This window comes from Ranitomeya imitator, chromosome 5, assembly GCF_032444005.1.
Source record: "Ranitomeya imitator isolate aRanImi1 chromosome 5, aRanImi1.pri, whole genome shotgun sequence".
Taxonomy (NCBI): Eukaryota; Metazoa; Chordata; class Amphibia; order Anura; family Dendrobatidae; genus Ranitomeya; species Ranitomeya imitator.
Window position 1 is genome coordinate 236,549,948 of NC_091286.1, and position 288,358 is coordinate 236,838,305.

Genomic DNA, 288,358 nt, shown 5'->3' on the forward strand with positions numbered 1-288,358 from the left:
CCCTGCCTCTGGTCGATGGAACCCTCCTTGGTCGTTGCCAGGGGACATCCTCCGGTCTGGAAGCCAGCTGGATATTTGCCTTGGGGGCCTCCTGCAGGGACTGGACGGTCCGGGCTAGGGCAGCAACGCTCCTGGTCAGTTCCTGTACTTGGAGACGCAGTCCTGCAGGGGAGTCGTCGTCCAGGATCTGGGCATCGGCCTCGGCGGAGACAGGTGCGTCCGGCGCCACCTCCTGGTGGTATGTGAGGGCTTGCCGCCTGGGAAGTGTGGCACGGCTGGGCTGCCGCTCCGGTAGCGCCTGGATAGCTTTATCTTTGAATTGCGCGAAGGTCAGGTCTGGATTCTGCATGGCCAGGAAGTGTAGCTGGGCCCTTTGATTACTGCACAGGAGCCCTTCGATGAACCGCTCTTTCAGGAGTTTGTCTTCATCTTGCATGCTGCTTGGGTCACTTTGCTTGATGGCCCGCAGCGCCTCCTGCAAATTAAGGGCATAGTCCCGTAAGCTATCCGGCGGCCGCTGCTTACTCCCATAGAACGTCAATTTAATTTCCATAGCGGTGCGGGTGTCAAAGGTGGCTTTAAGCTTGGCAAATAATTTCTTTCTTTCAGTTTTCTTGTCCGCAGCGGGCCAGGACTTTACTTCCCTCAATGCCGCTCCAAAGAGTTGGCCGATTATCATATGAACCTTCTGAGGCTCCGTCAAGGGATAAAACTCAAGCAGGCTACAAATCCCTTCTTTAAAGTCAGTTAACGTATGAGCTTCTCCAAAGTATCGCGGGAGCCAGGCGGCGCCTGGTAGGTACGGCATAGAGAAGGGCATTATGGCTGCTGTAGCGGCAGCACTATCCGGCTGGTTGGTGGAAGCGGTAAGCCCCGCGGCCTCTAGTGGTGATACCGGGTTTGTGGCTGCACTTACCGCGGAATCCGGAAGTGCTCCCGAGTCTGCAGCTGTGGCCGCCGCCTCCACTCCTCCGGGGTCCGACATGACCGTTCCTCCCCCTTGCTAATCAGTCGGGGTCGGGGTTCTCCTTCCGGGGTCGGCGCCTCACCGCGTCTTCCGCTCCACGTGCTTTTCCAGCCGGCTCCACCCACGAAGCTATGACTCCTCCCTTCGTGCTCCACGCGGCGCGGCAATGGCGGATTTTTGGCGGCAAATAGCGGTACACAGTCTTTGCAATAAGTCACAGTTCCAAGGCACACATGGCCTGAATCTTCAGGCTTAAGTACAATCCTGTTCGTGACGCCAAGTTGGAGCGCCCCCAGACACAGGGCCACAAGTCACTCGGTACCGATCCTTTATGCTCAGTTCTGCGGTTGTCACGGTGGCTGGACCCGGTCGTGACCCTGCTAAGGGGCGTCCAATAAAGGTGGTGGTGCGTAGTGCGAGGAATAACGAGGACACAGGGTTCCGTTTCTTTACCTTTTACTGAAGGTTTTCAGGATCCTCAATCCGGGGCACTTTCAACAGGGCTGTCTGAGACCGGCCGGTCCGAAGGCACATCCAGAGTTCCCTTTGCAGGTGGATATCAGTGTCTACCCACTAGCGCCTGTGTGTTGTAGTGCTTCCCTGCTGAGCATTCAGGATAGTCCTCACAACTGCTGTTCTCGTTCGTTCGTTCTCTACAGCTCTCTTCCTCTCTCGTTCTTTGGTTCCAGATGTTGCTAGTTTCTAACGTCCCCCAGATATGTTATGGCTAGGATGCACCTTTAGGACAGGTAGGCCTGGAGGTATTCTGGAACCCTAGTGTCGCCCCTCTCCCACGTTGCCTCCTATGTCCTTCTTAGGTGTTGTATGGTAGACAGCCAACCTGTAATTAACTGTCCTGCCGCTGTTTGAAGTAATGCGTGGAGACTGTTACTTCTTCGGTGCTCCGGCCACCGACTATGCGCCTCAGTAAGATGTTGCCGTTCTCGGGGCACGACTCCTACTGGATCTCCTTTGTGCTGATCTCTTTTCTCACTGTTCCACAATATCCTTCCTTTCTTGTCTCTTTCTTTGGATACTGCCGCAAGGTAGTGCAGGCGCGGTCCCGTAACAATCTGTCCCTTTCGCTAGGTACCTGCCAGATTTCCCAGGTCTGACAGGTCCTCCCTGGAACTCTCCCAGGCTTCGTTCTGCCTAACTTCCTGTCCGACCCCTAGATTTACCAATGTGAGAAGTGGCCCAATAAATAAGCCTTTTGCTCCCCCTAGTGGCCGGAGTGTGAAGTGTAATGTGTGCTTGGTGATACCTGGTCAGGAGAATTCCTTTAGTGCCGTAGGACGTACCATCACTCCCCTTAGTGGCAGAGCGACATTACTGCAACGGCCAGATCTCTGGGGCGCTGCACTTCCCTTTATGGGAGGTGAGAACACTTGAACGTTGCAAACAAGAACATATTTACATTGTGCATATTACCTTTTAAGGCAAACTGAAACAGTTATTATTTAACTATGAAACATAATTACCCATACAGGTATACTATTTTACTAAGTGCAATTACCCTCTAAGGGTATACTATCATTAACCCTTAAGGTGCTAATCAACATTTTCTTTATCTTTCTTCATATGCAGGACTATCTGTCTACCCCCACGGGCCTACTGCATCTCTTTCCTAAAACCTATCAGTTTATTTTAAAATACATCATGAAATATTCTATCAGTTATGTAAACATTATTATTATCTAACTTTTTAAAACAACACTATTAAGGTGCAACAGGTAAACATTCTCTTTAAGAGGTGACTCAAGTCTTCTTTGAGGTAGTGCAAACAATCAACAAGTCAGTTACAAGCTTTAAGAGGGTAGAAACTTTCACGTCGTCATCAGGAACAGTTTCTTTGCAAAGTCTTCTTTCTTGCAAAACCAGTAGCGAGCACCTTTAAGAAGGTGCAAACTATATACATAGGACAGTTCGGGAACCATTCACCGTCCATGATTCCAATGTTCCTTTTAAACCATGATAACTTGGTGCAAACTGGAAACAATAGGGATCCCGGGTAAACTAAGGGATCCCTTTAAGGATTAACCCTGGACGGGGTGTAAAGCAAACAGAGGAAGAGTTTTAAAAGAACTATGTACAAGTTGCGGTTCTCCGAGGTTTATTTAAACTGTAGCGGCTTTACCTTGCACACCACTCCTCTCGGCCGGGAAAGAGTGGGACCCCGGGTCTGAGCCGCCTGGTCGTGGGCAGCGGGAGTCGCAGGCGTTGTTTCCGCGACGGGTTCAATTCTCAGATCCGTAGGCGCCGCTACGAGAGCTGCACACCGCTGGGCGTCTTGAGCCCTCCAACCATTTCCTCTTTGCCACCGGGTATAAGTTACGGCATCCCACGGCTGCAAATCACGGTCAGCGTCGTCCTCTCCATAGCAGGGTTCCACCTCATCCCGGGTGACGTGCACCCTCACTGGCAGTCCGATCTCCTGGATAAACCCCCTTCCCTCCTGGGGCTGAAAGGTCACGACGACACCCCCATTTCGGCGGGAGGTCGTCCTGCGGAGCGATCTGGACCTCATCTCCAGCTTCCTCCATCCACTCCGCCATCCAGTACCGCCGGTACTCCGTCCAAGGAAGGACCCTAAGGTCCGGCCGCCTCGATCCCCGACCGGGTAGTAGAGCAGTTGGATCTTCTGCAGCCACAGCAGGTGACGGGACGGATGCGGGAGACAGGCGAATCCCCAAGGTACGGCCAGGTCTGGTATCGGCGTGGAGGCAAACTTCACCGCAGTCGGCCTCCTCTGCAGAGGGGAAAACCGTAGCCAGCAGCAATGCGAGTCGCATCCCCCTTTGGACATTCTTCCAACAGGAGACCAGCCGTCCGGTCTCCGACATGGTCCACCAGCTGCCCAGGGGCTGGCCATTGGACCCCTCGTGTGATGGTGGGCCTGAGTCCTCTTTGTCTGGAGAGGGTCCATGCTGGGCCGGAGCGTTTCCACGTGGACGCCTGGGGGTCGCCATGTCGGTGTCCTCCTCTTCATTTTTCTCTCGAGCTCTCTTTCGGGGGCGGCCCCGTCTTCTAGGCCTCCGCCCTCCATAGAGAATCAGGAGGCGGATCTCGGCTGCTGAAGCACACGTACTCACGACACAATAGTACTTAGACTGGGCGGCAATTGTTTTTCGCGCTTCTCAGTTCATTCATGCCCACAACTCCACGCCCTTCTTCTTCTCTTCCTCTGCGCTCCTCGTGGTGCGGCAATGGCGGCGGTTTTGGCGGGAATTTTGGCGGTCTTTTGCAATACACAGTTCTTAAGCAAAGCACAGTTCAAACACAGTTCTGGCACAGTTCTAAGGCACACATGACCCGATTCTTCAGGCTTAAGTAGATCCTGTTCGTGATGCCAAAGTTGGATCGCCCCCATGTAAGGGCAATGGGGTACTCGGTACCGGGTCCTTCAGTTCCTTCTGCGAGGATGTCACGGTGGCCCGACCCGGACTGTGGCCCTATGAGGGGTGCCCAATAAAAGGCAGAGATCGTAGATACGGTGGTGTTCGTGACGCCAACTGTGGTATTCGGTCAGAGTGACCGACGCTGCTCAGGGGTCCGCTGGGGTGATGTTATGGCAGCTAGATGGTATACCTTCTCACAGGTGAAGTGTTTCCCCAGGGCTTCCCAGAAGTGGAGATGGTGATGGTGGATGGTGCAAGGCCTGAGGCTTTTTTATAGGGACCCTAGAGACGCCCCTCCTCTGCAATTGCCACCGTGTCTGCTTAGGTGTTTAGGTCGGACAGCTAACTTGGAATTGACTGCCCTGCCGGTCTCTGAAGTAAAGTGTAGAGTCTATTACTCCCTCGGTGTTCCGGCCACCGGCCAGCGCTCCAGAAGGAGGCAGTCTCTCTTCAGACAGAACTCCTTCTGGTTTCTATTCTCCTTGTGCCGTGACTTCGTGGCTCACTCCCTACAGCACAATTCCTTTCGTGTCCTTTCTTAGGATGCTGCCGCATGGGTTGCAGGCGCAGCTCCATGTCTTTCTGTCCTCCTCAGACTACAGTCTGGATCTGACTTGGGATCGCCCCAGCCAGCTCGACCTGGAGACCTTTCTCTCTCAGTCTCCAGCCAGGAACTCTCTAACTTCCTATCCAACTACCAGTTTTACCTAAATGTGAGGAGTGGCCTAATAGATAGAACCTTTTGCTCCCACTGATAGCTGGAGTGTGAAGTGAGATGTGTGTTTTGTGATACCTGGCAGGGTGAACTCCTTTGGTGCCATCAGACGTAACATCACTCCCCCTGGTGGAGGAGCGACATTACTGCAACGACCAGGACTCTGGGGCGCTGCATATATATATATATATATATATATACAAAATCTTATGTTAAGTTACTGTGTGTGTTGAATTTACTTATTTAAGAGATGGTTTTGAATCTAATAATTATGTATGGTGTATTAATGATTGTTCCAACAAACATAAATTGGCTTTTGAAAGGTTTTTTTACATATCCAAAAGCCAAATACTTATACTCTCACAAACCATATTTACCTCATAAGGCTTTTGTGGCCATTTAAATTTGGCCTAACATATATCCAAATTATTATTTTGCTATCACAGCAGAAGAAATAAATATTTTTTAACAAACCAAATATTTAACCACAAACAAATTAAAGGTTATGAAAAGTTGGTGGAGGTGATGGCGGCAGTCCGATTTCTTATTCTTGCGGCCTTTGTTGCCCCAATTGCACTTCACCCTGTGTGGGTATTAACTGCTGCCCATGCTGAAAATATTAGCCATGCTCGTATTGGCCACTTGCCAATTTGCCATAGGGATTTAGAGTATGGGCCTCGTGATGATTATAGTAGCCACGTGACTCATACCCCCCCCCAATATGGCCATGTCGTCCAAACTCAGGTTGGGACCAGCCTCCAACACTGGGTCTGTACAAGTGGCCATATTGGGAAGTTTGCCGGTAGGATGGTATTTGGTTGCATTGGTTGGTTTTGGGGGGGAAGGGTTGAGGTGTAGGCAAACGTAGAGGAGGTGCGTCAGATCCCTCTTGAGCATGCACTTGTTGGGTTGTTTGAAGACGCATGAGGTTACAGGGTGAAAGCTGCCACCTCTCCAAGTATTCAAGCAACTCATATGGGCTATTGGGGGGGTGGTACATGCATCAAGAAGGATCTGAAAGCACCCTCTCACACGTAGCCTCACCTCACGGGGTAGGCCGTAAATAACGGACCATATTTTTATACGCTGAGTCTGAGGCTGGCACTATTTAGCATACAATAACATAAACAGGCCACATATTTGCCAGTGTGGTATTTCCGTGAGAGCCCTCATATATCTGTGTGCTCCAAGTTTGGTCATTGTAGGCTGGAGGACCACAGATATATGAGGGCTCACACGAAAATACCACACTGGCAAATATGTGGCCTGCTTATATTATTGTATGCTAGATAGTGCTGTATATAATTTCAGTAACATACAGCAAAAAAAGTGGTCCTGCAGCCTACAATGACCAAACTTGGAGCACACAGATATATGAGGGCTCTCACGGAAATACCACACTGGCAAATATGTGGCCTGTTTATATTATTGTATGCTAACTAGTGCTGTATATAATTTCAGTAACACACGCAAAAAAAGTGGTCCTCCTGCCTACAATGACCAAACTTGGAGCATGCAGATATATGACGACTGTCACGGAAATACCACACTGGCAAATCTGTGGCCTTAGAATTTTTTTTAATGCTAAATAGTGCTGTATAGAATGTGAGTATCAGACAGCCCAAAAATAAGTACACCGGCCTACAATGCAAAAACTTGGAGCACAGAGATATATGAGGCCTTATTCGGTGAATTTAAAACACCAAAAAAAAAAGTGGCACCAGAGTAGCACACACAACTATGCTACGTATGCCTGACAAACTATGAATTTTCAACAGCCCCCTCAGTCTGTCAGAACAGACTGTATATTTTTTTTGGGGGGGCGGGTGAATTTTTTGAAAAAAAAAAAAGTTATATAGTAAATAAGCAAATAAGCTGCCTCAGCAGCAGGCAGTTATGGAGCTTTGGGAAGGATGCACTGGGAGCAATGGACGCACATACAGGGCCTGCAGGCCTTGCACTGATGTGGATATACTGTGCCGTGCCTACCTAGCGCTGCAATATCGGGACCCACAAATTAGCTCTAAAAAGGACTTTTGGTTTCTGAGGAGTTGTGGATAGTGTTGAGCATTCCGATACCGCAAGTATCGGGTATCGGCCGATACTTGCGGTATCGGAATTCCGATACCGAGATCCGATACTTTTGTGGTATCGGGTATCGGTATCGGATCCATAGTGAGGTGTAAAATAAAGAATTAAAATAAAAAATATTGATATATTCACCTCTCCGGCGGCCCCTGGACATCACCGCGGGTAACCGGCAGGCTTCTTTGTTTAAAATGAGCGCGTTTAGGACCTGAGGAATGACTTCGCGGCTTCTGATTGGTCGCGTGCTGCCCATGTGACCGCGACGCGACCAATCAGAAGCCGCAACGTCATTCCTCAGGTCCTAAATTCCTAGAATGAGCGCGTTTAGAAACTGAGGAATGACGTCGTGGCTTCTGATTGGTCGCGTGCCGCCCATGTGACCGCGACGCGACCAATCAGAAGCCGAGACGTCATTCTCAGGCACTAAACTCCTCATTCTAGGAATTTAGGACCTGAGGAATGACGTCGCGGCTTCTGATTGGTCGCGTCGCGGTCACATGGGCGGCACGCGACCAATCAGAAGCCGCGACGTCATTCCTCAGGTCCTAAACGCGCTCATTTTAAACAAAGAAGCCTGCCGGTTACCCGCGGTGATGTCCAGGGGCCGCCGGAGAGGTGAATATATCAATATTTTTTATTTTAATTCTTTATTTTACACATTAATATGGATCCCAGGGCCTGAAGGAGAGTTTCCTCTCCTTCAGACCCTGGGAACCATCAGAATACCTTCCGATACTTGGTGTCCCATTGACTTGTATTGGTATCGGATATCGGTATCGGCGATATCCGATACTTTTCGGGTATCGGCCGATACTATCCGATACCGATACCTTCAAGTATCGGACGGTATCGCTCAACACTAGTTGTGGATGTAAGAGTTGCAGACCTACACTAACTCTAAAAATCACGATTCTGACCGTATCTCGGCAGAAGCTCTCCCTACTCTCGTTGAAAAAGGAACAGAATGCGGCGAGCAGAGCGGTGCCAGGTCTCTTATAATCGGGATGATGCTGTGCGGCCAAGCCAATCACTGCACGACCACAACAAAGATGGCTGCTGCATTTCATGGCGTGGCAGACAATCCCAGCACCGTGATTGGGTCTCTAAAGTCCGCCAAAAATGCTGGGTGGAGACAACAGTTACCGCCGAATAATCCCGGAAATGCTCGCTGCTCGGTGAGTACCCCGATACTCGGGCGAGTAACGAGCAGTGGCGAGCACGTTCGCTCATCACTATAGGGGACCTGACTTTAACCCTTTAACGGCGCTGTAGAAAAAGTGTATAGCGCCCCCCAGAGTCAGATTTTCTCCCCAGACCCCAGAGAACATGATTTGGGTCGGTTTTTACCGACCCCGGGTTGCGATCGCCAGTAATTAACCGTTTACCGGCGGCCCAAAAAAAAAAAGTGATTTCCCATTTAATTTCTCTGTCCTCTGATGTGATCGCACATCAGAGAACAGAGAAATGGGGCCCCCTATTGCCCCCCAATACTCACCCGTCTCCCCTGATGCTCCTGATTGGCACTGCCATCTTTTTCCAGCACCTGGCAGATCTTTGGGGTCTCAGTGTTAGGGGTTGAGTTTTCTTCTCTGCACAGGGGGAATCTCGAGCCATCTCCGCTGTGGTCTCCCATTCTTCTCCAGCCGCAGTGGATCCTGCTCAGCGGAGACATTGGTCCCAGTGTCTGGCTCAGCCTGATACGGTGCGGATGATTACTGCTGCATTTCCAGGTTCAGCCATTGTAACCAGTACTGGTCAGCGGCGAGCAGACGTCTCTGGGACTAAGTCCTGCTTTTCCCCTTCTGAGAATGCCCATGATAAGACCTCTCATTGGAGGTCAGGGGTCACTTGCTCAGGTACTGCAGCAGCTCCCATTGGTCCTCTAGGAAGGTCCTGAAGTTGCTGCAGCTATAAAAGGTTTGCATGGCCGCACGGCCATGTGCTAGTATCAAATAACTTATGTGTTCTGCGCCAGTGTGGTCATGTGTATGTGGTTTCAGGGTTCGGCAGAAATAAGCCCCTAGAATACCGGCACCTCCGGTGAGGAGTTTGTGTGAGTGGATTCAGGGCCCGGCTGAAATAAGGCCCTAGAATACCGGCACCTCCAGTGAGGAGTTTTGCGTGTGCTATTCTGGCTGCATGACCTCTGTTCGCTCTGTTTGGTAGCTGTGTTCCTCTGTGAGGTTAACAGGGCACAGCGTTCTCTTGTCTTTAGTGACTCTGTGAGGTAACAGAGTTCACTTATACCGCCATATAGTACCGGCAGTTACTAGCAGCGGGTTTTACTCCTGCACGGTGAATTCCGGGTTGCGAACGCACCGATTTCTCCATAAATATAAATTTGGTGCGTTCCGCCAAACCCTAACACTTGGCTGTCGGGGGTAGCTGAGACCCCAAAGAACATGATCGGGGTCGGTTTTTACCAACCCCTGTTTTGCGATCACCAGTAATTAACCGTTTGCTGGCGACCGCAAAAAAAAAGCAGTGTGTCATTCTCTTTCGTCTGATGTGATCGCACATCAGAAGACAGAGAAATAGTGGGATCGGGGACTCTGTTATACTTACCAGTGTCCTTGGTTCCTACTGCTTCCCCACCTGGCCGCCGGCTTCTTCCTCCGAGAACAAAATGACGGGTGCATGCGCAGTGCGCCCGCCGTGATGTGCCAGCCGGCAGAGGAAGATTCTTCCTCTTGTTTTATTTTGGTCACTGTGAGATCCTATCACAGTGATCAAAATAGAAAAATAATAAATAACCCCCCTTTATCACCCCCATAGTTAGGAAAAAGCAATAAAATGAAAAAAGTATGTATTTCCATTTTCGGGTTAGGGTTGGTGCTAAAGTTAGGGTTAGGGCTGGTGCTAAAGTTAGGGTTAGGGTTTGGGCTAAAGTTAGGGTTAGGGTTGGGGCTAAAGTTAGGGTTATGGCTAGGGTTAGGGTTGGTGTTAAGGTTAGGGTTGGGGCTAAAGTTAGGGTTGGTGCTAAAGTTAGGGTAATGGTTAGGGTTGGGGCTAAAGTTAGGATTAGGGTTGGGGCTAAAGTTAGGATTAGGGTTGGGGCTAAAGTTAGGGTTAGAGTTGGAATTAGGGTTGGGATTAGGGTTTGGATTAGGGTTAGAGTTGGTATTAGGGTTAGGGTTGGCATTAGGGTTAGAGTTGGCATTAGGGTTACATTTGGGATTAGGGTTAGGTTTGGGATTAGGGTTAAGGTTAGGGTTGGGATTAGGGTTAGGGGTGTATTGAGATTAGGGTTGGGATTAGAGTTAGGTTTGAGGCTAGGGTTGAGATTATGATTAGGGATGTGTTGGGCTTAGGGATTTGATTAGGGTTAGGGTTGGGATTAGGGTTAGGGGTGTTTTGGCATTAGGGTTGGGATTAGGGTTATGGTTAGGGTTGGGATTAGGGTTAGGGGTGTTTTGGGGGTTAGGTTTTTCATTAGGGTTATGGATTGGGTTGCGATTAGGGTTAGGGGTGTGTTGGGGTTAGGGTTGGAGTTAGAATTGTTTTTTTTTCACTGTTTAGGTACATCAGTGGGTCTCCAAAAGCGACAGACAATTTTGCGCTCAAAAAGTCTAATGGTGCTCCCTCCCTTCTGAGCTCTGCCGTGGGCTTAAACAGTGGTTTACCCCCACATATGGGGTATCAACGTACTCAGGACTAATTGGACAACAACTTTTGGGGTCCAATTTCTCCTGTTACCCTTGGGAAAATGAAAATTGGGGGCTAAAAATATCATTTTTGTGGAAAAAAAATTATTTTCACGACTCTGCATGATAAACTTCTGTGAAGCACTTGGGCATTCAAAGTGCTCACCACACATCTAGATAAGTTCCTTGGGGGGTCTAGTTTCCAAAATGGGGTCACTTGTGGGGGATTTCTACTGTTTAGGTACATCAGGGGCTCTGCAAACGCAACATAACGCCCTCAAACCATTCTGTCAAAGTCTGCATTCCAAAACGGCGATCCTTCCCTTCTGAGCTCTGCCATGCACCCAAACAGTGGTTCCCCCCACTTACGGGCATGGGCGGATTATCAGAGGGTCAATAGGGGCGGTAGCCCAGGGCCCAGTGGTGTGGGGGGCCCTGGGCTACCGCACAGATTGACCCTCTGCTAATCCGCCCGAGTGTGACTGTGAATGCCCGCCGGCATTTATGTGCCCCCGGACCCGGTGGGCAGAGAGAGGGGGCCCGCATTGGGCCCCTTCATATCTGGTCAGCGGGCCCCTTCCGGCACTACGGCGGTTTCCTATTGACGTGCGGGCGCGCGCCCACATGTCAATAGTTAACAACAGCCGCCAGCCAATTGGAGGCTGGCAGCTGAAGTCGGCCGCAGCGCACACGTCGCCGGCGTCTGAGAGGGAGCTCGCCGCCTGGAACGCTGGTCAGGTGAGGAGACTCTGGTTTTTTTTTTGTTTTGTTTTTTGATAACCTAACGGTGGACACACTGGGGGCAATGCTGGAGGACACACAGGGGCAATGCTGGAGACACTGGGGCAATGCTGGGGACACTGGGGCAGATTGCTGGACACACTGGGGGCAATGCTGGAGGACACACTGGGGCAGATGATTGCTGGAGACACTGGGGCAATGCTGGAGACACTGGGGCAGATTGATGGACACACTGGGGCAATGCTGGAGGACACACTGGGGCAGATTGCTGGAGACACTGGGGCAATGCTGGAGACACTGGGGCAATCCTGGAGACACTGGGGCAATATGCTGGACATACTGGGGCAGATTGCTGGACACACTGGGGGTAATATGCTGGACACACTGGGGCAGATAACTGGACACACTGTCTGGGGGCAATGCTGGACAAACTGGGGCAGATTGCTGGACACACTTTGGGCAATATGCAGGAGTCAGACACTGGGGCAGTTGCTGGAAACACTGTCTGGGGGCAATGCTGGACACACTGGGGCAGATTGCTGGACACTGGGGCAATATGCTGGATATACTGGGGCAGATTGCTGGACACACTGGGGGTAATATGCTGGACACACTGGGGCAGATTGCTGGACACACTGGGGGCAGGACTGGAGGCATGGGCAGAATGTAGACACGGGGCATGATTGTAGACACGGGGCAGAATGAAAGACATGAGGCAGGATTGGATCATGGGCAGGATGGATACGATGAAGACAGATGGGGCAGGATGGGGAGATCATATGGTGTAGAATGGATACTCATGAGTGCAGGATGGGAGAACATATGGCTGGAGCCAGGAATGAGACACACGGGGCCAGGGTGGGGAATATTATTACCATAGGGGCTAATTAAGGGATATTATTACTACAGTGATGTATTTATTTTATTTTTTGAGTATACTGTTTTAAATGGGTGGGGGGCGGTCCTGTTACTGTGCAGAGTGACACTATATCGCCTTTTTTTCTTCATGTGGTGTAATGTAGAAGTTGTGAAAAATTAAGTAATGTGTTCTGCAAGCGGAGCTCGAGATAACTGTGTTATTTCCTGTAGAAACGAGTCCTGGCTGGAAGAAATGATCGCGGTCTGTGCTGGATGAAAGATGAAGGACTTCACCTAGAGACGTCACTGGTGAGTCAGTGTTACCTATACACTGACACTATACACTGTATACTATATACAGAGGTCCTGTGTACAATGTCACCAGTGATCATTGTATTACCTATACATTATATACAGAGCTCCTGTGTATAATACCACCAGTGATCTCTGTATTACCTTTACACAGACACTGCATTCTAAGTACAGATCTCCTGTGAATACTGGCACTTATGGTGATAGTATTGTGTTTTTTTTTTTTTTTTTTATTACTGATCAGTATTGTAGTATTCAGTCACTATGTGGTGGTAATATGTGGTCTGGAAATGGTGTTGTGGTATTTGTCCCTTGTATGTGCTATTTGGTCACCAAGTGGTAGTAATATGTGGTCTTGACATGGTGCGGTGGTATTTGTTCCTTGTATGTAACATAGTAATATAGTAACATAGTAACATAGTTAGTAAGGCCGAAAAAAGACATTTGTCCATCCAGTTCAGCCTATATTCCATCATAATAAATCCCCAGATCTACGTCCTTCTACAGAACCTAATTGTATGATACAATATTGTTCTGCTCCAGGAAGACATCCAGGCCTCTCTTGAACCCCTCGACTGAGTTCGCCATCACCACCTCCTCAGGCAAGCAATTCCAGATTCTCACTGCCCTAACAGTAAAGAATCCTCTTCTATGTTGGTGGAAAAACCTTCTCTCCTCCAGATGCAAAGAATGCCCCCTTGTGCCCGTCACCTTCCTTGGTATAAACAGATCCTCAGCGAGATATTTGTATTGTCCCCTTATATACTTATACATGGTTATTAGATCGCCCCTCAGTCGTCTTTTTTCTAGACTAAATAATCCTAATTTCGCTAATCTATCTGGGTATTGTAGTTCTCCCATCCCCTTTATTAATTTTGTTGCCCTCCTTTGTACTCTCTCTAGTTCCATTATATCCTTCCTGAGCACCGGTGCCCAAAACTGGACACAGTACTCCATGTGCGGTCTAACTAGGGATTTGTACAGAGGCAGTATAATGCTCTCATCATGTGTATCCAGACCTCTTTTAATGCACCCCATAATCCTGTTTGCCTTGGCAGCTGCTGCCTGGCACTGGCTGCTCCAGGTAAGTTTATCATTAACTAGGATCCCCAAGTCCTTCTCCCTGTCAGATTTACCCAGTGGTTTCCCATTCAGTGTGTAATGGTGACATTGATTCCTTCTTCCCATGTGTATAACCTTACATTTATCATTGTTAAACCTCATCTGCCACCTTTCAGCCCAAGTTTCCAACTTATCCAGATCCATCTGTAGCAGAATACTATCTTCTCTTGTATTAACTGCTTTACATAGTTTTGTATCATCTGCAAATATCGATATTTTACTGTGTAAACCTTCTACCAGATCATTAATGAATATGTTGAAGAGAACAGGCCCCAATACCGACCCCTGCGGTACCCCACTGGTCACAGCGACCCAGTTAGAGACTATACCATTTATAACCACCCTCTGCTTTCTATCACTAAGCCAGTTACTAACCCATTTACACACATTTTCCCCCAGACCAAGCATTCTCATTTTGTGTACCAACCTCTTGTGCGGCACGGTATCAAACGCTTTGGAAAAATCGAGATATACCACGTCCAATGACTCACCGTGGTCCAGCCTATAGCTTACCTCTTCATAAAAACTGATTAGATTGGTTTGACAGGAGCGATTTCTCATAAAGCCATGCTGATATGGAGTTAAACAGTTATTCTCATTGAGATAATCCAGAATAACATCCCTCAGAAACCCTTCAAATATTTTACCAACAATAGAGGTTAGACTTACTGGCCTATAATTTCCAGGTTCACTTTTGGAGCCCTTTTTGAATATTGGCACCACATTTGCTATGCGCCAATCCTGCGGAACAGACCCTGTCGCTATAGAGTCCCTAAAAATAAGAAATAATGGTTTATCTATTACATTACTTAGTTCTCTTAGTACTCGTGGGTGTATGCCATCCGGACCCGGAGATTTATCTATTTTAATCTTATTTAGCCGGTTTCGAATGTGATATTATTCGTTCACTGTGGTTGTAATTTGTGGTCTGGTCATGGTGCGGTGGTATTTGTTCCTTGTATGTGATATTATTGGTCAAAATATACCTAAATTGTATTGCAGATTTTAACAAATATTTAATAGGTTACAGTAGAGTAGGGCCTGGCCATTTTTCTGGAATAATCTGGTTCGGGTATATCATGACTCCCGTCAGATGACCCCAGTCACATGACCCCCGTCACATGACCCCCGTCACATGACCGGGGGGAAGCCACGGTGTCTGAACAGCCCGGGGCCCTGGCTACCCTTAATCCACCCCTGCATACGGGGTATCAGTGTACTCAGCATAAATTGCACAATAGATTTTGGGGTCCAATTTCTCCTGTTACCCTTGTGAAAGTAAAAATTTGGGGGTGAAAAGATCATTTTTGTGGAAACAATATGATTTTTAATTTTATACATTATAAACTTCTGTGAAGCAGTTGGGTGTTGTGAATTCTGCTTTTGGATTCCCTCCAGTGGTTGTAGGTGGGAATGCAGTTGTCCCTGAGTTGCAGTCCTGGCCAGGTGTATCTGCTGATTGCAGTACTGACTGGGATATTTAGGTGTGCAGGATTCATTAGTCCTTGCCAGTTGCCCATGGTTCTGGGAGGTTTTGGATCTTTGTCTGGTTCCTCCTGCCTTGCTGCTAATTCAGCAAAGATAAGTGTCTGGTTTTTGTTTCTGTGGCACACATGCTGTGTGCTTAATAATTCTGTGCTATTCATTTGTTTTCTCTTGTCCAGCTTAGATATTGTCAGTGTTTTCTCAGTCTTGTTGGATTCTCTGGAGTTGCAGATATACGCTCCACATCTTTAGTTAGATGGTGGAATTTTTGTATTTTCTGCTGTGGATATTTTTGGAAGGGTTTTAATACTGACCGCTTAGTATTCTGTCCTATCCTTTCCTATTTTAGCTAGAGTGGCCTCTTTTGCTAAATCCTGTTTCCTGCTTGCGTGTGTCTTTTCCTCTACTACTCACAGTCAATATTTGTGGGGGGCTGCTTATCCTTTGGGGTTCTGCTCTGAGGCAAGGTAGATTTCCTATTTCCATCTATAAGGGTATTTAGTCCTCCGGCTGTGTCGAGGTGTCTAGCATTTGTTAGGCACACCCCACGGCTACTTCTAGTTGCGATGTTAAGTTCAGGATTTTCGGTCAGTATAGTTTCCACCAACTCAGAGAGAGTTCCATGCGGCTCCAAGGTCACCGGATCATAACAGTACAACTGGCCAATAATGAATTAAATGCATCTCAGAAGAAGGGAAGAAAGGTGTTGAGCCATTTTTTTTTCTGTACTTTGCTTTCTCTTCTCTTCCCTCTTTTTCTCTGGGTGGCTGAGGAGTCTTGTGCTAGCATGAATATTCAGGAATTAGCTTCTCGTGTGGACCAGCTTGCTGCTAGGGTACAGGGTATTTCTGATTATATTGTTCAGACTCCTGTTTTAGAGCCGAACATTCCTACTCCTGATTTGTTTTTTGGTGACATGTCCAAATTTTTGAGTTTTAAAAACAACTGTAAACTGTTTTTTGCTCTGAGACCTCGATCCTCTGGTGATTCCATTCAGCAGGTTAAAATCATCATCTCCCTGCTGCGTGGCGATCCACAGGATTGGGCATTTTCCCTGGAATCTGGGAATCCGGCTTTGCTTAATGTAGACTACTTTTTTTAAGGCTTTTGGATTATTATATGATGAACCTAATTCTCTGGATCAAGCGGAGAAGACCTTGTTGGCCCTGTCTCAGGGTCAAGAGGCGGCAGAATTGTGTTGTCAGAAATTTATAAAATGGTCTGTGTTGACTAAGTGGAATGATGATGCTTTGGTGACAATTTTCAGAAAGGGTCTTTCTGAATCCGTTAAAGATGTTATGGTGGGGTTTCCCACGCCTTTCGGTCTGAGTGATTCTATGTCTCTGGCCATTCAGATTGACCGGCGCTTGCGGGAGAGCAGAACTGTGCGCGCTGTGGCGTTGTCCTCAGAGCAGATTCCTGAGCCAATGCAGTGTGATAGGATTCTGTCTAGAACGGAACGACAAGGTTTCAGACGTCAGAATAGGTTGTGTTATTATTGTGGCGATGCTTCTCATTTAATTTCAGTCTGCCCTAAGCGGACAAAGAGGATCGCTAGTTCATTTACCATCAGTACTGTACAACCTAAATTTCTGTTATCTGTGTCCTTGATCTGTTCATTGTCATCATTTCATTTTCTGTCATGGCGTTTGTGGATTCAGGCGCCGCCTTGAACTTAATGGACTTTAAATTTGCCAGGTGTTGTGGTTTTTCCTTGCAGCCTTTGCAGAACCCTATTCCTTTAAGGGGCATTGATGCTACACCTTTGGCTAAAAATAAGCCCCAGTTTTGGACACAGGTGACCATTCGCATGGCGCCAGCCCATCAGGAAGATTGTCGATTTCTGGTGTTGCATAATTTGCATGATGCTATCGTGCTGGGTTTTCCGTGGTTGTAGGTACATAATCCTGTGTTGGACTGGAAGTCTATGTCTGTGACTAGTTGGGGTTGTCAGGGGATTCATAATGATGTTCCTTTGATGTCAATCTCCTCTTCTTCCTCTTCTGAAATTCCTAAGTTTTTGTCTGATTTTCAGGATGTATTCGATGAGCCCAAGTCCAGTTCCCTTCCACCGCACAGGGACTGTGTTTGTGCTATTGACTTGATTCCAGGCTGTAAGTTTCCTAAAGGCCGACTTTTCAACCTGTCTGTGCCTGAACATACCGCCATGCGGAATTATATTAAGGAGTCTTTGGCGAAAGGGCATATTCGGCCATCTTCTTCACCGTTGGGAGCGAGATTTTTTTTGTTGCTAAGAAGGATGGCTCCTTGAGACCCTGTATTGATTATCGCCTCTTGAATAAGATCACGGTCAAGTTTCAATACCCTTTACCTTTGCTTTCTGATTTGTTTGCTAGGGTAAAGGGGGCTAGTTGGTTTACTAAGATTGACCTTCAGGGGGCATATAATCTTGTTTGTATTAAGCAGGGTGATGAATGGAAAACTGCGTTTAATATGCCCGAAGGTCATTTTGAATATCTTGTGATGCCATTCGGGCTCACTAATGCTCCATCTGTTTTTCAGTCCTTCATGCATGATATCTTCCGGACTTATCTTGATAAATTCTTGATTGTATATTTGGATGATATTTAGATTTTTTCCGATGATTGGGAGTCTCATGTGCAACAGGTCAGGATGGTGTTTCAGATCCTTCGTGACAATGCTTTGTTTGTGAAGGGGTCTAAGTGTCTCTTTGGGGTGCAGAAGGTTTCTTTTTTTGGGCTTCATTTTTTCTCCCTCATCTATGGAGATGGATCCGGCTAAGGTTCAGGCCATTCATGATTGGATTCAACCCACATCCGTGAAGAGCCTTCAGAAATTTTTGGGTTTTGCTAATTTTTATCGCCGTTTCATTGCTAATTTCTCTAGCGTGGTTAAACCCTTGACCGATTTGACGAAGAAAGGCGCTGATGTGGCGAATTGGTCCTCTGCGGCTGTCTCTGCCTTTCAGGAGCTTAAACGCTGATTTACTTCTGCTCCGGTGTTGCGCCAACCGGATGTTTCTCTTCCGTTTCAGGTTGAGATTGACGCTTCTGAGTTGGGGCAGGGGCCATTTTGTCTCAGAGGGATCCTGTTGGTTCCTTGATGAAACCGTGTGCCTTCTGTTCTCGTAAGTTTTCGCCTGCTGAACGCAATTATGATGTCGGCAATCGGGAGTTGTTGGCTATGAAGTGGGCTTTTGAGGGGTGGCGACATTGGCTTGAGGGAGCTAAGCACCGTATTGTGGTCTTGACCGATCATAAGAATTTGATTTACCTCGAGTCTGCCAAATGGCTGAATCCTTGACAGGCTCGATGGTCCTTGTTTTTTTCCCGTTTTGATTTTGTAGTTTCGTATCTTCCGGGTTCTAAGAATATTAAGGCTGATGCCCTCTCTAGGAGTTTTTTGCCTGATTCTCTTGAGGTCCTTGAACCGGTCGGCATTCTGAAAGAAGGGGTGGTCCTTTCTGCCATTTCCCCTGATTTACGACGGGTTCTTCAGGAATTTCAGGCTGACAGACCTGACCGCTGTCCAGTGGGGAAACTGTTTGTTCCTGACAGATGGACTAGTAGAGTGATTTCTGAGGTTCACTGTTCTGTGTTGGCTGGTCATCCTGGTATTTTTGGTACCAGAGATTTGGTTGGTAGGTCCTTTTGGTGGCCTTCTTTGTCACGTGATGTGCATTCTTTTGTGCAGTCCTGTGGGACTTGTGCCCGGGCCAAACCTTGTTGTTCCTGTGCAAGTGGGTTGCTTTTGCCATTGCCAGTCCCTGAGAGGCCCTGGACGCATATTTCTATGGATTTTATTTCTGATCTTCCTGTTTCCCAGAAGATGTCTGTTACCCGGGTTGTTTGTGACCGGTTCTCTAAGATGATTCATTTGGTGCCTTTGCCTAAATTGCCTTCCTCTTCAGATTTGGTTCCGTTGTTTTTTCAGCATGTGGTTCGTTTGTATGGTATTCCGGAAAATATTGTGTCCGACAGAGGTTCCCAGTTTGTTTCTAGGTTTTGGCGGGCCTTTTGTGCTAGGTTGGGCATTGATTTGTCTTTTTCTTCTGCATTTCTTCCTCAGACAAATGGCCAGACCGAGCAAACTAATCAGACTTTGGAGACTTATTTGAGATGCTTTGTGTCTGCTGATCAGGATGATTGGGTGGCCTTCTTGCCATTGGCCGAGTTTGCCCTTAATAATCGGGCTAGTTCGGCTATTTTGGTTTCGCCTTTCTTTTGTAATTTTGGTTTTCATCCTCATTTTTCTTCTGGTCAGGTTGAGCCTTCTGACTATCCTGGTGTGGATTCTGTGGTTGAGAGGTTGCAGCAGATTTGGGCTCATGTGGTGGACAATTTGGTGTTGTCTCAGGAGGAGGCTCAACGTTTTGCTAACCGTCGTCGGTGTGTTGGTTCCCGGCTTCGGGTTGGGGATCTGGTCTGGTTGTCTTCCCGTCATGTTCCTATGAAGGTTTCTTCCCCTAACTTTAAGCCTCGGTTTATTGGTCTTTATAAGATTTCTGAGATTATTAATCCGGTGTCTTTTCGATTGGCGCTTCCGGCCTCTTTTGCTATCCATAATGTCTTCCATAGATCTTTATTGCGGAAATATGTGGTGCCCGTTGTTCCCTCTGTTGATCCTCTGGCCCCTGTGTTGGTTGATGGAGAGTTGGAATATGTGGTTGAGAATATTTTGGATTCTCGTTTTTCGAGGCGGAGGCTTCAGTACCTTGTCAAATGGAAGGGTTATGGCCAGGAGGATAATTCTTGGGTTTTTGCCTCTAATGTCCATGCTGCTGATTTGGTCCGTGCCTTTCATCTGGCTCGTCCTGATCGTCCTGGGGGCCCTGGTGAGGGTTCGGTGACCCTTCCTCAAGGGGGGGGTACTGTTGTGAATTCTGCTTTTGGGTTCCCTCCAGTGGTTGTAGGTGGGAATGCAGTTGTCCCTGAGTTGCAGTCCTGGCCAGGTGTATCTGCTGATTGCAGTTCTGACTGGGATATTTAGGTGTGCAGGATTCATTAGTCCTTGCCAGTTGCCCATGGTTCTGGGAGGTTTTGGATCTTTGTCTGGTTCCTCCTGCCTTGCTGCTAATTCAGCAAAGATAAGTGTCTGGTTTTTGTTTCTGTGGCACACATGCTGTGTGCTTAATAATTCTGTGCTATTCATTTGTTTTCTCTTGTCCAGCTTAGATATTGTCAGTGTTTTCTCAGTCTTGTTGGATTCTCTGGAGTTGCAGATATACGCTCCACATCTTTAGTTAGATGGTGGAATTTTTGTATTTTCTGCTGTGGATATTTTTGGAAGGGTTTTAATACTGACCGCTTAGTATTCTGTCCTATCCTTTCCTATTTTAGCTAGAGTGGCCTCTTTTGCTAAATCCTGTTTCCTGCCTGTGTGTGTCTTTTCCTCTACTACTCACAGTCAATATTTCTGGGGGGCTGCCTATCCTTTGGGATTCTGCTCTGAGGCAAGGTAGATTTCCTATTTCCATCTATAGGGGTATTTAGTCCTCCGGCTGTGTCGAGGTGTCTAGGATTTGTTAGGCACACCCCACGGCTACTTCTAGTTGCGGTGTTAAGTTCAGGATTTGCGGTCAGTATAGTTTCCACCAACTCAGAGAAAGTTCCATGCGGCTCCAAGGTCACCGGATCATAACAATTGGGGCTTCATAGTGCTCACCACACATCTAGATAAGCTCTTTGGGGGTCTAGTTTCCAAAATGGGATCACTTGTTCGGGGTTTCTACTATTTAGGTACATCAGGAGCTCTGCAAATACAACATGACGTCCGCAGACCATTCCATCAAAGTCTGCATTTTAAAACGTCACTACTTCCCTTCCGAGCCCCGATGTGTGCCCAAACAGCGGTCCCCCCCACATATGGGGTATCAGTGTACTCAGGACAAACTGGACAACACATTTTGGGGTCCAATTTCTCCTGTAACCATTGAGAAAATAAAAGCTGCGAGCTAAAAAATAATTTTTGAGGAAAAAAAGGATTTTTTTATTTTCACGGCTCTACGTTATAAATTTCTGTGAAGCACTTGGGGGTTCAAAGTGCTCACCCCACATCTAGATAAGTTCCGTAATGGGTCTAGTTTCCAAAATGGGGTCACTTTTGGGGGGTTTCCACTGCTTAGACACATCAGGGGCTCTCCAAACACAACATGGCGTCCAATTCTTCATTGAAAAAGTCAAACAGAACTCCTTCTTGTCATGCCGTTGCTGCCGCCGCCTCTCCCCACTGCAGCTCACCGGGTGCGCGCGCGCGTCGCATTCAGCTCTGCGCGTGCGCACATCTGATTCCTCTGTTGGCGCTCTTTCCTGTCCTCTCCGTCATCCTGGAGGACTGTAACCCGGAAGTAGCTCCCATGCTGCTATGTAAACTGCTTCCTGCTGCTTCTCTGTGCCTGATGTTCATTTGTGTTTACAAGTGCTTCTGGTCACCTGTGGTCTCTGTGCGTTCCTAGCTCTCTGACTTTGGGTCTCCTCCGCCCTCTGCAGTGCCTGCCTGTTTCCTGTGTTCCTGCCTTGTTCCTTCAGTTCCTTTTCCTCTGCGGTACCTGCCCGGCTCCTATATCTTTTCCTTGCTCCCGTCAGCCTCAGTGTCTCCATATTGTCCTGCCAGCCTCCGTGCCTCCGTAGCGTTCCCATCTTCTCCCTTGTCTCAGTAGTTCCTTTCTGTTCCCTCTTTCCCTTTGTGCCTGCTGTGTACCCATCTGATCTCTGTCGACCCTCCAGCTTCCGTGGCGATAGTCCCTCACGGGCCTGCCCCTAACTCTCCCTGTATAGGGGGCGGTCCACCTGGTCAGCTCGTCAGAGAGGGGTTCATCATCACGGTCCAGTGGGTCGACTCTCCGTTTTTCACTGTTTGAATCTACATGCTCTAATAGGACTGCACTCGGGTGACATCCGAGTCCAGCCAGATTCTTACAGCGTCACAGTAACATCAGGCCATGGACCCCGCTGGAGTCTCCACCACTCAAAAGGAGTTACTCTTTTTGCGTGAAAACCAGGCTAGGATCGTGTCATTTTTAAAGAATATGGAGTCTCGCCTAGCGGCTTTACAGTCTTCTGATCCTGGTATTGCTCCGCAGTTGGTTGTCCTTCAGCAGGAGCTAGGTCGACAACGGGACACTCAGTCCCATATTTTGAATTTTATGGCCTCCATTAATGATCGGCTTCTCTCCCTCCAGAATGTGGCTTCTGTTTCCACTCCTGTCTCTGCGCCACAACCCTCGCCCCGACTTGCTAGACCTCCTCGGTATGGTGGGGATCCTAAAGCGTGCCGCGGCTTTCTTAATCAATGCCAGTTGCATTTTGAATTGTCTCCGCTACTTTATCCTACCGACCGAGCTAAGGTTGCTTTTATAGTATCCCATTTGGAGGGTGAGGCTTTGGCGTGGGTTAATCCCCTCTGGGAGCGTGATGATCCTTTGGTCTCCCAACTCAATCCGTTCCTGGATACCTTCCGTAAGGTTTTTGATGAACCTGGTCGTCTGGTCTCTACCACTGAGTCCCTCTTTAACCTTTACCAGGGTACTCTCTCAGTAGCCCAGTATGCCATCCGTTTCCGGACTCTGTCCTCAGACCTTAGGTGGAATAATGAGGCTTTGGTTGGAGCATTTTGGCGTGGTTTGTCTTCACGGATTAAGGATGAGTTGGCGGGACAGGACACTCCCACCTCTTTGGATGATCTTATCTCCTTGGCCATACGCATTGATCTGCGCTTTCAGGAGCGCACTCGTGAGCTTGCCAGAGAGAGGAGACCTCTTCGCCAGACCACTGTTGCTCGAGGGACTTCTTTTTCTCAAGCAGCCCCGGTGGCTTCTTCATCTTCTCCTGAACCCATGCAGGTCGATCGCCTTAAGTCTTCTGAGCAACGCCGCAAGGAGAGACTCGCACAAGGTCTTTGTTTTTACTGCGGCAGTGCCTCTCATCTCTTACGCGCTTGTCCTCAGAAGCCGGGAAACGCATCCGCCTAGGACAGGTAAGAGAGGCCTTCCTAGGTGGTTATGATTCCTCTCCGCCTCTGGTTTTGTCTGTTATTCTACATTTAGGTTCCCGTCACTTTTCTCTGGAGGCTTATGTTGATTCAGGAGCGGCTGGGAACTTTGTTCAGCTCGAGGTTGTTAACAGGCTTGGGATACCTGTTAGACCCTTGGAGACTCCTAGACAAATAGCTTCCGTCGATGGTCAGCCTTTGCGGGAGACCGTCACTTGGTTACGGAGGAAGTCGAACTTCAGATTGGAGCTCTTCATCGTGAGAAACTGGCCTTTTATGTTTTACCTTCTTTGTCTCATTCTTTCCTTTTGGGTCTTCCTTGGTTGAGAGATCACGAACCCACGCTGGACTGGCGTACTGGAGATGTTCTACGGTGGGGACAGTCTTGTCTGAACAGGTGCCTGCTTCCCGTCAAGCCTGCATCCTCCTCTCGGTCTGCTTCGGAATCCGTGGGAATTCCTCCAGCCTATTGCGCTTTCTCTGACGTCTTTAACAAGAAGGAAGCGGAGATTTTTCCGCCACACCGCTCTTATGACTGCCCGATAGACCTTGTTCCTGGTTCTACTCCACCTAGGGGTCGTATTTACCCATTGTCTCCTACCGAGACTCAAGCCATGTCCGAATATATTCAAGAGAATCTGGCCAGAGGCTTCATTCGAAAGTCTTCCTCACCTGCAGGAGCTGGGTTCTTCTTCGTTAAAAAGAAGGACGGTTCTCTTCGCCCATGTATAGACTACCGGGGTCTCAACACCATCACGATCAAAAACAAGTACCCACTTCCTCTCATACCAGAACTCTTTGATCGTCTACGTGGAGCACGAATCTTTACCAAATTGGATCTCAGAGGAGCTTATAATTTGATCCGTATCCGTTCTGGTGACGAGTGGAAGACTGCGTTTAATACCAGAGATGGTCATTATGAATATTTGGTTATGCCATTCGGTTTATGCAATGCACCCGCAGTCTTCCAGGAGTTCGTAAATGATGTTTTTCGGGATCTACTTTACACCTGTGTTGTAGTGTACTTGGACGATATCCTTGTGTTCTCTCCAGATCTGTATACTCACAGAAGAGATGTACGGCAAGTACTTCAGCATTTGAGAGAGAATCGGCTGTACGCAAAACTGGAAAAATGTGTCTTCGAACAGTCATCTCTACCCTTCTTGAGTTTCATCATTTCCGACGCTGGTTTGTGTATGGATCCGGGAAAAGTTTCTGCCGTGCTCAACTGGCTGCATCCTCTTGGAGTGAAAGCAATTCAGCGATTTCTTGGATTTGCTAACTACTATCGGCAGTTTATACCTCACTTTTCCTCTCTTTCAGCTCCAATCTCCTCCATGATTCGGAAGGGTGCCAATCCTCATCTGTGGTCGTCTGAGGCCGAAGAGGCTTTCCGGTCCATCAAGCAAGCCTTTGCCTCAGCTCCTATTCTTCATCGTCCAGTGGCCAATAAACCCTTCATCCTTGAAGTAGATGCTTCTGCAATTGGAGCTGGAGCTGTGCTCTCGCAGAAATCCTCTTCTGGTCGTCTTGTGCCCTGTGGTTTTTTCTCAAAGATCTTCTCCTCCTCAGAAAAAAATTATTCCATCGGTGATAAAGAACTTTTGGCAATCAGGTTGGCATTAGAGGAGTGGCGGTACCTCTTAGAAGGGGCTTTACATCGTTTTATAATCTACAGCGATCACAAGAATCTGGCGTATATTCGTTCTGCGCAAAGACTTAATCCTCGGCAGGCCAGGTGGGCCTTGTTTTTCGCCAGGTTTGACTTCGAACTTCGTTTCTTGCCAGGAAATAAAAACTCCAAAGCCGACGCTCTGTCTAGGTCATTCCAGGTGGTGGATTTGGAGGACGAGCCTGCACACATCATTGATCCTGCCAGAGTCATCACAGTTGCTCCAGTCTCTCTCACTTCGTTGCCTCCGGGTAAGACCTTTGTCGCTGAAGGGAACAGGAGACGTGTCTTACTTTGGGGTCACGCCTCCAAACTGGCTGGACATGTTGGTTTCAAAAAAACCTTTCGTTTGATCTCTCGTTTTTACTGGTGGCCAACGTTGTCTAAGGATGTCCAAAGTTTTGTCGCCTCTTGTCCTTCCTGTGCCAAGAATAAGATTCCCAGGCAACTACCTTCTGGGCTTTTACATCCTTTGCCAGTACCTTCCACTCCGTGGCAACATTTATCTATGGATTTCATCACTGATCTGCCTCATTCTTCTGGTTCCACCGTCATCTTCGTGGTCATGGACCGTTTCTCCAAGATGGCTCATTTCATCGCTCTCCCAGGTTTACCTTCTGCTCCCGAATTGGCAAAGATTTTTGTTCACCATATTTTTCATCTTCATGGACTTCCTTTACATATTGTTTCTGACCGAGGTGTTCAATTCACCGCCCGCTTCTGGAGATCCCTCTGCAAATCTATGAACATTTCGCTTGATTTTTCTTCGGCCTACCATCCACAGTCCAATGGCCAGGTGGAACGTACTAATCAGACCTTGGTAACTTATCTCCGTCATTTTTCCAATTCTCATCAGAATGATTGGTCTGACTTACTGCCATGGGCTGAGTTTTCTTACAATAACCATCCCAGCGAAGCCACTAACAAATCTCCATTTTTTATCATCTACGGTCAACATCCTGGTCTTCCTCTTCCGGTTCCTCCTGTCTCTACTGTACCAGCGGCTGATCTTCTGTCTAGAGAGTTCTCCAGGGTCTGGCAGGAGACCAAGTCCGCCCTTGAGTTGGCTCAAGTTAGGATGAAGAGACATGCGGACAAAAGACGTCTTGATTCTCCTATATTCCATCCTGGGGACAAGGTTTGGGTTTCTTCTAAATTTATCTGTCTCAAAATCCCTTCACATAAGCTGGGTCCTCGCTATATCGGTCCATTCGAAGTTTTGTCTCGTATTAATGACGTTTCTTACAAACTTAAGTTGCCTGCCTCTCTGCGTATTTCTAATTCTTTTCATGTGTCTCTCCTTAAACCTGTAGTTTTTAATCAGTTTCATTCTTCTAACCTTTGTTCTCCTTCGCCTGTTTCCGAGGATGATGTCTTTGAAGTTAGGGACATTTTAGCCATGAAAAAACTTAGAGGGAGAACTTTGTTTTTGGTTGACTGGAAGGGTTTTGGTCCTGAGGAGAGGTCCTGGGAGCCTCGAGAGAACATTCGGGCTCCTCGTATTTTGTCCCGGTTTCTTTCTAGTCTTAAAAAGGAGGGGCGTAAAGATGGGGGTACTGTCATGCCGTTGCTGCCGCCGCCTCTCCCCACTGCAGCTCGCCGGGTGCGCGCGCGCGTCGCATTCAGCTCTGCGCGTGCGCACATCTGATTCCTCTGTTGGCGCTCTTTCCTGTCCTCTCCGTCATCCTGGAGGACTGTAACCCGGAAGTAGCTCCCATGCTGCTATGTAAACTGCTTCCTGCTGCTTCTCTGTGCCTGATGTTCATTTGTGTTTACAAGTGCTTCTGGTCACCTGTGGTCTCTGTGCGTTCCTAGCTCTCTGACTTTGGGTCTCCTCCGCCCTCTGCAGTGCCTGCCTGTTTCCTGTGTTCCTGCCTTGTTCCTTCAGTTCCTTTTCCTCTGCGGTACCTGCCTGGCTCCTATATCTTTTCCTTGCTCCCGTCAGCCTCAGTGTCTCCATATTGTCCTGCCAGCCTCCGTGCCTCCGTAGCGTTCCCATCTTCTCCCTTGTCTCAGTAGTTCCTTTCTGTTCCCTCTTTCCCTTTGTGCCTGCTGTGTACCCATCTGATCTCTGTCGACCCTCCAGCTTCCGTGGCAATAGTCCCTCACGGGCCTGCCCCTAACTCTCCCTGTATAGGGGGCGGTCCACCTGGTCAGCTCGTCCGAGAGGGGTTCGTCATCACGGTCCAGTGGGTCCACTCTCCGTTTTTCACTGTTTGAATCTACATGCTCTAATAGGACTGCACTCGGGTGATATCCGAGTGCAGCCAGATTCTTACAGCGTCACACTTCTCTTCCAAGCTCTGCTGTGCACCCAAACTGTAGTTTACCCCCACATATGCGGTATCGGCGTACTCAGAACAAATTGCACAACAACTTTTGGGGTCTAATTTCTCCTCTTACCCTTGTGAAAATAAAAAAATAAAAATTTGGGGGTGAAAAAGTCATTTTTGTAGAAAAAATGTTATTTTTTATTTTCACAGCTCTACGTTATAAACTTCTGTGAAGCACCTGGGGGTTTAAAGTGCTCACCACACATCTAGACAAGTTCCTTAAAGGGTCTAGTTTCCAAAATAGTGTCACTTGTGGGGGGTTTCTACTGTTAAGCATATCAGGGGCTCTTCAAACGCGACATGGCATCCGATCTTAATTCCAGCCAATTCTGCATTGAAAAAGTCAAACGGCGCTCTTTCTCTTCCAAGCCCTGCCGTGTGCCCAAACAGTGTTTTACCCCCACATATGGGGTATGGGCGTATTCAGGAGAAATTGCATAACAAATTTTGTGGTTCATTTTCTGTTTTTACACTTGTGAAAATAAAAAAAATTGGTTCTGAAGTAAAATGTTTGCAAAAAAAGTTAAATGTTCATTTTTTCCTTCCACATTGTTTCAGTTCCTGTGAAGCATGTAAAGGGTTAATAAACTTCTTGAATGTGGTTTTGAGAACCTTGAGGGGTGTAGTTTTTAGAATGGTGTCAAGTTTGGGTATTTTCTGTCATGTACACCCCTCAAAGTGACTTTAAATGTGAGATGGTCCCTTAAAAAAATGGTTTTGTAAATTTTGTTGTAAAAATGAGAAATCGCTCATTCAAGGTTGGTTCATTCTTATGGCATTCTACTGTGGTAATCTACTTGACTTTTCAGCATTTCATTTTTTGGCATTAATGTCTTATAGAATAGTTTGCGGCACACTCTGTCTTTGTTTTGGCAGTAACTCCTTTTATACAGGACTTCATAACTATTATCATCAGTATGCACTTGGCACTTTATATGATATAACTTGAGTCTCCTTTATATTTTTTTTTGCATTTTGTACCGCTATTTGCTAGGTGCATTCTATGCTGTGGATGCCACTTTATCCTTTTACATAGATAATCTTACTCACCACTTTGAGTCTGCCTACACCAGTTTGATATATTCATATACCTTCCATTTTGGACGTGGCACCTAAAGGTGTCACAACCTTTTTTCTCCTCTTTCATGTTTATGTATTATTTTTAATACTATTTTAATGTATTTCCCTAATAAAAGATTTCTATGATTTACACTATATATTGCTCTGCGGTCCATATTTTTTGTTTGTTTTTTTTGCATCTCTGGAGCTCAGCCACAGTTATCTTGGGGTTCTTCTTTACCTCTTTCACCAAGGCTCTTCGCCCATGATTGCTCAGTTTGGCTGGACGGACAGGTCTAGGAAGACTTCTGATGGTCTCAAATGTCTTCCATTTAAGGATTATGGAGGCCACTGTGCTCTTAGGAACTTTGAGTACTGCAGAAATTCTGTTGTAACTTTGGCCAGACATGTGCTTTGCAACATTTCTGTCTCTGAGCTTCTTGGCCAGTTCCTTTGACCTCATGATTCCATTTGGTCTGACATGCACTGTGAGCTGTGAGGTCTTATATAGACAGGTGTGTGCTTTTCCAAATCAAGTCCTATCAGTTTCATTAAATACAGCTGGACTCCAATGAAAAAGTAGAACCATCTCAAGGAGGATCCCAAGGAAACGGACAACATGTGACTTAAATATGAGTGTCTAGGCAAAGGGTCTGAATACTTATGACCATGCGATATTTCAGTTTTTCTTTTTTTATTAACCCCTTCCCGACCCATGACGCCACGTAGGTGTCATGAAAGTCGGTGCCAATCCGACCCATGACGCCTATGTGGCGTCATGGAAAGATCGCGTCCCTGCAGGCCGGGTGAAAGGGTTAACTCCCATTTCACCCGATCTGCAGGGACAGGGGGAGTGGTAGTTTAGCCCAGGGGGGGTGGCTTCACCCCCCCGTGGCTACGATCGCTCTGATTGGTTGTTGAAAGTGAAACTGCCAATCAGAGCGATTTGTAATATTTCACCCATTATAACGGGTGAAATATTACAATCCAGCCATGGCCGATGCTGCAATATCATCGGCAATGTCTGGAAATACTAATGTGCCCCCACCCCACCCCACCGATCGCCCCCCCAGCCCTCCGATCTGCCAGGTACACTGCCCCGCTCCCCTCCGTCCTGTGCTCCGCTCCCCCCCATGCTCTTGTCCGCTCACCCCCGTGCTCCAATCACCCCCCGTGCTCCAATCACCCCCCCTGCACTCCGATCCACCACCCCCCGTGCTCCGTTCCACCCCCCCGTGCTCCGTTCCACCCCCCAGTGCTCCGTTCCACCCCCCCAGTGCTCCCCCCCACCCCATCATACTTACCGGTCCTGCCGGGGTCCGTCCGTCTTCTCCCTGGGCGCCGCCATCTTCCAAAATGGCGGGCGCATGCGCAGTGCGCCCGCCGAATCTGCCGGCCGGCAGATTCGTTCAAAGTGCATTTTGATCACTTAGATAGATTATATCTCAGTGATCAAAATAAAAAAATAATAAATGACCCCCCCCCCCTTTGTCACCCCCATAGGTAGGGACAATAAAAAAATAAAGATTTTTTTTTCTCCCACTAATGTTAGAATAGGGTTAGGGTTAGGGTTAGGGGTAGGGTTAGGGCTAGGGTTAGGGGTAGGGTTAGGGGTAGGGTTAGGGGTAGGGTTAGGGCTAGGGTTAGGGTTAGTGCTAGGGGTAGGGTTAGGGGTAGGGTTAGGGGTAGGGTTAGGGGTAGGGTTAGGGGTAGGGTTAGGGCTAGGGGTAGGGTTAGGGCTAGGGTTAGGGCTAGGGTTAGGGCTAGGGTTAGGGTTTCGGTATGTGCACACGTATTCTGGTCCTCTGCGGATTTTTCCGCTGCAGATTTGATAAATGCGCAGTGCTAAACCGCTGCGGATTTATCGTGGATTTACCGCGTTTTTTCTGCGCCTTTCACTGCGGTTTTTGCAACTGCGATTTTCTATTGGAGCAGTTGTAAAACCGCTGCGGAATCCGCAGAAAGAAGCGACATGCTGCAGAATGTAAACCGCTGCATTTCCGTGCAGTTTTTCCGCAGCATGTGTACAGCGATTTTTGTTTCCCATAGGTTTGCATTGAACTGTAAACTCATGGGAAACTGCTGCGGATCCGCAGCGTGTGCACATACCTTTAGAATTAGGCTATGTGCACACGGTGCGGATTGGCCGCTGCGGATCCGCAGCAGTGTTCCATCAGGTTTACAGTACCATGTAAACCTATGGAAAACCAAATCCGCTGTGCCCATGGTGCGGAAAATACCGCGCGGAAACGCTGCGTTGTATTTTCCGCAGCATGTCAATTCTTTGTGCGGATTCCGCAGCGTTTTACACCTGTTCCTCAATAGGAATCCGCAGGTGAAATCCGCAAAAAAACACTGGAAATCCACGGAAAATCCGCAGGTAAAACGCAGTGCCTTTTACCCGCGGATTTTTCAAAAATGATGCTGAAAAATCTCACACGAATCCGCAACGTGGGCACATAGCCTTAGGGTTAGGGTTGGAATTAGGGTTGTGGTTAGGGTTGTGATTAGGGTTATGGCTACATTTGGGATTAGGGTTAGGGGTGTGGGGGGGTTAGTGTTGGAGGTAGAATTGAGGGGTTTCCACTGTTTAGGCACATCAGGGGTCTCCAAATGCAACATGGCGCCACCATTGATTCCAGCCAATCTTGTATTCAAAAAGTCAAATGGTGCTCCCTCACTTCCGAGTCCCGACGTGTGCCCAAACAGCGGTTTACCCCCACATATGGGGTACCAGCATACTCAGGATAAACTGCGCAACAATTACTGGGGTCCAATTTCTCCTGTTACCCTTGGGAAAATAAAAAAATGCTTGCTAAAACATCATTTTTGAGGAAAGAAAAATTATTTTTTATTTTCATGGCTCTGCGTTGTAAACGTCTGTGAAGCACTTGGGGGTTCAAAGTGCTCACCACATATCTAGATAAGTTCCTTGGGGGGTCTAGTTTCTAAAATGGGGTCACTTTAGGGGGGTTTCTACTGTTTAGGCACACCAGGGGATCTGCAAACGCAACGTGACGCCCGCAGACCATTCCATCAAAGTCTGCATTTCAAAAGTCACTACTTCCCTTCTGAGCCCCGACGTGTGCCCAAACAGTGGTTTACCCCCACACATGGGGTATCAGCGTACTCAGGAGAAACTGGACAACAACTTTTGGGGTCCAATTTCTCCTGTAACCCTTGGGAAAATAAAAAATTCTGGGCTAAATAATTATTTTTGAGGAAAGAAAACGTATTTATTATTTTCACGGCTCTGCATTATAAACTTCTGTGAAGCACTTGGGGGTTCAAAGTCCTCACCACACATCTAGATAAGTTCCTTTCGGGGTCTTGTTTCCAAAATGTGGTCACTTGTGGGGGGTTTCTACTGTTTAGCCACATCAGGGGCTCTGCAAACGCAATGTGACGCCCACAGAGCATTCCATCAAAGTCTGCATTTCAAAACATCACTACTTCACTTCCGAGCCCCGGCATGTGCCCAAACAGTGGTTTACCCCAACATATGGGGTATCGGCATACTCAGGAGAAACTGGACAACAACTTTTGTGGTCAAATTTCTCCTGTTACCCTTGGGAAAATAAAAAATTGCAGGCTAAAAGATCATTTTTGAGAAAATAATTTTAATTTTTTTTTCATGGCTCTGCGTTATAAACTTCTGTGAAGCACTTGGGGGTTCAAAGTCCTCACCACACATCTAGATTAGTTCCTTTGGGGGTCTAGTTTCCAAAATGGGGTCATTTGTGGGGGATCTCCAATGTTTAGGCATACAGGGGCTCTCCAAACGTGACATGGTGTCCGCTAATGATTGGAGCTAATTTTCCATTTAAAAAGCCAAATGGCGTGCCTTCCCTTCCGAGCCCTGCCGTGCGCCCAAACAGTGGTTTACTCCCACACATGGGGTATCAGCGTACTCAGGACAAACTGGACAAGAACATTTGGGGTCCAATTTCTCCTATTACCCTTGGCAAAATAGGAAATTCCAGGCTAAAAAATCATTTTTGAGGAAAGAAAAATTATTTTTTATTTTCATGGCTCTGCGTTATAAACTTCTGTGAAGCACCTGGGGGTTTAAAGTGCTCAATATGCATCTAGATAAGTTCCTTTGGGGGTCTAGTTTCCAAAATGGGGTCACTTGTGGGGGAGCTCCAATGTTTAGGCACACAGGAGCTCTCCAAACGCGACATGGTGTCCGCTAACAATTGGACCTAATTTTCCATTCAAAAAAGTCAAATGGCGCGCCTTCCCTTCCGAGCCCTGCCGTGTGCCCAAACAGTGGTTTACCCCCACATATGAGGTATCGGCGTACTCGGGAGAAATTGCCCAACAAATTTTATGATCCAATTTATCCTATTGCCCATGTGAAAATGAAAAAATTGAGGCGAAAAGAATTTTTTTGTGAAAAAAAAGTACTTTTTCATTTTTACAGATCAATTTGTGAAGCACCTGAGGGTTTAAAGTGCTCACTAGGCATCTAGATAAGTTCCTTGGGGGGTCTAGTTTCCAAAATGGGGTCACTTGTGGGGGAGCTCCAATGTTTAGGCACACAGGGGCTCTACAAACGCGACATGGTGTCCGCTAACGATGGAGATAATTTTTCATTCAAAAAGTCAAATGGCGCTCCTTCCCTTCCAAGCTTTACCATGTGCCCAAACAGTAATTTACCCCCACATGTGAGGTATCGGTGTACTCAGGAGAAATTGCCCAACAAATTTTAGGATCCATTTTATCCTGTTGCCCATGTGAAAATGAAAAAATTGAGGCTAAAAGAATTTTTTTGTGAAAAAAAAGTACTTTTTCATTTTTACGGATCAATTTGTGAAGCACCTGGGGGTTCAAAGTGCTCACTATGCATCTAGATAAGTTCCTTGGGGCGTCTAGTTTCCAAAATGGGGTCACTTGTGGGGGAGCTCCAATTTTTAGGCACACGGGGGATCTCCAAACGTGACATGGTGTCCGCTAAAGAGTGGAGCCAATTTTTCATTCAAAAACTCAAATGGCGCTCCTTCCCTTCCAAGCCCTGCCGTGCGCCCAAACAGTGGTTTACCCCCACATATGAGGTATCAGCGTACTCAGGACAAATTGGACAACAACTTTCGTGGTTCAGTTTCTCCTTTTACCATTGGGAAAATAAAAAAATTGTTGCTGAAAGATAATTTTTGTGACTAAAAAGTTAAATGTTCATTTTTTCCTTCCATGTTGCTTCTGCTCCTGTGAAGTACCTGAAGGGTTAATAAACTTCTTGAATGTGGTTTTGAGTACCTTGAGGGGTGCAGTTTTTAGAATGGTGTCACTTTTGGGTATTTTCAGCCATATAGACCCCTCAAACTGACTTCAAATGTGAGGTGGTCCCTAAAAAAAATGGTTTTGTAAATTTCGTTGTAAAAATGAGAAATCGCTGGTCAAATTTTAACCCTTATAACTTCCTAGCAAAAACAAATTTTGTTTCCAAAATTGTGCTGATGTAAAGTATACATGTGGGAAATGTTATTTATTAACTATTTTGTGTCACATAACTCTCTGGTTTAACAGAATAAAAATTCAAAATGTGAAAATTGCGAAATTTTCAAAATTTTCGCCAAATTTCCGTTTTTATCACAAATAAACGCAGAATTTATTGACCTAAATTTACCACTAACATGAAGCCCAATATGTCACGAAAAAACAATCTCAGAACCGCTAGGATACGTTGAAGCGTTCCTGAGTTATTACCTCATAAAGGGACAGTGGTCAGAATTGCAAAAAACGGCAAGGTCTTTAAGGTCAAAATAGGCTGGGTCATGAAGGGGTTAAATTTGCAAAAATTACTACATTTCTGTTTTTTCAGTCATGATGGAGTGCAGAGTGTACATTAATGTGAACAAATGAACTTTTTTTAATTTACCAAATGGCTGCAATGAAACAAAGAGTGAAAAATTTAAAGGGGTCTGAATACTTTCCATACCCACTGTATATATGTGTAATCTATGTGTATATGTCTATTCTAACCTGTCACTCTGTTCTGTACTGTACGCAGCACATGAACTGCCGGCTTTTATTCTATCTTTGACCGCGTTACAGACTTTTTCCGATTTTAATGCTCGTGTTACCGATCACGAATCTGAATGTAACATATTCATTCCAAATTTATGTTTGGCGATAGTTTTCCAAACATATTCGCTCATCTAGAGCTCCAGGACTCTGTGGGGGCCATATCATCAATTGCAGGACTTCTTTTTCTTCTGTACACTGAAGATAGTTCTTAATGACATTTGTATATTTGAGTTTGTTGTCCTGATGTAGAATATATTTGGAGCCATTCATATGCCTCCCTACTAATATTGCACAAAGAATTAGTATACTTCTCAGCATTGAGGACAAGAAATAGATATTGTTGAGGAGTCGGACTGTATATGCTGTGGTCAGAGAAGAAAACTTAGTACAGCAGATGAAAGACACACCATGCTTACTACCCTTTAAAATCGGAAGATGTCAGGCAGTACCTTGGTTGGTTCCTTTGATTGTCTGTTTAGCCAGACCAATTAATTGTCCGTTAGAAGCTTCAAGCATTCTGTGCAAAGTTTGCCTGTCCGTCTGCTTCACTGCTATTAACTAAGTTTAATGCATGACAAAGACAATCGCCCTGAGAACAGAGGCAGCTAAATGTGTGTCAAATAACAGAAATTCAGAATATTGAAATATTGTAGAATTCTGATAATGCACATTTTCAATGTAATTTCTGTCCTGCCTATCAATACTGACGAGCCTAGGAAAGTTCAGGTAGCAACCTCTGTGGCAGCATTAAATTGATCGTAAACCAGAAGTAAAAATGAAAAATGGCTAAATAGATTTTGTAACAAATTATCAGAAAAGAACAAGTACCCTTTCTCAATGGAGGTCTTAACCATACAATGAACTAATGTTTACATCCGCAGTCAGTAAAGATCTGTAGAAAGTGAATTATGCAATTTCACTGCATAAAAGTCTTACTGTGAACACTAGCCAAGGGGAATTTTTTTTACTGAGTCACAGCTACTGATAAAAAACAAAACAGATGCTAGTTCATTAGCGGGCCAGAACTTTGTATAGCCAGGCTTTGTGTTAGGTGTACAATAGTGCTGTTCCTGTTTATCGGCAGGGTACTCTCTTCAGCTGCGTCTATAGGTAGCTGGTATATCCTCTGTACTGCCTGCAGCTAAATGATGGTTTCTTTGAAACAAACCACAGATTATTGTATTTATTCATGCATTGTGAGGCTCTTTTTGCCTCTCACACCCCCACATCACTAATTTAGAATATTAAATTAACCGTCCTTTGTCTCTAGATGGTTCCCACATAATCATTTAGCTGGTTTTGTTTTACAGATACAGTATTATACATAGGAGAAATTAAATGCTCGTCTTACAGAGCTTTAGATTTGCGATATTCAGCCAAGGCCGAAAGTGCTGGCACCCTTCAAATTATTCCAGAAAGTGAATTATTTCTCGTGAAATATTATTGCAATTACACATGTTTATTTCCTTTTTGTGTATTAGAACAATACAAAAAAATGAGGAAAAAAAGGCAAATTTTACATAATTTCATGCAAAACCCCCCAAAATGGACCAGATAAAATTATTGCCACCTTTCCAAAATTGTGGGTAAACAATTTTGTTTCAAGTACGTGATGTTTGTTCAAATTCAACTATGGCAAGTAGTGTGCAATATGAAAATCACACCTGAAACCAGATAAAAAGGGGAGAAGTTGACTCAATCTTTGCATTGTGTGTCTGTGTGTGCCATACTAAGCATGGTGAACATAAAGAGGAGAAGAGAACTGTCTAAGGGATTAAAATTGTTGAACAATATCAACAATCTCAAAGTTACAAGTCCATCTCCAGAGATCTTGATGTTCTTTTGTCAATGGTGCAAAACATAATCAAGATGTTTACAACCCATGGCACTGTAGCTAATCTCCCTGAACATAGATGGCATAAAATTGATTGATGAAAGGCAAACCAGGATAATTCAGATGGTGGGAAAGCAGCCCCGATCAAATTCCAAAGAAATTCAAGCTGATTTGTAGTCTCGGGGTGCATCAGTGTCAGAGCAAACATTGACACTTAAATGAAATGAAACGCTATGGCAAGAGACCCAGGAGGACCCCCACTGCTGACACAGAGACATAAAAAATCTAGACTGCAGTTTACCAAAATGTACATTAGTATTCCAAAATCCTTCAGGAAAAGCGTCTTATGGACAGATGAGACCAAGTTAGACGCCCCCAAGCCGACCAAAATCAGAGGGCATGGGGCGCGCTTCCCCCGGGGACGCAATACGGACCCTTTAAACTGCCGAGGGGACCCGGCCTACCCGACCTAGGGGAAGGGCAGTGACCGGGGTTCTGTGGCAGCTGAGCATGTGGACAAAGAAAGAAACACGTAGGACTTGATTACACCGATACTTCAGGTATGGAGAAAGTAAAGTTTACTAAAGTAAAGTCACACAGTACATAAACAAAACATGATGATGTTAGGCTCCCGATTCCACACCTCAGAAGGGTACCACCCAGTGGACCCCAAGGCACCAACGGATCACCAAGGCACACATAGGCGGGACATCAGGGCCCAGGCAGGACATCAGGGTACACGAGGACATCAGGGTGCAGGCAAGACATCAGGATACCTGGACTCAGGGTCACCAGCAGACTTCAGACAGGAGTCGTTCGGTTCCGGACATCCGACACGACCTACAGGCACCACCAGAGTCATCCAGCTCCAAGCTCCAGACAGCGGTCATCAGGTTCCAGACTGCGGTCGTCAGGCTCCGGCATCGGACCTAGGAAGGAACTCAAGCGTGATGGTGCAAACACCGCCGTACTGGACATGAGCCAGACCGGGTTAACACCGCATGGTAGTCAGAGCACAGAGTAGTAGATGCTCAGCAGAAACACCGGTTTCAAGAGACTCAAAGTCACAGGGAGTGAGGCTCCAGATGCAGAGGGATTCCAGGAACATAATCAAAGCAGACACAATTCAGACAGGTTCAGGTACAGGACAGGTACAGGATCAAGGATTCGGGCCTGGATATACTGCCTCCAGGACAGGCGCCAGAACAGGACAAAACAGGAATCAAGGCAAGGACTTTGGTACCAAAACATAGACAGGAGAGGTGCAGAAACACAAACACACATAGCAAAGTTCAGGAGCTTTGTGAGTGGAGCTCAGGCCCCGCCCATAGGGCAGGGGAACTTTATATATGAGCTGCCCCTCAGCAATTGGCTGGGGACAGCTTTTGAAGTACACACCCTAACCCTGATAAAAGCAGGGGAGGTGTGGCCGCGCACGCCCTAAGCACACACAGAAACCATTATAGCACAAACAGTGCAGGATCTGAGGCTCAGGGCACCTGACTGAAAGTGCATACACTGAGCCACGTGGAAAGTCATGCACCAGCTGCAAATGACCTCACAACCCGCAGACAGCTTCACAGCAGCAACCAGGGGCCGTACGGCTGCGCAGCAGAGCAGGGAACTGAGAAGGATCCATTCAGGTTACAGCCAACAGTATCCCAGCACAAATTAGGGGGAAAAGAGTAAAGGGTTAAAACAAACATATGCATTGTCATGCCGAAAACCAGAAACAGACAGAACGTCGTGACAGGTAAAGCACACCATTGTAATGTTTATCAAAAACAGAATGAGGCCTACAAAGAAAAGAACACAGTAGCTACAGTAAAATATGATGGAGATTCAAAGATGTTTTGGGGTTGTTTTGCTGCCTCTGGGACTGGGTGCATTGACTGTGTGCAAAGCATCATGAAATCTAAAGGCTACCAAAGGATTTTGGATTGCAATGTAGTGCCCAGTGTCAGAAAGCTGAGTTTGTGTTCTAGGTCATGGGTCTTCCGGAAGGACTCTGATCCCAATCATACTTCAAAAAGTACCCAGAAATGGATGAAAACAAAATACTTGAGAGTTCTGAATTGGCCAGCAATGAGTCCAGATGTAGATCTCATTGAACACCTGTGGTGAGATCTTAAAATTGCTGTTGGGAGCAGTGCTGCCACTGGGAATTTCGGAGCCCCATTCTGGCAAAATTTTCAGGGCCCCATTGTGACTCCATCCAGCTTCCACCCCAGCCCCGTCTCCACCCCTTGAACTGGTTACAGTCAAAAGATTTTTTAAGCCGCCACCACGACAAGTTAGACTCTTTTGGCCGGGCTCTTCTCTACTCTATCCTATTAATCATTTGTTAAAATATCCAGTACAATTTAGGTATATCTGTATTTTTAAATTTTTTAAATGACCAATAAAACCACAAACAAGGAACAAATACTGCCACACCATGTCCAGACCACATATTACCACCACCTTGACCGAATAATATCACAAGGGACAAATACCACCGCACCATGTCCAGACCACATATTACCACCACATGATGACCAATAATACCACATATAAGGAACAAATACAACCACACCATGACCAGACCACATATTACCACCACATAGTGACCAAATAATAGCACATACAAGGAACAAATACTGCCACACCATGGCCGGGCAACATATTACCACCACATAGTGACTGAATACTAAAATACTGATCAGTAATAAAAAAACACAATACTAATATCACCATAAGTGTCATTATACATAGGAGATCTGTATTTAGTATGCAGTGTATGTGTACAGGTAATACAGTGATCACTGGTGACATTATATAAAGAAGCTCTGTATATACTGTAAGTGTATAGTGTAAAGATAATACAGTGATCACTGGCGACATTGTACACAGGACCGCTGTATATAGTATACAGTGTATAGTGTCAGTGTACAGGTAACACCCTAACTCACCAGTGATGTCTCTAGGTGAAGTCCTTCATCTTTGCTTTTCATCTTCATCCAGCACAGACCGCCGTCACTTTTTCCAGCCAGGGCACGTCTATGCAGGAAATAAAATAGTTATCTAGAGCTCTACTTGCAGAACACATTTTTTTTTTCCAAAATTCTAAACTACACCAGATGAAGAAAAAAAGGCAACAGTGTTGCTCTGCACAGTAACAGGATCGCCTCCCCCATTTAAAACACTATCCTCAAAAAGTAAAATAAATACTTCACTGCAGTAATAATATCCCTCATTTTGTCCCCTGTGTGTCTCATTCCTGGTTCCAGCCATATGTTCTCCCATCCTGCCTCCATGTGATGTCTCATCCTGCCCCATCTGATCTCCCCATCCTGCCCCATCTGTCCCATGATCCTGCCCCATCTGTCCCATCACCCTGCCCCATCTGCCCCATGATCCTGCCCCATAATCCTGCCCTATCTGCCCATGATCCTGCACCATCTGTGTCATTGGATCCATCCTGCCTCATGATTCTGCACCATCTGTCTTCATCCTGCACCATGATCCTGCACCATGTGTCTCCATCTTGCCCCATCTGTCTCCATCCTGCCCCATGATCCTGCACCATCTGTCTCCATCCTGCCCCATGATCCTGCCCCATCTGTTTCCATCTTGCCCCATGATCCTGCCCCATCTGTCTCCATCCTGCCCCATGATACTGCCCCATTTGTCTCCATCCTACCCCATCTGTCTCCATCCTGTCCCATGATCCTGCAACATCTGTCTCGATCCTTCCCCATATTCCTGCACCATGTGTCTCCATCCTGTCCCATGATCCTGCCCCATCTGTCTCCATCCTGCTCCATCTGTCTCCATCCTGCCCCATATTCCTGCCCCATCTGTCTTCATCCTGCACCATGTCTCCATCTTGCCCCCTGTGCCTCCAATCCTGCCCCATGCCTCCATTCTGCCCCCGTGTCTTCCATCCTGCCCCATGTCTCCCATCCTGCCCCCATGTCTTCATTCTGCCCCTTGTCTCCATTTTGCCCCTTGTCTCCATTCTGCCCCTGTGTCTCTCATCCTGCCTGCGTGTCTCCATCCTGCCCCGTGTTTAACATCCTGCCCCCGTGTCTCCCATCCTGCCCCCGTGTCTCCATTCTGCCCCTTGTCTCCATTTTGCCCCGTGTCTCCAATCCTGCCCCTTGTGTCCATTCTGCCCCTGGGTCTCCATTCTGAACCTGTGTCTCAAATCCTGCCTCTGTGTCTCCATTCTGCCCCAGTATCTCCCATCTTGCCCCAGTGTCTCCCATCCTGCCCCCATGTCCCTATTCTGCCCCGGGCAGGATGGAGACACATGGTTCTTGTGTCTCCATCCTGCCAGTGAAACATATTGCTTTCAATAAAAAAACAAAAACTTTCTTCTTACCTTGCAGCGCTCCTGAGGCGACGATCCCTTCAGACGTCTCAAGCGCGCACTCGCCGGCGAATGACAATGACGTCATATATTGGCGACGTGCGCACTGACGTCAGCTGCCAGCCTCCGAGACGCAGGTCGTTACTCTATTGGCGTGCGGGCCCGGGCCCGCACGCCAATAGAGTAACGACCTGCATCTCGGTTTAGTTACTGCACGGAGCAGAAGTCTGCAGCTGGGGCCTGATCAGCAGAAGAGACGGGTTCCAATGCGGGCCCCCTCTGCTGCTAGGGCCCCATACACAAGTCAGGGCAGTAATGCCCTGATGGCAGCCCTGGTTGGGAGGTGGCACCCTTCAAATGTGAGAGACCTGGAGCAGATTGCAAAAGAAGAGTGGTCCAAAATTGCAGTTGAGTGGTGTAAGAAGCTTGTTGATGGTTATAGGAAGCGATTGATTGCAGTTATTTATTCCAAAGGGTGTGCAACCAAATATTAAGTAGAGGGTGCCAACAATTTGGTCTGCCCCATTTTAGGGGTTTGGTGTGAAATTGTCACAGTTCCACCCCTCAGTGTGTCTGGGATGCAGTTGCTGACAGCTCAGCATACCAATCTGCTACAGGGGCATGATGACACTGTCAGTATTTTGATTGTCTTCTCAGTCATCCAGTCTGGTGCATGGGGTGTGCAGGGCTGTCAGTGTGTTGATGGACAGCTTAGCCGTCTAGTCTGAGACTGGTAGGTGTTGTCTGTCTCTGGTGTTTATTATCCCAGGTGATTGCCAGGCTACTTAAGTGGGCTGTTTCTCCCAGGCCTCTTCCAGATGTACATTCAGCTAAGGGCTCATACTCACTTGCCCGAGATTCAGATGAGTCTCGCACGGCAATACCCAGCACTGCACCTGGCACAGAGGAGCGGAGCGTGCGGCTGCATGTATTCCTATACGGCCGCACGCTCAGATCTGAGTGCCGGCAGCAGCGCCGGGTATTGCCGTGCGAGACTCATCCGAGTCTCGCACAAGTGAGTGTGAACCCTAAAGCGGGTTTATCTGTCTGTGCCTTGTGATCTGTTGGTAGATCTATTGCTGCCTGACCTTGAACCTCATTCTGGCTATTTTTCTGTTTAATTCCTTTACCCCCGAGGGTGATTTGCACATTTTAAAAATCTGAACACTGTCCCTTTATGCTGTAATAACTCTGGAATGCTTCAATGGATCCTGGTGATTTTGAGAAAGTTTTCTCTTGACATATTGTACTTCATTATAGTTGTAAAATTTATTTGATATGACTTGTGTTTATTTGTGAAAAAAACGGAAATTTGGCGAAAATTTTGAAAATTTTGCAATTTTCCAACTTTGAATCTCATGCCCTTAAATCACTTAGATATGTCACACATAATGCTTAATAAGTAACATTTCTCAAGTCTACTTTACATCAGCACAATTTTGGAACCAACACTTTTTTTGTTAGGCAGTTGCAAGGGTTAAAAGTTGACCAGCTATTTCTCATTTTTACAAAACCATTTTCTTTTAAGGACCACATCATATTTGAAGTCATTTTGAGAGGTCTATATGATAGAAGATGCCCAAAAGTAATACCATTGTAAAAACTGCATCCGTCAAGGTGCTCAAAACCACATTCAAGAAGATTATTAACCCTTCAGGTGCTTCACAGGAATTTTTGGAATGTTTAAAAAAAAAGAACATTTAACTTTTTTTCACAAAAAATTTACTTCAGATCCAATTTTTTTATTTTCCCAAGGGTAACAGGAGAAATTAGACCCCAAAAGTTGTTGTGCAATTTGTTCTGAGTATGCTGATACCCCATATGTGGGGGTAAACCACTGTTTGGGCGCATGGCAGAGCTCGGAAGGGAAGGAGCAGATTTTGCTGGAATGGTTTGAGGGTGCCATGTCACATTAGCAGAGCCCCTGAGGTGTCAGAACAAAAGAAACCCCCTATATGTGATCTCATTTTACAAACTACACTCCCCAATGAATTCATCTAGGGGTGCAGTGATCATATTGACACCACATGTGCCTCACAGAATTTTATACCACTGAGCGGTGAAAAAATACAAAATTACATTTTTACCACTAAAATGTTTTTAACATTTTTAAGGGCTAATAGGAATTTTATTTTTACAAAAAACTGATGTCCATTTTTTCCCGAGTGCGCCAATACTCTACATGTAATCTGGAAATATTTTTCAGGCACAGTGCAAAGCTCAGAAAGCAAGGAGCGCCAGATTTTACTGTTATGGTGTGTAAGTGCCATTACCCACTGGGAGAGCCCATGAGATGCCAGAACATCAGAACCCTCCATAATTGACCCCATTTTATGAACTACACGTCTCAAGGAATTTATCTAGGGGTGCAGTGACTATATTGACACCATGGGTGTAACATAGTAACATAGTTTTTAAGGTTGAAGGAAGACTTAAGTCCATCTAGTTTAACCCATATCCTAACCTAACATGCCCTAACATGTTGATCCAGAGGAAGGCAAATAAAAAAACCATGCGGCAAACAGTAAGCTCCACATTGAGGAAAAAAATTCCTTCCCGACTCCACATACGGCAATCAGACTAGTTCCCTGGATCAACGCCCTTTCAAGGAATCTAATATATAACTTGTAACATTATACTTTTCAAGAAAGGCATCCAGTCCCCTCTTAATGAATCACTCATTACTGTTACACTCATTCTGTGTGTCCCAGAATTTTATACCATTGGGTAGTGAAGACAAAATAACTACATCTTTACCACCAAAATTTTGTTTTTCCCAGAGATTTTACATCTTCACACAGGAAGTGGGTAAAAATGGCACCAAAAGTTGTCCCACAATTTCTACTGAAAGTGGCAATACCCAATATGTGGCTGTACAGTACTACTTAACAGGGTCGGCGTCAGCACGAGGTGCACCCGGGCAAGTGCTGGGGCCCTGGTGAGACGGGGGGCCCATTCACGGTACGATACACTGAGACTCCGGGGGGCCCCTGCAGGCAGGGCCGGTGTTAGGGGCAGGCAGCTGCCTAGGGCCCCCGCTCCCCCAGGGGCCCTCAGCTAGCGGCACATCACGCAGACGCTATGGGGCCCCTGTGAGGCAGGGGGGCCCACCTGCCGCCAGCGCCAACTCCCCCGCCGCTGCCGCATTGAACTACACCAGCGTCTGCCGATACAGTTCAAAGCAATGATGGAGGAGATAACGCCAGCTGACGCTCCCTCTCCCATCATTCCCCGCTCTGCCTCTGACACTGCAGGTGCGCGACGACGTCATCGTGCACTCACTGTGTGCCAGCCAGTGCAGCCGATGAGACTGGAGCAGGGAGCAGCGCGTGCACGAGGAGAGGTGAGGAGTGTGTTTTTTGTTGTTATTCTACTATAACAGTGAGTACTGGACTGTGGGGCCATTGTCCGGGGGGGGGGGGGATGGAGAATGCATGCTGTGTCATATACTACATGGCTCTGCCATATGCTACGTGGGCTGTGTTATATACTATGTGGGCTGTGTTTTATGCTACGTGGCTGTGCTATATACTATGTGGGCTGTGTTATATACTACGGGAGCTGTGTTATACACTACATGAGCTGTGTTATATGCTACGTGGGCTGTGCTATATACTACATGGGCTGTGTTAAATACTACGTGGCTGTGTTATATACTACGTGGGCTGTGCTATATAGTACGTGGCTGTGCTATATGCTATGTGGGCTGTGTTATATACGTGTTATATACTACATGGCTGTGCTATATACTACGTGGGCTGTGTTATATTCTATGTGGGCTGTGTTATATGCTACATGGCTGTGCTATATACTACGTGGGCTGTGTTATATACTACATGGCTGTGTTATATGCTTCATGGGCTGTGTTATATGCTACGTGGCTGTGCTATGTACTACGTGGGCTGTGTTATATGTAACGTGGCTGTGCTATATACTACGTGGGCTGTGTTATATGCTGCATGGGCTGTGTTATATGCTACGTGGGCTGTGTTATACACTATGTGGCTGTGCTATATACTATGTGGGCTGTGTTATATACTATGTGGCTGTGTTATATGCTACGTGGGCTGTGTTATATACTATGTGGCTGTGCTATATACTACGTGGCTATGCTATATACTATGTGGGCTGTTGTGAATTCTGTTGTCGAACTCCCTCCTGTGGTCGTGAATGGTACTTCGGCGAGTTCTGTCTATGGGCTCCCTCTGGTGGCTATGAGTGAAGCTGCTGCTTCTGAGGTTCCTTACACAGGTGACGTGGTTTATCCTTTGGTTGGCTTCTCTATTTAACTCCACTCAGATCGTTACTCCATGCCAGCTGTACTGTTATGACCTGGTGGTTAGGAGCACCCGACCTGATAGTTAAACTCATACAGGTGGAAGCTCTGGGATGCAGAGTGGCACCCCCGCACCGTGAGTCGGTGTGGAGGACCCTTTTGTACACTCTGCGTGGTCTTTTGTAGGTTTTTGTGCTGACCGCAAAGATTCCTTTTGCGCTAAGATGGGCATTGATTTGTCTTTTTCTTCGGCTTTCCATCCTCAGACTAATGGCCCAAAGTATTAATGCATCCCACAGCTTCCACCTGTATGAGTTTAACTATCAGGTCGGGTGCTCCTAACCACCAGGTCATAACAGTACAGCTGGCATGGAGTAACGATCTGAGTGGAGTTAAATAGAGAAGCCAACCAAAGGATAAACCACGTCACCTGTGTAAGGAACCTCAGAAGCAGCAGCTTCACTCATAGCCACCAGAGGGAGCCCATAGACAGAACTCGCCGAAGTACCATTCACGACCACAGGAGGGAGTTCGACAACAGAATTCACAACAGTGGGCTGTGCTATATACTACGTGGACTGTGTTATATGCTATGTGGCTGTACTATATACTATGTCGGCTGTGTTCTATACTACGTGGCTGTGTTATATGCTACATGGGCTGTGTTATATGCTACATGGGCTGTGTTATATACTACGTGGCTGTGCTATATACGATGTGGCTGTGCTATATACTATGTGGCTATTTTATATGCTACATGGGCTGTGTTATATACTACGTGGCTGTGCTATATACTAAGTGGCTCTTCTATATACTATGTGGGCTGTGTTGTATACTACGTGAGCTGTGTTATATGCTACGTGGGCTGTTATATGCTACATGGCTGTGCTATATACTGCTATGTGGCTGTGCTATATATTATGTGGGCTGTGTTATATGCTACCTGGGCTGTGTTATATACTACGTGGCTGTGCTATATACTTCGTGGGCTGTGTTATATGCTACGTGGCTGTGCTATATACTATGGCTGTGCTATATACTACATGGCTGTGTTATATACTACGTGGTTGTGCTATATACTACGTGGCTGTGCTATGTACTACCTGGGCTGTGTTATATACTACGTGGCTGTGCTATATACTATGGCTGTGCTATATACTACATGGCTGTGCTATATACTATGTGGCTGTGCTATATACTATGTGGGCTGTGCTATATACTACTTGAGTTGTGTTATATGCTACGTGGTTGTGCTATATACTACGTGGCTGTGCTTTATACTTCGTGGGCTGTGTTATATGCTACGTGGCTGTGCTATATACTATGGCTGTGCTATATACTACGTGGTTGTGCTATATACTACGTGGCTGTGCTATATACTACATGGGCTGTGCTATATACTACGTGGGCTGTGTTATATGCTACATGGCTGTGCTATATACTGCTATGTGGCTGTGCTATATATTAGGTGGGCTGTGTTATATGCTACCTGGGCTGTGTTATATACTACGTGGCTGTGCTATATACTTCGTGGGCTGTGTTATATGCTACGTGGCTGTGCTATATTCTATGGCTGTGCTATATACTACATGGCTGTGCTATATACTACGTGGCTGTGCTATATACTATGTGGGCTGTGCTATATACTACTTGGGCTGTGTTATATACTACGTGGTTGTGCTATATACTACGTGGCTGTGCTATATACTGTGGCTGTGCTATATACTACATGGCTGTGCTATATACTACGTGGCTGTGCTATATACTATGTGGGCTGTGCTATATACTACTTGGGTTGTGTTATATGCTACGTGGTTGTGCTATATACTACGTGGCTGTGCAATATACTTCGTGGGCTGTTATATGCTATGTGGCTGTGCTATATACTATGGCTGTGCTATATACTACGTGGTTGTGCTATATACTACGTGGCTGTGCTATATACTACGTGGGCTGTGCTATATACTACGTGGGCTGTTATATGCTATGTGGGCTGTGTTATATGCTATGTGGCTATGTAATATGCTACATGGGCTGTGTTATATACTACATGGCTGTGCGATATACTATGTGGCTGTGCTATATACTACGTGGGCTGTGTTATATGCTACGTGGGCTGTGTTATATACTACATGGCTGTGCTATATACTACGTGGGCTGTGCTATATTCTATGTGGACTGTGTCATGTGCTATGTGGGCTGTGTTATATACTACGTGGATGTGCTATATACTACGTGGGCTGTGCTATATACTATGTGGGCTGTGTTATATGCTACGTGGTTATGCTATATACTACGTGGCTGTGCTATATACTACGTGGATTGTGTTATATGCTACGTGGGTTGTGTTATATATTACGTGGCTGTACTATATACTACGTGGCTGTGCTTTATGCTACCCATTTTGCACTTTTACAAATGTTCTACGTTAATACTTTCTAATGTTTACTTTAAAAAGTTTTCCATTAAAAAAAGTCATATTCAATGTATGCAGTTTTTCCTTTGCAGCAAGATCAGCTAACAATAAAATGCCTACTGGTAACTGAGGAAGTAGGTCACAAGAATTGGCATATAAGGGGTTGACTTATATAAAGCCCCTCTGCTGCATGGTATTGTAGAATTTACAATAGCTATCACTCATGTAAGAAGTGAAATCTGGCATTGTACTATACCTATATTTCTCTGCTGTATCTGTGCATCATAAATCGTGGTATGTGTTAAAGGGGGGGCACTGAGACTCTTTCGCCCGGGGCCCTCAAAAACCTGGAACCGGCCCTGCTACTTAGCCATAGGGAGAGACTAGGGGGAAACGAATCGCTATTTGCCTCGTGGAGCACAGATTTTCCTAGAATAGTTGTGGACTCCATATACAGAGCCTCTAATTGCTAGAAGAGCAGAATCCCCCCTCAAGTGACCCCATTTTGGAAACTATACTCCTTGGGGAATCTATCTACGGGTGTAGTGTCGATTTTGACTTCATGGGTATTTTGCAGAAACAAGCAACAATGAAGGTTAGCGAGTGAATATTTTAAACTGTCGTTGTACTGAGCAGTACGCTCTAGAGACCAGTACGTTGCAGTCACCAGGACGTTATGTCTAACCCGTGCTTCTGTAGACATGCACCCATAAGTTAGGCATGCTCTCATCGATTCAGACATGCCAAACGTGGATGCAATATGTGGTTTAGATGCACTGTGGGGATCAGAAGGGAGGTGGGCATTTGGATTTCGGAGTGGAGAATTTGCTAAATTTCTTTTAGCGGGTGAGAATCTTTTCCAGAGCCTTTGAGCTACCAGTGAAGTGGAAGCCCCCTATATTTCCATTAACAGATGACAGACCGGAGTGAGGGCTTGCTTTTTTGTAGATTGAGTTGAAGCTTTTATTGGGAACATTTTACATAAGGTTTGGGATCACATTTATCTGGCGCTCTACACGGACTACTTACTTTAGGGTTCCCATCTAAATCTCCGAGTGATGTGATTCAAATGAAACCCCTAAGGCTTCTTTCACACTTGCGCCAGTACGCGGCCATCACAATGCGTCGGCGCGACGTACCGACGGACATTGTGAAAATTTGGCACAACGTGGGCAACGGATGCAGTTTTTCAATGCATCCGCTGCCCATTGTAAAGTCCCGGGGAGGAGGGGCCGGAGTTCCAGCCGCGCATGCGCGGTAGGAAACACAGCATCCAACATATGAAAAATGTTCCCTTGAACGTTTTTTTTTATATGATGGTCCGCCAAAACACGACGCATCCAGTGCACGACGGATGCGACGTATGGCCATACGTCGCGATCCGTCGGCAATACAAGTCTATGGGCAAAAAACAATGCATTGTGACAGAGGCCAAACGACGCAAGTATGAAAGTAGCCTAAGGCTACGTTCACATTAGCGTTGTGCGGTGCTGCGTTGGCGATGCAACGCACAACGCATTCAAAAACACATGCAAAACGCAGCTTTTTGTGACGCATGCGTTCATTTTTTCATGATTTTTGGTGCAGAAAAAACTGCATCATGCAGCGTTTTCTGTTGCGCCAAAAAGACGCATGTGTCACAAAATGCAAGACAACGCATGTCCATGCGCCCCCCATGTTAAATATAGGGGCGTATGGCGCATGCGTTGCCGCGGCTGCGCCCGACGCAGCCCCGCACAATGCTAATGTGAACGTAGACTAAGGGATTCATTCACTATAGTGAGACTGCAGACTTACTCTGGACTCCGTATCGTCTCTGTTCAGCGGTGTCCTTTTCAGAAGTGCCAAAACTATGATCGACAGCACTTTAATGCAATCCTAAAAAGATGAGCACCGCCGGATCACAGGTCACACAGCACTCACAATGCCTCCATCTGCCTCATTATAGAGAATATTCCACCAGAGGTTCCGTCTCAGTCATGTATTTCAGAGATTTACATGGAAAACCCGGTGCAAGCGCTCAGTGCAGGATAATTGTCCGCCGAGCCTTACTGCAATCTTTGGGAGGCAGAATGAAAAAATCAACAACATGTGAAGAATTGGTTTTATATATTTTTTACACTGTTCCTGGTGTATGGTATAAGTGATTAGGTGACTTTATTCTTCAGGTCAGTGCGATTACAGCGATACCAGATTTAGGCCTCTTTCACACGTCTGTGCCTCTGGTACATGTGGTGACAGTCTTCACATGTACTGGAAACACGTACACACGTAGACCCATTCAAGTTAATGGGTCTGTGCACGTCAGTGTGTTTTCTAATAAAGGACTTTATTCTGGCTGTGTCTTTATTTACCATACAACTATAGGATTAGTAATGGATAGGTGTGTTATAGACACCCTTACATTACTAAGCCATGGGCTTGATGTCACCGGACAATACAAAGGTGACATCAACCCCACAAATATGAACCCCACTTGCCACCGCTACAGGGCAAGTGGGAAGAGCCAGGCAAAGTGCCAGAATTGGCGCATCTAATAGATGTGCCTTTTCCGGGCAGCTGCAGGCTGCTATTTTTAGGCTGGTGGGGCCAATATCCATGGCTCCTTACCAGCCTGAGTGTTCTGCCTTCCTCCACGTAGGATGCTGTGTGGATTCCAACATACGGCTAAACCTTCATCCACATCCCAGTAAACAGACTGTGTTGATGCTTAAGTCTTATTTATAACCTCTCGTGTCTCCCCTTTTCCTCATAGTTTGTAAGCTTACGAGCAGGGCCCTCACTCCTCTTGGTATCTGTTTTGAACTGTATTTCTGTTATGCTGTAATGTCTATTGTATGTACAAGTCCCCTCTATAATTTGTAAAGCGCTGCGGAATATGTTGGCGCTATATAAATAAAAATTATTATTATATTATTATTATTATTATTAGGGTGATGATAACCAAAACTATAACGTTGAACAACAATAGTGGACAGTATTCATAGTAGATGATCGAATAGTGAATGATGTTGATGTACAAAGTGGATGTTCAGTAAATAATCATAGTGGATGACTGATCATAGTGGATGACTGATCATAGTGGATGACTGGTGAAAAACTGTAAAGAATAACAGCATTTCAGTATATGCACATACAGGGTGCAATCACATAAATAACTGGGACATTACAGCAAGAATTATACAGAGTGCATTACACAGTAATTCTAACAGCACTGCCCTATTCTATACAAGAATGCATCTATCTACATGCAGAGTACACCTGAACCTAACTGCAAGCTGCAAAGCACATCTGCCTAACTATACCTGACTATAGGAGCTGCATAAGGCTTAAATACTAACACAAACATAAGATGCATTAAACCTTTATAAACGTACCGAGATCCGTTAGGACAGGGGTAAGAAAGTAAGCGAGACAGGAGCACGTGTGCCTCTCTGCAGATCTCAGGAAAAATGGCTACTGAAGCTTGTCTTCACAAGAAGAATGTGGGCGGAACTAACCCATAAGACATTGCTCTTAGGAGGGAAAGGTTGGTAAACAACATGAAAAGTAGGCAACTGATGACCTCCAGTGGCCACAACTTGAATAACATGATAATTAACTCTTTGCACATTAAGATGGGCAGAACACTCCCCGCTTGGCGTCAACAGATGCCACAATTAGGTTCTTTTGGGGAAAATAATAATACAAGCTCGGTAACGGGTCTGAGGAACAATTTGTTTTCTCCAAGCTTGCACACTCTGACCTCTACTTTCCGCACTTTCCCATCTTTACTGGGAAGGGTCTTAATGACTAGGCCGAGTGGCCACTCGTTCCGATGTGACTGACTGTCTTTGACGAGTACAACATCGCCAGATTGAATGTTTGAGCGGTCTTTCTGCCACTTTGTCCTGCTTTGCAGAGTGGAGAGATACTGTTTCCTCCATCTATTCCAGAAGACGTTGGACACGCTTTGTACTTGCCTCCATTGTCGTCTGTAGAGGTCTTTGTCATTGAATTCTCTGAGTGGAGCTTTCGGGACACAGGTTTTCTGTGTGAGTAACATTGCAGGAGTAAGGATGGATGGATCTCCAGAATCACTAGAAAGTGCTGTCTTGTAGGACTGAGTTACAAGAAATAGACAAGCTATAACTCGAACAAGTGACTTCCAGGTGGAGAACCTGCTGAACAGGTGAGATTCGAGGTGGCAGCTTGAAATCTCTGTATGTAGAGCAGACACTTGAGGTCGGATCTCTTCGTCTGCGTCTGGACCCACTAGTTCGAAAGTTTCAGGCCTGCTGATGTGGGACATCGAACGGTACAAAGAGGTAGGGCCTGTGAACCATGAAGTGTCCTTCAGATGACTGGGTGCAACGGATCTAGTCGTGTGGTCCGCAGGATTGTGGTTAGTAGGTACGTAGTGCCACTGATTAGGGTCAGTGGATCTTCTTATCCGAAGTACCCGGTTGCTGACGTAGACGTAGAAGCGTCGTGTCTCGTTACAGATGTACCCCAGTACCACCTTGCTATCGGTGTAGAACTCTGCATCCCCGATCTTCAGGCCCATCGCATCCGAGACCAGCTCGGCCAACTCAACTGCGAGGACAGCAGCACAGAGTTCCAGTCTGGGTATCGTGTGTTCACGAAGTGGCGCCAATTTCGTCCGGCTCATAACGAACCCGATATGGCATTGTCCGCTTACGTCTGTGGATTTGAGGTACGCTACTGCTGCAATCGCTTTGACTGATGCATCACAGAAAATACAAAGTGTTTGCGTTTTGACCTCTGTGGATGGCACAGGAGCATACGGTCGTTTCACACGAAGGTTGGTCAGGGCTTCAAGAGACTTCCTCCACTCTGCCCACAGGTCAGCCTTTCCCGCTGGAAGTGGATCATCCCAATCAGTAGTGTCTTGGGTGAAGTCCCTGAGCATCAGCTTTCCTTGGATGGTTACTGGAGCTACGAACCCCAAGGGGTCGTATAAACTATTCACGAAGGAAAGAACTCCTCTGCGCGTGAAGGGTTTCTCATCCTTGCTGATCTGAAAGGTGAAGGTATCTGTCTTCAGGTCCCACAGCAATCCAAGGCTCCGCTGCATAGGAAGGGGGTCGATGCTGAGGTCTAAATCCTTTAGATCGCTGGAATAGTCTTCAGAGGGAAAGGCTTCCATCAACTCTCGGCTGTTGGAAGAAATCTTGTGTAACCTTAGGTTAGACTGAGCGAGCATGTCACGAGTCCTCTTTAGTAGACTGATTGCGGCCTCACTTGTCGGTGTGGACTTCAAACAGTCATCCACGTAAAAATCCTTTTCCACAAAGGACCTGATGTCCGAGCCATACTCTTCTTCACCCTTTTTGGCAGAATGTCGGAGGCCGTAGATTGCGACCGCTGGGGAAGGACTGTTCCCAAAGATGTGTACCCGCATCCGGTACTCTGCGATGTCTTCGTCTGGGTTGTTGTCACGGTACCAGAAGAACCTCAGGTAGTTTCTGTGTTCCTCTTTGACGAGAAAACAGTGGAACATCTGTTGTATGTCGGCCATAAATGCCACTGAATCTCTACGGAAACAGAGTAATACTTCCAGAAGTCTGTTGTTGAGGTCTGGGCCCGACAGTAAGACATCATTCAATGACACATCTTCGCATTTGGCACTTGAGTCGAATACCACTCTAATTTGACCTGGCTTCTTAGGATGGTACACTCCGAAGATGGGCAGGTACCAACACTCCTCTCCGTGTCGAAGTGCAGGTGCAATCTCTGCGTGGTTGTTCTGGAATATCTTTCCCATGAAGGTAAAGAAATGTTCCTTCGTCTCAGGTGACTTCTGAAGCTTGTGTCTTAGGGAGATGAATCTGCTGTAGACCAATTCCTTGTTGTTGGGTAGGCGTCTCCTCTGAGGTCGAAATGGTAGAGGTGCGACCCAACTATTCGCCGTATCCTTGACTATTTGTTCGTCCATGATGTCCAGGAATATCTTGTCTTCTATAGACATCGCTACCTTGTTGTCTTCCTTCGTCCTGTGGAAGACTGTACATCCTATGTGGTCTTGTTCACCTTCACAGGCGTGGTCTTCGTTGATAGGAACTGAGAAAGGGCAAGGTAGGGGAGTGCTGCTCGGTAGTTCCTTTACCAACAGACTATTGTGACACGGCTGGAAGAGAGATGGACGTCCATTTTCTAGTGTGCTGGTAAGCATACTGTTGACTGAGACCGGCTTGTGTGCTCCTCCTAGACAGACATCTCCTACAATAACCCATCCAAGGTCTTGCCTCTGCGCGTATGGAGCATTCAGTGAGCCGTTGATATATTCTCTAGTCTTGTGGACTCGTAGTATATCTCTTCCCAGAAGTAAAGCTATTGGCGCTTCGGGTTCCAACTTAGGTATCAGGTGGGCTATACGCTTCAGGTAGGGGTGATACGTTGCCACCTCTGGTGAAGGTATCTCAGACCTGTTGTCAGGAATCTGGTTGCACTCCAGGATGGTCGGTAGTGACAGACAGGTCTGGCCATCCATGGACTCCACTTTGTATCCGGTTGCTTTCCCCCCCGCCGTCTCGACGGTACCTGAACATGTCCTAAGGGAGTAGGGAGAACTGGGGCCTACAATGCTGAAGTTGTCAAAGAAGATGGACCTGGCTAAAGACCTATTACTTTGGTCATCTAGGATTGCATATATCTTGAGCGCTTTGTCTCTGTGGCCTGTTGGATAGACTCGGACAAGGCAGATTTTTGAGCAGGATCTTCCTCCCTTGAGTCCCTTACAGATCTCCGTACATTGAGAGGTGACCGCAGGGGTGTCTTCGTTGGTGTTCTTCTGTTTCTCATCGTGCTCCTCTGCTTGTGACAACACTGCTGGAGGTGGTCCAGGATGCAAGGCTGTATTGTGATCCGTGCTGCTGCATTCTGCACATTTCACGCTAGCTCCACAGTTCCTGGCGAAGTGAGAGGTCGTAGCACAGCATTTGAAGCAGATGTTGTTTTCCTTGAGGAAACCTTTGCGATCCTCTAAAGTCTTCTCCCTGAAGGCTCTGCACTTTAGTAGAGGATGTGGTTTCCTGTGTAGAGGACACTGCTTACTGACATCCTGGGGTTTGCTCTCTTCCGTAGGGGGCTTAGTTGTCTTGTGTGGAGGACCTGTGGAATCAATATCAGTTTTATGGACTGCCACGGGTGTCTTACTGGGTTTGACACCAGGGGTAGTGGAGCATGACAGAGTGAAATCAAAACTAGGGTCATTTCTGATCTTGGCTTGCTGGGTGACAAACTCAACAAATACAGCAAAAGGAGGGAATGGTACGTTATGAATTTGTTTATACCGTGAACCATGTATAATCCACCTTTCTTGAAGATTGTAAGGAAGTTTTTGTACTATTGGATTGACACCCCTAGCAGTGTCTAAGAATGCCAATCCAGCCAAGTGACCTTCCTTCTGGGCAACCTGTAACTCTATCAATAAATCATTCAATTCTCTAAGTCTTTGATAACCATTGGGCCCTATCTTAGGGAAATCATCAATTCTTTTGAATAAAGCATTCTCTATTACTTCTACGGACCCATAGCATTCGTCAAGTCTTTCCCACACTTTACGTAAACCTATGTGTGGGTATTCTATGTTAATGTCTCTTAGTCTTTTAGCATGCTCGACCGATTCAGTTCCAAGCCACTTTACCAGGAGATCTAACTCCTCACTACTAGAAAGGTCCAGTCCCTGAATGGCGTTCTGGAACGAAGCTCGCCACGACCTGTAGTTTTCGGCTTTGTCAGTGAACTTTACAAGTCCTTTTGTTACCAGTTCTCGGCGGGCAAAGAACTTTGCTAAGTCTATGGTGGCTTGATCAGTGTTGGTACGAGCCGGTATGTTATAGCCATGTCTAGTGTGTGGTGCATCACCATACCTGTGAGATGCTCTTGGCTTCGGACAGTCTGCATAGTACCTTTCTGGTGAAGAAGATGTCTCTTTAAGGTGAGGTGGGAGCTGTACCTTCTTCTCAGTGGAACGGTAGCTGTGGTCGACTCCTCTGTCTTGGACGTCTTCTTGTTTGTAGTAGTGAAGTTCGGGGTTGGATCGATGATAATCGGCGTAGGCTGATCGTTGTAGTCTGTCGAGGGTGTTGTCCATGCTGGAGTGTCGATGAACGTACTCTGCGACGCGCTGAGCTGGATCTTGCTGCTCTAGATCTGTTCCAAGAACGTTGCTGCGTCTCTCATAATCAGGATCCTTCATGGCTTCCAAGTACTCTGCCTTAGCTATTGCAGCTGCTGCCTCTTTGTCTACCATAAGTCTTTCTAGAGACACTTGCAGGCGCGCACCTTCTGCTTCTTGCTCTGCCCGCAAACGTGCATTTTCTGCTTCATGCTCTGCCCGCAAACGTGCGGTTTCGGCTTGCAGGCGTGCAGTTTGTTCTGTCTGCAAACGCACCTTTTCTGCCTCATGCTCTGCTTGTCTCAGCTTTAGATGCATTTCTTTCTCGGCAAAGGAGGACCTCGCTTTAGCTGCTTCAGCTTCAGCACGAGCGACAGCAGCCAGCTCTGCTAATGATGACCTGCTCGAGCTTGCTCGTGACCTCGTCTTGAGTGAGGATGTGCTGTTTCGAGACATTGTGCGCTTAGCTGCGTACTGCTGAGTGTTTTGGCGGGAAACTGAGTCTAGGTGCGGTGAGCTTCCGCGTGGCGGGAATGATGTAGCTCCTCTTGGCGGGCTGCAGTATAGTCCCGCGGCTGTATGGCGGCTGCTGTGATACCCGAATGCGGAGCAGTGTGGGTGTTAGCGGTTCCGTACAGTCTGAACAACTACAGCCTGCGACCGGCTATCAGTTTCACTGAAGGCAGCTAATCTGATCTTACTTTACAATCACCGCCTGCGACTGGCGGTCTCGTTTTTCACTGTTCTGCCTTCCTCCACGTAGGATGCTGTGTGGATTCCAACATACGGCTAAACCTTCATCCACATCCCAGTAAACAGACTGTGTTGATGCTTAAGTCTTATTTATTAGGGTGATGATAACCAAAACTATAACGTTGAACAACAATGGTGGACAGTATTCATAGTAGATGATCGAATAGTGAATGATGTTGATGTACAAAGTGGATGTTCAGTGAATAATCATAGTGGATGACTGATCATAGTGGATGACTGATCATAGTGGATGACTGGTGAAAAACTGTAAAGAATAACAGCATTTCAGTATATGCACATACAGGGTGCAATCACATAAATAACTGGGACATTACAGCAAGAATTATACAGAGTGCATTACACAGTAATTCTAACAGCACTGCCCTATTCTATACAAGAATGCATCTATCTACATGCAGAGTACACCTGAACCTAACTGCAAGCTGCAAAGCACATGTGCCTAACTATATCTGACTATAGGAGCTGCATAAGGCTTAAATACTAACACAAACATAAGATGCATTAAACCTTTATAAACGTACCGAGATCCGTTAGGACAGGGGTAAGAAAGTAAGCGAGACAGGAGCACGTGTGCCTCTCTGCAGATCTCAGGAAAAATGGCTACTGAAGCTTGTCTTCACAAGAAGAATGTGGGCGGAACTAACCCATAAGACATTGCTCTTAGGAGGGAAAGGTTGGTAAACAACATGAAAAGTAGGCAACTGATGACCTCCAGTGGCCACAACTTGAATAACAAGATAATTAACTCTTTGCACATTAAGATGGGCAGAACACTGAGAATACCAGCCCCCAGCTATCTGCTTTAGCAAGACTGGTTGTCAGAAATGGGGGGACCCCATGTTGTTTTTTTTAATGAATTATTTAAATAATTTTTAAAAATACGGCACTGGGACCCCTCTATTCTTGATAGCCAACCTTGCTGATGCTGACAGCTGAGGGTTGCAGCACACAGCTGTGAGTTTTGCCTGGCTGGTTATCAAAAATACAGGGGAACCCACGCCATTTTTTTCAAATTATTTATTTACAGCGCAGGAGCGGTTGATGAATACTCCCATCCGCTGCTCCTGCTCTCACTGTAATTACCGGTAGCAGGTGTTGGATGATGCGAGCAGTAGTCCCATCAGATGACACCAGTGACTAGAGGTAAACTTTATATCTCCGATCACAGCTGAGTGCTCACGCTGTCTTCTGACAGTGTGGGAATCGCGGCTTTCTGACCGTCGGGGATGATTTCGCCGCCGATCAGAAGCGGTGTTTGTCACGCTGTCATGCACATGACAGCACGACAAACACCCGATGTTCGGGCAGCCGAACCCGGACAGTACGGAACTTTACTGTTCGCGTTCACCCATCTCTACTCTTGAGGACTGCAGTGAAGCGGCCTGCTCTCTCTTTTTTCCATAGCCTGGGCGTCCCGACACCTGGAGAAGACCCCTAACTTTTGAGATTTTCAAGGGTTAAAAAGTCATCTTATATGCCGGAAAGTTTGGTATATACATATATATATATATATATATATATATATATATATATATATATACGGTGGCTCTGTGGATAGCACTGCAGCCTTGCAGCGCTTGGGGTCCTGGGTTCTAATCCCACCTTTGACACCATCTGCAAGCAGTTTGTATGTTCTCCCCGTGTTTGCGTGGGTTTTCTCCGGGTTCTCCGGTTTCCTCCCACATTCCAAAGACATACTGATAGGGAATTTAGATTGTGAGCCCCATCGGGGACAGAGATGATAATGTGTGCAAACTGTAAAGCGCTGCGGAATATGTTAGCGCTATATAAAAATAAAGATTATTATTATATATATATGTATGTATATATATATATATATACTGTGTGTGTGTCGCTGACATCTATATACAGGTGCATCTCACAAAATTAGAATATCTTCAAAAAGTTAATTTATTTCAGTTCTTCAATACAAAAAGTGAAACTCATATATTATATAGAGTCATTACAAAAGAGTGATCTCAGTAAATTATTATCATTAAGTCATTATCTCAGTAAATTAGAATACTTTACAACATCAGCTTGAAAAAATGATTTTAAAATCCGAAATGTTGGCCTACTGAAATGTATATTCAGTAAATGCACTCAATACTTGGTTGGGGCTCCTTTTGCATCAATTACTGTATCAATGCCGTGTTTCATGGAGGCGATCAGCCTGTGGCACTGCTGAGGTGTTATGGAAGCCCAGGTTACTTTAATAGCAGCCTTCAGCTCATCTGCATTGTTAGGTCTGGTGTCTCTCATCTTCCTCTTGACAACACCCCATAGATTCTCTATGGGATTAAGGTCAGGAGACTTTGCTGGCCAACCAAGCACAGTAATTGGTACTTTTGACAGTGTGGACAGGTACCAAGTCCTGATGGAGAATTAAATTTCCATCTCCAAAAAGCTTCTCGGCAGAGGGAAGCATGAAGTGCTCTAAAATTTCCTCGTAGACGGCTGCACTGTCTTTGGTCTTGATAAAACACAGTGTACCTATACCAGCCGATGACATGGCTCCCCAAACCATCACTGATTGTGGAAACTTAACACTAGACCTCAAGCAGATTGGATTATCTGTCTGGAGGAGCTGGAAAAGGAAGTCTCTGAGCTGTGTAAATAAGTCGAATGGACTTTTTAACCCTGAGTGTCCCAGCGTATGCCTCAACGACCAGCCAAGTGAGCACTCCCTGTCCACAGATAGTGGAAAAATTCTACAGTGTGTTAGTAAATATACACTGCTCAAAAAAATAAAAGGAACACTTAAACAACAGAATATAACTCCAAGTAAATCAAACTTCTGTGAAATCAAACTGTGCACTTAGGAAGCAACACTGATTGACAATCAATTTCACATGCTGTTGTGCAAATGGAATAGACAACAGATGGAAATTATTGGCAATTTATACACTCAATAAAGGAGTGGTTCTGCAGGTGGGGACCACAGACCACATCTCAGTACCAATGCTTTCTGGCAGATGTTTTGGTCACTTTTGAATGTTGGCTGTGCTTTCACACTCATGATAGCATGAGACAGACTCTACAACCCACACAAGTGGCTCAGGTAGTGCAGCTCATCCAGGATGGCACATCAATGTGAGCTGTGGCAAAGAAGTTTGCTGTGTCTGTCAGCGTAGTGTCCAGAGGCTGGTGGCGCTCCCTGGAGACAGGCCAGTACACCAGGAGACGTGGAGGGGGTCATAGGAGGGCAATAACTCAGCAGCAGGACCGATGCCTCTGCCTTTGTGCAAGAAGGAACAGGAGGAGCATTGCCAGAGACCTGCAAAATGATCTCCAGCAGGCCACAAAAGTGCCAGACGTCCACAGATGGGGGTTGTGCTCACAGCCCAACACTGTGCAGAACGCTTGGCATTTTTGCAACAGAACACCAGGATTGGCAAATTCGCCACTGGCGCCCTGTGCTCTTCACAGATGAAAGCAGGTTCCCACTGAGCACATGTGACAGACGTGACAGAGTCTGGAGACGCTGTGGAGAGTGATCTGCTGCCTGCAACATCCTTCAGCATGACCGGTTTGGCAGTGGATCAGTAATGGTGTGGGGTGGCATTTCTTTGGAGGGCCGCACAGCCCTCCATGTGCTTGCCAGAGCTAGCCTGACTGCCATTAGGTACCAAGATGAGATCCTCAGACCCCATGTGAGACCATATGCTGGTGTGGTTGGCCCTGGGTTCCTCCTAATGCAGGACAGTGCCAGACCTCATGTGGCTGGAGTGTGTCAGCAGTTCCTGCAAGATGAAGGCATTGAAGCTATGAACTGGCCCGCCCGTTCTCCAGACCTGAATCCGATTGAGCACATTTGGGACATCATGTCTCGCTCCATCCACCAAAGTCACGTTGCACCACAGACTGTCCAGGAGTTGGTGGATGCTTTAGTCCAGGTCTGGGAGGAGATCCCTCAGGAGACCATCCGCCGCCTCATCAGGAGCATGCCCAGGCGTTGTACAGTAAGGAGGTCATACAGGCACGTGGAGGCCACACACACTGCTGAGCATCTTTTCCTTGTCCACTGAAGTTGGATCAGCCTGTAATTTGATTTTCCACTTTGATTTTGAGTATCATTCCAAATCCAGACCTCCATGGGATATTCATTTTGATTTACATTGATAATTGTTATGTTTTATTGTTCTGAACACATTCCACTATGCAATGAATAAAAATTTGCAACTGGAATATTTCATTAAGATATAACTAGGTTGTGGTATTTTAGTGCTCCCTTTATTTTTTTGAGCAGTGTATATATACATATATAGTCCCAGGAGGCCCTGGGACTGGTGGATATACAGTACAGAGGAGAAACTGGGATTGTGGTATATAAAGCACACAGGAGACACTGGGACAAGTATATCTACAGCATACAGAAGATATTAGGACTGGTGTATATTAAGCACATTGGAGACACTGTAATTTGGGGTACATAAAGCACACAGAAAATACTGAGACTGGTGTATTTACAGCACATAGATGACACTAGGACTGGTGTATATAAAGGATATAGGAGACATTGCGACTGGTGTATACATAGCACATAGGAAACATTGAGATTTGGGTATATACAGCACATAGGAGACACTGGGACTGGTGTATATAAAGAACATAGGTTATGTATATAAAGCAGTCATGGTGTCTCCTAGGTTATGTATATCCAGCTGTTTCAGTTCTCCTAGGAGACACTAGGACTGGCTTATATACATCACATAGGAGACACGGAGACTGGTTTATATACACTACATAGGAGACACCGGACTGGTTTATATAAAGCACATAGGAGACTTTGGGACTGGTGTATGTACAGCACAAAGGAGACATTGGGACTGGTTTATATAAAGGATATAGGAGACACTGGGTCTGGTGTATGTACAGCACATAGGAGACACTGGGACTGGTGTATGTACAGCACATAGGAGACACTGGGACTGGTGTATGTACAGCACATAGGAGACACTGGGACTGGTGTATGTACCACACATAGGAGACACTGGGACTGGTGTATATACAGCACATAGGAGACACTGGGACTGGTTTATATAAAGGATATAGGAGACACTGGGTCTGGTGTATGTACAGCACATATGAGACTCTGGGTCTGGTGTATGTACAGCACATAGGAGACTTTGGGACTGGTGTATGTACAGCACATAGGAGACACTGGGACTGGATAATATAAAGGATATAGGAGACACTGGGTCTGGTGTACGTACAGCACATAGGAGACTCTGGGTCTGGTGTATGTACAGCACATAGGAGACACTGGGACTGGTGTATGCACAGCACAAAGGAGACATTGGGACTGGTTTATATAAATGATATAGGAGACACTGGGTCTGGTGTATGTACAGCACATAGGAGACACTTAGACTAGTGTATGTACAGCAAATAGGAGACACTGGGACTGGTGTATGTACAGCACATAGGAGACACTGGGATTGGGGGAAAAACAGCACATAGGAGATACTGGGACTGGTGTATGTACAGCACATAGGAGACTCTGGGACTGGTGTATGTACAGCACAAAGGAGACATTGGGACTGGTTTATATAAAGGATATAGGAGACACTGGGTCTGGTGTATGTACAGCACATAGGAGACTCTGGGACTGGTGTATGTACAGCACATAGGAGACACTGGGACTGGTGTATGTACAGCACATAGGAGATACTGGGACTGGTGTATATAAAGCACATAGGAGACATTGGGATTGGGGTATATAAAGCACACAGGAGACACTGGGACTGGTTTATAAAAAAGCACATAGGAGACACTGTCTTATGTACAGCACATAGGAGACACTAGGACTAGTATATACAGCACATAGTAGACATCGAGAATGCTGTATATAAATAATATAGGAGACACAGGCACTGGTTTATATATTCATCACGTAGGAGACACCGGGACTGGTTTATATACAGGTGCTTCTCACTAAATTAGAATATCATCAAAAAGTTAATTTATTTCAGTTCTTCAATACAAAAAGTGAAACTCATATATTATATAGAGTCATTACAGAGTGATCTATTTGATGTGTTTATTTCTGTTAATGTTGATGATTATGGCTTACAGCCAATGAAAACCCAGAAGTCATTATCTCAGTAAATTAGAATACTTTATAACACCAGCTTGAAAAATCCAAAATGTTGTCAGCTATCCAGAAGGGTGCCATAACTTTGGCATTGTCCCATACTTTTTTTGCCTAAAATACAAAGGAAATATGTCATTAACTTTAGGCCTTTTAGAGATCATTTTTCAGGTTCAACCTGCTGAACTGTTCACAATAACAGTGATTTTGACCAGGGGTGCCCAGACTTTTACATGCCACTGTATACAGCACACAGATGCTCAGGGAGCTGCGCCATTTAGGACACTTTATAAATGTGTTCCAATGTGGAGATTATAAGAAGCCTCATACTCGGAGTTCCCCACCCCTGCTCTAATGATCACAAACTGCGTAAACTGATAAAGTTGGTTCAAATCTTTGAACACGACGAGTACGTGTCGCTACGTGCGAGAGAAATACTCCCCGACTTCTAATGTCCTCACAGCAGTCAGCTGGACAGAGAGAATACTAGACAGTGAGGTCTTCGGTAAAATGGCCGCCCCGTTATCACCACAGAGTAGTATCACAAGACATCTTACTGATGTGTCTGGAACAGTTCGGCCTCTAGTGACAGGCGCATTTCGGGCGCTTCGGCCGTATACGGTGACGTTGGCTGCAGCAGTGGCGGCGCCGGCGCTGTAGGGGCAGAAGATGTACAGGTGGTGAAGGGAGGATAACGAGAACGCTGCGTCCGCCATGGCCAGGCACCGAAACGTGCGCGGGTACAACTATGATGACGGTGAGCGGCTGGTGGGAGGAGCCTCAGTGGTCCGAGCCGGCTGTCAGTGCACGGGCGCTCCTCCATATGTTTGCTGGGCACGGCCCGTAGGTGGAGCGCAGTCTGCTGTGAGGCTTGGTTACCATAGGATGGCTGCTATGTGTTGTCTCCATAGTATACCATGGATTCTCATATTGGAGCGGTCAGAATACCACTAGTGACTGCTGCAACCTGATTGGTTGGCGTGGGCCGCTCATCCATAGGCTCCTGTTTCCTTCTAAAACTTCAGATCAATTGTACAGTCACCCCCCCCCCATTCAGATTACCCACCCCCCTATTCAGATCACCGACCCCTCTATTCAGATCACCGACCCCCCCAATTCAGATCACCCACCCCCTATTCAGATCACCCACCCCCTATTCAGATCACCCACCCCCTATTCAGATCACCGATCCCCCAATTCAGATCACTGACCCCCCCAATTCAGATCACCGACCCCTCAATTCAGATCACCCACCCCCTATTCAGATCACCGACCCCCCCATTCAGATCACCCACCCCCTATTCAGATCACCGACCCCCCCAATTCAGATCACCCACCCCCTATTCAGATCACCGACACCCCAATTCAGATCACTGACCCCCCCAATTCAGATCACCCACCCCCTATTCAGATCACCCACCCCCTATTCAGATCACCGACCCCCCCATTCAGATCACCCACCCCCTATTCAGATCACCGACCCCCCCAATTCAGATCACCCACCCCCTATTCAGATCACCGACACCCCCAATTCAGATCACCCACCCCCTATTCAGATCACCGACACCCCCATTCAGATCACCCACCCCCTATTCAGATCACCGACCCCCCCAATTCAGATCACCCACCCCCTATTCAGATCACCGACACCCCAATTCAGATCACTGACCCCCCCAATTCAGATCACCGACCCCTCAATTCAGATCACCCACCCCCTATTCAGATCACCGACCCCCCCATTCAGATCACCCACCCCCTATTCAGATCACCGACCCCCCCCAATTCAGATCACCCACCCCCTATTCAGATCACCGACACCCCAATTCAGATCACCGACCCCCCAATTCAGATCACCCACCCCCTATTCAGATCACCGACCCCCCAATTCAGATCACCCACCCCCTATTCAGATCACCGATCCCCCAATTCAGATCACCGACCCCTCAATTCAGATCACCGACCCCCGAATTCAGATCACCCACCCCCTATTCAGATCACCGACCCCCCAATTCAGATCACCGACCCCCCAATTCAGATCACCCACCCCCTATTCAGATCACCGACCCCCCCTATTCAGATCACCGACCCCCCCTATTCAGATCACCCACCCCCCCTATTCAGATCACCCACCCCCCCTATTCAGATCACCCACCCCTTCTATTCAGATCATCCACCCCCATAGACCCCTCCAGGTCCTCCCATATAGCAGGGCATGTTTACTAGTATTGGTGACATACCGGTTACAGGGCTACACAGACACTGGTACCTGCCCATGGTCCCCGACACTTGTGATACTTGCCACAATGCCCCTTCTGTGTTTCATCCATTTTACATGGACCCCCGTAAACTTTAAGGCTATGTGCACATGTTGCGGATTTGGCTGCAGATTTCGTAGCAGTTTTCCATGTGTTGTACAGTACCATGTAAGCCTATGGAAAACCAAATCCGCTGAGCCCATGGTGCGGAAAATACTGCGCGGAAACGCTACGTTGTGTTTTCCACAGCATGTCAGTTCTTTGTGCGGATTGCGCAGCGTTTTACACCTGCTCCTGTATAGGAATCAGCAGGTGGTAAAATGCAGGTGAAATCCTCACAAAAACCACTGGAAAACAACGGTAAATCCGGAGGTAAAACGCAGTGCGTTTTACCTGCTGATTTTTCAAAAGTGGTGCTGAAAAATCCACACACGAATCCGCCACGTGTGCACATAGCCTCAAGGGTTTGTCCACTACTCAAACAACCCCTTCTCATTGCTCTTGTAAAATAATAGCATCTATACTCCCCTGCGGTGCCGTTCCAACAGTGTCGTCATTAGCTGTCCCAGGGCTCACGTGACATACTATGCCATGCGATCCCTGCTGCCAGTCAGCGCTGGCTTCGCTCTCCCCACCTCCGTACAAATCACAGACATCCGGAAGGAATGAGAGAGCGCAGCTTCAGATGTATGCAATTTGTCCAAAGACGGGAGATTGAAGCCACAATGTTACGCGATTCCCGGGGGAGCCAGTGCCAACACCGCTGGAATGGCACCGATGATTATATGGGTCATTATTTTATTGAGGGAAACATAGGGATTGAGGAAAGGTTGTCCCAGTAGTGGACAGTCCCTTTAATGGGATGAGTTTGATTTGCAAAACCAATGAGAATGGGACAGGCTTTGAGTCTGAGACTTGGACCTGTTTTTAAAATGGATGTTTATGGCTCAATAAAACTGTATAGGGTTAGTGTGTTGGTCAAGGAAAAAAACAGACCTGATGCCATCATCATGTCACACGTTTGTGTGAATGCAGCCTCAGGCCTCTTTCACACGTCTGTGACTCCGATACTTGTGGTGACAGTTTTCACACGTACCGGAGACACGTACACACACGGAGACCGATTCAAATGAATGGGTCTGTGCACATGTCGGTGTGTTTCCACCGACCGTGTGTCCGTGGGCCCCACATGTAGACATGTCCATTTTTTACTGTCAGCACGGACGGCAAAACGTCCCTCACACGGAGAACACACATTGATGTCCTCCGTGTGACACGCATCAGCGCCGGGGAAGAAGCGCTACAGTAAGCACTGTTTTCCCGGTGCCGGGTGCTGAAGACGGCTCTCATCATTCTCCCCTGCTATGACAGCGATCGGCACAAGCAGAGGATAATGATGAGAGTTATAATAAAGTCCGAACGATGACCGCAGGTGGGGGCTTTTGGGACTGTTACTCCCATCATTCGACACCTGCTGACGCTAATAACAGTGACAGCAGGAGCGAATGATCGGGGTATTCCTCAGCCGCAGCCTGCGATCTATCAAAATAAATGAATGAAAAACCCAGCTTGGGTTCCCTCTATTTTCTTGAACCAACCAGACAAAACTCACAGCTGCAACCCCCAGCTGTCAGCTTCAGCAAAGTTGGTTATCAAGAACTGAGGGGTCCACATGCTGTTTTTTTAAATTATTTAAATAATAAAAAAAAGCGGCGTGGGGTTCCCCCCATTTTTGACAACCAGCCTTGCTAAAGCTCACAGCTGGGGGCTGGTATTCTCAGACTGGTAAGGGGCCATTGATATAGGCCCCCCAGCCTAAAAATAGCAGCTCGCAGCCACCCAGAAAAGGCACATCTATTAGATGCGACAATTCTGGCGCTTTGCCCGGCTCTTCCCACTTGCCCTGCAGTGGTGGCAAGTGGGGTTCATATTTGTGGGGTAAAAAGAAAATAAGTGTTAAAAAAACCAAAAACAAATAAAAAACCACAACTTCCAATCATCCCTTTTTGCATAACTCAAAATAAAACAATAAAAAAATTGCACATTTAGTATTGCTTCATTCAGAAATGTCCAATCTATCAAAATATAAAGTAAATTCATCTGATTGGTAAATGGCGTAATGAAAAAAGTCAAAATTCCAGAATTACAATTTTGTCAGCTTCAACGCTGCAGTAAAATGCAATAACGGGCAATCAAAAGATTGTATCTACTCCAAAATGGTATCAATAAAAGTTTCAGCTCAGCGCACAAGAAATAAGCCATCATTCAGCCCCAGATCCCATAAAATGGAGACGCTACGGGTCTCGGAAAATGGCGTCATAAACAAATTATTTTTTTAATTCTTACAAACTTCGGATTTTAATTTTCACCACTTAAAAAACAACCTAGACATGTTTGGTGTCTATGAACTCATAATGACCGGGAGAATCATAATGGCAGCTCAGTTTTAGCATTTAGTGAACATGGTAAATTAAAGACCCAAAAAATAATGTGGAATTGCACTTTTTGTTTGCAATTTCACCACACTTGGAATTATTTTCCAGTGCCCTATATGGTAAAATCAGTGGTGTCATTAACCCCTTCATGACCCAGCCTATTTTGACCTTAACCCCTTTACCCCCAAGGGTGGTTTGCACGTTAATGACCAGGCCAATTTTTACAATTCTGACCACTGTCCCTTTATGAGGTTATAACTCCGAAACGCTTCAACGGATCCTGGTGATTCTGACATTGTTTTCTCGTGACATATTGTATTTCATGATAGTGGTAAAATTTCTTTGATAGTACCTGCGTTTATTTGTGAAAAAAACGGAAATTTGGCGAAAATTTTGAAAATTTCGCAATTTTCAAACTTTGAATTTTTATGCAATTAAATCACAGAGATATGTCACACAAAATACTTAATAAGTAACATTTCCCACATGTCTCCTTTACATCAGCATAATTTTGGAACCAATTTTTTTTTTTGTTAGGGAGTTATAAGGGTTAAAAGTTGACCAGCAATTTCTCATTTTTACAACACCATTTTTTTTAGGGACCACGTCTCATTTGAAGTCATTTTGAGGGGTCTATATGATAGAAAATGCCCAAGTGTGACACCATTCTAAAAACTGCACCCCTCAAGGTGCTCAAAACCACATTCAAGAAGTTTATTAACCCTTCAGGTGTTTAATAGGAATTTTTGGAATGTTTAAATAAAAATGAACATTTAACTTTTTTACACAAAAAATTTACTTCAGCTCCAATTTGTTTTATTTTACCAAGGGTAACAGGAGAAATTGGACCCAAAAAGTTGTTGTCCAATTTGTCCTGAGTACGCTGATACCCCATATGTGGCAGTAAACCACTGTTTGGGCGCATGGGAGAGCTCGGAAGGGAAGGAGCGCAGTTTGACTTTTCAATGCAAAATTGACAGGAATTGAGATGGGACGCCATGTTGCGTTTGGAGAGCCACTGATGTGCCTAAACATTGAAACCCCCCACAAGTGACACCATTTTGGAAAGTAGACCCCCTAAGGAACTTATCTGGATGTGTGGTGAGCACTTTGACCCACCAAGTGCTTCACAGAAGTTTATAATGCAGAACCGTAAAAATAAAAAATCATATTTTTTCACAAAAATTATATTTTTGCCCCCAATTTTTTATTTTTCCAAGGGTAAGAGAAGAAATTGGACCTCAAAAGTTGTTGTCCAATTTGTCCCGAGTACGCTGATACCCCATATGTGGCAGTAAACCACTGTTTGGGCGCATGGGAGAGCTCGGAAGGGAAGGAGCGCCGTTTGACTTTTCAATGCAAAATTGACAGGAATTGAGATGGGACGCCATGTTGCGTTTGGAGAGCCACTGATGTGCCTAAACATTGAAACCCCCCACAAGTGACACCATTTTGGAAAGTAGACCCCCTAAGGAACTTATCTGGATGTGTGGTGAGCACTTTGACCCACCAAGGGCTTCACAGAAGTTTATAATGCAGAGCCATAAAAATAAAACAAAATTTTTTTCCCACAAAAATTATTTTTTAGCCCCCAGTTTTGTATTTTCCCTAGGGTAACAGGAGAAATTGGACCCCAAAAGTTGTTGTCCAATTTGTCCTGAGTACGCTGATACCCCATACGTGGGGGGGAACCACCGTTTGGGCGCATGGGAGGGTTCGGAAGGGAAGGAGCGCCATTTGGAATGCAGACTTAGATGGAATGGTCTGCAGGCGTCACATTGCGTTTGCAGAGCCCCTAATGTACCTAAACAGTAGAAACCCCCCACAAGTGACACCATTTTCGAAAGTAGACCCCCTAAGGAACTCATCTTGATGTGTTGTGAGAGCTTTGAACCCCCAAGTATTTCACTACAGTTTATAACGCAGAGCCATGCAAATAAAAAATATTTTTTTTTCCACAAAAAATATATTTTAGCCCCCAGTTTTGTATTTTTCCAAGGTTAGCAGGAGAAATTGGACCCTAAATGTTGTTGTCCAATTTGTCCTGAGTACGCTGATACCCGATATGTGGGGGGGAACCACCGTTTGGGCGCATGGGAGGGCTCGGAAGGGAAGGAGCATCATTTGGAATGCAGACTTAGATGGATTGGTCTGCAGGCGTCACATTGCGTTTGCAGAGCCCCTAATGTACCTAAACAGTAGAAACCCCCCACAAGTGACCCCATATTGGAAACTAGACCCCTCAATGAACTTATCTAGATGTGTTGTGAGAACTTTGAACCCCCAAGTGTTTCACTACAGTTTATAACGCAGAGCCGTGAAAATAAAAAATCTTTTTGTTTTCCCACAAAAATTATTTTTTAGCCCCCAGTTTTGTATTTTCCCAAGGGTAACAGGAGAAATTGGTCCACAAAAGTTGTTGTCCAATTTGTCCTGAGTACGCTGATACCCCATATGTTGGGGTAAACCCCTGTTTGGGCACACAGGAGAGCTCGGAAGGGAAGGAGCACTGTTTTACTTTTTCAACGCAGAATTGGCTGGAATTGAGATCGGACGCCATGTCGTGTTTGGAGAGCCCCTGATGTGCCGAAACAGTGGAAACCCCCCAATTATAACTGAAACCCTAATCTAAACACACCCCTAACTCTAATTCCAACGGTAACCCTAACCACACCTCTAACCCTGACACACCCCTAACCCTAATCCCAACCCTATTCCCAACTGTAAATGTAATCTAAGCCCTAACCCTAACTTTAGCCCCAACCCTAACTGTAGCCCCAACCCTAGCCCTAACCCTAGCCCTAACCCTAGCCCTAACTCTAACCCTAGCCCTAGCCCTAACACTAACCCTAGCCCTAACCCTAGCCCTAACCCTAGCCCTAACCCTAGCCCTAACCCTAGCCCTAACCCTAGCCCTAACCCTAGCCCTAACCCTAGCCCTAACCCTAGCCCTAACCCTAGCCCTAGCCCTAACCCTAATCCTAGCCCTAATGGGAAAATGGAAATAAATACATTTTTTTTTATTTTTCCCTAACTAAGGGGGTGATGAAGGGGGGTTTGATTTACTTTTATAGCGAGTTTTTTAGCGGATTTTTATGATTGGCAGCCGTCACACACTGAAAGACCCTTTTTATTGCAAAAAATATTTTTTGCAATACCACATTTTGAGAGCTATAATTTTTCCATATTTTGGTCCACAGAGTCATGTGAGGTCTTGTTTTTTGCGGGACGAGTTGACGTTTTTATTGAAAACATTTTTGGGCACGTGACATTTTTTTATCGCTTTTTATTCCGATTTTTGTGAGGAAGAATGACCAAAAGCCAGCTATTCATGAATTTCTATTGGGGGAGGCGTTTATACCGTTCCGCGTTTGGTAAAATTGATAAATCAGTTTTATTCTTCGGGTCAGTACGATTACAGCGATACCTCATTTATATCATTTTTTTATGGTTTGGTGCTTTTATACGATAAAAACTATTTTACAGAAAAAATAATTATTTTTGCATCGCTTTATTCTCAGGACTATAACTTTTTTATTTTTTTGCTGATGATGCTGTATGGCGGCTCATTTTTTGCGGGACAATATGACGCTTTCAGCGGTACCATGGTTATTTATATCTGTCCTTTTGATCGCGTGTTATTCCACTTTTTGTTCGGCGGTATGATAATAAAGCGTTGTTTTTTGCCTCGTTTTTTTTTTTTTTTTCTTACGGTGTTTACTGAAGGGGTTAACTAGTGGGACAGTTTTATAGGTCGGGTCGTTACGGACGCGGCGATACTAAATATGTGTACTTTTATTGGTTTTTTTTTTTATTTAGATGAAGAAATGTATTTATGGGAATAATATTTTTTTTTTTTTTTCATTATTTTGGAATATTTTTTTTTATTTTTTTTACACATTTGGAAAAATTTTTTTTTACTTTTTTACTTTGTCCCAGGGGGGGACATCACAGATCAGTGATCTGACAGTTTGCACAGCACTCTGTCAGATCACTGATCTGACATGCAGCGCTGCAGCCTTCACAGTGCCTGCTCTAAGCAGGCTCTGTGAAGCCACCTCCCTCCCTGCAGGACCCGGATCCGCGGCCATCTTGGATCCGGGGCTCGAGCAGGGAGGGAGGTGAGGAGACCCTCGCAGCAACGCGATCACATCGCGTTGCTGCGGGGGGCTCAGGGAAGCCCGCAGGGAGCCCCCTCCCTGCGCGGTGCTTCCCTGCACCGCCGGCACATCGCGATCATCTTTGATCGCGGTGTGCCAGGGGTTAATGTGCCGGGGGCGGTCCGTGACCGCTCCTGGCACATAGTGCCGGATGTCAGCTGCGATAAGCAGCTGACACCCGGCCGCGATCGGCCGCGCTCCTTCGTGAGCGCGGCCGATCGGCTATGACGTACTATCCCGTCCAGGGTCAGATAAGCCCAGGGCACCTCGACGGGATAGTACGTCTAAGGTCACAGAGGGGTTAAAGACCTGGCCGTTTTTTGCAATTCTGACCACTGTCCCTTTATGAGGTAATAACTCAGGAACGCGTCAATGGATCCTAGCGGTTCTGAGATTGTTTTTTCGTGACATATTGGGCTTCATGTTAGTGGTAAATTTAGGTCAATAAATTCTGTGTTTATTTGTGATAAAAACGGAAATTTGGCGAAAATTTTGAAAATTTCGCAATTTTCACATTTTGAATTTTTATTCTGTTAAACCAGAGAGTTATATGACACAAAATAGTTAATAAATAACATTTCCCACATGTTTACTTTACATCAGCACAATTTTGGAAACAAAATTTTTTTTTGCTAGGAAGTTATAAGGGTTATAATTTGATCAGCAATTTCTCATTTTTACAACGAAATTTACAAAACCATTTTTTTAGGGACCACCTCACATTTAAAGTCAGTTTGAGGGGTCTATATGGCTGAAAATACCCAAAAGTGACACCATTCTAAAAACTGCACCCCTCAAGGTGCACAAAACCACATTCAAGAAGTTTATTAACCCTTCAGGTGCTTCACAGCAGCAGAGGCAACATGGAAGGAAAAAATGAACATTTAACTTTTTAGTCACAAAAATGATCTTTTAGCAACAATTTTTTTATTTTCCCAATGGTAAAAGGAGAAACTGAACCACGAAAGTTGTTGTCCAATTTGTCCTGAGTACGCTGATACCTCATATGTGGGGGTAAACCACTGTTTGGGCGCACGGCAGGCCTTGGAATGGAAGGAGCGCCATTTGACTTTTTGAATGAAAAATTGGCTGCACTCTTTAGCGGACACCATGTCACATTTGGAGAGCCCCCGTGTGTCTAAAAATTGGAGCTCCCCCAAAAGTGACCCCATTTTGGAAACCAGACACCCCAAGGAACTTATCTAGATGCATAGTGAGCACTTTAAACCCCCAGGTGCTTCACAAATTGATCCGTAAAAATGAAAAAGTACTTTTTTTTCACAAAAAAATTCTTTTAGCCTCAATTTTTTCATTTTCACATGGGCAACATGATAAAATGGTTCCTAAGATTTGTTGGGCAATTTCTCCTGAGTACACCTATACCTCACATGTGGGGGTAAACCACTGTTTGGGCACATGGTAAGGCTTGCAAAGGAAGGAGCGCCATTTGACTTTTTGAATGAAAAATTATCTCCATCGTTAGCGGACACCATGTCGCGTTTGGAGAGACCCTGTGTGCCTAAACATTGGAGCTCCCCCACAAGTGACCCCATTTTGGAAACTGGACCCCCCAAGGAACTTATCTAGATGCCTAGTGATCACTTTAAACCCTCAGGTGCTTCACAAATTGATCCGTAAAAATGAAAAAGTACTTTTTTTTTACAAAAAATTTCTTTTCGCCTCGATTTTTTCATTTTCACATGGGCAATAGGATAAAATGGATCCTAAAATTTGTTGGGCAATTTCTCCCGAGTACGCCAATACCTCATATGTGGGGGTAAACCACTGTTTAGGCACACGGCAGGGCTCGGAAGGGAAGGCGCGCCTTTTGACTTTTCGAATGGAAAATTAGCTCCAATTGTTAGCGGACACCATGTCGCGTTTGGAGAGCCCCTGTGTGCCTAAGCATTGGAGCTCCCCCACAAGTGACCCCATTTTGGAAACTAGACCCCCCAAGGAACTTATCTAGATGCATACTGAGCACTTTAAACCCCCAGGTGTTTCACAGAAGTTTATAACGCAGAGCCATGAAAATAAAAAATAATTTTTCTTTCCTCAAAAATGATTTTTTAGCCTGGAATTTCCTATTTTGCCAACGGTAATAGTAGAAATTGGACCACAAATGTTGTTGTCCAGTTTGTCCTGAGTACGCAGATACCCCATATGTGGGGGTAAACCACTGTTTGGGCGCACGGCAGGGCTCGGAAGGGAAGGCACGCCATTTGGCTTTTTAAATGGAAAATTAGCTCCAATCATTAGCGGACACCATGTCGCGTTTGGAGAGCCCCTGTGTGCCTAAACATTGGAGATCCCCCACAAATGACCCCATTTTGGAAACTAGACCCCCAAAGGAACTAATCTAGATGTGTGGTGAGCACTTTGAACCCTCAAGTGCTTCACAGAAGTTTATAACGCAGAGCCATGAAAATAAAAATTTATTTTTCTTTTCTCAAAAATGATTTTTTAGCCCGCAATTTTTTATTTTCCCAAGGGTAACAGGAGAAATTGGACCCCAAAAGTTGTTGTCCAGTTTCTTCTGAGTACGCTGATACCCCATGTGTGGGGGTAAACCACTGTTTGGGCACACGTCGGGGCTCAGAAGGGAAGTAGTGACTTTTGAAATGCAGACTTTGATGGAATGGTCTGCGGACGTCATGTTGCGTTTGCAGAGCCCCTGGTGTGCCTAAACAGTAGAAACCACCCACAAGTGACCCCATTTTGTAAACTAGACCCCCCAAGGAACTTACCTAGATATGTGGTGAGCACTTTGAACCCCCAAGTGCTTCACAGACGTTTACAACGCAGAGCGTTCCTCAAAAATGATGTTTTAGCAAGCAATTTTTTTATTTTCTCAAGGGTAACAGGAGAAATTGGACCCCAGTAATTGTTGCGCAGTTTGTCCTGAGTATGCTGGTACCCCGTATGTGGGGGTAAACCACTGTTTGGGCACACGTCGGGGCTCGGAAGTGAGGGAGCACCATTTGACTTTTTGAATAAAAGATTGGCTGGAATCAATGGTGGCGCCATGTTGCGTTTGGAGACCCCCTGATGTGCCTAAACAGTGGAAACCCCTCAATTCTGACGCCAACACACCCCTAACCCTTATCCCAACTGTAGCCGTAATCCTAACCACAACCCTAACCCCAACACACCCCTAACCACAACCCTAACCCCAACACACCCCTAACCCTAACCACAACCCTAATTCCAACCCAACCCTAACCCTAAGGCTATGTGCCCACGTTGCGGATTCGTGTGAGATTTTTCCGCACGATTTTTGAAAAATCCACGGGTAAAAGGCACCGCGTTTTACCTGCGGATTTACCGCGGATTGCCAGTGTTTTTTGTGCGGATTTCACCTGCGGATTCCTATTGAGGAACAGGTGTAAAACGCTGCGGAATCCGCACAAAGAATTGATATGCTGCGGAAAATACAACGCAGCATTTCCGCGTGGTATTTTCCGCACCTTGGGCACAGCGGATTTGGTTTTCCATATGTTTACATGGTACTGTAAACCTGATGGAACACTGCTGCGGATCCGCAGCCAAATCCGCACCGTGTGCACATAGCCTAATTCTAAAGGTATGTGCACACGCTGCGGAAAACGCTGCGGATCCACAGCAGTTTCCCATGAGTTTACAGTTCAATGTAAACCTATGGGAAACAAAAATCGCTGTACACATGCTGCGGAAAAACTGCGCGGAAACGCAGCGGTTTATATTCCGCAGCATGTCACTTCTTTCTGTGGATTCCGCAGCGGTTTTACAACTGCTCCAATAGAAAATCGCAGTTGTAAAACCGCAGTGAAATGCGCGGAAAAACCGCGGTCAATCCGCGATAAAATCCACAGCGGTTTAGCACTGCGGATTTATCAAATCCGCTGCGGAAAAATCCGCAGAGGACCAGAATACGTGTGCACATACCGTACCCTAACCCTAATCCTAACCCTAACCCTAGTCCCAACTCCAACCTTAGTGGAAAAAAATAAAATAAAAAATTCTTTATTTTATTATTGTCCCTACCTATGGGGGTGACAAAGGGGGGGGGGGGTCATTTAGAGTTTTTTTTATTTTGATCACTGTGATAGGTTTATCACAGTGATCAAAATTCACATTGGAACGAATCTGCCGGCCGGCAGATTCGGCGGGCGCACTGCGCATGCGCCCGCCATTTTGGAAGATGGTGGCGCCCAGGAAAGAAGACGGACGGACCCCGGGAGGCTAGGTAAGTATAAGGGGGGGGAGATCAGGGCACGGGGGGGTGGATCGGAGCATGGGGGGGAGGATCGTAACACGGGGGGGTGGATCGGAGTGCAGGGGGGTTGGATTGGAGCACGGGGGGTGGGATTGGAGCACGGGGGGAGTGGACAGGGGAGCGGAGCACAGGACGGAGGGGAGCGGACCACAGATCGGAGGGCTGGGGGGGTGATCGGTGGGGTGGGGGCACATCAATGTTTCCAGCCATGGCCGATGATATTGCAGCATCGGCCATGGCTGGATTGTAATATTTCACCAGTTTTTTAGGTGAAATATTACAAATCGCTCTGATTGGCAGTTTCACTTTCAACAGCCAATCAGAGCGATCGTAGCCCAGGGGGGGGGGGGGTGAAGCCTCCCCCCTGGGCTAAAGTACAACTCCTCCTGTCCCTGCAGGCTGGGTGAAATTACAGTTAACCCTTTCACCCGGCCTGCAGGAGCCCAATCCGGCCATGACGCATATGCTGTGTCACAGGTCAGATTGGCACAGGATTTCATGACGCATACGGTGCGTCAAAGGTCGGGAAGGGGTTAAAATTTACAACTCGTCCTGCAGAAAACAAGCCCTCACATGGCCATATTGATGGAAAAATAAAAAAGTTATGGCTCTGGGGAAAAAAGAGTGGGGAAAATGAAAGTGAAAAATGGAAAAACCTTTGAACGATTTAAGTGATTTTTAGTGAATTTTAAAAAGAACATAAGATAAAAATATATGTGCATATACATCAGATGTACATTAGGATATGTCAGAGAAAAGTGTTAATGTTGACTACCTGCATAGGGAAGGGGCATGGTTCACCTATTTTACTTGCATTGAGCACTTACTGTGTCATAATTCCTTGGTCTACTCTGTCCCTATGAAGGTTGCCTAAATTCCTTCTTTTTTCTCTGATATACGTTATGGTGTATCTGATGTATGAGCACATCTAAGGCTTCTTTCACACTAGCGTCGGAATCTCCCCGTCGCAATGCGTCGGGGAGAGATTCCGACGCTAGCGTTTAACGCTTTGCACAATGGGTGCAGCGGATGCATTTTTCCGGCGCATCCGCTGCCCCATTGTAAGGTGCGGGGAGGTGGGGGCGGAGTTCCGGCCGCGCATGCGCGGTCGGAAAAAGCGGTCCGTCGGGAGAAAAAAACGTTACATGTAGGGTTTTTTTTTCTCGACGGTCCGCCAAAGCACGACGCATCCGTCGCAAGACGGATGCGAAGTGTGCAAATGCGTCGCCAATAGAAGTCTATGGGGAAAGAACGCATCCTGCAAGCACTTTTGCAGGATGCGTTTTTTCTGCAAAACGACGCATTGTGACGGATTTACAAAAAACGCTAGTGTGAAAGTACCCTTACTGTATACTTACCTTGTAATGTTTTCACATCCTGTTCTGTCCAGATGTGTCCGGATCCCAGAATTCCAAGCGGCTGAAGTTTACCGACTGCCATATTGGGACACCCAAGTGATGGGTGTCTAAATATAGAAACTGATGGCGGTTCCAGCATCTTGCGCGCGCGCGCACACACACACACACACACACACACTGTATATGCTGTACGCACCACACACACTGTATACGCCGTACGCCAGAGGTGTCAAACTGCATTCCTCGAGGGCTGCAAACAGGTCATGTTTTCAGGATTTCCTTGTGTTGCACAAGTGATAATTTAATCACCTGCACAGAATGATTCCATCACCTGTGCAATACTAAGGAAATCCTGAAAACATGACCTGTTTGCAGCCCTCAAGGAATGCAGTTTGACACCTCTGCCGTACGCAGCCTCTTGCGTGGTACCACCAATGGAACACCGTCGTGAACATACCGCCGCCATCTTTGTACAGGAAGAGCACATGCGCAGTTTTAATGTGACCGCCGCTATCTGTCTGCACAAAGATGGCGGCGGTCTGATTTACTACACCTGCGTGAATTCTGCGCAGGTGCAGTGAATCATTCGGCTGATCCCGGTGGCAGATGCGCGACGTGTCTACAGGCAGAGGAAGCCGGTCACATTAAAGGTTTTCCCACAGACGAAAGTTCATTTTAAAAATGATCTGTGTCTGACCGTGTATGGAGCATACCACATCTCCTGGGCAGGGGAGGAAGCAAAAGATAAGGGTACCGTCACACTATACGATTTACCTACGATCACGACCAGCGATATGACCTGGCCGTGATCGTAGGTAAATCGCAGTGTGGTCGCTGGGGAGCTGTCACACAGACAGCTCTCCAGCGACCAACGATGCCGAGGTCCCCGGGTAACCAGGGTAAACATCGGGTTACTAAGCGCAGGACCGCGCTTGGTAACCCGATGTTTACCCTGGTTACCAGCGTAAAAAAAACAAACAGCACATACTTACATTCTGGTGTCCGTCAGGTCCCTTGCTGTCTGCTTCCCGCACTCACTGACTGCCGGCCGTAAAGTGAAAGTGAAAGCACAGTCACTGAGTGCGGGAAGCAGACGTCAAGGGACCTGACGGACACCAGAATGTAAGTATGTGCTGTTTTTTTTTTTTTTAGTTTTACGCTTGTAACCAGGGTAAACATCGGGTTACTAAGCGCGGCCCTGCGCTTAGTAACCCGATGTTTACCCTGGTTACAAGCGAACGCATCGCTAGATCGCATCGCTAGATCGGTGTCACACACACCGATCTAGCGATGACAGCGGGAGATCCAGCGACGAAAGAAAGTTCTAAACGATCTGCTACGACGTACGATTCTCAGCAGGATCCCTGATCGCTGCTGCGTGTCAGACACAGTGATATCGTAACGATATCGCTGGAATGTCACGAATCGTACCGTCGTAGCGATCGAAATGGCAGTGTGTGACGGTACCCTAACACTGACATTACAGCAGGGGATCACAGAGGATTCATTTTGTGAGGTAAAATTTTTCACTGACTGTTTTTAAACAATATTTTACCTCACAAAATGTATCCTCTGCGATCTCCTGCTGTAATATCAGTATTGTCTTTTGCTTCCGAAAGCGCACAGAGGTGAGAGAGACAGAGCTCAGGGGGGAGACAGCTCACATGGGACAGCACATGAGGGGAGAACACAGCACAGGAAGGAGAGAGACAGCAGACAAGGGGGATAGCACATGGAGTAGACAGGTCGAAGAAGAGAGCACAGACGGGAGAAGTCAGCACATGGGGAAAGAGAGAGTGGATAGGTGGGGGATCACATGGGGGGAGAGATTCTCAATGCTGCAAAGCCTGCCCCCATCGTGACATTACCGGCCTCCATCTAGTTTTTAATATTTCTGTATCACCTTCTTCTAAAAATTGACAAAATCATGATGTAATTATTATAAGTCTTGCACTCATCCCAGTATAGTATAATGATTATAAAAAATATGTAATGCACCTTATCGGTGACATCTGCTTCTCCTCGTCTCTGAACTCATTCACTTCAAATCCATCTACATCAAAGCAGGATGTACTGCCCCTTTTACTTTGTAGGTTCATGGGGTTTAATGCCTTAATAGTATATTTTGGTAATTGCATACACTCATGCTTTAACTAAACTTGTCCTGACTATTATTTCTCTATATTTTGTTTTTTAAAGATTTTGATGATGATGATATGTATGGACAGTCCGTAGACGATGACTACTGTATCTCACCAGCAACAGGTATACATTAATTCCATTTTCTGATAGCTTGTGGAATGTGACACGTTTATTAGGTATTTGGCTAACCAGGTCCCACATATGCCACAAATATGGCTTTGTTCACAAAGCATGATACAGTTCCTAGCTATCCTATAAAACAGGAATGCGCTCCGTCCAATTAACGAAAAACTATCGTGTTGGGAACTTCCACAGCTTCAATAATCAATATTTAATGCTGCAGATTAGTCTGATGTGATGAGCAGGAAAGTCAAGCTGCAGTGGTTACTGCTACCAAAGTTTGGAGCTATGAACCTGATCATTACATGTGAACGTGTTAATGAATGTGACCTGCCCAATCCAATCATTGTTATCACTGATAATGATGACTGTAGATGAATGGTGGTAATGATTCTGACCTGCCCAATCCAACCATTATTATTACTGATAACGATGACTATAGATGAATGGTGTTAATGAATGTGACCTGCCCAATCCAACCATTATTATTACTGATAACGATGACTATAGATGAATGGTGTTAATGAATGTGACCTGCCCAATCCAATCATTGTTATCACTGTTAATGATGACTATAGATGAATGGTGGTAATGATTCTGACCTGCCCAATCCAACCAATATTATCACTGATAATGATGACTATAGATGATTGGCAGTAATGATTGTGACGTGCCCAATCCAACCATTATCACTGATGATGATGACTATAGTTGAATGGCTTTAATGATTGTGACCTGCTCAATCCAACCATTATTATCACAGATAATGATGACTATAGATGAATGGTGGTAATGATTGTGACCTGCCCAATCCAACCATTATTATCACAGATAACGATGACTATAGATGAATGCTGGTAATGATTGTGACCTGCCCAATCCAACCATTATTATCACAGATAATGATGACTATAGATGAATGGTGGTAATGATTGTGACCTGCCCAATCCAACCATTATTATCACAGATAACGATGACTATAGATGAATGGTGGTAATGATTGTGAACTGCTCAAGCCAACCATTAGTATCACTGATAATGATGTTTATAGATGATTTGTGCTAATGATTCTGACATGCCCAATCCGACCATTATTATCACAGATAATGATGACTATAGATGAATGGTGGTAATGATTGTGACGTGCTCAACCCGACCATTATCACTGATAATGATGACTATACACTACCGTTCAAAAGTTTAGGGTCACCCAGACAATTTTGTGTTTTCCATGAAAACTCATACTTTTATTAATCAAATGAGTTGCCATATGAATTGAAAATCTAGTCCAGACATTGACAAGGTTCGAAAAAAAGATTTTTATTTGAAACTAGATGGTGGCCCGATTCTAATGCATCGGGTATTCTAGAATATGCATGTCCACGTAGTATATTGCCCAGCCACGTACTATATTGCCCAGCGACGTACTATATTGCCCAGCGACGTAGTATACAGCACAGATCAACGTAGTATATTGCCCAGTCACGTACTATATTGCCCAGCTACGTAGTATATTGCCCAGTCACGTAGTATATTGCCCAGTCACGTAGTATAGTGCCCAGCCACGTAGTATATTGCACAGCCCACGTAGTATATTGCCCAGTCACGTAGTATATTGCCCAGCGACGTAGTATACAGCACATAGTATATTGCCCAGCCACGTAGTATATTGCCCAGTTACGTAGTATATTGCCCAGTTACGTAGTATATTGCCCAGTGACGTAGTATATTGCCCAGTGACGTAGTATACAGCACAGAGCCACGTAGTATGTTGCACAGCGACGTAGTATACAGCACAGAGCTACGTAGTATATTGCCTAGCCACGTATGTCACAGGTTAAAAAATAAAAAATAAACATACTCACCTTCCGATCCGAGGGCCCCTTGTAGTTCTGTCGCCTGTTCGCCAGCTTCCAGTCCCAGGGTGTGATGACGTCGCGGTCACATGATCGTGACGTCATGGCAGGTCCTTCTCGCTCAGGCGCGCAGAACCTGTGATGACGTCGCGGTCACATGACCGTGACGTCATGGAAGGTCCTTCTCGCTCAGGCGCGCAGAACCTGTGATGACGTCGCGGTCACATTACCGTGACGTCATGGAAGGTCCTTGTTGCATACCATCTTTAGCACTGGAGCGTCGCGAGGAGCGGGAAAGGTGCCGGAGGGTGAGTATATGATGATTTTTTATTTTTTTTATTATTTTTAACATTAGATCTTTTTACTATTGACGCTGCATAGGCAGCATCAATAGTAAAAACTTGGTCACACAGGGTTAATAGCGGTGGTAATGGAGTGAGTTACCCGCGGCATAACGCGGTCCGTTACCGCTGGCATTAACCCTGTGTGAGCGGTGACTGCAGGGAGTATGGAGCTGGCGCCGGGCACTGACGGGAGGGGAGTAGGGAGGGACTAATCAGACTGTGGACTGTGATTGGTCGCGGCAGCCATGACAGGCAGCTGGCGAGACCAATCAGCGACTTGGATTCCATGACAGACAGAGGCCGCGACCAATGAATATCTGTGACAGACAGACAGAGAGACAGATGGAAGTGACCCTTAGACAATTATATAGTAGACTAGATGGTGGCCCGATTCTAACGCATCGGGTATTCTAGAATATGCATGTCCACGTAGTATATTGCCCAGCCACATGGTATATTGCCCATCGATGTAGTATATTGCCCAGCCACGTAGTATATTGCCCAGTTACGTAGTATATTGCCCATTTACGTAGTATATTGCTCAGCCACGTAGTATACAGCACAGAGCCACGTAGTATATTGCACAGCGACGTAGTATATTGCCCAGCCACGTAGTATACAGCACAGAGCCACGTAGTATATTGTCCAGTCACGTAGTATACAGCACAGAGCCACATAGTATATTGCACAGCGACGTAGTATACAGCACACAGCCACGTAGTATATTGCCCAGCTACGTAGTATATTGCCCAGCCACGTAGTATATTGCCCAGCCACGTAGTATATTGTCCAGTGACGTAGTATATTGTCCAGCCACGTAGTATATTGCACAGCGACGTAGTATATTGCCCAGCCTTGTAGTATACAGCACAGAGCCACGTAGTATATTGCCCAGCTTTGTAGTATACAGCACAGCCACGTAGTATATTGCCCAGTGACGTAGTATATTACCGAGCCACGTATGTCACAGGTTAAAAAAATAAACATACTCACATAAAACGATCCGTGGGCCCCTTGTAGTTTAACATACTCACTATTGTGGTCGCTGCTCCTCAGCGTCCCATCTCTCCGCCTCCTGGGATCCAAGGGCGCTGTGCAGCCGGGCGCGCGGCTGCCGCCATCTTGCGTTCCTAGGATGCTTTGCAAAATTACCCATATGACTTAGCGGTCTCGCGAGACCGCTAGGTCTTCTGGGTAATTTCGCAAAGCATCGCTGGGAAAGGAAGATGGCGGCAGGCACGAGCGCCTCAGCGGACAACGGAAGGTGAGTATAGCAGGTTTTTTGTTTTTTTACTATTTTTAACATTACTTTTTTTTTTACTATTGATGCTGCATAGGCAGCATCAATAGTAAAAGGTTGGGGACACACAGGGTTAATAGCGGCGGTAACGGAATGCGTTACCCACGGCATAACGCGGTCCGTTACCGCCGGCATTAACCCTGTGTTAGCGGTGACCGGAGGGGAGTATGGAGTGGGCGCCGGGGACACTGACTGCGGGGAGTAAGCAGCGGAGCGCCAGGGACACTGACTGCGGGTAGCGGAGCGCTGGGGACACTGCTGGGAGCGGAGCGCCGGAGACACTGACTGCGGGGAGCGGAGCGCCGGGGACACTGACTGCGGGGAGTATGGAGCAGCCATTTTCTTCCGGACTGTGCCCGTCGCTGATTGGTCGTGGCTGTTTTGCGGCGACCAATCAACGACTTGGATTTCCATGATAGACAGAGGCCATGACCAATGAATATCCATGACAGACAGACGGAAGGTCTCCTTAGACAATTATGTATATAGATAATAATTTTCTCCTTCAAACTTTCCAATGTTCCCTTTCCAGCAATTACCTTTGGCATTCTAGCAGTTAATTTGCTGAGGTAATCTGCAGAAATTTCACCCCATGCATCCAGAACCCCCTCCCACAAGTTGGTTTGGCTTGATGGGCGCTTTTTGCTTACCATACGGTCAAGTTGCTCCCACAACAGCTCAATGGGGTTGAGATCTGGTGACTGCGCTGGCCACTCCATTACAGATAGAATACCAGCTGCCTGCTTCTTCCCTAAATATTTGTTGCATAATTTGGAGGTGTGCTTTGGGTCATTGTCCTGTTGTAGGATGAAATTGGCTCCAATCAAGCGCTGTCCACAGGGTATGGCATGGCGTTGCAAAATGGAGTGATAGCCTTCCTTATTCAAAATCCCTTTTACCTTGTACAAATCTCCCACTTTACCAGCACCAAAGCAACCCCAGACCATCACATTACCTCCACCATGCTTGACAAATGGCGTCAGGCATTCTTCCAGCATCTTTTCAGTTGTTCTGCGTCTCACAAATGTTCTTCTGTGTGATCCAAACACCTCAAACTTGGATTCATCTGTCCATAACACTTTTTTCCAATCTTCCTCTGTCCAATCTCTGTGTTCTTTTGCCCATATTAATATTTTCCTTTTATTAGCCAGTCTCAGATATGGCTTTTTCTTTGCCACTCTGCCCTGAAGGTCAGCATCCCGGAGTCGCCTCTTCACTGTAGACGTTGACACTGGCGTTTTGCGTGTACTATTTAATGAAGCTGCCAGTTGAGGACCCATGAGGCGTCGATTTCTCAAACTACAGACTCTAATGTACTTGTCTTGTTGCTCAGTTGTGCAGCGGGGCCTCCCACTTCTCTTTCTTCTCTGGTTAGACCCTGTTTGTGCTCTCCTCTGAAGGGAATAGTACACACCGTTGTAGGAAATCCTCAGTTTCTTGGCAATCTCTTGCATGGAATAGCCTTCATTTCTAAGAACAAGAATAGACTGTCGCATTTCACATGGAAGTTCTTTTTTTCTGGCCATTTTGAGAGTTTAACGGAACCAACAAATCTAATGCTCCAGATTCTCAACTATCTCAAAATAAGGTCAGGTTTATGGGTTTTCTAATCAGCCAAACTGTTTTCAGCTGTGCTAACATACGTGCACAAGGGTTTTCAAGGGTATTCTAACCATTCATTAGCCTTCTTACACAGTTAGCAAACACAAAGTACTATAAGAACACTGGAGTGATGGTTGTTGGAAATGGGCCTCTGTGCACCTATGAAGATATTGCATTACAAACCAGACGTTTGCAGCTAAAAGTCATTTACCACATTAACAATGTATAGAGTGTATTTCTGAATCATTTAATGTTAGTTTCATTGGAATAAACTGGTTTTCTTGAAAAAATAAGGAAATTTGTAAGTGACCCTAAACTTTTGAACGGTAGTGTAGATGAATGGTGATAATGATTGTGACCTGTCCAATCCAACAATTGGTATCACTGATAATGATGACTACAGGTGAATGGTGGTAATGATTCTGTCCTGCCCAATCCAACCATTATCACTGATGATGATTATAGATGAATGGTGGTAATGATTGTGACCTGCCCAATCCAACCATTAGTATCACTGATGATGATGATTATAGATGAATGGTGGTAATGATTGTGACCTGCCCAATCCAACCATTAGTATCACTGATAATGATGATTATAGATGAATGGTGTTAATGATTGTTACCTACCCAGCACGATCATTGTTATCATTATGATGATGACTACAGGTGATTGGTGGTAATGATTGTGGCCTGCCCAATCCAACCATTATCACCGATAATGATGACTATAGATGAATGGTGGGTAATGATTGTGACCTGCCTAATCCAATCCAACCATTATTATCACTGATGATGACTATAGATGAATGGTGGTAATGATTCTGTCCTGTCCAATCCAACAATTGGTATCACTGATAATAATGACTACAGGTCATTACAGTGGTAATGATTCTGTCCTGCCCAACCCAACCATTATCACTGATAATTCTGAGTATAGATGAATGGTGGTAATGATTGTGACCTGTCCAATCCAACCATTATTATCACTGATGATGATGACTATAGACGAATGGTGATAATGATTCATTGTGACCTGCCCAATCCGACAAATGGTATCACTGGTAATGATGGCTATAGATGAATGGTGGAAATGATTGTTACCTAACGAGCTCGATCATTGTTATCGTTATGACGATGACTACAGGTGATTGATGGTAATGTTTCTGACCTGCCTGTTGACATGGAAACCTATTTTGGAGAACAATATGAAAAAAATTACGAAGTTGGCATCTGCTGCAGGTAATACAAGGCAGGGAGCAAAGATGTCACCTCCCAGCTTGCTTCTTGTCACTGCTTGTGTAAAATGAATCAGAGTGACAGATTGCACCATCCATTGTACTTGCTTAGCCTCTGTGACAGTATATTATTGAAACGTGATAATTGTTCTCTGTGGCAACTTTTACTCCCAAATATATGTATATTTTCTCTGGTGAGTTCAGCCTTATTTCCCTTGCGTTTCACTGGTGAGTTCTTACTTGTCACTACTCCTTATTTAGCTGAAGCTAAAATATCACTGACACCTTTTCATATCTCAGTCCCAATCAAGGCCAGTTTTAGACAAGCATTTTTGCGCCTGTAAGGGTACCGTCTCACAGTGGCACTTTGGTCGCTACGACGGCACGATCCGTGACGTTCCAGCGATATCCTTACGATCTCGCTGTGTGACTCGCTCCTGCGATCAGGGACCCCGCTGAGAATCGTACGTCGTAGCAGATCGTTTGAAACTTTCTTTCGTCGTCTAGTGTCCCGCTGTGGCGGCATGATCGCATCGTGTAACAAAGGTGTGCACGATATTGTATACGATGTGCGCATAGTAATCAACAGCTTCTACATCGCAAACACGTCATGAAATTATCGCTCCAGCGTCGTGCATTGCGAAGTGTGACCGCAGTCTACGACGCTGGAGCGATAATGGTGCGATGCTGGAGCGTCACGGATCGTGCCGTCGTAGCGACCAAAGTGCCACTGTGAGACGGCACCCTAACACTCAGTCTGATCATGGTTCTATTGACCAATACAGCTTCTTTGGGAAGCAATAAAACAGGCCTAACACCCCTCGTACACATTAGACTTTTGTCAGCCAAAGGCAACAAAAATCAATGGGTTCAGCCAACATTCTATTATGTATGGGGACAACAAAGAGATGATTGTCATCAGGGGTGTTACGGATCTGGCATGCCCCTTGACCTGTTTGTCAGCGGTTCTCACGTAAAGGACATGGAGTGCTCGCTTGGCTGAGATGGCCGACAAAGCCGCTGATGGAACGATTGGCCTAACAAGTGGTTCGTTGTGTTTTCAATGAGAAGCTATTAAGATGTATCTGAACATAGGCCTTTTAGCAGGGGTGTACTAAAGGGGGTCCTTTTATAGGCAGCTCTTTGCTTGATGTTATCAATGCCTAAATATATAGAGAAACCTAAGGGAATACATGAAAAAAGTACCATATATACCATACCCAGAGCCTGCCAACCAAAGATTGCCACAAACCAAAAGGGTTTGACCCCCAATTCATCAAGCAATTTACATTAGCTTTTTGCGTAAAACTTCATGAAATGTTGAAAAATGTGAGTACCATTAGTAGCTATGGAAACTTTAAACTACCGTACTTTTGGGGTTTTTACACCATTCTCAGGGAGATCCGCCAACTTTCTGACATGTGGGTGAACCTTGGCCGGTAGCGGGTGTGGCAAAACGCACCCAACAATTTTTTATCTAACGAAAAGTCACCCTTTGTTGTGGGACACAATCATGACTCCTTGACATTGTACCTAAACTGCGTTATTAACCCTCAACCATAGGCAACGGCCCTCTAACCAATGCAATGGGTGCTAATTGGGCAACAGTAATTGCTCATTCATGTAAAGGTAATTTTTTTAGTTTGTACGTTCGCTGGCAGCTTTTCTGTGTTTAACCAATAATATCTAACTTACGTGTTAAACGTCTTGCCTTATTTGATTTTGCTTTGAACATACATGGGTGACTCCAATTATCGTAACTTTTTTTAAAGATTTTGAGAAATTCCTAAAAGCACAAAATTGCTGGGTAAAAGGGAAAATATTTAGAATTGCGAGTCCTCAGTGGTTGATCCCTTTTAATGGCTAACTGAACAGATGGTAACAAATTGCAAGATTTCGAGACTACTCCGGTCTCTTCATCAGGCATAAAAGGGGACATTTTCAGTGAATGCTGAAATTCCTCTTAGGTCTGTGTGCTATCCTTTTTATTATTTTAACCTACCCTATGTGATTCAAAGGGGCAGAGCAGATGAGCGATTTTTTTATTTATTTATTTTTATTTATATTTTTCACTGACCGAATCTGCGTGTGGAAAATTCTCAGCATGCACTAGTTTCTTCCATAAATTGGATGAGTCTATGGGTGCACAAAATAATCGGATGCCATACGGAGCAACCATATAGCATTGTTTTTTTTTTTATGGCTATCGCAATTCTGTAACAGGAAACGAAATGGTCTTGTAAATAATTGTAAGCGAGAAAAAAAAATCCACATTTTTCCCATTCTCTGTCCTTCTCTGGCTCACAGAGAGGAGCAGCCAAAGGGCTAAAAATCAGATTGGTAAGCAGCGGGACTATAGTGTTTCATGCTGGGTGCACCTATTTGCCAGCACTCCTCACAGTGCGCGCGCCTATTAGCTACTCCCTGCCGAGCGCTTAAAGAGAACCCGTCAGCAGCTTTTTGCTACCTCATCTGAGAGCAGCACCATAATGTAGTGGCAAAGACTCTGATTCCAATGATGCATCACTTAGTTTACTGAGTGCAGCAGCTGTGATAAATTCACCATGATCTCTGCTGCAGATGTTGCAGTGCTCAGAATGCTGAGCTCTGCATAACTCCACCCACACCAAGGATTGGTAGTTTTCTGTCAATGTGTCCACAGAAAGGTACCAATCCATGCTGGGGGCAGGGTTATACAGCAGTTGACTAGGAGGCACTAGACATCTAGTCCAGTAGCGATAATCTCCTGCTGATAAAACACTGATTTTATTGAATAGCAACACACAGCCTAGTAACACATCACTGGATTCAGGCTCTCAGCCCCTACATCATGGCACTCTTAAATTACCTAGAAAAACCTGCTGATAGATTCCCTTTAATTAATTCCTGGCCCCCTGTGTGAGAAGCACATGTGGATGTTTTTGCTGTGTTCTCTGAGCAGTACGTGTTAGAGATGTTCCTGAGGCCTGTGAGTAAAATCTGGGTCCTTGGAAAGCAACCATGTGAGCAAATAGTTGCCTTAATGAATGGGCCATATAGCTTTTCACCTGGCCCATAGTATAGTTCTGGAACAGAATGATGATAGTTCATCAGTGATTTCTGTCTAGACAACCCCTTTAACTGCTGTCACGTTATGATTAAGGGTATGTGCACACGTAGAATGGTCCACTGCGGATTTTTCCGCAGCGGATTTGATAAATCTGCAGGGCAAAAACACTGCGTTTTTCCTGCAGATTTATATCGCATTTACCGCCGATTTTGTGCGGATTTCACTGCGGTTTTATACCTGTGGTTTTGTATTATGGAGCAGGTGTAAAACCGCTGCGGATTCTGCACAAAGAATTGACATGCTGCGGAATGTAAACCGCTGCGTTGCTGCGCGTTTTTTTCCGCAGCATGGGCACAGCATTTTCGGTTTCATATAAGTTTACATTGTACTGTAAACTCATGGGAACCTGCTGCGGACCCGCAGCAAAATCCGCAATGTGTGCACAGAGCCTTAAGCTTATTGTAACATGTATTCTTACCAGCAGGAGGTAACATAGTTATTAAGGTTGAAGGAAGACTATAAGTCCATCTAGTTCAACCCATAGCCTAACCTAACATGCCCTAACATGTTGATCCAGAGAAAGGCAAAAAAAAACCATGTGGCAAAGATTAAGCTCCACATTGGGGAAAAAAAATTCCTTCCCGACTCCATATATGGCCCTATCAAGGAATCTAGTGTATATACCCTGTAACATTATACTTTTCCAGAAAGGCATCCAGTGCCCTCTTAATTTTAAGCAATGAATCAATCATTACAACATCATACGGCAGAGAGTTCCATAGTCTCACTGCTCTTACAGTAAAGAATCCGCGTCTGTTATTATGCTTAAACCTTCTTTCCCCCAGACGTAGAGGATGCCCCCTTGTCCCTGTCTCAGGTCTTTGATTAAAAAGATCATCAGAACGGTCTTTGTACTGTCCCCTCATATATTTATACATTAAAATAAAATCACCCCTTAGTCTTTGTTTTTCCAAACTAAATAGCCCCAAGTGTAATAACCTATCTTGGTATTGCAGACCCCCCAGTCCTCTAATAACCTTGGTCGCTCTTCTCTGCACCCGCTCTAGTTCAGCTATGTCTTTCTTATACACCGGAGACCAGAACTGTGCACAGTATTCTAAGTGTGGTCGAATTAGTGACTTGTATAGAGGTAAAATTATATTCTCCTCATGAGCATCTATGCCTCTTTTAATGCATCGAATTATTTTATTTGCCTTTGTAGCAGCTGCCTGACACTGGCCACTGAACATGAGTTTGTCATCCACCCATACACCCAGGTCTTTTTCATTGACGGTTTTGCCCAGAGTTTTAGAATTAAGCGCATAGTTATACATCTTATTACTTCTACCCAAGTGTATGACCTTACATTTATCCCCATTTAAGCTCATTTGCCATTTATCAGCCCAAGCTTCTAGTTTACATAAATCATCCTGTAATATAAAATTGTCCTCCTCTGTATTGATTACCCTGCAGAGTTTAGTGTCATCTGCAAATATTGAAATTCTGCTCTGAATGCCCCCTACAAGGTCATTAATAAATATGTTAAAAAGAAGAGGGCCCAATACTGACCCCTGTGGTACCCCACTGCTAACCGCGACCCAGTCCGAGTGTGCTCCATTAATAACCACCCTTTGTTTCCTATCCCTGAGCCAGCTCTTAACTCACTTACACATATATTTCCCTATCCCCATTATTCTCATTTTATGTATCAACCTTTTGTGTGGCACCGTATCAAAAGCTTTTGAAAAGCCATATACACTACGTCCACTGGGTTCCCTTGGTCCAGTCCGGAACTTACCTCTTCATAGAAGCTGATCAGATTAGTCTGACATGAACGGTCCCTAGTAAACCCCCCCCCACCCCCCCGTGGCTACGATCGCTCTGATTGGCAGTTTCACTTTCATCAGCCAATCAGAGCGATTTGTAATATTTCACTTAAAAAACTGGTGAAATATTACAATCCAGCCATGGCGGATGCTGCAATATCATCGGCCATGGCTGGAAACACTGATGTACCCACCGCCACCGATCTCCTCCCAGGTCCTCCGTCCGGTGCTCCGCTCCCCTCCGTCGTCCTGTCTGCTCCCCCGTCCTCCTGCCCACTCCCCCCATGCTCCGATGCCGCCCCCGCATCCTCCGATCCACCCCCCATGCTAAGATCTCCCCCCCCATACTTACCGGACCTCCCGATGTCCGTCCGTCTTCTCCCTGGGCGCCGCCATCTTCCAAAATCCGGCCGGCAGATTCGTTCCAGGTGTATTTTGATCACTGTGATAAAACCTATCACAGTGATCAAAATAAAAAAAATAGCAAATGACCTCCCCCTTTATCACCCCCATAGGTAGCCACAATAATAAAATAAAGAAAATATTTTTTTTTCTTTCCACTAGGGTTAGGGTATGTGCACACGGTGCGGATTTGGCCGCGGATCCGCAGCGGATTTGGCCGCGGATCCGCAGCGGATTTGGCCGCGGATCCGCAGCGGATTGGCCGCGGATCCGCAGCGGATTGGCCGCGGATCCGCAGCGGATTGGCCGCTGCGAATTCGTAGCAGTTTTCCATCAGGTTTACAGTACCATGTAAACCTATGGAAAACCAAATCCGCTGTGCCCATGGTGCGGAAAATACCGTGCGGAAACGCTGCATTGTATTTTCTGCGGATTCCACAGCGTTTTACACCTGTTCCTCAATAGGAATCCGCAGGTGAAATCCACACAAAAAACACTGGAAATCCGCTGTAAATCCGCAGGTAAAACGCAGTGCCTTTTACCCGCGGATTTTTCAAAAATCGTGTGGAAAAATCTCACACGAATCCGCAACGTGGGCACATAGCCTTAGGGTTAGGGTTGGAATTAGAGTTAGGGGTGGAATTAGGGCTAGGGTTAGAAATGGGGTTAAGAGTAGGCTTGTGGTTAGGGTTATGGATAGGGTTAGGGGTGTGTTGGGGTTAAAGTTGTGGTTAGGGTTGGGACTAGGGTTAGGGTTAGGATTAGGGTTATGGTTGGGATTAGGGTTAGGGGTGTGTTGGGGTTAGGGTTGTGGTTAGGTTTGTGATTAGGGTTATGGCTACAGTTGGGATAAGGGTTAGGGGTGTGTTGGGGTTAGTGTTGAAGTTAGAATTGAGGGGTTAATACTGTTTAGGCACATCAGGGGTCTCCAAACGTAACATGGCGCCACCATTGATTCCAGCCAATCTTGCATTCAAAAAGTCAAATGGTGCTCCCTCCCTTCCGAGCCCCGACGTGTGCCCAAACAGTGGTTTACCCCCACATATGGGGTACCAGCATACTCAGGACAAACTGGGCAACAACTTTTGGGGTCCAATTTCTCCTGTTACCCTTGCGAAAATAAAAAATTGCTTGCTAAAACATAATTTTTGAGGAAAGAAAAATGATCTTTTATTTTCATGGCTCTGCGTTGTAAACTTCTGTGAAGCACTTGGGGGTTCAAAGTGCTCACCACATATCTAGATAAGTTCCTTGGGGGGTCTAGTTTCCAAAATGGGGTCACTTGTGGGGGGTTTCTACTGTTTAGGCACATCAGGGGCTCTGCAAATGCAACGTGACGCCCGCAGACCATTCCATCAAAGTCTGCATTTCAAAAGTCACTACTTCCCTTCTGAGCCCTGACGTGTGCCCAAACAGTGGTTTACCCCCACACATGGGGTATCAGCGTACTCAGGACAAACTGGACAACAACTTTTGGGGTCCGATTTCTCCTGTTACTCTTGTGAAAATAAAAAATTGCAGGCTAAAAAATAATTTTTGAGGAAAGGAAAATGATTTTTTATTTTCTCGGCTCTGCGTTATAAACTTCTATGAAGCACTCCTGCCCACAAGTGGTCACCGCACATCTAGATAAGTTCCTTGGGGGGTCTAGTTTTGAAAATGGGGTCACTTGTGGGGGAGCTCCAATGTTTAGGCATACAGGGGCTCTCCAAACGCGACATGGTGTCCGCTAAAGATTGGACCCAATTTTTCATTGAAAAAGTCAAATGGCGCTCCTTCCCTTCAGAGCCCTTTCGTGCGCCCAGACAGTGGTTCCCCCCCACATATGAGGTATCGGCGTACTCAAGACAAATTGTACAATAACGTTTGGGGTCCAGTTTCTCTTTTTACCCTTGGGAAAATAAAAAAAATGTTGCTAAAACATCATTTTTGTGACTAAAAAGTTAAATGTTCATTTTTTCCTTCCATGTTGCTTCTGCTGCTGTGAAGCACCTGAAGGGTTAATAAACTTCTTGAATGTGGTTTTGAGTATCTTCAGGGGTGCAGTTTTTAGAATGGTGTCACTTTTGGGTATTTTCAGCCATACAGACCCCTCAAACTGACTTCAAATGTGAGGTGGTCCCTAAAAAAAATGGTTTTGTAAATTTCGTTGTAAAAATGAGAAATTGATGGTCAAATTTTAACCCTTATAACTTCCTAGCAAAAAAAAATGTTGTTTCCAAAATTGTGCTGATGTAAAGTAGACGTGTGGGAAACGTTATTAACTATTTTGTGTCACATAACTCTCTGGTTTAACAGAATAAAAATTCAAAATTTGAAAATTGCGAAATTTTCTAAATTTTAGCAAAAATTATTGACCTAAATTTACCACTAAGGCTACTTTCACACTAGCGTTTTCTGCAATCTGTCACAATGCGTCGTTTTGCAGAAAAAACGCATCCTGCAAAAGTGCTTGCAGGATGCGTTTTTTCCCCATAGACTTGTATTGACGACGCATTTGTGACGGATTGCCACACGTCGCATCCGTAGAGCGACGGATGCGTCGTGCTTTTGCGGACCGTCGGAAGCAAAAAACGCTACATGTAACGTTTTTTGCTCCTGACGGACCGCTTTTTCCGACTGCGCATGCGCGGCCGGAACTCCGCCCCCACCTCCCCGCACCTCACAATGGGGCAGCGGATGCGCCGGAGAAATGCATCCGCTGCCTCTGTTGTGCAGTGCGTTAAACGCTAGCGTCGGAATCTCTCCCCGACGCATTGCGACGGGGAGATTCCGACGCTAGTGTGAAAGTAGCCTTACATGAAGCCCAATATGTCACGAAACCGTTACGATCCATTGAAGCGTTCCTGAGTTATTACCTCATAAAGGGACACTGGTCAGAATTGCAAAAAACGGCCAGGTTATGAAGGTCAAAATAGGCTGGGTCATGAAGGGGATAATATTTTTTTTATACTCAATTGGTTATCTGGGACTTTTGTGTTTTTTTTTCCTGAACTTACAGACTTACAGGCAGGAAGTTACCAACTATCTGCATGTTCTGCCTGGCGCCAATCTCTGCCAGTTGCTTCTCTTGCGATCGTCTCTATTGATAGGACATCACTATTGATGTCATGCTGATTGACAGCTGGCTCAACGCTGCCTAACTGGGGAAGCTGGCTGCCAATCAGCATGACATCGGCAGCCACACTCGGTCTACAGAGCAGAACGGAGGAGGAAGAGCTTCACTCTTAACGCATATTAGTCTTCATATAAGTTCTGTTATTTTAATCTGTGTCTTTAATTATCTTTAGTGGTTCACCAACAGTAAAATATATATTTTTTGTAATTGTTTTTTGGTTTGGAATATTTGAAAATAACAAGCAGAGACATAATCACTTTTTAGCTCACTCGCGGATCCAGCACAAGCCTCTCAGAATGTCTGTGCTGGCTCTGGAAGTAGTGCCTGCTTCGCTCTGAAGTAACAGTATCAGAGACTAGAAGGGCTCGTGGTCAGATATTTCCCCGATGGCATGCTCTTCTAGCCTTGTGACCACTGTAGCAAATCCCCAGCTGTAGTGGTACAGTGAAATCTGAATCGGTTACAGAGCTTCCCCAGAATTCTGAAGCGGCCTACACTGGGTTTGCGATGGAGCTTTAGAATTAGTTTCAACAAAGTTCTGTAGAAATCAGTAGTACAAGAGAATATAAGAAACTTTGTGTTGTATCTTAAAATAGAAATCTGCTTCTTTCTCCACTTAAAAGCCACTTCTCCCCCTATACATCCTGAACTCATCATTGACTTTGACAAACTGCTCAAATTCATCTTGCTAGGTGAGGTGTCACCTTTCACAGCATATTGGAGTCTATGGAGAACAGCAAGGAGACAAATAAATCTGAGGCAGATTCCCTAGCATGTCCTTTCTCATTCCAGAGCTGGATTCACAGCTACAAAGCTCAATGTCCTCCATGCTGCTTCTGTGTGCTGGCAAACAAAAAAAGAGCAGGAAACCCTGTTTGTGTGTTTAGTGTTTGGGAGCTAGTAGTTTCCACTCATTAGCTCTGTTCAATGCATTGTGAATAAGATTGGTAGTTTAGATTTTTCTGTTCTTCTTTGCAGCTGCTCAGTTCATATATTCTAAGCGGGACAGACATTCTAGCTTCACTGAGCCTTTGGAAGAAGAAGAGGAAGATCAATATGAAGATGATAAATCCAAACCTTCCTGCTCGACGCTGAGTCCTTTAGATCAAGGTATCGGAGGCTCATTTCTCATATCCTCGCCGTTTGCACTCTTTGGGACCCATTTGACCTATTTTATTTATTTTTCAGCTCGCTTATATTCCTGCCTGGATCAAATGAGAGAAGTCCTAGGAGAATCTGTGTCGGAGCAGATCATGACCGATGCAGTATTGCAATGTGGCTTTGATGTAGCAAAGTCCCTGGACTTCATCTTCAAGCAAGATAGCAACATTAACAAGAAGCCTGTTACCCAAGACTCCTCTATTGAAAGACCAGGAAAAGGTATGTTTCTCTTATAATTGCACACAGTTCACAATTGGACAACTTCGACTATATAGTGTTAGGTGAGTTGTCAAAGCTTTGCGGTGTGGAAGCTTTATTAAAAATAATAATCCTGTTCACTGGAAACAGCTGACACTCTGGTAGGGATCTGCTAGCTTATTATTCTTCAGTCATGTAGTACTTTTACTGTGCATACCATTTTTGTTTGTTTTTAATTGTTTTTAAAGGTAATCTGTCACTATGTGTTTGCTACCCCATCTGAGAGCTGCACAATGTAGGGTCAGAGACCCTGATTCCAGTGATGTCACTTACTGGGCTCCTTGCTGCAGTTTTGATAAAATCCCTGTTTTATCTGCTGCAGATCTATCAGGGATCAGCGGACCCGTGGAAGTTCGGTTGGGGTACCAGAGCTGTACCTGAACCCGAACCCCATTGAAATCATTGGGGAACCAAATTTTGGAGCTGGAAAATATCTATCTCCCTCCCTCTCTCTCTTTCCTGCACTTCCAAACTGTAAAATGGACTTCCAGGAGAAGTTCATGGTCGGAGTTCAGTTCTGGCTATGGTGTATGATGTATCCTATAATAAGTATCCCTATGTATGTAGCTATACTGTCTCACCCTATTACTATCTCATTATGCAGGCTTCCTGGTTAGTAATATTCATTCTATAGTTTAACCCCTTCCCGACCCATGACGCCACGTAGGCGTCATGAAAGTCGGTGCCAATCCGACCCATGACGCCTATGTGGCGTCATGGAAAGATCGCGTCCCTGCAGGCCGGGTGAAAGGGTTAACTCCCATTTCACCCGATCTGCAGGGACAGGGGGAGTGGTAGTTTAGCCCAGGGGGGGTGGCTTCACCCCCTCGTGGCTACGATCGCTCTGATTGGCTGTTGAAAGTGAAACTGCCAATCAGAGCGATTTGTAATATTTCACCCATTATAACGGGTGAAATATTACAATCCAGCCATGGCCGATGCTGCAATATCATCGGCCATGGCTGGAAATACTAGTGTGCCCCCACCCCACCGATCGCCCCCCCAGCCCCCCGATCTGGCCGGTACACTGCTCCGGCTCCCCTCCATCCAGTGCTCCGCTCCCCCCCGTGCTCTTGTCCGCTCCCCCCGTGCTCCAATCACCCCCCCGTGCTCCAATCACCCCCCCTGCATTCCGATCCACCCCCCCCGTGCTCCGTTCCACCCCCCTGTGCTCCGTTCCAGCCCCCCCGTGCTCCGTTCCAGCCCCCCTGTGCTTCGTTCCACGCCTGCCGCGCTCCGATTCCCCCCCCCCCCCCGTGCTCCGATCCCCCCCCCCGTGGTCCCCCCCCCACCCCATCATACTTACCGATCCTGCCGGGGTCCCGTCCGTCTTCTCCTTGGGCGCCGCCATCTTCCAAAATGGCGGGCGCATGCGCAGTACGCCCGCCGAATCTGCCGGCCGGCAGATTCGTTCCAAAGTGCATTTTGATCACTGAGATAGATTATATCTCAGTGATCAAAATAAAAAAAATAATAAATGACCCCCCCCCCTTTGTCACCCCCATAGGTAGGGACAATAAAAAAATAAAGAAATTTTTTTTTTCCACTAATGTTAGAATAGGGTTAGGGGTAGGGTTAGGGTTAGGGTAGGGTTAGGTGTAGGGTTAGGGGTAGGGTTAGGGGTAGGGTTAGGGGTAGGGTTAGGGGTAGGGTTAGGGGTAGGGTTAGGGGTAGGGTTAGGGCTAGGGGTAGGGTTAGGGCTAGGGTTAGGGCTAGGGTTAGGGTTTCGGTATGTGCACACGTATTCTGGTCCTCTGCGGATTTTTCCGCTGCGGATTTGATAAATCCGCAGTGCTAAACCGCTGCGGATTTATGGCGGATTTACCGCGTTTTTTCTGCACATTTCACTGCGGTTTTACAATTGCGATTTTCTATTGGAGCAGTTGTAAAACCGCTGCGGAATCCGCACAAAGAAGTGACATGCTGCGGAATGTAAACCGCTGCGTTTCCGTGCAGTTTTTCCGCAGCATGTGTGCAGCGATTTTTGTTTCCCGTAGGTTTACATTGAACTGTAAGCTCATGGGAAACTGCTGCTTTTCCGCAGCATGTGCACATACCTTTAGAATTAGGCTATGTGCACACGGTGCGGATTTGGCTGCGGATCCGCAGCGGATTGGCCGCTGCGGATTCGCAGCAGTGTTCCATCAGGTGTACAGTACCATGTAAACATATGAAAAACCAAATCCGCTGTGCCCATGGTGCGGAAAATACCGCGCGGAAACGCTGCGTTGTATTTTCCGCAGCATGTCAATTCTTTGTGCGGATTCCGCGGCGTTTTACACCTGTTCCTCAATAGGAATCCGCAGGTGAAATCCGCACAAAAAACACTGGAAATCCGCGGAAAATCCGCAGGTAAAACGCAGTGCCTTTTACCCGCGGATTTTTCAAAAATGGTGCGGAAATATCTCACACGAATCCGCAACGTGGGCACATAGCCTTAGGGTTAGGGTTGGAATTAGGGTTGTGGTTAGGGTTGTGATTAGGGTTATGGCTACAGTTGGGATTAGGGTTAGGGGTGTGGGGGGGTTAGTGTTGGAGGTAGAATTGAGGGGTTACCACTGTTTAGGCACATTAGGGGTCTCCAAACGCAACATGGCGCCACCATTGATTCCAGCCAATCTCGTATTCAAAAAGTCAAATGGTGCTCCCTCACTTCCGAGCCCTGACGTGTGCCCAAACAGTGGTTTACCCCCACATATGGGGTACCAGCATACTCAGGACAAACTGCGCAACAATTACTGGGGTCCAATTTCTCCTGTTACCCTTGTGAAAATAAAAAAAATGCTTGCTAAAACAAAATTTTTGAGGAAAGAAAAATGATTTTTTATTTTCACGGCTCTGCGTTGTAAACGTCTGTGAAGCACTTGGGGGTTCAAAGTGCTCACCACATATCTAGATAAGTTCCTTGGGGGGTCTAGTTTCTAAAATGGGGTCACTTGTGGGGGGTTTCTACTGTTTAGGCACACCAGGGGCTCTGCAAACGCAATGTGACGCCCGCAGACCATTCCATCAAAGTCTGCATTTCAAAAGTCACTACTTCCCTTCTGAGCCCCGACGTGTGCCCAAACAGTGATTTACCCCCACATATGGGGTATCGGCGTACTCAGGAGAAACTGGACAACAACTTTTGGGGTCAAATTTCTCCTGTTACCCTTGGGAAAATAAAAAATTGCAGGCTAAAAGATCATTTTTGAGAAAACAATTTTTTTTTTTTATTTTCATGGCTCTGCGTTATAAACTTCTGTGAAGCACTTGGGGGTTCAAAGTCCTCACCACACATCTAGATTAGTTCCTTTGGGGGTCTAGTTTCCAAAATGGGGTCATTTCTGGGGGATCTCCAATGTTTAGGCACACAGGGGCTCTCCAAACGTGACATGGTGTCCGCTAATGATTGGAGCTAATTTTCCATTTAAAAAGCCAAATGGCGTGCCATCCCTTCCGAGCCCTGCCGTGCGCCCAAACAGTGGTTTACCCCCACATATGGGGTATCAGCCTACTCAGGACAAACTGGACAACAATATTTGGGGTCCAATTTCTCCTATTATCCTTGGCAAAATAGGAAATTCCAGGCTAAAAAATCATTTTTGAGGAAAGAAAAATTATTTTTTATTTTCATGGCTCTGCATTATAAACTTCTGTGAAGCACCTGGGGGTTTAAAGTGCTCAATATGCATTTAGATAAGTTCCTTGGGGGGTCTAGTTTCCAAAATGGGGTCACTTGTGGGGGAGCTCCAATGTTTAGGCACACAGGGGCTCTCCAAACGCGACATGGTGTCCGCTAACAATTGGACCTAATTTTCCATTCAAAAAGTCAAATGGCGCGCCTTCCCTTCCGAGCCCTGCCGAGTGCCCAAACAGTGGTTTACCCCCACATATGAGGTATCGGCGTACTCGGGAGAAATTGCCCAACAAATTTTATGATCCATTTTATCCTACTGCCCATGTGAAAATGAAAAAATTGAGGCGAAAAGAATTTTTTTGTGAAAAAAAAGTACTTTTTCATTTTTACAGATCAATTTGTGAAGCACCTGAGGGTTTAAAGTGCTCAATAGGCATCTAAATAAGTTCCTTGGGGGGGTCTAGTTTCCAAAATGGGGTCACTTGTGGGGGAGCGCCAATGTTTAGGCACACAGGAGCTATCCAAACGCGACATGGTGTCCGCTAACGATGGAAATAATTTTTCATTCAAAAAGTCAAATGGCGCTCCTTCCCTTCCGAGCCTTACCATGTGCCCAAACAGTGGTTTACCCCCACATGTGAGGTATTGGTGTACTCAGGAGAAATTGCCCAACACATTTTAGGATCCATTTTATCCTGTTGCCCATGTGAAAATGAAAAAATTGAGGCTAAAAGAATTTTTTTGTGAAAAAAAAGTACTTTTTCATTTTTACGGATCAATTTGTGAAGCACCTGGGGGTTCAAAGTGCTCACTATGCATCTAGATAAGTTCCTTGGGGCGTCTTGTTTCCAAAATGGGGTCACTTGTGGGGGAGCTCCAATTTTTAGGCACACGGGGGCTCTCCAAACGTGACATGGTGTCCGCTAAAGAGTGGAGCCAATTTTTGATTCAAAAAGTCAAATGGCGCTCCTTCCCTTCCAAGCCCTGCCGTGTGCCCAAACAGTGGTTTACCCCCACATATGAGGTATCAGCGTACTCAGGACAAATTGGACAACAACCTTCGTGGTTCAGTTTCTCCTTTTACCATTGGGAAAATAAAAAAATTGTTGCTAAAAGATAATTTTTGTGACTAAAAAGTTAAATGTTCATTTTTTCCTTCCACGTTGCTTCTGCTGCTGTGAAGCACCTGAAGGGTTAATAAACTTCTTGAATGTGGTTTTGAGTACCTTGAGGGGTGCAGTTTTTAGAATGGTGTCACTTTTGGGTATTTTCAGCCATATAGACCCCTCAAACTGACTTCAAATGTGAGGTGGTCCCTAAAAAAAATGGTTTTGTAAATTTCGTTGTAAAAATGAGAAATCGCTGGTCAAATTTTAACCCTTATAACTTCCTAACAAAAAAAAATTTTGTTTCCAAAATTGTGCTGATGTAAAGTAAACATGTGGGAAATGTTATTTATTAACTATTTTGTGTCACATATCTCTCTGGTTTAACAGAATAAAAATTCAAAATGTGAAAATTGCGAAATTTTCAAAATTTTCGCCAAATTTCCGTTTTTATCACAAATAAACGCATAATTTATTGACCTAAATTTACCACTAACATGAAGCCCAATATGTCACGAAAAAACAATCTCAGAACCGCTAGGATCCGTTGAAGCGTTCCTGAGTTATTACCTCATAAAGGGACAGTGGTCAGAATTGCAAAAAACGGCAAGGTCTTTAAGGTCAAAATAGGCTGGGTCATGAAGGGGTTAATACATTGGTGGCACAGTGGGGTTGAATACATTATTCCAGCGCTGAGAAATAGTTTACTGTGGGGACTGAGTTATTAGCAACAGTGGGGATTTCTATTTCCAAAATGTTAGTGTAGTGTGTGTTAAGATACTCACAGCTCAGTCTTTTCTGGTATGCCCCGTCGTTGCGCTCCTCTTTTGAGTCATGTGACTGCTCTTTCACCTCTGTGCGGATCACACTGCGCTCTGCGTGACCCAGAAGTGCCTTAAGGTACCTTCACACTAAGCGACGCTGCAGCGATCCAGACAACGATGTCGATCGCTGCAGCGTCGCTGTTTGGTCACTGGAGAGCTGTCACACAGACAGCTCTCCTGCGACCAACGATGCCGAGGTCCCCGGTAACCAGGGTAAACATCGGGTTACCGCGCTTAGTAACCCGATGTTTACCCTGGTTACCAGCGTAAAAGTAAAAAAAACAAACACTACATACTTACCTTCCGCTGTCTGTCCCCGGCGCTCTGCTTCCCGCACTGACTGTGAGCACAGCAGCCGGAAAGCAGAGCGGTGACGTCACCGCTCTGCTTTCTGGCTGACCAGCGCTGACACAGGATGCAGGAGGAGTGCAGAGAAGCAGAGCGCCGGGGACAGACAGCGGAAGGTAAGTATGTAGTGTTTGTTTTTTTTACTTTTACGATGGTAACCAGGGTAAACATCGGGTTACTAAGCGCGGCCCTGCGCTTAGTAACCCGATATTTACCCTGGTTACCAGTGAAGACATCGCTGAATCGGCATCACACACGCCGATTCAGTGATGTCTGCAGGTGATCCAGCGACGAAATAAAGTTCTGGCCTTCTAGCTCCGACCAACGACATCACAGCAGGATCCTGATCGCTGCTGCCTGTCAAACTGAACGATATCGCTAGCCAGGACGCTGCAACGTCACGGATCGCTAGCGATATCATTGTGAAGTTGTTTAGTGTGAAGGTACCTTTACCGTGTGAGCCTATAGAGAAGTGTTTCCTAAACTCCAGTCCTCATGGCCCCCTACAGATCATGTTTTCAGGATTTCCGAAGTATTGCCCAGGTGATGGCAGTATCATTCTAGCATCAGAAACTGCCACAGGTCCTCTCACTTGTGCAATGCTGAGGTACAACGGGAGGACTTTAAAGGGTTACATCTGGTTTCTACTTGGTGCTATTATTTGTTTGCAAAAAATAGCGCTATGTATTCTATGTGCAAACATTTCTTTAAAAATGATCCATGTTATGTAAGGGTTTTCTTGTGACATTTAGCAAATAAATGCCTTTTTGTGTCTTTTTTTCTTTTTTGTATCGCTCCTGCTGACGTCTTGTATGGATTGCGTTTTATTTCATCAACCTGAATACTATTGGCCATGGTAAGGTAAGAAGCCTTATTTACCTCTTTACAGCACTTACCCAGTGACCAAGCCTTATCGTCTTTACCCCTGAACTCCGAATGTCCCGACCCTTCACAGTTGACCATTACTGAGCCAGCAAATATACGGTCGCAGAGTAGCAGCTTTTCTGGTGATCCTTTAGATGGTTATACTCCCAGTTTGACTCTATCTGCCCTCATTAACGATGGCTCCCAGCAAAACATTGGCAATGGAAAACCCGTTAGATTGTCGCAGATTAGTTTGCTGGATTTAATGAATCATCCGCCTGTTACCCCTGGTGCTGTGAGTGACATGTCTGTGCCCTGCTATCAACCCTCAGCCCCGATTCCTGATTTGATGCAGATAAGTCAATCATCTATTAGTGTAGAAAAATCCATGGACGTGGCTGTCGGTGGCCTACATGCTTGTCGAATAAGTTCCTTCCCCATAAACACTGGGCCAGAAAATCATGTCTTGCGTGAAAAGTCCACTTTATTTGGAAGCCTAAGCTCAGTCTTAAATTCAGAGGATAGTATGTCCTCTGATGGAGAAAATCTGTCTGTACCAAAGTATGGGAGTCCATCACTGGCTGATCTGATCCAGGAGCACAGGGAGAGGAACCCTTTACAGGATCTTGCGATCGATTCTCCTCAGAATCGATGTAATACAGACTTGCAGGCTGGGTTGCTTGTTCCATTGTCTCCGTTATCTGACGGGCCTGATGCAGCATTCGATGTACCATCTCTGACCACATCTCTGTCATCCCTAGCTGTTTCTCAGAGCACTGATCAGGGAGACGTTCACGTTTCCCTGTCTGATCTCCTTGTTGAAGCCAATACCAAACCTCATGATGACCTCCACAGTTTGTTTCAGCCCAGTGGAGTGACTCTGACGGAGACCGATACCAACATAGATCTCCGCTTTCTTATTAGTGAGCCTCTGGAGCATCTCGATCCTTTAAGTCTTAATGTAAACCCTACTGCACCTGATCCGATGGAACACAAGAGTGACAAATGTATACATTCGGTGAAAAGTCTAAGCTCTAAAAATCGCAAGAAACCTGACTTTTGGGTTAAATCGTTGAAAGCCAAGCCCTCCACATTTGCGTTAAGCTTATGTTTTACCTACATTCCTAAAGCGTGCAGGAAGTCGTTTTTAGTAGCGCAACCACCGGACTGCCGAAATAAGGAATTAACGCTACCCAATTACACAAATCAAACCCAGATAATGCCTTTTGATTTCCAGACTCCCTCCCCTGATGACATTGTAAAAGAAAGTCAGAAAAAGGCGTTTATGAGATAAAGTTAAAGATGTCCTAATATGGATGTTTACCCCTTTTTTTACAGAAATATTTTCTTGATTGTATATGAAATTTGCAGAAATTGAGCCGTATATTTAGTTATATTTTAGAAACTTTTTATATTTCATTATATGCCGAGGAGTTTTATTACTTTTAGATTCAAAAGCAGTATCTTTTTTTTTTTTTTTCCCCTCTCTTGAAATTATTTTTTACATCAACTTATGGGCATTAAATGGTTTTTCCCTAAAAGAAAGTACATTTTAATTAATAGATCTTGGAATGATAATAATTTTCACAATTGGATGTGTTTAAATAAAATGTTCCTGTGCTGAGACAATCTTATAAATGTTCCCCTGCTGTGTACTGTGTAATGGTTGTGTCTGACAGTACAGGAACATGGTCTGATCATACCACATCTCCTGGGCAGGGGAGGGAGCAAAAGAGAGGATACAGACATTACAGCACAGGATCACAGATTATTCTTTTTTTGTGAGGCAAAACATTTCACTGCCATTTTTTAAACAAAGTTTTCCCTCAAAGAAACAATCCCCTGCTGTCCTGTCTGTATACTCTCTTCTGCGTCCTCCCCTGCACAGGAGCTGTGGTATGATCAGACCATGTCCCTGTACGGTCAGACACAGCCATTACACAGTACACAGCAGGGGCACATTTATAAGATTATCTCAGCACAGGAACATTATTTATAAACACATCCAATTGTGGAACTTATTATTATTCCAAGATCTATTGATTAAAATGTTGATTAATATTAACTTTGTTCTTTGGAAAACCCCCTTTAAGGTGTTATCCAGAACATCTCACTAACGCATCTAGACATGAAAAGTGCTATTGATATTGTGTCAGCAGGAAATGTTCACCTGTCAGTAAGTATACGATATGTGCAGGCCATGCATGAGACCTGTCAAATGGACATCTCTGCAACACCAGCAACTTCCCGATTCGGAAGTGAAAGGGACTGGATTTTGCATACATCTGGAAAATTCCGTTTTAGGGGAGATAAAAGAGCATTCATTGTATTTTTGATTGCCAAACGACTTACCCAGATTTTTTTTTTTTTTATAGCCAGTAATTTTATCAGTGATTTTTTTTTCTGATAACCACAAGATACTTTTTATACTCTGTATTATAGATATTTATTTTCCTAAACATCCACTGGCTATTTCTCAGCATTTGCTCAATTCATGTAAAGCCTGGGCTTACAAATATTTAGTTTCTGTGTTGGAAACTTTTTAAATACCATAGACATAATATTTTTTTTAATGAAATATGTTGGCTCTTGTGTGTGCTTATTAGATATATACTTAATAAAGATGCAAGAGGGACCCCTCTATCTAAACCACTGCAGCTTACCCTTTTCATCATTCCTAGTGTATATTATGTGCATCATATTCCAAGGTTTGACGATTCGCACTTGATGGGTAATTTCAGCTTGTCTAATATTATTTTACATTTTTCTAATACAATGCAGAAAAAAAACAAACAAAGCTAAAGCAAACCTGTTCAGACTCGATTGTCTTTCTGCAGCTGTGGGGCTCACGGATCGTGTGTAAGAGAATTTGCTATGAGGCTCGTGCCGTGATTTTGCGACTTACGGTGATATCACATCGCTGGAGCAGCTTTTTTTTCTCCTTTGCTCTGTTAGCAGCCCGCCTTTGCTGATGTCATGCTGATTGACAGGTGCCTCCCCCTGTCGGCTGTCAATCAGCATGACGTTAGCAATGATGGCCCATCAACAAAGTAGGGGCAAAAGCTGTCCATGACCACTCTGAGCCAACATAGATCAGTGCCAGGCAAAACTGGCAGGTAGTAAGCAATAAAACATAACTACGCATGCCCGCAATAAAGCAGAGGAAAATGCGTCTGCACAAGCTGGCGTGTGATTTCAGTGGGCTATGCTGATGGACTTCTCATCCACATCAGTCATAGCCGGAGGACGGCGATTAGCAGCAGCGAAGGGGGACAGATGCCGCTGCAATGGCACCCATCGCATCAGACTTTCCTGATTTACTTACAATGTGTGCGCAATTCAAATGTTATTTTTGGGGATATACAGGGGGATTCAGGGGATTATATACAAGTTTGTGGAATGCTGCGCAGGCGCTGTTAAAGGTAATATTTGTTCAGACACTAAAAAACTGATGACAGGTTCCCTTTTAGATAAAAGTACAAAAGTCCCAGATAACCCCTTTAACCCCTTTATGACCATGCGATTTTCTGTTCTGCACTTTCGATTTTTCCTCCCCTTCTTCCAGGAGACATAACTTTTTTTATTTTTCCATGAGAGCTTGCTTTTTCATTTCACCATATAATGTACTGGAAAAAGTGCAATACCAGAATTGTTTTTTGAGTTTTTTTTATTTACCATGTTCACTGTATGGTAAAACTGCCCTGGCAGGTCAGTATGAGTACGCCGATACCAAACATGTATAGTTTTTCTTTTATTTAAGTCGTCAAAAGCAATTCAGAAAATTTTAAGACATTTTTTTTTTTTTTTGCTCATATCTCCATTTTCCGAGGCTCATAGCGTTTCCATTTTTCAGGAGCTGTGTAAGAGCTTATTTTTTTGCAGATTGAGCTGACATTCTTATTGATACCATTTTGACTTAGATTCGATGTATTGATCGACTCTTTTTGCAATGTTGCTGTTATCCCCCCAAAATTAATTCTAGTGTTCATTCTAGACCTACAACTGTCATGACAACTCATCAGTGCCCCGCTGATGGGCTGGGTTAATAACGCTCTTCCGGTTAACGCGTGTTAATGGCACTTGATGGCTGATTAAATCATCCATCAAGTGCAGGGAAAGATGGCCCGGCGTGTAAGTCCACATCAAAGACAGGGACACAGCCTTTAGCCTAAATATGCGTCAAAAGTCGTGACTGGGTTAAGGAGTAACTAAGCCTTTATTACTTTTTTATTTTTTTCCCTTTTTTGCAAGCATATGGGTCCAGATTGTAAATTGTTTTTATTTACTTTATATATTGTAAATTACACACATTTTTGTGCCAACAATAGATGGGGTTCATTTAAGATCTGTGTCAGTGCACTTGTTCAGTGCTGTGGTATTTTGCTTTGTAGGTACCGAGCAAAGGATGTGGCTTTTATTACAACAAAACACGGTGTGAACAGTTCAAACATATCATTTTTATTTTATTTTTTGTTTTACCAGCTCGCCCACACTGGAAAGTCTGAGACTCTCCAGCTTTTTTCAAGTACACATGTATAAATGTATTGAGTAGCCTATCAGTAGATGCTGTTTAATAGACAAACATCTGCTGATCAATATCTTTTATTTTTTTCCATGTATTCTAAACTGCAGCAAGTGTGAGAACGACAATTCTTTTGACGCCCTGCAAGCATTTCTATAGAACATCAGACTCAAGCTCTTGACCTGTGGGCTATGTGCAGAGACATGAAATATATCTTTTATAGAGCTGGTGAGCACAACACCAATTTTCTCAGTAAATACATTTCTAAAGGTGCAATTGACATGAAATTATCTCAAGATGCTGGTAACAACCCATCCAATCCAAACAGGCAAAGAGATCGGACCATAGATGTCCATAAATTAAGTTGTGTGTGTAATAATGAGAAATGACATGGTGAAAAAATTATTGGACACCTGAAGAAAGAGAGGTGCAAAAAGCTATGGAAGAAAGTCTTGACACCAGCTGAAATGTATCAGTAATTAGAAAGTAAAATATGAGCTGGTTCTACTGATGGCCAATAAGAAGGTGTCTCATTACCAAGTTGCCACACAAGAAACATCTCATCATATGTAAAACCAGTGAACTGTCTCAAGACATTTGTAACCTTATTGTTGCAAAATATACTGATGGCATTGGTTACAGAAGAATTTCTAAGCTACTGAATGTTACATTGTTGGAGCCATAATCCTAAAGTGGAAAGAATATAATTTCACTATAAACCGGCTACGACCATGTGCGCCCCTTAATTATTTTCACTCTTGTCTAAAATCTTATCAGAAGAGTTGTCTAAAGGTACCTTCACACATAACGATATTGTTAACGATATCGTTGCTATTTGTGACGTAGCAACGATATCGTTAATGAAATCGTTATGTGTGACAGCGACCAACGATCAGGCCCCTGCTGGGAGATCGTTGGTCGCTGAATAAAGTCCAGAACTTTATTTCGTCGCTGGACTCCTGCTGACATCGCTGGATCGGCGTGTGTGACACCGATCCAGCGATGTCTTCACTGGTAACCAGGGTAAACATCGGGTAACTAAGCGCAGGGCCGCGCTTAGTAACCCGATGTTTACCCTGGTTACCATGCTAAAAGTAAAAAAAAACAAACGCTACATACTTACATACCGCTGTCTGTCCTCCAGCGCTGTGCTCTGCACTCCTCCTGTACTGGCTGTGAGCCGGAAAGCAGAGCGGTGACGTCACCGCTCTGCTTTCCGGCTCACAGCCAGTACAGGAGGAGAGCAGAGAAGCAGAGCGCAGCGCTGGAGGACAGACAGCGGTAGGTAAGTATGTAGCGTTTGTTTTTTTTTACTTTTAGCATGGTAACCAGGGTAAACATCGGGTTACTAAGCGCGGCCCTGCGCTTAGTTACCCGATGTTTACCCTGGTTACCGGCATCGTTGGTCGCTGGAGAGCTGTCTGTGTGACAGCTCTCCAGCGACCAAACAGCGACGCTGCAGCGATCCGGATCGTTGTCGGTATCGCTGCAGCGTCGCTTAATGTGAAGGGGCCTTAAGAGCCAATGACCACCTGTGGAGTGCTACAGAAAGACCTGGAATCAGCAGGTCAAGTACAATTGTTTAAAAAAAAAAGGTAATGCACCTCAATGGCCTGTGTGCACACTCACCATGCAAGGCTCCATTGTTGAACAAAAAGCATATGCAAGCGCATTTAAAATTTGCTCAACAACATTTAGACAAGCCTGTGAAATACTGGGATACTATAGTCTAGTCAGATGAAACAAAAATTGAATTCTTTGCATGTCATAATACCATGTTGGGAGGCCAAAAGGCACAGCATATCGCCCCAAAACACCATACCAACATACTTGCCTGGGCTGAGAGTTTTGGTGGGCAGCCCTCTCGACATGTTTGTTGTTGTACTATGTTTTTTCGATTTCATGATAATGGATTTGATGGTGCTCCGGAGCATTATTAGAAATTGATATTTTTTTTACAACCCAACCCTGACTTGCACTTCTCAACAACTTTGTCCCTGACTTGTTTGGAGATCTCCTTGGTCTTCATGGTGGTGTTTGGTTAGTGGTGACTATTGCTTATTGGTGTTGCAGACTCTATGGCCTTTCAGAAAAGGTGTGTGTATATATACTGACAGACCATGTGGCACTTAGATTGCACAAAGGTGGACTTCCTTTCGCTAAGCATGTGACTTATGAAGGTAATTGCTTGCACCAGAAATTTTTAGGGGCTTGATTGCAAAAGGAGTGAATACATACGCACATGGCAATTTTTAGTTATTTGATCCCATAAATTTAATTTATGCCCATATTTTTTCACTTCACCAACTTAGACTGTCTAGTGCTGATGCATGACACACAAATCGGATTACAAAAATATTTAAACACCGGTTGTAATGTACCAAATGGGTAAAAAGCCAAAGGGACGAATGCTTCTGTAAGACACTGTGCGTGTGAGATATACATATGAGAAAGCTAGGAGACAAAAAGCGCAATAGGGTCTTATCCGATGGTACGGAGAAATAAGAACTGTGAGACCACTCACCTGATATGGTTGCCGACTTGCAACATGAGAAAGGTATATTTAACAGCTCCTGCAGGACACCGGTCAGATATACACAGGAGAAACGATGTGCAAGAAGGTGGTGTCATTCAATTGCACTGCTGTTAAAAGTTTGATGGCTGATGTAAAATCAAAGGAGTTTACTTATACAGGTTTTCAAGTCAACGCGTTTCAAGGTTCTACACGACCTCTTCATCAGGATTAAAAAAAACATAAAGGTAGCTTGTCCAAAGGATTGCATTATTTTGGTGCTTTTTGTCAGCCATCCTGTGGCCATCCCTTGGAGGTCTGGCTTTGGAATGATACTCAAAATCAAAGTGGAAAATTAAATTACAGGCTTATCCAACTTCAGTGGAAATACCTCAAGACAAGGAAATGATTCTAACTAGTGTGTGTGGCCTCCACGTGCCTGTTTGACCTCCCTTCAACGCCTGGTCATGCTCCTGATGAGGTGTCTGATGTTCTCGTGAGGGATCTCCTCCCAGACCTGGATTAAATCATTAATCAATCCCTGGACAATCTCTGGTGCAACGTGATTGTGGATGGAACGAGATGTGATATCCAAGATGTGCTCGATTGGACTCGGGTCTGGGGAACGTGCAAGTCAGTCCATAGCATCAATGCCTTCATCATGCAGGAACTGCTGACACACTTTAGCCACGTGAAACCTAGCGTTGTCACGCATCAGAAGGAACCCAGGGCCCAGTGCATCTGCTTATGCTCTCATTTTGGGTCTGAGGAGCTTATCCCGGTGCCTAATGTCAGTCAGGGTACCTCTGACTAGCACATTTAGGGCTCTGCGACCCTCCAAAGAAGTGCCTCCCCACAACATTACTGACCCACTGCCAAAGCGGTCATGCTGGAGGATGTTGCAGGCAGCAGAACGTTCTCCACTGCGTCTCCAGACTGTCACGTCTTTTGCATGTGTTCAGTGTGAACCTGCTCTCATGCGTGAAGAGCACAGGGCACCAATGCCGAATCTACCAATATTCGTGTTCTCTGGCAAATTCCAATCACCCTGCACAGTGTTTTGGGTGTAAACACAACACCCACTTGGGCCCTCATACCTCCGTCATGGAGTCTGTTTCTGACAGTTCGAGCAGACTCATGGATGCTAGTGGCCTGCTGGAGGTAATTTTGCAGGGCACTGGCACTGCTCCTCCTTTTCTCTATGCACAAAAGAAGAGGTAGCGGTCCTGCTGCTGGGTGGTTGCCTTCCTACGCCTCCCTCCATATTCCCATGGTGTACTGGCCTGCCTCTTGTATCTGTTCGATGCTCTGGACACTATACTGACAGACACAGCTACCTTTCTTGCTACAGCTTACGTTGATGTGCCATCCTGGATGAGCTGCACTACCTGAGCAACTTCTGTGGGTTGTACAGTAGACACCGCCTCATGCTACTGTACCTTTGAGGGTGAGAGCAATGACATAATGCAAAAGGGACCAAAACAGTAGCCGAAAAGGATGAGAAAACAGAAAAAGTCTGTGGTCACCACCTGTAGAACCACTCCTTTATAGGGGCTGTCTTGCTAATTGCCTATCATTTCTACCTGATGTCTATTCCAGCACAACAATTTTGGAGAGGACAGTTTTAAAAAAAGTTTTAATAAAATACGGCGCGTCCTATAGTCCCCTTTTATGTTAGCTTACTGGGGAAAGAGGTGGCTGCAATGGAGCAAGGTCCCAGGCTGATGGCAGCAGGAGTTGGTCAATGCTGTGGTCCCCGGGCTGGAAGGAGGAGGTGTTTGGCGGTGCAAGGCTTCGGGTCTTGCAGAAAATGTTGATGGGGTCCCCACATTTCCCATCTTTTTCAATGCGGTGGACTCCCGGGAAAATGGCCTCCGGAGATGGCGCTTGTGCAGATTGCGATCTCTGGAGCGGAGACCTCAATCTGCTCATGCGCCGCCTCTGGCGGCCATTTTTCCGGAGTTCACCACAATGAAGTGTGCGGATGGTAAGAGCTGGGACTCCACCAACATTTGGTGAAAGCCCGGGACCCGCTGCAGCCTTGCACTGCCGAAACCCCCTCCTTATAACCCTGCCGCCGCTGTCTTCCCTGCTCCACAGCAACTGCCCCCACCTCACCCCGGTAAGTCACACTATGAATGTGTGTGTGTATGCATGTGTGTATATGTGTGTGTGTGATATGTATATATATATATATATATATATATATATATATATATATATATATATATATATATATATATATATATATACAGTTAAGTCCGTATATATTTGGACAGAGACAACATTTTTCTAATTTTGGTTATAGACATTACCACAATGAATTTTAAACAAAATTCAGATGCAGTTGAAGTTCAGACTTCAGCTTTCATTTGAGGGTATCCACATTAAAATTGGATGAAGAGTGAGTTTAGGAGTTTCAGCTCGTTAACATGTGCCACCCTGTTTTTAAAGGGACCAAAAGTAATTGGACAGATTAAATAATTTTAAATAAAATGTTAATTTCTAGTACTTGGTTGAAAACCCTTTGTTGGCAATGACTGCCTGAAGTCTTAAACTCATGGACATCGCCAGACGCTATGTTTCCTCCTTTTTGATGCTCTGCCAGGCCTTCACTGTGGTAGTTTTCAGTTGCTGTTTGTTTGTGGGCCTTTCTGTCTGAAGTTTAGTCTTTAACAAGTAAAATGCATGCTCAATTGGGTTGAGATCAGGTGACTGACTTGGCCATTCCAGAATATTCCACTTCTTTGCTTTAATAAACTCCTGGGTTGCTTTGGCTTTATGTTTTGGGTCATTGTCCATCTGTAGTATGAAACAACGACCAATCAGTTTGGCTGCATTTGGCTGGATCTGAGCACACAGTATGTCTCTGAATACCTCAGAATTCATTTGTCTGCTTCTGTCCTGTGTCACATCGTCAATAAACACTAGTGACCCAGTGCCACTGGCAGCCATGCATGCCCAATCCATCACACTGCCTCCGCCGTGTTTTACAGATGATTTGGTATGCTTTGGATCATGAGCTGTACCACGTTTTCTCCATACTTTTCTCTTTCCATCATTCTGGTAGAGGTTGATCTTGGTTTCATCTGTCCAAAAAATGTTCTTCCAGAACTGTGCTGGCTTTTTTAGATTTTTTTTTTAGCAAAGTCCAGTCTAGCCTTTTTATTCTTGATGCTTATGAGTGGCTTGCACTGTGCAGTGAACCCTCTGTATTTACTTTCATGCAGTCTTCTCTTTATGGTAGATTTGGATATTGATACGCCGACCTCCTGGAGAGTGTTGGTCACTTGGTTGGCTGTTGTGAAGGGGTTTCTCTTCACCATGGAGATTATTCTGCGATCATCCACCACTGTTGTCTTCCGTGGGCGCCCAGGTCTTTTTGCATTGATGAGTTCACCACTGCTTTCTTTCTTTCTCAGGATGTACCAAACTGTAGATTTTGCCACTCCTAATATTGTAGCAATTTCTCGGATGGTTTTTTTCTGTTTTCGCAGCTTAAGGATGGCTTGTTTCACCTGCATGGAGAGCTCCTTTGACCGCATGTTTACTACACAGAAAAACCTTCCAAATGCAAGCACCACACCTCAAATCAACTCCAGGCCTTTTATCTGCTTAATTGAGAATGACATAATGATGGGATTGCCCACACCTGTCCATGAAATAGCCTTGGAGGCAATTGTCCAATTACTTTTGGTCCCTTTAAAAACAGGGTGGCACATGGTAATGAGCTGAAACTCCTAAACCCTTCATCCAATTTTAATGTGGATACCCTCAATTGAAAGCTGAAAGTCTGAACTTTAACTGCATCTGAATTGTTTTGTTTAAAATTCATTGTTGTAATGTCTATAACCAAAATTAGAAAAATGTTGTCTCTGTCCAAATATATATGGACTTAACTGTGTATATGTATATATATAACACACACACACCGTTTATGTAACACTTGTGTGAAAGAGTTTGCGCCTTCCTGATTTCCTATTCTTTTTTTTATGTGTCACACTTAAATGTTTCAGATCATCAAACAAACATTAAAATAGACAAAGATAATACAAATAAACACAAAATGCAGTTTTAAATGAAGGTCTTAGTATTAAGGGAGAAAGACATCTAAACCTACAGTGCCCTGTGTGAAAATGTGATTCCGCTCCCCCCACACATAAAATATGAATTGGTTTATCACAACTTTGGGATGCCGAGTTCAAATTGCCCAGCCACACCCATTCTTGACTACTGCCACACCTGTTCTCAATCAAGAAATCACTTAAATAGGACCTGCCTGACTAAGTAAAGTTGACCAAAAGTTCCTCAAAAGGTAGACATCATGCCGTGATCCAAAGAAATTCTGGAACAAATGAAAAATAACGTAATTGAGATCTATCAGGAGGGAAAGTTTTGGGACTCCAGCGAACCACAGTGAGAACCAGTATCCACAAATGGTGGAAACATGGAACAGTGGTGAACCTTCCCAGGCGTGGCCAGCCAACAAAAGTTACCCCAAGAGCGCAGCGACGACTCATCCAAGAGGTCACATTAGTCCCCACAACAATATCCAAAGAACTGCAGGCCTCTCTTGCCTCAGTTAAGGTCAGTGTTCATGACTCCACCATAAGAAAGAGACTGGGCAAAATTGGCCTGCATGGCAGAGTTCCAAGACAAAAATCACTGCTAAGCAATAAAAACATAAAGGCTCATGTCAGTCTTGATGATCCCAAAAACTTTTGGGAGAATACTCTGGTCTGTCTAGACAAAAGTTGAACTTTTTGGTAGGTGTATGTCCAATTACATCTGGCGCAGAAGTAACACAGCATATCAAAAAAGGAACGTCATGCCAACAGTAAAATATGTTGGTGGTAGTATGATGGTCTGGGGCTGTTTGCTGCTTCAGGACCTGGAAGCCTTGTTCTGTCAGGTAGAGAAAACGTTCTGAGGAACATTTTTCTGCACGTCGGAAAATCGGTCAGCGACGCATCCTGCATTTACTTATGTTATCTTTGTCTAATATTTACATTTATTTGGTGATCTGAAGCGTTTCACACATAATATAGTTAGGTTCAGAAGAAATTGAACAGTGACACAGGTTTTGGCATTTTAGCAGTTTAGAAAAACATATTTAAGATGGTTATATAGTCAATATGGTCTGAAATTGCAGACGCTCAGCTTTAATTTGAGGGTATTCACATCCTAATTTGAGTAAGGATTTAGGAGTTTCAGCTTTTTAATATGTAGCTGTCTCTTTTTAAAGGGACCAAAAGTTAGATAGGTTGAAAAAAGACCTAGGCCCATCAAGTTCATCCTTTCTCCACCAATTCATTTTGTTAGTAAATTACCTTTAACTATAACCCACAATGTTATGTGCACTGAGGAAATAGTCCAGCCCTTTATAGTGTCTGCCATTACTACCTCCTGCTGTAGGGAATTCTAGCTGTAAAGAACCCTTTCTTGTTTAGCTGTCGAATCGCCTCCGTGCCCCCTTGGTGCTTAGTTTGGTCCTTGGAAGGAATAAGTCATGCGTCTGTCCTTATGTACTGTCCACGAGTGAACACATAATTCCTTAAAACAATTTAATTTAACCCCTTCATGACCTTGGGATTTTAAGTTTTTCCGTGTTCGTTTTTCACTCCTCTCCTTCCCAGAGCCATAACTTTTTTATTTTTCCGTCAATTTGGCCATGTGAGGGCTTATTTTTTGCGGGACGAGTTGTACTTTTGAACGACACCATTGGTTTTAGCATGTTGTGTACTAGAAAATGGGAAAAAAATTCCAAGTGCGGTGAAATTGCAAAAAAAGTGCAATCCCACACTTGTTTTTTGTTTGGCTAGGTTCACTAAATGCTAAAACTGACCTGCCATTATGATTCTCCAGGTCATTACGAGTTCATAGACGCCTAACATGACTAGGTTATTTTTTACCTAAGTGGTGAAAAAAAAATTCCAAACTTTGCTAAAAAAAAAAAAAAATTGCGCCATTTTCCGATACCCGTAGCATCTCCATTTTTCATGATCTGGGGTCGGTTGAGGGGTTATTTTTTGCGTGCCGAGCTGGCGTTTTTAATTATACCATTTCGGTGCAGATACGTTCTTTTGATCGCCCGTTATTGCATTTTAATACAATGTCGCGGTGACCAAAAAAAACGTAATTCTGGCGTTTCGCATTTTTTTCTCGCTACGCCGTTTAGTGATCAGGTTAATGCTTTTTTTAATTGATAGATCGGGCGATTCTGAGCGTGGCGATACCAAATATGTGTAGATTTGATTTTTTTTTTTATTCATTTATTTTGATTGGGGCGAAAGAGGGGTGATTTAAACTTTTATATTTTTTTTATTTTTTTCACATTTTTTTTAACTTTTTTTTTTTACTTTTGCCATGCTTCAATAGCCTCCATGGGAGGCTAGAAGCAGGCACAGCACGATCGGCTCTGCTACATAGCAGCGATCATCAGATCGCTGCTATGTAGCAGAATTGCAGGTGTGCTGTGAGCGCCGACCACAAGGTGGCGCTCACAGCTACCGAGGATCAGTAATCATAGAGGTCTCAAGGACCTCTATGGTTACTATTCTGAAGCATCGCCGACCCCCGATCATGTGACGGGGGTCGTCGATGACGTCATTTCCGGCCGCTCGGCCAGAAATGGTAGTTAAATGCCGCTGTCTGCGATTGACAGCGGCATTTAACTAGTTAATAGGTGCGGGCAGATCGCGATTCTGCCCGCGCCTATTACGGGCACATGTCAGCTGTTCAAAACAGCTGACATGTCCCGGCTTTGATGCGGGCTCACCACGGAGCCCTGCATCAAAGCAGGGGATCTGACCTCGGACATACTATCCCGTCCGAGGTCAGAAAGGGGTTAATTACTCCATTGTTAAAAAAACACCTACCCAGTGAATACAATTGGTTAAATACCAAAATGAAAAACAACAATAAAAAACCTACAGAACCCTGCAGTAAACCTAGTACTGAACCTGCCTGGCAGTGGAGATTGGCACCCTAAAAGAACGATTTTTTGGCGCCCCACTCAACGAGGACTGTCTCTCTTCCCTATTTAACCCTACCAATACAGATGGGAAAACAATATACATGAAGGAAAGAGCTGAAACAAATTAGATAAATTCCCAGGCAGCTATTTGATTCCCCTGCAGATATTCTGTAGATCATACAGATACAATAGTAATGATTAAAAAATTGATCATCCGTCCCTATTAGTGATGAGCGAATATACTCGTTACTCGAGATTTCTCGAGCATGCTCTGGGGTCCTCTGAGTATTTTTTAGTGCTCGGAGATTTAGTTTTTCTCTGATCGCCCATGACGGCACCACGGAGAGAGGGGATCCGCCCACCAAGGACAGGAAACCTACGGATAAAAAGGCGGTACCACTCTCCTGCATCAGTTGGTTTCCTGTCCTTGATGGGAGACCTACGGACTTACCAGTTCGACGTTGGAATTCCGGGGCCAACCAGTCCGACTCAGGCAGCTGGGGTCCCTCTGCCTCGGCTGGGGTGGTGACCCGAAGCACCACCGCTGGGGGCTAGTGGGCCTCTAGGGTGAGTGGGGGAGGTGACAAGGAGTTCGCGGTCACCTCCCCAGTTAAGATGCAGCAGCGGCAACATCCAGGGGGGTCCCTCTGTGGTTGCGGGAGGTGCGGCGCGGCCCTCCCCTAGCACGCGTCAGCCTGCACACTGCACTGCCATCGGGCATGCAGAGCCGCGCGGTAGGGTCTGCATAGGACCGGGGGTGCCGGTCAGCAGCGCCATATCTGCACTCTGGGCGGCCATCTTGAGGGTCCGGCGCATGCCCGGAGTTAAGCTGGTCTCGCGAGACGCTGGGGGAACCCGACTGCGCAGGCGTCGGCGTTCGGTGCTCCTCGCCGTTGTCTGGACGCCGCTGCGCAGGCGACGCCGATCTGACGCTTGTGCGTTCCAAAGGCGCCGCAGAAGCGTCTGCGCAGGCGCCGGCGTTCAACGCTCCTCGCCGTCGGCTGAGCGCTACTGCGCAGGCGCCGAAAAAAAAAAAAAAGCGGCGGGAGCTTTAAAAGGGAGAATCTACTTCCTCCCAGTGGCTCTGCAGTATATCGGCAAGAGCCTTAGGAGCTACTAGTTGTCGCAGCAGCAGCGCAGCACGCGTTATTGACAGCAGACCAGCAGCAGTATGAGCGACCCGGCATCTCCCTTGCCTGAATCACCTCCACCTATAGCATCGCCGCAGCAGCAGCAAAAGAGGCGACAGTAGAAAGGTCACCAGGACACCAGCAAAGAACGCCAAAGGTCTCAACACAACAAGGAGTCCAGCACGGCGTCGGGGAAAAAGCCAGAGGCAGAGAATCCCCAACCGGTATTTATGGGTCCTGGAGGTGGTAAGTTGATCTTCGTGAAAGTTAGAGACAGTAAGATTATTATTTGTCTCTTTATAGGGGAGGAAAAGCGTAGGTAAAACAAAGCACAAAATTTGTGCCATCTGTAAAGAGGATCTTCCACCCGCATGGGAGAAGCAGCTATGTAATTCCTGCATACAGCAGACTTTATCCGAAAGCCTGCCCGGGTTTGCAACAGATCTTAAAAACCTGATTAAAGAACAGGTGGAAGACACCTTTAGATCCCTTAAAAGGGGAAAAAAACGGAGAAGGACCAGACACAGGTCCCCGTCCCCAGTCTCTAAATCTCACAGCGATAGTGCAAGTTCAGTATCCTCCGACTCCTCCTCCTCATCTTCATCATCCACTTCTTCCTCAGGAGGTCACAATTGTTTCCCGCTAGAGGACACCGATGGCCTCATAAAGGCAGTGAAGAGTACTATGGGGTTAGTAGACTCCCACCCTAAAAAGTCAGCACAAGACATCATGTTTGGGGGCTTAGAACAAAAAAAGAGAAGAGCTTTCCCGCTTAATGAAGCAATTGCAGCGTTAATTAAGAAGGAATGGAAAAAACCCATGAAAAAGACTCTCCTAACTCCAAAAAGGAAATACCCCTTCGAGGATGAATCCTGCTCCTTTTGGGAAAAAGCCCCCAAATTAGATGTAGCAATAGCTAAAGCATCAAAGAAATTCGCTCTCCCGTTTGAGGACATGGGGGTCCTAAAAGACCCTATGGATAAGAAGGCGGACGCCTTCCTCAAGGGCTCTTAGGAGTCAGCGGGAGGAGGCCTGAAACCGGCAGTGGCAGCAGCTTGCACATCCCGCTCCCTAATGATCTGGTTAAATCAACTAGAGGGTCAATTAAAGGGGAAAACTTCCCGAGACTCGATGCTGAAGACATTACCTGTAATAAGGGGAGCTGCGGCTTTTCTGGCTGACGCCTCGGCAGACTCTATCAGATTAGCTGCCAGGTCAGCAGTGTTTGCCAATGCGGCCAGGCGTGCCCTCTGGCTTAAGAATTGGCCTGGCGATCTGCAAACAAAAACAAAACTGTGTACTATCCCCTGCGAAGGAGAGTTTTTGTTCGGTTCCACATTAGACGACATCTTGGAAAAAGCAGGGGACAAGAAAAAGTCCTTTCCCTCTCTAGGTCTCCCCTCTTACCGGAAGCCCTTTCGGAACAAGAGGTTTTTCCGCAAGAACCCTGGGAGAGGCCAGGGAAAATGGGAGGATAAGAGGAACAAAAACAAGGGGTTCATCTTTAACAAAAACCCCAGCGATAACAAGAAACCTTCTCAATGAAGGTTCGCCCCAGGTGGGAGGGAGATTATCTCTCTTTCTCCCAGCCTGGAAAAAGATCACCTCCAGTCAATGGATTCTGAATATTATAGAATCAGGTCTGAGGCTGACATTCAAAAGACGCCCCCGTCCCTCTTTTACGATGACATCTATAAGATCTTCGGCAGAAGAACAGCTGGCACTGGAAAACGAGGTCATCGGGTTAGTAAAAAAGGGAGTACTCCTGGAGGTTCCCCCACAAGAAAGAGGGCAAGGGTACTATTCCCCTCTATTCCTGAGGAAGAAACCAGACGGTTCCTTCAGGACCATTATAAATCTAAAAAAACTAAACGATTACCTGGAAGTTCAAGCATTCAAGATGGAAACGATAAAATCATCTATCAAGATGTTGTTTCCCCAATGCTTCATGGTGGTCCTGGACCTAAAGGACGCATATTATCACGTCCCAATACACAAGGATCACCAGAGATTCCGCAGGATGGCAGTTCACATCAGGGGAGTCATAAATCACTTCCAATTTTCAGCTCTACCATTTGGTCTTGCCATAGCCCCGAGGGTTTTCACCAAGCTGATAGCAGAGGTAATGGCTCACCTCAGAGAAGAAAATACCCTAATCGTTCCATATCTGGACGATTTCTTGGTGATAGGCTCCTCCCCGCAACATTGCGAGGATCAACTGGCAATAGTGATACATTCCTTAAAGAATCTGGGTTGGCTAATAAACATAGAAAAATCCAGACTAATGCCTTCGCAGGTCCAGGAGTACTTGGGTCTCACTCTAGACTCCAAAAAGATGGAATGTCGGCTCCCGGAGAACAAGATACAAAAACTAAAAAGTTTAGTATCGAGAACCCAATCTCTCCCCTCCATAACACTCCGTCAGGCCATGTCCCTCTTAGGCTCTATGACCTCTTGCATCCCCGCAGTCCAGTGGGCCCAATTACATTCAAGAGATCTTCAATGGCAGATATTGTCGGAGCAAATCCATCTAGGAGGGCATTTAGACGGGCAGTTAACTCTATCTCCTCGCACCAGTCACTCTCTGACATGGTGGAAATCGCAGGAAAATCTTTCCCAGGGAGTCCCATGGGTAATTCAGATCTCGAAAGTCCTGACTACGGACGCAAGCCCTTCAGGGTGGGGGGCTCATCTGGGCGACCTTGTAACCAGGGCATTTGGTCTCCATCTACAGTAAACAAAATCCTCCAACATGAAGGAGCTCCTTGCAGTAAAATATGCCCTTCAGGAATTCTTGCGGGTCCTTCACTCTCACCATGTAAGAGTAATGTCGGACAATCGGGTGGTAGTATCTTACCTAAATCACCAGGGGGGTACCCGTTCCAAAAATCTAATGGAAGTGACCAAATCAATCCTGCAAATAGCCGAGAGCAACCTCTTATCCCTAACAAGCCTACACATAAGGGGAGTAGACAACTACAAAGCAGACTTCCTCAGCCGGTCCAGCCTAAAACAGGGGGAATGGGAACTAAATCAGGTGATATTCACCCAGATCACAGAAAGATGGGGTGTTCCCAAAATAGATCTCTTTGCGAGTCATCTAAACAAAAAAGTAACCTCCTTCTGCTCCCTATCTCCCCTGTGGAACCCAGTAGCTGTGGACGCTTTCCTGATATCTTGGGGTCACCATCTGGTCCATGCCTTCCCTCCTCTTATTCTGATTCCAGCAGTGCTGAGGAAGATTCGGGAGGACGGGGCGCTGGTCATCTTAATTGCCCCGTTCTGGCCGAAGAGACCTTGGTTCTCATGGATGAGGAAGATGTCAATATCCGACCCTTGGGTATTGCCAGACCACCAGGATCTATTGTCGCAGGGCCCAGTCTGTCACCCTCGAGTCAAGAACTTGCACTTGACAGCTTGGCTTTTGAAAGGAAATTATTAGAAAGCAGGGGGTTCTCTCCAGGGTTAATCTCAACTCTGTTACAAAGTAGGAAGCCGGTTACAACAAAGCAATACGGCAAAGTATGGAAAAAATTTCTGTCTTCTTCAGGTGAAAAAATAGGGAAAGAAATTCCCCTTGCTTCCATACTAGAATTCCTACAAAATGGGTTGGAGATGGGTTTAGCCACTAGCACCCTAAAAGTTCATGTGGCGGCATTGGGAGCTCTATTTAACTTTGACTTGGCTTCAAATAGGTGGGTCTCTAGATTCATCAGGGCGGCAGGAAGATCAAGGCCTCTTCCAGTAAAAGTAGTTCCTCAATGGGACTTAAACTTGGTTCCGAAAAGCCCTGACTAGTCCGCCATTCGAACCATTACACGAATCTACAATAAAAAACCTGTCTCCCAAAACAGCTTTATTAGTCGCCCTTACTTCTGCCCGTAGGGTTAGCGATTTACAGGCTCTCTCAGTTAACCCTCCTTACACACAATTTCTAGAGGATAGGGTCATTTTAAAAACAGACCCAGCATATCTCCCGAAAGTGGCTTCTAAATTTCACAGGTCTCAAGAGATATCTCTCCCCTCCTTCTGTCCCAATCCTAAAAATAAGGAGGAACAAACACTACATACACTAGATGTAAGAAGATGTCTCTTACATTACCTAGAAGTCACTAGAGAGAGTAGGGAGGATTCCTCTCTGTTTGTGTGTTTCCAGGGTCCCCGGAAGGGGAAAAAAGCATCTAAAGCCACCATAGCAAGATGGATCACGGACGCCATCAGTCTCTCATACTCGGCAAGTGGGATGTCCATTCCTGGGGAGGTTAAGGCTCACTCAACAAGGGCAGTAGCGACTTCCTGGGCGGAGAAGGCCGGAGCTTCCATTGACCAGATATGTAGAGCTGCTACCTGGTCCTCACCATCCACATTCTATAGGCACTATAGATTGGACCTAATCTCTTCAGACCTTACTTTTGGTAAAAGGGTTCTGGAGGCGGTGGTCCCTCCCTGAATGTACTATCTATGCAATTCTCTCCGTGGTGCCGTCATGGGCGATCAGAGAAAAATATAGTTCTTACCGATAACGGTATTTCTCTGAGCCCATGACGGCACCCGTACATTCCCTCCCTTCACTTGTGGGTGCTCACATCAAAATAGTGCCATAGTCTACTCATAGTTTTAAAGTCACGCGGTATCTAGTTATGATAAACAGTTAAAATTAACAAATGTTTAGTAGTCTCCCATCATTCTCTATGTAAAACAACTGATGCAGGAGAGTGGTACCGCCTTTTTATCCGTAGGTTTCCTGTCCTTGGTGGGCGGATCCCCTCTCTCCGTGGTGCCGTCATGGGCTCAGAGAAATACCGTTATCGGTAAGAACTATATTTTTCTTGCCGCAGCTGAATGATTTACATCTGTTAGCCAGCATAAGTACATGTGGGGGTTGCCTGGTTGCTAAGGAATCCCCACATGTAATTATGCTGGCTAACAGATGTAAATCATTCAGCTGCGGCAAGAAAAACTAAATCTCCGAGCACTAAAAAATACTCGGAGGACCCCAGAGCATGCTCGAGAAATCTCGAGTAACGAGTATATTCGCTCATCACTAGTCCCTATGACAACTACCCTAGAAAGATGCTATTTTTTAAGATGCATTTTTCCGCTGGCTTATAGCACAATCCTATGCTCAGGGATTAATTTCAAAATACATATATAAAGTTTTAGTAGATGTAGTATTAAAGAATAGATTTATAGATGGGATGTGCCCCAACTGACCAAACATTTATAAATGAGATTTCCCCCCCCCCCCCCAGAGGAGTCTTTTTTTCTAAGCTAAACAAGCACAACTTTTCTAAGCTCTCATCATATGAGAGGCCTTCCATCCCTTATAATAATCTAGTTGCCCGCCTTTGAATTGACTCTAATTTCTGAATATCCTTTTTTTAAATGTGGAGCTTAAAAATGGATCTCATATTCTAGATGTGGCCTCACCAGTGACTTATAGAGGGGTAACAATACGTTGGGATCTCAGGATGTTATTAGTAAAGAAATTATTATAAAGTAATTAGACAGCAGATATCTCAAAAGCTCTTAAATGGGCTGCATGGGCTATTTTCTCATTAATCCATCATCATTGAGCAGATAAAAGGTCTGGAGCTCATTTTAGGTCTGGCATTGGGAAGCTGTGAACTCAAAAATATGCGGTGAAAGGAGCTCTCAATGGAAGTGAAACAGACCATCATTAGGCTGAAAAAAGAAGAAATCCATCCAAAAGATAGCAGAAATGTTAGTGGCCAAATCAACAGTTTGATACATTTTGCAAAAGAAAAGAGTGCTGGTGAGCTTGGGAACTCAAAAAGGCCTGGACGTCCACGCAAGACAACAGTGGTGGATAATCCGAGAATCCTTTCCATGGGAAAGAAAAATCCCTTCACAACATCCATCCAAATGAAGCACACTCTCCAGGAAGTAGTTGTTTCAGTATTTAAGTCTACCATAAAGAAACTTCACCTGCGCCATTCCCGCGGTGTCGGCAATCGGGGAGAGCGATTGCCGGACACCCTGGGAATGGTGATGGCATGGGAGGTGAGTGTAGGTTGTTTTTTTTGTTTTTTTTTAATCTGGGCCAAACATATAGTTCAAGAAGGGGTTCTTCTAGTAGTGGACTACTCCTTTTAGGCAGGGAAAAGGTATATTCTGCATGGCTGAATCAGTCACCAGATCTCAACCCATTGAGTATGCATTTCACATGCCTAAGACGCAAATTGTCTCTTCAGAGAGGAAGAGGACTAGAACTCTAGTGCCACCTATTGGAAGTAGCAATCCTAACAGTCAATGTCGACTCGACATTGACTGTTAGGATTTCTACTTCCAATAGGTGGCACTAGAGTTCTAGTCCTCTTCCTCTCTGAAGAGACAATTGGCATATTTCCCAGAAGAGCATTGCGGCTTTAAGTCTCCTCACCTTGACATGCTTATCATGTCACTTTCAACAAGGAGAAACGATACATCTTGGATCACATGAAGACACAAAAGAAAATAGTAAAACCAAAAACACTCAGTTTGAAAAAATGTTGCAGTAATCCGCAAGTGCTAGTAAAAGATGTAAAAAACAGGGTATTTGGTTGATACGTTTTTTGCAAAAAATGTATACTAAGCTGCTCTACCAATCTTCACGGTATACCCTTATCAGAGCAGTCCTAAGTAATGTATGCAATCCCTATCTGATGTATTTAAAAACCTGATCATCTGTATATAACCTGTGTGAACAGGGTTCAGAGAGGAAAAATCCATGTGTGCATACAGGGTAGAACAGCTATTGTGCAGATAGCCCAAGAGGAGTGGTGGAACTCCCCAGTCTTGTAGACACAAGAGAACAATTATGGAAACAGGAACACATGGGCTACTTGCACAGTGAACAAGTCTGTATGATCATGTTCACACACCACCAAGAAACCTGAAGACACAAAAGAAAATAGTAAAACCAAAAACACTCAGTTTGAAAAAATGTTGCAGTAATCCGCAAGTGCTAGTAAAAGATGTAAAAAACAGGGTATTTGGTTGATACGTTTTTTGCAAAAAATGTATACTAAGCTGCTCTACCAATCTTCACGGTATACCCTTATCAGAGCAGTCCTAAGTAATGTATGCAATCCCTATCTGATGTATTTAAAAACCTGATCATCTGTATATAACCTGTGTGAACAGGGTTCAGAGAGGAAAAATCCATGTGTGCATACAGGGTAGAACAGCTATTGTGCAGATAGCCCAAGAGGAGTGGTGGAACTCCCCAGTCTTGTAGACACTATTTTCTTTTGTGTCTTTCCATCTTTGATCACATGCCTAAGACAAAACTCACAAACTAACAAGTGAGACCGCTAAGTCATCTGGGTAATTTCGCAATGCATCTCTGGGAACAGAAGCTGCCGACCGCGTCGCGAGTAGCAGGAAAGCTGCGGAGGCGAAGGAAGGTGAGAATAGCATGATTTTTTTATTTTTTTAATTATTTTTAACATTATATCTTTTTACTGTTGATGCTGCTTAGGCAACATCAATAGTAAAAAGTTGGTCCGGGATGGGGCGACACACTGGCGCTGACTGGAGGAGAGTAGGGAGGGACCAATTCGCGGCCGGACTGAGCCTGTCGCAGATTAGTCGCGGCCTGCCGGCCGCTACCAATCTGCAACGCGGGATTTCCGTGACAGACAGACGGAAGTACCCCTTAGACGATTATATAGATAGATATACCTTTATTATTATTGATAATATTATGAACCGTTTTAACATCGTTTAGTATATCTATTCTATTCGCCTACATGGAAGATACAGCTAAATATGATCCTTGTGTGACACATCTCTAATACATAGTAACATAGTTAGTAAGGCCGAAAAAAGACATTTGTCCATCCAGTTCAGCCTATATTCCATCATAATAAATACCCAGATCTACGTCCTTCTACAGAACCTAATAATTGTATGATACAATATTGTTCTGCTCCAGGAAGACATCCAGGCCTCTCTTGAACCCCTCGACTGAGTTCGCCATCACCACCTCCTCAGGCAAGCAATTCCAGATTCTCACTGCCCTAACAGTAAAGAATCCTCTTCTATGTTGGTGGAAAAACCTTCTCTCCTCCAGACGCAAAGAATGCCCCCTTGTGCCCGTCACCTTCCTTGGTATAAACAGATCCTCAGCGAGATATTTGTATTGTCCCCTTATATACTTATACATGGTTATTAGATCGCCCCTCAGTCGTCTTTTTTCTAGACTAAATAATCCTAATTTCGCTAATCTATCTGGGTATTGTAGTTCTCCCATCCCCTTTATTAATTTTGTTGCCCTCCTTTGTACTCTCTCTAGTTCCATTATATCCTTCCTGAGCACCGGTGCCCAAAACTGGACACAGTACTCCATGTGCGGTCTAACTAGGGATTTGTACAGAGGCAGTATAATGCTCTCATCATGTGTATCCAGACCTCTTTTAATGCACCCCATGATCCTGTTTGCCTTGGCAGCTGCTGCCTGGCACTGGCTGCTCCAGGTAAGTTTATCATTAACTAGGATCCCCAAGTCCTTCTCCCTGTCAGATTTACCCAGTGGTTTCCCGTTCAGTGTGTAATGGTGATATTGATTCCCTCTTCCCATGTGTATAACCTTACATTTATCATTGTTAAACCTCATCTGCCACCTTTCAGCCCAAGTTTCCAACTTATCCAGATCCATCTGTAGCAGAATACTATCTTCTCTTGTATTAACTGCTTTACATAGTTTTGTATCATCTGCAAATATCGATATTTTACTGTGTAAACCTTCTACCAGATCATTAATGAATATGTTGAAGAGAACAGGTCCCAATACTGACCCCTGCGGTACCCCACTGGTCACAGCGACCCAGTTAGAGACTATACCATTTATAACCACCCTCTGCTTTCTATCACTAAGCCAGTTACTAACCCATTTACACACATGTTCCCCCAGACCAAGCATTCTCATTTTGTGTACCAACCTCTTGTGCGGCACGGTATCAAACGCTTTGGAAAAATCGAGATATACCACGTCCAATGACTCACCGTGGTCCAGCCTATAGCTTACCTCTTCATAAAAACTGATTAGATTGGTTTGACAGGAGCGATTTCTCATAAACCCTTGCTGATATGGAGTTAAACAGTTATTCTCATTGAGATAATCCAGAATAATACAACTCCTGGCAAAAATTATGGAATCACCGGCCTTGGAGGATGCTCATTCAATTGTTTAATTTTGTAGAAAAAAAGCAGATCACAGACATGGCACAAAACTAAAGTAATTTCAAATGGCAACTTTCTGGGTTTAAGAAACATTTCAAGCACGTACTTGTCGCCGAATGACAATGACTTCATATGCCGGCGACGTGCGCGCTGACGTCAGCTGGCAGCCTCCGTTTGGCTGGCGGCTTTTACCTATTGCCGTGCAATAGCGTCACGGACGCAGGGTCAGTTACTGCACTGGCAGAATCCTGCCGCAGGGGCTTGATGAGCAGGAGAGTCGGTCCCCTCTATTCATTGGGCCTCATACACCAATAATGCCCTGATGACGGCCCTGGTGCACGTCACCGCTGCAGACAATCAGTGAGCTAAGCAGCTTTGCTGATGTAGATGGTACAGTGAACTTAGTGACTGGCTAAAGACAGTAAAAAGAGAATCAGGCAGTGGTGGAAAAAAAAAAAGCACCCTCAGTGTTGTTTTACAAGTGTACAATCGATTGTTTGAGCAGAAGTTTTTTGTAAGTGAAAACCCCGTTTAACATCTACATGTGCAAAAATGTTACTCTGCAGCGGTTTGTCAGAGGTAGCTGAATCATATGAAAACACTAATAGTTCACCCTCAAAATAAGATGTTATACCACAAGGATCTCCAAGTATTTAAAGGGAATCTGTCTCCAGGTTTTTGCTATATAATCTGAGCGCAGCAAAGTGTAGGGACTGAGACCCTGATTCCAGCTGTGTGTTTCAATAAAATCGGTGTTTTATCAGCAGGAAATTATCACGCGAGGACTTTTCTTTGTGCCATGTAATCCTCCTGCTGTTTGTAACATCGCCCCCACCACTGATTAGCAGCTTTCTGCGTATACTGTATTTTGATACAAAACTACTAATCAGTGATGGTCAAGTGGATTTATACAAGGCTCAGCATTCAAGATCTGCTACATCTGCAGCAGAGAATACTGATTTTATTACAAGTGCTGCACCCAGTTGACTGTGATACATCTCTTCAATCAGGGTCTCCGCCCCTACATCATGCTGCTCTCAGATAATTAAGCAATAAACTGCGCACAGATTCCCTTTAAAGGGAACCCGTCAGGTGAAAAACCTGAATGTGGGTGTTAATCTGCAGGTTAAAAGCGCTAATGTAAAATATGTGGGGGAAACATCTATACACATCTCTGTTTTGGTTTTTGGATTATTTTTAGCCCGCTAGCTCCCCCAAGTGGTCAATATTGTTACTGGCTTGAAGTGAACAAAATGCAATGGAAATTCTGTTTTTCCAATTTTTCACGTTTGTACGGTCTTCATTAATATAGAAAGGGCATAATGTTTAGGTAGCCATTATGTTGTTGTCAATGAATGCTCAACACGTGTTTTTTTCTGATTTGCATCCATCCCTTTACTAACCATGATTGGTCATCATTTCACTCCTCATGGATTAATTATGTTATGAGAGGTGAAATTTACATACAGTATTTGTTTTTCATTCATTGACTTCAACAAAGTAAAACGATGGACGTGAAACCAATTGTCATACTCTGGGACTCCTCTGTTTTTCCACCGAGTCCGTCATAAATGGTCAGTGATTAATCATAATTTACTGTAGTATATTTCGGTTTTTCTGATTAGGTTGATAAAACATGCAATATATTTATATTGTATGAACCAGTCTTCTGATTTAGGCTGCCCATACCACACATTTGCAGCCAGGTATAGTTCCAAAGCGTTCGCGGAGAAAATAATTTTAGGCTGCGTTCTTGTGAGTATTTGACGTTGCAGATTTTCTGTACCTATTGACTGGATCCTGTCACATGAAGAAAACACGATTAACATGCAGATATAGGGTTAATCTGCAGGTTAATAATGTTCTGAAGCTGCTTGGCGCCTGCACTTAGAGCCCCGCTGCCAGGAGGAAATTAACGTTATTCCACCCGGTAGCGTTCAGGTTTGTCACTGGGGGTGGCAAGTCCAACCTGTTACCATGCTTTGTTGATCTCGAGGAAGACAAAAGGCGGATGAAGTCGTGTGTCGTTTTATCGAAAGAAATTGTCTAGAATTAGAAGAAAGCATCTTCTATTGAACGGTGATAGATGCAGCCCAGTGACAAGGGACAAGGATAGCCCCTGTGTCTACTCTTGAGTCCACAATTGTAGCGCCCCCTAGATTAATAGCTAATGGGGTTCATTACAGTTGGTATCTTACTTAAGAGAATCTATCAACAGGATTTTGCTATAAATATAGGGCACCTGATTCCTAGGATTTGTCAGTTATTAGGCTGTGTGCTGTAGTTTCAATACGATCAAAGTTTTATCTGCAGGAGATTATCACTACAGGACTAGGTCTCAAGTGCACAGCGCACTAGCTAATCTGTGTAAGCTCCACTGATTAGCAACTTGCTCACAATGCAGTCTACACATGAAGGTCACAGTCAGGGATTTGGTGGGGTTGTACACCGTCTAGCAATATGACCACTGCTACAACAGATAAAACAGGGATTTTTATCAAAACTACATCAAGCAGTCCAGTAAGTGATATATCATTGGAATGAGGCTTTCTTGCTCCATATCATGCTGCTTTCGGATTACATAACAATAACCTGCTGACTGATTCCTTTTATTGGGTGTTAAGGTACCGTCACACTGAACGATATCGCTAGCGATCCGTGACGTTGCAGCGTCCTGGCTAGCGATATCGTTCAGTTTGACAGGCAGCAGCGATCTGGATCCTGCTGTGACATCGTTGGTCGCTGCAGAAAGTCCAGAACTTTATTTTGTCGCTGGACTCCCTGCAGACATCGCTGAATCGGCGTGTGTGATGCCGATTCAGCGATGTCTTCACTGGTAACCAGGGTAAACATCAGGTTACTAAGCGCAGGGCCGCGCTTAGTAACCCGATGTTTACCCTGGTTACCATCGTAAAAGTAAAAAAAACAAACACTACATACTTACATTCCCGGTGTCTGTCCTCCGCTGTGCTTCTCTGCACTGGCTGTGAACGCCGGCCAGCCGGAAAGCACAGAGGTGACGTCACCGCTCTGCTTTCCGGCCGCTGTGCTCACAGTCAGTGCAGGAAAGCACAGCGCCGGGGACAGACAGCGGAAGGTAAGTATGTAGTGTTTGTGTTTTTTACTTTTACGATGGTAACCAGGGTAAACATCGGGTTACTAAGCGCGGCCCTGCGCTTAGTAACCCGATGTTTACCCTGGTTACCGGCATTGTTGGTCGCTGGATAGCTGTCTGTGTGACAGCTCTCCAGCGACCAAACAGCGACGCTGCAGCGATCGACATCGTTGTCGGTATCGCTGCAGCGTCGTTGAGTGTGAAGGTACCTTTAGTGTATGAATGGGTGTGTCTGTTTACGTGGATGTGTGTGAATTTCCCTGTGTGCCTAGAAGTGTTTGGTCTGGAATAGCCGTATTTGTGGTAATTATGAATCCTTCTTCCCTCCTGGATTACTGTGACCTCCTTCGCTGGATGATGGCCTCCGTGTCTTCGGGATGTATATTCCATTTGTATATACCCTGGCTGAGAAGGTTGGGTTCTCATTACTATACTGTTAAAATGACAGATGTGCCTTTTGTAGGTTGCTCATATGTTTTCGTTTCCCAGTTTGGTGGCCTGAACTGTGCGCACTCTGATGCTGCTGGCAGAGGCCGCCGGTTGCCTCTGCAACACACTAGGAGCACTTTGACTCCAAAGCTTTCCTTATCCAGCAAATATCCGCAGCGCTTACAAGATGGGTGGGAAACAGCTTGCATGCTCTTTGCCTAGGAAACCAGTCCTCTGATGGCTACGTGCCCACACACAGGATTGGTAGCATTTTGGACGCAGTGTATTCTCTCTGCGTTTTACATTGCAAGCACAGTGAATGGGATTTATGGAGACCCCATGCCCACTGTGCTTCTATTTAACTCCGCATAAACTGACCTGCGTTGCGGGTTACCGTGCCACAGCATGGTAATTTTTGTAGCGGGACACTAGTCTCTTCTGTACTTTCCCTGAATAGACTGTTATTAGATGCGGTGAATCTGCGGAGCTCTAAAAGACAAGTGCGTGCGGTAATTAGAACGCAGTGAGTCCAAACTGCTACTATTCCTGATCGCGGCGACGCACCCATAGACTGCAGATGTGGCTGGTAACTTTGGTAATAAGCTGTACCTATAGAATTAAAATTCCCTCCATCCTGGAGAACAGAGAGGATTTTTAATACGTGATAAATTGCAATGTTGCCTGTTTTTACCAGCGCTTTGCAATGTGACCCATCTGATAAGATGAGACCACCTCTTTTATGGCCATTTAGCTTACTCTTCTAATACTTCATCTGCTTGTGTCTGTTTTTGCAGTTGCTGGGTGAAAACCTACCTTCCCCATGCTTGTAGGTGGCCTTGTTTTGTAACTACCAGTGAATGTGCGCATTGTGATCGGCAGGCTTTCTTCTCTGAAAAACCCTAATGTTCTTTGAATATTTACGCAGCGTTGTTCTGAGTATGGTGTACAGACAGACTGAAACTGTTTGCAAGTAATTGTTCAAAGTCTCTGAGAAAGCCCCAGCCAGACTACCTGAATAAGCGTATCTGGTCTTTGGCTTAAGTGTATTCATCACTGTATATAGAAAAGTAGATACAGCCTGTGCTGATGCGCTTTGGTTATCCATGCTATTCCCCTTATTAACATATGACACGTCATAATGTAAAAATTAGGAGGTCCGCAGACCCATCTGATTCTATTTTTTGCAAGGGGGTTTTCCAAAATGAATTTCTGACTTGTTAATATGAAGTGTCATTAAAGTGTCCCTCCGATGTGACACAACAATGGAAGGTAGAAGTGAAATGCTTAGTAAAGCTACCTGGTGTCCTCCTTTTGCTTGCATCTGCCGCCAGGTCTTGGACCACATGCCATTCCACTAACAGTATTTCTTAGGCTGCATGATACACTGCCTAGAATGGTAGTCAGCAGGGCCGGACTGGCCATCTGGCAATTCTGGTAAATGCCAGAAGGACCTGTCTGGTCATGGGCTGCTTTGTCTGTTACGTACATTGTTAACAGAATTGGTGTTCTCAAGATACCCATCCTGTTAAGAGTTCTGATGGAGCACAAAGTTGCTGACCCCATCACTTACCCCAGCAGGCCACGGGTATCATTAGAAATATTGGTGTTGTAGAAAATCTTCCTTTCCTCCATCCAGGGTATTATTAGTAATATATCCCATCTGGTTCATGGGGACGGGGACAACATGGGTCTGTGATGATGTCAAATGCCAGGACTGAATTTCAGCCCCAGTCCGTACCTGGTAGTCAGTGGCACTCTTCATGGACGCAGAGCTTCCCAGTCCAAAAGTAGGTGATCATTGGGCAGTCACCTCCTTGCGATACGTTTTGTGAAGAACTACTCACATAAGTAGATTGTTCTGAACACAGATGTATATTTCACTGCAGAAATTCATCACTGCTCACGTTAAATTTATAGAGGCCAAGCACTGGGAGGTCACCAGTATACCTCACTTGAGGGACACCAAGACTGGTGCATATACAATCACATAGGAGACAATGAGACTGCTGTACACATCACATAGGAGACACCAGGACTGGTGCATATTCTTCACATAGGAGACACTGAGACTGCTGTGCACATCACATAGGAGACACCCAGACTGGTGCGTATACATCACATAGCCACTGGGACAGCTGTACATTCATACATTACATAGGAAACAGCAGGGCTGGTGCATACATTACAAAGGAGACATGGGGCTGGTGTATATACATTACATAGGTGAAAGTGGGACTGGTGTATTTAGAGCACATAGTAGACAGTGGGGCTGGTGCATACAATACTTGGGAGACAGTAGGGCTGGTGTAATACATCATGTAAGGTTACGTTCACATTTGCGTCTTTGGGCGCAGCGTCGTCGACGCAACGCAAAACGCATGTCAAACGCATACACAACGCAGCGTTTTTTTGACGCATGCGTTGTCCTATACAATTGAAGATAAAAAACACCCAAAAAAGTGTCAAGACAATTCATCACTTGCATTTTACTCAAAAGACACATGCGTCGAATAACGCGGGTCAACGCAGGCACCTGCGCCCTATGCGTTTTTCATAGACACTAATGTGTTTTTTGACGCATTTACGACGCAAGTGCGTAGCATGCGTTGTTTATCGGAAATGTGACACAGGAAAAATGCAACATGTAGCGTCGTCCGCGCCCTGTCTGGTGCGCCAAAATGACGCATGCGTCGAACAACGCTTGACAACGCATACCGGTGCATGTCCATGCGCCTCCCATGTTAAAGATAGGGGTGCATGATGCATGCGTCGGTATCCGTCGACGACGCTGCGCCCAAAGACGCAAATGTGAAAGTAACCTAAGAGGCACTGCGACTGCTGACTTTCATCATCAGAGGGTTGGGAGCGCAGAGCACGCTAACTCCGCCAAGGAAGAAAATGCCGTTCTGGCACTGGCCAGCTTTAAGACATAATCTTTCATTGAATGCGCTGCAGAATTCTGTAGTGAACGATTTTGAATAAATCCCCAACAGTGTCACCAGCAAAGCACCCCCACACCATCACACCTCCTTCATGCTTCACGGTGGGAACCAGGCATGTAGAATCCATCCATTCACCTTTTCTGCATCGCACAAAGACACGCTGGTTGGAACCAAAGATCTCAATTTTGGACTCATCAGACCAAAGCACGGATTTCCACTGGTCTAATGTCCATTCCTTGTGTTGTTTAGCCCAAACAAGTCTCTTCTGCTTGTTGCCTGGCCTTAGCAGTGGTTTCCTAGCAGCTATTTTACCATGAAGGCCTGCTGCACAAAGTCTCCTCTTAACAGTTGTTGTAGAGATGGGTCTGCTGTTCGAACTCTGTGTGGCATTGACCTGGTCTCTAATCTGAGCTGCTGTTAACCTGTGATTTCTGAGGCTGGTGACTCGGATAAACTTATCCTCAGAAGCAGAGGTGACTCCTGGTCTTCCTTTCCTGGGACGGTCCTCATGTGAGCCAGTTTCTTTATAGTGCTTGATGGTTTTTGCAGCTGCACTTGGGGACACTTTCAAAGTTTTCCCAATTTTTCGGACTGACTGAACTTCATTTCTTAAAGTAATGATGGCCACTCGTTTTTCTTTACTTAGCTGCTTTTTTCTTGCCATAATACAAATTCTAACAGTCTATTCAGTAGGACTATCAGCTATGTATCCACCAGACTTCTGCACAACGCAACTGATGGTCTCAACACCATTTATAAGGCAAGAAATCCCACTTATTAAACCTGACAGGGCACACCTTTGAAGTGAAAACCATTCCCGGTGACTATCTCTTGAAGCTCATCAAGAGAATGCCAAGAGTGTGCAAAGCAGTCATCAAAGGAAAAGGTGGCTACTTTGAAGAACCTAGAATATAAGACATATTTTCAGTTGTTTCACACTTTTTTGTTAAGTACCGTATATACTCGAGTATAACCCGAGAATTTCAGCCCATTTTATTAGGCTGAAATTGCCACTCTCGGCTTATACTCGAGTCATACCCAGGGGTCGGCAGGGGAGGTGGAGTGGCAGCTATCTAAGCATACTCACCTGCTCCTGTCTCGGTCCCTGGTTCTCCGGCACCGGCAGCTTCTTCCTGTAGTGACCGGTCACATGGTACCGCTCATTACAGTAATGAATATGGACCCGACTCCACTCCCATAGGGGTGGAGCCGCATATTCATTACTGTAATGAGCGGTACCATGTGACCGCTCAATACAGGAAAGAAGCTGCTGGGGAAGCAGGGACCGCACCAGAAGCCTGTGAGTATAAGCAGTGTGCGATATTCACCTGCTCCCTGTTCCACCGTCGCCGGCTGCCGCAGCGTCTTCTGCATCCTCTACACTGACGCTCAGGTCAGAGGGCGCGGTGACGCGATTAGTGCGTGCCGCCCTCTGCCTGAACAGTCAGTGCGGAGGACGGGGAAGACACAGCAGCAGTCGGCGCTGGAACGCAGAGCAGGTGAATATAGCAAGTGCCGGGCGGGGGCCTGAGCGACGAGAGGTGAGTATGTGATTTTTTTATTTTTTTTTTATCACAGCAATAGCATATGGGGCAAATGACTGTATGGATCATCTTATGGGGCCATGTGCAGCATTATATGGGGCAAATGACTGTATGGAGCATCTTATGGATCCATAATCAGCATTTATGGAGCATTATATGGGGCAAATGACTGTATGGAGCATCTTATGGGGTCATAATCTGCATTTGAGCAGCATTATATGGGGTGTATTTTGTATGGAGCATCTTATGGGGCCCATCATAAACTGTATGGAGCATTATATGGGGTGTATTTGGTATGGAGCATTATATGGGGCCCATCATGAACTGTATGGAGCATTATATGGGGCTCCTGATTCATTATGCATATTCAAAAACACTTAAACTACTGATGTCTCAATTAATTTTACTTTTATTGGTATCTATTTTTATTTTTGACATTTGCCGGTAGCTGCTGCATTTTCCACCCTAGGCTTATACTCGAGTCATTAAGTTTTCCCAGTTTTTTGTGGCAAAATTAGGGGTCTCGGCTTGTACTTGGGTCGGCTGATACTCGAGTATATACGGTATATAATTCCACATGTGTTAATTCATAGTTTTGATGCCTTCAGTGTGAATTTAAAATTTTCATAGTCATGAAAATACAGAAAAATCTTTAAATGAGGAGTGTCCAAACTTTTGATCTGTACTGTATGTGTGTGTATTGTGCACACCATCAGACATCGGACAATATTTTTAGGTCTTCAGAGCTACAACTGCTTTGCTCGATGAATCGTGCACTTGTAGTTTATCTATTTTTGCTTTTGTCCACTGATAGCAAACTTGCGGTTTGCTGCTTCCTTACCTGAAGCTAATGTGTAACATCTGTAACCACAAAATGTAACCTTAGCAGCGATTGATAATGTGGTATGTAAATGACACTTGTCTAGTCAAAAAGGACTCTGGATGAATTACTTTATATATTTTTTATTATGACCTGTGTGTCAAGTCAATTAATTTTTCCCTATACCTATATATCCTTATATTGTGTGATTACATCAGAAGGCTTAGGCCCCTTTCACACATCAGTTTTTTGCCGTCAGTCACAATCCGTTGGCTCGACGGATCGATGGATCCGTCACAGATTGTGAAAAACTGTTGCGACGGATCCTTTTTTTCTATGGATCTGACTAGGGGGGCTGGCTAAAGGATCCTAAAAAAATCTGAGCATGCTCAGTTAAGAAAAAAAAAATGGAATCCGTCGCCGGATTCCGTCATTAGACGGAGCCGGCGCCATAGGCTTCCATTCTAACAAACAATGGACGGCGACGTATCCGATGCTGTCCGTTTTTTCGACAGAGAAAAAAAAAAGTTACTTTGTCTGTCGTCTCCGGCCGCCAGATCAACAATTTTCAACGGATCCGACGAACGACCTGATGAAACGTGAGGCCATCCGTCGCCAATACAGTTCTATGAGAAAAAAAAACAATCCGGCGGCATCAGTCGCTGGATCCGTTTTTTTCAAAATTAAACGGATTGCGACTGACAGCAAAAAAACTGGTATGTGAAAGGGGCATTAGAGAGCCTTGAAACTTTTGATTTGAGAAGAAAATATTTCCAGGTGTGGAGAAAGAGGGGCAATATATCACAAAGTTTATGCCTCTTTTCTGGTTCTAAAAAGTTGCGTGTTTTTGCTCAAACCTTGTTCCCAGTGTAGATTTAGCTGTGGATTTTCTGCTGCTGGAATGTCTGAAGTCTGAAGAACACAAAAAGATTGAGACGTAGCAGTTACAGCTGGGCTCTCTTCCACATCAGAACACTGCAGTATTGGAAGTGGCATATAGTCGATGGCGGGCACAGTTTCACTTTACGTATTGAGGCTCTGAAACTTCAAGTTATGACTCTGAAATTGTTGATGCACTAAAGTCAATTAAGTAGCAACATTCCAAACATGATTATAAGAAGGTTCTTACAACTGATTAGTTTAGTAATCTCCCTGTCCTACAGAATGGCTGTTGCCAGTGTGTGATAATGAGTTGCGTTGTCCATGCAAACTCGTGTGGCGGACAGCTCGGTCTTCCCACTCCTCCATGCATGGTTTTATTGGGAGAAGGGAGAAAGCCACTGCCAGGAACTTTTACCATTGGTTTACCTTCCCTAGATAGTATTTAAATGTTTCCTTTCCCATTCTCTCCTCCAACAGTTTCTTCCAGGGGAGACTTGTGATTTTCAATACACATTACATGGTCGGTTGGTACTGCTTGTTTGGACACCTTTATTATGTATGTCCAAACCCGAGCAACGAGTATACTTGCTCATCACTAGAGGCAAATCAATCCCCGCTTGACTGCAAAAGACCTTCAGAAAGATTTAGCAAACTCTGAAGTTGTGGTACATTGTTCTACAGAGGCAGCTGCATAATGTGGCCTTCATGGAAGAGTCGTCATAAGAAAACCTCTCCTGCAACGTCACCATTAAATTCAGCATCAGAAGTATGCAAGATAACATATACACAAGCCTGATGCATTTTGTAAATAAGTCCTGTGGTTAAAATAGTGATCTTTCGCCACAATGATCAAAGGTATGTGTGAAGAAAAAAGGGCACAGAATTTCAGGAAAAGAAAATCTCGCCAACCATTAAGCATGAGTGTATCAATCATGCTTTTGGGTTGTGTTGCAGCCAATGGCATCGGGAACATTTCACGGGTAGAGGGGAAAATTGATTCAGTGAAATTGAAAAGCTGAAGTTGACAAGAGGATGGCTTCTACAAATGTATAGTGTTTAGTGATGAGCGAGTGTACTCGTTGCTCGGTTTTTCCCGAGCATGCTTGGGTGACCTCCGAGTATTTGTTAGTGTTCGGAGATTTAGTTTTCATCACGGCAGCTGAATGATTTACAGCTATTAGCCAGGCTGAGTACATGTGGGGGTTGCCTGGTTGCTAGGTAATCCCCACATGTAATCAAGCTGGATAATAGCTGTAAATCATGCTGCTGAGGCGATGAAAACGTAATCTCCGAGCAGTCATAAATACTCGGCGATCACCCGAGCATGCTCGGGAAAACAAAACCCGAGCAACGAGTAAACTCACTTATCACTAATAATGATCCTAAACAAGCTGAAGGTTTTACAATGGCCCTCACAGTCCCCTGATCTTAACATCATTGAATATCTGTGGCTAGACCTCAAAATAGCTGTGCATGCGAGACGACCCAGGAATCTCACAGAACTGAGATAGGCACGGAGGTGAAGGAAGCTTCCTGCCGTCAGAGCGGGTGTTGGTGCATCACAGCTTAAAGCAGAAGCTCCATGGACCATGCAACAAGGACCGCAATTGAGCATCTCATTCAGTTTTTAAAGCTATAATGCTATAATGTAGTAGTACTTTATTTTACAATAAAGACCTTTCAGCCTCAGCAGGCGAGCTCTTTAACCTGTAGACTCTCTTCAAATGACAAGTTTCATTAAAAGATTCAATTATTTCAAACATGCTACTTGTTTTGTACTGATCTGGTAACAGTGAGTCACGTGATTGCTTCTCCTTCACTAGTGTGATTTCTGAATTGTGCTCGCACACCAGAGATTAGTTCATTATGACTGAGAAGAGAAAATTGTGATATTTTTTTTTTCCAGGGCAGTCAGCAGAATTTTTTAAAAGCTTGCAACATATATAATGAAAATGACACCAAATGAGAAAAAGTTACATTTGTATCCATGAGTTACCTAGTATTGTAGCTGTGCTCTTATTGGGAGTGAAGTGCAGTACTATACAATGCATGTGAACAGGCATGGCTAATTTTTACACGCAGCCATGTTTTTTTTTGTAATGCTGTACGACCCCTTTAAAGGGAGTCTGTCAGCACATAGTGACTGTTCAAACCAAGTTCAGGCGCATCCACTGGGGGGTGGGAAGGTGTATTTAAATGATCGTCCCCAATGTGAAGCACTGAGTGACGGGACTTAGTTTGAACTGTCATTCTGTGCTGACAGTCCCTTTAAATACACATTTACGTTTTCACTCATGAGATTACAAAGGTTCATGTACTGACATTTAATACTGGTGTTCAGACTTAAAGGGGTGCTCTGTGACTTGGCAACAACTTATCTATTGTCCTAGGATGTTGGAAAAACAAAATACATACAGCTTCATTCATGTTTTGTCTGATCCGGAAGAAAAACTGTTTCTGTTGATTGGCTGGCTTCAGCGCTCACGTAACGGTCCCATCAGATGTTGATGATATAGTGTTTAAAATGGAGGTGCAAAACCTGTGAGGGAGGTGGGTATTTTTTTCTTTTTCCTTCACTTTCTTTGGCCAATTAACAATTTGAGAACAATCCCTTTAACACACAAAATAGCATTGAAAGGGTCTTCTAAGTATGTCAAGGAAGATGACCAGCATGCATTATATATGGTAGAACTGATAATTTGGCACAGGGTATCAGGTGTGGATAGTGGGTAGTTTCTCAAATAATTTGGTCTTTAGGAAATGGAATTCTGCTTTGCCTCTTCGATATGATTCCATTGCATATACAAGTCTTTATTGATTCAGCTATAGTGCATTTAATTTAGAAAATGTTATTCCATATAGTTTGAATGGAACCAGTCACCCGATTTTCCCCATGTAAAGTAGGGTCAGCACCTCTAAACCCTCTGTTACAGCATTCTAAGATGCATTATATACAGTATGTCCCGAATCTGCTCTGCAAGGCTCAAAAAAAGGTTGTATTATACTCACAGGTCCGCGGTCCAGTCTAATGGGCATCTTTGACCCTGATCCAGCGCCTCGTCTCACTATTGCCGTCGTTCTGCTTGCTTCATGTGTTTGATGTGTCCTACGTCATCCACAGGGTCCTCCATCGCGCTCCTGCCTAGCCGCACTTCTCTTTTCCCTGCCGAGGGCAAAGTACTATATTACACATGCGACAGCTTTACATATATTCGGCCTTTCCCGCACATGTGAACCACAATGCTTTGCTCTCAGTAGGGCAGACAGAAGTACACCTGAGCAGGAGCGTGATGGAAGACTGTGTGGATGACTTAGGACATGTCTTCCACATGAAGTAGGGAAGGTAGGACATTCGCTCATACGAAGAGGCAGCGTCCTATCAAGAACAATGACGCCCATTGGTCTGGACTGCGCCGTCTGTGAGTATATTAAGAGCTCTTTTGTGCCTTGCAAAGTGGATTGGGGGATGATTTATACCAGAGGTGTCAAACTGCAATCCTCAAGGGCTGCAAACAGGTCATGTTTTCAGGATTTCCTTGTACTGCACAGGTGATAATTTAATCACCTACACACATAATGATTCCAGCACCTTGTGCAAAGCTAAGGAAATCTTGAAAACACGCATGGTTTGCGGCCCTCGAGGATTGCAGTTTGACACCGCTGATTTATACAGCATACTAGAATGCTGTAACTGGGCTTACAGATGCTGGCCATACTTTATTTGGTACAGGTTCCCTTTTAATTAAAAAAAAGTCAGCTTTTCAATGTAAAAATGTATGTACTTCTCAGTATACTAGTGAGCAATGTACAATGTAGTATTCTAGAAAATATCTAAATTATTTGCGGAGGATGTACTTTTACTTTACATGCACTGCTTCTACAGTATGTCTTCATTGTGGCCAGACTTTATAAAAAGGTGACGCTTGTGTGGCAAGAGCCAAGCCCCAGACGTTTGTGGTTCGGAAGATAAAAGTTATTAACTAAGCAGGCTTTCTAACCTTAAAACCAATTGTGGTTACAATCACAACTATGACACACAACTGAAATGTTCTCAGGAGAATGTGTCCTTATTGCTTAAGTACAGTCATTATCTATGGGGTACCTTTTTATCTTGGGTGCAATTTTTCTCTTAATTAATAGACCTAAAAGTAGCATAAGTTCTTTATTACCTAATTTTATAACTTTTCTGCATGTAGCATTGTGGAGTTTTTATAATGGTGTGGGAATGTTTTTTGCCTATCAATGTGCATATCTAACAATCCATCACAAAGGAGAACTCTGGCCTGAAAATATTTTGTATACAACATTCCTTTGGGTTTTACCTTCTGAAAACTCCCCATTTTGACCAGTGAAAGTGACATAATTATTATATCGGATGTTATTCTCATGTTATTAAACTGGTTTAGTTAAACAGCATGGAAATAAGCCAGTTTGTAATTGACTTGCTTTTTCTATCTGCTGTCATTCTCCTGCAGTGATGGCTTTTATCTTTCATAGTGCACAGCTTGTTTTGATGGAGCTTGGCCACTTGTGCCTGCTGATACCCTGGTCGAGTTACATTCCAGGAGACTTGTTAACTCCTTAACATACAAGTCAGCTCTCTAGCCAATTGGTTGATATACAGTAGTTAGCTGCTTACCTCGCTCTCAGCTCTCATCAGTCCTGTAGAATCCCATTTCCCCAACATTCCAGCATCATCAGTTTCCAGAACAGTTCTCCTAATCTCAGTTCTCACTTTCCTTGTGCTTGTACAAAAGCACTGTTATCGCTTTATGTAAATAAAGGGATGACAGTGTAGACTCAAAACAAGCAATGACAAAAAGTTACGGTACCTTCACACTCAGCGACGCTGCAGCGATACCGACAACGATGTCGATCGCTGCAGCGTCGCTGTTTAGTCGCTGGAGAGCTGTCACACAGACAGCTCTCCAGCGACCAACGATCCCGAAGTCCCCTGGTAACCAGGGTAAACATCGGGTTACTAAGCGCAGGGCCGCGCTTAGTAACCCGATGTTTACCCTGGTTACCAGCGTAAACGTAAAAAAAACAAACACTACATACTTACCTTCCGCTGTCTGTCCCCGGCGCTGTGCTTTCCTGCACTGACTGTGAGCACAGCGGCCGGAAAGCAGAGCGGTGACGTCACCGCTGTGCTTTCCGGCCGGCCGGCGCTCACAGCCAGTGCAGAGAAGCACAGCGCCGGGGACAGACAACAGAAGGTAAGTATGTAGTGTTTGGTTTTTTTACGTTTACGCTGGTAACCAGGGTAAACATCGAGTTACTAAGCGCGGCCCTGTGCTTAGTAACCCGATGTTTACCCTGGTTACCAGTGAAGACATCACTGAATCGGCGTCACACACGCCGATTCAGCGATGTCTGCAGGAAGTCCAGCGACGAAATAAAGTGCTGGACTTTCTGCAGCGACCAACGACATCACAGCAGGATCCTGATCGCTGCTGCGTGTCAAACTGAACGATATCGCTAGCCAGGACGCTGCAACGTCACAGATCGCTAGCGATATCGTTCAGTGTGAAGGTACCTTTAAGTTACCTTCACACTGAGCAACTTTAGAACGATAACGATAGCGATCCGTGACATTGCAGCGTCCTGGATAGCGATATCGTTGTGTTTGACACGCAGCAGCGATCAGGATCCTGCTGTGACATCGCTGGTCTGAGCTAGAAGGCCAGAACTTTATTTCGTCGCTGGATCACCCGCGATGTGTTCACTTGTAACCAGGGTAAACATCGGGTTACTAAGCGCAGGATCACTCTTAGTAACCCGATATTTACCCTGGTTACCATTGTAAATGTAAAAAAAAAAAAACACTACATACTTACATTCCGGTGTCTGTCGCGTCCCCTGGCATCAGCTTCCCTGCACTGTGTCAGCGCCGGCCGGCCGTAAAGCAGAGCACAGCGGTGACGTCACCGCTCTGCTTTACGGCCGACGCTTACACAGTGCAGGGAAGCTGACGCCGGGGGATGCGACAGACACCGGAATGTAAGTATGTAGTGTTTTTTTTTTTTTTACATTTACAATGGTAACCAGGGTAAACATCGGGTTACTAAGCGTGGCCCTGCGCTTAGTAACCCGATGTTTACCCTGGTTACCCGGGGACTTCAGCATCGTTGGTCGCTGGAGAGCTGTCTGTGTGACAGCTCTCCAGCGACCACACAACGACTAAACAGCGACGCTGCAGCGATCGGCATCGTCTATATCGCTGCAGCGTCGCTTAATGTGACGGTACCTTAAGTGTAGTAGCAGAATGAAGCTACTCTCCAGAACTGTTAATCAATGAGGAGAGTCCGTCCCCTAAACAACCAGGAAACTTCATAGCTTTGAGCTGGTCAAGTGACAACTTGAGAATACCCTTTCAATGTAAGCTTACACATAGCTATCTATGGGCTAGGGTTGGATCTAAGGGGAAACACAACTGTTATGTATTGTTCAAGGGTTTGTCCGGTGAAAGCATTGTATCCCCTAAACATGGGATAGATAATAACTTGTTGACAGGTCAAAGCTTGAATAAGGGAACCTTCAACGATCAACAGAATGGGAAACAATTTTCACTTATTTAATTGAGCGGCAGTGCGCAAGCTCGATCTGCGCTTCATCCACTTTCTATGTGGCTTCTTAGCTGTATCCAGTAGCTCCAAAGAATGAATGGAGAAACACAGGATCGTGAGAGCACTTGCCACTGCAGGCATCTTTTATCCTATAGCGTTTTATCACAACTTGATTCAGGTATCGCTCTCAAAACTGCCTATGTACCTGATGACGGTCAGAGTCAATGACCGAAACATTCTGCATCACTTTTGGAATGCAAATAAATTTCCTATCTAATATCTGACCTTTAAGTTCTTTGGATTTACAGCAGGAGTGGTGAACCTCAGGCATTTACAACCCTTAATGACCTTTTATCCAGTCCCCGTGCAGATTTCTGGGAACCTCAGCACTTGGCCGGGAGCTGTATTTTGATGGCTGCCAACCCATTAATTTCTTCTTGCCCAGTGAGCATGCGCATGCAGTGTTCACTACTGAGTGCTGAGGGGCATGCAGTGAAAGATTACTTCCTGAAACCAGTGGCAGAGTCAGGGCGTCCTTTGTCGGCGGAGTTAGCTCTCAATTTGTAGGGCCCTCGAAGGATGGTATAAATATTCAAATGGCAGAAAAAAAGATTCCCCATCCCTGTTTTACAGTATACAACGGCTGTGCTCCAACTCACACGATCATATCTGGAGTGCCATGGTTTATACAAACATTGAGTGAAGTCAGGCGCAATCATTAGAACTCATGAAAATAAGAAATTCATGTAATAGATCTTATCAGAAAAATCCAATTTTTTTTCTCCACCAGGACTGATCGCTCATTCTCAAAATTCTTGGGTAAAATTAGTATTCGGTGAAGACAGAAGTTCACGTTACTGAGATTAGTTGCTGCTGATAAGATATTTTGTGTAGATGGGAAAGGATAGGGAGGTGCTCTGCCTCTAGCGCCTTTATTTTACATCTTCCGCAACCCTCTATTGTACATAGAATCTTATCAGACACAAATATTCAAAAAGCATAAAGGGACAGTGAAACTGGCTAGAGACATATACGAGTATGTGCTTGTCTCGCCATCTATTTATCCCACAATCCACCACGCTGCAGTGGAAGTTCGCCGACCGCCATATTGGAATACCCAAGTGATGGGTATTCCAATATGGCACCCGCTGGTGGTACCAGGCCTTTGCGCAGTACCACCAGCGGGTCATCGCCGGACCCCCCGCTGCGGCAGGGCTGCAGAGGGAGAGAGCGGAACGGCGGGTGGTGAGTGGGTATGCAGAAGAAGAGAGCGTGATGGCAGGTGGAGAGCAGGGCTGTTAAGGAAAAGAGCAGGACGCGGGTGGAGAGCTTGGCTGCTGAGGTAGCGAGCAGGACGGCTAGTGGACACAAGGGCTGCGAAGGGACAAAGTGGGATGGCGAGTGGAGAGCAGGACGGCGAGTGGAGCGAGGCTGCGGAGGGAGAGCGCCAAACGGCCAGTGGAGAGCGGGGCTGTGGAGGGAGAGAGCGGGACGACCAGTGGAGATCAGGGCTGCTGAGGGGGAAAGCGGGGCTGTGGAGGGAGAATGCGGGACGGCAGTTGTAGAGTGGGGCTGTGGAAGGAGAGAGCATGATGGTGGATGGACAGCTGGGCTGCGGAGGGAGACAGCGGGACTGCGGAGCTGCTGAGGGAGAAAGCAGGACGGCCAGTGGACACAGGGTATGTGAAAGAACACAGCAGGACGGTGGATGGACAGCGGGGCTGCTGAGAGAGAATGTGGGACGGTGGGTGGAGAGCTGGGCTTGTAAGGGACAAAGCGGGACAGCGAGTGGAGAGCGGGGCTGCGCACATGAGAGCAGAGATCTCAATGCTCCAAAGCCTCCCACCATCGCGACATTACCGCCCTCCCGATGCGATAGTAGTGGGCCTCCATCTAGTTAATACATACTGTATATATGTATTTTTAGTGGATTACATTCTGTATAACCTAAAGATGAATGCAAGGTATCCACAGACCACTAGCACCCGAAGATAAAATCAATCAAGTTTATTGAACATAGATTTTAAAGCCATATATCACGTGAAATAAAGGACACATGCAAAAGGTTTTTAACAAAGAGAATATGCCAAGTACAAAAAGAGTGAGTCATGAATGTAATATAGGGCAATGACCCCACAGTATATCCCAATATAGGTCGCCCAATTATCAAATAGTTGCAAACAGACATTTCCAAAAATGTATCTCCAATGAGATGTGTGGATAGACCAGTTGCACATGTGGCGCTATTACAAGTTTTCAATGCTCTCTGATAAGATATATTACAAAGTTTCTTATTTTTGTGTGTTCTATTGTTTTATAACATAGTTACTGATCTCAGATGCGGTGTCCTCATTTACAATACTTTTTAGATAGGTACTCGTCTTCCTCTTTATCCCAGTCTTTTCAGTGAATTTCCTATGCCATTAATTAATTCCATAGTTATAAGGAGATTCTATAGTTCTGCTCATTACAAAGAAATAATCTTACGGGAACCAAGTCGGTGCTATGATTGTTGTCAAAATACCAAGTTCCCACTACCTAACATTGCAGAGTGACAACAGATGACCGAGCCTGTTGTTGTATAATGTATAGAATTCAGGTAAGTTCCATGTTAAAGAGGACCTATCCATTATCCGGACATTTCTGATTTAGTAAATACATTACCCTTGAGATGGTGATGACAAGTCTTTAATGTTTTCCTAAATACCGTGGCATTGATCCAAAGCTGATGGTGTTCCAACAGATGTGTATTCTTTTCTTTCACCTGTATCTTAAACCAGTGGTGGTCTAGTCACTGTTCAGTTGTAGGATCATATTGGAGTATGAATTCAAGCGGTAGCTGCACATATCACTTTTCATTATTCCTCTCTGATCTCGGTAAGCTTGCAATCTGTGTGTTCTGAACTTTTGGGGCAGCTGCTAATACACAACTTCATTTTAGATAACTGACCGTTTTTTATTTTCTGTTTCATTATAGGCAAATCAAGAGACATGCCTTCTCCAGATACCCAGATTGTTCCTAAAATTGCCAAGTTGACCGTTTCTGGAAACAAGCAGACGATGGGATTTGCTGTTCCAAGGTGTGTGTATGAAGCATATGGATGAGTGGAAACCACCAAGAGGAATGTGTAATTTTGCTCTGTGTAATAAAACTATAAAAAAAAGTAACAATGTAAAGTTGGGGAAATAACTAGACTAGACAGCATGACTGATCATAATCCGTATGGATCAATTACCATGGGGGCATCTTAAAGTATGAGCTCCTATACTACAGGAGTCACAACAGGACGCTCGGCATCTCACAATCTCTTTTCTAGTTTTTCCCAAAGATGTTTGATGGGGTGGAGGTCAGAGCTCTTGCGCAGACCAATTTTTAACCTCGAAATTCAAACGCTGGGGGCTCCGAAGAGTGCGGGAGCCCTGGACATTTGCTCTCTTCAACCCATTCCCTCTGAATTTTGGCCCTTAAGGTAGCGGATGCTTATTTTTGGAGTAAAGCTGGGAAACACGCTAGCTGTGTGAGGGCTTGTTTTTTTTGTTTTTTTGTGTGGTTTTTTTTTATTGGCAATGTTAGTTTTACAGTATTGTGTACTGAAACATTTTCCAGTGCAATGAAATGTAGAAAAACACTGTTCCAATTTGCATACAGGGTTTAGTTTTTACAGCATTCATTTTGCGGTAAGATTGACCTGTTAACATGATTCTCTAGGTCAGGTTTATTGATTGTACCAAATGTAAGTGTTTTTTAGTTGTATTCAAGTGATGCAATAAGAAATATAAAAGATAAGAAATAAACCTATACCGTGTATATCAGAGGTGTCAAACTTCATTCCTCGAGGGCTGCAAACAGGTCATGTTTTCAGGGTTTCCTTGTACTGCACAGGTGATAATTTAATCACCTACACACATAATGATTGCAGCACCTTGTGCAAAGCTAAGGAAATCTTGAAAACACGCATGGTTTGCGGCCCTCGAGGAATGCAGTTTGACACCCCTGGTGTATATACTGTGCATGCAGCAGACATGGCCTATACGGTTTTTGACATTTTCCTCTCCATGTTCGTGTTCTGCTAAGTACATAGCATAGTTGACTTGTCATCTGGAACAGGATATGAGACTAACTGCTGAGGAAGGATAGAAGTGTATTTCAATTGGACAGGTGGGGTGGATTGAGTCAAACTTGAGAGAGAAGCAAAGAACTTGAGAAGAGGCATTAGTTACGGCAGGAAGATTCTGTAGGTAACAAGTGCAAAGATGACTAATATCTGTGTCCGTTACTTAAATCATTTGGGGTTTTGCATTTTTCTGTATGTGAATGGCCGTTACTGTCCCAGCTAGGTTGCACTTCTAGCAGTTTGCAGACTTTTTTATGTGCATCTTAAACTCAGCTGACATGTTATTTTGCTTGAGACGAGTAGAACAAGTTTAAAGAGCTGAGACATTATAATTTGATAACACTGAAATCATTTATGCTACACTCTGCATGATACAAGAACGGAAAAAAATGAAGTTCTAACACAACTGTGCTTTTCACTCAATAGTCATCTGGGCGGTGCAGATGATTTGATTTTTTTTTAAAAGGGTCTTCCACTTTCTTAAACGTCGACCCCCAAATGCCTAAAATAACAAACAGAGCAGGTGGTAGTCCTCCCTTGGTGTAGCGCTGCCTTCCCCGCCACTGCTCGGATGGTGGCATCAGTGACAGGAAGTTGACGGCTCTCATCACCGCTGTAGCCAATCACTGAGCTCGGCTGCCTGTGTTGTCTACTTTGGCTGACTCTTAGCTTAGTGATTGGCTACAGCAATGATGCACACAGTTGATGTGACGTCACCACTGCAGCCAGAACACCGAGAACTGCACCATGGCAAATAGTCTGCCCTGGACCCAGGATGGGTGAGTTACCTGCTTTGTGCTGTTTAGCCAATTAAAGCAATTTGTGGTCCACATTCCTCAAAGTGTGAAAAAAAAATGTTTAATCTCCCCCGACTTTCCCATACACAGGAATACTCAGCCTGGCTAAGCACTTTAGTGTTCTCTGACAAAGCTGCTGCCAGACTTCTCCGGCAGCGGCTTTACTCCAGAAAAACCAAAGGATCAGCTAATGGAATTACAAAATGCCATTCCTGCTTTCCCTCAACTGTTTGGGGAAAAGTCAGGAGATCCTCCCCCCGTACTTATTAGATTGCTGGTTGATCGTGATCAATCTTGTTCATTGATTGATGTCCTTTTAGCATGTGCCACTCACAAGACAGCTAGTATTACTATTACTGCAGATGGCAATTCAGAAGCTCTTCAAACTATTTGGTTTGTACATACTATGCTTTCCATTCAGGCTGTGCTAGTATAAATGATGCCTAAAACATCATTTCTTTTTTTTTTTCTTGACTTGTAACAGTGCATCTGAATTGAATGGTCAGGGTGGTACTGTGTGCCCGAGGGTCCAGGCTATGGACGACTCTATGGAAGAAGCTGACAGCAGTGTGGCATCCCCCAATGTAACGAACACATCTCCGAACTCAGAAGACCTGAATTCTACCCCATCACAAGGGAAAGGCGCCGGCAAATCCAAGCAAAAGATAAATATTAAAGAGGAGCTAGAGAAAAGACAAGGAGGAAAACAGCTGCTCAACCTTGTTGTTATAGGTATACATGTGAAAGACAGAAGTTGTGTGAAGATTGCCATTATATTTTATGTGACACTTAAAGGTTTTCTAATGAACAATAGTTTTCACCTATCCACAATAGATCATTAATGTCTGATTGCTTTGGGTCCAGTGGGGCCCTATCAGCTGGGTTTCCAAGCCACCATTCTTCTTAAAATGCTCTCAGGACTGAAAGGAGCAGAATGCTCATGCATGCATCTTCTATCTGTTGCTGCATTTCCAAGTAATTAGCATTTTCGCTCATAAACAATTTGGGCTTTAAGTGATCTTTGCACAATAGAGCAGTTAACAAAACACTTACTTCCTAGCCACGTCAGCCTCTTTAGCTTGATTGATAGCTCGCTGCCTGATGTCCTTGTTTGGCTACCGATGTCACAAAGACAGTGAGCTATCAATCATGGGAAGGCTGGGTTCACAGTCACACATGTTTTTTCATGATCCAGATTCACCTTGGGTCTTCCGACTCAAACATACAGACTGATAGACCCATATAAGGCTGTTGAGTCAAGTGACCCACCACCAGTCCCAGCAGTTTGGTCCTTTACAAACCATGAATTACCTTCATGTGAACTGGGCCTAAGGAGGCTGGAACCAGGAAAGGCAGAGACTAATTAATCTCTGCCTGTCACACTCATAACACTTACAGCCATGTTACTTACTCAGGATGGCAGCAACAGATAGAAGATATAAAGGTGTCAATGGATTTTGATTTCAAAGACCTGCATGGATATATGTGGTTTGGAGGAGGTTGACCTTACTATCAGATTCACTTTTAACTGTGATAAATATTTCACTTTGATGTTTAACAGCAAATCTGTGAGCAAAGTCATTCAGATAGGACATTCTGGCATAGGTGCATACCTCAGTTGCATTATGATTGTACACTCTACAATAGTTTAGGTGAATCATAAAAGCTGGAAAAGTTGACTAGTCATCTTCTTGGCAAACCTAGGGCTTCCGTAACTGTAGTAGACTAAGGCGCATGGGTGAGTATACATGCTGTGTTCTCCGTTTCTTACCGTGTCTCTCAATTCAGGTCATGTCGATGCCGGTAAAAGCACGCTCATGGGCCATTTATTGTATCTCTTGGGACATGTGAACAAAAGAACTATGCACAAATATGAACAAGAATCCAAGAAAGCAGGAAAGGCTTCTTTTGCATATGCGTGGGTGCTAGATGAGACGGGAGAAGAAAGGCAAAGGTATTTTGTCTTTTACGTGTCGTGACGTGTACAAAGGTTTCCGGAGTCATCTGGGTTACTCATTACCTGGTCAATGTCAGAATTGCTTCTCTGGTAGTCTTTATTCCACTAGAGATGTGACCTGAAAGTAAATGGTCCTTAAAAGTGAGCCCAGATTTAAGAATCTGTAATGCTTCTTAGCATCTATGTACTGTGTCTCAGAGACATCCTCTATGACTTCCATACACCGCATTAGATCATATGTTGAGGTTGCCCAGAGGAGACAACACTTCTTTTTAACTGGAATCTACTATTCACTTTCATAATTTTTCTTTCTCTCGTGGTAGAGGGGTAACTATGGATGTTGGCATGACCAAATTTGAAACAAGGACTAAAGTGATTACTCTGATGGATGCTCCTGGGCACAAAGACTTCATCCCAAACATGATTACTGGAGCTGCACAAGTAAGTTGATGTTCTGTTCTGAACTCTACTGCGCAGAAGTCTGTGGTTGTCCATTTGATTATTTTCCAGTCACCATAGCCATTTAGTACCAGTCATTCAGTCTTCAGCTTCAGAATCCGTCAAAAACTAGACACACCTTTATTTAGTAGTGAAAAAAGCACCAGCTTCAGCAACTGTATCTAAAAGAATCTAATGAAAATATAGAAAACTGGAAATGAAAAGAAACCTGTCATCTAAAACGCTTTTTATATGCAGATATAGTAATGAGCTGCAGGTAAATAGCGTTTAAATCATGTCTCGCTAACTTGCTAGAGCAGCAGCTACAGAGAGGAAATGAAGTTTTATTCTCCCTGCAGCCACTTACTCCCAGTCAGGGTGGTGCAGATGCTGTACAGCCACATCTCAGTACACAGTGAGGACATTGTAATCTCTCACCGGCATATTGATTGACTGTCTGCTCTGCGGCATATTTGTATGGCATGTGCCCAGCTGGTTGTAAATGTCCCACTGAGTGAGAACAGTGCGCTCATAGTATAGTGAGCAGTGACTAACAGCTTTGTGTACCGCCCCAATGACTAAGAAGCAGGTGGCTGCAGGTACAATAACATTTACTTTTCTCCCTGTCTCGGTTTGTCTACTAAATGGGATTTAAACCATATTCGCCTGCAGATCACCCATTAAATCTGCAGGTTATTGGTGTTTCTGGAGATGACAGGTTCATTTTAAGACCTTTAAAAGAACGTGATAGCAGCTGTATTTCCAGTAAATAGGGTATCAAAATATATATAAGATCAATGTAAATACATGATAGACCGAAAAACCGTTGCTAAGAAAGAAAGAAGTGGCAGACCACTCGGAATTAATGTAGAAACCAAAATGCCGTCATATGGAAACACAAAACCAACAATAATAATTATCGTATAAGAGGGTAAAATGAATTAATAACCAAGATTGAAAGATAGTTAAAAATAAGCCTTTATTATATGTTTGTATGGCAATAACGGCACTACTGTGCACGTACTTGGGATTTTTTAGTTAAAATATATAAGGAATAGACAGGATAAAATGTAATATAATATAAATAAAGTATACAATCCCACAATCTTATAAAAAACTCATGGTGGTGTGTATTTCATGGACATGTATATATATTTGTATATGTGATATCCGGTGAAGTATAAGTGTGTTAAAATTGTGAAGTGCTAAAAATCAACATATTTAGGGGATAAGCCTAAAGTGCATGTGCTGAAAATATAAATTACTATGAATATTTGCCAACAGCAATGTTCCAAAATGTTTAAAAAGGAGAAAAAGCAAAAACCACAATATATAACGTGCCCTCACATGCAATATAGGATTGCATGTACACACCAGGTTAATATCCAGGGATTGGGGGATATTTATATACCTGTCAGTCCTGTATTCCCAAGTACAGAGCATCCCGACGCGCGTTTCGGAGACGAAGGAATCTCCGAAACGCGCGTCGGGGTGCTCTGTACTTGGGAATACAGGACTGACAGGTATATCTATATCCCCCAATCCCTGGATATTAACCTGGTGTGTACATGCAATCCTATATTGCATGTGAGGGCACGTTATATATTGTGGTTTTTCTGTTATTCTGTAGATTGTTCAGCCCTAACAAATGTGTGACATAACTAATATATTCTTCCAAAAGTTGGAGATGTAGGGATGGATTGAGTGGGATTAGATGCTTCTCCTCATTGCTATTTGGAAACATAAGGAATGCATCTGTAAATCCTTAGATTTAGTGTCTACACTTTTATATAGTGGTTTATAGTAATATTGTCCGTTGTATTGTCCTCCTGTCTTTTAGGCTGACGTGGCCGTTTTGGTTGTAGATGCCAGTCGTGGAGAGTTTGAAGCCGGCTTTGAAGCTGGTGGACAGACCCGTGAACATGCGCTTCTGGTCCGATCTTTAGGAGTTACTCAATTAGCTGTGGTAGTCAATAAAATGGATCAGGTATGTTATGCAATCATCATTTCAGTGTGTATCTAGTGACATTGTTGGAGCGACTATGGCATTGTCTAAGTGCTTTTACTATGCTAGCAGATCTCTGTTCTTTTTGGCCTAATTTCTTCAGATCATCATTAGTGATGAGCGAGTATACTCGTTACTCGAGATTTCTTGAGCATGCTCGGGTGACCACCGAGTATTTTTTTAGTGCTCGGAAATTTAGTTTTTCTTGCCGCAGCTGAATGATTTACATCTGTTAGCCAGCATAAGTACATGTGGGGGTTGCCTGGTTGCTAGGGAATCCCCACATGTACTTATGCTGGTTAACAGATGTAAATCATTCAGCTGCAGTGAGGAAAACTAAATCTCCGAGCACTAAAAAATACTCGGAGGTCACCCGAGCGTGCTCTGGAAATCTCGAGTAACGAGTATATTCGCTCATCACTAATCATCATCTCTTCGGGTTCTTACATTTAGTTTGCACTTTATTTCAAGCTGTGGGCTTCATCTGCTTTACTTATGTGGAGACTATCCCACAGTTAACCTTTTCCTTTATTACTGTCATTTGTGCTTTTTTTATCAGATATGTTCTGCTGTGTACAATAGAGATGGGGCATACTGGCCATTGTGCCTGCCAGGCTTTAGTGATGTGGTGATCAGACGATTACCAACTTTACTTTGAAAAGTGTTTTGTCTTCATGATACAACCCTTTACAAGTATCTCATCTGCTGGGGTCAGGACGGCAGGTTGCTAGGCGCAGACCTCGTATAGGGGATTGAGAATTGGACTGACCGAGTGAGCTGGACTGAAGGGACTTCCACCACAAGTGGTCATCTGTGTGCAGTGAAAGTTTCCATCACTATTGATATTTCACAAACTGTCAAGATATGCTGTATATCAAGATCCATGTTGTTTCATGCATCACACGATAATCCCAAGCATTTTCTGAGCACTCAGTCTACTTCCGACAGGTTAACTGGCAGGAGGAAAGGTTTCGTGAAGTTACTAGTAAGCTCGGACACTTCCTAAAGCAAGCTGGTTTCAAGGTACTGTGGTCATGAGTTAATAGTTCTGATATAAAGCGTAACGTGTGACCACTCGACCTCACGCGTATGTCACCTCTTGTAGGATAGTGATGTTCATTACGTTCCCACCAGTGGTCTAAGTGGAGAAAATCTGTCGAAAAAGAGCGAAATTAAGGAACTGACAAGTTGGTACCAAGGACCGTGCCTTATTGACCAAATTGGTAAGACTTTACTTTTGGACACGCGTTGGACTTGTTGTTCTGGAGAGAAACCAAAATAACTTGTGTCTGTGAATTCTTCTGCAAGTCCACATTGGACAGAAGCTTGTAGCTTTAACATGACCACCATTAGAGGCGGTAAAACAAAAAATAGGTTGTGACTGGAAACTAATGTCGCTAGTGCATAAACCATTACATGTTTGTTGATTTTATTGATATCCATCTTACTTCTTACTGAACCAGTGTTTGGTCATTGCAGATTCTTTTAAAGCGCCACAGCGTTCCATCGACAAGCCTTTCAGGTTATGTGCATCTGATGTTTTCAAAGGTAACAATCTCATTTTCGTTGTGATATGTACATACATATATACATATATATAAAACAGCCACACACATCTGTTGAATATACTTTGAGGATATTATTTATTTTTCAGACCCTTCGTTGGGGGACACCAGAACCGTGGGTTAACCATGTTGCCACCTGGAGCTTTTTTTTTTTTATAAGATGCATTCTTGGTGTCCGCCTCCAGGTGGCAGCATATTAATCATGATTCCTGCGTCCCCCCACTGAAGGCTACGAAAAAGAGATTTTTCGGTGAGTGTCAATAATCTTTGTCTGGGTATGTCATTTGGATGAACGCTAGTTTGGACTTTTTTCATAGATCACCCTGTGTAACGCAGTTGAGTATTTTTATAATTTCATTTTTTTCTTTCCCCATTGTAAAATCAATGCAGTGTTCGCTGTCCTTTGGAAACCGCTTTTTGTAGCTGAGATAGCAAAGTGCCTGTTGTGCAGACATACAGTCAATAGTTATAGAGATTGTGCACTACTTTTACATTGATGGTCAATGTCTGATCGGCCGGGGTCCGACACCCGGCACTCCCACCTATCCGCTGTTCTCTTACTTGCGGAGCACATTGTCCTGGGTAATTATTATAAAGCAAGCTTAAAAAGCATTTCACCTGATGAATGAGCACTCTGTTCGTTCTTCGGGTGATCGCCTGTTTACACTGCGTGATGATGGAGAAACGAGCGCTTCTAGGAGCATACGTTCACCATACCCGGCTTGTGTATATGCATCTTAAACCATCGTAAACCCCCTTGACAGTAAGGTATTTTCATATCATGAGACTGGATAAGAGAACAAACTTTGATTGCATCTAATTTAATTTACACAGATCAAGGCTCTGGATTTTGTGTGACTGGCAAAATCGAAGCGGGGTATATCCAGGCTGGTGAGCGCTTACTAGTGATGCCCCCTAACGAGACCTGCACGGTGAAAGGTGAGCAGCTAGACATGGCTGAAGTCTGTCGTGGAAGATGCCCTAGCTCACTTCTCACAGCATCTGTTTCAGGACGGCTTCTGAAAGCCCTTTCTGCACCTGAAACTGGAACGCGCTGTCAAACTGATACTGACTGTTGAATAATTTATCCAAAATCTTGAACCGAATTTCCTCGCAGGTGACTGTGTCTGAACATCTCTGGGGCTAGATGTTTGAGACATTTCACTTGATGCTTGAGGCTTCTTTTTCTCACGCCATGGTATGATTTCCCCCCATTGATTTATTAGTCATCTTGTTTATACACCATGTCTTTGATTAGTACCTCTTTGCATCATGCTGCGATCAGACTGTTAGGACGAGTGAGAGGGGTTATGTTTTGGGTTTAAGGTCCTAAAAATAAAACGTATGTACTTGTATTTGATCATTTTGAAAGTCTGATATTTCTTACAACGTCAGCAATATAAGTGCAAGCTTGTCAAGCTACAGGGGTTTCCCCATCTCCGCATTTATGGCTGACAATATCTGTCTCTGAGTGTCGGCAACATAAGATTGGGGCTATGAAAACAGGTAGCCGTGCTTCCATAGCTCCCGTTCTTATCTCAGCCGTTCATCTTCCCAAAGAAGTGAATAACCTTTCAGGCTCAAATTCCACGTTGTTGTGAAATTCTGAGTTGACTAACCGGCTTTCCATATGATGCCATGTAAAAATTATAATTAAATCTGCACAAAAATCAGTGCATGGAGCGAATTTTCAAATCTACAGCATTCTGCTTCTTGAGCCAATTTTCCAAATGACTTCCAATGCTTTTAATAGACCAGGCTGAAACCTGTAGAAATGTTCTGCCACGTGTGAGCATAGTCTAAAGGTATTGTAAACCATCCTAGGCTTTAATTTTATTTTCTTCCTACAGTACTGGTCAAAAGTGAAGACATGCCTTTGCATGAAAAGGTTTTCCTTGCACTTGTTGGAGGTGTGCACATTGTAGATTCAGGCTGAAGGCCGCAAAATCACAAAGGAACACACCGAGAAGAGGAGACCAGAAACAAATGTGAAGCAAACCGGAGTGTGTGATAAACCTTAGAATCCTCAAAAGTACCCCCTTCTTTTGGTGACCGCTTGGTATTCTTCATCAGGTAGTCCCTTGGCACGGCTTCCAATACTCTTGAAAGCGTTCCTACCGGTGCTGAGCACTTTTTGGCTGCTTTGAGTTCTCTCTGCACCCCAACTGATCCCAAACCATCTCAATTAGGTTGATGTCAGGTGATTGTGGCCATGTCACAGACGCTGCACTCTTAACTGGAGATATGGCCTGAATCATGGTCCTACTACAACACAAAGTGCAAAGCGGATAGGATGGCATGTCACTACAGAAAGCTGTGGTAGCCATGCTGGCTGAATTTGGAGTAAATAACCAACCGCGTAACACGCAAAGCACCCTAATGCCATCAGTCCTCCCCCTCCATGCATCACAATGGGCACCATACATGGAAGAAGCCATCCACTCACCTTTTCTGTGTCTCACAAAGACCACAGTACAGATTTCTATTTAATGTCCTGTCCTTGTGTTCCTTGACCCAAACAAGTCTCTTCTTGTTTGCAGGCCTCAGTAGTGGCTTCCTTGGAGCAATTCGACCATGAAGGTTTCTCTGTGTCTCCTATGGATAGTTATGTTGAAATTTGTCTTCTACTTGGTGCCTGTGCATCATTTATGAGGGCTGTTATTCAAGGTGCAGCCAATCTGCAGTTTGTGAAGCTGGTAATTCTAATAAACTTACTCTTTGCTGTAGGGGTAATTCTTGGTCTTTCCTGATTCTGGGCCACATGAGAGCCAGTTTCGTCATAGCGATCGATGGTTTTCATGACTGCTCTTGAGGTTCAAGGTTCTAGCAATTTTCTGGATTTACTGACCTTCATGTCTATCGTTACTTTCTCTTTGCTTAATTGCCATATCATGTCTTTGAGCAGTTTTGGAATAGGGCACATCACTGTATGGAACTGTTTACAATCATTGCCTCTGCAAAGCACACCTTCTGAAGGTTGTCCTAAAAAGATAAGGAGGTCTCTTATTTGAGTTTTAACCCCAATTGTGTGAAATGTGGCTTTACAAGCTGGTATATACAAGTGAATGGCCATCCATCTAAGACCAAGAAGTGCCAGCCTTGCAGAGAATAGTCTGCACTTAGTGATAGGACAAAAGTGGTAGTCTTGAGACAAGAAATCAAAAACCCAATTCTGTTTTCTTGTTTTGGTTCAGTGCATATTGTCTAGTGTAACCAGTGTCCTCTCCTGATTATCCATGTGCCTTTCTAAGCTTTACTGGAGTTTCATAGAGAAGCCTATTAGGGGTAGGTAGGGGGGCGGTCTTCTGCTTCTTGCTTTGGTGGCTTATGGGAATTTCTTCTCATTTATTGGCTTTTTATATAATGGCAAGAAATATGTTGTGTGCCTCTAGTGCCCTCTACTGAAAACATTTGTAATAGCAGTCAAAGAAGTTTTCATAGCTGCGAAGCGACCTATGATTTGAGATGTGCCATGTTGTGCTATTGGGTTATGTGCCCTCAATGTCGTCTTCTGGCAGAGTTTGCTCAGTGCCTGCCTGCAAAGCGATGCAAATTGGCCCTTAAAATCAACATAACGCACAGCAATATCAAAACTACATCTCTGTGCACATGTTCAGGGTGCGGAACCCCTGAATTAGATAAACGAAGAGACATACTCATTTTTGGGGCGTCTTCCACTAGGAAGCAGCTCGCTCTCTATACTTCATAGTATAGAGTAAAAGACACTGGCAATGGAGCCACCGCAAAAACGGCAGCAATACTCCTGCAAAGCCGCTTTAGGAAAACGCCCGCTGAAGCTGCTTCACCTATGAAAACTAAGCGACTGCACCTAAAAAAAAAAATGCTGTGTGCACATAGCCTGCTGGTAAACGTTAGCCAGGATTTTATACTGATGGACTCATCTAAGATGCTGGATTATTTATTTTTTGCTAGTCTGTAGCTCATTATTTCATTTTTTATGTGATTATTCACTGTAAAGTGAAAAGTTCAGTAACTTATAGTTTGTGAATCAGTTCATCACTTTTCCAAGATCACTGCTTGCAGACAGTGAATTGATGAAGCCATGCGTGCGATTTCTCTATCCAACCTGCGCCCATAAAGCAATATCAGGTCTGGTTTTCAGCAAGGCACTGTTCGCATTGAATTAGAACTTCTCAATATGGCTACACGGAGCGGTAAAGATTGACCAATCTTTTCCAACGACTGGAGGTTTGTGGAATACCACTGTATAAGGAATCTTTATAACTTAATTACACTTTTCAAAAATGGCAGAGACTGGAGTGAAGAACTTTGGAAGATGGATCCTGGGCATGGAGTATTGTAGAAAAATACCAAGCCCGGTGCTGTCTGCAGTATGCTCCCTCATACTGCTGTCACGTAGCTTCTCATTCTAACCATTTATAACTGAAATACACTGACTCATGTATCATATTTGGCCCAGAGAAAACCTTGTGGTTCTTGCATCCAGCAATAATGTTCTATTCTTACTCATTTCCAGGAATCACATTACATGATGAAGCAGTTGATTGGGCCGCTGCCGGCGATCACGTTAGTCTCACTTTGACCGGCGTGGATATCATCAAGATCAAGTAAGTGCTCATCAATCAACGTCTGACTCAGCAGCAGTTTCAGGACCTCGTGCGGAGGGCGTAGTCTCCGAGAGTTGAGTGGTTTTATTTTTAGACAGAATTGACTGTTAGCTGAAAAATTGTCAATTATTAATGAAACCGGGTCTGAAACTGATCTCCCGTAAACAGGAACATATTACTCTGCAGTTCTCAGCCCGAAGACATCGGTTGTCACCACATTGCAACCTTTGCAAAACTCTGCACCTGGGTGTGGTATTCCCTCTTGTAGCTTTTCAGTCACGTTAGTGGCTTCTTCGTTTGCATTGCGGTTACCAGTGAATTGGACTCTGATTTTGGAATTGTCCTGCGGTCAAGAGAGGTTGTAACTGCTTGATAGGTATTGACGTCACCTTCAATTCTGGTTTACAATGTCATATTTACAGCGTTTCATTTAGTGTTTCCTCTCCTAACTCAATCCGTCTGCTATCCTTGCAGTATTGGGTATAAATCTCCCGAATTTTCTTGCAGATTCCACTTTTGTTTTTTAGTAACTTGTTAGGACTAGGCACAGATTGTAGAAAGAAAGTCAACTCTAGGACCCAGACTTATCAGACCATTATGGGACATCTTATTGGTATGCTATACATGTATAAGGGTATGTGCACACTACATTTTCCTGAGACCTTTTTGGTGCGGAAACTCTCCAGATCCTCCTAAAAACTCAAAACGCCTCAATGTCTTAAAGTTTCCGCTTCAAAAACTCCGCCAAAAAACTGTAAATATCCTGAGGGGTTTACGCACGCACCATATCTTTGACGCCTCCTGAAAAAGCGCCTCAAAAGCTGAGCATCACGAACAGCAATGTCTAAACGACATTGCTGTGTGCTTGATCCCTCTTATGTCACATCGGTTTAGAGTTTGGAAACATTGAAGCAGTGAAAAGAAATAACAGGCTCATTCATTCGTTCATAATTGAAAGTACAGAGCTAAAGCGACTAAAAAAAAAACACAACAAAAACTTTTCAAGAATTCAGCCGTTGGGGTTTTGCTGAAGCTTAAAGACACCTTGTACACCTACCCTATGGTTGGAATAACATTATAGTCCTTTAGTAGTGGTCCTGTAGTGTTAAGATTGTGCTCTGAAAAGGCTGTCAATCATATAAATATATATATATATATATATATATATATATATATATACACACTATATATATATATATCTATAATATAACGCTGGGAGCGTCACTCTGTCCGAAGCCTTTATAGACTGCGCAGGCGCAAGAGCCGGCGCAGTCTGGGCCTCACAGAGTGACGCTCCCGGGAGATCGCGGTATGCATTCACACTGAACGCACACCGCGATCTCCAACAGAGAAGCAGGGACCGCCAGGAGGGTGAGTATCGCCTATATTCACCTGTCCTGCGTACCACCGCTGAGCGCCGCCATCTTCCCGGTCTTCGGCCTGTGACCTTCAGTTCAGAGGGCGCGATGACGCGCTTAATGCGCGCCGGCGCCGCCCTCTGACTAAACAGTCACAGCCAGGAGACCGGGAAGATGGCGGCGCCCAGCGGTGGAACGCAGGACAGGTGAATATAGTAAGTGCTGGGGGGCCTGAGCTGGCGGCGATACCGGCACCTGACCCCCACAGCGCGCCGGTGTCCCCGCCTGCTCAGGCCCCCGGATGGGTGCAGCACATGACAGGATGGGGACGCAGGATGGGTGCAGCACATACCAGGATGGGGACGCAAGATGGGTGCAGCACATGACAGGATGGGGACGCAGGATGGGGACGCAGGATGGAGCAGCACATGACAGGACGGGGACGCAAGATGGGTGCAGCACATGACAGGATGGGGACGCAAGATGGGTGCAGCACATGACAGGATGGGGATGCAGGATGGGTGCAGCACATGACAGGATGGGGACGCAGGATGGGTGCAGCACATGACAGGATGGGGACGCAAGATGGGTGCAGCACATGACAGGATGGGGACGCAAGATGGGTGCAGCACATGACAGGATGGGGACGCAGGATGGGTGCAGCACATGACAGGATGGGGACGCAGGATGGGTGCAGCACATGACAGGATGGGGACGCAAGATGGGTGCAGCACATGACAGGATGGGGACGCAAGATGGGTGCAGCACATGACAGGATGGGGACGCAGGATGGGTGCAGCACATGACAGGATGGGGACGCAAGATGGGTGCAGCACATGACAGGATGGGGACGCAGGATGGGTGCAGCACATGACAGGATGGGGACGCAGGATGGGTGCAGCACATACCAGGATGAGGACGCAGGATGGAGCAGCACATGACAGGATGGGGACGCAGGATGGGTGCAGCACATGACAGGATGAGGACGCAGGATGGAGCAGCACATGGCAGGATGGGGACGCAGGATGGGTGCAGCACATGACAGGATTGGGGCGCAGGATGTGTGCAGCACATGACAGGATGGGGGCGCAGGATAGGTGCAGCACATGACAGGATGGGGACGCAGGATGGGTACAGCACATGACAGGATGGGGGCGCAGGATGGGTGCAGCACATGACAGGATGGGGACGCAGGATGGGTGCAGCACATGACAGGATGGGGACGCAGGATGCGTGCAGCACATGACAGGATGGGGGCGCAGGATGGGTGCAGCACATACCAGGATGGGGACGCAGGATGGGTGCAGCACATGACAGGATGGGGACGCAGGATGGGTGCAGCACATACCAGGATGGGGACGCAGGATGGGTGCAGCACATGACAGGATGGGGGCGCAGGATGGGTGCAGCACATGACAGGATGGGGACGCAGGATGGGTGCAGCACATGACAGGATGGGGACGCAGGATGGGTGCACACATGACAGGATGGGGACGCAGGATGGATGCAGCACATGACAGGATGGGGACGCAGGATGGGTGCAGCACATACCAGGATGGGGACGCAGGATGGGTGCAGCACATGACAGGATGGGGGCGCAGGATGGGTTCAGCACATGACAGGATGGGGACGCAGGATGGGTGCAGCACATGACAGGATGGGGGCGCAGGATGGGTGCAGCACATGACAGGATGGGGACGCAGGATGGGTGCAGCACATGACAGGATGGGGACGCAGGATGGGTGCAGCACATACCAGGATGGGGACGCAGGATGGGTGCAGCACATGACAGGATGGGGGTGCAGGATGGGTGCAGCACATGACAGGATGAGGACGCAGGATGGGTGCAGCACATGACAGGATGGGGACGCAGGATGGGTGCAGCACTTGACAGGATGGGGACGCAGGATGGAGCAGCACATGACAGGATAGAGACCATATACCAATATAAATGCTCGCCACCCGGGCGTAGAACGGGTTCAATAGCCAGTATATATATATATATATATATATATATATATATAATGTGTGTATATATATATATATATATATATATATATATATATATATATATACATACATACATACACACACACACACACACACACACACACACACACACACACACACACACACACACACACACAGATATATAACCTGCCTAACACCTGTTTTTGGAAGCTTATGGCATTATTGGTTACAATAAGTGCTAATTAGTGATGAGCGAACGTGCTTGGATACGGTGTTGTCCGAACATGCCTGTGTGCTAACCAAGGTTCGAGTCCCCACGGCGGTTTGACAGTCGCAATACATGGAGGGAGTACCTGTTTTTTAGGAAATTCCTGCATGTGTTGCTGCTGTCTAACAGTCATGAGGGACTGGGACTGGAACATATTTTCCGTACACACCGAAGACACTCGGTTAGCATGCTCCTTATCCGAGCATGTTCGCACTTCACTAGTGCTAATAAAGGTGCATTTTGGCAGTCGCCTATTACCTTTGCTTATCACACGCATAGGATATTCTGTCCAATTACAGCCCTTTTCTGATCTTTTCATTACTCCTATATTAAAAACATGGGTGCTCTGAAACTCCTTTGATGCAGAAATGAATTACTAGATAAGGGTTGGCGACATAAAAGGACCTTATACATGTTCGTTATAACAACAATAATAATAGATTAAAAACCGTTTCGGTACCGAAAAATGAAATAATTCAAGAACATACTGACCTGTATGAACCCACCGTGACCCAGGCATTTCAGGAAGTGTTTACCATATGCCAATCTCCTAACTACAGTAATACGTGGCACCCTTTGAAGTGGCAAGCAGATTTCCTGATTAGAAAAAACATTAAATTGTCGAAGATTAACCAAATCACAGACACAGGTTTTGTGGGTTTAGTGTATGGTTTGTCAGTAATAAGGAATCACTATCTTGTAATTGTTGCAGTTTTGTATGTGTCCTATGGAAAAGGAAGGGAACTGGGCAACACACAGTGCAAATTCGGCATATTTAATAAAGAATTCTTGTTCTGTTGATCTGTACATTCATGTTCTTTCCAAACAGGTATGTAACGGATGTGCATGGCCGTCTGTAGTCATCAGTGCTAAAGCCTTCCTACACGTCTGAACTCTGTATCATGGGGTTTGTGATTGCAGCCTGACGCCAATATTCTTTCCTTTTACAGCGTGGGCTGTGTATTTTGCAGTCCTAGTGAACCTATCAGAGCAAGCACACGATTCCGAGCCAGAGTTCTCATCTTTAATTTTGATATTCCTGTAACACAGGGATTCCCAGTAAGTATGTGTTCTTGCATGCTTAGTCCTAGACAGAGGACTTTTTTTAGTGCTTTGATGTCTAGTTAGTTGCCATTAGTTTCTTGCAGACAGATCCTTAGTCCTATTACCCACTCATTGTTACATTTTGCTTTTTTTTTTTTCTTTCCCCGTGTAGGTTATTATACATTACCAAACTGTGAGTGAGCCTGCCACCATCAGGAAGCTGATTAGTGTACTGCACAAGAGCACAGGAGAAGTGGTCAAGAAAAAGCCAAAGTGAGATGCGACTTATGTCCTGAGTATATATTACTGTACTGTATAGAAGGTCTCTTTTGGTAATGTGATGGACGGAGTACTGTGTCTATACAGTAGTGTTCAAAATAATAGCAATGTGTTCCAAAACATGAGTCAATCACAAAATCTTTATACTAGGTTTTATTTCCAGTATTGGGAACATTGCACACTATTTTCTAATTCAAAGCATGAAGAGAAATGTATATAATTTTTAACTACTTTATAGAAATTAACAATAAATGAACTTTGGGCTGTACTAAAAAAATAGCAGTGTCTGCATTTGTCTTTACAAACTCACAAAATGTACTTTTTTTGGTGGGTTTTGTGTTCCCGTGAATCACTAACCTAATATTTAGTTGTGTACCCACAGTTTTTTGAACTTCTTGACATCTATCCTTTTTTTCGGATTATAAAACGCTCCGGATTATAAGAGACACCCCAAATTTTGTGGAAAAAAAATAGGAAAAAACTTTTTCTAATAAAATCGTGGTGCTTCTTTTAATCCATGCGTCTTATTGCTTACCGGGGGTGGTGGTTGCATTGCTGCAGGCCGCAGGCTGGGATGATGGAGTGTTCGGATGTGCTTCGCACCGCTGCGGGTGGTGTCCGCTGCTGTGGGAGCTCTGCCAACATTTTCTGAAAGTCCAGAGCCCCCGCAGTTCCATAGTTTCTTATATGGTGGACTCCGCGAAAATGGATGCCAGGGGCGGCGCTTGCGCAGATGGAAATCTCGGGAGATGAGATCTCAGCAATGTTAATTTTGCCTCCCAAAAATCATAATAAGGCTCAGCTCACAATTATCCTGTGCTCTCCACTGAGCGTTTATGTCAGGGTTTCCTTTTTGATTCCCCAAAACTGCGATTCAGACAAAACTCTGGACGGAACCACTCACTTATGAAGCAGATGGAGCCACTTTGGACCGGTCTCCGTTCCAGCTGTGTTCCATCATTTTAGACATCTTTTTAGCGCTCAAGTTTGGGCGACCACAGATCTGTGAACGCCTAAAAAGATGGATACCACCAGAGCAGACGCCAAACTGAGTACGAAGTGTCTCCATCTGCCTCATTATGGTGGGTGGTTCCGTTGGTGGTTTTGTCTGAATCGCATTTTTGTGGCATTCACACAGAAACCCCTACATAAGTCCTCCGAGTAGAACACAAGAATGTGATCCAGCCTTATTCTGGAAGCGATTGAAAAATATTATGTACCCCAAAATGTTACCATTTGCATATTTTCCAGAGGAGCAGTGCGGCTTTAAGTCTCCTCACCTCGACATGCTTATCATGTCACTCTCCGCAAGGAGAAACAATACTTCTTGGATCCCGGTCAGACGCCTCTCACTCAGCCAAACAAGATCTCCGCTTTGCACTGAAGAGTGGCAGTACCCCGAAACACAGTGTCTGCAAATTGAGATTCTGGTTTGGCTTTTATCCTATGTCATGTGACAAGGCTCGATAAAGTGTCGACATTGACTTTTAGGATGGCTACTTCCAATAGGTGGCACTAGATAGAGTTCTAGTCCTCTTCCTCTTTGAAGAGACCATCTAATATATAATTGCCTAGAATACTACTTCCTGCAATTTGTGCCAACTTCCGTGGCTTTGTCCGGAGCTAATGTCCGGAGCTAATGTCCGGAGCTAATGTCCGGAGATAAGTGACATCAACAGTGTCCAGTGTCTGATTGGTTGCCGCCTGCTGCGAGCGACCAATCAGAAACGTGCCATACTGTGACACACTCCGCCCGCCATTTTGGTGTGATTTTTGAATTTTTACCTCACAGCAAGTTTCTACTGCGTGGAGGCGGGCCCAGTGACGTTGCTCTTCAAGCTCCTGCCGAATTTCGTCAAAAAAATGATAATACCATTTACCAAAACTATATATATTTAGTTGTGAAGTGGTTCAGTGACATTTTCACACCAATTTTGAACTTTTGTTTGGTGTTTTCTCCATATACTGCCTATTATTTTTGTTCTTTCTTACTATTATTTATTAATTGCATTATTCTTACATTTGAATAAATAAAGTATATATGGATTCTAGACTCCCGATTCTTTAGAATCGGGCTGCCATCTAGTTACCAATAAAACCCCTAATTTATCCCACACAAAACCAGCCCCACTCATGTGCATCATCTGTCACTAGAACTATGGGGGTTCCCACATTACTGCTAGAACAAAGACTCTGGAAAAGCGTCATGTCTCTCATCCCCTCAAATAAAATTCTATGAATTCTGCTCTCCCAAATCCAATTGCCCCTCCTTCTGAGCCCCACTGTGCCTAACCACAGTAAGCGGCCACATGTTTGTCACTATTGTAATGGAGAGAAGGTACTTAATTTATGGGTGCATATCGCGAGAAGCACAAGCTGGCACAATGTATATGGGGGCTGTACACTATATGGGGGACACAATGTCTGGGTACTAAACTGGCAGATTTGCAATTCTCCAGAGAAAAAAGCCTGGGTTGGATGTTACAAAATTGTTACTGCAGCCGTAGATGAATTCATTGAGAGGTGCAGTTTCTACAATGGGGTCACTTTTTGTTTTTTTTCTCTGCTATTCTTGCACCTTCGGGGCTCCACAAATGTCGCCCACAAACTATTCTAGCAAAATCTGTGCTCCAAAAGACAAATAGAGATCCTTCCTTCTCAGCCCTGACGTGTGGCCAAACAGTAATTTCTGACAACATATAGGGGCAGCACCGAATTCGGGAGAAATCGTGCAATACATTGTGGGGTCTAGTTTCACCTATTAACTCTTGTGTACCTGCCAAATTTGCAGCAAATATAAAAATTACATTTTTGCCACTAAAATGTCACATTTCCACGTCTCAATGTTATAAAATTCTGTGAGGCACCTACGAGTTCAAAATAGTCACTACACCCCTAGATGAATTCATTGAGGGGTCTAGTTTCCAAAATGGGGTATCTTGTGGGTGGGTTCTGCTGTTTTTTCTCATGTCAGGGACTCTTCAAATGCGACAAAGCATTCACGATCTATCCCAGGCAAATAGCGTTCTTTCGTTTCCTATCCCTGCTTGTGCCCAAGCAGAAGTTTTTGACCACATATGGGGTATAGTCGCATAAGGGACATATTGTATAACTAATTATGGGGTCCGTTTTCTCCTATTATCCATTGTGAAAATTACAACTTTGGGGCTCAAACAACATTTTCATGACCTAATGGTGTCAAATTCTGTGTTGTACCTGTGGGTTTAAAATGCTCACTATGGACAAAATCTTTGAGAACTGTAGTTTCCAAAATGGGGGGGGTCACTTATGTTTTCTTCAACATATGGGGTATCTGCGTACTCAGGAGAAATTACAGAACAAATTTTTGGTCCATTTTACTCCTGTTACCCTTGTGAAAATAACATTTTGGGGCTAAAAGCACATTTTGTGGGTAAAATGTGAGTTTGTATTTTCACATCTCTACATTATAAACCTCGGTGAAGCACCTGGCTGGTTCAAGGTGCTCATGACACATCTAGATAAGTTCCGTAAGGGGTCTAGTTTCCAAAATGGTGGTCACTTGTGGGAGATTTCCACTGTATAGGCACATCAGGGGCTTTCCAAAAGCGACATGACGTCTGCTTTCGATTCCAGCCATTTTTGTGTTCAAAAAGTCAAACGGTGCTCCTTCCCTTCCGAACTCTGCCGTGCACCAAAACAATGGATTTCCCCGACATATGGGGCATCGGCATATTCGGGAGAAATTGCACAACATATTTTAGGGTTCTTTTTCACCTGATACTCTTGTGAAAATTAAAAGAAATTGGAGCTAAAGTAACATTTTTGTGAAAAAAATTGAAATGTTCATTTTTTCCTTTCCACATTGCTTTCGTTCCTGTGAAGCACTGAAAGGGTTAATAAACTTCTTGAATGTGGTTTTGAGTTATTTGAGGGGTGCAGTTTTTAGAATGGTGTCACTTTTGGGTATTTTCTGTTATATAGGCCCCTCAAAGTCACTTCAAATGTTGTTTTGTAAATTTTGTTGGAAAAATGAGAAATTGCTGATCATTTTTAACCCTTGTAACTTCCTAGCAAAAAAAAAATATTTAAAAAATGATGCAAATGTAAACTAGACAATGTGGGACATGTTATTTATTAACTATTTTACGTAACTTAACTTTCTGATTTAAAGGCACAAGAATTAGAAGTATGAAAATTGCAAAATTTTCATCAAATTTCTGATATTTTTACAAATAAACGGACGTCATATCAAATAAATATTACCACTATTATGATGTACAATATATCACGAAAAAACAGTCTCGGAATCCATGGGATCCATTGAAGTGTTTCAGAATAGTTACCGTATATACTCGAGTATAAGCCGACCCCCCTAATTTTGCCACAATAAAATGGGAAAACTTAATGACTCGAGTATAAGCCTAGGGTGGGAAATGCAGCAGCTACCGGTAAATGTTAAAAGTAAAAATAGATACCAATAAAAGTAAAATTAATTGAGACATCAGTAGGTTAAGTGTTTTTAAATATCCATAATGAATCAGGAGCCCCATATAATGCTCCATAAAGTTTAGGATGGCCCCATAAGATGCTCAATATTAAAATATGCCCCATATAATCCTACATGAAGGTTAATAATGGCCCCATAAGATGCTCCATAAAGACACTTGCCCCATATAATGCTCCACAAACGTTAATTAAGGCCCCATAAGATGCTCCATACAGACACTTTCCCCATATAATGCTCCACAAACGTTAATTATGGCCTCATAAAATGCTCCATAAAGATATTTGTCCCATATAGTGCTGCACAAACGTTATGGTGTCATAAGATACTCCATACAGACATTTGCCTCATATAATGCTGCACAAACGTTAATTATGGCCCCATAAGATGCTCCATGCACACACTTGCCCCATATAGTGCTGCACAAACGTTAATTATGGCCTCATAAGATGCTCCATAAAGATATTTGCCCCATATAGTGCTGCACAAACGTTGATTATGGCCCCATACAGACACTTGCCCCATATAGTGCTGCACAAACGTTATGGCCCCATAAGATGCTCCATACAGACACTTGCCCCATTTGCTGTTGCTGCGATAAAAAAAATATCACATGCTCACCTCTCCGTCGCTGAGGCCCCCGGCACTTTCAATATTCACCTGACTTCGTTCCGGTGCCGCTCCATCTTCAGCGTCTTCTGCACTGTCGTTCAGGCTGAGGTCGCGCACTAGCCACGTCACCGCGCCCTCTGACCTGAGTGTCACTGCTGAAGACGGAGCGGCGCCCGGAACGGGGAGCAGGTGAATATCGCGCAGCACTCCCCCTCCCCATTATACTCACCTGCTCCTGGCACGGTGCAGTCCCTGCTTCCTTGGCGCCGCAGCTTCTTTCTGTACTGAGCGGTCACCGTTACCACTCATTACAGTAATGAATATGCGGCTCCACCCCTATGGGAGGTGGAGCCGCATATTCATTACTGTAATGAGCGGTACCATGTGACCGATCAGTACAGGAAGAAGCTGGGGAGCCAAGGACCGCGCCAGGAGCAGGTGAGTATAATTAGACAGCCCCCGCTCCCCATCCCCTTCCGACCCCTGGGTATGACTCGAGTATAAGCCGAGAGGGGGACTTTCAACCCCCAAAAATGGGCTGAAAATCTCGGCTTATACTCGAGTATATACGGTACCTCATAGTGACACTGGTCAGATTTAAAAAATTTGGCCTAATCATTAAGGTCAAAATTGGCTCCATCACCAAGGAGTTAATGATCATTATCACCTGTTTGGTATAATTGATTACTCGTACTTGACTATAATCCTGCAAAATCCCTAACTTTTCAAGTGTATGTAGAAGAATTGATGATGTTTTCAAGGCAAAAGGGTGGTCACACCAATATTGATTTATTTTTTTTGTATTTCTCCATTGTTCATTGACCCTTGCATTGTGTTAATTTACAAAAATAAAATATTAACACCTGTATTTTGTAAATTATTCTTACTCTGCAGCATTTGTTCCCACATGTCTGACACTTTTGCACAATTTTGTGCCTATATATATATATAGTCCTGAAAATACAGAAAAATCTTTAAATGAGAAGGTGTTTCCAAACTCTTGGTCTGTACTGTGTGTATATATATATATATATATATATATATATATATATATATATATATATATATATATATATATATGTGTGTGTGTGTGTGTATATATATATATATATATATATATATATATACACACACACACACACACACACACACACACACACACACACACACATATATATATATATACACACACACATATATATATATATATATATACACACAGTACAGACCAAAAGTTTGGAAACACCTTCTCATTTAAAGATTTTTCTGTATTTTCAGGACTATGAAAATTGTACATTCACACTGAAGGCATCAAAACTATAAATTAACACATGTGGAATTATATACTTAACAGAATTGTGAAACAACTTAAATTATGTCTTATATTCTAGGTTCTTCAAAGTAGCCACCTTTTGCTTTGATGACTGCTTTACACATTCTTCGCATTCTCTTGATGAGCTTCAAGAGGTAGTCACCGGGAATGGTTTTTCACTTCACAGGTGTGCCCTGTCAGGTTTAATAAGTGGGATTTCTTGCCTTATAAATGGGGTTGGGACCATCAGTTGTGTTGTGCAGAAGTCTGGTGGATACACAGCTGATAGTCCAACTGAATAGACTGTTAGAATTTGTATTATGGCAAGAAAAAAGCAGCCAAGTAAAGAAAAACGAGTGGCCATCATTACTTTATGAAATGAAGATGTCAGTCCGAAAAAACGGGCAAACTTTGAAAGTGTCCCCAAGTACAGTGGCAAAAACCGTCAAGCTCTACAAAGAAACTGGCTCACATGAGGACCGTCCCAGGAAAGGAAGACCAAGAGTCACCTCTGCTTCTGAGGATAAGTTTATCCGAGTCACCAGCCTCAGAAATCGCAGGTTAACAGCAGCTCAGATTAGAGACCAGGTCAATGTCACACAGAGTTCTAGCAGCAGACACATCTCTGCAACAACTGTTAAGAGGAGACTTTGTGCAGCAGGCCTTCATAGTAAAATAGCTGCTAGGAAACCACTGCTAAGGACAGGCAACAAGCAGAAGAGACTTGTTTTGGGCTAAAGAACACAAGGAATGGACATTAGAACAGTAGAAATCTGTACTTTGGTCTGATGAGTCCAAATTTGAGATCTTTGGTTCCAACCACCGTGTCTTTGTGCGACGCAGAAAAGGTGAATGGATGGACTCTACATGCCTGGTTCCCACCGCAAAGCATGGAGGAGGAGGTGTGATGGTGTGGGGGTGCTTTGCTTGTGTCACTGTTGGGGATTTATTCAAAATTGAAGGCATACTGAACCAGCATGGTTACCACAGCATCTTGCAGCGGCATGCTATTCCATCAGATTTGCGTTTAGTTGGACCATCATTTATTTTTCAACAGGACAATGACCCCCAAAACACCTCCAGGCTGTGTAAGGGCTATTTGACCAAGAAGGAGAGTGATGGGGTGCTACACCAGATGACCTGGCCTCCAGTCACCAGACCTGAACCCAATCAAGATGGTTTGGGGTGAGCTGGACCGCAGAGTGAAGGCAAAAGGGCCAACAAGTGCTAAGCATCTCTGGGTACTCCTTCAAGATTGTTGGAAGACCATTCCCGGTGACTACCTCTGAAAGCTCATCAAGAGAATGCCAAGAGTGTGCAAAGCAGTCATCAAAGCAAAAGGTGGCTACTTTGAAGAACCTAGAATATAAGACATAATTTCAGTTGTTTCACACTTTTTTGTTAAGTATATAATTCCACATGTGTTAATTCATAGTTTTGATGCCTTCAGTGTGAATGTACAATTTTCATAGTCATGAAAATACATAAAAATCTTTGTGAGAAGGTTTGTCCAAACTTTGGTCTCTACTGTGTGTGTATGTGTGTATATATAGAGAGAGAGAGTTTTTTTTTTTTTGTAAATCCAATTTTTCACATTTTTCAAGTGATTGCTTTTATTGTCTTTCAGATGTCTCACGAAAGGAATGAATGCCATTATAGAGCTCCAAACACAAAGACCTGTTGCTTTAGAATTATACAAGGAGTTTAAAGAACTTGGCAGGTTCATGCTTCGGTACAGTGGGTCATCTATAGCAGCTGGAGTTGTCACAGAGGTCAGTTGCTGCTGTGCAGGTTTTTTTTTGGTTCCCTGAATTATGTTTCACTCGGCTGATGTTTATACCAGCGGTTTGCTAATTTGAGCAACTGAGATTTATCACAGCATAAGGGATCCATACATTTATTATTATTCTAACAAGAAATATAGCCATTTTTAGTAAAGCCATAGAGGGCTGTTCCATATCACTTACCGTATATACTCGAGTATAAGCCGACCCGAGTATAAGCTGACCCCCCCCCCTAATTTTGCCACAATAAAATGGGAAAACTTAATGACTCGAGTATAAGCCTAGGGTGGGAAATGCAGCAGCTACCGGTAAATGTCAAAAGTAAAAATAGATACAAATAAAAGTAAAATTAATTGAGACATCAGTAGGTTAAGTGTTTTTGAATATCCATATTGAATCAGGAGCCCCATATAATGCTCCATACAGTTCATAATGGGCCCCATAAGATGCTCCATACAGACATTTGCCCCATGTAATGCTGCACAAATGCTGATTATGGCCCCATAAGATGCTCCATAGACACATTTGCCCCATATAATGCTGCACAAATGCTGATTATGGCCCCAGAAGATGCTCCATAGAATCATTTGCCCCGTATAATGCTGCACAAATGCTGATTATGGCCCCAGAAGATGCTCCATAGACACATTTGCCGTATAATGCTGCACAAATGCTGATTATGGCCCCATAAGATGCTCCGTAGACACATTTGCCCCATATAATGCTGGACAAATGCTGATTATGGCCCCATAAGATACTACATACAGACTTTTGCCCCATATAATGCTGCACAAATGCTGATTATGGCCCCATAAAATGCTCCATAGAGACATTTGCCCCGTATAATGCTCCACAAATGCTGATAATGGCCACATAACATGCTCCATAGAGATATTTGCCCCATATAATGCTGCACAAATGCTGATTATTATTATTATTTATTTATATAGCACCATTGATTCCATGGTGCTGTACATGAGAAGGGGTTACATACAAGTTACAAATATCACATACAGTAAACAAACTAACAATGACGGACTGATACAGAGGGGCGAGGACCCTGCCCTTGCGGGCTTACATTCTACAGGATTATGGGGAAGGAGACAGTAGGTTGAGGGTTGCAGGAGCTCCGGTGTTGGTGAGGCGGTAGCTCCGGTGTTGGTGAGGCGGTAGCTTCGTTGGTGATGAGGCAGCAGCGGTGTCAGTGCAGGCTGTAGGCTTTCCTGAAGAGATGAGTTTTCAGGTTCCGTCTGAAGGATCCGACTGTGGTTGATAGTCGGACGTGTTGGGGCAGAGAGTTCCAGAGGATGGGGGATATTCAGGAGAAGTCTTGGAGGCGATTGGATGAGGAGCGAATAAGTGTGGAGGAGAGAAGGAGGTCTTGGGAGGACCGGAGGTCACGTGAGGGAAGATATCGAGAGATTAGTTCAGAGATATATGGAGGAGACAGGTTGTGGATGGCTTTGTAGGTCAGTATTAGCAATTTGAACTGGATACGCTGAGGGAATGGGAGCCAGTGAAGAGATTTGCAGAGGGGGGAAGTGGAGGAGTAGCGAGGAGAGAGATGGATTAGTCGGGCAGCAGAGTTAAGGATGGACTGGAGAGGTGCAAGGGTGTTAGCAGGGAGGCCACAGAAAAGGATGTTGCAGTAGTCAAGGCGGGAAATGATGAGGGCGTGCACAAGCATTTTAGTAGATTGGGGGTTGAGGAAAGGACGGATCCTGGAGATATTTTTGAGCTGGAGGCGACAGGAGGTGGAAAGAGCTTGGATGTGTGGTTTGAAGGACAGGGCAGAGTCGAAGGTTACTCCGAGGCAGCGGACTTCGGGTACAGGGGAAAGCATGATGTCATTGACTGCGATAGATAGGTCAAGTAAGGAAGATTTGTGGGATGGAGGAAAGATGATGAGTTCAGATTTGTCCACATTGAGTTTGAGGAAGCGAGAGGAGAAGAAGGAGGATATGGCTGATAGGCACTCTGGGATTCTGGACAGCAGAGCGGTGACGTCTGGGCCAGAGAGGTAGATCTGAGTGTCGTCAGCATAGAGGTGGTACTGGAATCCATGGGACTTTGAGTTGTCCCAAGCCAAGTGTATAGATTGAGAAGAGTAGGGGTCCTAGAACCGAGCCTTGGGGGACTCCAATAGAGAGAGGGTGGGATGAGGAGGTAGTATGGGAGTGGGAGACGCTGAATGTGCGGTTGGAAAGGTATGAGGCGATCCAGGATAGGGCGAGGTCTTTGATGCCAAAGGAGGAGAGCATCTGCAGTAGGAGGCAGTGGTCAACTGTGTCGAAAGCAGAGGACAGGTCTAGAAGGAGGAGTACAGAGTATTGTCCAGTAGCTTTGGCGGTAAGTAGGTCGTTAGTGATTTTGGTCAGGGCAGTCTCAGTTGAGTGATGGGGGCGGAAACCAGATTGTAGATTGTCGTACAACAAGTTAGATGAGAGGTGGGAGGAGAGTTCAGCATGGACGTGCTGCTCCAGGAGTTTGGAAGCAAATGGGAGCAGCGATATTGGGCGATAGCTGGACATAGCAGTTGGATCGAGGGTTGGCTTTTTAAGGATAGGCGTGATTGTGGCATGTTTGAACGCAGAGGGGAAGGTGCCAGAAGTTAGTGATAGGTTGAAGAGGTGGGTTAGGGATGGGATAAGTGTGGTGGTGAGGTTGGGGAGGAGGTGGGATGGGATGGGGTCGAGCGCACAGGTGGTGAGGTGGGATTTGGAGAGGAGACAATTAAGTCCCCCTTCAGTGATGTTGGATAGGGAGGTTATGGGGTTTGGGCATTGGTCTGGTATACAAAGGGGTTGTGGTAGTTGAACAATAAAGTCTTGCCTTGTCTGGTCGATCTTATTTTTAAAGTGTGTGGCAAAGTCCTCAGCAGAGATGAGGGAGGTTGGAGGGGGCAGTGGGGGGCGGAGGAGGGAGTTAAATGTTTTGAATAACTGTTTGGGGTTGTGGGATAGGGAAGATACGAGGGTTGTGAAGTAGGCCTGTTTAGCAGAGGTGAGTGCAGATTTAAAAGCGAGTGTTGCTTGTTTGAATACAGTGAAGTCGTCTTGCGAGTGTGTTCTTCCAACGCCGCTCCGCAACCCTGGACACTTGCCTTAGCTTTTTGGTGGTGTTATTATGCCAAGGTTGTCTATTGATACGTCGCGCTCTGCCATGGACGAGAGGGGCAACCGTGTCAATAGCTGATGCGAGAGTGGCATTGTAGAAAGCAGCAGCACTGTCTGTGTCGTGGAGTGAGGATATGGATGCCAGTGGTAGGATGGAGTCCGAGAGTGTGTGGGTGTCTAGGTGTGCAAGGTTTCTGCGTGGGTGCGCATGTTGCTGGATATGGATGATTGGTGAGGAGGACAGGGATGAGAAGGTGAGCAGATGGTGGTCGGATAGAGGGAGAGGGGAGGTGGTGAAGTTAGATAGAGAGCAGAGACTGGTGAATACCAGGTCTAGTGTATGCCCATCCATGGCTCCATAGAGATATTTGCCCCATATAATGCTGCACAAATGCTGATTATGGCCCCATAAGATGCTCCATAGAGATATTTGCCCCATATAATGCTGCACAAATGCTGATTATGGCTCCATAAGATGCTCCATAGAGATATTTGCCCCATATAATGCTGCACATGGCCCGATAAGATGCTCCATAGAAATATTTGCCCCATACAATGCTGTACAAATGCTGATTATGGTCCCATAAGATGCTCCATAGACTATTATGCCCTATATGCTGTTGCTGCAACTAAAAAAAAAAAAAAAATCACATACTTACCTCTCGTCGCTCAGGCCCCCGGCACTTGCTATAGTCACCTGTGCGCGTTCCACCGTCGGCGTCGCTGTGTCTTCCGCGTCCTCTGCACTGACTGTTCAGGCAGAGGGCGGCGCGCACACTAATCGCGTCATCGCTCCCTTTGACCTGAGCGTCACTGCAGAGGACGCAGAAGACACAGCGGCACCGACGGTGGAACGGGGGACAGGTGGATATCGCGCACTGTTCCCCGTCATATTCACCTGCTCCCGGCGTGGTCCCTGCACGTCCCTGGTTCTCCGGGCGCGGCAGCTTTTTCCTGTATTGAGGGGTAACATGGTACCGCTCATTACAGTAATGAATATGCGGCTCCACTCCTATGGGAGTGGAGTCGGGTCCATATTCATTACTGTAATAAGCTGTACCATGTGACCGCTCAATACAGGAAGAAGCTGTCAGCGCCCGAGAACCAGGGACGTGCAGGGACCGCGCCAGGAGCAGATGAGTATTATTAGACAGCTGCCGCTTCCCCTCCCCTGCCGACCCCTGGGAATGACTCGAGTACAAGCCGAGAGGGGTAATTTCAGCCTAAAAAAATTGAAATTCTTGGCTTATACTCGAGTACATACGGTACTTGTGTGCCATGAACAAATCAATCATTATAGGGGTATTTCCTTCTCCAAAGATCCTATCCCACTATGTAGTAGGTGTAACAATAATAATATTAGCAAATACTTCAAATTAGAAATGTACTATAGTTTTTCTTATTCGCTAGGTCCCTTTCCTCATGTGCAGGGCATTGTAGGACCTTAGATATTGTGATATGATATTGGAGATAGGAATACCCCTTTAATTTGCAGTGGTGCCAGAGTCCAGCCTCAGAATTCTTGTGATTATATGTTGTACTGCATAAATAACAAATGTTACCGCAGTCCATCAGGGCTCTGGTGTTCAACACATTGCATTCCATTAGTATACACATGTCAAACTCTGGCCCAAAGGGTGAGTATATTTGGCCTTCGACTCTCTATGCTGGTCACCCAAGTATATTTGGCCCGCTGAAAGCTATGATGGAGGAGACCCTCCCTCTCTCATCATTCCCCCCTTTGCATCTGACATCTCAGCTCAGTGGGCGCGATGATGTCATTACAATGTGCCTGCTGTACCAAAAAGTGTAGAGGATCTGAAGACCGTGAAGAGACCGGAGCAGCGAGGGAACAAGCAGGGGTGAGTATTTTTTTTTTTTAATGTGGGCCTATTATACTGTGTGAAGCACTGTGTGGGGCCCATAAAGCTACATGGAGCACTATGTGAGGCCATTATACTGTATGTAACACTATATGGGATACATTATACTGTATGGAGCACTATACGGGGCCTATTTTACTGTCTGGAGCACTATGTTGGGCCATTATAGTGTATGGAAGGCAATGCAAGGACCCTGTTATAGATATTTTTTAAATATCAATGTTGGCCCGCGACTTTGTCCAAGCTTTTAATTTTGGCCCTCTTTGTTTGAGTTTGACATCCCTGCACTAATAAAATGGAATCCCTCCCATGAAGTTTACTTTTAATTAAATCTGGGTATATGTGCATGTATTGCATTGTGAATGTGATAACATACTCACCTAGCGACATCTTCTCCAAGATCCAGCGTCGTTCTGCTCCTCTTTTCAGTGACATCACCGCACTTTAGACTATCCTGCTCACTCAGTCTTCATTGCGTGAGCCAGAAGTCTCTATGATCTGTAAGCCTATGTAGCCTGGTTCTGATATTCCATAGACTTGCATTGTAAAAGCCATTTCTGGGCCCCGCAGCGCACAGTGTGACCCTGGGAGTCTGAAGAGCGGTGACGTCACTGAGAAGAGGAGCAGAGCAGTGCTGGATCCTGGAGAAGGTGGTTGTAGGTGTTTATATTATGACGCACACACAGATTTAAAGGGGTTTTGTTTCCCACAAACAAAGTTAATTTTAATCAACTACTTAATAGATCATTGAATAATACTAAACTCCCCATGGATGTGTTTAAAACATTTTTCCTGTTCTAATATAATCTTATAAAAGTGTCCCTGTGTACTGTGTAGTGGCCGTGTCTGACCGTTCAGGAACATGGTCTGATCATACCACAGCTCCTGGGCATGGGAGGAAGTAAAAGAGGATACAGGCATCACAGCTGAATGGCGATTCACCAGCGGCTATTAACTAGTTAAATGCTGCTGTCAAACTCTGACAGTGGCATTTAAATGGTGCTTCCGGCAATCGCGCCGGAAATATGCACACCGGTATCCTGTGTCACGTGATCGCAGTTCACCTGTGTGCCGGCATAACAACCCAAGGTCTCCTGGAGACCTCTATGGTTGTCAGTGCCGGATTGCTGTGAGCAACACCCAGTGGTCGGCGCTCATAGCAAGTGAGTAAATCTGCTATATAGGGGCGATCTGACCATCTCCTGTATGTAGCAGAGCCGATCGGGTTGTGGCATGCTTGTGGAAGCATGCCAAAAGTAAAAAAAAAAAAAAGTTTTAAAAAAAATAAATAAAAATTCAAATCACCCCCCTATCGCCCCATTCAAAATAAAACGATACAAATAAAATCAAACATACACATATTTGGTATCACCGCGTACAGAATCGCCCGATCTATCAATAAAAAAAAGGATTAACCTGATCGCTAAAGGACGTATTGAGGAAAAAAAGTAAAAACGCCAAAATTAAGTTTTTTTTGGGTCGCTGCAATATTGCATTAAAATGCAATAACGGAGATCGTATCTGCACCAAAATGGTATAATTAAAAGCATCAGCTCGGCACGCAAAAAATAAGCCCTCGCCGAACCCGATATCACGTAAAATGGAGGCGCTACGGGTATCGGAAAATGGAGCAATGTTTGTTTGTTTTTTTAACAAAGTTTGGAACTTTACCACTCAGATAAAAAAAGAACCTAGACATGTTTGGTGTCTATGAACTCGTAATGACCTGGAGAATCATAGTGGCAGGTCAGTTTTAGCATTTAGTGAACCTAGTAAAAAAGCCAAGCAAAAAACAAGTGTGGGATTGCACTTTTTTACAATTTCACCGCACTTGGAATTTTTTCCCCGTTTTGTAGTACACAACATGGTAATACCAATGGTGTTGTTCAAAAGTACAACTCATCCCGCAAAAAACAAGCCCTCACATGACCATATTGACGGAAAAATAAAGTTATGGCTCTGGGAAGAAGGGGAGCGAAAAACGAAAACGCAAAACTGAAAACAATTCCGGGGGTTAAGCCTCCTGATGGGCCCAGTGTGTATAAACTGGAAGAAAGGCGTGAAGCAGGGATGAATGCATACGTTGCTTATTGGGACAGTTATTTGGTATCAGCTTGTTCTCTAGTGCCACAATGCTTAAATCCTATGTCAAACTTTGGTTGTTCACAGCAAATTATCCTTAGTTGATCCATAGTGACAGAGGTAGAATTCTAGATATAAAGCTTGTTCAGTTGAGCGTAATAAACATCTGTGTGATGTCTTTATGAAAAATGGTTAGCATTTGGACAGCTTACTGACCAATGTAGTCACTGTCGTAATTAACATGAGCATTTTAATACATGGCCTCATCACCTGCGTCTAAAAAATAAAAAATTGTAGCATACAATGATCCATAATCCCTTTTCATACAGATTCTCACATTATACCCAAAAAACTGATCACGCATGTTCTACCATCTGTATGTTATGTGCCTTTCATGGATTTATTACAATTATTAACACAGAAAACTGGATTTGGACTTTTAGATCATACATTCACACAACTGTATGCAAAATCATTTGTTTTTCATCCAGAAAAAAAAGCTCAATTTTTAACATTTTTTTTAAACTGATTTTAACAATATTACACTAAGGCCATGTTCACACGTTCAGTATTTGGTCAGTATTTTAGCTCAGTATTTGGGAACCACCAAAATCAGTAGTGGAACAATCAGAGAAAAAGTACACTGCTCAAAAAATAAAGGGAACACTAAAATCCCACATCCTAGATATCACTGAATGAAATATTCCAGTTGTAAATGTTTATTCATTACATAGTGGAATGTGTTGAGAACAATAAAACCTAAAAATGATCAACGTAAATCACAACTAATATCCCACAGAGGTCTGGAGTTGGAATGATGCTCAAAATCAAATTGGAAAATGAAGTTACAGGTTGATCCAATCTCAGTGGAAATGCCTCAAGACAAGGAAATGATGCTCAGTAGTGTGTGTGGCCTCCACATGCCTGTATGATCTCCCTACAACACCAGGGCATGCTCTGATGAGGCAGCAGATGGTCTCCTGAGGGATCTCCTCCCAGACCTGGACTAAAGCATCCGCCAACTCCTGGACAGTCTGTGGTGCAATATGACATTGGTGGATGGTGTGAGACATGATGTCCCAGATGCGTTCAATCGGATTCCGGTCTGGGAAACGGGCGGGCCAGTCCATAGCTTCAATACCTTCATCTTGCAGGAACTGCTTACACACTCCAGCCACATGAGGTCTGGCATTGTCCTGCATTAGGAGGAACCCAGGGCCAACTTCACTAGCATATGGTCTCACAAGGGGTCTGAGGATCTCATCTCTGTACCTAATGGCAGTCTGGCTACGTCTGGCGAGCACATGGAGGCCCTCCAAAAAAATGCCACCCCACACCATTACTGAGCCACTGCCAAACCGGTCATGCTGAAGGATTTTGCAGGCAGTAGGTCGCTCTCGACGGCGTCTCCAAACTCTCACACATATGTTACATGTGCTCAGTGTGAACATGCTTTCATCTGTGAAGAGCAAAGGGTGCCATTGGCGAATTTGCCAATCCTGGTGTTTAGTGGCAAATGCCAAGCGTCCTGCACGGTGTTGGGCTGTGAGCACAATCCCCATCTGCGGACGTCGGGCACTCAGACCATCCTCATGGAGTCAGTTTCTAACAGTTTGTGCAGACACATGCACAATTGTGGCGTGCTGGAGGTCATTTTGCAGAGCTCTGGCAGTGCTCCTCCTGTTCCTCCTTGCACAAAGGCTGAGGTAGCGGTCCTGCTGCTGGGTTGTTGCCTTCCTACGAACCCCTCCACGTCTCCTGGTGTACTGGCCTGACTCCTGGTAGCACCTCCAGCCTCTAGACACTACGTTGACAGACACTGCAAACCTTCTTGCCACAGCTCGCATTGATGTGCCATCCTGGATGAGCTGCACTACCTGCGCCACTTGTGTGAGTTGTAGAGTCAGTCTCATGCTATCGCGAGTGTGAAAGCACAACCAACATTCAAAAGTGACCAAAACATCAGCCAGAAAGCATTGGTACTGAGATGTGGTCTGTGGTCCCCACCTACAGAACCACTCCTTTATTGAGTGTGTCTTGATAATTGCCAATAATTTCCATCTGTTATCTATTCCATTTGCACAACAGCATGTGAAATTGATTGTGAAACAGTGTTGCTTCCTAAGTGGACAGTTTGATTTCAGAGAAGTTTAATTTACTTGGAGTTATATTCTGTTGTTTAAGTGTTCCCTTTATTTTTTTGAGCAGTGTATAATAGAAACACGTCACCACTTCTGTATTTATCACCCACTCCTGGTTTTGGCTATGAAGCTCAGATTCTAGCACTCTATAATATGTAAAACCTCTCCCTCTATCCCTGAAACGTATTTATGCAGCGTCAAACGCGCAGTGGCTAGCTGTGACAGCATAGTGGGTAGGATTTCAAGAAATCACATGCTGCAACGAGGTCTCAAACTTATCGAGCTCATTCGCTCTTCAATAATCATTATTTATCCATCAGGATAAATGGAGGTAAAAAATGCTAGAAATATCATTTTTGATCACTTCACCGCCCCATAAAAATTAAAAAGCCTTGAAACACTAAAAATAAAGGTATATCAATTTGACATCACTAAATCACACTGACCTGCAGAATAAAGTCACCCAAGTTATTTTTACCACACAGTAAATACTGTTAAAGTAAAACCCAAGCAACAGTGGTGGAATTACATTTATATACAGTGGGGCAAAAAAGTATTTAGTCAGTCAGCAATAGTGCAACTTCCACCACTTAAAAAGATGAGAGGCGTCTGTAATTTACATCATAGGTAGACCTCAACTATGGGAGACAAACTGAGAAAAAAAAAATCCAGAAAATCACATTGTCTGTTTTTTTAACATTTTATTTGCATATTATGGTGGAAAATAAGTATTTGGTCAGAAACAAAATTTCATCTCAATACTTTGCCAACAAAGGATATATTACAATGACAGAGGTCAAACGTTTTCTGTAAGTCTTCACAAGGTTGCCACACACTGTTGTTGGTATGTTGGCCCATTCCTCCATGCAGATCTCCTCTAGAGCAGTGATGTTCTTGGCTTTTCGCTTGGCAACACGGACTTTCAACTCCCTCCAAAGGTTTTCTATAGGGTTGAGATCTGGAGACTGGCTAGGCCACTCCAGGACCTTGAAATGCTTCTTACGAAGCCACTCCTTCGTTGCCCTGACGGTGTGCTTTGGATCATTGTCATGTTGAAAGACCCAGCCACGTTTCATCTTCAATGCCCTTGCTGATGGAAGGAGGTTTGCACTCAAAATCTCACGATACATGGCCCCATTCATTCTTTCATGTACCCGGATCAGTCGTCCTGGCCCCTTTGCAGAGAAACAGCCCCAAAGCATGATGTTTCCACCACCATGCTTTACAGTAGGTATGGTGTTTGATGGATGCAACTCAGTATTCTTTTTCCTCCAAACATGACAAGTTGTGTTTCTACCAAACAGTTCCAGTTTGGTTTCATCAGACCATAGGACATTCTCCCAAAACTCCTCTGGATCATCCAAATGCTCTCTAGCAAACTTCAGACGGGCCCGGACATGTACTGGCTTAAGCAGTGGGACACGTCTGGCACTGCAGGATCTGAGTCCATGGTGGCGTAGTGTGTTACTTATGGTAGGCCTTGTTACATTGGTCCCAGCTCTCTGCAGTTCATTCACTAGGTCCCCCCGCGTGGTTCTGGGATTTTTGCTCACCGTTCTTGTGATCATTCTGACCCCACGGGGTGGGATTTTGCGTGGAGCCCCAGATCGAGGGAGATTATCAGTGGTCTTGTATGTCTTCCATTTTCTAATTATTGCTCCCACTGTTGATTTCTTCACGCCAAGCTGGTTGGCTATTGCAGATTCAGTCTTCCCAGCCTGGTGCAGGGCTACAATTTTGTTTCTGGTGTCCTTTGACAGCTCTTTGGTCTTCACCATAGTGGAGTTTGGAGTCAGACTGTTTGAGGGTGTGCACAGGTGTCTTTTTATACTGATAACAAGTTTAAACAGGTGCCATTACTACAGGTAATGAGTGGAGGAAAGAGGAGACTCTTAAAGAAGAAGTTACAGGTCTGTGAGAGCCAGAAATCTTGATTGTTTGTTTCTGACCAAATACTTATTTTCCACCATAATATGCAAAAAAAAATGATAAAAAAACAGACAATGTCATTTTCCGGATTTTTTTTTCTCAGTTTGTCTCCCATAGTTGAGGTCTACCTATGATGTAAATTACAGACGCCTCTCATCTTTTTAAGTGGTGGAACTTGCACTATTGCTGACTGACTAAATACTTTTTTGCCCCACTGTATGTTCTGTTTTTTTTTTTGTTTTTTTTTCAGTATATGATATGGTTTATAAAATGGTGGCATTCCTAAATACAACTCACGGCTGAAAAAACAAGCCTTCATGTGGCTATATTGCTTGAAAAATAAAACATTATATTGCCCGTTTCATGAAGTAGTTTCAGTTCTGGCGTAAAATTCCCCAAAATGTTTTCACAACTCAAAGTTGCGACTTTTGGCATTTTGATACCAGTCCTCGCTACCTACACTAAAGTGGGCAGAGCTGTGGCCTGACTGGCATGGCCAAGCCCACCCAACAAATTCGTAATTTCTGGCCCTAGCGTGCGGTAGTGCAAAGATGTGTAAAACTCACTAAAGAGGTGCCTCTTAATGAATTCGTTAATTTCATGAAGACTGTGCAAAACGCTAGCGTTCATGATTCGGGTCCAAAGTTCTTGGGAAGAAGCTCTTGCAGTGCGGAAGAGTTAATTGCCCAGGCAGCTAAGCAGGAGAAGATACTTGCTGTAAAACCTCTATAAGTTGGTTCCTGGAGTCAAAACTCTTGATGTTTTACTATGAAAAATTACCGTCCTACATTTGACTGTGAGCAGTCATAGATTTGCCATTTCCACTTATTCTAATGAATAAATCTAGTCCTAAACCGAAAAACGATGACTATGCTTGGCAAAGAAAAAATAATCAACTTTTACTGCTAAAGTGTTGGATGTCATCGATGGGGCCTTTCTGATGGCCCGGATAAGGCAAATAATTTCTTTCTTATAATTTGGGGGGGGGTCCGTGTTTATTTTGTTTACGTCACGTTGTGTCGCTGGTAAGGATTGTTCTGTATCATGAATTTTATATTAATTTAGAATTTTTTTTTCATTACCAGATTAAAGAATGACTTAACTTATTATGGAGACTTTTGCAACCAGTTGAGTACATCCAGCTTGCAGCCCAAGTTCTCTACCTTTAAAATGCCTGATAGAAGACAAAAGTGCAATTAAAAGACATAAAACCCTTGAGAGTCACTGTGGACAGTTACCAGAAGACTTCTCAGTCTAGTCATCTCCTAGAACAAAGAGCCAGGAAGCCTCGTCCTGTGTCATCATGAAGAACACCATTCAAGCGTCTCCCTCCATCTCTCTACCGTCCTGTATCCTGTATCATTACTGACTTGCAGCAACTTCTCATACAAAATGCTAACTTAATTTATATTGATAATTTTTCAGGACTTGGCATGCTGTTCATCTGAAACTGCCAGACACGTTTACAGTTCTCTTTTCTGAAATGTCTGTGGTCTTTTTTTTTCCTTTTTTCTTTACATTAATGAAATTTGATTTAAAATATTTAGTGCTGAATATAAATTGCTTATGTGCAGCAGAACAAAACAGGACTTTTTTTTTTCTTTCTTCTTATTTTTTTCAAGCATAGAAAAGTGAGAAGAAATGGCGGGTTGCTGTGTGCCAATTTTATTATTTTATTAAGCGATCAACATGGATCTAAAATGAATTAATTAAAAGCCTTGGTTTGAGCATAACATACACATCGTGTGTGCGTTTAATTGGAAAATGGAATATTTTGGCCTGAAAATGTATATGCTATTACCTGCTATGTAGGGCTGTAACATCTATAAACTACATGTCCACCCAATTATTAGCCCATGTCTTATCATAGAATCTTAAGTGGTTACAGTAATTTTATCAAACCTTGCAGAAATTAATATAACAGTTTTGTAATACGGTAAATCTCATCAGAAAAAATTGTTTCTTTCTTCAATTATGAGACAGTTTTCCTGTTCCTAGCTCTCCTTGTTTCCCAGCCTCCTGAATTCACCATCCACTTTGGGAGAAAAAACTGCTTAAATTCTTCTTCGTTAAAGCAAGACAAACTGTTGGTATTGTGAGGTCCTATTATATTTTATGGAATTTGGAGGAGGCATGAGGAACACTAAACTCTGTAAGAGCTGAGCAGATACGGGAAGATTGAGCTGCAGCTTCAGTTAACTGTTTTTCTCCACTCCAGTGTTGGATTCACAGGTACACAGCTCAGTACTGTAGTATAATGTCCTCCATGCTGCTGCTGTTTCTTTCCTTGTGATAGAGAAGGATGAGAAGAAATACTTCTCTTTTTGTGTGTTGTGTGCAGAAAACATTATAGAAGCTAGTCTCCAGCAACCAGCTCAGAGAGGAATAAAAATTAGTCTGCAAAGGGGAAACCTGGTAACAATAGAAGTGATATATCGGCCTGAAATTGTGTTATTTCTCATTTACACACATACCAGCCTATTAAGAAAAGTTATTTGATACTACAGGTACAGTTTAAAGCAACAGCAGCACACAATGCTCAGCTCCTGTTATGTGTAGAAGCTGGACATAAACCTTTACAGCTGAAACTGACATTTCCAGTTCACCACCTGACAGCACCATTGGAGTATGTCCTACTTACCCTCAGTGGGAGAGGAACAACAAGCGGTTAAAAGGACCCTCCACTTACTGCCCAACAGTGCTTTTCCTGTCCCACTGTGGATAGGAACGGCAAGCATGTCCTCCGACGGTGCTGTGCAGATGGTGATGATCGGAGGGCCCAGCCTTCCCCTTCCCCACGCAAGACATCTGCTGCTGATACCTGCGATGGGGGGTCCCTCAGCCTCCCCAGTGTAGCGCTGCTCCTGGGGTCGGGTCCGTGCCGGGGGCTCTTGGTCCAGGCACCAGCTGCTGATGTGTGTGTAGCGGCCTCTTCCAGCCGCATCTCTTCCAGGCCGTGGCGGCCGCGTCACTTCCGGTCGATGGGGCACTCATCGGATGTCTGCCGGCAGGCAGATCCCAGCGGCAGAACGGGCCTCAGGAGAGGCTTTTCAGCACGGTCACACCGCGTGGAACGCGGTGAGGAGGGCAGGATCAACCAGGTAACAAAGCATAAAAGGGGGAATGGGGCTGTATATGCCGCCGACCATCCTGATAGGGAGCACCCGGATCGTGTACCTTCCTGATGGAAGACACAGGCAGACCTGAGGGCCCAGAGCAGACACAGGGGCACGTGAGTAAGCTACTCAAAGCCATACCACAATGCCACTTCCTAATCCCCTATTTACTCGGAGGTAATACTGGGATCTCTGTGTGTTATAGGGAGAGCCTCCCACCCCTGCATCCGAAAAGAAAAAACCTGGGAAGAGTAAATGTCCCATTTGTGCAGCTAGATTACCAGAGAACTGGCGGAAGCCGCTTTGCAAGTCATACACGTCTAAAATCGTAGGCGAGGAGCAGACTTCATTATTGACCAACATGAGAGCAATGATACGTCAGGAGGTTCAGCCTTCCATCTCGAGTCTAAATCTTCCCCAGACCAGCCAGACAGAACCGTAAACATCGCGGAAAAGACCTAGGGAGTCCAGCTCATCTGATGAAGAAGATTCTGAAGAGTCGGATCAGGAAGAAAGTGAAGACTCTATAGGAAGAGGAAATAAATATCTCTTCTTGGCTGCAGATACGGATGAACTCCTGCAGGCAGTTCATAACGCCATGAAGTTACAGGACACTCCAGAGGAAACCTCGATCCAGGATGAGATGTTTAGCGGTCTGCATGCTCATGTTACTAGAGTTTTTCCGATGAATAATCTTGGAAAAATGGCAGGAAGCGGAGAAGAGACTAGTGGTGCCTAGAGACTTTAGACTCTGTTTGCCCTTTAATCCAGAGGATATAAAGGTTTGGGATGAAGTTCCCATCATTAGCTAAAGTGGCGAAGAAGACGACAATTCCATTTGAGGACTCCTCTGCGTTGAAGGAACCAATAGATCGCAAGGCAGATGGACTGCTTAGGAGAACTTGGGAATCCTCAGCAGCAATAATACGGGCAAATATAGCAGCAACCTCTGTTGCCCGGTCCATGCATCTATGGATGGATGATTTGGAGGAACATCTTAAGGCTAAAACCTCTAGAGATGTCATCCTCAAATCCTTGCCATTACTAAAGCTCGCAACAGGATTCATGGCGGACGCTTCAGCGGAGTCGGTGCGATTCGCCGCCAGAAGCGAGTCTGTCCAATGCAGCCAGAAGAGCTATCTGGCCAAAAACTTGGTCGGGATATTCAATCAAAGAATAAACTTTGTGGGATCCCGTTCTCAGGGGGATAAAGTGTTTAGGCCAATTCTAGAAGATATATTAGAAAAAGCCTCAGAAAGGGTTCCCTGAGGAAAATACGAAAAAATACCAGCCCTTTCGTAGGTCCGACCTAGTCAGAAGACAAGACTACAGGGGTAAGGGGAAAACTGGGAGATGGTCTTATCCCAAAGGTGGAAAGGGTAGAGATTCCATCTTCCCGGGTCCTGGTTCAGGGAAACCTAATAAATGACATCAGAGTGGGAGGTCGGTTACAAAAATTTCTTGGGGGTTGGCAGAATATATCCAAAAATCCATGGATTATTCAGGTAATCGGTCAGGGTTACAAGCTAGAGTTCACCAGCCTTCCTCCAGAAAGGTTCATAGTAACCAGATCCTATCACCTCTTAAACTCCCCTATGTGGCCAGACATCCAGGAGTTATTAAAAGTAGAGGCAATTGTCCCAGTACCCATCCCAGAGAGAGGCAAGGGTCATTATTCAAACCTCTTTTCAATAAAAAATCCATTGGGAGACTCCCGAACGATTATAAATCTCAAACCCCTGAATAGGTGGATAAGATACAGGAGATTCAGGATGGAGTCTATAAAGTCCACAATACCGCTGATAGACAAAGACATGGTGATGTGCACCTTAGATCTAAAGTGTGCATACTACCATGTCCCAATCCATGCTTCCTACCAGAAATTCCTGAGATTCACTCTGATGAAAAAGGGAGTAGTTTATCATTTTCAATTCAGGTGCCTCCCCTTCGGTCTAGCTTCGGTCCCCAGGATATTTACCAAACTGATGTCAGAGGTAGTAGCCTACTTAAAAAATCAAGGTATTTCGATAGTACCATACCTGGACTACTTGTTAATAATGGTGAAATCTGAGAAACCTCTCAGGATCGATTGCAATTTCACACTCTCCATTCTACAAGAGCTGGGGTGGATTGTGAATTGGGAGAAATCAAACCTGGTCCCACATTCCAGAATAAAATTTTTGGGGGTCATATTAGATTCCCACACCAGAACATCTTTTCTGCCAGAAGAAAGACAGGTGTCATTAATAGAGAGCGTATGCCGGTTCAGAGGGAACCCTGCCTCTATAAGGGAGGCAATGAGCTTTCTGGGCTTAATGACGGCCTGTATTCCCTGTGTGAAGTGGAGTCAATTTCACTCACGGGGGTTACAGAAAGAGATGCTGAAAACTTGGGACAGAAGGCAAAGTTTTTTGGAAAAGATGACTCTCCTTCAGGAAAGAAATCTCTAACCTGGTGGACCATCCCGAAGAACCTGAAGGTGGAAGTTCCATGGATCCTTTATCCCTGTGTCACCATTACCACAGAGGCCAGTCAATACGGATGGGGGCGGACATATAGGAAGGACATACTAACAGGGGAAGTGGAGTCCGGAGATGTCAACCAAATCATTGAATTTCAGAGAACTTTATGCGATTTGGAAAGTGCTTTACCAAGCCCAGTCACAGGTCAGAGACAGACAGGTAAGGATACTGTCTGACAATGTGACAGCAGTGGCATTTCTAAGGCATCAGGGAGGCCCGAGACATCCATCTCTACAGTACCTAGCAGACCAGATTTTCAGATGGGCAGAAAAATCTGTCAGATCCATCTTAGCGGTCTACCTGGAAGGTGCCATAAATCAGGTGGCAGACTTTTTGAGCAGAATGCCAATAGACCCCAGAGAGTGGGAGTTAAATCCAGAAGTGTTCAGCAGCATATGCCACCTTTTCCACTGATCGCAAGAACACTCAGGAAGATACGAGACGAGGGAACAACAGTGATCTTGGTGGTTCCCTTTTGGCCAAGAAGAAGCTGGTTCTCCATACTACCCAGAATGTCGACAGAAAGGCCTATGCTTCTACCAAAGAGACAGGATCTACTGTATCAAGGTCCGGGGTTCCACAGCAACACAGACTCACTCCAGCTATCTGCTTGGATCCTGAACGCTTAACCCTAAGATCGAGAGGCCAGTCAGAGGATGTGATCACCACACTCCAAGCAAGAAGGAAGCCGGTGACTTCAGCGATTTATAATAAGATCTGGAAGCGATTTTGTTCCTTTTAAGGAGAAGTCACAGTAGATACTTCAAATCCATACATTCCTAGGATACTTTACTTTCTACAACTAGGATTTTAAAAAGGTCTCCGGCCTAGCACTATAAAAGTACAGATTGTGGCCCTTAGTGTCTTCTTTGACTCCTCTTTGGCCTCCCATCCTTGGATAGCAAGGTTCTCTAGAGCCACACAGAGAATGAGACTTCTTGTGGGGAAATCATCTCCACCCTGGGACCTAAATTTAGTCCTCAATACCCTGTGTAGATCCCCATACCTGTTATCAGAGGACATGGATATTGACAATCTCTTTTAAAACAGCCTTTTTGGTAGCCATCACTTCAGCTAAGAGATTAGGGGTAATGCAGGCTTTATCCACACAGGGCCCATATCTTCAGGTTTTTGACGACAGAATAGTCTTAAGGCTTAACCCGGCCTTTCTCCCCAAAGTAATTTCATCTACAAACATGAACTAGGAAGTAATCCTTCCCTCGTTCTGCCAACATCCTAGATACTTAAAATAGGGGGTCTATCATAACCTGGACGTTAGAGAGACGGTTTTAAAATACCTACGGGCGACTGAAAGTTGGAGACGAGACACGAACCTGTTCGTTCAGTACGGGGGACCAAATAAAGGTTGCAAATCAGCAAAGTCTACCATTGCAAGGTGGATTAAAGCTACTGTAGACCTAGCATATAGAGCCCAAGGGAAGGATCCCCCAGACATCCTTAGAGCCCATTCAATCCGAACTATAGCTACGTCATGGGCAGAAAAGGGGGGAGCTTCAGCAGAGCAGATCTGTAGGGCAGCGACTTGGACCAGTCTTTCTACCTTTGCTAGACACTATAAGCTAGATGTCTCATCAGAACAGCTAGCTTTTGTTAGGAAAGTATTGCATGCAGTAGTCCCACCTTAAGATTACCATTCTTTGGTATTCCTCCAATGGTGCTGTCAGGTGTTCAACTGGAAACCGGTAATTAGACCTACCGGTAATTGTATTTCCACGAATCCATCCTGACAGCACTACTAGTTCCCTCCAACTGCAAAATTCTATTATATACTAATGTGATGTAACATTGGTGTAGAATTTGCTAATAAACTCTTTTTTTGCATCCATCCAGATGTGGTACTTTGGAAAATCACTGGTGGGTGGTAATGGGAGGGTCCTTTTAACCACTTGTTGTTCCTGTCCCACTGAGGGTAAGAAGGACGTCCTCCAATGGTGCTGTCAGGATGGATTCCTGGAATTACAATCCCCGGTAGGTCTAATTACCGTTTTCTTGAACTAATGTCTTCAGTTGGTCATGACAGTGGTTTAAAGGGAACCTGTCAGCAGGATTGTGCACAGTAACCTACATACAGTGTCAGGTCGGCGCCGTTATACTGATTAAAGTGATACCTAGGTTGATGAAATCCATCTTGTGGTTGTTGTTTAATCTTTATTTTAGTTTTGAGTAAATGATATACCAGTGCTCCGGGGCGGCCTGTGAGAGGGGTCTTCATGTGGTGCTCTGGTTAGGTATTAATCTGTATAGCTTCTGACAGGTCACTGATCCCTCAGTGACCTGCCCCCTATTTTAGATACTGAATATAATATATTTTGAACAAAAAATTTACATTCAGCAGGCGGCGGCGGTGCCTGCACTGTAGCATTATCGCATATATAATAACCATTTACGGTAATTAATTTATTTAATGATTTTTTTTTTATGTATTTCTCAGTAGTATCAGATAGATACTACTGCCGCCGGTGCCGTTTTGCTAGAGGAAAAAAAAAATGTCTACACCAAGATGGCGCCAGCGGCGCTTTACAGTAGTATCTATCAGATCTCTGATAGATGCTACTGTGGGGGTACGGCCGGCGCCATTTTGAGAAATATATATATTTTTTTCTGAATAAAGTTAAATCACTAAATAAAATAATTAAATGGCTATTATAGATGTGATCATGCTACAGCGTAGGTTCCTGCCTGCTGTGATTTTTTTTTTTTTCAAAACACTATATTTCATATGTAAAATAGGACGCAGGTCGCTGAGGGATCAGTGACCTGTCAGCAGGCTGCATTATAAATACCTAAGCGGAGCTCCACATAAAGACAATCCCCCCTCACAGGCCGCCCCGGAGCACGAGCATATCATTTATTCAAAACTGAAAATAAAGATTAAACAACCACCACATTTCCAGATAAAACTTAAGTAACAAAATAATAACAAAATAATAACTCATACTGTTTCACACTGTAATTGTTCATCAAATCATGGACGTTGTGTCTAAAAGTATGAACCTGTATGTAGAAATATAGATGCACCACACCTAAAATAAAAGTTCAAGTTGTGCAGAGTTAATACATGCGATATGTCTGTGTCTACATGCACATATTCTTATAAAATCATCAGAACTGGAGAGCTGATGATATGACAAACCATATTAGTTACTGTTTTTGGTATAAATTATGTTACTACATCTCAAACAATTTATAAGTTGGTGCAGTAGATTCTAAGAAAACCAACAGACTCAGGGTTTATACAATTTGCCAAAGAACACATAAACTGGCTAATAGAGAAATGGAGAAACATTTTGTGGACTGATGAGTAAAATTGTTCTTTTTGGGTCCAGGGGCCACAGACAGGTCGTCAGTAGGGTTGAGCGACCTTGACCTTTTTAGAGTCGAGCCGTGTTTCGCGAAACCCGACTATCTTAGAAGTCGAGTCGAGTGGAATCGGCCGATTATCGCGAAAAGTCGGGTATCGCCCGAAACACGAAACCCAATGCAAGTCAATGGGGGAGCATAGTCGGCAGTGAGTGGAGGCCAGGAAAACACCTACACTGCCCATTTTAATGGCAAAAACATCCATTCTTGTTAAAGAAGCTTGTCAATCGTAATTTACCTTATAATAATTGGAAGGCATTTGAAATTGGGGGTCATTTGGCTAAAGTTGTGGGGGGTAGGGCTGGTTCAAGTAATTAGTGGGCCCAGTAAATCTGGACCACGTCACGGCAGTGGAGCAGGGAGAGGTAAGTATTTCAACTTTGCAAGTGCTGTGATCCTGAGCAAGCAGGGGGGGCCCACTCGTTGGCATTGGCACTGGCACAGGGCCCCTCAAAGTACAGCGGTGTGTTTGCATGGCAGGGGCGCCTCCCACCGGCAGCAACACTTTTGCGTACTATGAGAGGCCCTGTGCCAGTGACGTCGCCAACTAGTATTCCTCCCCCCACCTGATGAAGGAACCTGCACTTTCATCTGCACCTTCCTCTTTGTCCCCGTGTAAGGTGGTATGGTATGCGGGAAGAGGAACCTGACTTTCAGCAGGGTCACAATCTTGCTGTGTAGCATGCACGGGGAATTTTGCGTTATGGGTCAATGTACCAGCAGACTTATCTATCACTGGCTGGGCAATGGGCAGGATGAGGAGGAAACACAGATATAGGCCCAAAGAATAAAGTTGGCTAAATGCAGTTCAAAATTGGTAACACAGGACTAACCAGGGGGCATTGCAGTGGAGGACAACTGGAATGAGAGGCTGACACAGAGAGTAGGCCCAAATCAGTAAGTAGTCGAAATGCAGTTCAAAATTGGCAACCGTAGTAAACAGGCGGCACAGCTTTGTTCAGTGGAGGAGAACAGCAAGGAGTGGCAGACACCGATAGTAGGCCCCAACCCAACTAGTAGGCCAAATGCAGTCTAACATTAACAACTACTTAACGAGAGCCTGAAAATGGAATTTCAGGACAGGAAACCAGGAGAACAGCAAGGAGTGGCAGACACCGATAGTAGGCCCCAAACCAACTAGTACGCCAAATGCAGTTGTTCCGTTTAACCACAATTTAATGAGAGCCTGAAGATAGAAGTTCAGGAAAGGCAACCTGGAGAACACCTTGGAGTGGAACACACCATCTCTCTACACCCCATACCCAATTTGTAGGCCTAATGCAGCGTAGTTTCCAACAACTACTAAACGAGAGCCGGAAGATCGAAGCTCAGGAAAGGCAACCTGGAGAACACCTTGGAGTGGAACACACCATCTCTCTACACCCCATACCCAATTTGTAGGCCTAATGCAGCGTAGTTTCCAACAACTACTAAACGAGAGCCGGAAGATCGAAGCTCAGGAAAGGCAACCTGGAGAACACCTTGGAGTGGAACACACCATCTCTCTACACCCCATACCCAATTTGTAGGCCTAATGCAGTGTAGTTTCCAACAACTACTAAACGAGAGCCGGAAGATCGAAGCTCAGGAAAGGCAACCTGGAGAACACCTTGGAGTGGAACACACCATCTCTCTACACCCCATACCCAATTTGTAGGCCTAATGCAGTGTAGTTTCCAACAACTACTAAACGAGAGCCGGAAGATCGAAGCTCAGGAAAGGCAACCTGGAGAACACCTTGGAGTGGAACACACCATCTCTCTACACCCCATACCCAATTTGTAGGCCTAATGCAGTGTAGTTTCCAACAACTACTAAACGAGAGCCGGAAGATCGAAGCTCAGGAAAGGCAACCTGGAGAACACCTTGGAGTGGAACACACCATCTCTCTACACCCCATACCCAATTTGAAGGCCTAATGCAGTGTAGTTTCCAAGAACTACTAAACGAGAGCCGGAAGATCGAAGCTCAGGAAAGGCAACCTGGAGAACACCTTGGAGTGGAACACACCATCTCTCTACACCCCATACCCAATTTGAAGTCCTAATGCAGTGTAGTTTCCAACAACTACTAAACGAGAGCCGGAAGATCGAAGCTCAGGAAAGGCAACCTGGAGAACACCTTGGAGTGGAACACACCATCTCTCTACACCCCATACCCAATTTGTAGGCCTAATGCAGTGTAGTTTCCAAGAACTACTAAACGAGAGCCGGAAGATCGAAGCTCAGGAAAGGCAACCTGGAGAACACCTTGGAGTGGAACACACCATCTCTCTACACCCCATACCCAATTTGAAGGCCTAATGCAGTGTAGTTTCCAAGAACTACTAAACGAGAGCCGGAAGATCGAAGCTCAGGAAAGGCAACCTGGAGAACACCTTGGAGTGGAACACACCATCTCTCTACACCCCATACCCAATTTGAAGGCCTAATGCAGTGTAGTTTCCAACAACTACTAAACGAGAGCCGGAAGATCGAAGCTCAGGAAAGGCAACCTGGAGAACACCTTGGAGTGGAACACACCATCTCTCTACACCCCATACCCAATTTGAAGGCCTAATGCAGTGTAGTTTCCAAGAACTACTAAACGAGAGCCGGAAGATCGAAGCTCAGGAAAGGCAACCTGGAGAACACCTTGGAGTGGAACACACCATCTCTCTACACCCCATACCCAATTTGGAGGCCTAATGCAGTGTAGTTTCCAACAACTACTAAACGAAAGCATTAAGATCGAAGCAATGGCGAGGAAACCTGGGGCACACCTTGAGGAGGCAGACACCGTTAGTAGGCCCTACCAAAGTTGTACCCCCAATACAGTTTTAAAATTCCTAGAGGCTGAAAACAAGACTATTGATGCTCAGCTTTTTTCAAAGGAACACAGCTGAATTGAGTGGCGCAGACAGACACAGGTAGTAGGACTTAACCCAAAAATGTGGCTCACTGCAGCTTAAAAAAGTTACAGGGGTACACAAGCAGCAGTGCTCTGGGCAGTGGAGGACAATTTCAATAGTGGACCGCAGACAGACTTTGTACGCCTACTATTAAAAAAAGGATGCTCTATGCAATTAAAAATAGGATCCAGGGGTCCACGGGCAGCAGTGGTGTGGTCAGTGGACGAGTATTGGAAGGAGGGACCGCGGACAGGCGTAGTAGGCCTAACATAACAAAATTAGGCTGTAGACACTGTAAAATTGGTTCCAGGGGTACACGGGCAGCAGTGGTGTGGTCAGCGGAGGAAAATTGGAATTAGGGACTGCAGACAGACTTTGTAGGCTGTCCCCTGTGGACCATGCATCCAACACATTAACCCAGTGCGCCGTAATGGACACGTAACTTTTTGTGGACATGCCTACTGGTCCATGCGTCTCTTGTCAGGTGCACCTTTCTACTGTTTGATTGCCTGAGTGCTATGACAATGCAGACTTTTTCATGCCGGTGGAGGGCTGGGATGGCTTTTCTCGCAAAAGAAATGTCGACTGGGTAGCTTGAACCGTTGCACAGCGTAGTTAATCTGGGCTTTCTAAATATAAAACAAAGAAAAAAAGGAGGCTACATGCACTTTCAGCTGGGTTCCAGGGGTACACGGCCAGCATTGGTCTGGTCAGTGGAGAACTATTGGAAGGAGTGACCGCAAACAGGCATCGAAGGCCTAACATAATAACACATTGCTGTTGGCAATTTTAAATTGGTTCCAGGGGAACACGGGCAGCAGTGGCCTGGTCAGTGTAGTAGTAGTAGAAAGAACGGACCGCAGACAGGCATCGAAGGCCTAAAATAAAAAAATTGGGCTGGCTGTAGGCAATTTTAAATTGGTTCCAGGGGTATACGGGCAGCAGTGGTGTGGTCAGTGGAGGCCTAGTGGAAGGAGTGACCGCAGACAGGCATCGAAGGCCTAAAATAATAACACATGGCTGTAGGCAATTTTAAATTGGTTCCAGGGGTACACGGGCAGCAGTGGCCTGGTCAGTGTAGTAGTAGTAGTAGAAAGAATGGACCGCAGACAGGCATAGAAGGCCTAAAATAAAAAAATTGGGCTGGCTGTAGGCAATTTTAAATTGGTTCCAGGGGTACACGGGCAGCAGTGGTGTGGTCAGTGGAGGCCTAGTGGAAGGAGTGACCGCAGACAGGCATCGAAGGCCTAAAATAAAAAAATTGGGCTGGCTGTAGGCAATTTTAAATTGGTTCCAGGGGTACACGGGCAGCAGTGGCCTGGTCAGTGTAGTAGTAGTAGAAAGAACGGACCGCAGACAGGCATCAAAGGCCTAAAATAAAAAAAATTGGGCTGGCTGTAGGCAATTTTAAATTGGTTCCAGGGGTACACGGGCAGCAGTGGCCTGGTCAGTGGAGGCATATTGTAAGGAGTGACCGCAGACAGGCATCGAAGGTCTAAAATAATAACACATGGCTGTAGGCAATTTTAAATTGGTTCCAGGGGTACACGGGCAGCAGTGGCCTGGTCAGTGTAGTAGTAGTAGAAAGAACGGACCGCAGACAGGCATCAAAGGCCTAAAATAAAAAAATTGTGCTGGCTGTAGGCAATTTTAAATTGGTTCCAGGGGTACACGGGCAGCAGTGGCCTGGTCAGTGTAGTAGTAGTAGATAGAACGGACCGCAGACAGGCATCAAAGGCCTAAAATAAAAAAATTGGGCTGGCTGTAGGCAATTTTAAATTGGTTCCAGGGGTACACGGGCAGCAGTGGTGTGGTCAGTGGAGGCATATTGTAAGGAGTGACCGCAGACAGGCATCGAAGGCCTAAAATAATAACACATGGCTGTAGGCAATTTTAAATTGGTTCCAGGGGTACACGGGCAGCAGTGGCCTGGTCAGTGTAGTAGTAGTAGTAGAAAGAACGGACTGCAGACAGGCATCGAAGGCCTAAAATAAAAAAATTGTGCTGGCTGTAGGCAATTTTAAATTGGTTCCAGGGGTATACGGGCAGCAGTGGTGTGGTCAGTGGAGGCCTAGTGGAAGGAGTGACCGCAGACAGGCATCGAAGGCCTAACAATAATAACACATTGCTGTTGGCAATTTTAAATTGGTTCCAGGGGAACACGGGCAGCAGTGGCCTGGTCAGTATAGTAGTAGTAGAAAGAACGGACCGCAGACAGGCATCGAAGGCCTAAAATAAAAAAATTGGGCTGGCTGTAGGCAATTTTAAATTGGTTCCAGGGGTATACGGGCAGCAGTGGTGTGGTCAGTGGAGGCCTAGTGGAAGGAGTGACCGCAGACAGGCATCGAAGGCCTAAAATAATAACACATGGCTGTAGGCAATTTTAAATTGGTTCCAGGGGTACACGGGCAGCAGTGGCCTGGTCAGTGTAGTAGTAGTAGAAAGAATGGACCGCAGACAGGCATCGAAGGCCTAAAATAAAAAAATTGGGCTGGCTGTAGGCAATTTTAAATTGGTTCCAGGGGTACACGGGCAGCAGTGGTGTGGTCAGTGGAGGCATAGTGGAAGGAGTGACCGCAGACAGGCATCGAAGGCCTAAAATAAAAAAATTGGGCTGGCTGTAGGCAATTTTAAATTGGTTCCAGGGGTACACGGGCAGCAGTGGTGTGGTCAGTGGAGGCCTAGTGGAAGGAGTGACCGCAGACAGGCATCGAAGGCCTAAAATAAAAAAATTGGGCTGGCTGTAGGCAATTTTAAATTGGTTCCAGGGGTACACGGGCAGCAGTGGTGTGGTCAGTGGAGGCATAGTGGAAGGAGTGACCGCAGACAGGCTTCGAAGGCCTAACATAACAAAAATGTCAATACAATGGTATTGTCAGTGGCAGGCATTGAAGGATGTCAGCGCATAGACTAAACATTGGTGGAGCTGTGAGATAATTTTGCAAGTGGTAGAGCACTGTTTGAGCTGGGGGGGGGAACTGTCTTGTGGCCGGCGGTACAGGCCCAGGGCCCCTCATATTACAACGGTGTGTCTGACGTTGGGTGCGCACCACCACCGCCAGAGACACTTTATTGTACTAGGAGGGACCCAGTGGCAGTGCCGTCGACCAAAAGCGGGCACACCCACCTCTTCAGACAAACAGCACTCTCACGGGTGCTGTCGCCAAGTGTCGATACCACGGCCCTGTGTGGGGAGTTTGGCCATTTAGTGAGGTGTAAACATGTCGTATGCTGGACAATCAGGTGCAGAAAATTACGAGATTGGAAAAGGCATTCAGAATAGTCCACAGGCAAGACCTTTTCATAGGAAAGCTAGGTGTCAGCTGGGCAAGGTGGGGCAAAAGATTTCGAAATCCAGTTGTGGTTCATTTTAATGAAGGTTAGATCATCTACATTTTGGGTAGCCAGACGAGTCCTTTTTTCTGTTAGTATTGAACCTGCAGCACTGAATACTCTTTCTGATAGGACACTAGCTGCCGGGCAAGCAAGCTCCTGCAATGCATATTCTGCCAATTCTGGCCAGGTGTCTAATTTGGATGCCCAGTAATCAAATGGGAATGACGGTTGAGGGAGAACATCGATAAGGGATGAAAAATAGTTTGTAACCATACTGGACAAATGTTGTCTCCTGTCACTTTGAATTGATGCTGCAGTACCTGTCCTGTCTGCGGTCATAGCAAAATCACTCCACAACCTGGTCAGAAAACCCCTCTGGCCAACGCCACTTCTGATTTCTGCCCCTCTAACTCCTCTGGTCTGATGGCCCCTGCAGCTCGTGTGAGAATGATCATGGGCGCTGTGTGCAGGGAATGCCAGAAGCAAACGATCAACAAGAGTTGATTGTTTGGTTGCTAATATTAGTTCAAAGTTCTCATGTGGCATTATATTTTGCAATTTGCCTTTATAGCGAGGATCAAGGAGGCAGGCCAACCAGTAATCGTCATCGTTCATCATTTTAGTTATGCGTGTGTCCCTTTTGAGGATACGTAAGGCATAATCCGCCATGTGGGCCAAAGTTCCAGTTCTCAAATCTGCGGTTGTGCTTGGTTGAGGGGCAGTTTCAGGCAAATCCACGTCACTTGTGTCCCTCCAAAAACCAGAACCCGGCCTTGCCGCGCCACCAATTTCCAGTGGCCCTGGAAAAGCTTCCTCATTAAAAATATAATCATCCCCATCATCCTCCTCGTTCTCCTCCTCCTCTTCGCCCGCTAACTCGTCCTGTACACTGCCCTGGCCAGACAATGGCTGACTGTCATCAAGGCTTTCCTCTTCCTCAGCTGCAGATGCCTGATGCTTTATGTGCGTCAAACTTTGCATCAGCAGACGCATTAGGGGGATGCTCATGCTTATTATGGCGTTGTCTGCACTAACCAGCCGTGTGCATTCCTCAAAACACTGAAGGACTTGACACATGTCTTGAATCTTCGACCACTGCACACCTGACAACTCCATGTCTGCCATCCTACTGCCTGCCCGTGTATGTGTATCCTCCCACAAAAACATAACAGCCCGCCTCTGTTCGCACAGTCTCTGAAGCATGTGCAGTGTTGAGTTCCACCTTGTTGCAACGTCTATGATTAGGCGATGCTGGGGAAGGTTCAAAGAACGCTGATAGGTCTGCATACGGCTGGAGTGTACGGGCGAACGGCGGATATGTGAGCAAAATCCACGCACTTTGAGGAGCAGGTCGGATAACCCCGGATAACTTTTCAGGAAGCACTGCACCACCAGGTTTAAGGTGTGAGCCAGGCAAGGAATGTGTTTCAGTTGGGAAAGGGAGATGGCAGCCATGAAATTCCTTCCGTTATCACTCACTACCTTGCCTGCCTCAAGATCTACAGTGCCCAGCCACGACTGCGTTTCTTTCTGCAAGAACTCGGACAGAACTTCCGCGGTGTGTCTGTTGTCGCCCAAACACTTCATAGCCAATACAGCCTGCTGACGTTTGCCAGTAGCTGCCCCATAATGGGAGACCTGGTGTGCAACAGTGGCAGCTGCGGATGGAGTGGTTGTGCGACTGCGGTCTGTGGACGAGCTCTCGCTTCTGCAGGAGGACGAAGAGGAGGAGGAGGGGGTGCGAACGGCTACAGCCAATTGTTTCCTAGACCGTGGGCTAGGCAGAACTGTCCCAAACTTGCTGTCCCCTGTGGACCCTGCATCCACAACATTCACCCAGTGTGCCGTGATGGACACGTAACGTCCCTGGCCATGCCTACTGGTCCATGCATCTGTTGTCAGGTGCACCTTTGTGCTCACAGATTGCCTGAGTGCATGGACGATGCGCTCTTTAACATGCTGGTGGAGGGCTGGGATGGCTTTTCTGGAAAAAAAGTGTCGACTGGGTAGCTCGTAGCGTGGTACAGCGTAGTCCATCAGGGCTTTGAAAGCTTTGCTTTCAACTAACCGGTAGGGCATCATCTCTAACGAGATTAGTCTAGCTATGTGGGCGTTCAAACCCTGTGTACGCGGATGCGAGGCTAAGTACTTCCTTTTTCTAACCATAGTCTCATGTAGGGTGAGCTGGACTGGAGAGCTGGAGATCGTGGAACTAGCGGGGGTGCCGGTGGACATGGCAGACTGAGAGACGGTGGGAGATGGTATTGTTGCCGCCGGTGCCCTAGATGCAGTGTTTCCTACTACGAAACTGGTGATTCCCTGACCCTGACTGCTTTGGCCTGGCAAAGAAACCTGCACAGATACTGCAGGTGGTGCAGAAAATGGTGGCCCTACACTGCCGGAAGGGATGTTGCGTTGCTGACTAGCTTCATTGGCCGAGGGTGCTACAACCTTAAGGGACGTTTGGTAGTTAGTCCAGGCTTGCAAATGCATGGTGGTTAAATGTCTATGCATGCAACTTGTATTGAGACTTTTCAGATTCTGTCCTCTGCTTAAGGTAGTTGAACATTTTTGACAGATGACTTTGCGCTGATCAATTGGATGTTATTTAAAAAAATGCCAGACTGCACTCTTTCTAGCATCGGATACCTTTTCAGGCATTGCAGACTGAGCTTTAACCGGATGGCCACGCTGTCCTCCAACAGGTTTTGGCTTTGCCACGCGTTTTGGGCAAGATACGGGCCCGGCAGATGGAACCTGTTGCGATGTTGATGCCTGCTGCGGCCCCTCCTCCTCCGCTTCAGAACTGCTGCCGCCTGCACCCTGTTCCCCCAATGGCTGCCAATCGGGGTCAAGAACTGGGTCATCTATTACCTCTTCTTGTAGCTCATGTGCAACTTCGTCTGTGTCACCGTGTCGGTCGGTGGTATAGCGTTCGTGATGGGGCAACTTAGTCTCATCAGGGTCTGATTCTTGATCATTACCCTGCGAGGGCAATGTTGTGGTCTGAGTCAAAGGACCAGCATAGTAGTCTGGCTGTGGCTGTGCATCAGTGCACTCCATGTCAGATTCAACTTGTAATGGGCATGGACTGTTAACTGCTTCACTTTCTAAGCCAGGGACGGTATGTGTAAAGAGCTCCATGGAGTAACCCGTTGTGTCACCTGCTGCATTCTTCTCTGTTGTTGTTTTTGCTGAAGAGGACAAGGAAGCAACTTGTCCCTGACCGTGAACATCCACTAACGACGCGCTGCTTTGACATTTACCAGTTTCACGAGAGGAGGCAAAAGAGCTAGAGGCTGAGTCAGCAAGATAAGCCAAAACTTGCTCTTGCTGCTCCGGCTTTAAAAGCGGTTTTCCTACTCCCAGAAAAGGGAGCGTTCGAGGCCTTGTGTAGCCAGACAACGAACCTGGCTCCACAGCTCCAGACTTAGGTGCAATATTTTTTTTCCCACGACCAGCTGATGCTCCACCACTACCACTACCCTCATTACCAGCTGACAATGAACGCCCCCGGCCACGACCTCTTCCACCAGACTTCCTCATTGTTTTAAAAACGTAAACAAACTAACGGTATTTGTTGCTGTCACACAACTTACACGGTGAGCTATAACTTCAGTATGATTTAGCTACCCCTTTACAGGTGAGTGAGACCACAACGAAAATCAGGCACAATGTTACACACTCTGTTGTTGGTGGCAACAAATGAGAGAGATGCCACACACGCTGGACTGTCACTGAAGCACAAATGTAAATATTAATCTCCCACTGATTTTTTTTTTTTTTTTTTTTTTTCAGGGAGACTTTAGGAAAAAAAAATAATAGAATACAATGATTTTTTCAGGAAGAATTTAGAAACCAAATAAAATAAAATGATTTTTTCAGGGAGAATTTAGAAAACAAATAAAACAAAAAAAAGGCTTTCTATGGCCCACTGAGTGAGAGATGACGCACACAGGAGTCAGGAGTGGCACACAAGCCCAGAGGCCAATATTTATCTCCCACTGATTGATGTAGTGATTTTTTCAGGTAGATTTTGGAACCCAAATCAAGCTAAAAAAATATTAGGCTTTCTATGGCCCACAATTGGAGAGAGAGAGAGAGATGGCACACCCAGGAGTCAAGACTGGCACACAAGCAGAAAGGGCAATATTAATCTCCCACTGATTTGTTTTTGTTTTTTTTTTCAGGGAGACTTTAGGAAAAAAAAATAATAGAATACAATGATTTTTTCAGGAAGAATTTAGAAACCAAATAAAATAAAATGATTTTTTCAGGGAGAATTTAGAAAACAAATAAAACAAAAAAAAGGCTTTCTATGGCCCACTGAGTGAGAGATGACGCACACAGGAGTCAGGAGTGGCACACAAGCCCAGAGGCCAATATTTATCTCCCACTGATTGATGTAGTGATTTTTTCAGGTAGATTTTGGAACCCAAATCAAGCTAAAAAAATAATAGGCTTTCTATGGCCCACAATTGGAGAGAGATGGCACACCCAGGAGTCAAGACTGGCACACAAGCAGAAAGGGCAATATTAATCTCCCACTGATTTTTTTTTTTTTTTTTTTTCAGGGAGACTTTAAGAAAAAAAAATAATAGAATAAAATGATTTTTTCAGGAAGAATTTAGAAACCAAATAAAATAAAATGATTTTTTCAGGGAGAATTTAGAAAACAAATAAAACAAAAAAAGGCTTTCTATGGCCCACTGAGTGAGAGATGACGCACACAGGAGTCAGGAGTGGCACACAAGCCCAGAGGTCAATATTTATCTCCCACTGATTGATGTAGTGATTTTTTCAGGTAGAATTTAGAACCCCAATCAACCAAAAACATAAATAGGCTTTCTATGGCCCACTATTTGTGAGAGAGATGGCACGCTCAGGACTGGCACACAAGCCCAGAGGCCAATATTAATCTCCCACTTTTTTTTTTTTTTCAGGGAAAATTTATAAACCCAATAAAAAAATAAATAAATAGGCTTTCTATGGCCCACTATCTGAGAGAGAGAGATGGCACGCTTAGGACTGGCACACAAGCCCAAAGGCCAATACTAATCTCCCTTTTTTTTTTCAGGGAGAATTTATAAAACCAAAAAAAAAAAAAATAAATAGGCTTTCTATGGCCCACTATTTGTGAGAGAGATGGCACGCTCAGGACTGGCACACAAGCCCAGAGGCCAATATTAATCTCCCACTTTTTTTTTTTTGTTCCAGGGAAAATTTATAAACCCAATAAAAAAAAAAAATAAATAGGCTTTCTATGGCCCACTATCTGAGAGAGAGAGATGGCACGCTTAGGACTGGCACACAAGCCCAAAGGCCAATATTAATCTCCCTTTTTTTTTTCAGGGAGAATTTATAAAACCAAAAAAAAATAAATAAATAGGCTTTCTATGGCCCACTATTTGTGAGAGAGATGGCACGCTCAGGACTGGCACACAAGCCCAGAGGCCAATATTAATCTCCCACTTTTTTTTTTTTTGTTCCAGGGAAAATTTATAAACCCAATAAAAAAAATAATAAATAGGCTTTCTATGGCCCACTATCTGAGAGAGAGAGATGGCACGCTTAGGACTGGCACACAAGCCCAAAGGCCAATATTAATCTCCCACTGATTGATTTATTGATTTTTTCAGGTAGAATTTAGAACCCAAATAAAGCTAAAAAAATAAATGGGCTTTCTATGGCCCACTGAGTGAGTGATGATGCACACAGGAGTCAGGAGTGGCACACAAGCCCTGAGGCCAATATTTTTCTCCCACTGATTGATGTAGTGATTTTTTCAGGTAGATTTTATAACCCAAATCAAGCAAAAAAAATAAATAGGCTTTCTATGGCCCACTGAGTGAGAGATGGCACACACAGGGATGGCACTCTAGCAGAAATGTCAATCTTAATCTCCCACAAAAAAAAAAAAACAGGGAGTGTCCTACAATTACTATCTCCCTGCAGTAATCTCAGCCAGGTATGGCAGGCAGCAATAAGGAGTGGACTGATGCACAAATTAAATAAAAAGTGTGGACAAACAAAAAAGATAGCTGTGCAGAAAGGAAGGAACAAGAGGATTTGTGCTTTGAAAAAAGCAGTTGGTTTGCACAGCGGCGTACACACAGCAATGCAGCTATCAGGGAGCCTTCTAGGGCAGCCCAATGAGCTACAGCGCTGAGGGGAAAAAAAAAAATGTAGCTTCCACTGTCCCTGCACACCGAAGGTGGTGTTGGGCAGTGGAAATCGCTACAGCACAAGCGGTTTGGTGGTTAATGGACCCTGCCTAACGCTATCCCTGCTTCTGACGAAGCGGCAGCAACCTCTCCCTAAGCTCAGATCAGCAGCATTAACATGGCGGTCGGCGGGAACGCCCCTTTATAGCCCCTGTGACGCCGCAGACAGCAAGCCAATCACTGCAATGCCCTTCTCTAAGATGGTGGGGACCAGGACCTATGTCATCACGCTGCCCACACTCTGCGTTTACCTTCATTGGCTGAGAAATGGCGCTTTTCGCGTCATTGAAACGCGACTTTGGCGCGAAAGTCGCGTACTGCATGGCCGACCCCGCACAGGGGTCAGATCGGGTTTCATGAAACCCGACTTTGCCAAAAGTCGGCGACTTTTGAAAATGAACGACCCGTTTCGCTCAACCCTAGTCGTCAGATGACCCCCAAACTCTGAATTCAAGCCACAGTACACTCTGAAGACAGTGAAGCATGGTGGTGCAAGCATCACGATATAGGCATGTTTCTCTTACTATGGTGCCGGACCTATTTACCGCCTACCAGGGATCAAGGACCAGTTTGTGTATTAAAATTCTTGAAGAGGTCATGTTGCCTTATGCTGAAGAGGACATGCCCTTGAAATGGGTGTTTCAACAAGACAATGACCCTAAACACACCAGTGAAAGAGCAAAATCTTGGTTCCAGTCCAACAAAATTGAGTTGGCCAGCCTAATCCCCGAACCTTAATCAGATAGAACACTTGTGGGGTGACATCAAAAATGCCATTTCTGAGGCAAAGTCAACAAATACCAGAAAATTTGTGGGATGCAGTCCAATCATCCTGGGCTGGAACAGTTGACAGGTGCCAGAAGTTGGTTGACTCTATGCAACATAGATGTGAAGCAGTTCCAAAAAAAAAACTGTGGGTATACAACTAAATACAGTTATATGAAAAAGTTTGGGCACCCCTATTCATCTTAAGCTTAATGTTTTATAAAAATTGGTTTTTTTTTGCAACAGCTATTTCAGTTTCATATATGTAATAACTGTTGGACACAGTAATGTTTCTGCCTTGAAATGAGGTTTATTGTACTAACAGAAAATGTGCAATCTGCATTCAATCAAAATACGCATTCAAGTATGGCCTCACTCTATTCTTTTATTTACCTTAATTAGTTGTTATATTCCTGAAGACTTTACAATATAAGTATTTTTCTTACCAAACCCACTGACCTGAGCATCCATCATATGCACATGTCAGGTACATACAACCTCCAAAGAGAACGCAAAGTGAACTCCCTGACATCACATGTAATATAGTGTCACCTCACATGTGGGACCCGCTTCAAACTGCGGCCCAGCAGTAACATACCTGATTTTTCTTCAAAAAAAAGTTTTCATGTATGTCCATTTATAAAAGCAGTATGCTTTATTTCAGATCCATAAAAAACTTCTGCTGGCTCATACATACATTTCTGACGTTTTTCCGGTGTTGCTGGCCGCTCTTAGTCATGGAGATCTCTGTGATTAAGAGCGGTCAGATATGTCTGGATGAGCTGACAGAGCTGTTTTTTATGGATCTGAAATAAAAGATATTGCTTCTCCAAAAAAAGCTGTCATGCTGTCCTCACTAACGCCAAGTCACATATGTGCCACTGTTGCAACAGAGAAACCCGCAATAATAGTGACATTGCATCTCGGACTGAGAAGGAAAATCACCATGAGGGTGGAGGAGCACAAATGATGTATTGGGAGGAGCACAAATGATGTATTGGGGGGAGCACAAGTAATGATGAATTGGGGGTGGGGGACAGCAAATGATGAATTGAGGGGAGGGTCCTGTTAATGTGCAGGGCGGCACTATGTTGCTTTTTTCTTTATCTACCATAGTGTAGAAGTTGGAGAAAAAATGGAAAATGTGCTCTGGAAGTGGTGCTCTAGATAACTGTGTTATTTTCTGTAGAGACGAGTTCTGGCTGGAAGAAGAGATGGCCGTCTGCGCTGCATGAAGAAGATGAAGGACTTCAACTTAGAGACGTCACTGGTGAGTCAGTGTGTTACCTGTATACTGAGACTATATACAATGTACAGAGCTCCTGTTTATAATGTCACTGGTGATCCCTGTATTTTCTGTTCACTATATCCTGAGCTCCTGTATATAATGCTAGTGGTGATCTCTTTATTACCTGTACACTGTATACAGAGCTCCTGTGTATAGTGTCCAGGGCCACCATCGGGGCAATACTGCTCTTACTGGTGTATGGAGCCCGATGAACAGAACAGGATTCTGCTGGCTCAGTAACTGCCCGTGCGTCCTCAGACACATGGACAGTTAACACTTGTTGCTGTGTGGGAGATTCCTCCCGCACAGCAACAGTTAACAGCCGCCAGCCAATCACAGGCCAGCAGCTGACGTCAGCGGGCACGTCGCCAGCGTATGATGTCACTGTCATACGCCGGAATCAAGGTTCGTGCCTCAGAGGCCAGGTAAGGAGAAACTTTTTTATTTTTTTTTAAAGCCACACTATATATGTGGTGATTTTATTTACAGCCGGATCCTGCCAACCCATAAATGTAGACTTTACTGAGAGAGGTGTCAACATTCACCCATGCATTCAGACATTAGCCTTAGAGAGGTGTTCACACTGGTCAGGAACCCATCAGACTCATGAGGCCACCTTGACATTGGTTGATGGGCAGACGTTATTTGGCCAAATTTTGTGCAAAGCGTCTCATATATTTTTCATGTATTTTTCCTAATATTCAAAAGCCATTTTTGTTGTTCACATTCATATATTTCATACTGACATGCTTTAAGACGATTGAGTGCATCCATTTTCGTATATTGTACATGTAAGTAGCTGTTTTTGGTATGCATCAGTTCAGACTATTTTTTGATGTGCCAGTCAGTTTTCTGTTATTTGTGTAATGCTGCCGCAGAGCAGTGTCGTGCGTCCTATCCCAGGGGGTGCTGGAGAGGGAAGATAGGTAGCACTCACAGCTTAAAACTTCAGTGCGGCAGTGCAGGCGCCACTAGGTGGCGAGAGAGAGGTCAAACAAGCCGGGTCAGGAAAGGACAGGAAACGCAGTACCAGGGGAAACAGCAATACACGTCGTCAGATATAAGTCAAAGAAGTCAGAGCCAGTCGTGAGCGGAGATGCCAGAGACGCAAGACAGAGAAACAGGTCAGAGGACAAGCCGGGTCAGATACCAAGGTCACAGCACGGGGAACACACAGCAAGAAGAGCGGGAAAACAGGAATGGAAAGGCAGGGGAACAGAGTCAGCGTCGGACTGGAGCACCCTGGGCCCACCAGAGAAAATCATTCTTGGGGCCCACTATGTAGCTACATAGAAATAGATACAAGACCACCAATTGTGCGGTAAAAAGCGCTAATATCAGGGTATAATATAAGGTAGTACACGTCTTAATTATGTAGCAAGGGTTGGGGTAGCCCCCTCGCAGAATATAATTTAGCCCCCTCATAAAATATAACGCAATCCCCTCTAATAGAATACAATACAGCACCCCACAAAATATAATGCAACCCCCTTAGGTATAACGCAGTCCCCACCATAGAATATAATGTAGCACCCTCATAGGGTATAATGCAGCCACCACAGAATATAATGTAGTCAACTGAGATAATGCAGCCCCACCATAGAGTATACTGTAGCCCCCTCACATAGTATGATGTAGCCCCCCATAATATAATGTAGTCCCTTGAGAATAATGCAGTCCCCCACAGAATATAATGTAGCCCCCTCATAAAGTATAATGCAGCCCCTCTCCACCCCCATCATTGTCCTCATCACCACCTCCATCATTGACTTCTCCCCCACCACCCCTATCATTCTCCCCCACCACCTCCATCACTGCCCATTCCACCACCTGCATCATTGCCTCTTCCCCCACCATCATTGTCCATTTCATCACCTCCATCATTGCCTCCCCCCACCATCATTGCCTCCCCCACCACTATCCTTGCCCATCACCTCCATCATTGCCTCCCCCACCACCATCATTGCCCATTTCATCACCTCCATCATTGCCTCCCCCACCACCATCATTTCCTCCCCCCACCACCATCATTGCCTCCCCCACCACCATCCTTGCCCATCACCTCCATCACTGCCTCCCCCACCACCATCATTGTCCATTTCATCACCTCCATCATTGCCTCCCCCCACCACCATCCTTGCCCTTCACCTCCATCATTGCCTCCCCCCACCACCATCCTTGCCCATCACCATCATTGCCCATTTCATCACCTCCATCACTGCCCCCCACCACCACCATTTCCCATCACCTCCAGCATTGCCTCCCCCCACCACCATTGCCCATTTCATCACCTCCATCATTGTCTCCCACCACCACCATTGCCCATCATCTCCATCATTGCCTCCCCACACCATCATTGCCCATCACCTCCACCATTGCCTCCCCCACCACCATCATTGCCTCCCCCACCACCATCCTTGCCCATCATTTCCATCATTGCCTCCCCCACCACCATCATTGCCCATTTCATCACCTCCATCACTGCTTCCCACCACCACCATTGCTCATCACCTCCATCATTGCCTCCCCCACCACCATCATTGTCCATCACCTCCATCATTGCCTCCCCACCATCATCGCATATCACCTCCATCATTGCCTCCCATACCATCACTGCCCATCACTTCCATAATTGCCTCCCCTCACCTCCATCGTTGCCTCCCCACCACCACCATCATTGCCCATCACCTCCATCATTGTCTCCCCAACCACAATCATTGCCCATCACCTCCACAATATCATTGTCCTTCACCACACACACTGACACACCTCACACACACACTCACACACGCAGGCAGGCATGCAGCACAGCTCACCTCCCTGCAGCAGCCGCTCACTCCAGCAGCCTCTTCCTCGCTGGATTCCTGGAAGCTTTCTGACTGAGACAGCAGCACGCTGGATGATGAAGTCATCCAACTGGGCTGTCTCAGACAGGAAGCAGGACGCCGGGAGGTGAGCTGCTCTCGGAGTCTGTGCCTGAATGTGTATGTGTGCGGTGCTGTGCTGTGTGTGGGTGTGCGGTACTTTGTGAGTGTGTGTGTGGTGCGGCTTTACATGCGGGCAGTGTTAGCTGCACTCTGCGGCTAACGCTGCCCGCTATTAAAGAGAAATGGTATTCACGCTTCTACACGCACATATGGGCGTGGGGAAGCGTGAATAGTCATTTGGCTTTAGCAGCGCGGACAGGATCCTGTCTCCAGCTGCTGCTACTGGCACAGGGCGGGCCCCCTTGACTCAGGGGCCCTTTAGCCACTGGCAAGGGGCCCCAGGAGAAGTGCTGGACAGTATGCCTGGGCCCACCAGAGAATCCTCCGGTTCTCCAGTGGGCCAGTCCGAGCCTGAACAGAGTAAATGGGCAGAGGACAATTAGGGGTTTTTTGCAACAGCTATTTCAGTTTCATACATCTAATAACTGTTGGATACAGTAATGTTTCTGCCTTGAAATGAGGTTTATTGTACTAACAAAATGTGCAATCTGCATTCAAACAAAATTTGACAGGTGCATAAGTATGGACACCCTTATCATTTTCTTGTTTTAAATACTCCTACCTACTTTTTACTTACTTACAAAAGCACTTTTTTGGTTTTCTAACCTCATTGAGCTTTGAACTTCATAGCCAGGTGTATGCAATCATGAGAAAAGCTACTTAAAGTGGCCACTTGCAAGTTGTTCTTCTGTTTGAATCTCCTTTGAAGAGTGGCATTATGGGCTCCTCAAAACAACTGTCTAATGATCTGAAAACAAAGATTATTCAACATAGTTGTTCAGGGGAAGGATACAAAAAGCTGTCTCAGAGATTTAAACTGTCAATTTCCACTGTGAGGAACATAGTAAGGAAATGGAAGAACACAGGTACAGTTCTTGTTAAGGCCAGAAGTGGCAGGCCAAGAAAAACATCAGAAAGGCAGAGAAGAAGAATGGTGAGATCAGTCAAGGACAATCCTCAGACCACCTCCAGAGAGCTGCAGCATCAACTTGCTGCAGATGGTGTCACTGTGCATCGGTCAACTGTACAACGCACTTTGCACAAGGAGAAGCTATATGGGAGAGTGATGCGAAAGAAGCCGTTTCTGCAAGCACGCCACAAACAGTCGACTGAGGTATGCAAAAGCACATTCGGAGAAGGCAATTTCTTTTTGGAGGAAGGTCCTGTGGACTGATGAAACCAAGATTGAGTTGTTTGGTCATACAAAAAGGCGTTATGCATGGCGGCCAAAAAACACAGCATTCCAAGAAAAACACTTGCTACCCACAGTAAAATTTGGTGGAGGTTCCATCATGCTTTGGGGCTGTGTGGCCAATGCCGGCACTGGGAATCTTGTTAAAGTTGAGGGACGCATGGATTCCTCTCAGTATCAGCAGATTCTTGACAATAATGTTCATGAATCAGTGACAAAGTTGAAGTTACGCAGGGGATGAAACTTTCAGCAGTACAATGATTCAAAACACCGCTCCAAATCTACTCAAGCATTCATGCAGAGGAACAATTACACTGTTCTGGAATGGCCATCCCAGTCCCCAGACCTGAATATCATTGAACATCTGTGGGATCATTTGAAGAGGGCTGTCCATGCTCGGCGACCATCAAACTTAACTGAACAGGTATTGTTTTGTAAAGAGGAATGGTCAAAAATACCTTCATCCAGGATCCAGGAACTCCTTAAAAGCTACACGAAGCGACTAGAGGCTGTTATTTTTGCAAAAGGAGGATCTACTAAATATTAGTGTCACTTTTCTGGTGGGGTGCCCATACTTATGCACCTGTCAAATTTTGTTTGAATGCAGATTGCACATTTCCTGATAGTACAATACACCTAATTTCAACCTCATTTCAAGGCAGAAACATTACTGTGTCCAACAGTTATTAGATATATGAAACTGAAATAGCTGTTGCAAAAAAAACAATTTTTATAAAACATTAACCCCTTTACCCCCAAGGGTGGTTTGCACGTTAATGACCGGGCCAATTTTTACAATTCTGACCACTGTCCCTTTATGAGGTTAAAAATTTGGAACGCTTCAACGGATCCCAGTGATTCTGACATTGTTTTCTCGTGACATATTGTACTTCATGATAGTGGTAAAAATTCTTTGATAGTACCTGCGTTTATTTGTGAAAAAAACGGAAATTTGGCGAAAATTATGAAAATTTTGCAATTTTCCAACTTTGAATTTTTATGCAATTAAATTACAGAGATATGTCACACAAAATACTTAATAAGTAACATTTCCCACATGTCTACTTTACATCAGCACAATTTTGGAACCAAAATTTTTTTTTTTTAGGGAGTTATAAGGGGTAAAAGTTGACCAGCAATTTCTCGTTTTTACAACACCATTTTTTTTAGGGACCACATCTCATTTGAAGTCATTTTGAGGGGTCTATATGATAGAACATACCCAAGTGTGACACCATTCTAAAAACTGCACCCCTCAAGGTGCTCAAAACCATATTCAAGAAGTTTATTAACCCTTCTGGTGCTTCACAGGAATTTTTGGAATGTTTAAATAAAAATGAACATTTAACTTTTTTCACAAAAAATTTACTTCAGCTCCAATTTGTTTTATTTTACCAAGGGTAACAGGAGAAAATGGACCTGAAAAGTTTTTGTACAATTTGTCCTGAGTACACCGATACCCCATATGTGGGGGTAAACCACTGTTTGGGCACATGACAGAGCTCGGAAGCGAAGGAGCGCCATTTGACTTTTCAATGCAAAATTGACTGGAATCGAGATGGGACACCATGTTGCATTTGGAGAGCCCCTGATGTGCCTAAACATTGAAACCCCCCACAAGTGACACCATTTTGGAAAGTAGACCCCCTAAGGAACTTATCTAGAGGTGTGGTGAGCACTTTGACCCACCAAGTGCTTCACAGAAGTTTATAATGCAGAACCGTAAAAATAAAAAATCATATTTTTTCAAAAAAATTATATTTTCGCCCCCAATTTTTTATTTTCCCAAGGGTAAGAGAAGAAATTGGACCCCAAAAGTTGTTGTACAATTTGTCCTGAGTACGCTGATACCCCATATGTGGGGGTAAACCACTGTTTGGGCGCATGGGAGAGCTCGGAAGGGAAGGAGCGCCGTTTGACCCCCTAAGGAACTTATCTAGATGTGTTTTGAGCGCTTTGACCCACCAAGGGCTTCACAGAAGTTTATAATGCAGAGCCGTAAAAATAAAACAAAATTTTTTTCCCACAAAAATTATTTTTTTAGCCCCCAGTTTTGCATTTTTCTGAGGGTAACAGGAGAAATTGGACCCCAAAATTTGTTGCCCAATTTGTCCTGAGTGCGATGATACACCATATGTGGGGGAAACCACTGTTTGGGCGCATGGGAGGGCTCGGAAGGGAAGGAGCGCCATTTGGAATGCAGACTTACAGGTCCTTCTAAAAAAATTAGCATATAGTGTTAAATTTCATTATTTACCATAATGTAATGATTACAATTAAACTTTCATATATTATAGATTCATTATCCACCAACTGAAATTTGTCAGGTCTTTTATTGTTTCAATACTGATGATTTTGGCATACAACTCCTGATTACCCAAAAAACCTGTGTCAATAAATTAGCATATTTCACCCATCCAATCAAATAAAAGTGTTTTTTAATAACAAACAAAAAAACCAACAAATAATAATGTTCAGTTATGCACTCAATACTTGGTCGGGAATCCTTTGGCAGAAATGACTGCTTCAATGCGGCGTGGCATGGAGGCAATCAGCCTGTGACACTGCTGAGATGTTATGGAGGCCCAGGATGCTTCAATAGCGGCCTTAAGCTCATCCAGAGTGTTGGGTCTTGCGTCTCTCAACTTTCTCTTCACAATATCCCACAGATTCTCTATGGGGTTCAGGTCAGGAGAGTTGGCAGGCCAATTGAGCACAGTAATACCATGGTCAGTAAACCATTTACCAGTGGTTTTGGCACTGTGAGCAGGTGCCAGGTCGTGCTGAAAAATGAAATCTTCATCTCCATAAAGCATTTCAGCCGATGGAAGCATGAAGTGCTCCAAAATCTCCTGATAGCTAGCTGCATTGACCCTGCCCTTGATGAAACACAGTGGACCAACACCAGCAGCTGACATGGCACCCCACACCATCACTGACTGTGGGTACTTGACACTGGACTTCAGGCATTTTGGCATTTCCTTCTCCCCAGTCTTCCTCCAGACTCTGGCACCTTGATTTCCGAATGACATGCAAAATTTGCTTTCATCAGAAAAAAGTACTTGGGACCACTTAGCAACAGTCCAGTGCTGCTTCTCTGTAGCTCAAAAGTGGCTTTACCTGGGGAATGCGGCACCTGTAGCCCATTTCCTGCACACGCCTGTGCACGGTGGCTCTGGATGTTTCCACACCAGACTCAGTCCACTGCTTCCTCAGGTTCCCCAAGGTCTGGAATCGGTCCTTCTCCACAATCTTCCTCAGGGTCCGGTCTCCTCTTCTCGTTGTACAGCGTTTTCTGCCACATTGTTTCCTTCCAACAGACTTACCATTGAGGTGCCTTGATACAGCACTCTGGGAACAGCCTATTTGTTGAGAAATTTCTTTCTGGGTCTTACCCTCTTGCTTGAGGGTGTCAATGATGGCCTTCTTGACATCTGTCAGGTCGCTAGTCTTACCCATGATGGGGGTTTTGAGTAATGAACCAGGCAGGGAGTTTATAAAAGCCTCAGGTATCTTTTGCATGTGTTTAGAGTTAATTAGTTAATTCAGAAGATTAGGGTAATAGGTCGTTTAGAGAACCTTTTCTTGATATGCTAATTTATTGAGACAGGTTTTTTGGGTTATCAGGAGTTGTATGCCAAAATCATCAGTATTAAAACAATAAAAGACCTGACAAATTTCAGTTGGTGGATAATGAATCTATAATATATGAAAGTTTAATTGTAATCATTACATTATGGTAAATAATGAAATTTAACACTATATGCTAATTTTTTGAGAAGGACCTGTAGATGGAATGGTCTGCAGGTGTCACATTGCGTTTGCAGAGCCCCTAATGTACCTAAACAGTAGAAACCCCCACAAGTGACACCATTTTGGAAACTAGACCCCCTAAGGAACTTATCTAGATGTGTTGTGAGAGCTTTGAACCCTCAAGTGTTTCACTACAGTTTGTAACGCAGACCCGTGAAATAAAAAAAAAACTTTCCCCCCAAAATTATTTTTTAGCCCCCAGTTTTGTATTTTCCCGGGGGTAAGAGGAGACATTCGACCCCAAAAGTTGTTGTCCTATTTGTCCTGAGTACGCTGATACTGCATATGTTGGGGTAAACCCCTGTTTGGGCGCACGGGAGAGCTCGGAAGGGAAGAAGCACGGTTTTACTTTTTCAACGCAGAATTGGCTGGAATTGAGATCGGACGCCATGTCGCGTTTGGAGAGCCCCTGATGTGCCTAAACAGTGGAAACCCCCCAATTATAACTGAAACCCTAATCCAAACACACCCCTAACCCTAATCCCAACAGTAACCCTAACCACACCTCTAACCCAGACACACCCCTAACCCTAATCCCAAACCTATTCCCAACTGTAAATGTAATCTAAACCCTAACCGTAACTTTAGCCCCAACCCTAACCCTAACTGTAGCCCCAACCCTAGCTGTAGCCCTAACTCTAACCCTAGCCCTAACCCTAGCCCTAACCCTAGCCCTAATGGGAGAATGGAAATCAATACATTTTTTAAATTTTTTAATTTTTCCCTAACTAAAGGGGTGATGAAGGGGGGTTTGATTTACTTTTATAGAGGGTTTTTTAGCAGATTTTTATGATTGGCAGCCGTCACACACTGAAAGACGCTTTTTATTGCAAAAAATATTTTTTGCATTACCACATTTTGAGAGCTATAATTTTTCCACATTTTGGTCCACAGAGTCATGTGAGGTCTTGTTTTTTGCGGGACGAGTTGCCGTTTTTATTGGTAACATTTTCGGGCATGTGACATTTTTTGATCGCTTTTTATTCCGATTTTTGTGAGGCAGAATGACCAAAAACCAGCTATTCATGAATTTCTTTTGGGGGAGGCGTTTATACCGTTCCGCGTTTGGTAAAATTGATAAAGCAGTTTTATTCTTCGGGTCAGTACGATTACAGCGATACCTCATTTGTATCATTTTTTTATGTTTTGGCGCTTTTATGTGATAAAAACTATTTTATAGAAAAAATAATTATTTTTGCATTGCTTTATTCTCAGGACTATAACTTTTTTATTTTTTTGCTGATGATGCTGTATGGTGGCTCGTTTTTTGCGGGACAAGATGACGTTTTCAGCGGTACCATGGTTATTTATATCTGTCTTTTTGATCGCGTGTTATTCCACTTTATGTTCGGCGGTATGATAATAAAGCGTTGTTTTTTGCCTCTTTTTTTTTTTTTCTTACGGTGTTTACTGAAGGGGTTAACTAGTGGGCCAGTTTTATAGGTCGGGCCGTTATGGACACGGCAATACTAAATATGTGTACTTTTATTGTTTTTTTTTTTATTTAGATAAAGAAATGTATTTATGGGAATAATATTTATTTTTTTTTTTCATTATTTAGGAATATTTTTTTTTATTTTTTTTTACACATTTTGACATTTTTTTTAAAACTTTTTTACTTTGTCCCAGGTGGGGACATCACAGATCGGTGATCTGACAGTTTGCACAGCACTCTGTCAGATCACCGATCTCACTTAGAGCACTGCAGGCTTCACAGTGCCTGCTCTGAGCAGGCTCTGTGAAGCCACCTCCCTCCCTGCAGGACCCGGATGCCGCGGAAATCTTGGATCCGGGCCTGGAGCAGGGAGGAAGGTACAGAGACCCTCGCAGCAACGCGATCACATCGCGTTGCTGTGGGGGGCTCAGGGAAGCCCCTCTGCGCGATGCTTCCCTGTACCGCCGGCACCTCGCGATCATGTTCGATTGCGGTGTGCTGGGGGTTAATGTGCCGGGAGCGGTCCGTGACTGCTCCTCGCACATAGTGCCGGATGTCAGCTGCGATAGGCAGCTGACACCCGGCCGCGATCGGCCACGCTCCCCCCGTACTATCCCGTTGGTGGTCATAGAGGCCCACCCCACCTCGACGGGATAGTACGTCTGATGTTAGAAAGGGGTTAAGCTTAAGATTAATAGGGGTGCCCAAACTTTTTCATATAACTGTATGTGATATGGTGTTTGGTGTGAACTGTTAATGTGTGACTAGTGAGGACATGGTGCAGAAGTGAAGTTTTTCCAAGAGTGGGCGGTGGCACTGTGGAAGGTTCGAGGGATGGAGGCTGAGGTGGGGTGGAGCTTGGGTGGATTCTCATGGGGGGTTGAAAATGTTGCCAGTATGGGGCCCTGAAATTCCTATTGGCAGCCCTGGTTACGTCTGGAATAGGTGAAGGTGCAGCTGATATTTCCCAGTTGTTTATTTGCAGAGTTAGGAGGAGTTTCTCCTGATGAACTTTACAGTCCAAATTCCAGAGTAATTTATCTGTATTCTGTAGCTTGGGACAGTACATAACTTTCCTGCTATTATGGAAACGAAAAAGACTTTTCTGCAGCTACAAAATTATATTGGTGGGAAATTTGTCCCAAGTAAATCGTACATAAATTCATATGATCCTTCTACAGGCGAAGTCTACTGCAAAGTGCCTGATAGTGACGAGGAGGAGGTGAGCAGACCGACCAGAAATCTATTTCATGTCTATTTAAAGTGATGCAACCTTACATACCAGCAAATACACTGGGCCAAAGCTCTCATTATGTTAAAGTGCCTTTTTCTGCCGTCTGTAGATCATGCATAATTATATTTTGCTGCCTTTCCGAACTACACATCAAGTCAACTCTACAGACCATGTGAACAGATTATTTAATAGGTGTATTCCTTATGTTTATATAGTACCATATTCCATAGCACAGTGAGGTTCATATACTAAGTGACAACCAACCATTGCTAAATTTGTTTGTTGGTCCTAGTGCACACAGAATAAGACTAGATTATACAAGGATCGTCTGGTGGGCTTCTCTATGGGCCTTGACATGAAAGTCACTGGATTTGTTCACTTGCTGCTAAAACGTGTTTTTTGGGATTATCAAATAATCTTCTAGTCCTCATTAATACATTTTCTGTGCAATGATAACCACATAGAATGTCAAGTAATAACATTTCATAAGCTGTTGTTCTGCTAGCTGGAAGGGGTGTTTTGCATCTTATTGTATGATTCAGGGGTGGACAGTTAATCGGTGCACCCTGTGTGGACCACAAGGGCCCAAGAGGTAAGGGGGCCCACTTCTACCTCCTAAACAGCTGGAATTGTGCCTTATGATGAGATATTAGACTGCAAAGGGTAGTTCTTTTCTGTCTGTATCTGCCAGTGGTATGGTTGAATGTAACTTATGATTCTCAGGTATTACAAGACCACCGTTTCACAAGCTGAAATTACGCATTCTCCAATTGGGAAGTAAAAAAAAAACTGTCTGCCCCAATGATTACTAATGTAAAGGTGTCTTCAGGATTATACCCTGGTCATTGATGTTTGATCAGGGGAAGGTCCGATATCCAGGCTCTTGCGAGTGCGGCTTCCTCTACAATGTTTAGGGTAGCACAAATATGTATGAGTGGCTGTGACTGGTAATATATTTCATCCCATTCATGTGAATGCACAGAAGACTAAATGTGACAACTCACAATGAAGTGACTGTAGTACCCAAAAGAGTACACAACACTTTATTTTTACTTATATAGCAGCATCATATTCCACAGCACTTAATACACATATTATCATCAATGGGGTTCAAAATCGAAACTCATTATTATTGCCTGGATTCATTAAGACTTGCATCACATATGCCTGTCTAATTGAGGGGCATGCAGGAATAAGATGTGATGAATTCATTAAGATATACACATCACTATAAATATCTGGAAAAAAAATGGCGTGGGATACCCCGAAATTTTATTAATCATTAGAAGGAGGAGGATGATGCTTAATGTCAGGGAAGGGGGTAATAGACATGGTGTTCCCAGGCTATTAATATCAGCTCACATCTGGATACTTAGCCTTTACTGGTCTAAAAATGGGTCAGGAGAGACAGTGAGCTGCGTGGTGACATCAGCAAGAGCTACGTGGGAAAGTTCTCACGCTCATGCTGGTGAGGTGAACAGAGTTCATTGGGTATGAACTCTGCTCAACTTTCTCATATCACCTTGAGCCACTTAGCTATGCTGTATCGCGCAGCACACTGTTTCTGCTGGACGGCATGCTGAATGCTCACATCATGCCAGTGTTCAGCATGCCAAGTAGATATAGCAGGGCTATACTCTTCAAGGGACAAATGGATTATCATCTTATTTTCGTAGAGGTGAGGAAATGGTTGTTTATTTTTTTACTCATTTTTACTCGTTGGGTGAAGCCATTTATTGTCAAACTACTGTGTTTTCTCTTTTTAAATAATAATGACAACCCAAAATATCCAAATGACCCTGGCCAAAAGTTCACATACCCTGGTGATTTTGGCCTGATAACATGCACAGAAGTTGACACAAATGGGTTTGAATGGCTACTAAAGGTAACATCCTCACCTGTAACCTGTTTGCTTGTAATCAGTGTGTGTGCATAAAAGCTGAGTGAGTTTCTTGGATCCAGACAGAGTCTTGCAGCTTTCATCCAGCCACTGACATTTCTGGATTGTGAGTCATGGGGAAAGCAAAAAAATTGGTGAGGGATCTACAGGAAAAGGTAGTTGAACTGTATAAAACAGGAAAGGGATGCAAAAAGATATCCAATGAATTGATAATTCCAGTCAGCAGCATCCAAACTGTGATTAACAAATGGAAAATCAGGGGCTCTGTAAAAACAAAACCACAGTCAGGTAGACTATAACAAAAATGTTGTCCACAGCTGCGAGGAAAATTGTTTGGGATGCAAAGAAAAACCCACAAATGGCATTAGCTGAAATACAGGACTCTCTGAAAACTAGCGGTGTGGCTGTTTCAAGATGCACATTAAGGAGGCACTTGAAGAAAAATGGGCTTAATGGTCAAGTCGCTAGAAGAAAGCCATTGCTGCGCAAATGCTACAAAGTATCTTGCCTACAATACGCAAAACAGCACAGAGACAAGCCTCAAAACTTCTGGAACAACCATAAACGTTACCTTTGGAGAGAGGTCAACAAGGCCTATGATGACAGGAACACCATTCCTACTGTAAAGCACGAAGGTGCATCGCTGATGTTTTGGGGATGTGTGACCTACAAAGGCACAGGAAACTTGGTCAAAGTTGAAGGAAAGATGAATGTGGCACGTTATCAGCAAATACTAGGGGCAAATTTGCACTCATCAGCCCAGTAGCTGTGCATGGGACACACTTGGATGTTCCAACATGACAATGATCCAAAACACAAGGCCAAGTTGATCTGTCATTGGCTACAGCAGAACAAAATGAAGGTTCTGTAGTTTTCATCTTAGTCTCCTGACCTCAATATCATTGAGCCACTCTGGGGAGATCTCAAGCGCGCAGTTCATGATACACAGCCCAGGAATTTACAGGAACTGGAGGTTTTTTGCCAAGAAGAGTGGGTAGCTTTACCATCTGAGAAACGAAAGAACTTCATCCACAACTATCACAAAAGTCTTCAAGCTGTCATTGATGTTAGAGGGGGCAATAAACGGTATCAAGAAATGGGGTATGTGAACTTTTGACCAGGGTTGTTTGGATGTTTTGGGTTGTCTTCATGGTTTAGAAATAGAAAACACAGTAGTTTGAAAAAGTTTTGGTGTTAACATTCATATTGTTAACATTCATATTCTCTAAAAAAAAAAGGCCAAGAAAGCAAACATTTTGCCGGGGTATGTAAACTTTTGAGCACAGATATATATATATATATATATCCAGTGGGTATGGAAAATATTCAGACCCCTTTATTTTTTTCACTCTTTGATTCATTGCACCTATTTGGTAATTTCAAAAAAGTAAATTTTTTTCTCATTAATGTACATTCTGCACCCCATCTTGACTGAAAAAAAAAAACAGAGATGTACACATTTTTGCAAATTTATTACAAAAGAAAAACTGAAAAATCACATGGTCATAAGTATTCAGACCCTTTGCTCAGTATTGAGTAGAAGCACCCTTTTGAGCTAGTACAGCAATGAGTCTTCTTGGGAATGATGCAACAAGTTGTTCACACCTGGACTTGGGGATCCTCTGTCATTCTTCCTTGCAGATCCTCTCCAGTTCCGTCAGGTTAGATGGTGAACGTTGATGGACAGCCATTTTCTGGTCTCTCCAGATGTTGTGGCAACATGGATGGCATGGATTCCCACAGGTGAAGTTGGGTCCCCAGGGCTCCTGGTGTATAAATAGAGATGGTGAAAGATGTACCAAGAAACGGAGGACACAGGGTTGCAGTCTCTCTCCTCTACTGTCAAATTTAGGCAGCCACAGTCCAGGGTACCAGATCACGGATGCAGGTGTGATACGGCCGGCTTGGAAGCAATTTGGGAGTCCCCCTTACCAGGTGGGGTTAGAAGCCTTCCCTCTAGCGCTCTGGTGTATTCCCTTGCTGCCTTAAGCCTCTCACAAGGTCCTCACATTTGCTCTGTCCTCCAGGTTGGTAGGACACAACAGGTAGCTCGAGCCTTTTTACAGAGTCTCTATCATGACCCGGGCACTATGCACTACTGTGTCCTCAGGTGTAAGGGTGGACAGGTGACTTGTAATCCAGCTGTCCTGCCGGTTTCTGCTGTGAAACGAGTCCTTCACAACCCTGGTCTTCCGGCTACCAGTGTTTGCACTCAGTGGGGAGGTACCTCAGTCACAGCTAACCCCCCAGTTCTTCACTCTCCTGTGATCCACTTCCCCTACATGGTCACTACAATCCATTCTGTTTTATCTTCTGTCTCTTCCCAGGAGTTGCAGCACCTTCGTGGCTGCACGGCCCCTCTCTTCCCTTCTCCTCTGTCTCTCTGACAGACTGACTGACCTCACTTTCCCTCCAGACCAGAATATGTATAGGGGAGCCACGCACCAGCTTGATCAGAGCTCCCCCTTCTGGCCTGGTGTACGAACATGTATGCTTGTGAATACCTGATAAGAAAGATTGCTTCCAAGCGTGACATCACTCTCCCCATGAGGAAAGCAATGCCACCGTAACAACCAGGAACACCCAGGTGTAACAGTGCCTTTCCAAATAAAGTCCTATGAGTTTAATTAACCCCTTTACCCCCAAGGGTGGTTTGCACGTTAATGACCGGGCCAATTTTTACAATTCTGACCACTGTCCCTTTATGAGGTTATAACTCTGGAACGCTGTAATGGATCCTGGTGATTCTGACATTGTTTTCTCGTGACATATTGTACTTCATGACAATGGTAAAAATTATTTGATAGTACCTGCGTTTATTTGTGAAAAAAACGGAAATTTGGCGAAAATTATGAAAATTTCGCAATTTTCCAACTTTGAATTTTTATGCAATTAAATCACAGAGATATGTCACACAAAATACTTAATAAGTAACATTTCCCACATGTCTACTTTACATCAGCACAATTTTGGAACCAAAATTTTTTTTTGTTAGGGAGTTATAAGGGTTAAAAGTTGACCAGCAATTTCTCATTTCTACAACACCATTTTATTTTAGGGACCACATCTCATTTGAAGTCATTTTGAGGGGTCTATATGATAGAAAATACCCAAGTGTGACACCATTCTAAAAACTACACCCCTCAAGGTGCTCAAAACCATATTCAAGAAGTTTATTAACCCTTCTGGTGCTTCACAGGAATTTTTTGAATGTTTAAATAAAAATGAACATTTAACTTTTTTTCACAAAAAATTTAATTCAGCTCCAATTTGTTTTATTTTACCAAGGGTAACAGGAGAAAATGGACCCCAAACATTGTTGTACAATTTGTCCTGAGTATGCCAATACCCCACATGTGGGGGTAAACCACTGTTTGGGCGCATGGCAGAGCTCGGAAGCGAAGGAGTGCCATTTGACTTTTCAATGCAAAATTGACTGGAATTGAGATGGGACGCCATGTTTCGTTTGGAGAGCCCCTGATGTGGCTAAACATTGAAACCCCCCACAAGTGACACCATTTTGGAAAGTAGACCCCCTAAGGAACTTATCTAGAGGTGTGGTGAGCACTTTGACCCAACAAGTGCTTCACAGAAGTTTATAATGTAGAACCGTAAAAACAAAAAATCATATTTTTTCACAAAAATTATCTTTTCGCCCCCAATTTTTTATTTTCCCAAGGGTAAGAGAAGAAATTGGACCCCAAAAGTTGTTGTACAATTTGTCCTGAGTACGCTGATAGCCCATATGTGGGGGTAAACCACTGTTTGGGCGGATGGGAGAGCTCGGAAGGGAAGGAGCGCCGTTTGACTTTTCAATGCAAAATTGACAGGAATTGAGATGGGACGCCATGTTGCGTTTGAAGAGCCACTGATGTGCCTAAACATTGAAACCCCCCACAAGTGACACCATTTTGGAAAGTAGACCCCCTAAGGAACTTATCTAGAGGTATGGTGAGCACTTTGACCCACCAAGTGCTTCACAGACGTTTATAATGTAGAACCGTAAAAATAAAAAATCATATTTTTTCACAAAAATTATCTTTTTGCCCCCAATTTTTTATTTTCCCAAGGGTAAGAGAAGAAGTTGGACCCCAAAAGTTGTTGTACAATTTGTCCTGAGTACGCGGATACCCCATATGTGGGGGTAAACCACTGTTTGGGTGGATGGGAGAGCTCGGAAGGGAAGGAGCGCCGTTTGACTTTTCAAAGCAAAATTGACAGGAATTGAGATGGGACGCCATGTTGCGTTTGAAGAGCCACTGATGTGCCTAAACATTGAAACCCCCCACAAATGACACCATTTTGGAAAGTAGACCCCCTAAGGAACTTATCTAGAGGTGTGGTGAGCACTTTGACCCACCAAGTGCTTCACAGAAGTTTATAATGCAGAGCCGTAAAAATAAAACAAAAATTTTTTCCCACAAAAATTATTTTTTTAGCCCCCAGTTTTGTATTTTCCTGAGGGTAACAGGAGAAATTGGACCCCAAAATTTGTTGCCCAATTTGTCCTGAGTGCGATGATACACCATATGTGGGGGGAACCACTGTTTGGGCACATGGGAGGGCTCAGAAGGGAAGGAGTGCCATTTGAATGCAGACTTAGATGGAATGGTCTGCAGGTGTCACATTGCGTTTGCAGAGCCCCTAATGTACCTAAACAGTAGAAACCCCCCACAAGTGACACCATTTTGGAAAGTAGACCCCCTTAGGAACTTATCTAGATGTGTGCTGAGCGCTTTGACCCACCAAGGGCTTCACAGAAGTTTATAATGGAGAGCCGTAAAAATAAAACAAAAATTTTTTCCCACAAAAATTATTTTTTAGCCCCCAGTTTTGTATTTTCCCGAGGGTAAAAGGAGAAATTCGACCCCACAATTTGTTTTCCAATTTGTCCTGAGTGCGCTGATACCCCATATGTGGGGGGGAACCACTGTTTGGGCGCATGGGAGGGCTCGGAAGGGAAGGAGCTCCATTTGGAATGAGGACTTAGATGGAATGGTCTGCAGGTGTCACATTGCATTTGCAGAGCCCCTAATGTACCTAAACAGTAGAAACCTCCCACAAGTGACACCATTTTGGAAACTAGACCCCCTAAGGAACTCATCTAGATGTGTTGTGATAGCTTTGAACCCCCAAGTGTTTCACTACAGTTTGTAACGCAGAGCCGTGAAAATTAAAAAAAAAAATCTTTCCCCCCAAAATTATTTTTTAGCCCCCAGTTTTGTATTTTCCCGAGGGTAAGAGGAGAAATTCGACCCCAAAAGTTGTTGTCCAATTTGTCCTGAGTACGCTGATACCCCGTATGTTGGGGGAAACCAACGTTTGAGCGCATGGCAGAGCTCGGAAGGGAAGGAGCGCCATTTGGAATGCAGACTTAGATGGAATGGTCTGCAGACGTCACATTGCGTTTGCAGAACCCCTAATGTACCTAAACAGTAGAAACCCCCCACAAGTGACCCCATATTGGAAACTAGACCCCCCAGGGAACTAATCTAGATGTGTTGTGAAAACTTTGAACCCCCAAGTGTTTCACTACAGTTTATAACGCAGAGCCGTGAAAATAAAAAATCTTTTTTTTTTCCCACAAAAAATATGTTTTAGCCCCGAGTTTTGTATTTTCCCAAGGGTAGCAGGAGAAATTGGACCCCAAAAGTTGTTGTCCTATTTGTCCTGAGTACGCTGATACCCCATATGTTGGGGTAAAACCCTGTTTGGGCACACGGGAGAGCTCGGAAGGGAAGAAGCACTGTTTTACTTTTTCAACGCAGAATTGGCTGGAATTGAGATCGGACGCCATGTCGCGTTTGGAGAGCCCCTGATGTGCCTAAACAGTGGAAACCCCCCAATTATAACTGAAACCCTAATCCAAACACATCCCTAACCCTAATCCCAACAGTAACCCTAACCACACCTCTAACCCTGACACACCCCTAACCCTAATCCCAACCCTATTCCCAACCGTAAATGTAATCTAAACCCTAACTGTAACTTTAGCCCCAACCCAAACTGTAGCCCTAGCCCTAACCCTAGCCCTAACCCTAATCCTAACCCTAGCCCTAACCCTAGCCCTAACCCTAGCCCTAACCCTAGCCCTAACCCTAGCCCTAGCCCTAACCCTAACCCTAGCCCTAACCCTAGCCCTAACCCTAGCCCTAACTCTAACCCTAGCCCTAATGGGAAAATGGAAATAAATACATTTTTTTAATTTTTCCCTAACTAAGGGGGTGATGAAGGGGGGTTTGATTTACTTTTATAGCGGGTTTTTTAGCGGATTTTTATGATTGGCAGCCGTCACACACTGAAAGACGCTTTTTATTGCAAAAAATATTTTTTGCGTTACCACATTTTGAGAGCTATAATTTTTCTATATTCTGGTCCACAGAGTCATGTGAGGTCTTGTTTTTTGCGGGACGAGTTGATGTTTTTATTGGTAACATTTTCGGGCACGTAACATTTTTTGATCGCTTTTTATTCCGATTTTTGTGAGGCAGAATGACCAAAAACCAGCTATTCATGAATTTCTTTTGGGGGAGGCGTTTATACCGTTCCGCGTTTGGTAAAATTGATGAAGCAGTTTTATTCTTCGGGTCAGTACGATTACAGCGACACCTCATTTATATCATTTTTTTATGTTTTGGCGCTTTTATACGATAAAAACTATTTTATAGAAAAAATAATTATTTTTGCATCGCTTTATTCTCAGGACTATAACTTTTTTATTTTTTTGCTGATGATGCTGTATGGCGGCTCGTTTTTTGCGGGACAAGATGACGTTTTCAGCGGTACCATGGTTAGTTATATCTGTCTTTTTGATCGCGTGTTATTCCACTTTTTATTCGGCAGTATGATAATAAAGCGTTGTTTTTTGCCTCGTTTTTTTTTTTTTTTTCTTACGGTGTTTACTGAAGGGGTTAACTAGTGGGCCAGTTTTATAGGTCGGGCCGTTACGGACGCGGCGATACTAAATATGTGTACTTTTATTGTTTTTTTTTTTTATTTAGATAAAGAAATGTATTTATGGGAATAATATTTTTATTTTTTTTTTCATTATTTTGGAATATTTTTTTTAATTTTTTTTTTACACATTTGAAATTTTTTTTTTTATAACTTTTTTACTTTGTCCCAGGGGGGGACATCACAGATCAGTGATCTGACAGTTTGCACAGCACTCTGTCAGATCACTGATCTGATAGGAGTGCAGGCTGCTTCACAGTGCCTGCTCTAAGCAGGCTCTGTGAAGCCACCTCCCTCCCTGCAGGACCCGGATCCGCGGCCATCTTGGATCCGGGGCTGGAGGGAGCAGGGAGGGAGGTGAGACCCTCGCAGCAACACGATCACATCGCGTTGCTGCGGGGGGCTCAGGGAAGCCCGCAGGGAGCCCCCTCCCTGCGCGGTGCTTCCCTGTACCGCCGGCACATCGCGATCATCTTTGATCGCGGTGTGCAGGGGGTTAATGTGCCGGGGGCGGTCCGTGACCGCTCCTGGCACATAGTGCCGGATGTCAGCTGCGATAAACAGCTGACACCCGGCCGCGATCGGCGGCGCTCCCCCCGTGAGCGCTGCCGATCGCATATGACGTACTATTGCGTCCTTGGGAAGTAAAGCCCACCCCACATGGACGCAATAGTACGTCTAATGGCAGAAAGGGGTTAAACACAGCTGGACTCCAATGAAGGAGTAGAACCATTTCAAGGAGGATCACAAGGAAATGGACAGTATGTGACTTAAATATGAGTGTCTGAGAAAAGGGTCTCAATACTTATGACCATGTGATATTTCGGTTTTTATTTTTTACTAAATTTGCAAAAAAATTTTACTTTTCTGTTTTTTTTTCAGTCAAGATGGGATGCTGAGTGTACATTCATGAGAAAAATAAATTAACTTTTTTTGAATTTACCAAATGGCTGCAATGAAAATTTAAAGGGATCTGAATACTTTCCGTACCCACTGTGTGTATATATATATATATATATATATATACATATATATAATATATGTATATATATATATATACAGTGCCTTGTGAAAGTATTCGCCCCCCTGGAACCTTTCAACCTTTTCCCACATATCATGCTTCAAACATAAAGATACCAAATGTAAATTTTTGGTGAAGAATCAAAAACAAGTGGAACACAATTGTGAAGTTGACTGAAATTTATTGGTTATTCCAAATTTTTGTGGAAATTCAAAAACTGAAAAGTGGGGCGTGCAATATTATTCAGCCCCTTTAAGTTAATACTTTGTTGCGCCACCTTTTGCTGCGCTGACAGCTGCAAGTCGCTTGGGGTATGTCTCTATCAGATTTGTACATCGAGAGACTGAAATTCTTGCCCATTCTTCCTTGGCAAACAGCTCGAGCTCAGTGAGGTTTGATGGAGATCATTTGTGAACAGCAGTTTTCAGCTCTTTCCACAGATTCTTGATTGGATTGAGGTCTGGACTTTGACTTGGCCATTCTAGCACCTGGATACATTTATTTGTGAACCATTCCATTGTAGATTTTGCTTTATGTTTGGGATCATTGCCTTGTTGGAAGACAAAGGCAAAAAGAGCTGTTTGCCAAGGAAGAATGGGCAAGAATTTCAGTCTCTCGATGTACAAAACTGATAGACATACCCCAAGCGACTTGCAGCTGTAATCGCAACTGATGAACTGTCAGGTATTCAAGGAGATGGGTGCGTAAAAATCCGACAGCACATGCTTGATCCGCGTGTTGTGTGATTTTTCCCTTGCACCTATTGACTTGAATTGGCGAGTCTTGTCCGATACATGAGGACAATCACAGCATGCTGAAATTTTTTTCTCAGTCCAATCTGAGCAGAGAAAAATATTGCATATGAGCAGGGATTAATAGAGTAACGGTCAGAGTTCAATCCAAATTTTTATCTTATTACACTCTTCAATCTTTCTCGCAAAAGAGAATGAGCCCTTTGGGGAAAATTGGATTAGCCAATGGAAACTCATACAAACCCATTGCATATATTGTCCACAATGAGATTTGAACCCAGGACCCCAGCGATACACTGGGTATCTGTGGTCAGTCTCTCCGCTGATCACAAATTGATGACCTATTCTAATAAAATCTGTAATTATAGGATTTATTATTATTTAATTTTAGAGCACCATTGATTCCATGGTGCTGTGCATGAGAAGATGGTACTGTATATACAAATATAAATTACAATTAACAAGCTAACAATGACAGACTGGTACAGGGGGAGAGGGCCCTCCCCATGTGAGCTTACAGTCTGCAGGATAATAGGGAAGAAGGCAGTAGATTGGGGGAGCTGTGGCAGCTTCAGTGGTGGAGAGGTGGGTTATTGCAGGCTGTAAGCTTTCCTGAAGTGATGGTTTTCAAGTACCATCTGAAGGTTCCAAATGTGTGAGGATAGTGGAAGTGTTGGAGAACAGAATTTCAGAGGATGATGATACTCGGGAGGAGTCTAGCAGGCAATTGGGGGAGGAACATGCGAGTGTTCAGGAGAGAAAGGGGAGAACCAGAGATTACGTGTGAAGAGATTAGTTTGGAAATACATGGAGATCGATTATATACTGCTTTATAGGTCAATGTCAGAGAATTGGGAGCCAATGGGAGAATTTGCAGAGGGGAGAAGTGGATTAGTCAGGTAGCACAGTTAAGGATGGACTGGAGAGGTGTGAGAGTCTTAGCAGGGAGGCCACAGAGCAGGATGTTGCAGTAGTTGAGGTGGGAGATGATGAGGGCATGCACTAACACGTTTCTAAGAAATAGGCTGACAATAACGTATGGGTAATTCATCCTGAACAGGTTGGTGCTGCCGTCAATGCTGCCAAGGCTGCGTTTCCCTTCTGGTCTTCTTGGAGCGCCCAGGACAGATCAAGAGTTATGAATAAGCTAGCAGACCTTATTGAAAACCAATTGGAGGAGTTTGCACAAGCAGAATCTAAAGACCAAGGTGACAAAGGATGTTTCTTTTGTATAGACCTGTAGTTTTTAATAACCTTTACCGGTCTGTAGTCATATAAACTTTCCATGTATGATGAATGCCAGTATTAGGACTCCATGTGCAAGCTGATAGTCTGTTCATTGCGCCAAAGAAAAATCTAAAGCATACATTCCTATCCTGACTAATAAGGCCTGTCCAGGAAAATATATGATTGCCTAGATAATTATGGCATTGAACAAGCACTACCAACATTTCATGGGGGGACAATAGGAGAAAATGAATCTGTAGCACATGTACACTCAGCATATTTGCTTTGTATACCAGCCGCACTGTCCCATGTGTTGGCGAGAGCGGAGTTCCCCTTTAAGACAAATCACATACAAACATTATGTTATGTTTTACTGGAATTGAGCATTGAACTAAGAAGTGCATTTATCACTATATATCGTGTTTAATGAAACTATGCTGCATGATTAAGCCTCTATCACGTAAGGTAAAACACTTCTCTTGCAAATACATTTTAAGGTGTTGTAATGGGTCACAAATGAGTCACACAAGAATTCTTTATGCCTGCAAAATCCCAAACAGGGAAAGTTAGCTTGTATGCTAAAGGAAATGAGTTTGCATAAAAACTGAGTTGGTTTGCACTAAATCTACTAAATTGAAAAGTGCATGGGTATTTCCTAAAGAAGCAGTTTACACGCCTCTGCCTGTACTGTACAGCAGCCATTTCCTCTCAGAGGTACCTGCACCAAATGCAGAGAGTGCTTTTCTATGCTTCACCCATCCATCTACGAAAAGATAGAAAATTCTAGGTGGCCCCATTTCCCAGAAACCACATCATAAAAAAAAGGCAACTGTCAAAAATATAAAGAGGCAATAAGCAAAAACTTAGATATTCTACTTGGTACATTGTTTAAAAGAATATAAAGTTCTCGTTTATTACTGAAATGTACAAACTATTTTCTGACTGAATAGTCTTAGCCTTTTTCAAAAAGATGTTCTGCAGCAGCTGAGCTGAAGTACCTAAAGTAGTTGTCCTACAATCTCAGCCTATTTCGTATCCAAATCCAAATAATGCTGCCTGTGGCTCCATTCCAAGCCTATGGGACATGCTGTTCGGCACACATACTCCACCTCAGGATGTCACTCGGGGGTCAGTGGGTGTGATTACATTGCTCTCATAGTGTAGACGGCAGTGACTGTCCACTAACCCCAATGCCCCCCAGATGCCTGAAAACGAGTAGCTGCAAGGATAATAGACTTCATTTTCTCACGACAGGTTCCCTTTATATGGTCTCCCATGTTGCCCCTTGTGTGGTCATACACTTCAGACTTTATGGTGGCATCTTATGGTCATAAAAATAATCCTACTGGACCTCAAATTGTAACATTTTCTACTGGTCCTTATGAAAAGTGAATTCCTTTTCTTACTTTTCAGGTAAAACCATTACATTTGCACGTACAGTGGACATACCACGTTCTGCGTACAACTTCCGGTTCTTTGCCTCATCCATCCAGCATCACACCACAGAATGCACACAAATGGACCACCTGAACTGCATGAATTACACTGTGCGCACCCCCATTGGAGTTGGTAATATCTACAGACAATTGGTTGGCTTGGATCTCAATCATTTCATGCTGTCATTCCTAACTGCATTTCTTCCTATCAGCCGCCCTCATCAGTCCTTGGAACCTACCCTTATACTTACTGACCTGGAAGATTGCCCCCGCTATAGCGTGTGGAAATACTGTTGTGGCCAAGCCGAGTGAGATGACCTCAGTTACAGCATGGATGATGTGCAAACTCCTGAGTGAAGCAGGTATTGGTGGTATTGGCATATGAAGAATTGTACTTTTACTAAAACAACTGGGATAAAGTTGTACACTCTCAAAATGACCTTAGGCATAGCAGAAAGCAGGGACAAGGACAAATTGCAAAATGGAAGGTGAGGGGTTTCATTAAAACGAGTCTATCGGTCTCAGATAACCACTGTTTCCCAGCTGCAGTTTGTTTTAAAAAAACAAAACGGTTCTTTACTCAACCTCCCCAGGTCCGTCACTGAGTCTCCATCACTGCTCTCGCTGTCTTATTGTCGGCAGCACTGATGTCACCTTGATAGTGCTGCAGTCAGTGAGTTCAGCAGCTCGTGTTGTTAACTTAGGGTACCATCAGCCTGACGAAGGCTGACGCCGAAACGCGCGTCGGGGACTGGCACATCCAGGAGAAGGGCAGCATTACTGGTAAAGCCTGCTTTGAGACACTTTATTTTAGCTATTTGCTGCAACAATAGAATTTACTCTATGTGTTATATGTCACAGTGTCTCCAAATTTATGTAGCAGTCCCCTGTACTCCTTATTAGTATTTAAGCATATTAGCATATATTGTATGTAGCCGCGCAATTTCCATATTTATTTTCAAGTATTGGGTCTTACATTTCTATACATTTAGATTCCTACCGCAATTACAGACATCATATTTTCCTTATTTTGTTAACCCTCTTGGGTCTCTTTTAAAGGTGTATCACCCATTTTTCATTCATTCATTTTTTTCATTATTTGTTTTTGTTTAGTGCGTGCACATATATATATATATCTTTTATATATATATTTTTTTTCTATATTTTTTGTATATATATATATTTTTTCAATTCTGTGGTTGGCTTTATATTTATTTCTTTTTTTCTATTTATATTATGCCATCATTCTACCATTCATTTTTTTGGTTTCTTTCCCCCTACCAATTGGTATATATTTTTGTATTAATAAATAAATCTATTTTGAATTTATTTTTGGGCATTCGTTCGGTTGTGTGTTCTCTGTTTGGTTATATATATATTTCCGATTTGTCCTCATTATGTCCATCTTGGGATACACATAATATATATACATATTGGACGTCCTATTAAGTTACCGAAGCACTTATGTATCCCTTGCTCTGAGTTTTTTCATTGATCAAACTCAGCCTGGATAGCTGTCTACAACTCTTTAGCTGTATGACTATGATCTCCAAGGCTTATCAATTTTAACACTACCTAATTGTGGTGAGCCCTGGCTGCGAAGTACGGAGGTGGTGGGAATTTGCTCTTCACTGTAGGAACACGCATCACATTAAGGCAGAGGTTGAGGGCGCTGGTGGAGACCCTAGAGGAGATAGAGAAGGAGGCAGAAGCAGTGGAGGAAGTGTTCAATGTAGAGGTTTGTCCTGCAATCCTTGGGGATTCCAAGACTTGTGGAGCAGCACCTGCCCCCACAGCCACCAGAGTCACCTAGTGCCCAGTCAGCGAGATGTAACGCCTTGGCCATGCTTACTCGTCCAAGTGTCTGTGGTGAAATGCATCCTGGCAGATATAGATTTAGTCAAGGAACAGGTGATATTGTCTGTGAAATGCTGGTGTAGCACAGGCACAGCTTTCTTAGAAACGTAATGGAGACTGGGCAATTGGTCCTGGGGGACTGCGACGGCCATCAGCTTTTGGAAACTGTTTGTATCTACCAGGCGTAAAGGTAGCATTTCCGTGACCAACAGATTGGAGATGGTGGAGTTCAACCTCTTAGCTTTGTCATGCATAGGAGGAAATAATCTTTTACGTGACCACAATTGTGGTATTGTGGGCTGGCTGCAGTGCTGAGAGAGGGTGGAGTATGGTGAACCGGACAAAGTACTGGACCATGAGAGAGGTGCAGGCAGAGATGATATGGTGGATCGAGAAAGCTGTGGTGTGCTCGTTCTCTGAGATCGGTCAAAAACAGCAGGTATGTCCACTTCCGTTACAGCTGACGGCAGGCTTTGTCAGCGTTACTGGAGCGGGTAAAGAAAACAAGGTTCTGTGGTCGATGACATGCGTCTCAATAGTTGGCTCGGTAACAGAGGAGGAGGAAGAAGCAGCAGATGCAATTGATGGGGAGATTGATGGTTGTTGAGGTTCGCTGGTCTGCATTTTAGTGCAGTGGGATTCCCCGAGTAACGCATGTTGATTGTGCATGTGAAGGTTCATACATGTAGTAGTCAAATTATTACACTTTTTACCTCTACTCAGTTTTTTTTCAAAGTTGGCAGATTACGTGCGTTGGCTCATCCTTTGCAGTGTCAAAAAAGGCCAAGGTTAGGCAACCTTTGCCACCCCTGTGAGCTGCAGACCCATGGACGCTGCTGATCACAGCCACAGTTGTGGCTGAATATGCATTGCTCGTTGTGGCTGCATCATTACGTGTCTGCGATGTACAGCGCAATATAACCTCCACATCTTCCTCCTCCAATGAACTACCCTGCTGTGTGCCTCTATGTTCATGCCAACTGGGATCTAACACCTCATCATCATCATCGTCTGTGTTATCACATTTCTCGCCCTTGAAGTCGCCCACCTCCTCTTCCTGCCCTGACAGCACAGTACAGTCTGCGTGAGCCTCAGATATCTGAGTCTCATCAGGATCACCTCCCACCCCCAGGGGTTAACGTCTGATGATGAGGGTAGGATGCTGCTTGGACCCTACTTCGTCCTGTCCTGGATTCAAGCTAAAAACAATTTGGGTATTGGTGCAGATTTCCTCCTCTTGACTCTGTGAAGCTTTGGGGTACACTTCTGATGATCATGGCATAGAATGTGTGAACAGCTCTTGAGACTCACCCATATGTGGTTCCGTACAGTAAGTTGTATGGTTGGGTGTTGGGACGTGGGGGGAGCAAGGGGAATTTGGGTGCCACCTCTGTGGACTGTACTGGGTGTGATGTTGAGGTGGAGGAAGAGGAGGAGAGACCACTTGAAGCTGTGTTACCATCCATTCAAGCACATGCTCTTTCTGGGCCTCGTCAACAAGGCATACCGCTGTGCGTCTGGCAAAGAAAGGTAGTGGAGTATCCCGTCCAGTAACAGAAGTTATCAGATGTGTTTGCATAGGATGTGACATTGTTGGTTCACTAGTGCTTTCACAAATGTTACCCCTACCCCACGTATACCTTGAACACCAAGCCTAATTCCACTTCCATCAAGGCCTCGCTTTTTCCTAGTCATGTTGCTCAGATAGTGTGGTAAAAGCACAGTATTAGCAACAAAAAAATTAGATTTTTAACTCTGCAGCAGCTCTGCAAACAGCTGAATTTCATCGGTGGTAAATTACAAGTTGAAATATGGCGTGCTGAATTGCATTAGTCATAGAAGAAAGAATTGTTTGAGTGTGGATGAGGCCTGTATGACAAAGGAGATATTCTACAAACAATTTGAAAGTGAGATGTTGTCTAGTGTGTGAAGTTAGTAACAGAAGAATTTTTGGTGGCCTCTGGATCAGGCCTCTATAACACACTAGATGCTACAAACAATTTGAAAGTGAGATGTCCCCTACTGTATGACCTTAGTAACAGAATAATTTTTCTGTGGCCTCTGGATCAGGCCTCTATAATACACTAGATGCTACAAACAATTTGAAAGTGAGATGTCCTCTACAGTATGAGTATAGTAACAGAAGACTTTTTCTGTGACCTCTGGATCAGGCCTCTATAACACACTAGATGCTACAAACAATTTGAACGTCAGGTCCCCTATTGTATGACATTTAGCAGTTAAAAATATTTTTTTGTTATGTGCATGAGATCTGCAGTAGCTCAATTTCAACCCAACAAAATTACAAAGTGTGATACGGTGGGCTGTATAACATTTCGCAGCAGAAAAATTATATATATATTTTTTTAATGTGCCTTATGTTTGCAGACAGTTTCATATCACCACAGCTCTAAATGACAATGTGGGATACAGCAGACTGTTTCACATTTATCTAGTGAAAAAAAAGATTTAGAGCACTATACTCATGCATGGAGCACAATAGAAGCAGTGCGCAACACACTTGTAGGACATGTGCTCTGCTGGCTTTGTCTGTGGACCTCAGTAACGGCAAAAAAAAATGCTAGAAGGTCAATTTCACAGCCACACTGGACACGAGCTAGCTAAACTATCTGACTGCTAAACAATCGCCTAGCTAACTAGCTAAAATCTTGCTGCTAACAGGGCAGGAGCAGCCTCTCTGCGCTGTTACAGTGTCAAAATGGCACTAAAACAAAATGTCCGCTCTTTATGTGGAGAGAGACATGTGATTTCAGCAGCCAACGACACAAGCCGTTGTGTCAGGACATTGTGGATATTTACTGTGCCCTGATTGGCTAGACACAATGTGCGCACATAAAGTTTTTAGCAAAAAAAAATACTGTTTCCAAAAACACCGCGCCTCTGAGCTCTGCAAACCCCCTCCCCTCATCAAACATGTGCCAAATGCTCAAGATACACCACCAGTCATTATCGTTGCTAAAGTGCTGAAAATACTTTTGTGGCAACGCAAATATTTTCCTGCACTTTTACCGAATGTTACCGATTTTTTTAAATTTTGCTTGTGTTTCCGATCACAAATCTGAATGTGCCATATTCGTGCTGAATTTATTTTTGCCGATCGATTTCCGAACAAATTCACTCATCATTAATAGCTACAACACAAGTGGGTCACTAAAATTAAAAATTTAGTATTACACCAAACTGTGTTCAATAAAGCAATAGATTTACCCATAAGGATGCATTTAACTATACATAAACGATATGTAGTATTCATCTCAGTATGATTCATGGTGGGTGTAGGCGATTATTTATGACACATTTTAGTATTATTATCAGTATGTACTGTATTACTGAAAATTTCTCGTCATTTTTTGTACAACTATTAGATGTTGATTTTTTGGTAGAGTTTTGCAGGACTTTAACATTTATGACGTATTCTTGAGACCCCCATACACATTAGACTAAGGTCAGCAGATATTGTGTAACATCTAACAAAACCTCGCCACTCTTAAAGGGAACCTGTCACCCCCAAAATCGAAGATGAGCTAAGCCCAACAGCATCAGTAGCATTCTGTAATGCTGTAGATAAGCCCCCTATATATCCTATATAATGTATCCTATTGTAAAAGAATGGGGAGACAAAGAGCGCAATAGGGTCTTATCCACGTTACACAGAGGAGAATATATACCAAAATATGCTCACCTGGTTAGGATGAGATTAGAGCATATAGATAGCGGCTGCTGCAGATCCACAGGTCTTTACCGACCAGAGAAAATAATGTCTTCAAAAGGAGACTTGTAGTTAAAATTCTGCGCTGCCGCGGCAGCGCGGTATTTTAACTACAAACCCCCTATGTATCCTGAAAGATGAGAAAAAGAGGTTAGATTATACTCACCCAGGGGCGGTCCTGCTGCGGTCCGGTCGGATAGGCATCTGGTCCAGGGCCTCCCATTTTTTTACGATGATGTCCTCTTCTTGTAGTCACGCTGTGGCTCCGGCCCAGGCGTACTTTGTCTGCTCTGTTGAGGGCAGAGCAAAGTACTGCAGTGCTCAGGCGCCAGGAAAGGTCAGAGAGGCCCTTCGCCTGCGCACTGCAGTATTTTGCTCTGCCCTCAACAGGGCAGACAAAGTACACCTGCGCCGGAGCCGCAGCGTGAATACAAGAAGATGACGTCATCGTAAGAAGATGGGAGGCCCCATACCGGACCACGACGCCCATCGTACCGGGACCACCCCTGGGTGAGTGTAATATAACCTCTTTTTCTCATCTTTCAGGATACATTGGGGGCTTATCTACAGCATTACAGAATGCTGTAGATAAGCCCCTGATGCTGGTGGGCTTAGCTCACCTTCGATTTTGGGGGTGACAGGTTCCCTTTAAAGGGAATCTGTCAGATTATTTTTGTGTAGTATAGTAATAGTATCCTGAAATACTGCTCGGGCAGCCCTTTCAGGATATGTAACTTATTTCTGTATGTGGCCCCTTTGTGTTCCTGTAAGTTTCGGACAAATTTATTGTCTTGTGCTGGCAAGTCAATCATAGGTAAATTGCAAATGAATATTCACTTCTTCCCCCGTCCATGATACCGCCCACCCCTCTACACTGGCGACAGTGATTCAGGAAGGCTGCCATATGCCTGAGGATCGCATCGCAATCCTTGGACTGGCTATCTGCTTTCCTGGCCTGAGAGTGACAGCTGCCTAAAAATACCGGGCGCATGACTATAAATTTGTCCGGAGCTTATATGAACACAACGGGGCCACATACAGAAATAAAAGTTCTATATCTTGAAAGGGCTGCCCAAGTCCTATTTCAGGATACCATTAGTATACTACACAAAAATCACCTGACAGATTCCCTTTAAAGGGAACCTGTCACCTGAATTTGGCGGGACTGGTTTTGGGTCATATGGGCGGAGTTTTCGGGTGTTTGATTCACCCTTTCCTTACCCGCTGGCTGCATGCTGGCTGCAATATTGGATTGAAGTTCATTCTCTGTCCTCCATAGTACACGCCTGCACAAGGCAAGATTGCCTTGCACAGGCGTGTACTATGGAGGGCAGAGAATGAACTTCAATCCAATATTGCAGCCAGCATGCAGCCAGCGGGTAAGGAAAGGGTGAATCAAACACCCAAAAACTCCACCCATATGACCCAAAACCAGTCCCGCCAAATTCAGGTGACAGAGTCCCTTTAAGAGTCAGATGGTAATGTTAGATTTCCAATGACTGATCCTTTTGTTTTGCATTAGATAAGCCATCCCCACAGGATCCTGACATCCACTCTTTCATAGAGATCAAAGATACCCTCCACCCGCAGAGCGCTCCTGTGTATGGGAGAGTTAGCTGTCAGGCGAACTACTGTGTTTTTGTCAACAGTAGATGGAGTTAGTCTTTGTTTTGCTGCTTAGGGTCAGACCCTCATAGATTTCGGTAACAAAATTTCAAATCGATCTCTCCTTGGTAAAAAGGAATTATAAGGGCTCTGGTCCCCAGTGGTACAGCTGGAATAAACATGAGATCAAAATTGCCACTTTCTCATGATGCAAACCCCAGCACTTGGGCAAGCGATACAGCTATGATGAGCAGTGCTGTTCCAGGTGGAAGTTTTTCCGTGGGTTCCTGGTGATTACATTACATTTAACATTGCACATTTGTATTACAGGTGTCCCACCAGGAGTTGTTAATATAGTGTTTGGAACAGGCCCAAGGGCAGGGGAGGCTCTGGTCTGTCATCCTGATGTACCCATTATCTCCTTTACTGGTAGTACTGTGACTGCTCAGCGCATAATAGAAAAGAGCGCCCCCTTCTGCAAAAAGCTGTCATTAGAACTCGGAGGGAAGAACCCAGCTATTGTGTTTGATGATGCAAACCTTGAAGAATGTGTTCCTATTACCGTTAGTTCAAGTTTCTCCAATCAGGTAAGTAACACATATAGTTAGTTATAAATGAAAATTCATCATCTCTGTCAATATAAAACATATATATATATTTATAAGCGAACATTTATATGTATATGCATATATATACATTTTTACCTGAACAATGAAACGTTCAGTGCATTGAGAGCACTAGAGAAGGTTAATATGAGATCTTTAATAAATAATATGCTTCCTCACCAATGAAAATTTCTAAGGAGGCTGTGAAATCCAGCCAGGTTAAAAATCTAAAGTACAAAAAAAAAAAAATAAATAATAATAATAATAAGTCACTGTTATAAAGGCAATAAATAAATGCAGTACCAATGATGGTCACCACATGGCAGAGAACCAACATTATTGAATGAGTACAAGAGTACCCGCAAAGCAAGGAAGAGAACCCCTGCTGTGGTGATATCACAAGAATTCATGGTGGAGCAAAAATTTGGTTTTTAAAAAGGTCGCGTAAAGTTATTTTTTATAGACTTTTTTTTGCTCCAAAATCTTTGCACATCTTAAAAAAGCCATTGCATTATTTTTTTACTCCCTTAACCCCCTGTAAATGTTAGTTCAGTTTCAGTATGTTAATATACTAACCCCTCGCCATTCTGCTCCACTTCTGGGTCACAGTACAACAATTCAGACTCTCTTGACTTATGCCCCCAAATCAATAAACCAGCGTGAATGTCAGTCTTGATGAGGTTTGGTGGAGTCAGATACTCCTGATTCATTAAGAGACAAAAATGAATCAGGAGCATTTGACAAGTGGTGTGTGCCTCTGTGCACCTTGGACAAATCTTACTCCAGTCAGGGACTAGAGTTAGATTTCTAGGGTATGATATGCCATAACTTGTTAAGATCCAAGAGAGAGAAACTGGAGATGAGACAAAGAGAAAATAGAGTCTTACCAGTGTAATAATGTAGAAAGATATGGACGATTACACTTACCTAGGTGGGTTGTGTTCACACAACCATCTAAAGGCTTAAAGCTTCTGCAGACCCACGAGGAGATAAATATATATAACTGGAGAAAGTTGCCAACTTTTTGCTCAATCTTGAGTTCCGTAAAAGTTTTACCACTTATGAAAGTGATTCACTTCAGATTTCTGACAAAACCACTTTTGATATATCGGGGCGTATGTGTGAGGCATAAGTCTATTTTATTATGTAACCCAATTGAATCTTGTTCAGATGCCTCATTGACTTACATTGTAAAAGCCAATTGTGGGTCACACAGTGCGCAGTATGACCCTGAGAGTCTAAACTACCATGATGTGACTCAGAGGAGGAGCGGATTGGCGCTGGATACTGGAGAAGTCATCGATCAGTGAGTATATTTACACTCTGACACTACACTAACATTAAGGCTGTGTGCACACGTTGCAGATTTTTCGCGTTTTTTCGCTATAAAATGCTATAAAAACGCAAAAAACGCATACATTATGCATCCCATCATTTAGAATGCATTCTGCAATTTTTCTGCACATGATGCGTTTTTTTCCGCGAAAAAAACGCATCGCGGTAAAAAACGCAGCATGTTCATTTTATTTTGCTGATTTTTGGGGGGAAAATCCGCAAAAAACGCAACAAAAACGCGGTAAAAATGCATGCTGATTTCTTGTAGAAAATGTCCGGTTTTGCTCAGGAAATTTCTGCAAGAAATCCTCAACGTGTGCACATAGCCTTACAGTGTTTTAGGGAGTAAAAAAATGCATGTAAGTATTTCTTAAGAGAAGCCCTCCTATTAACTTTTGTTTTTGCACATGTACATGTAGTATAGTGTGTATCTTAATATAATCACCTACCACCGTTTCCTCTGGTATCCAGCGCCATTCCTGACTTTCTCTGCGCTCTGCGTGACATGGAAGTGGGCATGTTAACACACATGCGAGACTACATACACATATACCAGATTTAGGGGAAAAAGAGGGCAATGGGAGTGCATATCTAAGGCCGGAGTCACACTAGAGAGAAATACGGACAAGTGCTATGCGCGAAAAAAATCGCTCGGACCAATGTTAATCTATGGGGCAGCTCCTATCATCAGTTTTTTTCTCGCCCGTATTATAAGTGCGAGAGAAATCGCAGCATGCTGCGATTTGCACCGTATATCAGCTGAGACTCGCCAATGAAAGTATATGGGTGTGAGAAACTTGCACACCACACGGACCATCAGTGTGACTTGCGAGAAATACGCAGCAGTGTTCTAGAGAAAAGCCGGCAATTCAGTGCGGTGTACAGTAAAATCACACTGACAGGTTAGAATAGAATAGATAAAATAAATGTATACACATAGTATAGGAATATATATATATAAGTCATTGACACACATATATAAACAGTATTTATATTTCATAGAGAAGTAGGTAGCAGAATAGCCAATAATTCAATTATCGGCATCTGTAAAATCATTGCAGAACCCAACAGGATATGAGACATGGTTTACATACAGTAAACCATTGCATATCCGTTAGATTTATACATTTGTCGCTGACTTATAGTGTTAGCAGTGTGTGTAAAATTGTGGAGGTGTAGGTGTAGGTTTTCCATCTTTATTGCAGTCTCAATCCAAGCGAAGCCCTCGTTCTTCTGTAAAAATAAAAAAAAAGCAACAGTATCCCATATCTGTCCGCCGTACAGTCAAGACAGTCAAGTCCCACGCTGCAATCTATATCAAGGGGTTAAATAACATATAGAGTGCGCTCAGTGGGAGAGACAAAATAGGAATCTTGTGGGTGTGATACCTTTTAATGGCTGACAATTAGCCATTAAACAGTTAGCCGTTAACAGTCGTTAACATTAACAGTTAGCCATTAAAAGGTATCACACCCACAAGATTCCTATTTTGTCTCTCCCACTGAGAGCACTCTATATATTATTTTCTACTGGCTAACACGGTACCAAACCACTTTTTTTTCGTTTAAAGGGGTTAAATAGTTTACAACCGGGAGCGGTGCTAATGCTACTGCCCCAATTGTAAACCACTGTGAAATGAATGAAAAGCTGCCTGCACAGCCTCCCTGCCTGACTGGACATGAACTCATTAGCGTGGGAAAGTTTCTGATCATTTTCCCATGCTGTCTAACTGATATGCACTGGTTTACTGTATGTAAACCATATGTCATATCCTGTCAGCTTCTGCAATGATTCGACAAAAGCCGACAATATATATATATATATATATATATATATATGTATATATATATATATATATATATATATATATATGTATGTATATATACAGTACAGACCAAAAGTTTGGACACACCTTCTCATTTTAAGATTTTTCTGCATTTTCATAACTATGAAAATTGTACATTCACACTGAAGGCATCAAAACTATGAATTAACACATGTGGAATAATATACTTAACAAAAAAGTTTGAAACAACTGAAATTGTGTCTTATATTCTAGGTTCTTCAAAGTAGCCACCTTTTGCTTTGATGACTACTTTGCACACTCTTGGCATTCTCTTGATGAGCTTCAAGAGGTAGTCACCGGGAATGGTCTTCCAACAATCTTGAAGGCGTTCCCAGAGATGCTTAGCACTTGTTGGCCCTTTTGCCTTCACTCTGTGGCCCAGATCACCCCAAACCATCTCGATTGGGTTCAGGTCTGGTGACTGTGGAGGCCAGTTCATCTGGCGTAGCACCCCATCGCTCTCCTTCTTGGTCAAATAGTCCTTACACAGCCTGGAGGTGTGTTTGGTGTCATTGTCCAGTTGAAAAATAAATGATGGTCCAACTAAACGCAAACTGAATGGAATAGCATGCCGCTGCTAGATGATGTGGTAGCCATGCTGGTTCAGTATGCCTTCCATTTTGAATAAATCCCCAACAGTGTCACCAGCAAAGCACCCCCACACCATCACACCTCCTCCTCCATGCTTCACGGTGGGAACCAGGCATGTAGAGTCCATCCGTTCACCTTTTCTGCGTCGCACAAAGACACGGTGGTTGGAAAGAAAGATCTCAAATTTGGACTCATCAGACCAAAGCATAGATTTCCACTGGTCTAATCTCCATTCCTTGTGTTCTTTAGCCCAAACATGTCTCTTCTACTTGTTGTCTGTCCTCAGCAGTGTTTTCCAAGCAGCTATTTTACCATGAAGCCTGCTGCACAAAGTCTCCTCTTAACAGTTGTGGTAGAGATGTGTCTGCTGCTAGAACTCTGTGTGGCATTGACCTGGTCTCTAATCTGAGCTGCTGTTAACCTGTGATTTCTGAGGCTGGTGACTCGGATAAACTTATCCTCAGAAGCAGAGGTGACTCTTGGTCTTCCTTTCCTGGGGCGGTCCTCATGTGAGCCAGTTTCTTTGTAGCGCTTGATGGGTTTTGCCACTGCACTTGGGGACACATTCAAAGTTTTACCAATTTTTCAGACTGACTGACCTTCATTTCTTAAAGTAATGATGGCCACTTGTTTTTCTTTACTTAGCTGATTTTTTCTTGCCGTAATACATAATCTAACAGTCTATTCAGTAGGGCTATCAGCTGTGTATCCACCAGACTTCTGCACAACACAACTGATGGTAACACCACCATTTATAAGGCAAGAAATTCCACTTATTAAACCTGACAGGGCACACCTGTGAAGGGAAAACCATTACCGGTGACTACCTCTTGAAGCTCATCAAGAGAATGCCAAGAGTGTGCAAAGCAGTCATCAAAGCAAAAGGTGGCTACTTTGAAGAACCTAGAATATAAGACATATTTTCATTTGTTTCACACTTTTTTGTTAAGTATATAATTCCACATGTGTTAATTCATAGTTTTGATGCCTTCAGTGTGAATGTACAATTTTTATAGTCATGAAAATACAGAAAAATCTTTAAATGAGAAGGTGTGTCCAAACTTTTGGTCTGTACTGTATATATAGACTGTATATATGTTTTCAGAAATATTTGAGCCCATGGATCCATTATACAGTATGTCCATTTTGAAAGCCGGTGAGAAAATCTCGCCATACGGATGTCACACGGATGCTTAGATGCGAGAAAATCACATCCTCACTCTGCACAGGGATGACATATAGATCACTGTTCAGGGAACATTTCTGCAATTCTCGCATTTGTAAAACGGACTGATTTTTTTATATGTTGTGTGTGACTCCAGCCTAAGACACATGCAGCGCCCCAGAGTTCTGGTCGTTGCAGTAATGTCGCTCTGCCACTAAGGGGAGGGATGCTATGTCTGATTGCACTAAAGGAGTTCACCTGACCAGGTATCACAGTCACACATTACACTTCACACTCCGGCCACCAGGGGGAGCAAAAGGCTCTAGGTATTAGGCCACTCCTCACACTCTGGTAAAACTGGGGGTTGGATAGGAAGTTAGTGAGAAAGCAGCCTGAGAGAGCTCCAGGGAGGACCGGTCAGGGGTGGGTTCCTGGCAGGGGCCTAGCAGAAAGGACAGATCTTTACGGAGCCTCGCCTGCACTACCTTGCGGTGGCATCCTAAGGAAGGACACAAAGCGAAGTATATTGTGGAGAAGTGAGAAACGAGATCACAGCACAAAGGCGATAGAACCAGTAGGAGTCTTGCCTCGAGATCGGCAACATCCTACTGAGGCGCGTAGCCGGTGTCCGGAACGCCGAGGAAGTAACAGACTTCAAGCATTACTTCAAACAGCGGCAGGACAGTTGATTAGGTTGGCTGTCTAACTTAAATCACCTAAGCAGACACAGGGGGCAATTGTGGGAGAGGGGCGTCTCTAGGGTCCCAGAACAACTCCAGGCCTACCCGTCATACGGGTGCATCCTAGCCAGATAAACTGGGGGACGGAGAGAGAAAGAACAGATACGACAGTTGTGAGGACTATCCCGTGGTGCTCAGCAGGGAAGGACTACAACGCACAGGCGCTAGTTGGTAGGCACTGATTTCCACCTGCAAACGGAACTCTTGATGTGCCTTCGGACCGGCCGGTCTCAGAAAGCCCTGTTAGCAGTGCTCTGGATTGAGGATCCCGAAGTCTTCAGTAAAAGGTAAAGAGACTGCAACCTTGTGTCCTCGTTATTAACCGTGCCTCACATCATCGCCGCCTACACTACTGGGAAGCCCCGGTGATATACTTCACCTGTGGGAAGGTATACCATCTAGCTGCCATTACATCACCCCAGTGGACCCCTCAGCAGCGTCGGTCACCCTGACCAAATACCACAGGTGGTGTCACGAACCCTTGACAAGCTTCATCACCTTTTATTGGACGCCCCTTAGCAGGGTCACGGACCGGGTCTAGCCACCATGACAACCCCAGGACCGAGACAGAGAGGACCGGTACCGAGTACCCCGCGGCCCTGCATCTGGGGGCGCTCCACACAGCCTCATTCAAAAATCTTAACACATAATTAATATTTGCAAAACTAATGCCCGAAATCCACCAGAATTTGCGGCATTTTCCATACAATCACAATAATAAGCCCACCACTAGAGTCTAGAGTCTATTTTAGGCCAGGTTTTCCTCAACTCCGTTGTGGTGCAGTTTAGCAATGGCATAGTGTGATCTTTGGTTGGGTGATGTGTCACAGCCAACATTACCATTTAGCCTAAGACTTAAAGCATAACCGTCATTTTAATTTTTATTTCATAAGAGTAATCATAAAAATAATTAACTTTGTAATATATCTTATCAGAAAAAAATTGCTTCCTTCTCTGCCAAAAATGATCCGTCATTGTGAAAAATCTCAATTCTGAGGTAAAATTTGTATTCAGTGAAGACCGACTTTCCAATTACTGAGATAGGAGATGGCGGCTGCTACGTATACAATTCTATGTAGACGGAAAGAGGGAGGAGCTAGAGATAGAGATAGAGCTCCTCCTCCTCTCCTTCCTGTCTAGATAGCATCTCAGTAGCAGCCGCAATCTCGTATCTTCACTGAATATAGATTTTAACCTCAGAATTGAGAATTTTGATAATGACGAATCAATTTTGGCAGAGAAGGAAGCAATTTTTTCTTATAAGATATATTACAGAATGGCTTATTTTTATGAGTACTATTGATTTATTAAATACAAATTAACCCTTTACCACGTTAGACATGTAGTTACGTCTAAAGTGGCCTCCCACTGTTTGCTGGTGATGAGCCCGCAAGCTTTTCCGGCACGTCAGCTGATTTCGTCAGCTGACATGGGCCCCTAACAGCCACGGTTGGAATCGTGATCTACCAGCCAGTGTTAACATGTTAAGTGTCGTTGTCAATCTCTGACAGTGACATTTAACACGATCGAGCCAGTAGCACGTCACTAATTCCACCTGCACCTGTGTCACATGACCGCGGGTCGCCGCTAGGTTGGCATGACAGCCAAGGGTCTGCAGGAGATGCCTGTGGTTGTCATTTGGCAGATTGCTATGAGCACCGCCCAGTGGTCGGTGCTCATATCGAGTGAGAATTTCTGCTACATAGAGCAGGGCTGCAGCACATGAAGACTATTAAAGAAAGTAAAAAAAAAAAAGTTTTTAAAAATATTTAGAAAAAAAGAAAGTTTAAATCACCCCACATTCACATATTTTTGGTATCACCGCTTTCAGAATCACCTAATCTATCAATATATAAAAATAATTAATCTGATCGGTAAATGGTGTAACGAGAAAAAAAATCAAAACGCCAGAATAACTTTTTTTGGTCGCTGCAACATTGCATTAAAATGTAATAACGGGCGATCAAAAGATCGTATCTGCATCAAAATGGCATCAATATAAACCTCAGCTCAGTGTACAAAAAATAAGCCTCCACCCAACCCCAGACCACGAAAAATGGAGATGTAACGGGTCTCAGAAAATGGCGCCTTTTTTTTTAGAAACTTTGTATTTTTTTTATTCACTACTCAAATAAAAAAAGAACCTAGACATGTTTGGTATCTACGAACTCAGTCACCTGGTCGAATCATATTGGCAGGCCAGTTTTAGCATTTAATGAATATGTTAAAAAAAGCAAAACAACGAACAATTGTAGCATTTTACTTGCACTTTGATATTTTTTTCCATTTTCCAGTAGACTATATGTCAAAACTAATGTTGTCTTTCAAAAGTACAACTCATCCCACAAAAAGCAAGCAAGCAAGTACAACAAAAAACGGAAAAATCCAAGGTGGTGAGGGGGTTAAAACAACAGTTATGTTGGAAAATCCCTTCATAATCACTATATTTTCTCCCAGGAAAAATACCAACACTTATACTCACCTTCAGTGTGGGCACCATTCCAGCCGTGTCGGCACTAGCTTTCCTGGGAGAGCCAGTGCCAACACAACTGCAACAGCGCCAGCACTGTGAGTATAGGTGTTGTTATTTTCCTGTTACTGTTGCTATTTTCAATGCGGTCAATCAGCAGCCACTTAATTCTCTCCTCCTTCTGGAGGAAGTCAGTGCAGCTCTCTCACCTCTTCCGGATATCAATTACATTAGAAGTAGAGAAGAGTGACGTGGCCAATGATTGCCCACAGGGATCGCATGACATAAGAATGTCACGTGAGCCTCGGGAAAGCCAATGTCGCCACAGCTGGTACAGCGGTGGCACTGGAGGTGAGTCTTATTATTTTACTGAGGGGTAAGAGGGATACAGAAGGGGTTGTCCAAGTAGTTACAGCACAATTAATGTGCAATAAATTAATACAAGAAGTACACAAATATCTCTAATATGCTCTAAGATAGAAAGACATGTAATAATGACAAGTCAGACAAAGATTGTTATAATGTCTATTTGCATTAAGCCGGGGTCACATGTACGAGTACAATGTGAGAAGCCTTCACGAGTGTCTCACATCAATACCCGGCACTTGAGACTGGAGTGTGCGGCTGCATGTATTTCTATGCAGCTGAACGCTCCGGTCCCGAGTGCCGGCGGCAGTGCCGGGTATTGATGCCAGAGACCTGTGCGAGTTTCTCGCATTGCATTCGCAAGTGTGACCCCAGCCTTACACTGATGCTTTATTAGCGTTTTCTCTACAAACTTTTTTTTTTTTATCGTTGAGGTCAATGTTTGACAGACTGTGAAACTCCTTGAAATGGCCATCGGTATTTTCATCAGTTCAAATCAAATACAGTACCTGTTTGTACCACAAGATGGTGCTACTCTGCAAAACATCCAACACACTACTGCCTTGAGAAACCTTATGCTATACTTAGAGTTTGAGATTTGGTGATGATGGATGTGCTAGGGAGAACACATTTAAATAGTCATTGTCATTTCATTAAACTTTCCACAAATCAATAGGCAAATATATGAAACACATCATCCACTCTGAAAAACAACTCCAGCACAGTGAAATGTCTGGTTAAATCTTCTTTTCCATGCTGATACTTTCACTTCTCTCTGTGTGCTACAGATTTCAGCATAAGTGAGTGTGCTATGTGATTTGCCAGAAAACATTTCCATGGGATACCATATACAAAATTCTCGCACAAATGTGGACCAATGATTACAAACAATATTTGTTATTTTGCACACCCAAAATGTAATTTTCCTAACAAATTCATTCAAGCCTTGTTTCAAAAATGAATACACCCCAATAAAAGATCTATTTACCAGGAATTCAACCACAGCTAAATCTAATTCTTCATTTTACAGGTGTCCAGCAGACAGTTGACTGTAAAAGGGCAGTAATTAACAAAGAAAATTCTGTCCCATTTCATGCTGTCTGCAATGGCACCCCATGGAAGAGAAATGTCACAAGATCTACATAGTAACATAGTAACATAGTTAGTAAGGCCGAAAAAAGACATTTGTCCATCCAGTTCAGCCTATATTCCATCATAATAAATCCCCAGATCTACGTCCTTCTACAGAACCTAATAATTGTATGATACAATATTGTTCTGCTCCAGGAAGACATCCAGGCCTTTCTTGAACCCCTCGACTGAGTTCGCCATCACCACCTCCTCAGGCAAGCAATTCCAGATTCTCACTGCCCTAACAGTAAAGAAATCTATTTATCTAAAAATAAAAATTATTTTTTGGGTCAAGAAAAGTGAAGACTACAAGAGATCAGCAGTTGTTTGTTTATCAGTCAGAATAGTGGAGCAAAAGTGATACTAAAATTAAACAAAAATGAAAATGCAACTATTTCACAGAGCAGTCGAGGCCCATCATGGACGTTAACACCTAAACAGAAGCATCTTTTGATCTGAATAGTTGAAAAAAAAATCGACATGCAAGTTCAATGCAGTTAGCTAAAGAAGTAAAAAGATGAAATGGGGAGAGTGTTCCATGTGACACAATATGGCATGCAAGGGTGTCATCCACGAAGAAGCCCACCTACAAGTTGCCAGGATCCATACTGAAAAATATAAAGACTACAGGGATGCTAAACTCTGGAGTGATGAGACACAGATGAATATTGTTTAACCCCTTAACAACCGCAGATACGCCTTTTATCGGTGGCAGTTAAGGGTACTTATGCCACAGCACTGCTTTTTAACAGCACTGAGGAATAAGGGTATAGCGTCCCACAGAGTCGGACTTTCTTCAAGGTCTCGGCTACCGGGGGTGGCTGAGACCCCAAGGAATATGATTTGGGTGGGTTTTTACCACCCCAGTGTTGCGATCGCCGTTACTAACGGTACAACAGCGACTGCAAAAGAAAAAAAGTCTGATTTTCCATTTACGGGTATGTTTACACATGGCGTATTCCAAGCGTTTGGGATGGAGGAGACACCCGCCCCGTCCAAAGCGCTGCCGGCTTTTGTATGTGCGGTGATTATGCATGTGTTCATTGAACACTTGTGGACTCACCGCATCCTATACATAGAATGGTGCTATTTATCTTGCGGAAACTGTGCATCTCCGCAAGATAAATAGACATGCTGCTGTCTATAAAGACGCGCCGCATGTACATGTACGCAGGTTTCCCACCTGCGTCTTTGTACGAATAGTGGATATGGGATTTCATAAAATCCCATCCACTATGCTGCAACATCTGGCCGCTGCGGATTGGTGTGAGAGAAATAGGGTCCCCCGATCACCCCTCGGTACCGCTATTGTCCCTACAACCCCCCATGAAGTCCCCCGGGCCACCGGCGTCGTCTTCCGAGACAAAAATGGCGATCGCATGCGCAGTGCACCCGCTGAGATCTGCCGGCCGGCACCTGGCAACAATTGAACATTTTTCCTATTTGTTCATTTTGATCACTGTGATAGGGTCTATCACAGTGATCAAAATAAAAAAAATAGTAAATCAACCCCCCCTTTATCACCCCCTTAGTTAGCTAAAAAATAATAAAATTAAAAAAATGTATTTATTTCCATTTTTCCATTAGGGTTAGAGTTGGGCTAAAAAGAGTTGGGCTAAAGTGAAGGTTAGGGTTGGGCTAAAGTGAGTTTGGGATAAAGTTTGGGTTAGAGTTGAGCTAAAGTGAGTTGGTCTAAAGTTAGGGTTGGGCTAAAGTGAGTTGGGTTAGGGTTAGGGTTGAGCTAGGGTTGTGGTTATGGTTGGGATTACGGTTAGGGTTAGGATTAGGGTTAGGGGAGTGTTGGGGTTAGGGTTATGGTTGGGGTTGGGATTAGGCTTAGGGGTGTGTTGGGTCTAGGGTTGGGTTATGGTTAGGGTTGGGATTACAGTTAGGGATGTGTTGGGGTTGGAATTAGAATTGGGGGGTTTCCACGTTTTAGGTAAATCAGGGGGTCTCCAAACGCGATATGGCGCCACCATTGATTCTAGCCAATTTTGCGTTCAAAAGGTCAAACGGTGCTCCCTCCCTTCTGAGCTCTGCCATGGGCCCCAACAGTGGCTTTCCCCCCACATACAGGGTATTGGCGCACTCAGGAAAAATTGCACAACAAATTTTGTTTTCCATTTTCTCCTGATACCCTTGAGAAAATAAAAAAAAAATTGTTCCAAAGTAAATTTTTTGTGAAAAAAGTAAAATGTTAATTTTTACTTCCACATTGCTTTAGTTCTCGTGAAGCACCTGAAGGGTGGATAATCTTCTTGAATGTGGTTTTGCGCACCTTGAGAGGTGCAGTTTTTAGAATGGTTTAACTTTTGAGCATTTTCTGCTATATTGACCCCCCAAACTCACTTCAAATGTGATGTGTTCCCTAAAAAAATGGTTTTGTAAATTTTATTGGAAAAATGAGAAATCTCTGGTCAACTTTTAACCCTTATAACGTCCTAACAAAAAAAAAAAAATCATGTTTCCAAAATTGCGCTGATGTAAAGATGATATGTGGGAAATGTTATTTATTAACTATTTTGTGTGACACTACACTCTGATTTAAGGGTACAAAAATGAAAAATTGCAAAATATTCAACATTTTTGCCAAATTTCCATTTTATTCATAAATAAACCCAAGCTATATTGAAGAAATTTTACCACTAACATGAAGTACAATATGTCATGAAAAAACAGTCTCAGAATCAGTGGGATATGTTGAAGCGTTCCAGAGCTATAACCTCATAAACTGACAGTGGTCAGAATTAAAAAAATTGGCTTGGTCATTAATTACCAAATTGGCTTTGTCACTAAGGGGTTAAACTGATGCCTTGAAAACTGCATGGCATCTCAGAGATGAGGCGCATAAAGAAAACTGCATTGTGCCTACAGTGAAATATGGTGATGGTAGTGTTAGTATGTGTAGCGGTATGAGTGCCTCTGGGGTCGGGGAGCTACATTTAATGGATGGTACCATGAATTCACAGATGTACTGCTCTATAGTGAGAGAAGATACTAGCTACTCTCCATGCCCTTAGTAGATGACATGAAAATGATTGAAAACCCACATTCTAAGGCCTCTGTTGCATTTCTGAAGAAGAGCAGGGTGAAAGCTACACTTTTTATTCCTAAAGATAAGTGTATTTAGGTATGATACTTTGTAAATAAGAAGTAACTTTGTAAATCTTACTTTTTACTATTTGGATGACATTTTCTTACAATTCTTTTGCCAATCAGTATTGTTGTTACGTATGACTTTAAATACACTCCTCAACATTGAAATTGCATAACCAAAAAGAAAAAGTCATGGATTTATGAAAATCACAGGACAGATAGACACATTATTGAAATGCAAATTATGAAAAAATAGGAAACAATATTTTCAACACAACTTGATTTACTCAGTATTGGGCACAAGAGCCACACCTAGAAATACCTGCACTTACTCACCTTGGCTACTATTAGTGAGGTTATCGATGGTTGTCTGAGGAATGTGTGACACCCCAGAAGTTCGGGTACCACAGTAGTGCTGCCTTCCTCTTGGGGAGGGTAGTGCCATGCCTGGAAACAAGAGGGATCCTTTTGGCAGGTAATCTCACACAAAACACCTTCTGACTCCAGGCCAGGAGGGGGATCTCTTAACCTGGTTTTAGGGCAGCTTCCCTGAATAAAGATCCTGGTCACGTCATCCCTGCCATATACCTTGAGAGCTCTGGGGACCGCGCTTCACCTGTGGGAAGCGTTACCATCCAGCCGCCATACTATCACCCCAGAGGACCCCTTTAAGCAGCGTCAGTCCCTCCTGACCAAGAACCACAGGTGGCGTCCTGAAAATAGACTTTCACAATACCCCTGAAAAGACCCTTCCTCTTTAATTGAGTCCCAGGGCCATGGATCCCGTCGCAGCCATGGTGACATTCCCTTTAAGAGCGACCGGACCCGGTGCCGAGTACCCCACTGCCTTGGTGGGCGACTCAAATGTTCCATAGCACTAAATGAACAAGGGTGCACAAATCATCAAGAACCGCTGCTGGCAGCTGCCTTTGCAATTGCGGACCAACGATGTTGCAGATGTTCTTGATTGGAGACAAGTTTGGAGATATTGCAGGCCATGGTAGCACGTTTAGGCCATGCAGGATGTGTATAATAGCACAGACAACATGCAGTCTAGAATTTGTGTTGAAAAACATACATTTCTCCAACGTGTCCCAGGAGCCACTTTTTAACACAACAATGCCAGGTCACATGATGCGTGGTAGAACATTCATTCCTCAGACAACCATTAATAACCTCATTGATAGCCAGGGCATGTAAGTGCGTTTATTTTCACTGGTCGCGTTAATCATTTGCATATCAGTAACATATCAATCAATCCTGTGATTTCCATACCTTAATGACTGTACTTTCTTGGTGTTACAATTCCATTATTGATGAGTGTAGAAGCTTCTAATACATTCCTGCAGCATATCCTGAGCTTATTCTCTTGGTGATATACATGTTTTGCAGGGGGAGATTTGTCTTTGCACAAGCAGGATTTACGTTCAGAGGTCAATTTATGATGAATTTCTGCAGAGGTTTGTGGAAGCGACAAGAAAATGGAAGGTGTCTGTTCCCTCTGATCCCACAGCCAGTATGGGAGCTTTGATTAGTGAGGCGCATATAGCAAAGGTAATTTTATGCTACTTTATAGTGCTTTTGATTTATGGAATATGAATGTGTTCTTTAGGTGTAATACATACAACGTTATAAGACCATGTTCACACATTCAGTATTTGGTCAGTATTTTTCCTCAGTATTTGTAAGCCAAAACCAGGAGTGGGTGAAAAATGCAGAAACGGTGACGTGTTTTTATTACCGTATATTTTTCCTCTGATTGTTACACTTCTGGTTTTGGCTTACAAATTCTGAAGTAAAATACTGGACGTGTGAAAGTGGCCTTATACTGTTATTTTATATGGCGTTACGGCTTTTGGTACTTTCAGGCACCAGGGATCAGATACAAATCTTGCATCTGCACCATATATAGCTATTTCCCTAAATTTTTGCCAGCATTAGGATCCATACTTCTTCATCCCCATCTTGCAATGCTAAAGTCTATACTACATGATCTTTCTCCAGGTGAGGAGCTATGTAAAGAAGGCTTTGGCAGAAGGAGCTACAGTTAACTGTGGGGAATGTGTGGATACCCTAAACATCCCACCAAATAACCAGGGTGGTTACTTTATGTTGCCTACGGTTATCACTGGATTGAAGGAAGAGTCCTGCTGCATGCAAGAAGAGATTTTTGGCCCCGTAACATGTGTGGTTCCGTTTGATACAGAAGAGGAAGTGATTGAAAAAGCTAATGGTGTCAAATATGGCCTAGCTGCAACTATTTGGACAAGAGATATAGGCCGCACTCACCGTGTTGCCAAGAGACTTCAGTCAGGTCTGGTATGGACCAACTGCTGGTTAGTGAGGGACCTTAATCTACCATTTGGTGGTATGAAGGCTTCAGGCCTGGGAAGAGAAGGGGCAAAGGATTCATATGAGTTTTTCACTGAAGTAAAAACTGTTACAATAAAACACTGATCTACCGCTTTTACCTGTATCATATCAGACAAAAAATAAAAAGCTCAGAATAATTCAATTTACAAACTCTATTTTATTATTTATACTGATCAGCCACAACATCAAAACCAAACTTTTGTGTAGGTCCTTATTATACCACCAAAATATCTCTAAAACATTGAGGCATGTACTTCACAAGACCTATGCTGATATCCTTCGAAGACATGTGAAGCAGATCCTGTATTGGGTACATGCCAAAGTACCATGCACATATCCATATCCACAAGCAAAGCTTCCCAGAAAATATTGCCAACTTTCTTTTATATCATGTGCATTGCTGCACGGGTTAGAACCACCACAAATCCGCTGTCAGAGATTAGCAGTGGCCTTTTAGTGGTTAATCCCTTCATGACCTTGCGATTTTCCTTTTTCGCATGTTCATTTTTTCCTTTTCTTTTTTTTTTTTGTAAATTCTGTATTTATAGACAACAAAAGTCAAACAAACAGAGTTGAAAATAACATGTCAAATAACAAATAAATTGAAGCATTGATAATCACCAAAGCGACATGAGGAATAATGGATGGGAAGGGGGGGGAAAGTGGATGATGGGAAGGGGGGGAAGTAAGGCAACTAGTGGTAGAATATAGTAAGGGGGGGGAGGAGGAAAGGTGAAGCAGGGGATAGAGATGGGGAGGACAACAGGGAGTATCAACTATCGAAACTTGTAATCGTACTTAGGTTAAGTCCGTTCAGTAAGGAAAGTAAATTAGAGGAAATATCAACATGCAATAGCCTAGGTAGCTTGAATGTGCAACGGGTAGGTAGTGAAGCGTGAAACTGATTGGGCTGCTCGGAATTCTTCCAAGGCATCCAAATCAGTTCACATAGGTCATGGCTATTCATTTCGCAGCTTGAAAGTTCCTCAAGCTGCAAAAGTTGATCTATTTTGGACAACCACTCGACCAGGGTGGGAGGAGATTCATCTTTCCAATGTAGTGGGATTAGATGTTTTGCCGCCCCAATCAAAGGGAGGAGTTTGTGTTTTTTAGGCCTATAATTTTTGAAAGGACAGGAGAGCCAAACTTTGGGAGCCTTCAGATTAGTGGTAATTAACTGAAGTCTTTGCAAGATGGTATTAATGTCACTCCAAAATTTTCTCTCATTTTCACTCATTTACTGTTGTATATAAATACTATTGTGTCAACCTCTGGCTGTTTCTGCCTCATGATCTCTGCTCCAGACACCTACATTACATTTACTCACGCTGCTCATATTTTCAACTATATTCGCGTCTTAAAGAGCCGAACTCTCAGATTCACAACTAGTTGTTGAAAAGGCAAAATTCTGCTCTTGAGAGACAACTGAAACCAGTGCCTGAGATCTTGCGATCTTGCCTTGTGAGAAAAGCTGCCCTGAGAAATGATTGTGATCAATATCAACTATGTAAAGCAGTTAATACAAGAGAAGATAGTATTCTGCTACAGATGGATCTGGATAAGTTGGAAACTTGGGCTGAAAGGTGGCAGATGAGGTTTAACAATGATAAATGTAAGGTTATACACATGGGAAGAGGGAATCAATATCACCATTACACACTGAACGGGAAACCACTGGGTAAATCTGACAGGGAGAAGGACTTGGGGATCCTAGTTAATGATAAACTTACCTGGAGCAGCCAGTGCCAGGCAGCAGCTGCCAAGGCAAACAGGATCATGGGGTGCATTAAAAGAGGTCTGGATACACATGATGAGAGCATTATACTGCCTCTGTACAAATCCCTAGTTAGACCGCACATGGAGTACTGTGTCCAGTTTTGGGCACCGGTGCTCAGGAAGGATATAATGGAACTAGAGAGAGTACAAAGGAGGGCAACAAAATTAATAAAGGGGATGGGAGAACTACAATACCCAGATAGATTAGCGAAATTAGGATTATTTAGTCTAGAAAAAAGACGACTGAGGGGCGATCTAATAACCATGTATAAGTATATAAGGGGACAATACAAATATCTCGCTGAGGATCTGTTTATACCAAGGAAGGTGACGGGCACAAGGGGGCATTCTTTGCGTCTGGAGGAGAGAAGGTTTTTCCACCAACATAGAAGAGGATTCTTTACTGTTAGGGCAGTGAGAATCTGGAATTGCTTGCCTGAGGAGGTGGTGATGGCGAACTCAGTCGAGGGGTTCAAGAGAGGCCTGGATGTCTTCCTGGAGCAGAACAATATTGTATCATACAATTATTAGGTTCTGTAGAAGGACGTAGATCTGGGTATTTATTATGATGGAATATAGGCTGAACTGGATGGACAAATGTCTTTTTTCGGCCTTACTAACTATGTTACTATGTTACTATGTAACTTGGTGAGTGAAGTCTCAACTCACTTTGCCTGCTGCAGACATTGCGGTTCAATTAGAAAATAGGCCTAACATCCCTGCATCAAGTTTTTTCAGCAGAGGGGTCATTTATGACTTCCTTTTGAATATTGTACATCTGAAGAACTTAATAATTAATGTCCAGTTAACTTTGATGTTGGCCCCCTCCTTACATAAGGGTCCATTACATAGAAATGTTAAACAGAATTTCTATATACTTTCTATATTAATTCCTCATAATTTGTAAGATCACTGCTTGCTGTTAGTGATTAGGAACCTGCAATGTTTACTCCTGGAGATAAAATCAGTTTTGGTCATGTTATATGCACACATAGGGAATGGTTGGATGCAAATGAAAGCTCTAATAAATATACAGAGCAGATGTTTATTAGACATGAGATCTGCTAGGACAGTATCTAACCCATTTCAAGCTCTTTAACATAAACACATCCTTCCTAATGTCAAATTTCAATTGGTAAATAGATTATTATTTAATATGGCACCATTTATTCCATAGCGCTTTATATGTGAAAAAGGGTATACATAATAAAAACAAGTACAATAATGTTAAACAATACAAGTTACGACTGGCACAGGAGGAGAGAGGACCCTGTCTGCAAGGGTTCACAATCTACAAAGGATGGGTGGGGACAGAGTAGGTGAGGGTAGAGCTGGTCATGCAGCAGTTTGGTGGTTAGTGTAGGTTGTAGGCTTGTAGGAAGAGGTAGGTCTTCAGGTTTCTTTTGAAGGCTTCCATGATAGGCGAGAGTCTGATATGCTGTTGTACGGAGTTCCAGAGTAGTGGAGATGTACGGGAGAAATCTTGCATTCAATTCTGGGAAGAGGAGATAGGAAGGGAGCAGAGAAGGAGATCTTGTGAGGATCAGTGCCTGCATGCAGGTAACTACTGGGAGACTAGGTCAAAGATGTATGGAGATGACTGGTTGTGGGTCGCTTTGTATGTCATAGATAGGGTTTTTAACTGGAGTCACTGGGTAGTGGGGAAAATATTTAGAATTGAGAGTCTTCAGTGGTTGATACCTTTTAATGGCTAACTGAAAAGATGGTAACAAATTGCAGGCTTTCGAGACTACACAGGTCTCTTCATCAGGCAAAGACTAAAACAAATTCTGAAGAATCGCATATTTATGCACAACATATCATAGAAAAAAAAAAGGGAAAAACCTTGGATAAGACAGGTGACATGAAGCAGAATTACCATGAGTGATAAACAGTTATGTCCATAAATATTGGGCCAGTTCTTAGATAAGGATTGTTTTATTGGGGTCTGGTTCTGTTGTGATGACCCCTCATAGTCTGAGGGGCAAGTTCCTTAGTTGATGTAAAAAGACATAAATCCGTGCGACACATTCATTCCTGCAGTGATAGTGTGTGAGGGTCGCCTCAGAAAGACCTTTTTGAATCGGGGCTACCATCCAAGAACAATTGAAAACCAGATTACAAGAGCCACCAGAATATCAAGGAATCACCTGCTACATTACAAAGCTAAAGAAGAAAATAACCGGGTACCTCTAGTAGTTACCTACAATCCAAATCTGGAGGTGCTAAGGGGAGCTGCATGGAAATTACAACCTTTACTGCAAAAAGATGCCTGCTTACAATCCATTTTTCCAGACCCCCCACTACTGTGTTTTAGGCAGCCCCAAAATCTAAGAAGCATCATTGTCAAGAGCTCCCTGTCCTCTCCAACAGCTGCAGGAACCTTTCCTTGCAACCAGAAAAAATGTAAAACCTGTCCATTTATAATGACCACGGACAAGATAAAGATCCCCAAGTCACATCAGGACTACAAGATCCCAGGTACTTTCAGCTGCGTCACTTCTAATGGGGTGTACCTAATTATTTGTACTAAATGTCCAACTGGGGGTCTGTATGTGGGGGAGACAGGGCAATAGCTTAGAACAAGAATGAATTCTCACCGCCACACAATAAGACAAAAAAGAATGGATCTACCTGTGGCAATACATTTTTGTCTCCCAAATCATAACATTATGGACATGAAATTACTTGTGTTAAAAGTAGTGTTGAGCATTCCGATACCGCAAGTATCGGGTATCGGCCGATACTTGCGGTATCGGAATTCCGATACCGAGATCCGATACTTTTGTGGTATCGGGTATCGGTATCGGATACATAGAGATGTGTAAAATAAAGAATTAAAATAAAAAATATTGATATATTCACCTCTCCGGCGGCCCCTGGACTCAGCGCGGGTAACCGGCAGGCTTCGTTGTTCAAAATCAGCGCTTTTAGGACCTGAGAATCACGTCCCGGCTTCTGATTGGTCGCGGGCCGCCCATGTGACCGCCACGCGACCAATCACAAGCCGCGACGTCACCGCAAGCTATTAACGCGCTCATTTTTAAAAATGAGCGCGTTAATGGCTTTCAAAGACGTAGCGGCTTGTGATTGGTCGCGTGGTCGCGACCAATCACAAGCCGCGATGTCACCGCAAGCTATTAACGCGCTCATTTTTAAAAATGAGCGCGTTAATGACTTTCAAAGACGTAGCGGCTTGTGATTGGTCGCGGCCACGCGACCAATCACAAGCCGCGACTTCACCGCAAGCTATTAACGCGCTCATTTTTAAAAATGAGCGCGTTAATGGCTTTCAAAGACGTAGCGGCTTGTGATTGGTCACGTGGCCGCGACCAATCACAAGCCGCGACGTCACCACAAGCTATTAACGCGCTCATTTTTAAAAATGAGCGCGTTAATGGCTTTCAAAGACGTAGCGGCTTGTGATTGGTCGCGGCCACGCGACCAATCACAAGCCGCTACGTCTTTGAAAGTCATTAACGCGCTCATTTTTAAAAATTGTTACACTTCTGGTTTTGGCTTACAAATTCTGAAGTAAAACACTGGACGTGTGAAAGTGGCCTTATACTGTTATTTTATATGGCGTTACGGCTTTTGGTACTTTCAGGCACCAGGGATCAGATACAAATCTTGCATCTGCACCATATATAGCTATTTCCCTAAATTTTTGCCAGCATTAGGATCCATACTTCTTCATCCCCATCTTGCAATGCTAAAGTCTATACTACATGATCTTTCTCCAGGTGAGGAGCTATGTAAAGAAGGCTTTGGCAGAAGGAGCTACAGTTAACTGTGGGGAATGTGTGGATACCCTAAACATCCCACCAAATAACCAGGGTGGTTACTTTATGTTGCCTACGGTTATCACTGGATTGAAGGAAGAGTCCTGCTGCATGCAAGAAGAGATTTTTGGCCCCGTAACATGTGTGGTTCCGTTTGATACAGAAGAGGAAGTGATTGAAAAAGCTAATGGTGTCAAATATGGCCTAGCTGCAACTATTTGGACAAGAGATATAGGCCGCACTCACCGTGTTGCCAAGAGACTTCAGTCAGGTCTGGTATGGACCAACTGCTGGTTAGTGAGGGACCTTAATCTACCATTTGGTGGTATGAAGGCTTCAGGCCTGGGAAGAGAAGGGGCAAAGGATTCATATGAGTTTTTCACTGAAGTAAAAACTGTTACAATAAAACACTGATCTACCGCTTTTACCTGTATCATATCAGACAAAAAATAAAAAGCTCAGAATAATTCAATTTACAAACTCTATTTTATTATTTATACTGATCAGCCACAACATCAAAACCAAACTTTTGTGTAGGTCCTTATTATACCACCAAAATATCTCTAAAACATTGAGGCATGTACTTCACAAGACCTATGCTGATATCCTTCGAAGACATGTGAAGCAGATCCTGTATTGGGTACATGCCAAAGTACCATGCACATATCCATATCCACAAGCAAAGCTTCCCAGAAAATATTGCCAACTTTCTTTTATATCATGTGCATTGCTGCACGGGTTAGAACCACCACAAATCCGCTGTCAGAGATTAGCAGTGGCCTTTTAGTGGTTAATCCCTTCATGACCTTGCGATTTTCCTTTTTCGCATGTTCATTTTTTCCTTTTCTTTTTTTTTTTGTAAATTCTGTATTTATAGACAACAAAAGTCAAACAAACAGAGTTGAAAATAACATGTCAAATAACAAATAAATTGAAGCATTGATAATCACCAAAGCGACATGAGGAATAATGGAGGGGAAGGGGGGGGAAAGTGGATGATGGGAAGGGGGGGAAGTAAGGCAACTAGTGGTAGAATATAGTAAGGGGGGGGAGGAGGAAAGGTGAAGCAGGGGATAGAGATGGGGAGGACAACAGGGAGTATCAACTATCGAAACTTGTAATCGTACTTAGGTTAAGTCCGTTCAGTAAGGAAAGTAAATTAGAGGAAATATCAACATGCAATAGCCTAGGTAGCTTGAATGTGCAATGGGTAGATAGTGAAGCGTTAAACTGATTGGGCTGCTCGGAATTCTTCCAAGGCATCCAAATCCGTTCATATAGGTCATGGCTATTCATTTCGCAGCTTGAAAGTTCCTCAAGCCGCAAAAGTTGATCTATTTTGGACAACCACTCGACCAGGGTGGGAGGAGATTCGTCTTTCCAATGTAGCGTGATTAGATGTTTTGCCGCCCCAATCAAAGGGAGGAGTTTGTGTTTTTTAGGCCTATAATTTTTGGAAGGACAGGAGAGCCAAACTTTGGGAGCCTTCAGATTAGTGGTAATTAACTGAAGTCTTTGCAAGATGGAATTAATGTCACTCCAAAATTTTCTCTCATTTTCACTCATTGTTGAAAGCTTACTGTTGTATATAAATACTATTATGTCAACCTCTGGCTGTTTCTGCCTCATGATCTCTGCTCCAGACACCTACATTACATTTACTCATGCTGCTGCATGTCACCTCGCACGCTGCTCATATTTTCAACTGTATTCGCGTCTGAAAGAGCCGAACTCTCAGATTCACAACTAGTTGTTGAAAAGGCAAAATTCTGCTCTTGAGAGACAACTGAAACCAGTGCCTGAGATCTTGCCTTGTGAGAAAAGCTGCCCTGAGTAATGATTGTGATCAATATCAACTTGGTGAGTGAAGTCTCAACTCACTTTGCCTGCTGCAGACATTGCGGTTCAATTAGAAAATAGGCCTAACATCCCCGCATCAAGTTTTTTCAGCAGAGGGGTCATTTATGACTTCCTTTTGCATATGATACATCTGAAGAACTTAGTAATGTCCAGTTAACTTTGATGTTGGCCCCCTCCTTACATAAGGGTCCATTACATAGAAATGTTAAACAGAATTTCAATATACTTTCTATAATAATTCCTCATAATTTGTAAGATCACTGCTTGCTGTTAGTGATTAGGAACCTGCATTGTTTACTCCTGGAGATAAAATCAGTTTTGGTCATGTTATATGCACACATAGGGAATGGTTGGATGCAAATGAAAGCTCTAATAAATATACAGAGCAGATGTTTATTAGACATGAGATCTGCTAGGGCAGTATCTAACCCATTTCAAGCTCTTTAACATAAGCACATCCTTCCTAATGTCAAATTTCAATTGGTAAATAGATTATTATTATTTAATATAGCACCATTTATTCCATAGCGCTTTATATGTGAAAAAGGGTATACATAATAAAAACAAGTACAATAATCTTAAACAATACAAGTCACGACTGGCACAGGAGGAGAGAGGACCCTGTCTACAAGGGTTCACAATCTACAAAGGATGGGTGGGGATACAGTAAGTGAGGGTAGAGCTGGTCGTGCAGCAGTTTGGTGGTTAGTGCAGGTTGTAGGCTTGTAGGAAGAGGTAGGTCTTCAAGTTTCTTTTGAAGGTTTCCATGGTAGGCGAGAGTCTGATATGCTGTTGTACGGAGTTCCAGAGTAGGGGAGATGTACGGGAGAAATCTTGCATTCAATTCTGGGAAGAGGAGATAAGAATGGAGCAGAGAAGGAGATCTTGTGAGGATCAGTGCCTGCGTGCAGGTAACTACTGGGAGACTAGGTCAAAGATGTATGGAGATGACTGGTTGTGAGTCGCTTTGTATGTCATGGATAGGATTTTTTAACTTGAGTCACTGGGTAATGGCTAAAATATTTAGAATTGAGTTTTCAATTGTTCTTGGATGGTAGCCCTGATTCAAAAAGGTCTTTCTGAGGCGACCCTCACACACTCTCACTGCAGGAATGAATGTGTCGCACGGATTTATGTCTTTTTACATCAACTAAGGAACTTGCCCCTCAGACTATGAGGGGTCATCATAACAGAACCAGACCCCAATAAAACAATCCTTATCTAAGAACTGGCCCAATATTTATGGACATAACTGTTTATCACTCATGGTAATTCTGCTTCATGTCACCTGTCTTATCCATGGTTTTTCCCTTTTTTTCCTATGCTATGTTGTGCATAAATATGTGATTCTTCAGAATTTGTATTAGTCTATGCCTGATGAAGAGACCTGTGTAGTCTCGAAAGCTTGCAATTTGTTACCATCTTTTCAGTTAGCCATTAAAAGGTATCAACTACTGAGGAACTGAGGACTCTCAATTCTAAATATTTTTCTATCTACTGGCTAACACGGTACCAAGATATATTTCTTTCCTGGGTTATGGGGAGCCAGTGGAGGGATTGACAGAGGGGAGAGATGTTATGTAGGCAATCCAGTGACACAGTGTGCCAGCAATCAGAGCACATACAGTGATCTGACAATAACCCAAAAACAATAGAACGAGCTCTGAGACGTGGAATCTCTGTAGACCGCAATACCTGAACCTATCCTAAACACAACTAAAGGCAGCTGTGGATTGCGCCTGACACTACCTATGCAACTCGGCACAGCCTGAGGAGCTGACTAGCCTGAAGATAGAAAAACAAGCCTGACTTGCCTCAGAGAAATACCCCAAAGGAAAAGGCAGCCCCCCACATATAATGACTGTTAGCAAGATGAAAAGACAAACGTAGGGATGAAATAGATTCAGCAAAGTGAGGCCCGATATTCTAGATAGAGCGAGGATAGCAAAGAGAACTTTGCAGTCTACAAAAAACCCTAAAGCAAAAAACCACGCAAAGGGGGCAAAAAGACCCACCGTGCCGAACTAACGGCACGGCGGTACACCCTTTGCGTCTCAGAGCTTCCAGCAAAACGAATTGACAAGCTGGACAGAAAAAATAGCAACAAAAGCAAAGAAGCACTTATCTAAGCAGAGCAGCAGGCCACAGGAAAGATCCAGAAGCTCAGATCCAACACTGGAACATTGACAAGGAGCAAGGAAGACAGAATCAGGTGGAGTTAAATAACAAAGCAGCCAACGAGCTCACCAGAACACCTGAGGGAGGAAGCTCAGAAGCTGCAGTACCACCTGTGACCACAGGAGTGAATTCAGCCACAGAATTCACAACAGTACCCCCCCCCTTGAGGAGGGGTCACCGAACCCTCACCAGAACCCCCAGGCCGACCAGGATGAGCCACATGAAAGGCACGAACAAGATCTGGAGCATGGACATCAGAGGCAAAAACCCAGGAATTATCTTCCTGAGCATAACCCTTTCATTTAACCAGATACTGGAGTTTCCGTCTAGAAACACGAGAATCCAAAATTTTCTCCACAATATACTCCAATTCCCCCTCCACCAAAACCGGGGCAGGAGGCTCAACCGATGGAACCATAGGTGCCACGTATCTCCGCAACAACGACCTATGGAATACATTATGTATGGAAAAGGAGTCTGGGAGGGTCAGACGAAAAGACACAGGATTGAGAATCTCAGAAATCCTATACAGACCAATAAAACGAGGTTTAAATTTAGGAGAGGAAACCTTCATAGGAATATAACGAGAAGATAACCAAACCAGATCCCCAACACGAAGTCGGGGACCCATACGGCGTCTGCGATTAGCGAAAAGTTGAGCCTTCTCCTGGGACAAGGTCAAATTGTCCACTACCTGAGTCCAGATCTGCTGCAACCTGTCCACCACAGAATCCACACCAGGACAGTCCGAAGACTCAACCTGTCCTGAAGAGAAACGAGGATGGAACCCAGAATTGCAGAAAAATGGAGAGACCAAGGTAGCTGAGCTGGCCCGATTATTAAGGGCGAACTCAGCCAACGGCAAAAAGGACACCCAATCATCCTGGTCTGCAGAAACAAAACATCTCAGATATGTTTCCAAGGTCTGATTGGTTTGTTCGGTCTGGCCATTAGTCTGAGGATGGAAAGCCGAGGAAAAAGATAGGTCAATGCCCATCCTACCACAAAAGGCTCGCCAAAACCTTGAAACAAACTGGGAACCTCTGTCAGAAACAATATTCTCAGGAATGCCATGCAAACGAACCACATGCTGGAAAAACAAAGGCACCAAATCAGAGGAGGAAGGCAATTTAATCAAGGGCACCAGATGGACCATTTTAGAAAAGCGATCACAGACCACCCAAATGACTGACATCTTTTGAGAAACGGGAAGGTCAGAAATGAAATCCATCGAAATATGTGTCCAAGGCCTCTTTGGGACCGGCAAGGGCAAAAGCAACCCACTGGCACGTGAACAGCAGGGCTTAGCCCTAGCACAAATCCCACAGGACTGCACAAAAGTACGTACATCCCGTGACAGAGATGGCCACCAGAAGGATCTAGCCACTAACTCTCTGGTACCAAAGATTCCAGGATGACCAGCCAACACCGAACAATGAAGTTCAGAGATAACTTTACTAGTCCACCTATCAGGGACGAACAGCCTCTCCGCCGGACAACGATCAGGTTTATTCGCCTGAAATTTTTGCAACACTCGCCGCAAATCAGGGGAGATGGCAGACACAATGACTCCTTCCTTGAGGATACTCGCCGGCTCAGATGAACCCGGAGAGTCGGGCACAAAACTCCTAGACAGAGCATCCGCCTTCACATTTTTAGAGCCCGGAAGGTACGAAATCACAAAATCGAAGCGGGCAAAAAATAATGACCAACGGGCCTGTCTAGGATTCAAGCGCTTGGCAGACTCGAGATAAGTAAGGTTCTTATGATCAGTCAATACCACCACGCGATGCTTAGCTCCTTCAAGCCAATGACGCCATTCCTCGAATGCCCACTTCATGGCCAGCAACTCTCGGTTGCCCACATCATAATTACGCTCAGCAGCCGAAAACTTCCTGGAAAAGAAAGCACATGGTTTCAACACTGAGCAACCAGAACCTCTCTGTGACAAAACCGCCTCTGCTCCAATCTCAGAAGCATCAACCTCGACCTGGAACAGAAGAGAAACATCTGGTTGACACAACACAGGGGCAGAACAAAAACGATGCTTCAACTCCTGAAAAGCTTCCACAGCAGCAGAAGACCAATTAACCAAATCAGCACCCTTCTTGGTCAAATCGGTCAATGGTTTGGCAATGCTAGAAAAATTACAGATGAAGCGACGATAAAAATTAGCAAAGCCCAGGAATTTTTGCAGACTTTTCAGAGATGTCGGCTGAGTCCAATCCTGGATGGCTTGGACCTTAACCGGATCCATCTCGATAGTAGAAGGGGAAAAGATGAACCCCAAAAATGAAACTTTCTGCACACCGAAGAGACACTTTGATCCCTTCACAAACAAAGAATTAGCACGCAGGACCTGGAAAACCATTCTGACTTGCTTCACATGAGAGTCCCAATCATCTGAGAAGATCAAAATGTCATCCAAGTAAACAATCAGGAATTTATCCAGATACTCACGGAAGATGTCATGCATAAAAGACTGAAACACAGATGGAGCATTGGCAAGTCCGAACGGCATCACTAGATACTCAAAATGACCCTCGGGCGTATTAAATGCAGTTTTCCATTCATCTCCTTGCCTGATTCTCACCAGATTATACGCACCACGAAGATCTATCTTAGTGAACCAACTAGCCCCCTTAATCCGAGCAAACAAGTCAGATAACAATGGCAAGGGATACTGAAATTTAACAGTGATCTTATTAAGAAGGCGGTAATCAATACACGGTCTCAGCGAACCATCCTTCTTGGCTACAAAAAAGAACCCTGCTCCCAGTGGTGATGACGATGGGCGAATATGTCCCTTCTCCAGGGATTCCTTCACATAACTGCGCATAGCGGCGTGTTCAGGCACGGATAAATTAAATAATCGACCTTTAGGGAATTTACTACCAGGAATCAAATTGATAGCACAATCACAATCCCTATGCGGAGGTAGGGCATCGGACTTGGGCTCTTCAAATACATCCTGATAATCAGACAAGAATTCTGGGACCTCAGAAGGAGTGGATGACGAAATAGACAAAAATGGAACATCACCATGTACCCCCTGACAACCCCAGCTGGATACCGACATAGAGTTCCAATCCAATACTGGATTATGGGTTTGCAGCCATGGCAACCCCAACACGACCACATCATGCAGATTATGTAGCACCAGAAAGCGAATAACTTCCTGATGTGCAGGAGCCATGCACATGGTCAGCTGGGTCCAGTACTGAGGTTTATTCTTGGCCAAAGGTGTAGCATCAATTCCTCTCAACGGAATAGGACACCGCAAAGGCTCCAAGAAAAACCCACAACGTTTAGCATAATCCAAATCCATCAGATTCAGGGCAGCGCCTGAATCCACAAACGCCATGACAGAATACGATGACAAAGAGCATATCAAGGTAATGGACAGAAGGAATTTGGATTGTACAGTACCAATGACGGCAGACCTATCGAACCGCTTAGTGCGCTTAGGACAATCAGAAATAGCATGAGTGGAATCACCACAGTAGAAACACAGACCATTCAGACGTCTGTGTTCTTGCCGTTCAACTCTGGTCATAGTCCTATCGCACTGCATAGGCTCAGGTTTAATCTCAGACAATACCGCCAAATGGTGCACAGATTTACGCTCGCGCAAGCGTCGACCGATCTGAATGGCCAAAGACATAGACTCATTCAAACCAGCAGGCATAGGAAAACCCACCATGACATCCTTAAGAGCCTCAGAGAGACCCTTTCTGAACAAAGCTGCCAGCGCAGATTCATTCCACAGAGTGAGTACTGACCACTTCCTAAATTTCTGACAATATACTTCTATATCATCCTGACCCTGGCACAAAGCCAGCAAATTTTTCTCAGCCTGATCCACTGAATTAGGCTCATCGTAAAGTAATCCGAGCGCCAGGAAAAATGCATTGACATTACTCAATGCAGGGTCTCCTGGCGCAAGAGAAAATGCCCAGTCCTGAGGGTCGCCGCGCAAAAAAGAAATAATAATCAAAACCTGTTGAATAGGATTACCAGAAGAATGAGGTTTCAAGGCCAGAAATAGCTTACAATTATTTTTGAAATTAAGAAACTTAGTTCTATCACCAAAAAACAAATCAGGAATAGGAATTCTTGGTTCTAACATAGATTTCTGATCAATAGTATCTTGAATCCTTTGTACATTTGTAACGAGATTATCCATTGAAGAGCACAGACCCTGAATATCCATGTCCACACCTGTGTCCTGAAACACCCAAATGTCTAGGGGAAAAAAAAGTCTGAACACAGAGCTGAGAAAAAAAATGATGTCAGAACTTCTTTTTTCCCTCTATTGAGAATCATTTGGTAGGCTCCTTGTACTGTTATGTAGGCAATCCAGTGACACAGTGTGCCAGCAATCAGAGCACATACAGTGATCTGACAATAACCCAAAAACAATAGAACGAGCTCTGAGACGTGGAATCTCTGTAGACCGCAATACCTGAACCTATCCTAAACACAACTAAAGGCAGCTGTGGATTGCGCCTGACACTACCTATGCAACTCGGCACAGCCTGAGGAGCTGACTAGCCTGAAGATAGAAAAACAAGCCTGACTTGCCTCAGAGAAATACCCCAAAGGAAAAGGCAGCCCCCCACATATAATGACTGTTAGCAAGATGAAAAGACAAACGTAGGGATGAAATAGATTCAGCAAAGTGAGGCCCGATATTCTAGATAGAGCGAGGATAGCAAAGAGAACTTTGCAGTCTACAAAAAACCCTAAAGCAAAAAAACCACGCAAAGGGGGCAAAAAGACCCACCGTGCCGAACTAACGGCACGGCGGTACACCCTTTGCGTCTCAGAGCTTCCAGCAAAACGAATTGACAAGCTGGACAGAAAAAATAGCAACAAAAGCAAAGAAGCACTTATCTAAGCAGAGCAGCAGGCCACAGGAAAGATCCAGAAGCTCAGATCCAACACTGGAACATTGACAAGGAGCAAGGAAGACAGAATCAGGTGGAGTTAAATAACAAAGCAGCCAACGAGCTCACCAGAACAACTGAGGGAGGAAGCTCAGAAGCTGCAGTACCACCTGTGACCACAGGAGTGAATTCAGCCACAGAATTCACAACAGAGAGACTTAGGAATAGTGGGGGTATAAGTGGTTTAGTCGGGCAGCAGAGTTTAGAATAGATTGGAGGGGTGCGAGCGTGTTAGCAGGGAGGCCACAAAGTAGGAGGTTGTAGTAGTCAAGGTGGGAGATGATGAGTGCACGGACTAGGATTTTTTCAAATTCTTGGTTGAGGAATGTACAGATCCGGGAAATATTTTGGAGTTGAAGTCGGCAGGAAGCGGAAAGGGCTTGGATATGTGTTTTGAAGGAGAGATTAGAGTCAAGGATTACCCCAAGGTAGCGAGATTGTGGCACTGGGGACAGTGAGAAGTCATTTACTTTAATGGACAGGACCAATGGGGGGTCGAGTGAGATGTGGGAAAGATGATGAATTCTGTTTTGTCCATATTAAGATTTAGAAATCTAGCGGAGAAGAAAGCTGAAATAGCGGCCAGACATTGTGGGATTCTGGATAGTAGGGAGGGGATATCTGGTCCAGAGAGGTAGATCTTTGTGTCATCAGCATAGAGGTGATACTGCAAGCTGTGAGATTCTATGAGCTGTCCCAGGCCAAAGGTGTAAATGGAGAAGGCCCTAGGACTGAACCTTTCAGGACTCTGACAGATAGGGGGGTGAGATGAGGAGGTGGTGTGTGAGTGGGAGACACCGAATGTCCGGTCTAATAGGTATGATGATATCCAAGATAGGATCAAGTCTCTGATGTCAATAGATGAGCTGGCCTGTATCAATAGGGAATTGTCCACTGGGTCAAAGGCAGAGGACAGAGTAGTGTCGCAGAGTAGTGTCGCTTGGCTTTGGCAGTTGGTAGGTTATTGGTTACTTTAGTCAGGGCAGTTTCAGTGGAGTGATTTGGTCGGAAGCCAAATGGTAATTGTTGAAGAGGGAATAGGAACAGAGGTGGGAGAACAATTCGAAATGGACGTGTTGTTCCAGTAGTTTTGAGGCATAAGGGAGAAGTGATATGGGGCAATAGCTAGATACAGAGGATGAGTCAAGAGAAGGGTTTTTGAGGATGGGTGTGATTGAGTCATGTTTGAAGCATGAGGGGAAATGACCAGTTGTTAGTGATAGGTTGAAGAGATGGGTTAGGATTGGGATGAAGACCGTGGTGAGGTTTGGGATGAAGTGGGATGAGATCAGGTCAAGCGCACAGGTGGTGAGATGTGATCTTGAGAGTAGAGCAGAAAGTTGATCTTCTGTAATGGTCGAGAAGTTGATTTTGGAGGAGGATAACTGAGAAGTTGGGAAGAGGGGTTGTGGAGGTTGTAAGCCAAAGCTTTTTCTGATGTTTTCAATCTTCTGCTTAAAGAATGAGGCAAAGTCTTCAGCTGAGATGAGTGGAGAGGGAGGAGGTGCTGGAGGACGGAGGAGAGAATTGAAAGTGTTGAATAGCTGTTTAGGGTTGTGAGACATGGAGGATATGAGAGCTGAGAAGTAGGTTTGTTTTGCTGTGGCGAGTGTGGCCTTGAAAGTAGTGAGGGACTGTGTGAATGTGATGAAGTGCTCGTTGGAGTGGGATCTTTTCCATCTCTGCTCAGCAACCCTGGAAGCCTGTCTCAGTTCTTTGGTCATGATGGTGTTCCAGGGTTGCCTGTTGATTTTGCGAGCTTTGGTATGTGTGAGAGGGGCGACCGATTTGAGAGGTACAGCTATTGTGGTGTTACATAAAGCGGCAGTAGCGTCCACATTGTTTAGGGAACTTATGTCTATAAGAGGGAGAAAGGATTCAGAGAGTGAGTGTGGATTGGGGTGTTTAAGATTTCTGTGAAGGTGTGCAAGTTTGTGGAGTGGGGATTGTGGACCTGGAGAGGAGAGGTAAGAGAATGTAAGTAGGTTGCGGTCAGAAAGAGGGAGAGGTTATTTACAGAGTTTAGATAGGGAGCTGAGGCTGGTGAAGATGAGGTCCAGTGTGCGGCTATCTTTGTGAATGGCTGTAGAAGACCATTGAGCAAGGTCAAAGGAGGAAACGAGAGATAGACGTTTAGGAACAGCTGAGAGGGAAGTGTGAATGGGTATGTTGAAGTCTCCCATGATGATAGTGAGGATGTCAGCGGAGAGGAAATTAAGTAGCCAGGTGGTGAAGTTGTTTAAGAAGGAGGTGGCTGGCCCTGGGAGGGCAGTAAATGACAGCCAGTTGGAGGAGGAGAAGATGCGCATAGAGTACACTTCAAGGGAAGGGAGGGTGGCAGTGGGATTTGGGTGAAGGAAAAGGTATCTGTCAGGAGAAAACCAACTAGAAAACCAACTCGTCCTCCATGATTGCTGCTGGGGCAGGGGGTGTGGGAAAGGTGGAATCCACCATATGAAAGTGCAGCAGGAGAGGCTGTGCCAGAGGGGGTGAATCAGGTTTCAGTGATTTTGAGGAAGGAAAGTTTGTTAGTAATAAAAAGCTCATGGATGTCGGAAAGTTTGTTGCAAACAGATCAAGTATTCCATAGAGCTCTTGTTAGTGGGACTGGGGAAATCGGGGCTGAGCAGATGGATATAAGGTTAGAAGGGTTACGGAAAGCTGTGATAGAGTGTGGATGGGAGGTAGAAATGACTGTGGGGTTGTCGTGAGGAGGACCAGGATTTGGAGAAATATTACCGGCAGTGAGGAGGAGCAGAGAGATTGTTAGGTGAGATCAGGAGATGGCATGAGGGGGCTTTCTGTGTTTGGAGACAAAAGATTGTATGTTGACTAACAGTTTTGAGGAGGTGAGATGGATGGGGAGGATGGAGGGAGAGATGACCAGTTCCTTACTAGGTGTAGGGATTATGGGGGTTAGTAGAAAGTGAAGTATTATAGGGGTGAGAATGAAAACAAACCGAAACATTGTTTAATGTGACTATATATCCGGGTACCTTCAGTTCCCTTCTGGCTAAATTCTAGATTAATTCATGGATGGCAACCATTCTTTACTGCTGTGCTGTCACACACAATTTGTAATGGTTTTTTTTCCAGTGTTTTATTGCTTTCTCTCCTTATCTGTGTTGTTAAAATGTGGGCTGTGACATGACATCTTCTCACTATCCAGATGTACCCCCAAAATGCTGCTGCATTTCCTGTCTCTACTTTTACACAGATTATGATAGTCCCCCCCTGACTGGATGGCTATACCATGAGGTATGATAGCTGCAAAGCATTATGGAGAGGGCCACATGATCATACCTAAAGTCGTGTCAGCTTTCTTTGGCTGATGCAGTTTTATGCCATGTGTAAAATGGCGTAAACCAATTTTGATGAATCGTACAAATCCAATGGCAAATTGTTTGAATTTGTGAATTTGATTTGCCTCTAATCGATTCACTCATCTCTATTGTTTATTCACTGGTAAAAAAAATTGACAGCAAGAAGAAATTTTAAAAACGCTAAAGAATTCCCATGGCACTCTAGTATAGCGAATCAGTTAAAGAGGTTGTCCACTACTCTGACAACACCTCCTCAATCACTATGTTTTCCCCAAGTAAAATTAAACTCAGTGTCATCACTGGCTCTCCCAGGGCTCTCTTGACATTGTTATGCCAGACGATCCCTGTTACCAATCAGCGGCTCCCTCACTGTTCCCTCCTTTGGACATAACTGACATCTGGTGGAAGTGAGAGCTGCAGTTGCTCTCTCACTTCCTTTGGATGTCTGATTTGTCTGAGAAGAAAGTGAAGTGTCACTGGCTACGAGGATCGTGTGACATAACGATGTCACGAGAGCCAGTTGCGACGCTGCTGGAACAACGCTTGCACCGGAGGTGAGTTTAAGTGTTATTAAAATGAGGCTGCCTCATTTTAGTAAGATATATGCACCTTATAATTGGCTATTTAAATACATATACCGTGTGTCATCAGTTATTATTGGCTATTGATTCATTATGCTTGCCTCTATATACTCACTTTTCTACTGCTTTTGTAACACGTCCCTGACGAAGCTAAGGTGAAACGTGCGTAGGTGCGCCAGGGCCACAAAGCACATTTTTGTACTCTGCTCTGTGATATACAGTATGCTACAGGCACTGAGAAGCACACTAAACATCTTACAAGCTGTACTATACAGCTCTGGCAAAAATTAAGAGACCACTGCAAAATGTTCAGTATGACTGATTTTTCTCTTTATAGGTATGTTTTTGAGCAAAACGTAAATTTTCTATTATTCTATAAACTGCTGACAACATGTCTCCGAATTTCCAAGCAATAAATTTTGTTTTTTTTCCTAAAAAGGAGATGTGGTCAAAATTAGAAGAAAAAACTCCAGCGCTTTCAGACCTCAACTAATGCAAAGAAAACAAGTTCATAATCATTTAGAAACAACAATACTAATGTTTTAACTCACAAAGAGTTCAGAAAACAATATTTTGTGGAATAACCATGATTTTTAATCCCAGCTTTCATGCGTCTTGGCAGCTTTCCACCAGTCTTTCACACTGCTCCTGGTGTAAAAATGTAATCAGTTCTTCTTTGTTTGATGGCTTGACTATCCATCATCCTCTTGATTACATTCTAGAGGTTTTCTATGGGGTTCAGGTCTGGAGATTGGGCTGCCCATCACAGGTTTTTGATTTGGTGGTCTCTTAATTCTTGCCAGAGCTGTATATTTGCATATGTGGTTCAATTTTGTGTTACTCTTCTTTTTATGCAATTTTTTTTGTATTTATTGATTTTCTTTAAGAAATGATCTAGTTTTTATGAAACCTCAGAGCACCATTTTGGCGCTTTTTGTTGGGACAACTTAAATGACTCATTCATTCATGGGCTCCAGAGCTGTTGTATTCTCTGCCTCTATGATAGTAATTGATTTATGCATTTATCCTCAAGATGATTTTCTACTATAACTCTGTTTTAGTAATTATTTTACCCGGCATCTCAATAGATACATCAAGGCTTGTAATATTAACTGTGTTGGTAAATGAAGAGCTTTCAGCACTTGTGCAATGTCTATCATTCTGCAGAATATATTCCAGCACAATCAGTAAGGGTTTTGAAAAGTAGCATTTCCCATCTAAGTACATTGACCTGGCAATAGACCCCTCTATCTTGGCATGCTCCTGCAAGTGAGAACATCTCTGAAGGCTGCAGATTAACCACCATTCTCGTGACAATAGCCCTCTTATCTTAGAACATGGAGGTATGACCCTGCACAGGAAGATACTCCTTTATCTATTCATGGGATGGGTGGGGATGGAAAGGAAACTCATGAAGTGATGCCAGGAATTAAACTTGTTGAAACACAAGTAGAAATGTTCATGGGATCCCTGCTCATATGTATCAGTATCTGTCAGGTTACAACCTTGATAGGAAGTCAGAAAAACAAATATCTGTCCAAGCTTCCCGAAATGTTTCCGAATGTCTTCCAGTGTATTCTCAGAAGGATCTCTGAGTATAGATATTCTTTCCTCACATGAAAGGAAACTGCATTTGTGAAGATAATAAATACAACCCCCCCACAAGACCCAGAATTATATGTCCATCCTAATTTTACATAATGTAATGGTGAATGTAGTAAAATTATTTTGGACACCATGTATCTGATGTACTTTAGGACATATTTGACTTTGATAAGTCTGTATTTTGAATCAAATTTTCCATGTATATATCTTAGCAAAGGACTATTGTTATCTTTATTATGAAGCCCTCTTTTGGAAAAACATAAGTGGCTTAAACAAGCAATTTTTGCGTTTAACTTGTTTTAAAAAATCTATGTTGTTCTCAAGAACTCCGGGATTTAAATTTTGTTTACTGCTCACTATCTAGGTTACAGCCAGTCAGCAGTGGTCGGTTTCCTAAACAAGGAGCAGAGCACTTACAAGCTCTTTTTCTATAGAGCTTGTAAGCACTGCTCTGAAGCTGGCTAGACCTGGTCAGGTTCATCGCTACAACACTCCTCAGATTCTTCGAAGGCAAAGCTGTACTTTGGAGAGCATGCAATTCAGGCCAGTAGTGCAACGAGCCCCTGTTCTGAAATATCAGTCAGTCAAAAGAGCAACACTCCACCCAGCAAGCAGGTTGTTTGCCGCACACCATTAACAGTCACAGGACTGCCTCTTTATAATAGTAATGGCCACAGGCCTACTTAAAAGCTACAGGACCAACAATAACATTAACCCCTTCCCTACCTGTGACACCACGTAGGCGTCATGAAAGTCGTGGCCAATCCGACTTGTGACGCATATGTGGCATTATGGCGGGATCGCGTTCCCGCAGGTCGGATGCACAGGTTAATTGAAATGTCACCCGACCTGCAGGTACAGGGGGAATTGTACTTGAGTCCAGGAGGGGTGGCATGGCCCCCCCTGTGGCTACGATGGCTTCTGGTGACCTTTTTGTCACCCCCCAGATCTGATTGGAGCTAGCGTCCATGTGACGCTAGCTCTCCAACCAGATGTAGAGGGGCAGAGTAAACTATGGTTGCCTTGCTCTCCAGCATCTTCCTGTCTGTGGGAGCTGGAGACCAAGGTGCCTGCTTGCTGCCCTGCCACTTACTCAATGCGATCACCACCGCCATCACCACCACCAGCTACTTGCCTCTGCTGCCCTTCGCTCCCTCCGCCGTCCGATTCCACACCCTCGACCTCCGCTCCATCCCCCGTGCCCCGGTGATCACCCCCTGATCACCCCCCCTGCTGCTGCTGCCGGCTCCATCTCCTCCATCTCCATCTGCTGCTGGATCTCCTCAGCCCCCCCCGCACCTGACAGCCCTCTCCTGCCTCCGGTGATCACCTCCCGCCCCAGTGATCACCCCGATCACCCCCTGCTCCCCTGATCACCCCCTTGATCATCCCCTGCCCCCCTGATCGCCCAGCCGATCTCCCCCCTGCCTCGCTGGTCTCCCCCCTGCCCTGCTGATATCCCCCCTGCCCCGCCGATCTCCCCCTTGCCCCGCGGATCGCTCCTTGCCCTGCTGATCTCCCCCTGCCCCACTGATCTCCCCCCTGCCCTACGGATCACCCCCTGCACTGCGGATCACCCCCTTACCCCGATGATCTCCCTCCTGCCCCGCTGATCTCCCCCCTATCCCACAGATCTCCCTCCTGCCCTGCGGATCCCCCCTGCCTCGCTGATCTCCCCTCTCCTCTGCTGATCTCCCCCCTGCCCCGCGGATCACTCCCTGCCCCATTGATCTCCTGCCTGCCCCGATGATCTCCTCCCTGTCCTGCTGATCTTCCCCCTGCCCTGCGGATCACCCCCTGCACTACGGATCACCCCTTTACCCCGATGATCTCCCCCCTGCCCCGCTGACCCCCCCTGCTCCGCAGATCTCCCACCTGTCCTGCAGATCTCCCTCCTGCCCTGTGGATCCCCCCTGCCCCACTGATCTCCCCCCTGCCCTGCTGATCTCCCCTATGCTCCGTTGATCTCCCCCTGCCCCGAGGATCGCTCCCTGCCCTGCTGATGTCCCCTCTGCCCCGATAATCTCCGCCTGTCCTGCTGATCTCCCCCCTGCCCTGCGGATCACCGCCCTCCCCGATAATCTTCCCCCTGCCCCGCTGATCTCCCTCCTGCCCTGTGGATCCCCCCCTGCCCCACTGATCTTACCCCTGCTCCGCTGTTCTCACCCCTACCCTGCTGATCTGCCCCGTGCCCCGCAGATCACCCCCTGCCCCACGGATCTCCCCCACCCCACTGAACTCCCCCCTGCCCCGGTGATCCCCCCTTCCCCGGTGATCACCTCCCTGCCCCAGTGATCACCCTCTTCCGCCCCAGTTTTCCCATTAGGGTTAGAGTTGGGTTAAAGTGAGTTGGGCTAAAGTTAGAGTTAGAGTTAGGGTTGGGGCTAAAATTAGGGTTAGGGCTGGGGCTAAAGCTTCAGAAGTATGGAAAAGACATCTAAATAAGCCTGATTAATTTTGGAAACAAGTGTTGTGAACTGATGAGGTTAAAATAGAACTCTTTGGCCACAATGATCAAAGGTATGTGTGAAGAAAAAAAGGCACAGAATTTCAGTAAAATAACATCTTGCCATCCATTGAGCATGGGGGTGCATCAATCATGCTTTGGGGTTGTGTTGCTGCTAATGACACGGGCAACATTTCACAGATAGAGGGAAGAATGGATTCAATGAGATTTAAACAAATTCTTGATACACACATAACACCATCTGTAAAGCTGAAGTTGAAAAGAGAATGGCTTCTACAAATGAATAATGATATTATACGCACATCAAAATCCATAATAGACTACGTCAAAAGGCGCAAGCTGAAGATTTCCAATGTCCCTCACAGCCCCCTGATCTGAACATCATTGAAAAACTGTGGCTAGACCTCAAAATAGCAGTGCATGCATGACAACCCAGGAATCTCACAGAACTGGAAGAATTTTTCAAGGAAGAATGGATGAAAATTAATCTAACAAGAATTGAAAGACTCTTGTCTGGCTACAAAAGCATTTACAAGCTGTGATACTTGCAAAATGGGCTGCTAATAGGTACTGCAGGGTGGTCATAATTTTGCATCAGCCCACTTTCCTTTTTTGTAATTTTAAAATGTAAAACATGAATATGTATATATATATATATATATATATATATATATATATATAATATCAAAAAAAGAAAAGCAGCACAAAAAATAATAGAAAAGGTGGACTTTATTGCCTGAGCAGGCGTGGCGACGTTTCGGATATAAGAATCCTTTTTCAAGCAGTGAACAAGTGAGTGAAACCTCTCTTTATACAAATCCTGAGCATATCCAATCAGTACATTCATTACATTCAATAACATAGATGCTGGATAGGTGTAACTGTTAATATTTCAACATTCAGTGCAAAATGTGACCTGTGTTTCAATTATAAAAATTCATTATCTATACATACAGTGCATTACACATCCTGTGCATAATCCTAAAACATTGCTCAATGAGCAATTAACAATTATAAAATCCAGGTGCTCCAATCCCCCGAATCATGGTAATAATACACTTACAGCGTTGTATACATGCGTGCCCCTGTCTTCGGCGTCCTAGCGCACTTACTGCGCATGTCTGTGACATCACAGCCAGTGTAACCACAATGCACAGGCACGCAACTGTGCAGTATCGCAAAGAAGACAGCGGCGCCATTTTATTTAAGGGAAAAATCGCTATATGAAGCGGCGAATCTCTTATTAGCAAAATGTTAATAATAAAAAAAGGGTAAGATATGTCCAATTTACATCACCTCGTTCTCATCATCCTAATTAACCAAGAAAATAATAAAATCAAACAAGTTATCATCTAATAACAATATAGAGCAGTTCCATATTATGCTGGGGATGAATCAAGTTGTGCCTTTAGCAGGATTTAAAGGGCCAGAGCATAAACCCATAACAGTCATAAGGGCCGGGATACCCTCCCCAATCAAGTGGGGCACCCCGTACCTCCATGTGGAGAGAGAGACATTTGGGGGTGGTACCCCCCCGCATAACTCAAACCCACCAATGACTTAATATGACCCATATCCAGTGCCACAACATATCAAACCCATAACAGAAACACACACAACATTGCAAGTGCTCCCGATATCCAAAGTTTATTGTGCTCTCATATTTTTTTTTATATATTTTTTATACATTAATTTTCAAAAACAACGAGAACCAGGGGATGCAGAGGCCATAAAACTTACACAATCCTAATCAAAATTATACACGAAAAAAATATAAATAAGACTCAGAGAATCCGTCACTCCATAAGCACAGAAGATTTTTAAATAAAGAAATAATATTCCTCTGAATACCATGCAATTCAAGGACTGGAGCATCTGAAAATAAAAGCAGAAGAAAAAGGAAATAAATATAATTCCTCATTTAATAGATACATAAATCAATACGTTTGAGAGAGGAAACCCACCCTCATACATTTTACATGACTTGACTAAGTTTATAGTCTACATTAAGACCATATGGCTTTAAGGTGTTCAACCTCTTTATCCACTCCAGTTCTCTCCTCTTAAGCAATTGCACCCGATCCCCTCCTCTCCTCTGTATAGGTATCATATCAATGATTCGAAAACGCAACTCCCTTTCAGTGTGAGACTTTTCTACAAAATGTTTCGAAACAGGTAAGTCCATCCGTTTTTTCCTTATGGTATGTCGGTGCTGATTGATTCTAGTTTTGAAGTCACATGTAGTTTCACCGACATACCACAAGGAACATGGACATTGTAATAGATAGATAACAAAAGCAGAATCACACGTTAAAAAATGTTGGATTTTAAATTCCTCATTAGTAATGGGATGAGAAAAACTTGAACCCTTTAAGATCAGACTACAATTAACACATGATAAACATGGGTAACATCCCCTTCTATTACGACCAGTCAGTGTATTTTGGCCTTGTTTTTTAAAGGAGCCTATGTCTGATTTAATCAATGTGGAGGCAACCGTACGATTTCTCTTGTACGAAAACATTGGAGGTTTAGAAAATTCTTTTACTTGGGGTAAACAATTGTGTAACATCTTCCAATGTTTATACACAATATCGGCAATTTTGTTACTTTCCTCACAAAAGGAAGTCACAAAGGGAATGCGATCAAGTTCATTTGCTTTTGTCTTTTTTATAAATAAATCCTTCCTAGATAGTGCATCCACTTTATTCTTTTGCCTCTGCAAAAGCTTTTTTGGATACCCTCTATCAGAAATTTTTTTTAAGGTTACTTCATTAGATTTTTCCAAAGAACCTGTATCGCTCTCAATCCTTTTTATTCGCAATAATTGGCTGTACGGAATAGATTTCTTCATTTTCCGAGGATGTTGACTATTAAACATCAATAAATCGTTTTTATCAGTAATTTTTGTATACAGGCAAAAGAATAAAGTGGATGCACTATCTAGGAAGGATTTATTTATAAAAAAGACAAAAGCAAATGAACTTGATCGCATTCCCTTTGTGACTTCCTTTTGTGAGGAAAGTAACAAAATTGCCGATATTGTGTATAAACATTGGAAGATGTTACACAATTGTTTACCCCAAGTAAAAGAATTTTCTAAACCTCCAATGTTTTCGTACAAGAGAAATCGTACGGTTGCCGCCACATTGATTAAATCAGACATAGGCTCCTTTAAAAAACAAGGCCAAAATACACTGACTGGTCGTAATAGAAGGGGATGTTACCCATGTTTATCATGTGTTAATTGTAGTCTGATCTTAAAGGGTTCAAGTTTTTCTCATCCCATTACTAATGAGGAATTTAAAATCCAACATTTTTTAACGTGTGATTCTGCTTTTGTTATCTATCTATTACAATGTCCATGTTCCTTGTGGTATGTCGGTGAAACTACATGTGACTTCAAAACTAGAATCAATCAGCACCGACATACCATAAGGAAAAAACGGATGGACTTACCTGTTTCGAAACATTTTGTAGAAAAGTCTCACACTGAAAGGGAGTTGCGTTTTCGAATCATTGATATGATACCTATACAGAGGAGAGGAGGGAATCGGGTGCAATTGCTTAAGAGGAGAGAACTGGAGTGGATAAAGAGGTTGAACACCTTAAAGCCATATGGTCTTAATGTAGACTATAAACTTAGTCAAGTCATGTAAAATGTATGAGGGTGGGTTTCCTCTCTCAAACGTATTGATTTATGTATCTATTAAATGAGGAATGATATTTATTTCCTTTTTCTTCTGCTTTTATTTTCAGATGCTCCAGTCCTTGAATTGCATGGTATTCAGAGGAATATTATTTCTTTATTTAAAAATCTTCTGTGCTTATGGAGTGACGGATTCTCTGAGTCTTATTTATATTTTTTTCGTGTATAATTTTGATTAGGATTGTGTAAGTTTTATGGCCTCTGCATCCCCTGGTTCTCATTGTTTTTGAAAATTAATGTATAAAAAATATATAAAAAAAACAATATGAGAGCACAATAAACTTTGGATATCGGGAGCACTTGCAATGTTGTGTGTGTTTCTGTTATGGGTTTGATATGTTGTGGCACTGGATATGGGTCATATTAAGTCATTGGTGGGTTTGAGTTATGCGGGGGGGTACCACCCCCAAATGTCTCTCTCTCCACATGGAGGTACGGGGTGCCCCACTTGATTGGGGAGGGTATCCCGGCCCTTATGACTGTTATGGGTTTATGCTCTGGCCCTTTAAATCCTGCTAAAGGCACAACTTGATTCATCCCCAGCATAATATGGAACTGCTCTATATTGTTATTAGATGATAACTTGTTTAATTTTATTATTTTCTTGGTTAATTAGGATGATGAGAACGAGGTGATGTAAATTGGACATATCTTACCCTTTTTTTATTATTAACATTTTGCTAATAAGAGATTCGCCGCTTCATATAGCGATTTTTCCCTTAAATAAAATGGCGCCGCTGTCTTCTTTGCGATACTGCGCAGTTGCGTGCCTGTGCATTGTGGTTACACTGGCTGTGATGTCACAGACATGCGCAGTAAGTGCGCTAGGACGCCGAAGACAGGGGCACGCATGTATACAACGCTGTAAGTGTATTATTACCATGATTCGGGGGATTGGAGCACCTGGATTTTATAATTGTTAATTGCTCATTGAGCAATGTTTTAGGATTATGCACAGGATGTGTAATGCACTGTATGTATAGATAATGAATTTTTATAATTGAAACACAGGTCACATTTTGCACTGAATGTTGAAATATTAACAGTTACACCTATCCAGCATCTATGTTATTGAATGTAATGAATGTACTGATTGGATATGCTCAGGATTTGTATAAAGAGAGGTTTCACTCACTTGTTCACTGCTTGAAAAAGGATTCTTATATCCGAAACGTCGCCACGCCTGCTCAGGCAATAAAGTCCACCTTTTCTATTATTTTTTGTGCTGCTTTTCTTTTTTTGATATTATTGCTGGAGGCCATTTTGGTACTGCTGGTTGGGAGAGCTTTGCACACTATTGAGGTAGTATTGGATGCTGTTCCTGTTTTTTCTATATATATATATATATATATATATATATATATATATATATATTTAAACCTGCTTACAATTGGTGTAGAATATATCAGTCTTAATAAGATCTTTCAAAACTGTATTAGGAAGTTGAAGAACTTAAGTGAAGAACCTCATATAGTACTTGAAAAAATAAAAATCCCTTAGAAATGAGTGCAGAATTTGAGTATTGTTTGTGAAATTACAAGAGCTAGTAGTAGCTAGATCTTCTTTCAACTAACAAGATCTAGCATGGCTTGTGTGACAGTAAGGAACAGAGTTGAAACCACTTAGATAAGATTTTAATATAGAGAAGGCATCTGGCTTTTATTATACCTGGCAACAGTGAATCATCCCTGGGCATAACAATGTGTTGATATAACATCTAGATTCACATTCTGTCCCACGTTTTTGATAATCTATACAATCTATGGTTGTTAATGCTCACGTGGTACCATGTCTTTGAATTTCTAAGAATAATAATGCCACGTCACTTTTTTGCATGAAGATGAGAAGACAAGAATCCCACTATTCATTTGCTATATTACTGTTCACTGTATCAGCTAAAATTACACATAACTAACATTTCTCCATTAGAATGGCACACATTTATGGAAGGGTTGATACAAGATTACCAGATTACATGCAATATTAGTCATAACACATATATAGAAAGAGATGCAGAACTAATAGACACCATAAAATATTGCTCCTCATTTACTAAATGTTAAAATCAAGGATTAGACACTCAATAAAAAGAATTCAAATCTGCAGCTTTAGAAGGAAATAGGTGAGAAGTGCTACCTAGTGAGCACCAACGGCCCGATTTATGAAAATGATTTTGCAAGTTTACTGACATAAAAAAACTTTCAAATGTAGCAAAATTTTAGGGTAACACAAATGTTTGCAAAAATGTTGCAACTTTCAGCCAGCTCCCCTGACAGATTCACAGATTCATGGAAAGTTGTAGCATACCATACACCTGAAAAGAAAATCGTAAAAGGTCAGCACTCTGTCTTCCTTGAAATAAATCCTTTATTACTGAGTCCATGTGCTTAGACCTTAAAAAAAAGGGTATTCAAATATCTGACATCTTTTGGAAGTACCATATATATTCGAGTATAAGCCGACCAGAGTATAAGCCGAGGCACCTACTTTTGCCACGGAAAACTGGGTAAGCTTATTGACTCAAGTATAAGCCGGGTACGCATTGTCTCCTCATCCCTGTCCTGCTATGCATGGCTCCCCATTTCCTGTCCTGGTATGTGGCTCCCCCTGTCCTGTCCTGGTATATGGCTCCCCCACTCCTGTCCTGGTATGAATGCCTCCCTGTCTGCATGCCTCCCTGTCCCTGTCTGCATGCCTCCCCGTCCCTGTCTGCATGCCTCCCCGTCCCTGCCCCTGTCTGCATACCTCCCCCTTTCCTTCCCTGCATGCATGCCTCCCCATCAGTCCCTGTATGCATGCCTCCCCTTTTCTGTCCTGATATGAATGCCTCCCCTGTTCCGTCCCTGTATGCATGCCTCCCTGTTCCATCCCTGCATGCATGCCTCCCCCATTCCTTTCCTGCATGCATGCCTCTCCATTCAGTCCCTGTCTGCATGCCTCCCCTGTTCCGTCCCTGTATGCATGCTTTCCCCGTTCCGTCCCTGTATGCATGCCTCCCTCGTTCCGTCCCTGTATGCATGCCTCCCCCATTTAGTCCCTGTCTGCATGCCTCCCCCTTCTCTGTCCTGATATGAATGCCTCCCCCGTTCCGTCCCTGTCTGCATCCCTCCCATTTCAGTCCCTGTATGCATCTCTGCTTATTCCCTATCCCTGTGTGCATGTTTCTTATTGAAAAAAAAAACAAAAAAAAATCATACTCGTCTACCTGCGTGCCTTGAGTGAGGGCACTGTATCTCATTCTGGCTGCCAGTGCCTGCCTGCAGCTCTTCCTGTGCTCAGTGGTCACGTGGTACTGCTCATTAAGGTGACGAATATGCACTCCACCCATATTGGAGTGTAGACACATCCATATTCATCACATTAATGAGCGGTACCACGTGACTGCTGAGCACAGGAAGAGCTGCAGGCAGGCGCCGGCGGCCGGAACGAGATGCAGTGCCAGCACCCAAGGCGCACAGATAGGTGAGTATGATGTGTGCGCCGCCTCCTGACACCCGCTGCTCTGCCGGCCCCCCTCCCCCGCCGACTTTCTGTATCGTGACTCATGTATAAGCCAAGGGGGGGTATTTTCAACACAAAAAATGTGTTGAAAATTTCGGCTTATACACGAGTATATACGGTAAGATTCCTTATTCATAGCTCACACTACTGAGCACCTGGGATAAAATTAAAAAGGTGTGGTGAGCCGTGTTGCATTTTAACTTTAGATACACCAAAAATGTTATTCCACACCACGGGCCCTGACACAAGAAGGAGCACGCTAGCTGTAAGATGCTCCCAATTTATTAGTCGTGTGCGTCTCTTAATGAATTAGGGGCATTTTACTCCAGCATGCCCATCATTAAGACTGGCATGCACAACACAATACATGCCCTATATGAGCAATAAATGCTAGAAACCAGGATAACCTGAAGCTCTTTTTTTGGCTAATCGATGTGCGAAACGTGCACCCTTTGTCTGGAGCTCCTGATTCCTTGCCTTTGCTTGACAATATTATAAATGTACATTTGTCTCTTTTTCACTCTTTAGGTTTTTTTGTGAAAAAAAAAACATTTTGGCAGATGTTTTATTCATATTTTAATACTAAAAGAGAAAATAGCACCTACCAATATAAGGGTATCATACAGTGTCCATTTTTGACAGAGGCAAAAGTGTTAAAGATATTACTTTATTATTTATTTATGCTTTCCGTAGGTTCTCTGATCTTTACGCTTTGAACTTCTATACAGTACCCTAGATGTATTTAGTTTGTGAATAACGGGAAGAAATGCTAAGGAAAAGTACTCAGGAGCATAGGAAATTATTTATGAAATCTAATTATTTTAATGTTTTAGTACTCTGAAAAGAAGACTCTAAACACATCTGCCTATTTTCTTAGGCTACTAAGATGCCTACCAATTACTGCATACTGAAAAGTTGTCTCTTTCTTTCCCTCACACTAAGAGTAATCTCCTGGCCACAGACGCTGAATATGAAGCAGCATGTCCCTTTCGTACTTGTTGATCCCGGTGTTTACTCATGATCCCTGACATAAGCCATAGACAACAGCTTTGTAAACCATATCAGGTCCGATTGATTAAGACTGGCGTTTTGTATGCCAGTTTTAACGAGACGTGTGCAGGATTAAGATGCTCCCAATTCATAAAGACTGGCGCTCACCACTGAATTTGGCGCTTCTTCTCAGTGGCATGTACCTCTTTGTGTCTCACCAGAAATGTTATTCCCATCACTTTTGATGTCTGCTTTTGATGATTCTGCAAGCCCATATCCCTTCCTGGCTCCTTCCCACCATTTTGGTGGAGCTGCTCGAAATTGGAGTGGAAGTGTCAAAAGTCACACATTTTTTTAGCAAAAATTTTGCAATTTTACAAGAAATGTTTTACTCCAGAATGCTAGTGTAAAAACTTTGATGAATTGGACTCATTATATTTTTAACTTTGAGCAGATTTTTATGTAGAAAAGTGAATTTACTTCACTCTAGTGACTTTTATTTAACCGTTTGTTGAATGCACAAAGAAAAAATGCCATCACTTACTGTACAAGAGGTATGTCGTGAATGTTATGCAATCCAAGGTGGTGCAGACACGAAGTTACACATTAGTGCTTTGTTCTACGGTGCTATTATTACATTTTCTCATGTTTACTGTCTTCAGTAGTGTGGACTGAAAATTGTTCTTGTGAAGTTCCATATAAAAACGTTGTTCACTTCACTTCTTGGGATTTTGCCAGTTAAGGGTTTCTATGTAAGGATGGAGTTAGGTGAGAGGTTATGTAAATGAAAGAAAAACAGTCCTATAATGGTCTGATGAGAGACACAAGGGTGAGGAATGTTTTCTTTGTTTAATATCTGTCCATCAGTCATAGTAAAGGTCATAACTAGGTTAAAGCAGGAAATCACATGGTGGCCTCATGACATTGTAGGATCCATGATTAGCGAGAGCACTCCTACTTCCTTACTCCAATAACTTGACTTCTATTTTAAGAATCATGTGGGTAGAGAAATGAGAGATGACAGAAAAGATTCCCAGTTCCTGGTATATGTGATCAATCTCTGTAAGGTTTTGATGAATAGTATGTTAAGAGAAAAATAAAAAGTTTTGCAATACTGGGTTCAAGAGGCCTCAGTTTAGCATTATAGAAGCACATGACAGTCATAAGCTAAACATATTGTTACATAATGTCACTCCGAGCTAAGGACAGGCTCAGGGCATATTATCCTTGTGGTCAAATAGGTCATTTGTGAATTAACTTAAAAGACATAGGCGTTCCATACACCAGTCTTAATGAAGGGATTGCTGAAGTACAATGCGACAAGAAGCTTACGCCACTTACTGAATTTGGCCCATCTTCTCTGTGGGTGCACCTCCCCAGAAATGTTATTCCAGTCATAGACTAGAGTAGTATTTCTGGAATAAGAAACACCTGTAATTTTTGTTGAATTTGACCACCCTAGCTTCACCCATTTTAGGGGAGCTGCTTCAAACCGGCATGAAATCACCAAAAAGTCCAACAGTTTTGCATTGTACAAAAATGTTGTGACTTTTCAAAGCGTTGATGAGTGGGCCCCATAGACTCAAGAGGCAGTAGATTGTTTCTAAAGTGAGATTCAAATATAATTTGCACAGGTGATTTTAAATAGCAGAAGACTGCAAAGTAAGGGATCAAGCCCATTTTTGCTCTCACTGAAGAGCTGGTGGAAGGTGAGTTTCAATGCTCCTTTTATTTGGTGTGGGTGCTGTGTGGTGGCCATTGTTGCTGTGGTTTTGTGCTGGTGGTGCGGTGTGGCCTGAAGTCATGGGGACTCAGTCTTGCAGCATGGGCACTGTGGGGCTCCGCTCCGTTAGGGCGATAGGACCCATTACGAGATTTGCCGTGACATGGCAGTGGGCTTCATACAGTCTGATGAGAGTGTTAAACTAAGAACCTCATGTTCAGTTAAATTTTTACCTAGCGGCTTTAGATCAACGTATGATTTTTGGAGGTGCGGTTCATGATCTTTTTTGGTGCAAAATATAATTGTCTTCTGCGGGACCTTGTGGTGCAAAGATCCACTAGATATCCTCTAGTACACTGGTGGGTCATCTGACCTTTCTACTACTCTAGAGTGTTAGTTCTCTTTTCATATAGGGCCCCTTGAGTTGAACTTAAAACATGTTGTTGCTGATCGTTTCTTATTTAATTATGCATTATCATTAATAATCATAATAATAATAATTACAATTAAGTTGGGACATGTACAGGTAATAAAGATATTACTGAACTGAATAACACATAGATCAACAGTTACAAGAGAAGTGAGGGCCCTGTTTGCAAATTTACAATCTATAAGGAAATAAGAGGGACACGATAGATAAATAGACTGTCTTGTACAGTCCAACCTTCATTATGATAAATAGGTGTCAAATATGCTGCATGAACCAGTCACCCACCAGCATCCACCTAAGTACAGTTATCAAGTGCTATTGGGTGCATGGAGGATGTGGATTCAGATGACAGGAAGGACCAGATTCTGAATATAAATTTAGAAAACGGGAACAATAAAAAATTAGATTAGTGAAGTGAGGTGATAGGCCTGTTGTAACACTAATGCCAGCACCTCTGCATGATTCCCCTTTCCTCTCTATGCAGGAATGCTGACATACTCACCGCGCCGGCCACACGGTGAGCTCTACGTCTCCTTCCTGTTCTGCTCTTGTGCGTGCCACACAGTTTTCCCGACGGTGCACCTAGTGCAGGCATTCCATCGTTCTGAAAGGGGCAGCATGTGTAGTTTGAAAATGAACCCCAATAGCGGGTAGGCATCTTGTATAAAAGGCACCCTCCCTACAAACAGTGTGTGTGCAACTGTATGCAACCAAGTTCTCCATCCTAGTATCCAAGTACCTAGAACATGAACTTGAACCCCTGGTCCTTGTGTGGCCAGGGCCTGAACCTGAAGCCACACCTAGTGTTCCCTGAACCTAAAACTGCACCTGGCGGTCCCTGAACCTGAATTGGTGGTACATGAACCCTGAAGCCGCACCAGCGGTACCTAAACCCTGAAGCTGCATTGGCGGTACCCGAAACTGTAAGTGTTCTGACTGTACTTGAGCCCGCACCAGTGCCTATCCTGGTTAGTGTTCCAGAGTTCATACTGTCTTAGCCTTTTACAGTATCCGAATCCAGCCCTGTCTGTGACTTTGTGTCAATATCCGCTCAAGGATCCAGAATCTGTGTAGTCTGAACTGAGTCTGAATCCTGTCCTGCCAGTGACTCTGAGTCCAGTCTGTGTCAGCGAACTTGACCCCTGGGATCAGAAGATGCAGTTCTTTTGCAGAACGGAAAGCACAGGTAGGGTGCTAGACAAAAATGAGGCAGGAGATGTAGGGTGGTGCAGAACAGTGGGGAGAGCTTTGTGGGTGAGAGAGATAAGTTTATATTGTACTCTATAGCGAATGGCTAACCAGTGCACTGACTGGCGCAATGTGGAGGCATTATTGGAGCGACTGCAAAGAAATATGATGCTGGCTGCTGCATTCAGGATGGATTGGAGATGAGATAGTTTGGTAAGAAGGAGGTAGATAAGTAGAGAGTTGCAGTAGTCGAGATGAAAATTAAAAATTAATAAGAGCGATAGTAAGAGTTTTTGAAGTTTAAGTTTGTGAAAAAAGATGGGATTCTGGAGAAATTTTTAAGGTGCAGGTAACACAAGTGAGTGAGTGATTGGCAGCATGGTGTCTCAGTGGTTAGCAGTCCTGGGTTCAAATCCCACCAAGGACGACATCTTCAAGGAGTTTGTATGTTCTCTCCGTGTTTGCGTGAGTTTCTTCTGGGTACTCCGGTTTCCTCTCACACTCCAAAGACATACTGATAGGGAATTTAGATTGTGAGCCCCATTGGGGACAGTGATTATAATGTGTGCAAAACTGTGAAGCGCTGCGGAATATGTTAGCGCCATATAAAAATAAAGATTATTATAAGATTATTATAAGGTAAAAAAGGAAAGCTCTGTGTCAAATAAAACCCCGCAACAGCAGGCATGCTGTTTGAGAATTATAGTTGAACCACCAAAGGCAAGTGGAATATATTATTATCTTGGACACTTCCCTACTCCTCTGACCTGCCTCGCTTAGCGTGGCCATGATTTTCTGCAACCCCACGATTGGGAAACCACAACAGTCCGTAAAAATAAGTTCAACTTTCCTATTCATTTCATTTATCAGCAAAGCACAGCAGGAGATGCAAACTTCTATTTTTGTAGATTATGAACTAGTTGGCACCACCCAATAAAATGAGGTCTACCTAACGCATACCAAGAATAATATTGGAAACCAAGAAAAAAGAGGTATGCAGAAGCAGAGATCAACATTTGAACCAACTAAATCAAACAACCTTTATATGGTTGTGGTAATCCCAAACATGACCAGAATTGTGTAAAGAATACTAAGCATAAGAGCAAGTTATTATACTAACAATACCACAATTCAATAGTGTTACATAAATACCAAATAAGGTTAGGCAGAAGCAGGTTGCCAGATAAAGAATGGGGAGACCCCCCATGATATAAACACTGTGAAAAATATGTACAATTCTAAGAAGTTTTTAGGCTACGTTCACATTGGCGTTCCGCCAATGTGCTTCGCTGTTGCGCCGGCGACGCACCGGCGACGCAGCGGCGACGCGCCCCTATGTTTAACATAGGGGACGCGTGCGTTTTTTGGGTGGCGTTTTTCGACACGTGCGTCGTTTCCGACGCTAGCGTCGGACGCAAGAAAATGCAACAAGTTGCATTTTCTGTGCGTCCGATTTTCGTCAAAAAACGACGCACGCGTCGCAAAACGCGCGCGTTTTTGCGTGCGTTTGCGCGCGTTTTTGCGTGCGTTTGCGCGCGTTTTTGCGTGCGTCGCGTGTTGCGTCGCCGATGCAGGGCGGCGCAACGCTAGTGTGAACGTAGCCTTAGAACAAGCTTGCCAATGCAAAGGCTATGCACACCTATGAAGGGGG

The 288,358-nt window shown here is 44.3% G+C and overlaps 2 protein-coding genes across 5 annotated transcripts; both read left to right on the forward strand.

Annotated features, from left to right (window-relative positions):
• The first annotated feature begins 62,845 nt into the window (after positions 1-62,845).
• Positions 62,846-183,999, forward strand: HBS1L (HBS1 like translational GTPase). Of its 4 annotated transcripts, XM_069725988.1 has the most exons (18): positions 62,846-63,022; positions 78,928-78,993; positions 94,703-94,834; positions 94,913-95,104; positions 145,509-145,611; positions 147,928-148,175; positions 149,232-149,397; positions 149,724-149,841; positions 151,679-151,825; positions 152,792-152,866; positions 152,949-153,066; positions 153,323-153,391; positions 154,243-154,347; positions 157,907-157,997; positions 162,545-162,653; positions 162,811-162,911; positions 170,955-171,099; positions 183,348-183,999. In XM_069725988.1, the coding sequence occupies exons 1-18, from the start codon at positions 62,980-62,982 to the stop codon at positions 183,357-183,359; spliced, it is 2,040 nt and encodes a 679-aa protein (XP_069582089.1). In that variant the 5' UTR covers positions 62,846-62,979; the 3' UTR covers positions 183,360-183,999. The 4 variants fall into 4 exon arrangements, with proteins under 4 accessions (XP_069582089.1, XP_069582092.1, XP_069582091.1 ...); XM_069725989.1 differs by lacking the exon at positions 78,928-78,993 and having other exon boundaries at positions 62,863-63,022; XM_069725990.1 differs by lacking the exons at positions 145,509-145,611; positions 147,928-148,175; positions 149,232-149,397; ... (9 more) ...; positions 170,955-171,099; positions 183,348-183,999 and adding an exon at positions 101,907-104,685 and having other exon boundaries at positions 62,850-63,022.
• A 32,128-nt stretch (positions 184,000-216,127) lies between these two features.
• On the forward strand, positions 216,128-252,787 carry ALDH8A1 (aldehyde dehydrogenase 8 family member A1). Its single transcript, XM_069767960.1, has 7 exons — positions 216,128-216,433; positions 228,133-228,280; positions 229,713-229,868; positions 229,948-230,097; positions 237,258-237,514; positions 251,665-251,826; positions 252,277-252,787. Exons 1-7 carry the CDS (start codon positions 216,296-216,298, stop codon positions 252,727-252,729), a joined length of 1,464 nt encoding a protein of 487 aa, XP_069624061.1. The 5' UTR covers positions 216,128-216,295; the 3' UTR covers positions 252,730-252,787.
• Positions 252,788-288,358: the final 35,571 nt, after the last annotated feature.

Excerpts from the sequence above, each read along its gene's own strand:
- HBS1L (XM_069725988.1), top strand. The coding sequence starts at position 62,980 with ATGGCCAGGCACCGAAACGTGCGCGGGTACAACTATGATGACG. Across the intron at positions 153,392-154,242 it reads TGCATCTGATGTTTTCAAAG|ATCAAGGCTCTGGATTTTGT; the intron begins GTAACAATCTCA and ends TAATTTACACAG. Across the intron at positions 162,654-162,810 it reads CTGTAACACAGGGATTCCCA|GTTATTATACATTACCAAAC; the intron begins GTAAGTATGTGT and ends TTCCCCGTGTAG.
- ALDH8A1 (XM_069767960.1), top strand. The coding sequence starts at position 216,296 with ATGGAAACGAAAAAGACTTTTCTGCAGCTACAAAATTATATTGGTGGG. Across the intron at positions 216,434-228,132 it reads CTGATAGTGACGAGGAGGAG|GTTGGTGCTGCCGTCAATGC; the intron begins GTGAGCAGACCG and ends CATCCTGAACAG. Across the intron at positions 229,869-229,947 it reads GCGCACCCCCATTGGAGTTG|CCGCCCTCATCAGTCCTTGG; the intron begins GTAATATCTACA and ends TCTTCCTATCAG.